The sequence below is a fragment of the Oryx dammah genome, unplaced genomic scaffold (assembly GCF_014754425.2).
Source record: "Oryx dammah isolate SB20612 unplaced genomic scaffold, SCBI_Odam_1.1 HiC_scaffold_27, whole genome shotgun sequence".
Classification (NCBI taxonomy): Eukaryota; Metazoa; Chordata; class Mammalia; order Artiodactyla; family Bovidae; genus Oryx; species Oryx dammah.
In genome coordinates this window covers 101,817,014-102,105,371 of record NW_024070211.1, presented here as the reverse complement: position 1 = coordinate 102,105,371, position 288,358 = coordinate 101,817,014, and the positions used below count along the sequence as shown (strand labels likewise).

At 37.1% G+C, this 288,358-nt stretch overlaps 3 protein-coding genes, 1 long non-coding RNA gene and 2 other non-coding genes across 6 annotated transcripts; 3 read left to right on the top strand and 3 right to left on the bottom strand.

Moving 5' to 3' along the window:
• Positions 1–9,746: 9,746 nt before the first annotated feature.
• On the bottom strand, positions 9,747–10,097 carry LOC120854858 (dynein light chain 1, cytoplasmic-like). Its single transcript, XM_040229242.1, has one exon. It carries the CDS (start codon positions 10,005–10,007, stop codon positions 9,747–9,749), a length of 261 nt encoding a protein of 86 aa, XP_040085176.1. The 5' UTR covers positions 10,008–10,097.
• Positions 10,098–92,401: 82,304 nt separating this feature from the next.
• On the top strand, positions 92,402–243,060 carry KCNH7 (potassium voltage-gated channel subfamily H member 7). The gene is made up of 12 exons (XM_040227937.1): positions 92,402–92,495; positions 97,278–97,433; positions 113,629–114,057; positions 128,636–128,850; positions 176,350–176,775; positions 195,579–195,978; positions 203,330–203,529; positions 222,474–222,726; positions 226,025–226,230; positions 228,047–228,143; positions 237,059–237,322; positions 242,858–243,060. Exons 1-12 carry the CDS (start codon positions 92,402–92,404, stop codon positions 243,058–243,060), a joined length of 2,943 nt encoding a protein of 980 aa, XP_040083871.1.
• Positions 240,893–240,964, bottom strand: TRNAC-GCA. The gene has a single exon. It is a non-coding gene; the product is annotated as a tRNA-Cys (tRNA).
• A 7,191-nt stretch (positions 243,061–250,251) lies between the features above and the next one.
• LOC120854859 lies at positions 250,252–263,477 on the top strand. The gene is made up of 2 exons (XR_005719088.1): positions 250,252–250,444; positions 251,785–263,477. It is a non-coding gene; the product is annotated as an uncharacterized LOC120854859 (long non-coding RNA).
• On the bottom strand, positions 261,398–279,252 carry GCA (grancalcin). Its single transcript, XM_040229241.1, has 8 exons — positions 279,031–279,252; positions 275,306–275,422; positions 272,744–272,813; positions 268,306–268,349; positions 267,874–268,021; positions 265,031–265,144; positions 264,632–264,690; positions 261,398–263,989 (listed from the first exon to the last, which is right to left on the bottom strand). Exons 1-8 carry the CDS (start codon positions 279,055–279,057, stop codon positions 263,963–263,965), a joined length of 606 nt encoding a protein of 201 aa, XP_040085175.1. The 5' UTR covers positions 279,058–279,252; the 3' UTR covers positions 261,398–263,962.
• On the top strand, positions 271,312–271,414 carry LOC120855181. Its single transcript, XR_005719159.1, has one exon. It is a non-coding gene; the product is annotated as a U6 spliceosomal RNA (small nuclear RNA).
• Positions 279,253–288,358: the final 9,106 nt, after the last annotated feature.

Sequence of the window (288,358 nt, the reverse complement as noted above, 5' to 3'; positions counted from 1 at the left end):
CTCAACATTCAGAAAACTAAGATCATGACATCTGGACCCATCACTTCATGGGAAATAGATGGGGAAACAGTGAAAACAGTGGCTGACTTTTATTTTCTGGGCTCCAAAATCACTGCAGATGGTGATTGCAGCCATGAAATTAAAAGACGCTTGCTCCTTGGAAGGAAAGTTATGACCAACGTAGACAGCATGTTGAAAAGCAGAGACATTACTTTGCCAACAAAAGTCTGTCAAGGCTATGGTTTTTCCATGATTTTTCCATCCATGTATGGATGTGAGAGTTGGACTATAAAAAAAGCTGAGCACCAAAGAATTGATGCTTTTGAATTGTGGTGTTGGAGAAGACTCTTGAGAGTCCCTTGGACTTCAAGGAGAGCCAACCAGTCCATCCTAAAGGAGATCAGTCCTGGGTGTTCATTGGAAGGACTGATGTTGAAGCTAAACTCCAATGCTTTTGCCACCTGATGCAAAGAGCTGACTCATTTGAAAAGACCCTGATGCTGGGAAAGATTGAGGCTGGGAGGAGAAGGGGATGACAGAGGATGAAATGGTTGGATGGCATCACTGACTCAATGGACATGAGTTTGGGTAAACTCTGGGAGTGGTGATGGACAGGGAGGCCTGGCGTGCTGCAGGTCATGGGATCGCCAATAGTAGGACACGACTGAACAACTGAACTGAATATTCCATTATATATGTATACTGCAGCTTCTTTATCTATTTTTCTGTCAGTGGACATCTAGGTTACTTCCATGTCCTGGCTATTGTAAATAGTGCTGCAGTGAACACTGAGGTGCATGTATAAGAGCTTTAAAGGGAAAAAAGGAAATTAGGAAAAAATTCTAAGTTACATATCCCTTTAATGAATGCAAAAGGTTTTTTGCCTTATTCATAAACTAATGTATTGATGTATGGATGTGAGTGATGGGCTATAAAGAAAGCTGAACACCAAAGAATTGATGCTTTTGAACTGTGGTATTGGAGAAGACTCTTGAGATTGTCTCTGAGATCTTCTCTTGAGACTCTTCTCTTCTCTGGGTTGCAAAGGAGATCCAACCAGTCTATCCTAAAAGAAATCAGTCCTGAATATTCACTGGAAGGACTGATGTTGAAGCTGAAACTCTAATACTCAGGCCACCTGAGGCAAAGAATCATTCGAAAAGATCCTGATGCTGGGAAAGATTGAAGGTGGGAGGAGAAGGGGATAACAGAGGATAAGATGGTTGGATGGCATCACTGACAGGATGGACATGAGTTTGAGTAAGCTGTGGGAGTTGGTGATGGACAGGGAAGCCTGGTCTCATGCAGTCCATGGGGTTGCAAAGAGTTGGACATGACTGACTGAACTGAACTGATAAACTGAATTTTAACAGTTACTGCATTTAGAACTAATTCACATTGAATTTCAAAAGGCCATTATTGTGTTGTACATGAATAACACACTTAATCCATTAGAAAGATTACACTCATATTGGTCATGAGGCAAGTGTTGTCCAAACACAGTTTGTACATCTGATTTGAGAACAGAGTTAATGCTCTGAAATCCTCACTCAGCTCAGCTTTATATTTATGACTTTGTTTTGTGTTTTTCTGTCTTGCCCTTCATTCCTGTATTATCTACGCCAGAGAAATCTCTGCTGGAGACTTGTGGCTTCAGTTTGCCTAACTTCTTAAAGCCATGACATGGGTCTCTGCTTCTCTCTCACTCGGTTTCTTTTATTCCTCTGGTTATCAATCAGTGTTCCCTGATCTTTAACTTCACCTTTATTGGACTCTCACTTAATATAAACCTGAGAAACACACTTAGAAAACTAAAAAGAAGAGAACCATACAGAAACTGAAAGTCCACGCTGCAGGTATAGATAGGATAATTGAATTTTCCCCTTTAGAATGAAAATCTTAGAATGACTATAATTCTTTTAAGCTGAAAAGCAAGAGGCATTTTTGGGGAAAAAAAATAGAATACTTTTCTCAGTAGAACTACATTTTCTTTGTAATATAAATTGTACAAATATTTTCTACCATTTTATGTTTTCCTTGTGCTAAAGAGAAACCCCAAGGACAATGATCATCTTTATAGACTTTTACAGAATTTGCATTTCTTTACTGCTTGCTTTTTCTTTCTTTCTTTCATTCTGCCGCACAGAGCAACCTGATGGAAAGAGGGTGAAACTGCAGCCAATGACAAACCCTGTCAGGACAAATAGGCCAGCACAATTGACAGTGTAGGAAGACTGAAAGGGAATGGATACTCAAATAATCTGATCTGTTCACTTTACAGATGAGGAATCCAAGAGCCAGGGAGGCAAACATGGAACTTGACTGAAATTATAAAACAAGTCAGTGACACGGGTGGCTCAGTTCAGTTCAATTCATTTCAGTCGCTCAATCGTTTCCGACTCTCTGTGACCCCATGGACTACAGCACACCAGGCTGCATCAGGGTCTTTTCAGATGAGTCAGTTCTTTGCAGCAGGTAGCCAAAGTGTTCGAGTTCCAGTCTCAGCATCAGTCCTTCCTATGAATATTCAGGAGTGATTTCCCTTAGAATTGACTGGTTGGATCTCCTTGTAGTCCAAGGGACTCTCAAGAGTCTTCTCCAACACCACAGTTTAAAAGCATCAATTCTTCAGTGCTCAGCTTTCTTTATAGTCCAACTCTCACATCCATACACAACCACTGGAAAAACCACAGCCTTGACTAGATGGACCTTTGTTGGCAAGGTAATGTCTCTGCTTTTTAATATGCTATCTAGGTTGGTCATAGCTTTTCTTCCAAAGAGCAAGTGTCTGTTAATTTCATGGCTGCAGTCACCATCTGCAGTGATTTTGGAGCCCAGAAAAATAAAGTATATCACTATTTCCATTATTTCCCCATCTATTTGCCATGAAGTGATGGGACTGGATGCCATGATCTTATTTTTCTGAATGTTGAGCTTTAAGCCAACTTTTTCACTCTCCTCTTTCACTTTCATCAGGAGGCTCTTTAGTTCTTCTTCACTTTCTGCTGTAAGGGTGGTAATTAACCTCAGCATATCTGAGGTTATTGATATTTTTCTTGGCACTCTTGATTCCAGCTTGTACTTCATCCAGCCTGGCATTTCACGTGATGTACTCTGCATATAAGTTAAATAAGTCAGGTGACAATATACAGCCTTGACACACTCCTTTTCCGATTTGGAACCAGTCATTTGTTCCATGTCCATTTGTAACTGTTGATTCTTGACCTGCATACAGATTTCTCAGGGGCAGGTCAAGTTGTCTGGTATTCCTGTCTCTTGAAGTTTTTTCCACAGTTTGTTGTGATCCACACAGTCAAAGGCTTTGGGCTCATTGGTTAATAATCTGCCTGCCAATTCTGGAGACACGGGAGATATGTGTTTGATACCTGGGTTGGGAAGATTTCCTGAGCTAGGAAATGGCAACCCACTCCAGTATTCTTGCCTGGAAAATTCCATGGACAGAGGAGCCTGGCAAGCTGTAGTCCGTGGGGTTGCAAAGAGTAGGACACAACTGAACAGGCACGCATAGGTTAGCATGTAAAGAACACAAGGTTTATTTAATATACATAAGTTAGATGAAGCAAAATTTCACTCTTTGGTTCCATTGAGGTATAATCCAAACCTTAAAAATGCAAATAAGACTGATGTGGAAAAGTTCAATGTGGTAAATCATGCCTGTCATAACCAGTATACAAGTGAAATCTTTGGCTTTTTATTTTTTGAAGTATACCTGATTTCCACTCTAGGAATAATTTGGATTTGAAGGCAGTTTAGAAAACCATAGTATTAGCAACTCATCTCAGCAGCTTTCCTATCTCTAATTCAGCAACTTCTAATTTAGTGTGAAATAGGAAATCATTTTGTTAATTACTTGAAAATTAACTTACAAGCAATCTAGGAAAAAAGTTGTACTTTTTTGCCAGTGTATTTAAAGTGTGGATCATTTGTACATTTTTGCATGTCCTTTTATAATTATAATTACATTTATAAACATTCTTTCAGAGCTAGGACTTTTTGCTGATCACAGTCTTTTAAAAAGAACGAGAATATTGGATAGCAATGGGAGAGTTTAATAACCTCATTGTTTTATTACCTTATCAATAAATAAAATGACTCAATTGCTCTGGATTAAGACTGCTGCATAAATATAAGTAAATATAATTAAGAGTAACAGTTGATACATAATACTTCCTGTGTGTACAGAGATAATATGATTCTTAAGGATAAGATTGTGACTTTGCCTCATCACCTAACATTTGAGAATCTTCCTACATATTTTAAGTCTCAGGAGAATTGAAAAAAGAATTCACAAGTCATCCTGACCAATGAGGCAAATCCTAACTAGTGTTAAATTGTTAACTGAGTCCCTTGAGTGATATATTTTTAATGTCTCTTATATAAACAGTCAACAGAGTAAAACAATGGCCTATTTACTCACAATTAACATGTTTGTAGGCAATGTTTATAAGTGCTGAATAAGAAAATGAAAAGCGTATATTAGTTAAGCTTGAATCCCAGTGTGGGAGGCATAGCACTTTGCTGTGTTATTAGAATCTTCCTATAAAAATCTCCCCTGATGGCCTCCAGTCTGCGTGCACACTAGTATCTAGAAAAACTTGATCTGTGTAAAGGTAGGACTCAACACAGAGTATAAGTGCCCAGGAGCTATAGGTATTACACTTATACTAGCTTGAGATATTGACTGAACACAATTTGAGTTTCTTTTTATACGTGAAAAATCCCTGGGTTGGGAAGATCCCTGGAGTAGGAAATGGCAACCCACTCCAGTATTCTTGCCTGTAAAATTCCATGGACAGAGGAGCCTGGTGGGCTATGGTCCATAGGGTTGCAAAGAGTCAAACACAACTGAAGTGACTTAGCATGCACACGGAAAACAAAACTCTTCAAGTATGTTAGAGAATAGCAGGTCTGAATGACTGCTGACCTTTAAGCTACATGGTGGTAATTTTTACTCTCAATTTAAGAGATATTTTTATCAATGTATCTTCTTCCTTTTTAAATTATGAAATGCTTCAAACATACAAAAATATGTGAGTAGTATAATGAACCCACTTGAAACTTCTGCTTAACTAAAGTACAAAATACACTCTCCAGTAGTGTTTTCTTTCTTTCCCACCATCCAGAAGCAGTAACTATCCTGAATTTGGTGCTTATCACTCCTATGCATGCCTTTATACCTCTCTAAAAATATATATTCCTTAAGAAACCATGACTTCATTTTATATTACAAAACACTATCATATGAGATAAATTCCTCAAATTGCTTTTTTATACTCAGCATTATGTTCTTTTTAACATTTATCTACTCTGATACCTTCACTTCTAGATCATTCATTCACATCACTAAATATTATTAGATATATGAATATTCTGCAATGTATCCATTCTTTGTTTGGGGAACATTTAGCTATATTGTTTTGTTTTGCTATTACAAAGCAGTGCTACATTGATTACTGTGATATATTTCTCCCTACAGATGTGTTTGACTTTGCATAAAGCAACGCTCCTCAAAATATAGTGCGGACCAGTATCAGTGAATTATCTCTGGTGAGGTAGTACAAGCACTGAGAGTAAGCAAGTGAAAACTTTTACAGCAATTTGACATTGCTGCAACATTATATGATTTTGCATTTTTGCAAAATTATTGTTCCGCAGTGGATTACACATTGTAAAAGTTGTTTTAAATCATAGATAGCTGAAGAGGTATTATTCTAGTCTACATACCTTGTGTTTCCAGGAAGTGACTAATACTTAATCTTTAAAATATTGCCAGTTGTGCTTCAGAATTGTTGTGCTGATTTAGATTCACACTAGAAACATAGAAGACTTTTTGTTCCCCTGCACTCATTCTGCTTTTCTTTTTTTTTTTCATGCTTTTTTTTGAAAACTTTCTTTTGGTGTAGAGATTATTCAGTTCCTACTTCTCTTCTTCTCTATCATAGAATTTAAATGCTATATTTCTGTTGTTTCAGTGATGGACTTTCAAATGTTTAATATGTGTACTTATCTACAATGATTCGCTCCCCTCCTCCATGTTATTTTTATCTAGTGTATTTTTCCATCTCAGTTTTTTTTACCATTAAAATCAATAGTTGTTATTGTTTTATGCCATCAGTGATTGTCTGGATCACCTTAAATTTTAACCATTTTCCCCCCTTTTAACCATCCCCCTGCTCCCCCTACCGTTTGAGCTTCATGTCTTTTCTCTGAAATAATATTATTCTTAGTAACTGAGAAATTTTAGTGCTTTAGCACTTTTTTCATTCACTGAAAAAAATTAAAATTCGATAGCAAATTATTAGTGCTGTTTTGACTTCAGCATATTTTTCCCTTGAGTAAAATTCTACTTGACAGCATTTTCTCTTAGTACATAGAACTGGTCCAATGTCTCCTGATTCTTAATGATGCTGTTGAGATGTTTACAGTCACTCTAATTATAGTCCTTTGGAGAAAAATCTGCCTTTCTTTCAGGCTGCTTTTGAAATAGTTGTTCTATTCAGTGTTCTGTAGTTTCACCTTGATGTTTTATATCTAACTATGTATTCCTCTTTATTTACTTCATTAAGATTTAGTAGCTTCCCTCAATCTGAAGATCCATGTTTTTTAATTCTATAAAACATGTGTTTTTTTCTCTTTTACCTTTTTTCATTATATAGAATTTTTTATCAGTAGCCCAATTAGATTCGCATTCACTCTTTCAGATCCCTTAAGCACTCCATCATATTTTTCATCTTGTGCCTCTGTGATAAATTCTGCATACTTCTTTAAAAACATAATATTTATCAGCTATCCCTTTAGCTAGTATCTGGTAAACCTGTTATTTAAGCCTTCAATTGATTTTTAAATTTTAATTCATTAATATTCTTTACTTCTTTGTTATTTTTTCTTCCAGTTTTCATAAGATAGTTTGCATAAAACACTGTATAAGTTTAAGATGTTCAGCATAATAATTTGACTTACATACATCATGAAATGAGTACCACAATAAGTTTAGGAAACATCCATTATGTCATTCATATACAAAATAAAAGAAAATGAAAAAAATTCCTTATGATGAGAACTCTTAGAATTTACTCTTGACAACTTTCATACACAATATAGAACAGCATCAATTATATTAACCTTGTTGTACATTATATCCCTAATATGTATTTATCATATAACTTCTTTTTAAATTTATGACTGTCTTTGAAAAAGGCATTGTTCTGTCCCATGTTTCACCCTATTTTTCTCTAAGCATTTTAAATGTAAATGTGTGGTAGTTTGAGCATTCTTTGGCATTGCCTTTCTTTGGGATTGGAATGAAAACTGACCTTTTCCAGTCCTGTGGCCACTGTTGCATTTTCCAAATTTGCTGTTACATTCAGTAACTAAATTATTTGTTGTAGTTGCAGGTCTGATTTTAATTGAGCACGTTGCTGAGTCTTCCTCATGTATTTTGTAATTGTGTACTTTGGGTTCATGTTTGGCAGGGCTTATCTCTGGGATCCTTGAGACATTCCTTCTGCCAATGTCCTGTTACAATATGAATCAATGAATACCAATCACTGAGTATTATTTTTAATTTAGGGCCTCTGAGACCATCTACAGAGTATAGATTTGAATTTTAAACCCATGTGAATATAAGCTAACAATAATGGATCTTCAGGAGGACACATTTTTCCACTCAAGCTCAGCTCAAGATAAATTCACCTGTTCATCAAGTCCACCTTTCACCAGGAGTCTAGTCTTTCATGGATCCTTCTTTGCATGGTGCTTTCTGCCCTAAGCTTATAGAACCATTAATACCCAGTCATTAAGATTGTGAAACCTTTCCAAACCAGCCAGGATGTCTACATCACCTTTCATTCTGGATTTTAGCTTAACTTTTCACTCTTGATTCCTGGTTATTCCCCTTCCTCTCTTGGAAGCTTAGTTCTGAGTCTAAAATGAAGATTTGCTACATTTTATCCAACATTCCTAGATATTTTGTACCCAGAATTTTTTGAATTATCTAATATGCCATAATGCCAAAAATGAAAGTAAAATTCTGTCCTTTCCAGGAGTTTGCACAAGTTCATGTCCATTGAATCGGTATATGTAACTCAGTGAAGCTATGAGCCATGCCATGTAGAGCTACCCAAGGAGGACGGATCATAGTGGAAAGTTCTGACAGAACAGGATCCACTGGAAGAGGGAATGGCAAACCACTCCAGTATACTTAGCCATGAGAACCCCATGAGCTGTGTAAAAAAGGTTTAACTTACACTATGCTTAAATGTACAAAGACAATACAACTCTTTTTTTCTCCTATTACTAACACTATCTTTTCCCTTAACCTCAAGCATACCACAGCTTTAGAATATTAATTTGATGCCTAATCCATTCAATTCTTTTCTTTTTCAACTCTGCAGTTTCAGTTAGTCCCTTTAAATAATGTTTGTTGTTGTTGCTGTTGTTGTTTAGTTACTAAGTCATTTCCAACTCTTTTGTGACCCCATGGACTGTCGCCCTCCAAGCTCCTCTGTCCATGGGATTTCCCAGCAAGAAGACAAGAGTAGGCTGCCATTTCCTTCTCCAGGGAATCTTTCCGACCCAGGGATCAAACCCTCGTCTCCTGCATTGCAGGTGGATTCTTTACTGCTGAGCCACCAGGGAAGCCCTTAAATAATGTTTATTGTCAAGGAAAACATTCTTAAAAAAAAAATTCCTGAAAACTTTATTAGAATCACATGGAGGGCTGCTGTTCAAGAGCTTTTTCCCTTTAAGACCACCTTTAATCGGTATACTTTGGCCAAGGCAGGGGAAGGGAAATGTCTAGAGCCCAACAAATTTCTCAATAGCCCAACTTTCTCACCAGCTTATTTACATTTTGCAGCCATAGAAAGCTTAAAGGACTTCCCTGGTGGCTCAGATGGTAAAACGTCTGTCTACAGTGTGGGAGACCTGGGTTCGATCCCTGGGTCAGGAAGATTCCCTGGAGAAGGAAATGGCAACCCATTCCAGTACTCTTGCCTGGAAAATCCCATGGACGGAGGAGCTTGGTGCAGGCTACTGTCCATGGGGTCGCAAAGAGTTGGGCATGACTGAGCGACTTCACTTTCACTTTTCATTACACATTCATCATCTCTGAGGCCTAGGGCCAGAACACTCTATACCAGTTATCCCAAAGGAACACTTAAGTAATGTATTTATCAGATTAGGAGTAAGAGCTAATCCAGTAGTTTCTCTGCCATGCATTTCTCAACATGCACTTCTGAGCAGTATTCTTCCATGGACAACAGGAACAGGATGGGCAAGAATGAAACTCAAGAGTGTTGAACAGGCTAGTCTGTTACATCCCACAGAAACTTCAAGGAATCACCCCCACCAACCTACCCAAGATCAAATAATAAGCCATCTTCCACTTTATATTATTTGAACAAATGGTTATTAAAACACACTTCTCCAACAGATTTATTTCTTTAAAGGAATGGATTTTGAAGATAAAAAACATGAGGCAGGGAGCCATGGAATAGAAAATAAATACAAATGTAAGGTATTTTGCTAATTGCTTTATAACCACAACAAACTAGTACAGAGAATGCCCTGTACAAAAAAACAATAAAGGTTCAAAGGTGGAGGTATTCCCTTAGGCAAGCCTGAAGGCTTCAGTCCCTGGTATTTGGAATTTAGGCTGCAGTCTAAATTCCTTGTTTTTTGATGTATCACTGGGTGTGTGGCACAGTCCCATACTTTTAACCAGATTAGAACAGGAGGATGGCCACTTGGCCCAAGTAGAAGTAGATCAAGTGTTTGGTTTCCCGTGTCACATAACTGCTGAAGTTCCTCCCCACGATGCGGTGCCAGGTGGGGTTGTACTTCTTGTCGCACTCCTTCTTGACATGAGCCGCAATGCCCTTCTCTATATTATATTTCTCCAATGCCTGAGTAGCACACTCCACCGAGTCCTGTGGCATCTTCTCTGACATATTGGCATTCTTGATCTCAGCCTTTCGGTCACACATGGTTACCAAGGAGCAGGGGCTGGCCGACTGCAATGGTCTCCTAGGGGAGGGGCTGGCGAGGCTCACACGTGTATAGAGAGGCGGTTGCAACCGAAGCCTTGGCGCATCTTGCTGCTGCTGCTAAGTCGCTTCAGTCGTGTCCGACTCTGTGCGACTCCATAGACGGCAGCCCACCAGGCTCCCCCATCCCTGGGACTCTCCAGGCAAGAACACTGGAATGGGTTGCCATGTCCTTCTCCAATGCATGAAAGTGAAGAGTGAACGTGAAGTCGCTCAGTCGTGTCCGACTCTTAGCTACACCGTGGACTGCAGCCCACCAGGCTCCTCCGTCCATGGGATTTTCCAGGCAAGAGTACTGGAGTGGATCTTATTGTCAAGGAAAACACTCTTAATATCTCCTGTGTCTTAGCTCATTATTATTGTCTCACTTCCACCCGAGAATGGTGTCAAAGTATCAGAGAGCAGAGTATATCTTACAGAACCTTGTAGCAGAGAGCAACAGTCAAAGTCCAGAGGTGTGATGCCATCTCATGTGGCAGGCTAGGTCTCTTGTTCACTCAATTACAGATTACCCTGCTGGAACTCTTAGATAGTGGGTCAGGCCTGTGTAGCTTAAGATCTTGTCTCTCCAGGGCCATCACAGTGAGCCTTGTGGTAGGCTCCTTGGTTCTCCAATTTGCAAGCATGCCAAGTGGCACTGAAGATGACTTGAAAAGTTAAAACCTCAGGGTCATTAATCTTACTATCTTATTCTGTACTCCTCACTGATAAAAACTAGTATGGTTTATTTTCATGATCCCTACAGGGAGTAGGATCGGAAGTCCTCCTATGCTTCAGTTGTCTGACTCACCTTCCCATTTTGGCCATTTCTATGCTTTTAGTGAACCTGGATTTCAAATCTGTTGTCTCACATAACAGCCTTATTTTTTGCATGTCTTTTACTACCTTCTATGACAAATCTTAATTCTTTTTTTTAAAATTTATTTATTTTTGGCTGTGCTGGGCCTTCATTGTTGTGTGGGCTCTTCTCTAGTTGTGGCAAACTGGGGGCTGCTCTCTAGCTGTGGTGCACGAGCTTCTCATTGTGGCATCTTCTTCTCTTGTTGTGGAACACAGGCTTTAGAATGCACAGGATTCAGTAGTTACGACACATGGGCTCAGTAGTTATGGCTCCCAGGGTCTAGAGTACAGGCTCAATAGTTGTGGCACATGAACTTGTTGTCTCACAGCATGTAGGATCTTCCCAGACCAAGAATCAAACCCATGTCTCCTGCATTAGCAGGTGGATTCTTTACCACTGAACCACCGGGAAGCCCCAGCAAATCCCAATTCTTACCACATTTCTCACTCCTTACTTTGTGGCAAGCAAAGTGGAGGTCTCATACTCAGAAAAGCAAAAGAGAAAGCACATCAATAATTTTCAGAATGTTAGCCCAATTATTATATCAATACCTTATCAGTGACAAGACAAATGAAAATAAAAATTGCCAAATCTCTGGTCTTTGTTTGCATGATATTATCAGCAAACTGGGACTAGGAAATTGAAAGATATTTTAATAAATTGTGGGTCACATGTAAGTTAATAAAATTAGGAGTCTGATGTTTCCAGAAATACACATATAAAAACAATTCTGTAACTACTTTTATTTTTGGCTCGAGGGCAATTTTAGTGACTTCAGCTGATCTCCCAGCATCCTAGGCTTTGGGAGAACAGAACTCCAGAGAGGTAGTGCTTGAAAACGATGTGGATAGACAGATCTAAGTGGGAAAAAGACCTCATTTAGCTGTCCCTAAAGGAGCTGTATGTATTTACTGATACATACAATAAAAACATAAATGTCCTCCTAGGCAATCAATTGAGGCTTCCTTGCCTGAGCACTATAACCTCTCAAGTTATATTGTTACAGTGTACTTTTCCAGTAGTTAAGAACAATGCTCTTCTATGATATTAGACTTTTTGCAACCCCATGGATTGTAGCCTTCCAGGCCCCTCTGTCCATGGATTTCTCCTGGCAAAGATACTGGAGTGGCTTGTCATTTCCTTCTCCAGGGGATCTTCCTGAACCAAGGATCCAAACTGGCTCTCTTGCATTGCAGTCAGACTTTACCATTTGAGCCACCAGGGAAGCCCCATGCACTCTCTTGACCCTGTTTCCAACTTTCGGATGATATGTTCCTGTTTTCCTTTCAAGTTCATTCGGATGTTCAGTTTAACCTGTCTTTCTTCTATAAAATTCTGGTGAGAGAAAGAGGCACACAGTGAGTGTAATCATCCCTAACCCTCCCCCTCTTTCCCCAGTCCTCTCATCCCTCCCAGCTGTCCATTCTCTTAAGGAGAGAGTAGAATCTCCATGCTCCTGGGGATGGTCTGCTTTGAGCCTGAACTAGATGGAATTAGGTTTGCATTCAGACTCTTACAAACTCTAACTTTCTATCTGATTTGTCGCCAGCCCAGGGAAGCCTCCATTGTCTTATGAAGGAAGCTATATCACCTCTCTCTCAACCTCCACTCACATGAACCCTTGATTCTTCCAGACTCATCCTTAGATTCACATCTCTTTCAGTTGTGGTTATTTCACTCCCCAATTCTCCTCTCCCTTTCCTTTCCTTTCTGCCTAATCTCCCTTCAAAAGGAGGCAAAAGCAATAAAAAGTTTGCCTTAACTTCACTTATGCACTCTTAGCACTTTCTCCCTTAACTAACTTATCTTGCCTCTGGGCCAAAATACCTAAAATACCCTCACAGTGAAATCCAAAAGAAATATCAATGAAAAGGTTGGACTAAGTGATCTCTAAGGACACTTCTAGAGACGAGTTCTATGACTTCATATGAGGTCAACAACATACAGAAAAATCCAATCTAGTTCTCAAAAAAAATCTGTAAGTTTTGAGAATCTGTTATTTGTGAGGTGATGCGTGAGAGATCTCAAAAAAATAAGTAAATAAATAAAGGATACATTGCCTAGTCTCTATAACTTCAATATTCAATATAGAAGACCTACATGCAAGAAAAGTCAAATACTATTTGAGGAGTCCATTCATGTAGTCATTCATTTATTCATGTTTTCTGGGGCTTAAGATAATGAAGTTCACAATTGCAAGGAACCACAATAGGGAGTGCAAAGGATGCTTGGGTTCATGTAGGAAGAGTACCCAACCAACTCCCAGGTTGGAAAAAGGAACTGTCTTCTTGAAAAAAGTGTCCTAGCTGAAATTTGAAGACTCTGTGCATAACTCTGTGTGTGTGTGTACATGTATGCACTAGCATGTAGTTGAGCCATGATTAAGTTGAATCAGAGCAGAACAATGATATGAGCAAAGAGAATCACACTTATAAAGGTCCAGAAGTTAGAGTAAGAACACCTTCTTTTCAGAAAACTAATAATAGTTCAGTCTGTCTGGCTGGGGAACATTGGAATAGCAGTATAAAACCTTAGTCACTTACAAGTCAGAAGCGATCATGGAAAATACCAAGTGAAATGGCCAATGGTGTGAGGTAAATAAAATGTTATAACTTCAGAGGTTGATTAACATGTGTTACTTGGAAAGAGCTGCATCAACACATGTGGGGAGGGTACAATGATAAGGAATTTCTAGTAGATTTAATGGTGTGATCAAAGGCAATCAGAATGCATGAATTTTTTAGAGAACTGTAGGCAGGCCTCTTTGACTAAAGTCAGGGTATGAATAGGAATTCACTGGTCAAAATTTGACATCTCAAAATATACCTTCCTCTTATTGCTGAATCAAAAAAGAATTTCAGTAGCTCCAAAAAGTCCCCCATTTGTGTGCGGGGAAGAATGGGAAATTGCACTAACTTAGAAAATGAGAGTGAACTGAATTCGACTCAGCACAGAACTGTGGCCACGGTATGGCCAGCTGCAGCCCACAGTAGTAGTGCCCTGGTTATAGCCTGTAGTACAAACTTTAACACTATTAAAACACATTTCCTTTAGACTTGAGAGTACCGAATTCTGCCAGCTGCTTATTTCTCAACGGCTAATCATATCATCAACCCTTCACACGGAATCTCTACCTCTTCAGTGCAGAAGTGGAGTCCCGAGGGCTGGGCTATTCCTTTTTGTTCCCTGTGTATAGATGTGGTCAATAAACAGAAGTCACATTCTGTCTTTGAAATACGGTTCTTTTTGTAAACACCCAAGTCAAGCCAACCCCCTATACTAACTCAATTTGGGATCTAACATAGCAGAATGAACCTAAGAAATATAAGTATGGAATATTTGTTAGGTTTAGAAACAGCTAAAGGAGTCAGATTTTATAAATTAAGAAAACTCGTACGGCAGCACAGTCTATATTTTCAGAACTTTGTAATTATATTCATATTATCAAGCTGGCTGAATTTGTTAGACTGGAAGGAGATCAGTGTTTTTGTGTGTGTGTGTGAAGTCTAGTATTTTAAAACTTTATTTTTTTTTATTTGAAGATATGTGAAATATAAAATATTAACCATTATAAGTTTGGGAAATTATTTGAATAAACTGCAGTGTATTTAGAATTTTCATTCAACTTCAGTATATAATTAAGGGCATTGAAATATTGTTAATAATGATAATATCAGATACTTTATATTATTTTTCATTAATGTCTATTTGACGCAAATTAAAAACTAGGTATAACTCAAGGCTTTTTTTCTTATTCCAAACTTGTTTTCACTCAAAACTGAGCAGCTATGCAGTCAGCTTCATTCCTGATAATATGCAAACCATTTTTTAAATTAATTTTTATTGGAGTAGAGTTGTTTTACAATGTTATTAGTTTCTACTGTACAGCAGAATGAATCAGCCATACATCTACACGTGTCTCCTCCCTTTCAGACTCCCTTCCCATTCAGGTAACCACAGTACACTAAGTAGAGTTCCCTGTGCTATTCAGTATACTCTTGTTAGTTACTTATTTTGTGCGTGGTATCAAATGTGTGTATGTGTCAGTCGCAGTCTCCCAATTCCTCCCACTCCTCTTCCCCACTTGGTATCTATATATTTGTTCTCATCTCCACTTCTGTTTTGCAAATAAGATCATGTATACCATTTTTGTATTAATTTTCAAAAATGTTTATTTTCCCAATTGTAAAATAAATGTGTTATAGGCAAATAAAGACATGCAGGAAACATAATTTGTAATCTCATCACCCACAAATAATTACTGTTTATAGTAATTATAGTTTGTTATATTCACTTTTAGTCTTATTTCTAATATATATATGTTTGTATTTGAAATTTGAGGCCATTATATATTCATGTTTTAACACCTTTTTGTATTAGTGTTTGAATATTATTCCAAGTAAATATGTACTCTTGAAAACTAGCAATTTTAGTAGTATCAGGCCATCAGTTTTTTCTATTAAAATTAATATTTAATGGATATATTTATTCACATCTATTGTTTAAGGTTCTGATTATTTTAAAAAGATAGATATCTGGGTGAGTTACTGAATCAAAATATATGAACCTTAAAGGTTATCTTATCTGCTTCTCAGGAAGATTTTTTTTTAACAATTTATTCTCAGGTGTATGAGCCTGCAATCCTCAATAGCACTATGTATTTATTTTGGTTATAATGATGGTCAGAAAATGATCATCTGCTCAAATCTACATTGATATGATAATAGTGAGGTGGAACCTTTTTCATACTTAAAAGTCATTTGTATTGCTTCTATTAATTGTTCATATCATCTGGTCCATCTGTCTCTTGGATGAACTGAATGGAATTTAGAATTTAAAACACTGAGCTGAAAAAATAATTTAAAAAATGATAATAGTAAATGCCACCTTGTAATTAAGTGAATACTTAAAAAATTAATCAAGTTTTAATTTGCTCTCAGTTAATTCAATGAGGATTTTAATTAACACAACAATTTTTAACTTAGTTTGGTCTTTTTTTTTAAGCTTGGCTTTTACTTTTGAAATCCTAAACTGCATTTCTCACTGAAGATTTGTACATTGTTACAGCTTTCTTTCACTTCACTCCTTTTGTTCCAGACTACATCGCTCATGCCATACATTCAAGCCTATTACCTCAGAGCAGCTAAAAAAGATCTGGAAAAAAAAAAAATCATGAGTCAGAGAAAAAAAATCTTTAGAATTTAAAAGTAGTGAGAGGGATTTATTTATATGGAAAGGGACCCTCTACTGTGTAGTCAGCCATTGCTAATAAAATCTTTCCAGAACAAAATATTAATCTTTTTAGCACAACTGAAATAAAGAAAACTACCATGCATGCATTTTGCTAAAAAGACATTTACTGTGCCCACCTAATATGTTAACAGAGCAATACAAAAAGTTCTGGTAAATTGGTGTAGATTTTGAGTAATTATCCTAAATCCTAGGTGTGTGTAAGCTCTAAGTGGAACCCTAGATTTCTGTGGAATTTTTCTCACTGACTTTGTTAAGGCTCTTTTTTAAAAATGAGGAAAGCAAATTATCCAGGTAAGAGGAATGGTGCAAGCTTACAAGGGAAAAGGGTCAAAGCTGAAAGCTGAAACTTGAAACAACCATAATGTCTTTTCATTTAGAATATTATCCATTAGAGAAATGATGTGGATTTCAAATGAAAGCAGGATTTTAGTGCTCACATCTGTCACCTTCTAGGCACCTAGAAATCACAACAAAGAAATTCTTTCAAAAGAGTGAGGGTTTTGCATTTTCCTAGGGATCTGAAGAATAAAAATGTATTCTGTATTCCTTTCCCAAAGATTTCTAGTTGTTACTTTCTTGGCATCTGTTTACTGCTGACCACTGGACCGTTATAAGTTTGCTGCTGCTGCTGCTAAGTCACTTCAGTCGTGTCTGACTCTGTGTGACCCTATAGACGGCAGCCCACCAGACTCCCCTGTCCCTGGGATTCTCCAGGCAAGAACACTGAAGTGGGTTGCCATTTCCTTCTCCAATGCATGAAAGTGAAAAGTGAAAAGGAAGTCGCTCAGTCATGTCCATTGAGACCCCATGGACTGCAGCCTACTAGGCTCCTGCCTCCATGGGATTTTCCAGGCAAGAGTACTGGAGTGGGATGCCATTGCCTTCTCCAATTATAAGTTTGATAGCTGCTAAAACAAGAATCCTAATCAGATTTAACAAACCCTCTCTGAAATGATTTATCTTGTCATAGCTATAGAGCAGACTAAATTGAAAAGCAAAATTAATCTGCTTCTATAAAGGTGAACTCTAGCCTATCATGTAGTCTGTGACAGTAATTAATGCTGCTTTAGCTTTCTTTCTGTGCTCAGCCCAAGAAACTAGTAATAATTTAGGTATGTGAATGTGTTGAGTTTCATTCATTTCAACCACACAGGATGAAGAGAGATTGGCATGTTTACACACTTTCAACTTCTCCTAAGAAAATGAAGCTTCTGGTAGGCATTTCCCCTTTGTAATTCTCATTTCAGTTTCATGTAAAATTAGATACTTTTCTATTTCCTGATAGGAAAAAAAGAATTAATCAGGAACCTCTATGGTAGCTTATAAAAACATTGATAATAAATTGATGACATTTTAGGACTAACGTGAAAAAAATACTACATATTTGAGGTTGTTTTCCCCTAAGTACTACTATTTTTTAAGATAGATAGGTAAAAACAATATTTTTAGCTGTTCATCAGCACTTGGTTATGATATACTGATCCTGAAACCCAGCTCTTAGTATAAAAAATTAGGGAGAGGGACTCTTTTCCTGCTTGACAGGTCAAGTTGATGTGATTTTCCTTTTTGCTGAAGCAACAATATCTCAAGTAATAGCTTGAAAAAAAGAGAGGATGGTATGAAGAATTTAGAGAAAGTAAAATAAAAAATTCATTAAGAATTGAGGTGAGGCAAAGGTGAAGAAGAGGAATGCTTCCAGAGAAACTGGCTCCCTTCTGTTTTAGACGCCGGACAGCTAAAGGCACCTTTTGTAAGAATAGGAAGTACAGTAAGAGGAAGAAATTAGACAAGAAAACAAATAGTTCAGCTTAGGATATATTGTTTACAAAGTGTGTGTGGAAGAGGCAGTCTGTTTTGCAGGTGGGTGTCTGAGAGAGGTCTGGGTGATGAAATAGATTTGGGAAACCTCATCACCTAAAAGGTAGTGAATCCATAGGATTGAATGGGAACAGTACAGCAGAATAGCCATGGTTTATAAATCACTGCTTATTATCTCAATGAAAAATATATTTTAAAAAAATTCTGGGGCCAATGAACAATCCATTTTTGAACCCAAAGGTGGGTTTTATAGAATGTCCATATCTTGTTCTTACTATCTTTCTTGTGCACCAATCATGAACAACATAAATTTATTAAATTCTTGAAGAGAGAAGAAGGCCAACAGGCATAACTTGGGAAAATATGTGCTTTCTTCCTGAATCAAATTTGAAAGAAAATGCCTAGCGTAAAACACAACTTTCTCTAGCTAAGTATGTAAATTCTCACGAATGTGTTTGCCATTCCTCTATTTTCATGTCAATGAAAGAAGAATTGAAAACTCATTGAGATTTTATTTTAAGGTATATATATTTAACTGTTAGTATTATCCTACTATCTATGAGAAATATAAGCAGCATTGTATGTTTGTTTTATATATTTTTTTAAATAGTACTAAAATTATTAAGGAATGATAAGTTAATCAATCCTGGCACTAAATTTTTAAAATCTAGCTGAAGACTAGACTAAAGGTGTGGTTTAACCATACAACACATAAAGAATAGGAAAAAGAGTAATCTGCAGTAGAGATATTTTCTGAAAGCTCATAGTTTGTTTCTTAAATGGAAGTGTGTGGAAAAATATCTAGAACCTCTATAAATTCTGTTATTTTTCTTGAGGAGAGTAAAAGTAATATTCCACAACCACTTCTGACACCTTTCATTAAATATTTAAAAATATATAATAGAAAGACATTCTTGCCCAAATGAATAATAAAAGTATGATACTTATATGGAAACAAAAGTCAGTCTTCCAGAAATACAACACATTTGAGAACAAAATGAAAATTTGGGTGCATTGTCAGTGCTTCCATAGAGTATAGATCTTTTTGAAAACAATAAAGAGTAAAATAACCATGTTCTATTTTATTGTCATATTTTATCTTTTTGGAATCTATTTAAACTCTTTCTACCTGTAGGGTTTTAGCTCACTTGAGAGACTCCTGTTGCAAGTTTCTTTCTGAGCCATATAATTTCTAATCAAATTATTGAACCTTGTTCACCCATTTGGAAATAGAGAATAAAAGAAAATGAAATTGCATTTTTTTCCAAAATATTGTAATAGATTCTTCCATGGGTTTCTTGCTGCACTGTCACCTCAGTCCCCTCATCTGCAACAACCTCCACATCCTGGTGGACACTTTCAATTCTAGTTCCTTTCCTATTCAGATCCAGGAGCATTTAATTTTTCCATGTCTGGTTTATAATATTTGGAATATAGATTTTTTTAAATTTACAACAAAAGTTTTCTCACTTTTTTTCCCTAAATTCTGCATTAATCTTCTTGTCAGTGAACATAAATTCATAAAGTCTTTCAAACTGTTCATTCTTGATAAAAGCTAAAGAGATCATGTCAAGGTCATTATGGAAAATAAAATGCAATCTATTGTTTAACACATGTAAGAGAGAATACATACACCCAAATGTTTGCAATATTTCATTTAACTTGATAAAATAAAGTTCAAAGCTTTACATTGATTAGCTATGACTGAGTGCATCCTCCATTGTACAGATAATTACATGAATTACTAACCTTCAAAGAAGACAAGTTAGAATAAACTTTGTCACTGATGGGCCAAATAAAAAGTTAAAAGAGATTAATTGAATGGTTGTTAGAGAATGTGACATTTAAGAATAAATTCAAAAATGAATGGCAAGAACATTAAAGGTCACTTGTGCCTTTACTTAGATGTTTAGCCTGAAAAATGTTAAAAACACCAAAAAAAAAAAGTAGATTTAATTGGAAAGTCAGAAAGAGGAAATGTACTCAAATGAGTGCTGATGAAAGAAATTAGAGTTGAATGCCAAGAACCCAGGAGGGTGGACACACAGGCTCATCTTAAATGAAAGGCTCTCTGGTCAGCTGATATCGTTTGTCCTTATATCTGTACACCACTGGCAACCAGTAGGTCACAAATTTTTACTTGATCTTACTGAAAACACATACTCTTCTTCAACCAGCTGGTGGAGCAGAACTCCAACTAAGTAATATTCTCTCAAGCGTTTTGATATGAATAATATGAGTTACATTTTCTTTCTTTTTTTTTTTCCTTTTGGATATGTTCTCATTCAATCTTAGAGCAAAAAGGGACTTTGAAAACCATCTAGTTCAGAGACAATAAATAGCATACCTAGTATCATTGCCTTCTTTTTGTCCTCTCATGGGAGAGGTCACTGCTTCCTCTAACATTCTTTCCCATGAAACAGAATCCAGTTCACAATTTGCAGCAGAGCACTTAAGGGCAGCCACTTCCAATCAGTTGGTACTCCAGGTAAAAACCACCTGCTCTACCTGATCTAGTCCAAATTTCCATTTCACAGTTTAAGAAACAGAGATCCAGAACTCATTTGCAACTGGGTTGGAGAGTCAATCTATAATTTTGAAAGCAAATTTCTCTAAACAGGAAGTAAAACTTTAATCACCTTTGCTCAGATTCCTGAGTGAAACCATATAAGTAGAATTGTTTGATACATAGTTAGCAATTTGAAAGACTCCTTCTATCATTTTACTGTACACAATAGAGCATTTAGGAGATTGTGACTGAAACTGATTCTTCTCATGTGGGCAAAATAAAGTTTTCCTAAATACTGGGCAAAATGCTACTTGTCTTGCAAATCAAAAGAACAGTAAGTTTAGGAGAGGCAAAATTGTTCCACCCTCAAATTACCTGGTGTGTCCGTGAAATAATATCCAAGTAGGGTACCATGATTTATAAAGTGCTCTGAAGGAAAATGCCCCCCCCCACCAAGGGTAATCACATTCCTATATCATTTTGATCTCATTTAACTTAGAGAGACTTGTAATTTTCTTTCTCTGAGGCTTATGATGGAAAATAAGGCAATCATGAGAATTTAAGAATAACACAGCATAGAACCATCACCCCTAAGCCCGTAACAGGTGATATTCTGCAGAGAGCAGTCCTGGATGCATTTAACATCTCTACATGTGATTGATTATGAGCTGGAGAGAGTAGTCATTAAATCTGCCAAGTACATCACATCATCAGGATGGGTGAGCACCTTGAAAGACAGGATTAGAATTAAAAATGACCTTGACAGTTTGAAAAATGATTATAAGCAAATGAAATTGAGTTCCCTAAAATCAACGGTGCAGCAACATACTTACAACACCCCAGACTGCACAAATCAAGTTTGAAGTGGATAGTTGAGCAGATGGTGGTAGTTACCTAGTGAGTTGTAAACTGTACTATCGTCGACTTTGTTCTGCTGACCAAAAAACACAATGTACAATCAAATATTCGATGAAGTATAGTATATAGTTTTATTCATGAACTAATGCAGATTAATCATTAAGCAGAGAGTGAAGAAGAACTAAAGAACCTCTTGATGAAAGTGAAAGAAGAGAGTGAAAAAGCTGGCTTAAAACTCAACATTCAAAAAATGAAGATCATGGCATCTGGTCCCATTACTTCATGGCAAATAAATAGGGAAAAACTGGAAACAGTGACAGATTTTATCTTCTTGGGCTCAAAAATCACTGTGGACAGTGACTGTAGCCATGAAATTAAAAGACGCTTGCTCCTTGAAAGGAAAATTATGACAAACCTAGACAGCATATTAAAAAGCAGAAATATCGCTTTGTCAACAAAGGTCCATATAGTCAAAGTTATAGTTTTTCCAATAGTCATGTATGGGTGTGAGAGCTGGACCATAAAGAGAGCTGAGCACTGAAGAACTGATGCTTTTGAACTGTGATGTTGGAGAAGATGCTTGAGAGTCCCTTGGACTGCAAGATCAAATCAGTCCATCCTAAAGGAAATCAGTCCTGAATATTCATTGGAAGGATTGATGCTGAAGCTGAAACTCCAGTACTTTGGCCACCTGATGCAAAGAGCTGACTCACTGGAAAAGGCCCTGATGCTGGGAAAGATTGAAGAAGGAGGACAAGGTGATGACAAAGAATGAGCTGGTTGGATGGCATCACCAACTCAATGGACATGAGTTTGAGAAACCTCTGGAAGTTGGTGAGGGACAGGGAAGCCTAGCGTGCTGCAGTCCATGGAGTCACAAAGAGTCAGACACAACTGAGCGATTGAACTGAACTGAACTGATGGTTTTTCCAGTAATCATGTATGGATGTGAATGTTGGAGCATAAAGAAGACTGAGTGCCAAAGAACTGATATTTTTGAATTGCGGAGCTGGAGAAAACTCTTGAGAGTCCCTTGACTGCAAGGAGATAAAATCAGTCAACCCTAAAGGAAATTAACCCTGAATATTCGTTGGAAGGACTGATACTAGAAACTTTGACCACCTGATGCAAAGAGCCAACTCATTGGAAAAGACTCTGCTGCTGGGTAAGATTGAGGGCAAGAGAAGCGGGTGACCAAGGATGAGATGGTTGGATGACATCAGCGACTCAATGGACATGAGTTTGAGCAAACTCCAGGATAGTGAAAGAGAAGCCTGGGGCACTGTAGTCCATGGGGTGCAAATAGTCAAACATGACTTAGCAACTGAACAACAGCATTCCCATGTAATTTATGAGGTATATAAACCCTAGAAACCCTGGAAAAGAATCAGAGGCCTAGGATGAAAATATTTGCAAGGAAAAAGAAAAAGTAAGGAAATGTTAACAAAAAGAATTTGGAAATATTGTGAGTGCAAGCTGTCCAAAGAGATGTGAGAAAATATGTTAAATAAGATCATAAAGGATTTAGGCCAGAAATAAAAAGGTCTTGCATGCTATAAACTCGTAACTTGATTTTGAAATGTTCTTTCTAGAGATGATGTCAATCCAGAAAATTAATTTACAGCTTTGCCTGAATTCCACAGTGCAAAGAAAACTAGGATTCTGTGATCTTGTAAGCATGTAATATTTATGTGGATTTTTAATTTCTCTCTCTGAGTTCAGTTCAGTCACTCAGTCATGTCTGACTCTTTGGGACCCCATGAATCGCAGCAAGCCAGTCCTTCCTGTCCATCACCAACACCCAGAGTTCACTCAGACTCACGTCCATCGAGTCAGTGAAGCCATCCAGCCATCTCATCCTCTGTCGTCCCCTTCTCCTCCTGCCCCCAATCCCTCCCAACATCAGAGTCTTTTCCAATGAGTCAACTCTTCGCATGAGGTGGCCAAAGTACTGGAGTTTCAGCTTTAGCATCATTCCTTCCAAAGAAATCCCAGGGCTGATCTCCTTCAGAATGGACTGGTTGGATCTCCTTGCAGTCCAAGGGACTCTCAAGAGTCTTCTCCAACACCACAGTTCAAAAGCATCAATTCTTCAGCGCTCAGCCTTCTTCACAGTCCAACTCTCACATCCATACATGAGCACAGGAAAAACCATAGCCTTGACTAGACAGACCTTAGTCGGCAAAGTAATGTCTCTGTTTTTGAATATGCTATCTAGGTTGGTCATAACATTTCTTCCAAGGAGTAAGCATCTTTTAATTTCGTGGCTGCAGTCACCATCTGCAGTGAATTTGGAGCCCAAAAAAGTAAAGTCTGACACTGTTTCCACTGTTTCCCCATCTATTTCCCATGAAGTGATGGGAATGGATGCCATGATCTTTGTTTTCTGAATGTTGAGCTTTAAGCCAGCTTTTTCACTCTCCTCTTTCACTTTCATCAAGAGGGTTTTTAGTTCCTCTTCATTTTCTGCCATAAGGGTGGTGTCATCTGCATATCTGAGGTGATTGATATTTCTCCCGGCAATCTTGATTCCAGCTTGTGCTTCTTCCAGCCCAGCGTTTCTCATGATGTAATCTGCATAAAAGTTAAATAAGCAGGGTGACAATAGACAGCCTTGACATACTCCTTTTCCTATTTGGAACCAGTCTGTTGTTCCATGTCCAGTTCTAACTGTTGCTTCCTGACCTGCATACAGATTTCTCAAGAGGCAGGTCAGGTGGTCTGGTATTCCCATCTGCCGGGGTCCAGCCCCAGTGAATCCAGGGAATTCCAAGCGGGGACGGCATTGACGTCTGAGGAATTAATTGCTTAATTAAAGATATGGAGGGAGATTAGAATGAAATAGTGTAGTAGGAAAATAAGTGGAGAAAAGATGCTGAATAACTTGGTTTACGCGGAAAACCAATAAAACTCCAAGACAAGGAGTTTGCACTACCTACGTAGGCCACCGGTGCCTGCTTGAATAGTGGAGGGTGCCCTGCCTTGGGCTACCTCTCGCGTGGGTCTTAGAAGCCAGGGCTAGTAAGTAGACATGGTGAGCCTCCACACTCCAGATGGGAATTCAGCCAGAAAAGGGAGAAAAGAACGACATGGGGGAGCCAAGCATCGGTGCCAGACCCACAACTTTATTTTCAAAAGCAGCTTATATACCCCAAGTTGTACATAAAGAAATAATGGAATATACAGTTACGCGGGGGCAGCAGTCCTGACCCTTATTGAGACCAGGCTTTCTTTTTGCATACCTTCCCATATACAAAAGGTCTCAGGTGGTTTTACATCATCTTCTGGCCAGAGGGCCTGTTAACATTTTTATGGCTCTTTTCCTAGATAAATGTCTATCAACCAGAAAACTCTTTCCCTTGAAGTGTTTTTCTTTAATCTGCATCACCCTCAAAGTACTAAATAAAGTTAGTTACATTCCTGTAGAACAAAGGTGCAGTGGGTTATAACAAAGAAAGTACTTAACTCAAAGATCTAATGTTGCTAATACCAGGGCTACTACCTGTTTTTTCTACATACCAACTATATCAACAAATAAAAGATATGAAAATTTGGCAGCAAGTATTGGCTCAACAAATGAAACCCTTAATCAGTCCTATTCTAATGATTAAGACTCCTCGGAAGCCCCTACATTCCTAGGATGTTTTAAGCTTCCTGTGCCTCTCGTGGTTGGGAGGCTGCAAACAATCACATGCGCAGCTGTAAGAGTCCGGCAGGCAGGCTAGAAAGCCATCAGAGGGGTTTTTGGATTGAAACACTCTTATTACGCCCAGGAGATTTATTAACTGGAGTCCTAAGTTAACTCCTTTTTAGAGAGAGGTGGTGGGGGATAGCCCCCCGTTAATGTCAGAAGAGTAGGTGGAAAGCATAACACAGTAAAGCAGGCAGAATCTGTTTTGGGCGTAGATGCACGAGCAGATCCAGCGAGGCTCCCTTAAGGCCCGACTCGCCTTTGCCTGTCAGGCCCCTTAACCTCATGACCTTTGCCATGGGCGGGACTCCTCGTGCTGGCTCCCGGCACCCATCTCTTTCAGAATTTTCCACAGTTTATTGTGATCCACACAGTCAAAGGCTTTGGCATAGTCAATAAAGCAGAAATAGATGTTTTTCTGGAACTCTCTTGCTTTTTCCATGATCCAGCAGATGTTAGCAATATGATCTCTGGTTCCTCTGCCTTTTCTAAAACCAGCTTGAACATCAGGAAGTTCACAGTTCACGTATTGCTGAAGCCTGCCTTGGAGAATTTTGAGCATTACTTTACTAGCATGTGAGATGAGCGCAATTGTGCGGTAGTTTGAGCATTCTTTGGCATTGCCTTTCTTTGGGATTGGAATGAAAACTGACCTTTTCCAGTCCTATGTCCACTGCTGAGTTTTCCAAATTTGCTGGCATATTGAGAGTAGCACTTTCACAGCATCATCTTCCAGGATTTGAAATAGCTCCACTGGAATTCCATCACCTCCACTAGCTTTGTTCATAGTGATGCTTCCTAAGGCCCACTTAACTTCACATTCCAGTATGTCTGGCTCTAGATGAGTGATCACACCATCGTGATTATCTGGGTTGTGAAGATCTTTTTTGTAAAGTTCTTCTGTGTATTCTTGCCACCTCTTCTTAATATCTCTGCTTCTGTTAGGTCCATACCATTTCTGTCCTTTATCGAGCCCATCTTTGCATGAAATGTTCCCTTGGTATCTCTAATTTTCTTGAAGAGATCTCTAGTCTTTCCCATTCAGTTGGTTTCCTCTCTTTCTTTGCATTGATAGCTAAAGAAGGCTTTCTTATCTCTTCTTGCTGTTCTTTGGAACTCTGCATTCAGATGCTTATGCTAATTTGTAAGAATAGTTTGAGTTGCATAGCTTTCATAATAAGTAATTACAGAATTATTACTCCAGCTATTGAAAAATTATAAAATTCTTTCACAACTTTCATAAAATCTTTACTCTTATTTGATGTAGAACATCACAAAAAATATGTGACGTTCCTTATCAATGCTGATACCCCATCATATCTCAGGTATGTATTGTAAGAAAAACTGGTGTAGAATCTTCTATATTATCTGCAAAACTTTAAACCTAGAAAAGACTTTTAACCTAACCCCATCAATCACTTCACTTGGCAAATATAGTATAGCAACACTTTTAATAGTTTTAAATACATGAAGTGATAGCCATACAATTCTCTTCTGTGTGCAGTGACACTTTTTAATATAAATTTATTTATTTTAATTGGAGGTTAATTACTTTACAATATTGTATTGATTTTGCCATACATCAACATGAATCAGCCACAGGTATACACGTGTTCCCCATCCTGAACCACTTTCCCTCCTCCTTCCCCGTACCATCCCTCTGGGTCATCCCAGTGCACCAGCCCCAGGCATCCTGTATCCTGCATTGAACCTGGACTGGTGATTTGTTTCATATATGATATTATACATGTTTCGATGCCATTCTCCCAAATCATCCCAACCTCTCCCTCTCCCACAGAGGCAGTGACATTTTTTAATTGGCCAAATAACTCAGTAAAGGAATGTTTAAATTTGTTTAAATGTAAATAAAATATATAGCTGTATTTTTTTTAATATCATGATTTTTAAATCCTGCATTTCTTAAATATCTGCTCCTGGTGTTTAGTTGCTAAGTCTTGTCTGGCACTTTGTGACCCTATGGACTGTAGCTTGCCAGGTCCTGTGTGCAGTTTCCCAGGCAAGAATACTGAAGTGGATTGCTGTTTCCTTTTCCAGGGGATCTTCCGAACCCAGAGATGGAACCTGAGTCTCCTGCTTGGGGGGTGGATTCTTTACTACTGAGCCACCTTGGAAGCCTTCTAAAATACCTATAGGGATTTTTGTGTGTGTGTGTGTGTGTGTGCCACATATACACTGGATTCTAGCAGTTCAAAAGACTATGTATTTGAATATCTGTAGATTGTATTTGCATTTAATATCCTTCAAATGATTCTTTTTATAATTATAGGGATTTTCCTCACTGTGTCCTAAACTTGCTGTAAAATGTCACTTTTTTTTTTTTTACAAGATTTCATCTCTTTTGTTTAATCCTTAGCTTATAAACAAAGAAAAGCTCTATGGTAACTTCCACATTAACTTCATAGGTATGCTAAAGGAATTACCACAATTCCTGTTTAACACACAGCTGGATTCTGAATAATTTAACTTGTGTGTACAATGTTGGTTTCAGTAGCTTCCTTACTATGGGAGAAATATTGATATCTGCAGCACTGGCTGTTTCCTTGACATGGGAGTAAAAAGAAAGAAGGAGTAAGAGAACAATGAATACTGGTAAAGGGTGGACAAAGAGGCTGGGGCTTGCTTGGAAATACTAGGATTTAGGGGTCAAAATATTCTCTGAGAAATAGTACCCGAAAAGAATTCTAACTTAGATTTCATCACAACTTACATATCTGATTCAAGGAATATCTGACAGTATCCTATTTCCAATAATAAGAAAAAATAGACTTCCTAAAATGTTAATTAGGTTGGGCTACATTCCCATTCCCTTGCCCTCATCTCAGTGTTCACCCTCAGTAAGAAACCTTGCTCGGATTGAGAAGGGATGGAATATGAGAGAGAGATTGACAAAGATTAAACATGTCTGAAGCAACTGCACAAAGCCGGTAGTTCCAAGAGGACTACTCCCTGGTTATTAGATAACATCTCTGTGAGTTAAACTACAATCTTCTTCTGAAAGACAGTGATAGGGTTGTGCCCACTCCCGCCTGCAATTCTCAAGGCCTTCACAGATTACAAGTCCAATTTGGAATACAATAAAGTAGATGAATGCTATACAACCAGAGAAACCTGCAGCAGATGAGAGAAAAGCACGTTCCAAAAGGTCATGAGAGACAGAAATTCCTGCTCAGTTTGATTCTACTAAGGCCACAGCCCTTTCCTCATTCTTCATACGTAGGGTTAGCCAATCAAGTGCAAGACAGGAAACTTAACACTAGACAGTTACACAATAATTGAAAGAAAGTGCACAATAGCTGAGTTTGTCCTTGGGTATATTGAGGTATATTGAGTCAATAAACGTATACATTGGTATGTATTGAAGATAATTTGATTCAACTATCTCTTGTTAGTTATGAGATTGAATCTTTGAGAAACAAACAAACAAAAGCAGGTTTATTTTCATTTAGGAATGAGAACTCTGCAAATTGAAAAACATCAAATAGGAATATGGCCCTATTGTGATTAGTTATCAAGACTGAAGATTTGGCCAGAAATCAGGAAAAAAGAGGTGGAAAATCATATTATCACAGATGAGAAGTGACAATTCTTATACCTGCCCAACCAACTCAAACCTAAACAAAGAACAGTATTAAAGATGATATTTCAGAATTACATAGGATGGCTTTTCTGGAAAGAAAAAATTGCTACCAGTGTTAAATTGGGCCACATTTTTTCTAAGTTTTCAGGTTTTACTAGGCTAGACTAAGGTTGACTACATTGCTATAGGCATTTAGAAATGTTTAATGCATTGGAGAAGGAAACTGCAACCCACTCCAGTATTCTTGCCTGGAGAATCCCAGGGATGGGGGAGCCTGGTGGGCTGCCATCTATGGGGTCGCACAGAGTCGGACACAACTGAAGCGACTTAGCAGCAGCAGCAGCAGCAGCAACATCCCTACCATCTCCACCATACAGAGTACCTGTCAATTCTGTCTGCCTACATTATTATCTTTATTATACTAAGAAGAAAAGCAAAGTTATTTGGTTATAGCAAAACAAATTTTTAAATATAATCCCATTACTTATGCCAAGGGTCAGAAAATCAAGGCCCTTGAGCCAAATTCAGTCTACAGCCTATTGTTTTATATGGCCCTAGAAATATGAATGATTTTTACATTTTCAAGGGATTATTTTTTAAAAACATTATGCAATGACAGATTTTATGTCACCCACAAACACTAAAATATTTGCTCTGCAGCCTTTTACAGGGCTATTAATAATATAGTACCTTTAAAATTAACTTAAGTGGTTGATTATTAGTAAATTCAATGATTTGAATAAAAATGGAATTTTTAAACCTAAAAAATAGAAATGGAATACAGATACTCATTTAATGTACAAAATGCTATATAATATGCTTCTGATGTAGAATTCATTAATGTAATGTCAAAAACACATCAGTATTTTGATATCCAGAAGAAATAAGCTTTTGTGTTTATAAACTTGTCTGGCTCAACAAAAGAAAAAAATTTATAAGGCAAACCTTTGCCAGTAAAGTCAAGAAATAGAAGCCACAAAATAAAATATATGTATGTGTGTAAATATATGTGAACATCATCACAATTACAGATGTACAAGTAAAGTAGTATTAAATTGTCTAATAAGTAAATAAAGGTCACTGCAGGGAAAGATTGTAAGCATTAGCTGCAGTCAATTTTTGCAGCTTTCATCTGTGAAAATTCATCTATTGAGCCAGATCTTGATGCTTTTTCTTGCTGTTAAATATCTAAGCTTGCCCCTTTTCCCTAGCTAAGAATCCAGTTTTTTCTAAAACACACTAGATTTTTGTGGAAAGACCAGTCACAGAGAAAACCTGATAAAATGAGAATGCTCACAGTTTTTCCATTTTCCCCGACACATGCCAGGGGACTATATTTACTAGGCTGGACTCTCCAATACTTAATGATGTCCTCCCTGCCTCTGATGGCTTTCATCTCTTTCCTTGCCAATGTACTTACAAACGCATCAGCCTCCTTGCCTCAATATAACTCTGGTGCTGATTGCAGATTGTGGGTGAAACCTTTGGCTATCAGGAGACTAGGAATAGATCAGGAAATTCAGCACAACTCTGAATTAAGTAACCTTTCAGCTGCGAGAGACTTGAATCACCCCACCAACTTCGCACACTATTCTTAACTGTTCCTTTGTCAGTATTTTTGTTAAAGGGAAAAAGATTAGGATGTCTCCTCCCTTTCTCTATCTCTGTCTCTCTGTCAATCTAGTAGAAAGAAAAATTGAACATGGACTAAAATCCATAGATTATGCATAAGATGTTCCCTGTTACCTCAACATTCACAAATCTTCATCCAGTTTCTCAGAAAGTGTATTAACTGTTGTATGTAACCAGCTGCCTTAGGACACTGATATGAGGAGTGTCATCTGTGAAAGGAAGAGAAAGGAGGGCTAACAGGAATAACAGGTGTGTTGCTTGTTATTTGAGGAAAAAAAATTGTTAACAGTGAGGGTTTAGATTTCAAAAATGAAAATAAAAATTCTCTACTTCTGATAAAAAAAAAGTCCCCACCATAATTTAAGTTTTAAAGATGGAAGAATAGTCTATAGACTTTATGTAACAAATACCTACAGTTACCCATTTTTGACATAGACAAACTATGAGACCTAAGTCCCTTGATGACATATTGAGAGTTAGTTGTCCAGCTAATTTTGAGCACTAACCTATGACTTATTTAATTGGTTAGCTCTTCATGACTGTGAAGACTGGCTATTTCTTTTCATACCATATGTGGTTTCTATCTTGCTTTTTATATCTTCTATAAAATATCTGTAGCTGTTTAATTCTGGAGAAAAATCACTTTTGTAAAGGTGGGGTTCTGAAATAAGCAGAATGGCTAGAGGTTATATATGTTTTAAAATAAATAATTATTGAGCTCTTGTTATATACTTATAATATGGCTGGACACAGATATGTAGACTGCAGAGACATATGTGAAAGAGGATCCTTGCCCTGGGGTAATTACATTCCAGTGTGAGATACAGACCATAAATAACACTAAAAGAAATGCATACTTTCAGGTAATGTGATGTGGATAATAAATTGACTGATATACAAAGAAAATAACCATTGGGGGAGGTGCTTTGGTTGTTCAAGAAGATTGTCCTGAGAAGGTGAAAGTCTTAACAGAGTGTTGAAGGTAGAGATGGAACCAGCTATTGAAGAGCTGAGCAAATGCATTTGAAGGAGAGGGACCAGCAAATATCCATTGGTGGAAATTGAGGTTGGACATGTTCCAGGGACAGAAAATTGATTGTGGTTGAAATAGTGAGTAGGAATGAACATAATTAAGATGAGGACAGATGGTAGACAAGGGCCAGATCATGGTCCTTTGGGGCTGGGATTAGGAGTTTGAATTTTATTCTTGGTTTATTGGGAAACCATTGGAGTGCTTTAAAGACATACTTTGACTTAAATATTTTAAAAATTATTCTGGCAAATGTTCTAGAAAAGTAGGTCAAATGAAGGAAGAGTAGAAATGAAGCTATAGAGTCATCTAGGCTACATGGGTAGTCACTAGAGTAATGATAGTTGAAATGGAGATTGATAAGTGGATTTAGCATGTATTTTAGAAATATAACCTAAAGACTTGCAGCTGATAGATTGAACAGAAACCTTGTGCTGGCAATTTGGATGACAGGAAAAGAATGGACTCCAGTGTTTGCCATGAGCGTAAGGAAGGCTAGAGACCATAGCCTTTCACTCGTGTCCCTTTGCTATTTTCCTGGACCTAAGTCCCCTTCTTTGTCATCTTCCAATCCACTTCCGATTAGGCATTGATTCATTTAGATCCATATAACCCTAGTCTCTTTCCTATGTTAGAGCTAACGTAAATCTCAAAGTCTTCTTCTGACTTTGTTTCCCATTGCAGTTTTTATAATATTTGCACTCTTTCCTCACCCCAGCTGTTGCATTTACCAGAATTTCAGGAGGTGCAGCTCTCCTCCTGCACAGATGCACTAGAATAAATGCCGAGCACAAGATATCTTCTTGCCTCCCAGGCTGTGGTTGGGAACTTTCAAAGTTGCTTTGATTTTACTGGGACAAACTTTCTTCAGGTGTACTTCTACACCTATAAAATACTCTAAAAGTCCATTTCCTCCAGTTGCATTGGGGTCTATACTTGAATGTCTCCTTTCCCTCCTATACTCTCCTGTTCCATCCAGAGCTACATATTTAGTGCCCATCTCGGATTTTATCATTTAACTAACATCTTTTGCATTGAATAGCTGGTCTAACTTTCCATATTAGTTTAGTTTAGTCGCTCAGTCGTGTCCGACTCTTTGCAACCTCATGGACTGTAGCCTACCAAGCTCCTCCTTCCATGGGATTCTCTGGGCAAGAGTACTGGAGCGGGTTGCCATTGCCTTTTCCAGGGGATCTTCCCAACCCAGGAATTGAACCCAGGTCTCCTGCATTCCAGGCAGATGCTTTAACTTCTGAAAGCTTCCATATTACATGTGTGGGTTTTTTTCTTATTTTGCATTTTTCCTTTATTCATTCCTCAATGCATCAGTTTTTATCTGCACGTACAAATACTTTAACAACAACATACTGCATGCTTAACAGATTATGAGTGTCCATGAATATACCACAGTAAATAACAGAGTTAATAGCAGTAATGGCAATTTATAAATCATGTTTATAGTTATCTTTTCTATCAAAATCCATCCAGGTATGAAATCTGAGAATAGTTTCTTCTCATGTTAAATCCATGTTTGCTTGATTTTTTTTAGTTGAAGGATAATTGCTTTATAGATGCTGGAGAGATGTGGAGAAAAGGTAACTCTCCTTGCACTGTTGGTGGGAATGTAAATTGGTACAGCCACTATAGAGAAAATATACGAAGATTCCTTTGAAAAACTAGGAATAGAACTATCAAACCCATGCTTTTGAAACTTACTTTATCATTGGAATTGTTTCTCAGACAGAATCCCATGTGGGGCCCCAACTCCCAAAGTGAGAAGTAAACAAGAGGAGAGCTGCTCTGATGGAAGAGGAAGATGACCCATGCTTTCAGCCTCCTCTGTGTGCCCTGTGATTATGCTTGAGACACTCATACACAGGAAAATTCACACTTAACAAAATGCAGCTTGATACCTCAGTGCTAAAAAAAAAAAATTACTCTAGATCTATTTCTTTAAAATGTCAAATTTGGAAACTTCTCTACGTGTTATATTTGTGTGACCAAAATTCAGTAATCCTGATGATGCATATCACACAAGCACACACACACATACACACACACACTCCCCTCTGAATCCTAAGATCATGCTGTTAATACTAAGAAGAAGGTTACATTCTCTCAGTAAACATCTAAAAGACCCACCTTCTCCAGAAGTGGAGTTTTGTTCTATAAATAATGAGGCCGGCCTTCTGAACCATACCCACGGTTCTCCTGATTCATGTAGTATAGGGTCTCCACTGAGGGTTGTTTAGCCTAGAAAGTTGTAGGGCACTACGGCAACTTTGCTACTCTCCACCTAGAATGCTTCTAGGAGTTATGTCTGCATCAGCCTGGTGAAGTAAACAGGAATGAAATCTTTAGTACAGGGTCAAATGTGAAGAACTTTAGATCACATTTATGGAGAAAGATTAATTCTCCATATTATCTACTCATGAAAATGTGGCTGGGGTGAGGCAGGGTGTCAAAAAAAACCACATGACGTATCATCTGGTTAGGCAAGCTTTACTTTTGACTTTATCAATGCAGGTTTGGGATTGTACCTGCCACTGATTACATGGAGGGAGAGGCAAGAGGATAAACAGGTTAAGTGACAATTCACCATCCTTCTTAGACAACTGAGTCTAGAATGTTCCAAATAAATAATGAATTAAGACAATCAACTTTGACTTCAACAAGAAGTTCATAATTTTATTACACAGATGTCAATTTGACAGACACCTAACTTTCGTATTTGGGGAGGTGTATGGAAAAGACCATAGAGATAGTAACATACTAATCATAGTAGCATATTAATTATTCAGTTAATGAATAGTAACAAATTCATTAATATTTAGATCTCTTTTACATTATATATGATAATGAAACCACCAGGATCTATATCAAACAAATAACTTACTGGGTAAAGTTATCAAGAAAATATATTATCTTTGGTTTCAGGAAGATGACTATGTTTATATTTGTGCTGTTTCTCAATTATTTCCCAACTTTTCCTTCAAATATCATAATTGGGTAATATTCAGAAGTGAGGTGAGGAATTGAGTTGCCATTAACTGATGCTTCTTTTCATGTGATACCTCTGTGACAGTGCTTTCCTTGTCTACATTCCACGGTCTTTTACTCGCTCATTCAGAGCAACAGCAGTAAGAGTAAGAAGGGATGGTTGGCCAATGGCATTTTTGTTGCTGTTCAATAGTATGACTGGTTTCCTTGCCTTGGCAGCAATTACAGATGTAAAGATGCTTCCTGGAAAATGTTCTTTTTGGTTTATTCAGCAGAACTTCAGTGTATCTCTGCTGTGCTTCCCTGTATTGTTATGTACACTGACTCCTCATGTGTTCTTAGGGGATAAAAAAAACAAAGACATAGCTAAATAAATTTTATCTTATGGATACAAAGGCAAGGCAAATGAAAAGTAATGTATACTGTGGAAAGAATCAAGTGTTTGAACAGTCCAAAGTTATTACCAGTCACTACAGTGCAAAAAGAGAGATACTTTTTTTGCTATTTATCAGCACACATGCTAATGTCTTCTCTGAACAAAGCTGGAAAAAGGAAACTATATAAACCAAAATAGAATCATAAGAACACAGACAGTATATAGATGACACATCAAATATGTGTATAACTAAAAATAAAAGTTTCTGCTGCTTCTGCTACTTTATATTTTTAAAAATATCTGAATGCTCTAAAGACAAAGGCTCCACAATAAAATTGATTCTGTATTTATTCTGTCACCACAAGCTTGTAATAGATGAGAGAAGTTATTGTGAGTGCATGTCATACAGAATGCAGGAGGTAAACACACATTTTAAACAAAAACTTATTAAAATGTATTCTAAAAGTTTTTCTTGGGTTTAAAATCTCAATGATAGTTTCCCAGAAAGGAGTCTGTACTTTAAAATATCTCCAACTGAAAAACAAATGTAGTCGAAATGTTTGATGAAGCTTATATAAGTTTTCCTAATGGTACTGGCAGATCACGCATAAATATGAAGTAAATAGCATAATAAAGAAGCAGCAAATTAAATACATAAATTACAATCAAAAAAATCACAACCACACCATGACAGGATTCATGTACATGAATTCATTTAACACCAACCAAAAGCTTTGCTTACAAGTAACATTTAAGCAGTAAAATTTGAGATGAAAGGACATAAAGTTATTCTTTTCATGGGGAAGAAAAATGTATGTTTAATGTATAAATCAAGTTTTAAATTGGACACGCAGTCTTCACTAAATTTTCCTCATCATAATGATGGGAATAGATTCAAATAGGTATAGTATAGATGACTTGGCAAATAAAGTTGATACAAATATTTATTATTTTCATCTTAAAATTTTAGAGGAATTTTATGACATGATGAAAATTAGTTGTACTAAGAAATCCATATCATTCTATTTCTAATTTCAAATTAACTTGCAACTCATACTGATTTCAAACCCCAATTTTCTGTCTTTTGGAGGAAAATGAAAACAGGAGATATCATCATCGATATATCTGTTATTTGCTTCATCAATTATTTAGGCATTTCAAACCATATCTAATGTAGTAACTTAAAGGAAAAATCATTTATTTGCTCATAATTCTTCAGTTTGAGCTCAGCTCACGTGGGCAGTTTTTAGCTGGACTTGTCTGGCATTCCCCACAGGGTTGCAGTCATCAGATAGATTGACGGGTGAAGGGATGCCTAACGTGGCTTTAGCTCTGAGGCCTCTGCTGAGATGGCTAGAATGGCTGAGGGGCGGGGTCTTTCTTTCCATCTGGTTCCTCTTCCACACTTCTGCAGAGCATGGTGCTTTCAGAGTTCCAAAAGGATAAAACAGAAGATATGGGGCCTTTTGACATCTCATCTCAAATTGCACAGAGTCACCTGTGGCATACTCTTGTTGATCAAAGCAAGTTGCAGGACCACATTCAAGGATTGGGGGAGGGGTGAGATAGGAAAGAGACTCCACCATTTGATGAGCAGAGCATCACTTTGAAATAAGGACGGGAGGATTTAGGGTCATATTTTATATTCTATCACAATCAACAAATTTAAAAAAGGAATACTACTTGGGTATATTAATAGTAACCCAAACATGAATACATAGGAAGAAAATCCTGAAAGTTTGAATTTTTGCTTAAATAAAAGAATTTTATTGTGTAAAAGTTTGTTTCATGTTCTGATAAACTGTTTTAAATATTCTGATTTCTGGAAAAACCTTTCTATGGCTTTATGAACTCAAACACCTGTTGCATTATATAATACATACAATTCCTTCTGTTTAAAGACCTTTAGATAAGATTTGCCAACATGATCAATTCCAACACAATTCTAATATTAATATTAATGCTTAATATTAATCTAACAGTGTTCCTGAAAATCCTTGCTCTAAGTTTGGATCAATAACATTTGGCACTGAAACTTGTGCATTATTTAATCTTTTATTCAGTTCTTTTTTATGTAAAGGTTTATCCAGTTGTGTCCACTTACACCAGATAAAGACTATTATTCAGTCATATAATAGAGGACATTTTAGAAATTATTTAGAAGTTATTCATCATCAAAAATTAAATTTCATTATCTCCCCAAGTCTGAATTATTAGAATAAAAATCTCATTATGATTAGATTTTTCCAAAGTTGGGAAAAGTGGGTTTTTAGATGTCTTTAAAGGTTTTATATGCTTCATTTTGTTATATTTTATTAAACAGAGATAATTACTCAACTGGTGCTGTATGAGAAGAAATTTGCTATTCATGGGTCAGGAGTGAAACTGTGAGAAATGTAGTAAATAATAAACCAATCTTGATTAAAAGAATTTTCAACCTACTGATAAGAAGATATGAGCACAAAAATAGTACAGATGTTCAAAATATAGAAATCAAGAAATATAAAGTCTTTAAAATTATACAGGCTTTAAAGTTAGATGGGGAAACAATGGAAACAGTGACAGACTTTATTTTTTTGGACTCCAAAATTACTGCAGATGGTGACTGCAGCCATGAAATTATAAGATGCTTGTTCTTTGGGAAAAAAAGCTATAACCAACCTAGACAGCATATTAAAAAGCAGAGACATTACTTTGCCAACAAAAGTCCATCTAGTCAAAGCTAAGGTTTTTCCAGTAGTCATGTATGGATGTGAAAGTTGGACTATAAAGAAAGCTGAGCGCCAAAGAATTGATGCTTTTGAACTGTAGTGTTGGAGAAGACTCTTGAGAGTCCCTTGGACTGCAAGGAGATCCAACCAGTCCATCCTAAAGATCAGTCCTGAGTGTTCATTGGAAGTACTGATGCTGAAGCTGAAACTGCAATACTTTGGCCACCTGATGCAAAGAGCTGACTCATTGGAAAAGACCCTGATGCTGGGAAAGATTGAAGGCAGGAGGAGAAGAGACTGATAGAGGATGAGATGGTTGGATGGCATCACCAACTTGATGGATATGAGTTTGAGCAATCTCCAGGAGTTGGTGATGGACAGGGAAGCCTAGCGTGCCATAGTCCATGGGGTCGCAAAGAGTCAGACATGACTGAGCGACTGAACTGAACTGAACTGAACTTAAAGTTATTTATGTTTCCAAACTCGTCACTTTTAAATCCCCCTGGTGAGAAGAATGAGTTGAAAGGACAAGGAAAAAGCCCACTCCCAGCAGTGAAATCAGTGTCTGGAGCACTAGAACACGGGCTAGCCTAGCCTTTGCTGGTGCCTAGAAGTGTGGTAGTTGATAAATATTCTCTCAGATTCTCACGTGTCTTTTTACACAAAGGACTTTTGTTGGCATCCATAATCTCAGTAAATCCTACAGCATTCAGTAATACAGGTAGAACCCTTGTTTAAGAGATGAAGCAACTGGAGATGAATTAGGGAAAGTAACTTGCCCAGAGCTAAATGAAAAATTAAAAACAAGACAGAATTACGGCAAAATGTAGGCCATGAACTCATTCCATTGCTTTCATTTTTCTATATGGAGCAAATTAGCAGCATGATCAGTGGGTAAAAGCTTAATTTTTCAAAAACATCTATTAGTTCACAAGCACTGCAAAATGCAATGGCTCTGAAATAACACACTATATGACCATAAAATTTGGATTCCTCAGCTGTAATAGTTTCCCCATGAGGTTATGTGTGGAAAGACAGAAGGATGAGTTCTAGTGTAAAGGGACACAACTGGATAAACCTTTACATAAAAAAGAACTGAATAAAAGATTAAATAATGCACAATTTTCGGTGCCAAATGTTATTGATCCAAACTTAGAGCAAGGATTTTCAGGAACACTGTCAGATTAATATTAAGTAGGTTAGAATTGTGTTGGAATTGATCACGTTGGCAAATCTTATCTAGATGTCTTTAAACAGAAGGAATTGTAGTTTCTCAGATACCTCCATCCCTTCCAATTGTCTTTCAGTCACTCAGTTGTGTCCAATTCTCTGCAACCCCATGAACTGCAGCACACCAGGCTTCCCTGTCCATCACCAACTCCTGGAGCTTGCTCAAACTCATGTCCATCGAGTCGGTGATGCCTTCAAACTATTTCATCCTCTGTTGTCTCCTTCTCCTGCTCTCCATCTTTCCCAGCATCAGTCTTTTCAAATGAGTCAGCTCTTTGCATTAGGTGGCTAAAGTATTGAAGCTTCAGTTTTAGCATCAGACCTTCCAGTGAATATTCAGGGTTAATTTATTTTAGGATTCATTTCCTTTAGGATTAACTGGTTTTATCTCCTTGCAGTCCAAGGGACCCTCAAGAGTCTTCTCTAGCACCATAGTTTGAAAACATCAATTCTTTGGCGCTTGGCCTTCTTTATGGTCCAACTCTCACATCTATATATGACTACTGGAAAATCCATAGCTTTGACCAAAGTGATGTCTCTGCTTTGTAATATGCTGTCTAAGTTTGTCATTGCTTTTCTTCCAAGGAGAAAATGTCTTTTAATTTCGTGGCTGTAGTCACCATCCACAGTCATTTTGGATCCCAGGAAAACAGTCTGTCACTTTTTCCATTGTCTCTCCACCTATTTGCATGAAGTAATGCGAGTGGATGCCCTGATCTTAATTTTTTGAATGTTGAGTTTTAAGCCTACCATAGCTTTAGAGTTAGGCCACAAGACCAACTATCACCATTTTATAACAAGCTCCTTTTGGTTATTTCAAGAGCTGAACCACTTTTGGTGTATCTGAGATTCTTAGACATTGGTTCATTTCCCACACTAGGATCTAAGTGTGGGAAGTTCAAGGACATATTTTTGAGTGTAAGCAGATACTCTACAAAGATTATTTTGACCATATTGACACTGATAATATAAAAACAATCGAAATTGTTTTTATATTAGCAATATACGTATTGCTTAATACATATATGATGGTCCCATCCTATGAAAACCAAACAATTTCACATTGTGCTGTGTGAAGGAAGGTTTTACAGAATATAAAGTAGATTATCACATTGCTTCAGTTCAGTTAAGTCGCTCAGTCGTGTCTGACTCTTTGCGACACCATGAATCGCAGCATGCCAGGCCTCCCTGTCTATCACCAACTCCCGGAGTTCACTCAAACTCACGTCCCATAGAGTCGGTGATGCCATCCAGCCATCTCATCCTCGGTTGTCCCCTTCTCCTCCTGCCCCCAATCTCTCCCAGCATCAGAGTCTTTTCCAATAAGTCAACTCTTCACATGAGGTGGCCAGAGTACTGGAGTTTCAGCCTCAGCATCAGTCCTTCCAAGAACACCCAGGGCTGATCTCCTTTAGGATGGACTGGTTGGATCTCCTTGCAGTCCAAGGGACCCTCAAGAGTCTTCTCCAACACCACAGTTCAAAAGCCTCAATTCTTCGGTGCTCAGCCTTCTTCACAGTCCAACTCTCACATCCAGAGGACAATAGACATGTTTCCACAATTCTGGATGCAATAAGTTCCAAAAGGCAAAAAAAAAAAAAAGGTAATATAAATTCTTTTGATTCATTTGTTACCAGACTTGACCTGTACAAACAAGGCCACTTGTAATTTTCATTCATTTATATCTTTTACTGTGAGTATATAAGTAGTCATATTATTATTATGCAGAGATTAATATGCCTCATTATTGAGTACTGTCTCTTTCTAAAATCTGAAAGACTGTTCTAAAATAGATCTTGCCAAGTGGTTTCAAAGGATGGGTTATGCACTCATATGGGTGTGATACTGCAAAGGAATCTGCACCAGCTTGACAATGTGCTATTCTCTATTTTCAGTGACAGCTTTATTGAGACATTAGTGTCCTGTTCTCATCGCTGGTGTTTTTCAGCACAGCAACACCAATGGCCATATTTAATTACTCGTGCTCCTTTTCATTGTGTGTTTTTTTAAATATTTATATATTTGACTGCATCAGGTCTTAATTGTGGCATGAGGGCTCTTTGCTGTGGGTGCAGGCTTGTCTCTAGTTGAGGCGCTCAGGCTCAGCAGTTATTGAGGGCTTCATTGCCACACAGCACTTGAGATCTTAGTTCTTGGACCAGAGATCAGACTTGTGCCCCCTGCATTTCAAGGCAGATTCTTAACTACCAGGCCACCAGGAAGTCCCTTTGATGTTTCTTTGACTTGTTTGTGTTAAACTTAAAAATGCATTTGGGTTGCAGATGTGGTAAGAATTGTGGACGTTTGAAATTTGTCCTGAATTTTATATCTTTATATATTTCTGTAATGTTTTAATAAAAGCCTTTTAGGTCAACACTGAAAGGCTCACTAGATTTTTTTCTTTGCTTGTTTAAAAATAAGCATATTAATCATCGTTGGAAAACTTTGTTTAACATTATGCTTATTAACTAGAACAAGCATAACAAGGTAGTAGTTTGGAGTGAGTTTTAACATTTTAAACCTTTGTACAGTGACAGAATTACTCTGGGGGAAGTGTTAGTTCAGTCGCTCAGTCGTGTCCGACTCCTTGTGACCCCACGAATCGCAGCACGCCAGGCCTCCCTGTCCATCACCAACTCCCAGAGTTCACTCAGACTCACGTCCATCGAGTCAGTGATGGCATCCAGCCATCTCATCCTCTACCATCCCCTTCTCCTCCTGCCCCCAATCCCTCCCAGCATCAGAGTCTTTTCCAATGAGTCAACTCTTTGCATGAAGTGGCCAAAGTACTGGAGTTTCAGTTTTAGCATCATTCCTTCCAAAGAAATCCCAAGGCTGATCTCCTTCAGAATGGACTGGTTGGGTCTCCTTGCTTTCCAAGGGACTCTCAAGAGTCTTCTCCGACACCACAGTTCAAAAGCATCAGTTCTTCGGCGCTCATCCTTCTTCACAGGGGAAGTGTAGCTATGGCCTAAAGTGTAACTGTGATGTTTTGCTGTGTATCAGGGAAAACAATTTTTACTGCTTGTAAAATGATCATGTAGGTATATCTACACTTTATATACAATCTGTTTACTGTTGAAAAATCTGTCTCTCTACTATAGGATATCTATGTCTTCTCTTTGCAACAAACAAATATCCAGCCTACCTGTGCTGCTACACATCTGGTCACCTATCTGAAGCATCTTTAGATTCTGGGAAATGAAAAGTTCTCTAAACATATAGTAACTAATTACAAACAATTTACAGCTATTAATCAATCAATCTTGTTTAAATAGTTGGGATGCTTTAAAACTTCAAAAATAAAGCCAGTTGTTCTGTGATTACCCAGAGAGGTGGGCTGGGATGGGAGGGAGGTTCAAGAGAAAGGGGACATATGTATGCCTATGGCTGATTCATGTTGATGCATGGCAGAAACCAACAGAACATTGTAAAGCAATTATCCTCCAATTAAAAATAAATAAATTAAAAAAATACAACCAGGGATGCAATTTTGAAATATAGTACTTACTGCAGAATATATCTTCATTGTCTATGCCAAAAATAGATGATAAATATCTCACTCTTACTAAGCAACTAAAATATAACATTTAAAATGCTCCTCCCTGTGGGAAGATTTATAAGCAAGCAATTATAGCAAGCTCACATTGAGTTGTTGCCAGTTTTACTTTCTAGATACAGGTGTCACCTAATATCCAAGGCAATGATGGTATAGCAATCTCATTTGGTCCCTTTGATCTGAGAAAGAAAATGAGATTTTGAGAGGCTTCTTAGATTGTTCATGATCACGTAGCTAATTAGTGTCAGAGTCAAGTCCCCTCACTTTTGAATCCAAATGTTTGAAGTTTTGTTATCGGTTGAAATGCTTGCTCTAAATCTAAGAAGTAAGTGAACTTATCTGCTCCAAAGCTTAAGATCAGTTGTCCCCAAATGACAAAGCAGTAGTTGAGCCCAGGAACAAAGAGCCTGACTCAGCCAGACCCCCTTTCAGCAGGGCTGGCTTCGAAGCTGAGTCACTGAAAATTAGATTGCAGGGTAAAGGGACTGTGTGTTCCTGGCCTTATCCTACAAGTGAAAGGACAGGAAACCTCAACCAAATCATTAAATAGAGGAGTTTTTCTAAGCAGGCTTCTCACTAATCCTAACATTTTATCCCTGCTAATTCTCACTAAAGGGTAAGTAAGGACTGTGCTAAAGTATCATCACACCATGTAAGAGGGTTTAGGGTAACGGTTCTCAGGTTTATCATTTTAAATTTTTATAAAGGTTTCCAGAATACCTTCTTCAGTCCTAAGAAAGAATGGCAAATTGTTTAGGGCAGCAAATCTCAGCCTAACATCCTCCCAAACCAATCATTTAGGCAGCCAGCCATGTGCAAGGCCAAACGGTGTCTCATGTCCTATCCCGGCTGAGATCTTCCTAACCTTTTAGAACCACCTTTCTCATAAATCTCAAATTGCATTGCAAAGGGTGGTATTGTGCAGCCATGCTCATCCAGCCCTGTCTGAAATGTCCTTCAGTTTATCTAGCCATTTTGCTTTGCAAGCTGGCTTGGACATGGATATCTCTCTGGTCCTTTAATCAGATGCTGCACTCATCTTCTTCAAATGAGAAGCCTGTGGGGAATGAATACGATTCCAACACTGCAGTCTATTCGTAAACAATGAGTATCTCACCTCATCACTGCTTTTTTATTTCTCAAGTCTGGTGGGTTCCTTTGCCATAAAAATGGTTTGAGCATCTTTCTGGGTTATTGCAGTTTTCTTAATTATAAATTAAACCAAATTCCAATCAGTTAAAATATATGACATTATGTTGTGGTTTTACTCCTGGCATTCAGTATCATATTTTTTCCCAATAATTGTAAATGTTACTCAACAAAATCAATATTAATTTTCCATCAGTCTAGTGATCCAATAATATCATTATGTAGAACAAAGTTTGCATCTTGGGAAAAAAATCTGAATTTAAATATACTTAAAAAAAAAAACTAAAATAATCACAGCAAAACAAATGGTTATTTTCCACATCCTGAAGGACAAGCAGGGGATATGACCTGCAATGACTCTTCTTATAACAAAGTAGAGAGAATGTCACCTCCAAAAAAATGTGAACCAAATACCTTGGTAATGGATATAAAAAAAAAAACAATGATTCTTTTTTTGTTAAGCTGTTATAGAAGTGATTGTTGTATTAGCCATTTATATATTCCATGCAGTTCTGAAAATAGCTATCCATTGTTCTTTAATATATTAAAGTCTCTTCTATTGCTTATGGATACAAAAATGCAACTAGAAAAGTAAGCTCTGTAGCATACCATACTTGGATTGAAATTTGAAAAAAGAACAGGCTTTATAGTTTGAGTTTATTTGGTCTATTGACTTGAATCTATCATACATAAGGACACAACTTTATTATTTAAAATCAAACTGGAAGTTCTGCTTTTAAAATTCAGGGATTTACCAAATTCACTTAACTGAAGCCTCCTATCATTACCCATCCTAATCACTCCACATTCTTCAAAACTTGGGAAAACCATGTTGCTGCATATCTTTTTTTTTTCTCTCTGGGCTTTAGTTACAGTACACAGTAACAATGAACACTTCATGATTCTCATTGTGTGTAGCTAATATAAGAAATTACATCCTTTTGAAAAATCTCTGTTAGTTTTACTCTGTCCTTTCTCTGTAAGGATATCACACAGACCTCTCGGCACTCTGAGACCCTTTCTATATAGGAATCTTAAAGTCTTCTCCTACATCCTTCTCAATATCCACAGGATACTCTGCTTCAGGCTATATTCTTTGCTTTCTGCCCCAAATCAAGGTCTCTTCTCCTTCTCCCTGGTGCTTTTCTGCTAAAAGAGATTCATCTCTGATGGTGGGATGGTTGGATCATTTTTCCTAGCAAGTACTCGTTTTCTCACCCAAGTCATACACTGATCTTCCAAGATATCGGGTATTCTGGGGACCTCCTTTATACAGCAACACTTGAAAGCTCTTAGAATTAAAGATCAAATAAAATTGAAGTGAGTCAAATTGACATAAGTGCAATGGAATGGATTGGATTACAGTGGAAAGGACTGGAATGGGATAACTTGGTCCTAAACTCTGCCTCTTTGCAGCCTTCCATGTTTGTACTCTTATGATGCTAAGATTCACTTCTTGGGTTCATAGTTCCTTATTTTAACTTAAAAAAAATCACTATTATGAAATATTATATCTTCCTGAAAGATGTAAACCAGGTCTTATTCATTCCTTATAGCCATTTGGTACCTGTTTGAGAACACAACTTATACCATTTCTAAGTGATGGATATGGGCAGTGTACCATAAATAGTGTAAACACATTAGCACTGCCAGAGAACAGGAGTTCAATTGCAGCCTAGAGAGACCTTCCTGGCTTTGAGCTGTGGTGTCTATAACAAGCTAGGAAAGTTCACAGAGTTGCATTATCTGCATACTTTGTAGAGAACAGTCTAGAGTTCATGTAATTGAGGTCAAGTCCACTTTGAATGAAGAACGACTACATGAAGTGGCAGCAGCTACTCATGAGGGTATTATCTTTTTTTCTTCATCCAGAAAAAGCAAAGTTTACTTTTCCATAAATACTCATTTAAAAATAATTTCCAGAATATTTCACATGTAAGAAATCATTGTCTCTTTGTACACTTTTTCCCAGTTCCAGTTGCTAACCTTTCTGGAGAAAAAGTGTTTTCTATCAATGATTAAGTATTCTATCCCCTATGTATCTGCTGTGGGCAAAATTCCTCATGAAACGACCACCTCTACTGTCATATAGACTTCCAGGAAGGCTGTGCACTGTTCAGATACACACATCACGTGAGGAGTGAGCTCAGCAAGAGCAGTTTATCTGTTAACATCCCCTAACTTGCTCCCCAGCTGTTTCATTTCACCAAGGATGAGAAACCTGACAGACTTCTCTGCAGGTTTTGATAAGTCAAACATGAGGGAGCTTAAAGTGTCTCAAGATGCTCCCTGAAACCACATCTTCACACTGACATAGCGGAGGAACAGGAGAATATCCTCTCCTTGAAAATGTGATTGCACTTGTTCTTTCCATAAACTTCCATCGGCCAAGAAATGCTGCATCTCCCTCTACAGGAAGTGAAGTTGAATAAAGCCGCACTTGAGCTGATGATGCTCTTTCCATTGCCCAGGAATGGGTAAAGAGGAGCTCAAGCCCACAGAGGAGCCACATGACCAGTTGTATATAATCCTGGTTCTTGGCGGGTAATGAGCTCCCTACTCAGGAGCAGTGACATCCTCCTTTTGTCCCATTCCCCCTCAATCAGGACAGATGAGAAATGCTCCCTGCTCAAATAGTTTATGTCACTCAGGGATTCACACAGCCTCCATAAGCCTCATAAATGACCACAGAAAAAAGTAAGTCTGACATATGTTTTTCTCAGTGCTGTGGCTGGAATTTCACCAAAACATAGAATTACTTTACTATCTAATCAATCCAAGTGTAGGTATTTCAGTAGACAGGCATATATAATGTAAAACTGATACCTTGCTAGGTAAAAAGAATCTCATAAACCTGAATGCAAACTTAATTTTTATTCTTAATAAAAACTAAAATATAATTTGATAGGACTGTCTTCATAGGAACTCTATTGTTTTCTCAAACGATAGCAAAGAATGCTTATTAAAAGAAGTAGGTCTCACCTCCATATCCAGGAATTACTTTTCTTTCTTCCATATGTAAATGGATATATTCCAGTCCTCAGTTCCTATATCATAAGTGAGATGGCATGATCTCTCTGGGTGCCACCTTCAGAGGCAGTCCACAGAAAATCCCTGATATGAGGAAAATACTACAGTTTCTTCTTTCAGAGTCATCTAAGCTTCAGCCTTTTCTTCCTGAGGTCCTAGGTGCAGTGCCCTACCTTGTCTGACATACGTGGACACTGAATTGACCTTCAGACACTAGCAAGAGTCCAAAGGTGGGGATCAGAAGTCCTGGTTGAGTCCCTAACTGGTTTGTCACTTATTAGGCATGTCATTAACCTCTGTGAATTGGGAATGATAATACCTACTTTACAGGGCTATAATGAAGAATGGCAATACATGTGTGGAACATGCTTGAAATTGTAAAGAACAAAATAAGTATGAATATTTAAACACCTTGTAATAATTTATATTGAATGCCTGACTCAATAGATACTGGTTTGCCAAATAAACTTATTGTTCATAAAATGTTCCTTTCACCTCTCCCCCTTTGCTATTGTCTAAGATAATGCTGAAAGACCTGCTATTTTCCAGAAATCACACAGACACAAGTGTACACACACACACACACACACACACTAGATTTGCAAGGTCAGTGTTTTCTCATGACATTCCATCATGACACTCATTACCTTTTATTTGCAATTGCTTATTTATTGCCTTCTTGGCTTCCCAGGTGGCTCAGTGGGTAAAGAATCTGCCTGCATTACATGAGATGCAAGACTCAAGATGCAAGGATTAATCCCTCGGTTGGGGAGATCACTTGGAGGAGGAAATAGCAACCCACTCCAGTAATTTTGCCTGGAGAATTCCATAGACAGAGGGGCCTGGTGAGCCTGTCACGGGGTCACAAAGAGTTGGACACAACTGAGCATACATGCCTAACCACTTACTTGCCTTGAAGCTCGATGGGGACCAGGAGTATATTTATTTTGTTCATCCTTGTCAAGACCTGGCATTTCGAAGGCACTCACTGAATAAGTAAATCAATAAATGAATGAACACACACACACACACATATCACTCCAAAGCCCTCTCCCACTCCTTTGATTCATGATATTCTTCTATCCAGAAACAAATTATTTCACTCCAAATTACAGACAATGAATATTCCCAGGGCAAGGTTGCTTAATAACCAAATTTCCTCCTACTGAAATATAAACAATTAAAAACAGATGCCCATGAGAATTAGTTCTGATAGGGAAAGATCATAAGGAAAAAAGGACTAAAAGAGAGAAAAAATGCAGACTGATTCCTGGGCAAGAGTAAACACATGCTCACCTTGACAATTTTGCTCAGATATACCCCATCTTTTTAGAGGGGGGTTCAGGATGGGGAACACATGTACACCCGTGGCAGATTCATGTTGATGTATGGCAAAACCAATACAATGTTGTAAAGTAATTAGTCTCCAATTAAAATAAATAAATTATAAATTTAAATTATAAAAAAAATCACAGACCTTTCCCCAGTAAAAAAAATTTTTTAAAATAAATAAAAATGTCTCTGCCTTTTGTTCTGGTCAGTTCCCAATCTTGATTTCATTCAGTGCTTATAGAGGATCTGAGTCAGCACCAAATAAATCAGTGAAAATGACTGGGGAAGAGAATATCCAATGAGTGTCATGCTTTAGAGATGCTACAGAAACACTTTCTGTGGAAAATGTCCCAAGTCACTAGGGCACATTTGACCTGTGTCTGTATTGCAGCATCAGGACTTATCTCAGTATTCCCTGGAATCAAAGGGTACAGTCCTAGTGGAAGAATCATAGACTTTGGAATTAGGCATATTGGAATCATATCTTAGCTCAGCCACTTAGGAGCTCTGAACGGGGATCACCTTGGGCAGGGGACTTAACCTTACTCTATAGCTTCAATTATAAAATGAAAATAGCAGTGTCTCGTTGGAAAGAACCTGGAACTGGTAATATAAATATGTGAAGTTTTTTTGTTGTTGTTGTTAATTCGTTTAGTCAGGAGCTTGCAGGAAATTTTAGAAAAGACAGTCTTTTAAATAAAATCATATTACCATAGTAAGGATTAAGCAAGTCTACTCTACTCCAGGAAGAATAATTAAATAAGGTCCTTTATGTAAAAGGGACTTCCCTGGTGGCTCAGATGGCAAAGCATCTGCCTACAATGCGGGAGACCTGGGTTCAATCCCTGGGTCAGGAAGATCCCCTGGAGAAGGAAATGGCAACCCACTCCAGTATTCTTGCCTGGAAAATCCCATGGACAGAGGAGCCTGGTGGGCTATAGTCCATGGGGTCGTAAAGAGGGGACATGACTGAGCAACTTCATTTTCACTTTCTATGTAAGAAGAGTTGACTCATTGGAAAAGACCCTGATGCTGGGAGGGAGAAGGAGACGACAGAGGATGAGATGGCTGGATGGCATCACCGACCTGATGGACATGAGTTTGAATAAACTCCGGGAGTTGGTGATAGACAGGGAGGCCTGGCGTGCTGCAATACATAGGGTCGCAAAGAGTCGGACAAGACTGAGCGACTGAACTGAACTGAACCGATGTAAGAATATTCTGAAGTTTATAAAATTCTCTCCCTAGAAATCTTCCTCGTCTAAGTTCATTGAAATCTGTGAGGAAAGGAACAGGTTATATTCCCTCTATTTTATAGAAATAATTGAAATTAGGTTAAGTGCCTTGGCTAAAGTTTCAGGAAAAGGCATACAAACGGCCAAGCTGGGTCAAGAGTCCAAGGTCAAAGTTCAAGGCTTTTGACCTAAGGCCCACCAGTTTTGTTTTTGTTTTTTCCCTGTAATAGGCCACCTTCCAGACAAGTTTCCAGAGTAGCAAACTTTGAAATCTCTTTGGTTTCTCAATATATGACCGATCCTGCTTTCTTCCTTGTCTGTGATATTAAAGATATTAATATAATTTGATGTGGCATTAAGTGAGGGAGAGGGAGGGCAGAAATTGCAGGAAGAGGTTACAGTACACTGTTCTGGTAGAAAGATACTGTTCTTTCCAGTTTTAATTTTTTCACCTCTCATCTATAGTTTACAATACCTCTTTGGTCATTCTCATAGTCTCTGCTAGCTCTAAAAACCTATGATACACTGCTTTTTTTCTTTATACCCTTTTACCAAAAGGGAAAGTGAAGTCTTAGTCACTCAGTCGTGTCAGACTCTTTGCAATGCCACAGACTATAGTCAACCAGATTCCTCTGTCTTTTGGATTTTCCAGGCAAGAATACTGGGAGTGGGTTGCCATTTCCTCCTCCAGCAAATCTTCCTGACACAAGGATCGAACTAGGATCTCTCGCAATGCAGGCAGATTATTTACTATCTGAGCCACCTGGGATCCCCTCTTGCCAAAATGGGAGAAAAATACAAATATTTTGTGGCTATGATGGACTTTTGAGGGGAAGTGAAATGAGGTACATTGTTGAGGAAAAAAACAAACTTAAGAAAGAGATGGGGAAAAGTTAAGACCATATACAAGAGTGGCTGATTTTAATAATTGTCCCAGGTTTTCTTGTTTTCTGCTTTTATGGAAGAGTTCAATAAGGAATGGGTTCCATTTCAAGTTCCCTAGCTTCCAAAATGAAGAGTTGAAAGACATTTCATCTTCTTCCCTCTATCTTCAAGCTCCTAATTTTAAAGAATGAAAAAAAGAAAGCCAGAGAGGTTACCTAACTGAAGCAAAGATGCAGAGAAGTTAAAGGAGTGGCAATTTTTCTTCTTTTGCCTCAAGAACTCATTCTTACCCTCAAATAGTGTTAGGGGAAAAAATTTAACAAACCAATGGTTAATAAAGTCACAGGGAAAATTCCATGAGAAAAATTTGAATTCTTCGCATCAATTAAGAAGAAGAAGAAGAAAAAAAAAACAAGTTACTTGGTGTGCAGCCATGATCTCTCTTTATGCAAAGAATGAATGTTGCTATTAGAAAAATGTACTTTTGCCAAATTCACAGCTTCAGTTTTAAATCCAACCCAAATTATGTGGTTCTCAAAATTGTTTATGCATAGCAAAACCCCATTTCCTGCAAGTGAGTCAGCTGTCTGTAACATCATTCACAATGCTTCAAGCACTACAAAAATAATTGTTTGATTTAAATTAATTTTACAGTTCTATGGCTAACTGAGAAAGTAAAATATCTTCATGAGCTAGTTTTGGATTTTTTTTTAACTAAAGTAGTGATTTGGTGAAAGATTGCTCTTTTTAAAGTTATTTCTACCATTTCAAATCACCTAAACATAATCTTCTTAGTTTCGAAGTAAATATTATACTCCTAGTGTATACTCCTAAGAGTCGGACATGACTAAGCGACTTCACTTTCAATTTTCATGTTCACGCGTTGGAGAAGGAAATGGCAACCCACTCCAGTGTTCTTGCCTGGAGAATCCCAGGGACAGAGGAGCCTGGTAGGAGACCATCTATGGGGTCGCGCAGTGCAGTGCTCAGTCGCTCCGTTATATCTGAGTCTTTGCAACCCCATGGACTGTGGCTCACCAGGCTCCTCTGTCCATGGGATTTCCCAGGCAAGAATTCAGGAGTGGGTTGCTATTTCCTCCTGCAGGGGATCTTCCCAACCCAAGGCTCAAAGCCACATCTCTTGCATCTCCTGCACTGGCAGACAGATTCTTTGCCACTGCACCTACTCCTGGTAAATTCACAAATAAATGCTGCTGCTGCTGCTAAGTCGCTTCAGTCATGTCCGACTCTGTGCGACCCCATGGACTGCAGCCCACCAGGCTCCTCTGCCCATGAGATTTTCCAGGCAAGAGTACTGGAGTGGGTCGCCATTGCCTTCTCCCAAATAAATGCTATTGTTTAAAAAAAGGCATAAGAAAATATTTGGAGAGGCCATTGGGATGTAGCCAGGCAGTGTAGTCACATATAAAAGAATGGGGCAGACAATAGTGGCCAGACCTGAAGCTTTATTTATTCCCTGGGAATGTCACCCTCTACTGTATCAGACGCTGCTTCTGGTGCAGGGAGAAGCACCATAATGGAAACATGCAGGAAATATGGCTGGAAGAAGGCTGGTTATCCTGGATGTCATTTGGCTGAGGGGATCTAACCAAAGTTAAGACAGTGACTGGACAGGCAGTAAAGCACAGTGTCAAGAACTTCAGGCAGGCAGGTGAGTAGTTAGTCTTGGGCAAATCTGTCTACAAGCAGCAGAGCACCAGAAAGTAGATAGAAGCAGAAGTCCCCAGTGGGGAACTATCCTAGAAAAGTAGAGACCAAAGCAAGTTACAAAGGCTGGGATTCAGACATGAAAGCAGAGTAGGCTAAGTGGAAAGGGACACAGGGTTGGAGAATAAGGCAGAAGGCCAGGTACTCTACTTGATTTCCAAGGTCAGGAGCAAACCAGCAGCAGATGTGATTTGATCCTGTGTCCCTGAATAGAAGGCTTTACAGCTCTAAACCTCCCATGCCCGGGTCAGATTCCCAGCTCTGGATCCTGGGCTAAACCTGCCTGCCTACTGACTTAGCTAGAGATGAAGGCACTTAGGCTGTCCTCAAGCCACATCTGGAAGGAGCACTACAACTTTATCACAATAAGTATAAAATCGGGGGAGTGGAATTCTCACATGCCAGTGCTTCACTGGCATCTGATATTCTACACCAAGTTTTGCTCATGTGACATTTACTCTTGCCGTCTACCCAAGCCTTTAGTATTCTAGCTGAAAACTATTCCATCATGACAAGAAACAACAGTTAAAGGTCTACTTTTGTAAAACCAGCCTAATAATACTATACAGAGGAAAAAACATGGAACTGAGTCTGTAAGGAGTAGGTTTTCTGGACCTGCTGGAGCTGTCTGTGGTGTCACGGCCACCAACCAGCTTGGTTTTTGTAGGGAGACAAAAACAGGGTGAGCTCACAGGCTCCTTTCAGCTCCAGCTTTCTATATTTTCATTCCCAAACTCAAAAGTTTAAATGCTACTAAAGGATCTGGGGCTTTCTCTTCTAGACAGTTCACATGGCATTCGTAACATTGAATGCTCAAATGAAGAACACAAAGAGGACTTTGTCCTCAGTTGCTTCAGAAAGTCATTACAATTTATTAAGTAAATAGCCTAGATTTCAAGTGCATTTATATAACTGTATTAAGAGACCATAATAAAGGAATATTACATTTCTATTGAGCCAACTCTCTAACAGGTATATGATTGAGTTTTTGTTCCTTTTTCTTTAAAGAGAAGAAATTAAGGCTAAAAAAATCTGTGCTAAAGTTAAAAAGAGACCATTAAAACCCTGCAATAATGAGCTGAGACAAGCTCTTCTGTCAAATTGAAGAATGGCTAATGAAAACTCAGAACATACTGCCCACTCTCAATCAGTAATATTTGCACTGTATAAAACATTCAAAATTATTCTATAGTGTATATAGTTTGTAGTATCCAATAGAAGATTTAAATATCCATGCCAAAGAGATGCAAAATACACCTGTGCTTTGTAGACTCGTTCAATGGATAGTCAGTGAATTATGTGATTGAAGACAGTTAAATACCAAAATTTAAGACAAATTTCAAATTCATAAAAAGTTACCCAATTTAGAATAAGAGGTTTGATGATAATTTAAACAAATGACAAATTGTTATTCACAAATATACTTCTTCTGCCCTTTTTATAACATATTCATACTTTATATAGCAACTCATTCTCCCAGTCATATTTTTCCTGGTGAACATATGCAGGAATGTAGTTGCATACATATTAAACTATGATACAAATACCTCTGTGTGTGTGTGTGCGCGTGCTCAATCACTCAGTTGTGTCCAACTCTTCCTGACCCCTTGAACTGTAGTCCATGAGGCTCCTCTGTCCGTGAAATTTTCTAGGCAAGGCTACTGGAGTGAATAGCCATTCCGTTTTCCAGAAGATCTTCCTGATCCTGGAATTGAACCTGGGTCTCTGCGTCTCTTGCACTGGCAGGCAGATCCTTCACCACTTCACTACCCGGGAAACCAAATATCTCTTTAACTTTTCCTTACAAGTTGAAACAAAAACTTCTTGGTAATTAACTATATAGTAAAATATCTGTAAAATAGTTAAGTAACCTTTACTGAACATGATAACATGTTGAGTAATTCTTCCAAACCAGAGTCTGGAATAATTTTTCTTTTTTAACTTAGATTTATACAATGTTGACACAAAATAAAAGGTAATGAAAATACTTGTACCTATCCAGTTGGGTGAACAAAATAATATTCTCTAGAGATATATTAAATTAATAAACATTTTATAACAATTCTGTGAACATGTAATTAATACATAAAATTTGTCTAAATTCCCAAGCAAAGTAATTTATTAGCTTTCTGTTTACTAAGGTTTTTCACCTTGAATCTCTATACCTGATTTTTACTTATATTTTAATTGTTATTTATAGTACCCTTGTTAAATGGAAACTTTCATTCATTTTTAATTTATTTCTTCAGGAAATATTCATTTATCTCTTTTTCAGACATTGGGAGCTAGATAAGGCCACAATGACAGGAATGAGCTATTAACTTTACCCTTAAGGTCTCTCACCCAATCAATGGCTTGATTTCAGAATTCTTCCTTCTCTTATTAAAAAATTTCCCTTTTGACTTTTTTGTGTAGTATACCATTTAAGATATTTAATTTATATAGTTTTTCACAATATTTGCAATATTTTTGAAGGTATTAGTTTCAGAAATCACCTGAAAGCTTTTAGGCTATCTTTGTGTATCATGACAATTATTTTCAGAACCCAAAGTTATGGTTTCTTTTAAAATTGCAGTTGTATTTATGTCATATGTGCAATATCTGTGAAAAGCTGTAAAGATACTATAAGAAGCCAAATTTTTTTTTTAAAGATAAGTATGACTTATGATGTTTGAGGTCTATCTACATTTGATTTAATTTAACGTTCATAAAATGCCTAAAAATCTTACGTCCTTCTCATTGCCTCTGGCTAGACTTCTTTCCTTTACCTATTTCTTGTATACCTTTAGATTTTTTTTTCTTTTTATACTATCTAATAGCTTTCACTTCATTCTTCAAAATATAGATACCTAAAACTCTGAGTCTGCTCACCAATGCAGCTCAACAATAAATTCTGAACAAAGAAAAAAATGCTTATTGAGATGTCACTAAACTTTGTTTCATTATAATGCTGCAATTATTTAATCAACCAGAAATAGAAAATTATACAAAGTATTTAACTTAATACCTTAAAGACCTTAAAAGAAATGACAATGTTTCATATGCATGTGTATTGTACAAATCATTCTTTTCACTTTTAAAATTTGAAAATTGTTTATGAAGATCTTACTGCCTGTCAGGTTCTGTTCTAGCCAGTGAAAAGAATAGTAAAAGTTCTTACACTATAAAGCGTACATTCTAGAGAAGAGAGGTTAACAATAAACATAAATAAAGTTTAAGAGTGTCTGTAACTTACAGCATTTTTTACCATAATCATTCAGATGCTTCCTGTGAACCACATTGGTTTTCAGCTAGAGGTGAGGGGGTGGGCAGATGAAGGAAGAAGTCTGAAAAAAATCAGCCCTCATGGAGGGTACAAACAATTAACATGTATGATAGTGACAACACCTATTATTCTCCAATTTACTCAATTCCAGCTTCCAATATTATATGTAATAGGTGGTGCCTACCTTGCGCGTCCCTGGTGGCTCAGATGGTAAAGAATCTGCCTACTATGCAGGAGACCCGGGTTCCATCCCTGAGTCGCGAGGATCTCCTAGAGAAGGGAATGGCTACTCACTCCAGTATTCTTGCAAGGAGAATTTTGTGAACAGAGGAGCCTGGTGGTCTACAGTCCATGGGATCGCAAAGAGTCAGACACAACTGCGCAACTAACATTTTCACTTCACTTTTACTTTGCACTTAACCTCACTTAATGGCTTTTGGGCTGCATTATTAAGAAAGAAAGGAAGGAGGGTTAAAAGGAGTTGTCTTATCTGTCTAGAACCCATTGTAAACTCCAATTTTATTAGAAAAGGATTTGACTTCAGAGTGTAAAGAGTTATTTTGGATCATCAAACATAGCTAAACTGATAATTTTATGATTACCATCTTCTGCCTAAAGAATGGTCATATTTTTCAGTTATCTTGTTTTCCTGTGGTATGTGTTGAGTTCATGCCGTAAACAGATACAGTAATAGTTCTGTCTTTGTTCAGTGAAAAATTACACTACTGACATGTCCTGGATAGACTGCATCTTTTGAATGCCTGGATTACCCTGTCTCCCTTCAACTGAGAAAATTCTGCTCATCTTTGAAGTCTCGGCTCCCCAAAAGTTATTTGAACAATAAAGGCACTTCCCAACACTTAACCACCAGGTAGAATTGTTCCACTTTTCCTTTGGGTATGGCTCTAATTCACTCAGAGCTGCTGAAATGAAAATGTTACTCTTTGGTGCTTACAATTTGATCTCTTCCTGACCCGCAACTTTGCTCACCAGAATGAAAACCCTTCAATGGCAATTACTATCTCGTCTTTGCAGCTTCAAGCAAAAAGTGCCTGGTCTTTATTAAGTACTTAATACATGTTTCCTGCTTAAATGTATAATAAGCTAATGAATAAATGTTTACATAAGGTGGCAAAATGACAGTCTCTTATTTTTCCTTCCTGTACTTAACAATTATATTTTTCAAGACAACCCATTCAATTTAGGCCGGTCATTTTTGCCCACAGGCTAGGCCATAGGGGACTGTCTGAGGAAGCCTCATTCTCATCTTATTATAAATAAATGAGCTGACAATACCTACGAAGCTTTTATAGAGCACCTGAAAACTTTCAAAATATTATACTATCCCTAAATAAAATTGGATTAAGACAAAGTGACCATGTTTTATACAAAAATAGATTTAGAAAATATAATAAATCCAGATAGGTGTTCTGACTGTGAGGCTAGTGAACAACTTGAAATATGGTGCAAAGGGAAAATGCAGAGTTACAAACCAGATGCCTCTTTTCAGGAGGAAAGCGTTGATGCTGGTGGACTCCACAGAAGGCAGTGACCTCTTAGGTTAATGTCTTTCAAAGACATTCTGTTCTCCACTGTGAGCATTGATAGGGCAGGGCATGGTTCCCAGATAGATGAAAGTGACTTATAATATCTTAAAGCAATAAATAATAAGCTAATATTTATTAATTATTTAGTATACTAAGCACTTGATAACCATTATTGTTTTTTATCCCCACAAAATCCTTTATTTTCCTTGTGTTTTATAGATGAGGAAACAGAAAAGATCCAGTAACTTATGCAAGGTCAAACACCTCAGAATAAAGAAAGGAGTTAAATCCAAGGTGTCAGCACATTCCTACCCACTCTTCTGCTTCCAAACTTAAAAATATCAAGAAAACTATTCAGATGATGAAATTTTTAAAATATAATTTATTTATATTCCTTGTAGTGATCTTGGAAGACCAAGAACTGACTTTAGATTTGCTGTGTCATAGTATGGCTTAGAATCATGGGAAGAAGTCTCTACTGTACCACGTCAGGGTGACCGAACCTCCATTCAACAGGTGACTGCTTAAAGGGACATGTTAAGATCCTTCATACGGCAGCATAATTCTGCCATTTTTCCTTCCCATATTACTTTACCATTCAGTAAAAATTGTCATCCTTTGGTATTTCTTATCAAGATATTTTGTATGCTACTAATATATGTAAAACATATTCTATCCCAGTGGAGGAATATACTAAATAATTATGCCAGTCTAACAGAAGGACATATTGAGGTCCCTACTTTTTGGTATGAAATATTAATAGTGAGGGCATGGTTCCAAGCTGAGTACATAAAAACAAATTACTTTGGAGGTTCAGGGGATATGCTATAGTTAATCTGTCGCTGAGCTGAATTAGCCTTCAGAAATAAAAATTGCTCCCAGTAACATGTTTAACCTAAGGGTCAACTTATTTTAACCAGGTAGGGCTTTAGGGAGACTATCGAAAGCTATTATAAATTTTCTGAGCTCATCAAATATGGAATAATAAATTCAGTACAGAAGATAATGTATCGATCCAAGGATGCTAAAAATAGAGTGGGGACCTAGCCCTTAATGACCCTCAGAAGTAAAATCATGTAGTAATTTTACAGATGCTAAAATATTATGTTGTACTTCCTTAATCCTAAACCAATAATCCTTCTCATCCTTAATGTTACGAAGAATTAGTGATCAAGGTCACTTATAAAATATTCTGTTATATCTAATAAGGGAAAATAACCTGTAAAAGTGTTTCTTTAAATTTACCACAAGGGTCTTCCCAAGGTTTTTCAAGAAAGGCAGAACAGATCAATTGTATAAGCAATTTTAAGGATTGGTGAATTCCCTTTCACCTCTCTGGACCTCAGTTTAAGATCTCAAGTGTGCATGGCCTGTTTCACGTTGGCAGAGCTAAAAATAATTCACTGAGAATTTGCAAATATAACAATTCTCTTTCAAGATCTGCACTAACGCTTTTAACTGGGACTCAGCCTCTGTGAAATTTTTGCCCTGTTCCTTAACCTGGGTCATGCCATTTAAACTCTCTGGGTCATATCTATAAATCAGGTAGAAAAAAATGCAAGTTCTAGCCATGGTACATAGGGATTCTGGAAGAGAAGTTTTAAAAAAAAAGAAAAGATAAAAATGGAGGTGTAAAAACAGGATCAAAGAAGTATCATATGTTAGTAACAATTGTTTTAAAATAGATTGTACATGGAGAGGAGGACGTAAAAGAAAATGCAATTTATAAATTTTAAGCTATGAAAGAAAGTAATTTTGAACTTTAATTCTTTATTGCTATTAACAAATGAAAACTTTATTCTAAATAAATTGTTAAACCTCTGATAATAATAGCTGGTTTTTTTTGGAAAATATATTTATTATATAATTCCACAATAAATCATTGTTGTAAACACTAGGCACAAGAGAATGTTAAGGGGAAAAGAAAGAACTAGGAACTAATTCTTTTTTAACTTGAGAGATTTTAGATACGGACACTGATGTCTATAACCATAAGGAGACAATGCCATGAAGTCTTAATATCTAAAAGAATCTCATTTGCTGAACTTTAATTATATGTTTTCATCTAACAGCATGCAGGTTAGTTTTCTAGTTTGCACTTTATGAACTTTTACTTGAGTTTTTACTTCTTTTTTTAAAGAATAGTAGGTAAGCCGCCATATCTGGGAAATTCAAGGACACAACACAGGAAGTTGTTGAATCTTTGTGAAGACATTTTTTTATCTAATAGATTTATGCCATTTCATCCCAGCTTTACTACTAGCTAGAAAAAGCATAATCACCTTATGTGCTAAGCCATGCAAATAAAACCATCACTGAAAAGTGTGTGTATAAATTTCCATATTGTGTTAATCAATAAATAATATAATATGATATAGTGTAATTAAAATGTAAATGCCTGCATGCCTTAGAACTTTCATCAGTTGTTTCTTACTAAATAGTATTTATGTGTTTAGCACTTGCCTGTAAGTCATTATATGATTTCATGCTGAAAACCACCTACCAGGGAGTATTAACTGAGTTCTTAGATGAAGTAAGCAAGTTTCCTCAGATAGTATGTGGCAGAGACCAAACTCAAATCCTTGTCAGTTGTCCTTGCCTGGGAGGTACTTATCACTGCACATTTAAGCTCAGTGAATATGCCATCTTTCATTTAGTGGCAGTCACTTAAATTACAAGCATTGAAAATAGTTACTCTGTGAAAAGTGACCTTGTGTTTCTGAGTCAGATAAGTGACAGTTTGAAGAAAGACCAAAGCTCTACCCTTATCCTCAAATGTTAGCAATAGCAGTAGGGTCTCCACCAGGACAAGCATTCCTCTCTATTTCCGTGGTCCCACTGGGCTGTGTGTCACAGGTGTGGACACCCAACTGAAACACGGATTCTAAAAGGGTTGAGTTTGTGCAGAATGTTTATTTATTTATATTTAATATATATTTTATATTTATATATTTTGACTGCACTGGGTCTTCACTGCACTGTGAGGGCTTCTATCTAGCTGTGGTGAATGAGCTTCTCTAGCTGCAGCTCTTGGGCTCAGTAGTTGCAGCATGTGAGCTTAGTTGCCTGATAGCGTGTGAGATCTAACTTCCCCAACCAGGGATCAAACCCACGTCCGCTACTTTTGAAGGCAGATTCTTAACCACTGGACCATCCGAGAAGTCCTGAATACTAAGAATAATTAAATTAGACTTTACTGAGGACCCAGGAACAGCAACATGGGCAAGACAAAGAAAATGACATAGACATTGAAGATCTTGCCAGTTTGCAAGATCCCCTTCCATTTGAAATTTCCCAGGAAGCTGCTTCTCTTTGGCAGAGGCCACCCTTCTTTGACCACTTGGCAATATTTTAAGCTTTCTCAAAGCCCGGGGCCAAGCCCACAAAGAGACTAGTCTGCCTCCCACATTGTGACATCTGAGCTAAGAATGGACACCAAAAATATTCACTCCTTTATATTTTGCCTTCGCACAGCAGCTCAGAATTACCCTCAAGCCACTGCTGAGCCAGTTCAGAATACTACCCAGGACAACCAAGCTCCATGTAAGAGATAGGTTCAGTGTTCATGCAGCAACATATATTGAAGGAGCTGTCTGTATACTATGAAACCCATATCCTTACAACTAAAGCCTGTCTCAGTTACCTAACTCTTTAATTGTATATGAGCAATATTTTAATAAAATTACCCACATTATGAATCAGTAATACATTGTAATTAATGGCAATGAGAGGGCAAATTTTTATTTTTCACATAAAAATTTTAGAATTGTTTTAAAGGAAATGAGATTCTGTTTTTTCAGCAACAATGACAACTACTACTTCATAGCAAAAGCAACAGCTACAGCAAAAATATAAATAAATAAAAGGAAAGAGAAGTGCTTAAAGGGAAAAGAGAAGGGAGGGCATACCTATTATATGATACATGGGTTTTAATATAAATTAGATGCATAAGGTAATCTTGTGTGTGTGTTAGCCACTCAGTCGTGTCCAACTCTTTGAGACCTCATGGATTATAGCCTGCCAGGCTCCTCTGTCCATGGAATTCTCCAGGCAAGAATACTGGAGTAGGTAGCCAGTCCCTTCTCCAGGGGATCTTCCTGACCTAGGGATCAAACTTGGGTCTCATGAATGGCAGACAGATTCTTTACTGTCTGAGCCACCAGGGAAGCCCAAGGATGGTCTTGCTAGAATGTAAATAAAAATTACAGAATCTGAGAGAAATCGCCTACTTAGCAAAAACATTTGATGCTGTGAAAATTAAAAGTCAGTGGAACTATCATTATTTCCAAGTTATAAAAAATATTATTCCAATTCTATATTTTAAGTATGAAGTTGCCTGATTACCTTGGTTTTTCTATAAGAATCATACCATTTTAGGAGCAGACAACCTTACAGAAACACATACTGGAAAAAATGGCCTCATACTTAGTTATTCAAGAAGGGTGACTCAGAGAATGAGCTGGTGCCTTGAGAGTCACCTTCTAAGAAGTCTGATTACAACCCCTTTAATTTTCTGTAACTCTGCAATATCTAAGTCACAATTACTTGCAAAGTAGAGTTTCTATTTAGAACAAACAGCTCAGGAAATCAAGTTAGTTTTATCTGTTTTATCCTTCAGTTTCAGTATTGAAAGTATGATATAGACATTAAAACTATGTGTTCAAAAAACTACTTTTTCACACTTGACTGGCTTCAGTAATTCCAAGGCATGATATTCCTAACCTTGAATATTGATGACATCTTTTTATACACAAAGGTGAAACAGAGTTGGAGCATCTCGTAATGTCTTTTGTCCTTCTCTCCTCTTTGTAATCTTGGTTGCTAGTCACCAAGCTGTATGCTGATTCCCAGATGGTCCCAGCCTGGCCAAGTGTGAACAGCCTTCCCTTTCGACCGACAGCTTCTACTCTCTCAAGAATTCTCCTTGAGGCCAGAGTGGTGTGCTACTTTTGTTGCTGCTCTGATGTTGTAGTTACAAGTTACCTTCTTGCAGGGAGGTGAAAAACCTTTTCAGCTCAGACATCTCTAAGACCAGAGCCTTTCATTCACAAGAAATATTGAAATAGCAGAGACACGATTCAGGAATGTTAACTCTTCCAAACACGGAGGAAAACTTGGTTCCTTGATTCATAAGTTTTGTGGCAATAAAATTCGGCATTGACTTTATTGAATTTGGGAAACACAATGTCCTAGCTAGTTGCCACACAAGGTTATGCTTATATTAGGCATCCTCACCATTTTTTGGAGTTTATCCCCAAAGAGAATCATCACAGACAAAGTTTATATGCCAGAAATTATTTTAGAAAGCTATAACAAATGCCCGCAGTGGCTGTCATTTTTAAAGAACAGGACAAGTTCTTTCCTGTTTTGTTTCTGTGAAACAATTCTGCATTATAAGTTATGTTCACACAATTCAAATTCCATATATTAAATATCACTGAGACAAATGTATTTCAGTTATACACACACACCATTTACCTACCATTGTCCAAATAGACATAACTGTAACTCAGCTATACAGCTATACAGTCTATGCTGTCACATTTTGGATGGCTTCCTTACCGCATCAATATAAATACCATCATCATTTCATTGGTCCCATATGTTTTCATGTTGCATTCAATGAAGTCTCAATTTTAAAGCAGTTACAACAAAGACTGACAATGGTGGTGACACAAAGGAAACAGTTGGGCAATTTGGAAATGTTATAAAATGGTTATGAGTATCTTTGTAGTGAAGTGTGAAGTCATAGAAATGATAAACTAATAAAGAGGGTAGCTTTTGTTTTCTAATTCCTTGCTTTTCAACATTCTAAAATATTGGCAAATAACAATATTGATTCTCGGAGTAATGGTAAATATTAGAAGTATTTTAGGCAGCTTCTGGCATAATTCAGCACCTTTATTGCTAATTCTGCCATTGCTAATCACAGCTGACTCACATTGATTTTTTTCTGCAGTTTGTTAGAATTCTTCAACGTGGAATTCTTTACACTTGGTCTTATAACTGATTTCTTTAAAAATTGTTCATTACTCTGGAGTTTACTTCCTTAAATTCACTGGTTCAGATTCTTCATCTGTTAGTTAAAGAGCCTAAATATGATGAGTTCTAAAATGCTCTGGTTCCATGACATCTGAGCCATTTGACTTCAAAAGGCTTTTGTACCTTTCCTACCTGTAGACAATCTATTTATTCTTTTAGACTGCTACAGCTCTTTTACAAAAACACTTTGTTTTGTATTTTAGGTTTGTATCAGAACTTCATGCACTTTATTCTTATTCCCTTGCACCTGCCTTTAGTGGATCAAAGCAAAAAGAAAAAGTTTAGGGTTGGGTATGAACTCCCCAAAATTCATCTCTGTATAGCTATTTTTTCATTCTTATTTGTGAATTTCCTACCCCAACACTATTGACTTCTTTTGTTTATATATTTTAGCCTGTATACAGACTAAATTTTATCTAAAATAACTCAAAGACCTCATGATATCTATAAAATGGTTTGTTTAACAGAGCTTTGGTTATAAGAATTTCAAAGCAAGCTTTTATTTTTTATAAACTCCAAATTTGAGTAAGACACATAAAAAGTGGGGTACAAAAAATAATACTCAAGTCTCAGTAAAATTTTAAAAGGCATATATTATTTGTAATCATAGGGGCTTCCCAGTAAAGAACCCACTGGCCAATGAAGGAAGCATAACAGACGGAGGTTCGATCTCTGGGTCAGAAAGATCCCCTGAAGGAGGGCATGGCAACCAACTCCAATATTCTTGCCTAGAGAATCCCATGGACAGAGGAGCCTGGTGAGCTACAGTCCAGTTCACTTCAGTCACTCAGTTGTGTCTGACTCTTTGCGACCCCGTGGACTGCAGCACACCAGGCTTCCCTGTCCATCACAAACTCCTGGAGCCTACTCAAACTCATGTCCATTGCATTGGTGATGCCATCCAAACATCTCACCCTCTGTTGTCCCCTTCTCCTCCCACCTTCAATCTTTCCCAGCATCAGGGTCTCTTCCAATGAGTCAGTTCTTTGCATCAGGTAGCCAAAGTATTTGAGTTTCAACTTCAGGATCAGTACTTCCAATGAATATTCAGGACAGATTGCCTTAGGATGGATTGGTTGGATCTGCTTGCAGTCCAAGGGACTCTCAAGAGTCTTCTTCAACACCACAGTTCAAAAGCATGAATTCTTCAGTGCTCAACTTTATAGTCCAACTCTCACATCCATACATGACTACCGGAAAACCACAGCTTTGACTAGACGGACCTTTGTTGGTTAAGTGATGTCTCTGCTTTTTAATATGCTGTCTAGGTTAGTCACACCTTTTCTTACATGGAGCAAGTGGCTTTTAATTTCATAGCTGCAGTCACCATCTGCAATGATTTAAGAGCCCAAGAAAATAAAGTCTGTCACTGTTTGAACTGTTTCCCCATCTATTTGCCATGAAGTGATGGGACCAGATGCCGTGATCTTAGTTTTCTGAATGTTGAGTTTTAAGCCAACTTTTTCACTCTCCTCTTTCACCTTCATCAAGAGGCTCTTAAGTTCTTCTTTGCTTTCTGCCATAAGGGTAGTGTCATCTGCGTGTCTGTTATTGATATTTCTTCCAGCAGTCTTGATTCCAACTTGTGCTTCCTCCAGCCCAGCATTTTCCATGATGTACTCTGCATATAAGTTAAATAAGCAGGGTGACAATATACAGCCTTGATGTACTCCTTAGCCAATTTGGAACCAGTCTGTTGTTCCATGTCCAGTTCTAGCAGTTGCCTCTTGACTTGCATACAGATTTCTCAGGAGGCAGGTCAGGTAGTCTGGTATTCCCACGTCTTAAAAATTTTTCCACATTTTGTTGTGATCCACACAGTCAAAGGCTTTGGCCTAGTCAATAAAGCAGAAGTAGATGTTTATCTGGAACTCTCTTGCTTTTTTGATGATCCAACCGATGTTGGCAATTTGATCTCTGGTTCTTCTGCCTTTTCTAAACCCAGCTTGAACTTCTGGAAGTTCACAGTTCACGTACTGTTGAACCCTGGCTTGGAGAATTTGGAGCACTACTTTGCTAGCATGTGAGCGAGTATAGTGAAGACGCTCAGTCATGTCCGACTCTTTGCAACCCCATGGACTGTAGCCTACCAGTCTTCTCCGTCCATGGGATTCTCCAGGCAAAAATACTGGAGTGGGTTACCATTTCCTTCTCCAGGGGATCTTCCTGACCCAGGAATCGAACCCAGGTCTCCTGCATTGGAGGCAGATGCTTTAACCTCTGAGCCACCAGAGAAGCGATGTGTGCAATTGTGTGGTAGTTTGAGCATTCTTTGGCATTGCCTTTCTTTGGGATTGGAGTGAAAACTGACCTTTTCCAGTCCTGTGGCCACTGCTGAGTTTTCCAAATTTGCTGGCATATTGAGTGCAGCACTTTCACTGCATCATCTTTCAGGATATGAAATAGCTCGACTGGAAATCCATCACTTCCACTAGCTTTGTTCGTAGTGATGCCTCCTGAGGCCCACTTGACTTCACATTCCAGGATGTCTGGCTCTAGGTGAGTGATCACACCATCACAGTTATCTGGGTCATGAATATCTTTTTTGTATAGTTCTTCTGTGTATTCTTGCCACCTCTTAATATCTTCTGCTTCTGTTAGGTCCATACCATTTCTGTCCTTTATTGAGCCCATCTTTGCATGAAATGTTTCCTTGGTATCTCTAATTTTCTTGAAGAGATATCTACTCTTTCCCATTCTATTGTTTTCCTCTATTTCTTTACATTGATCAGTGAGGACCTTTAACTTCCCTTCTTTCCTTGGCTTTTTTTAAGGCCTTGTCAGACAACTATTTTGCCTTTTTGCATTTCTTTTTCTTGAGAATGATCTTGATCACTGTCTCCTGTACAATGTCATGAACCTCCATCCATAGTTCTTCAGGTACTCTGTCTATCAGATCTAATCCCTTGAATCTATTTGTTATTTCCACTGTATAATCATAAGGGATTTGATTTAGGTCATACCTGAATGGTCTAGTGGTTTTCCCTACTTTCTCCAATTTAAGGCTGAATTTGGCAATAAGGAAATTGCGATAAAGGTGGTCTCATCTGCCTACCTGAGGTTATTGACATTTCTTCTAGCAATCTTGATTCCAGTCCTGTGGCCACTGCTGAGTTTTCCAAATTTGCTGGCATATTGATTGCAGCACTTCCATAGCTGCACTTTTCATCTTTTAGGATGTGAAATAGCCACAGTCAGCTCCTGGTCTTGTTTTGGCTGACTGTATAGAGCTTCTCCTCCTTTGGCTGCAAAGAATATAATCATTCTGATTTCAGTGTTGACCATCTGGTGATGTCCATGTGTAGAGTCTTCTCTTGTTTGTTGGAAGAGTTTGTTTGCTATGACCAGTGCGTTCTGTTGGCAAAACTCTGTTAGCCTTATCCCTGCTTCAGTCTTTACTCCAAGACCAAGTTTGCCTGTTACTCCAGGTGTTTCTTGACTTCCTACTTTTGCATTCCAGTCCCCTCTAATGAAGAGGACATCTTTTTTGGGGTGTTAGTTCTAGAAAGTCTTATAGGTCTTCACAGAACCATTCAACTTCAGCTTCTTCAGCATTACTGGTTAGGGCGTAGTACTGGATTACTGTGATACTGAATGGTTTGCCTTTGAAATGAACAGAGATCATTCTGTCGTTTTTGAGATTGCGTCCAAGTACTGCATTTTGGACTCTTACTGACTGTGATGGTGACTCCATTTCTTCTAAGGGATTCTTGCCCACAGTAGTGGATATAGAGTTCATTTGATTTAAATTCACCCTTTCCAGTCCATGGAGTCACAAAGCATTGGGCATGACTGAAGTGGCTTTGCTCACAGGCATTTGTAATCATATCTTCCACAGTTTACTCACTAATTAACATAGCTTGATATGGGGTTTTCTTTTCAGATTTTGATTTTGTACTCAAAGCATACATTCATACCATAGCCCATGGTATGTGGAATACCCAATACATTATGTTCTGCAGGGGGTAATTGCAGCTTGAGGGAGAGAGTGGGATTCTTCTGATTCTCACCTAAGCTGGGTTTCACTCCAGTTCTGGCAGAGGTGACAGAGAGACAGAAGGAAGGAGAGAGTTAAAGCCTTTGCAAAAATGACCCAGAATATAGACAGGTGACTCAGATCAAGAGCACTGTCATCTTATGGTAGAGAGATGGGAGAGCCAACTGGAAAGAGTAAAACCCAGCTCAAGCCCTTGTGAGGAGGAAAAACAGCCCCAGCGCAGCTGCTGGGGTGCAGGGTCCCTGTGTGGCACACACACTGCAAGAGTCCCTGTGATCACCAGCCCCAGCACAGTCCTCACTTGGTTGTGGGCATGCAAGATGAATAACCTAATTTTGGATCTTTATGTCCAAAATTATTCTGTAGTATATGAGGGGGAAATGCATTTATTTTAAAGGCACTGCTTATAAACTTCCCTAAATGATATCTATATCTAAGTAAATAACCTCAAGTCACAGTAATTTTAAAAGCATTGTGTGTGTTATTTTTTATCAGCAAATCAAATGTCATGTCAATAACCACAGAAACAGATCCCACAATTAAAGCAATAAGCCACATTTAAGAATACTTTTTAAATGTAAAACTGTTTGGTCAGGGAACTAATATGTCTTTTGTAATTTTTAATAGCTTGTTAAACAATTTGAATATCAAAAAACCCACCTGTTTTCTGTAATAGGTTGTTAATTAGGAAGAGATTTTGGAAACTCTAATTTTATTCATCAACTTATATTCAATTCACAGCTGACGCTTCACTTTGATTTTTCTTCAAATGGTTCATTAAGGTTGTTTAGTACAGAGCTCTTTACATGTGGTCTTGTAATTGAGTTCTTTTCAAAATGCCTATTATTCTGGAATCTAGTTCCTTAAATTCTCTGGCTCTTAATGCTTAAGTTAGGTTTGGAAACATTCTTTTTGTTTGCACCAGTATTCACTCTACACCCTCATTAGTCTCTAGATATCCCTTGGGTATATAGCTGAGATATGTCTTCTTATGTTAAGAAAAGAAAAGGAAATGGAAAATTCTTGAATATGATCTCTTTGCAGAAGAAAGTGCCAATTAAAGCACTCCATGTTATTCTTTCTGAACATACATATGTCTTATCAGAATAGTTTAAAATTCCCTTCACAAAATGATGCAGATTTTCAAGGTTGAAATCTCTTTGTTTACAACACATATGCTTATAAATAGTTGCTTCCTATAATATAAAGATAATTTTGCTCATGATTTAAGAAGCATCCTTGAGATATCTCTCTATACAATATTACCTCCTATTTTTAAGGACATTAGAAAAAATAAACATTTTCTTTAGGTTAGGTGGACTTAACCTAAAATAAATAGATTTACTAAAATAAATAGATTTACTAAAATAAATATCAAATAAAACATCAAATAAAGCAGATTAATTAAAATAATTATATATCCCTACACAAACACCTCCCTCACTCTAGTTTGAAAATTCAAAATCAAATCAACAAATTAATCTGCAAAACTTTTCACCATCAGTCTTGCTATGAACCTGCTGAAGTGTCACTACAACTCATTAAGGGCAAGGGCTGTATCTGAGTCTTACTCATCCTTAAATACAATTTTTTGTCAACACCTGGCAGGTAGAAAGCTCTAATAACCTGTTTGTTGAATGAATGACTCTGATGCTGGGAAAGATTGAAGAGGGGAGGAGAAGGGGACAACAGAGGATGAGATGGTTGAATGGCATCACTGACTCAGTGGGCATGAGTTTGAGTAATCTCTGGGAGCTGGTGATGGACAGGGAAGCCTGGCGTACTACAGTCCATGGAGTCACAAAGAGTTGGACACGACTGAGCAACTGAACTGAACTGAACTGAATGAATGAACTAACTACTCTAATTTCACTTAATTGCATGTAATAGCTTGCTCTCCATTATGATTGCAGTCATATAAAGGGTGTCTTATCCATTTTCTGAGTATATTTTAATACATATCTAGGTTAACAACAAAAATTTAAATTTTAATCATTGCTTCTTCAGTTTGAAGCTTGGAGAGATAAAGGGTCACAGTGCAAGGTTTTGCTGCATGTTAATCTTTGTGAGTGTCATGAATTCACCTATTAATATTTAATGAGGACCTACAGAGTATGAAGCTGTGTGCTAGGCAGTGAGAAACGAATACTTAAAAATATTTCAGACTTTTTTGCCCCCAGACATTTTCAGTTTAGCAGTCACAAGATTCCTGTCTTGCATTATAATATACTGTTTGATTGTTTCTAATTATTTAATCTTCCTGCAGAAGAATTAAGCATGCTTGTCATTTTGATGTTGAACTTAACTGTACAATACATCTTAGGCTAATGAAATGTGAGTGTAAGTGATATATATCACATTTGAACAAAAGTTTTAAAAGCTATTATGTGGTTTACTTGTTGAATTTTCCCATACTGTGAAAACAATGTGCCTCAAATTGTGACAGTCCCTTTTAGCCTGGATCCTGGAATAAGGAAGGATATAGAAGTAGAGCAAATGAAAACCCACAGCTGCTTTAGTCTACATTTAATAGGAGCAAAAAGTAAGCCATTTTTTGGAGTGGGCTACTGAGACTTGGGAAGTTGCTTTATCCATAGCGTAGTCTTCTGAGGTTGAAGAAACTGTGTTTTGTGTTTGCATGTTTAATCATTCAGTCATGTCCGACTCTTTGGGATCCTGTGGACTATAGCCTGACAGGCTCCTCCGTCCATGGTATTTTCCCAGCAAGAATACTGGAGTTGGTTGCCATTTCCTTCTCCAGGGGATCTTCCAGACCCAGAGATTGAACTGACATCTCTTGCATCTCCTGCACTGCAGGCGGATTCTTTACCTTTGAGCCACCAGGGAAGCCCAAATAGGACTAATATATGGTCAGAGCTCAACAATAGTTTCCCAGGTAATTTTAATAGGAGACTATTCTCATGCAGTGGCTTTCTGCCTTAAACAATGTAGAAATTTGTACTGATTCCACTGAAAAATAGACACTAGATTTGTCTGACTCCATGCTTTATCTACTGTACCAAATTGTCACTTTAAGTAATCATAATGGTAATTGTTGTAATAGGAGTAGGAAATAACATCTTTCTTTGATTTTATTACACTTTTATTTAATCTACCCAACAATTATACTTGGAAGGCATTTTTCTCTTCTAGGTTAAAAAGATCAAGTTATTTACCCCAAATCACATGTCTGTCTTCACCCTTACCCACTCTTCATTTTGTTTCTTACCTGCTCTTCACAGTTTTGGCAGTAAAAGCCATAAAGGTACTGTGATGCAAAGGGGAGGGACTTAAAGACAGAAGACCTGTGTTTCACTCTCCATTACTAGCTAAGTGATTTTAAGGGCATCAGTTAACTTACTTTAACTCTCAGGTTCAGTTCAGTTCAGATCAGTCACTCAGTTGTGTCTGACTCTTTGCGACCCCGTGGACTGCAGCACACCAGGCTTCCCGCTTGCTCAAACTCATATCCCTCAGGTCGGTGATGCCATCCAACCATCTCATCCTCTGTCATCTCCTTTTCCTCCTGCCTTCAATCTTTCCCAGTATCAGGGTCTTTTCCAAGGTGTCAGTTCTTTGCATCAGGTGGCCAAAGTACTGGAGTTTTAGCTTCAGCATCAGTCCTTCCAATGAATATTCAGGACTGATCTCCTTTAGGATGGACTGGTTGGATCTCCCTGCAGTCCAAGGGACTCTCAAGAGTCTTCTCCAACACCACAGTTCAGAAGCATCAGTTCTTTGGTGCTCAGCTTTCTTTATAGTCCAACTCTCATATCCATACATGACTACTGTAAAAAACCATAGCTTTGACTAGATGGAGCTTTGTCGGCAAAATAATGTCTCCACTTTTTTATATGCTATCTAGGTTGGTCATAGCTTTCCTTCCAAGGAGTAAGCATCTTTTAATTTCATGGCGGCAGTCACCATCTGCAGTGATTTTGGAGCCCAAGAAATTGAAATCTGTCACTGTTTCCATTGTTTCTCCATTTATTTGCCATGAAGTGATGGGAACGGACGCCATGATCTTAGTTTTCTGAATGTTGAGCTTTAAGCCAACTTTTTCACTCTCCTCTTTCACTTTCATCAAGAGGCTCTTTAGTTCTTCTTCACTTTCTGCCATAAGGGTGGTGTTATCTGCATATCTGTGATTATTGACATTTCTCCCAGCAATCTTGATTCCAGCTTGTGCTTCATCCAGCCCAGCATTTAGCATAATGCACTCTGCATATAAGTTAAATAAGCAGGGTGACAATATCCAGCCTTGACGTACTCCTTTCCAGATTTGGAACCAGTTCATTTTTCCATGTCTGGTTCTAACTGTTGTTTCTTGACCTGCATACAGATTTCTCAGGAGGCAGTTCAGGTGGTCTGGTATTCCCATCTCTTGAAGAGATTTCCACAGTTCGTTGTGATCTTCACAGTCAAAGGTTCTGGAATAGTCAATAAAGCAGAAGTAGATGTTTTTCTGGAACTCTCTTGCTTTTTTGATAATCCAACTTGTTGGCAATCTGATCTCTGGTTCCTATGCCTTTCCTAAACCTCTCAGGTTTCTGATCCATAAAATGAGTGTGATTCAGGTTCAAAACAAGAAATATACATGAAAGATCTTTAGAAAGTATAAGGTACAATGATGTAGTCTATTGACACAGTTATATACAAAAAATGATCCTTCCTCTTGATTATTAACTTTGTAGGTCAACAGCAAGTATCTGCTAAGTTCTCATGGTTTGACTAGAAATTTCTGTTTGTGAATTCATTCTTTATTGCCAACACTTTTTTCCCCAATCTGCATACTCCCAATCACCGGCAATGAAAACAAAGGAAAAGAAAAAAAAAAAAAAAAAAAAACTAGGGCAGAAAAATGGACAGCCAGGAATGGAAAGAGGCATAGTCAGCTTTATTTTTTAATAAACACTATCAGTTGGAAAGAGATAACCTGTGGTAACCAAGATCATATATCCCAGAGTTTATTAACTTTTCCTTGTCAATAACAGAATAACTTTTTTGCATCAAATATATTTGCAAATACTAGGTGAAGTTTGCTTTTTAAGCAACTGCAGCAGGTTGCATTTTCCAGAAATAGCTGCCCCAATATCTCTCCTATCTTCCATCTCTTGCCACTATCTTATCAAAGAGGGAGCCTATTTCTCTACTCTCTTGAATATAGGTGAACCTGTGACCTCTTTGAAAGAAATAATGCTATCCTAGTTCCAGACTTAGCCTGTCATTGGCCTGGCAGCTTCCACATTTTGCCTCTTGTAAAGCTCACACCCAAACACTCATTCTTGGGATGCTTCCTCTAAAAATTAAGGCACCATTCTCTGAGAAGCCCAAGCTACTTGAAAATCCATGTAAGCATTCCAGTCAGTAGCTCTACTTAAGCTCCCAACCATCAGCCAGCTTCAGCTGCCGGCCATGTAAAGTGCACCATCTTGGATAGTCAATCTAATTCAGCCTTTAGGTGGCTACAATCATAACTGAAATCCAACTGAAACATGAAGGAACATAAGCTTGAACAAGTCATCTTAGAATTTAACCTACAGAATCATGCAAAATAATAATCAATGATTCATTTTTGGGGGGTGGTTTGCTACATAGCCATAGATACCCAGAACACTGTCCATTGCTTAGTTTCCCAAACGTGATTGTCCTTTGTTTCATATAAATCCATTAACACAAATGTACTAAAACCAACATGATCTTTGTAATTGTTTAGTGATATCATCATATTGATGTTGTGTGTTTTAAAAATTGTATGATGAATTTTAAAATGAAGACTTCACGTACTTTGAAGCTCATTGTAAAAGTTTTTAGGAAATGATAGAACTAGCATGTGAAGACCTAAAATATATTGAGTTTTTATTCAATTATTTGTGTGGAGATTTGGAGATCTAAACTGAATTTATTTCAAAAATAATGGATTTTCAAAGACTCAGTAAGATAGGTTTTCAAGTATGTTTTCTTACATTCTAAACAATGTTTCATAACTGGTAAACTCAAACCAGGTATTTCCCATTGATTTCCTCTTTGTGGAAATCTTTTTTCCCCAAATGAAAAATATGTTTCTTACTTTTTATAATTGTAAAAGTAATACACACTCATCATAGAGAATTCCAGCATAGACTATAAACAAAGTAGAAGTAAGAGTCATTTGAATATTCACATCCCAAAGATAGTGTTAAATAATGAAGTGTTTTTGGCAAGTTACGTCATCTCTCTGATTCAGTTTCATCTACAAAATCAAGATAATAATAATTCATAGACTGGCTGTGGGACTATTTTAAATGATACATACAAAACATTTATAATGAGCCTAGAATAAAATGTCTTCAATATGTTAGTTTTAATTAGTAACAGTTTGATATATAAGTGTGTTTCCTTCTAGATTTTTATTTTAAGCATGCATAATTACATGTATACATTTTTAGCAAAAATTTATGAAATCATAAATGCTCAGCTTTCAAGCTAGTTTCTTAACTCTTCACTCTATCACTTGAATATGGTTTTATAACAGTATATAGAAAAGTCTCATTCCTTCTCACAACCACATTGTATTCTAATTTATAAAAATATAATATTTGTAAAATATAACCCTAGTCTATTTGAATTTTTTTTACAGTTTGAACTAGTATATAAAACACTGCAATGATTTTATGAACAAGAAAGCCAAAAAAAAAAATAATTATCTTAAAATGTATGGAACATTTCACACAAGTAAACCAGAATAGTTTCTGATCATATTGTATGTGCTTTATTAGCTCTAAATTCTTAGAGAAACCATGAATCTGCTCATCTACATGCAGATAAAATTCTAATAAAATCAATATTTATTAAGGACCACAAAAACTAGAAAAACCAAAAACATACAATCCTCATAATTTTATCAGGACCCCTAAATAATCAAGTTTAATTAAAGACTCTGGGCACCTACATTATATTCAGCACATCATGAAGAGAGCATTTATTTCATTATATCATGTAAAATTTTAATTAAAGACTAAGTAAGTTCCAAATATATGTGAATATCTGAAGACAGAATTTGGGTTAAGAATATTAAATCATAGATACTGAGAAATTGAGTGAAACTGAGATATTAGCATGCTAACATTGATTTGACAAGAAGATTAAAATAGAATGTCAAACAGAGTGAGTTATTTAATTGGTGTTAAGCTCAAGTAAATTTCACACAGCAGGACCAACCTGCCTGTCATCTCTTCTCTGCTCCTTTAAGCAGGATATTCAAACATTCACAGTGGTAGAGTCAAGAGGTTTTGGTTGATGGAGGAGAGATAGGGAAGAATTTGACTACTGGAATTTGACTCCAGTAGTTTCATTAGTCTCTGATTTCAAGCTTCATCAAATACCCATAAGATCCCCGTAAAATATCAAGCTTGCTAATGAAAACACAGCTCCGAAGTAAGTTTCCTAGCCCTCATCTTCTAACCAAGTTGCATCCCCTAAGCTCCTCAGTTCAGTTCAGTTCACTTCAGTCGCACAGTCGTGTTGACTCTTTGCGACCCCATGAACTGTAGCACGCCAGGCTTCCCTGTCCATCACCAACTCCCGGAGCTTGCTCAAACTCATGTTCATCGAGTTGGTGATGCCATCCAACCATCTCATCATCTATCTTCCCCTTCTCCTCCCACCTCAGTCTTTCCCAGCATCAGGGTCTTTTCAAATGAGTCACTTCTTCACATCAAGTGGCCAAAGTATTGGAGTTTCAGCTTCAGCATCAGTCCTTCCAATGAATAGTTGGAACTAATTTCCTTTAGGATTGACTGGTTGGATCTGCTTGCAGTCCAAGGGACTCTCAAGACTTTCAAGAGTCTTCTCCAACACCACAGTTCAAAAGCATCAATTCGTCAGCACTCAACTTTCTTCATAGTCCAACTCTCATATCCATACATGACTACTGGAAAAAACCATAGCTTTGACTAGATGGAGCTTTGTCGGCAAAATAATGTCTCCACTTTTTGATATGCTATCTAGGTTAGTCATAGCTTTCCTTCCAAGGAGTAAGTGTCTTTTAATTTCATTGCCGCAGTCACCATCTGCAGTGATTTCGGAGCCCAAGAAAGTGAAGTCTGTCATTGTTTCCATTGTTTCCCCATTTATTTGCCATGAAGTGATGATGGGAATGGATGCCATGATCTTAGTTTTCTGTATGTTGAGTTTTAAGCCAACTTTTTCACTCTCCTCTTTCACTTTCATCAAGAGGCTCTTTAGTTCTTCACTTTCTACCGTAAGGGTCGTGTCATCCGCATATCTGAGGTTATTGACATTTTTCCCAGCAAACTTGATTCCAGCTTGTGCCTCATCCAGTGTGGCATTTCACATGGTACACTGCATATAAGTTAAATAAGCTGGGTGACAGTATATAACCTTGATGAATTCCTTCCCCAATTTGGAAACAGTCTGTTGTTCCATGTCCAGTTCTAACAGTTGCTTCTTGGCCTGCTTACAGATTTCTCAGGAGGCAGCTCAGCTGGTCTGGTATTCCCATCACTTTCAGAATTTTCCACATTTTGTTATGATCCACACAATCAAAGGCTTTGGCATAGTCAATAAAGCAGAAATAGATGTTTTTCTGGAATTCTCTTGCCTTTTTGATGATCCAGTGGATGTTGACAATTTAATCTCTGGTTCCTCTGCCTTTTCTAAATCCAGCTTGAACATCTGGAAGTTCACAGTTCACGTACTGTTGAACACCGCCTTGGAGAATTTGGAGAATTACTTTGCTAGTGCGTGAGATGAGTGCAATTTTGCGGTTTGAACATTCTTTGGCATTGCTTTTCTTTGGGATTGGAATGAAAACTGACCTTTTCCAGTCGTGTGGCCACAGCTGAGTTTTCCAAATTTGCCGGCATATTGAGTGCAGCACTTTCATAGCATCATCTTTTAGGATTTGAAATAGCTCAACTGGAATTCCATCACCTCCACTAGCTTTGCTCATATTGATGTTTCCTAAGGCCCACTTGACTTTACATTCCAGGATGTCTGGCTCTAGGTGAGTGATCAAACCATCGTGGTTATGTGGGTCACGAAGATCTTTTTTGTATAGTTCTTCCATTTAATCTTGCCACCTCTTCTTAATATCTTCTGCTTCTGTTAGGTCCATACCATTTCTGTCTGTTAATGTGCCCACCTTTGCATGAAATGATCCCTTGGTATCTCTAATTTTCTTGAAGAGATCTCTTCTTTCCCATTCTAATGCTTTCCTCTATTTATTTTCATTGATCACTGAGGAAGGTTTTCTTATCTCTTTTTTTTTTTTCAGCTATTTGTAAGGCCGCCTCAGACAACCATTTTGCCTTTTTGCATTTCTTTTCCTTGTTGACGCTCTTCATCACCTAAGCTCCTCTTATTTGACAGTTCTGGTTTTCCCCTGACTGCTAGCTGTTTGACAACTTTCACACAATAACTCTTTTACATAGAATCATGTGGACACATGCATGAAATATTTTACCAGAAGCTTTTGGATTCTCAGTGTCATATGAAGTCTTGGCTTTCTAGGAGTCTTATAAACAAAGACAAATAAATGAAGTACATCCCCTATAGTTGGCTAAATAATGGCCTTGTTAAGAGGTCTATGCCGTAAACCCCAGAACCTGTGAGTATATTACTTTGCATTGCAAAAGGGACTCTGCAGATATGATTAGGTTAAGGATCTTGCAATGCAGAGATTCTTCTGGAATTTCCATGCGGGTCCAATGTAATCACAAAAATCTTTATAAAACTGGGGCAGGAATGTCACAGTCAGTGAAGTTTATGTGACCCCAGAAGCAGAGGGAAGGAAGCAGAAATGAAGATGATTAGAAGATATTGCATTGCTTGCTTGAAAATGGAGCAAGGGGCCAGGAGGTAACCTCTAGAAGTTGTAACAGACAAAGAAGCAGATTCATCCTAGAACCTCCAGAATGCATCCTTGCCAATCCATTTTAGAGTCTGACCTCCAGATCCATTCAATAATTAATTCTTTTTGTTTTGTCTTACTACTGCTGCTGCTTAGTCGCCCAATCATGTCTGACTCCCTGAGATACTGTGGACTGTAGCCTGCCAGACTCCAGTGTTCATGGGATTTTCTGGACAAGAATACTGGAGTGGGTTGCCATTTTCTTCTCCAGGGAATCTTCCCAACCCAAGAACTGAACCTGGGTTTCCTGCCTTGTAAGCGGATTCTTTACCCTCTGAGCCACCGGGGAATCCCTTTATCTTACTAAGCCTCTGGTAATTTGTTGTAGCAGCAATAAGAAACTAATACACTTCAGTGAGTATGTTGTGATGAAGAATTCTATTGCTGCTTTCTTCAGAGTAAAGCAGGCAAATATGTAACGTTTAAGAAGAGTGTGACTGGCTAGAGATACTTGTCATAGAAGTATTCACAATATGCTAAATTCTGATGAGAACACAAATATTTTATCCCTCTCTTTGTAATCCTCACTTATTTTTCTCCGTATTCATGGGTAAGTTTCATTCCAGTTATATCCTTCCAAAATGTCACAAAGGGTACCAAGTAAACTACATCTTACTTTTATTGCTTTTTTGTAATAATGATTTGAAGCTATCTCTGTAGTTATGCCAAGGATGAAATGACTTGTTTCTTGGAGCTAGAACCGCCAAGTCACTGATAATCAATAAAGAAGTACACCTGGGGCGTGAAAACAAACACAAGCACAGTTATTTCAGATCAGATCCAACCCAGTGTGAGTCATAGCCATGTGGCTTCTGGTATTTCTACTATTGGATGTTTATTTATTCATTAAACTTGAATCCAAACCTTTGTGTGGAAGGGTTATGTGGCTTTAATAAACATAAAGAAGCCAAGAGTGGCTTAATTTCATCTTATACTCAAGATGGGAAATTAACGTATGCAGGAATAATGCAAGAGAATCCTGTGAAATAGACTATCAGTATGAAATGGAATAATAAAGTGCAGAATCTTTTTTAAAGTGCTGAGGAGATTCAGATAAAAAGGTAATCAGAGCCCTTTGGGATTGTCTGATATATTGCCCTTGGCTCCTTAGATTTCTGCAAGGAGAAAAGAAAAGAAACAATTCTTAAATTGTGTTTTCTAGGTAAAAGCCATATGTATCTTTCTCATTGCTGGATCCAGGAAATGAAGAGAATGAGATGTCTAACATGGCCAATTAGTCAGGATCTTCATTTTAGACCTCCTTTTGCCACTGTCTTGTTAGGGAGATTTGTGTTTAAAAGGTTAATTGCTCTTTGTAATACTTTTCCATTGGTTCCATAGTGCACACAACTTCTAGAAGAATTATGAAATGTAAAATTCACCTTCTGTGTCAAGTATTTAATAATTTAAAAAACGAAGTTGTAAAATGGTAGTGAATAAGAAAAAATACAGAAGAGAACTAGGATTGCAAATCTTCCATGCTGAGGCTTAAGGGTGACTTTTACTCTTTATATATTAATATAAAAAATCTTTCCAATGCTGGAAATTTTTTCAAATGTTGAAAAATGCCACTTGGGTTTAGCCTGGTGCATGAATAATGAGCAAATGAATTAAAATATACCAGAGATACTACATAATTATATAATAACCCAGTTATATGACCTCAGAAATGTGGGAATCAATCCTTTTTAAATGTATAATAATTAAATTCATTAAACACTTCTTGATAGTGAAGTCGCTCAGTCGTGTCCGACTCTTTGTGACACCATGGACTGTAGCTTACCAGACTCCTCTGTCCATGGGATTTTCCAGGCAATAGTCCTGGAGTGGATTGCCATTTCCTTCTCCAGGGGATCTTCCCAACCCAGGGATCGAACCTGGGTCTCCTGCCTTGTAGACAGACGCTTTACCTCTTGATGTCCTTTGTAATTTCATCCTACACATCTTAAAGTAACAAATTTCTTAAATATGCTAATACTTATGAATAAAATTACGCCTTGTTTTAATTTCAATTTTAAGAATTCTTTTTTATAACATTAGGAGAAACGATTTTGTTCTAATTGTTAAGACCTTTAAAGAGACCCAATAAATAGCACCTCTTTCACTACCACATAACAAACTTCCGTCTAGCAGAAAAATAAGATAAAAGAATATGATTCGTGGAACAAAACTTCACCCTTTACTACTCAAAAAATTCTAGAATAGCATTTACTGGTTATGTTTTTGAGACGTTCAAACCCCAGAATAAAACAGCCTTGTGTATCTGGTTGGGCTTCTCAGGTGGCACTAGCGGTAAAGAACCTGCCTGCCAAGGCAGGAGACAATAGATGCAGGTTTGATCCCTGGGCCAGAAAGAGCCCCTGGATGAAGGCATGGCAACACACTCCAATATTCATACCTGGAGAATCCCAAGGACAGAGGACCCCAGAGGGCTATGATCCATAGGGTCACAGAGTTGGACACAACCGAGTGACTTAGCATGCATGCGCGCATCTATCTACTTAGAGACACGCAAAGAAGAAATTGTGCTTTTTTTAAAATCAGGTTTATGCTTGAAAGGTAAAGTGAAGAGGTGAGTCAAGCACACCCAACATAAATTACCCCAATTCTTCCAAGGAGCTAAATCACACTACCTTCTCCAGGGCAAGATGACCAAAGGGATGAAGAGGACTCAGAAGTGTTATGTGAATCTCACTTCCTGGATATGAAACATCTGGAAAGGAAAGAAGCAGTGTTTCCCCACTAACTGGACTCTCAGATTCTTGCCAGTACACTTAATATGCAGTCCTTTTATTTGTTTTTATAAACCTTAAGAATACTTCCTCAATCTTTAATTCTCCAGAAAAGTGGTATATTTGTAAGATGTACTTCCTAAGAAATTTTGACCTGTTGCTCATTTTAGCTGTACATCTGGGAACCATGTCTATCACTTATGCACTTCCTGCTGTCTCGTTAAGAAGGGTAACTGTTTACAGTATCTGGGAAAGAATTAACCCTGTAATTTTTGCAGACCTTTTGTTTCTAGTCAGTTTCCAATACCTTTCCCAAGGATGCTCAGAAATGTTGTTGGTCTTCTCAATAGGAGCATGCTAAGCCTATGTCTGTGGGGAGCAATGAAAATGCTCACTGTAGCTTTTTAATGAATCATAACTGCTGGTTGAGACTAATCTATCATGCTGTACATATCATCTAGATTCATTCTTCCTAAAACGCCTTGCCTTCCAACACACATTGAAACTTTGTCTACCATTTCACACAGTCAACATAACTAAATCTCTATTTAGTATACTCCCCACAGGTCAAAATTGTTCTGTATGCAGAAGTTTCTTCTAAGTTTACTGAAGTTTTGTAAAAAATGTCAGATAAGACAAATTCTAGAAGTAGTTTTTGCTCTGTTATTAGTTTCCTACAGCTGCCTAATAAAATACTACAAATTAGCAGCTAACAGGAGCCTGGGCACATCGTGGCTGGTTTCTCTGCTCAGGGTCTTAGCAGGCTGAATTTAAGCTATTAATATCATCCCAGGCTGTGGTTCTCACCTGGGCTCAAGTTTTCTTCAAATGTACTGGTTTATGGCAGAATTCACTTCCTGCGGTTGTAGGATGGTGTCCCTGCAATGCCTGTTAATTATCAGTTGGTGCCACATTCAGTTTCTAGGGGCTTCTGGTCTCAGTGGTTCAAATATGGGTGTTTGCTTTCTTCCAGGCCAGCAAAGACTTCTCTTCCTGTCATAGCCAGAGAAAATTTTCTGCCTTTAAATATCCCAGATGATTACATTAGACTCACCTAAATAATATCCCTTTAAATTCATCTATGCCATGTGATAGAAACATGATATTCACTGTGGCTAGAATTATGAAGGGTGTGTACACCAGAGGCAGAAAATCTTGGGGACCATCTTAGAATTCTACCCACCAAACACTGTTAAAAAGTCCTAGGCATTGAAATGCCTGATTCTCTCCTTTTTTTCTTTCTAATTTTCCAGTCAACTCCTTATCTTTGTCAAATACTGTCCAAATTAGACCGTCATTCAATTTTTAAAACTTTCTAAAATCTCTGGTAAGTAGAGAGATTTAAAATTTTAAAGAAATTTCTGATAAAATTTTAAAGAAAGTCTAAATGAATTTCTTAAATAAACAGGCTACTTAGAACCAGCCAAACCTGGACAAAAGTCTGGATTCTCCCTCTGCATGGTGATTCAACTCTAGCCAGTTAGCAATATAATTATGGAAACTTTTCAGCCTGTTTTCCTCTGTAGAATGGAGATAGTAATTTCCATCCCTGAAACTGTCAATATTTAATAAGTGTGTCAAAATTCTTACCACAATGCTAGGTCCAGAGTAGCCAGCTAACAATTTCTCTCCTCTTCCTTTGTTTTATTTATCTGTTCATTTTGGTTCTGCTTGGTTTTCATTTAAACACAAAAGTCTCCAATAGATCAAATGGATCAGATTTTGCCTTACAGAAAACTGTTACTTTTCCACCAACACATTATTCTCAACAAGATTAGAGTATCCAAGTTTATTACCGTTGCCAACACCTTGCCTGGAAGGGACGAGCTCTAATCTATTGATCTCTCTTAAAGTTCTTATCATGAGAGTCACACTGACCAAAGCACTGATCATCTAAACAATAAACTGCATACTTCACGTACCAGCAGCACACCTTGAGCACTTTAAATATTGATCCTGGAAGGTGGTTTATTTATACTGTTTTTATAATTAACACATTTAATGCACTCTACTTATATAATGTGGTTCCAGACTCTTCCATATCTAGTAGAATTTTTAGCTGAGTTTCCTTTTCTCCAGTGAGTAGAACATCAGGGATAAAATTTGTTCCCCAGTTCATCTTCTTTGTTTTTTTTAATTGTCCAGTAACTTATTTAACCCAGTTGCTTAGAAATTCTTTGCAAGTGTCCCTTGAATTACTTTTAGGTTTTTTGTTTGTTTGTTTCTGGTGGGCCTTTGTTGCTGCACACAAGCTTTCTCTAGTTGCAGCGAGCAGGGACTGCTCTCCAGCTGCTGTGCACGGGCTTCTCCTTGTGCTAGCTTCTCTTGTGGAGCATGGGCTCTAGGCCTTGCCAGCTTCAGTAGTTGTGGTGAGAGGGCTCCAGGGCACATGGGCTCAGTAGTTAGTTCCCAGACCAGAGTTCGAACCTGTGTCTCTTGCATTGGCAGGCAGATTCTTAACCACTGAACAACCAGGGAAGTGCCCTTTAGCTTAATTTTTTATACTTGACATTTAACTCTTACTCAGTTCCCTGGTTCTTTTTCACAATTTCTTCACTGCGGAAATGTCTTAATTTGTGGTTTTCTTCTTTCAAGGGTGTGGTTTTACCACATAGTCATGCAGGACTTGTGATCAAGTTACTTTCTTTGAAATACATTATGGTGCTTTGAAATAACTTAAAAAGTTTACCTTGGGATGTTAACAAGTAGTTTTTTTAAAAAATGTTTTAAATGTTCTGTCAGTTTTGGTGTTTGTTTTCCCACCCATCATTAGATATCCTCCTTCTGACAGATATTTTCAGTTGCCCTCACTTTTTTAAAATGTTGAATTTAATCATGCTATTACAACCTAGTAATTGCCACTTTTCTGACCACAGCTCAGAACTAAATCTATTATATTTCATTCCCCATTTGAAGTTCTAAAAGAATTTAATCTTGAAAAGTCATTTATCATATCCAGATACCTGACACTCATCTTTTGTCAAGATTACGATTTCTGCAAACCTGTGTGGGGACAAATGTGGTGCCTTATTACTATTATCTGGCCTAACTTTCTAGGTTCCCTTTGTCTTATTTAACATCTCTTACTTATTCTCATTATCCCAGTGTTCTGCTACATTTTTGTTCCTTAAATATGGAATGTCTGCTTATCAAGTTTCCATTTACTTCCCTTGTCCAGTAGTATTTTTATCATGTATGATTCAGTATTCAAGTGTTTCTGAACACTCAAATTGAGTAATTTGAAGAGAGTTAAATAGGGGCTTCCCAGATAGCTGAGTGATAAAGAATCTGCCTGTCAATGCAGGGAATGCAAGAGACATGGGTTCAATCCCTCGGTTGTAAAGATCCCTGCAGGAGAGCATGGCAACTCACTCCAGTATTCTTGCTTGGAGAATCCCACAGACAGAGGAGCCTAGCGGGCTCACAGATGGTTGGACATGCTTGAGCAGAACACAATGAGAAAGTAACTTTATAAATGTGCAATAAGGAACAATGCAGTGTCCCAGGCTTAGTCACAGTGGAGAGCCACTGGAAAGGACAAGGTGAGGGAGTGATAATCACTGGGACCCTGAGACAGAGCTGAGGGCTGCCAGAAAGTCAAGTTCAGTGAGGGATGCATCCAACCATCTGCAGACCAGGAGGATTGGAGTCGAGGGAATAAATACTCTGTCACACCTCCTTTCCTCTGATTACCTGCCGGAAATCTCCACCAGCTAAACTTCAGCTGGAATCCAGAGGATAAGGGAGTCCTTTCAGCATATTCTCTTCACTTGAACAGGAGAAGGATGAAGAGGGAGCCTGGAAGAGAAAACTGAAGAAATCCAGCAGAAACACCACCACTATTCTCAATGCCTTATTAGAGACATTGTGTCTTAGGAGCAGCAGCATGTGTCATTTTTCAATTGCTCTCCTTCCAGCTGGGCTGGAAAATACCATTCACTGTCTGTATACTTTGCCAAGCATTCCCTATCACCATAGCATATGAGTTTGGAAATACGTATGCATTCTCCATTAAGATGTAACTTGATGTCATCTCTCTGGGAAGCTTTCCATAACATCCACAAGAAGACACTTTGAAATACATGATTGCTTCTCAGGGGCCCTTCTTAGAAGGAAGAGCATTTTAAAGGATTTATCAGTGGCATCAATCCAATATCTTCTTGTCAATCAAAATTTTGTAATTTCTTACTATGCTTTTGGCCTTCTTCTTACTGTGCTTTTCAGTGATGTTACTAGATGACTCAATGTTGATTCCCTCCTTGTTCTTGTTAGCATTAATGGTATATAATATTGTCTGTTTTCTTTGTCCTTAGAAATTTACAATGACAGTAAAAGAAAGGAATTTAGAAAATCTTTTTTTTTAATCTTAAAAGTTTGAATCTTTCTTCTCAAATGTAATACATGATAGATCAACCTTGCTAATGGTTTTATAATGTCTGTTGAAATCTCACCAGTGTGTTCAATCTAATTTTTTTTTTCAGTTCTTCTTTACCATTTGAGGAGAGATAAAAGTCTCCATTGCCATCCAAAGGTGTCTACCTTTGGTTCACCATAGTGCCTGAAATTTCTATCTTTAGAGAAGCTTCTTTGATATAAGACCTTATCTTCTGGAAATTCCCATTAAGTGGGTTTAGATTAACTAAGAGAGGTAACATATTGACATACAGAATCACTGATCAGCTTCAAAGTCATCAGGCAAAAAGAAAGAGGCATTGACATTTAGATGGAAGTTCCTATTTAGAGAAGCTAAAGACTTAACCTTAGGCTAATGGAATTAACCCCAGCTTTTATGTCCAACATATTTCTATTCATGGGTAAAACTAAAGAACAGAGGGTTTATCTGCCAAACAATTTCAAACACCAGGGCTGAGATTTATCTGAAAATTAAGTCCCATCTTTCTCTGTAAGCAAGTGCTTAGACAAGACCTTTGGTTATATATCAGGTTGACCAAAAAGTTCATTTGGGTTTACCCAGAACATCTTATGGAAAAACCCAAAGGAATTTTTGGATCAACCCATTATTAATACATGGACTGGTAAATTTTCATAAAAGATAAGACAGAAGTTCAGAGATAAAGGCAAGTTAGAGGCCAGTTCTGGGAAGAGAATTGTAAAATTAGAGGAGACTAGAACTGGAAATGCAGAGTGTGGGTAGGCAGATATTCATAAGGGAAATGGATGTCTTAGAAGCACATTCTCTCCCCTCTCCCCAACTTAAAATTTGATTGTTCTTTCTTTCTATCTTATTGGCTACAAAACTCAAAAGTGTGCTTTGATTGTTTCTTTATGATAACAACAGATGACACTTTTTTAAATATGCAATGCAAGATTTTAAAATTTTGCAGATGTTGGTTTATTTCATCCTCCCAATAACTGTGAAATGGATAATATCATCATCCTGATTTTACAGATAGGAAAAAAAAATGAGTCTCAAAGCAATTAAGTAACTTATTCTAATATCAAACCCTGCCAAAGTCAGATCCAGAAATTAACCTCTGACAATCTGATGAGAGGCTTTATGCTTAACCATTATACTATACACTCACTGATGAATACAGAAAATACATCTTAACCCTCAGATTAGCATTTTGCTGTGTGTATCAATCAGATCATCCAACCCTGCATCTTTCTCTATGGTCTCAGTCTGTAGCTGGACCAAGGCAGTCACCACTCTGTTACCTTGAAAGGGCACTAGTCTTGGTCATGAATCCTGGTATGGGTAAAACACAGAAGCAACAAGAAGTGTGGTCTGGGTGAATTTTAAATAGAACCTCTCTGTTGCTGGGCAAGATGAACCGTTGCAAAGCAGTCCCTCCATAAGGGACTGCTGCAGGTCCATGCCTCCAGCAGCCTTCAAGAATAGAGAATATCTGTAGTAGCCACATGCCCCAAAGCCTAGTGTCAAAGCCCAGGAGAGGGTGTTCCCCACTAACACTGCCAATGGGAAGAAAAAGCCCAGTTTTCACTGGTTTCCAGGACAGGACATCCTTTCTTCTCCCTCTGCTATTCTGTAAAAAACATCCCATGCTTTTTACAGATAAAAATGAAAATCCCAAGTTATAATGGTCAAATAGGATAGGAATTTTTATGAAAAGAGAGGAGGATTAAATTATCTAGAGCAATACCTTCAATTTCACCTTCTCTGCTTCTATCACCTTTTGTTCAAGACAGGCCTACAAAGCCTAATTTTAACCCCTCTCAAGATCTGTGCAAACACAGTGAGAGCAAATAATATTTGCTTTCAACAACCATGAATACACCATCAACAGAGCACTCTAGGCATATGGCTGTGTACAGGCTTCATTAGCAACGACATCCTCAAGGTGGCGACTGGCCTCAGGATTCTAATTGTGTTTGACATTGACGGTAGTGTATACATACCAAGGGTGATGTACAGATTTTCTCAAATTCTGAGTCAAATTGCTTCTGTGTTCATGCAGTTTTATTGAATAAAAGGCAGTTTGGTGAGTGGATTTGCTTTAAGTAGATCAGAGGTTTAGGAACATGAGTATGTCTTATTAAAAAAAATAAATGAACCAAATAAACATTTACCTGGGTGTAAAAGCCACAAAGTACTAAAAAGTTATCACAAACATGGCTCAAAATTCCTGCCTGTAAATCAGCCTCAGCTTGTTCTAACACTCATCTGTCTCAATACAGTAATTCAATTCAAAATGCTCAAAAATTAAATGAGAGCCAGGGCTGGGGAGTGGGTAATCTTAATAGTACATCTAAAGTGAAAGTCGTTCAGTCGTGTCTAACTCTGCTACCCCAAAGACTATATAGTCCGTGGAATTCTCCAGGCCAGATTACTGGAATGGGTAGCCTTTCCTTCTCCAGGTGATCTTTCCAACCCAGGGATCGAACCCAGGTCTTCCATATTGCAGGCAGATTCTTTACCAGCTGAGCCACAGGGGAAGCCTATTTGTACAGCTAAAGAGACTATGTAATTTATGAGTCAGACATGGTGTAAAAGTTTTTCTTCCTTGTTTCAATTCCAAAATGATTTCTTAGTGGTTTATCAGGTCTAGAAACACAGTTGAACTTGCTTTTTTCCCTAATAGTCAAGTTTACAAGTATGATGAGAACCTAACACTTGAGCATTAATATTAAAAGAGGATGCGTCAGTGGCAAGGAGCAAGAGTCAACAAATTATTCTAAGTTCACATATGTTCACATTTTGAAAAGGAAGAAGAAAGACTGTGAGGAAACAGTGTGAAAATATTTCCTTGTACATGTCAGTCATGCAATATCTGGTGCAGAATAGTAATGGATTATCAAATGAGGGCTTTTGTGCTTTAAAACGTGATCTCTCTCATATAGTATGAACTGGACCTTGTTTGTGAAACACTATATCATGTTTCATGTAGTGGTAACCTTTTAGTTTGTGGGGAAAATAATTGGTACAATATGTATTATAAAATATGCTGATGCTATTTTAGTTGGATTTCTGAGAACTCAAATAAGGACCAACACCAAAGCAGAGTATATTGAGCAGGTGATATCACGTTTGCCATTGTCTTTCCCCTCCTGCTTCAGCCCCATGTTGCCTATAGTTCCTTCCTCTCCAATAAGTGTCTAGGCGACCTATGATATTTACTGATATTTACTTTCCTCCCTCTCAGAAGGATGTCTTTAAAAGAGGGAGGGAGATAACCCAATTTAGTGTTTTCCAATGGCTTTCTAAGGAGCTGGATGTTATTGCAATTCTCTAAAATAGCATTTCAGAATCAAATTAATTTGGGAAGTGCTGTGTTAAACAAAGTAAATATGTACTTGCTTTTACAGAACTTCTCAAAACTTTTAATACAATAATGTACATTGAGCATCTTTTTTTACAGGAGAACATTTCCCATGATCATTTCAGAAAGTCCTTTCCAGGAAAGTCAATTATCATCTCATTGTTTGGGAAACACTGATATAGGAGAAAGATCTGAGAAAGGTCTGAGTTCAAAGCCTGGTCCTACTACATATTTGAGAAACTTCGAGATCAAGTTTTCTTACGAGAAACATGGCACGTAGAAGACATTCCGAAAATAATAGCCGTAACTATATAGTTGCTAATCAGTTCATTTCAGTACATGTCCCTCAGTCATGTCCCACTCTTTGAGACCCCACGGACTGCAGCACACCAGGCTTCCTTGTCTTTCACTATCTCCCAGAGTGCGCCTAAACTCATGTCCATCGAGTCAGTGATGCCATGCAAACATCTCATCCTCTATCATCCCCTTCTCCTCCCGCCTTCAGTCTTTCTCAGCATCAGGGTCTTTTCCAATGAGACAATTCTTTGCATTAAAGTATTGGAGTTTCAACTTCAGCATCAGTCCTTCCAATGAATATTCAGGACTGATTTCCTTTAGGATTGACTGGTTGGATCTCCTTGCACTCAAGGGAGACTCTCAAGAGTTTTCTCCAGCACCACACTTTGAAACATCAATTTTTCAGTTCTCAACCTTGTTTATGGTCCAACTCTCATATCTGTACATGACTACTGGAAAAACCATAGCTTTGACTGTAGTAGCAAATATAGTATACAAGGATTAAGGGAACAGAGTAGGGCTCCTTTACTCTTAGAAAGCCCAGAGCTGATCAAGAGAAGAGCTAGAAAATGCTCATGAGGCAGTATTGACTGGATGGACACAAATGGAAGGTGGGGCTGGGCGTGGCTGGATGAGTAGATGATGCCTTCCTGCCTCCCGGGTGGCAGAAGGGGACTCTGCCTAATCCAAAAGAGCCGCAGAAAAGTGCAAGACTGAGTGAAGGAAGTGGGAAGAGTTTCAGTTCTCAGGCCATTGCTTACAAAATATAAAAATCTCTTAGAACTTAACTGGTTTAAAAATCATGGAATTCAGGGTCTTGGCATAAAGAAAGAATTGGAATCTTCTTTACGTATTCCACCAGTCATGGAAAGGAGTTCAGTTCATTTCAGTTGCTCAGTGGTATCCGACTCTTTGTGACCCCATGGACCACAGCACGCCAGGCCTCTCTGTCCATCACCAACTCATAAACTTTCATGAGTTCACCCAAACTCATGTCCATTGAGTCGGTGATGCCATCCAACCATCTCATCTTCTGTCGTCCCCTTCTCCTTCTGCCTTCACTCTTTTCCAGCATCAGGGACTTTTCAAGTAACTCAGCTCTTTGCATCAGGTAGCCAAAGTATTAGAGTTTCAGCTTCAGCCTCAGTCCTTCCAATGAACACTCAGGACTAATCTCCTTTAGAATGGACTGGTTGGATCTCCTTGCAGTCCAAGGGACTCTCCAGAGTCTTCTCCAACACCACAGTTCAAAAGCATCAATTCTTTGGTGCTCAGCTTTATAGTCCAACTCTCACATCCATACATGACCACTGGAAAAACCATAGCCTTGACTAGACGGACCTTTATTGGCAAAGTAATGTCTCTGCTTCTTAACATGCTGTCTAGGTTGGTCATAACTTTCCTTCCAAGTAGTAAGCATCTTTAAATTTCATGGCTGCAGTCACCATCTGCAGTGATTTTGGAGCCCAGAAAAATAGTCTATCACTGTTTCCACTGTTTCCCCATCTATTTCCCATGAAGTGATGGGACTAGATGCCATGATCTTAGTTTTCTGAATGTTGAGTTTTAAGCCAACATTTTCACTCTCCTCTTTCACTTTCATCAAGAGGCTCTTTAGTTCTTCTTCACTTTCTGCCATAGGGTGATGTTTTCTGCATATCTGGGGTTATTGATATTTCTCCCAGCAATCTTGATTCCAGCTTGTGCTTCATCCAACCCAGCAGAAAGGAGAAGAAATGCCAAAAATCAAGGGCAAGATGAGACCGTATGGTTTACTTTTCATCTTCATAATAATAATAATGGTGCCATTGTTGAGTTTTTTTAAGATGCCAATATATTAAGGCATGGAAAACCATTAGAACAGTGACTGGCATGCAAATATCAATCGATGTTACCTATTATTATTACCTTTCTTTCTAAAATGTGCTTTCAAATACTGATCATAGTACTTCTCGAGCAAATCCAGAAATAAAGATTACTTCACAAATTTCTACTGTATATCAGACTCCACTCACTATGGGGCTTGCCAAAAGAGGCAGAGTTCTGTTATAATCACAAAAGTTACCTAGTATATAGTATACTTTTAAAAGGCAGTAGGCCAGTCCACCAGGGACAGGAACTATATGAGAAACAAACTAAGGGCCTCATCACTACAAAGTTAGGAGACATATTTTAAGACGCTAGAAGATAAAAGAATCTTCCATATACTAAGCTCTTATTCTGTTCAAATTGCTGTTTGATGTAATTTCTCCTCTGAAGTCAAGGGGATTAAGTTGATGGATTTATCTCTGAAGTTCTTTAAGAGGTGAATGATGATTTCATCATCAAACCTTTGAAGGCAGTTTAACCACCAGTTCAAGCTGAGAAAGTGCTTTTCCTCCCCCATTTAATTACTATAAACCTTGTTTATTGCTCACTTTCTACATGCTAGGCTGCTAAATACTTTACAGGCATTGTCTAAATTCAGCTTCCCAACAATGCTGTGAAGTGTGGTACTCTTTCTTCCTTTCATTACTTTACAGATGAGGAATCTGAATCTTGGAGAGATTAATCTGTCCAAGGTCACTCAGCAAAGAATACCAGACTCAAGTCTGTCTAATTTCAGGGACTACACAGAGCTACATGTCCAAGGAATTTACTACTCACTGGGATTGCTTCAACATTTTCTGAATGTTTAAAATTGTTTTAAATAAGAGGTAATTAAAAATAAATCATTCATGCTGTTGACATCTCAGACAGAGCTAAAGGCATATATGTAATCTCTCCTAGAAATTTGGAAAGGATACTTCTAGACCCATGTTATTCCATCGAGTACTTCAACTGTTTAAATATGTTCACAGTTGTTACAGTTTAATCATGTTGGTGATTGCTACGTTGTCTGTGTTTGTTGGTGACTATTATGTTAAGGTCATTTCTTTAGGCTAATGCATTAGCAGAGGCACAGCTCAGTCCTTTTGTTAATAATGCTTCTGTATAAAGTGTTTCTGTTAGCTCACATAGCCAGACTATATGAGTTCATGGGACCTACCTATTCTTGTTAATATGATATTGTATAAGAGTTATTAAGCAGTCTTATAAATGTGCCTTCTGTCTCTTCAAAGAACTCCTCTGTTGCTTCTACTGTTGAGTCACTAAGTCGTGTCCAACTCTTTGTGACCCCATAGACAGTAGCCTGGCAAACAGAGGCTCATCTGTCCATGGGATTTCCCAGGCAAGAATACTGGCATGGGTTGCCATTTCCTTCTCCAGGGGATCTTTCCAACCCAGGGATCAAACCCTCATCTCCTGAACCAGCAGGTGGATTCTTTATCACTGAGCCACTTGGGAAGCCGTAAGAGTTATTAAATAGTCTTTCTAAATGTGCCTTCTGTCTCTTCAAATAGCTCCTTTTGAAATTACTTCTCTAACACATCATTAGGACCTATAATAGCTATGTCTTTATCTGTACACTAAAATATTTATCTGAAGATACTCTCATGCTTAAAACAATCACTGCATCCTTAACACCAAAAACTACATTTCAAGAACATAGAAGGCCATCAGGCCATGACCTCCTACTGCCCAAGCCTTGTCCATCATGGAACAGAGCTGACACTCTATGCTCTAGTATACTATTACTCTATTTAAACCAAGTTACTTGACAAACAAACATAAAATATTTCATGTGTCCATGTCTTCACAGCAGCCAGAGCCTGCCACTTCCCTGTCTCAATCCATCCAGTGGCTTCACCTCATCAGCCCAAGTCCTTGCAGTCCCCACAAGGTGATGCTTCCTTAGCCACCCTCCACTCAAACACTCCCCAGCTCTGGTAACTCTCTGACCTGGATCTCTTACCACTTTCCTCTCAGCTTAATCTGTCTTAGCAACACTGGCTTCCTGCCCTGAGATGTTTCACCTCAGGGCATCCTAGTCAGCTCAGGCTGCCAGAACAAAGTATTGCAGACTGAGTGGGTTAAATAACCGGCAATTATTTTCTCAAAGTTCTGGAGAATCAAAGTCCAAAATCAAGGTTCTAGCAGCATTGGTTTCTAGTAAGAGCTCTCTTCTTAGCTTGCAGATGGCTGCCTTCTGTTTGGGTTATCACATGACCTTTCTTCTGGGTGTGCAGACTCCTGATATCTGTCCTTCTTCTTATAAGAAGTGATTCATAATGTTGTACTCAGAAACCAACATAACATTGTAAAGCAATTATCCTCCAATTAAAAAAAAAGAAAAGGTTAGTCCTACTGGATTAGGACCCCACCCTTATGTCCTCCTTTAACCTTAATTACCTCCTTTTAAGTCCCTATCTCCAAATATAGACGCATTGGTGGTGAGTCTTATTCTAAGACTCCATAATAGTTTTCTCTCATTCTTTATGTCATAAATTGTTCAAAAGCAACACTGATATCAGCAATGACTTATAAGATGTGAATTGAGGGATATGTGAAAGGTCTTATCCATACAACCAAAATATTTCTTTATATAGAGGCAGCATTAGAACTCATCTTGGGATAATTGTTGTTTTTCACTATTCCCCTTAAAAAAATTATCCTGAAGGTTGTAATTCATAATGTTATCAGTAGTTCTATAAGAGATTAATATTTCTAACGATGCCCCTCACTTATAGAAAGAGGTTCATAATTTTCATCTTGGAGGCTGGAGAGAGCAGAGGAAAATGGAAGAGGTTCTTGAAAAAAAGAAATAAAAGGAAATGTTTACTTGCTCCACTGTGTCCGACTCTTTGCAACCCCATGGACTGTTGCCTGTCAGGCTCCTCTGTCCATGGGATTTTCCAGGCAAGAATACTGGAGGATGTAGCCATCCCCTTCTCCAAGAGATCTTCCCAACCCAGGGATCAAACCTGGGTCTCCCTGTCTCCTGTATTGCAGGCGGATTCTTTACTGCTGACCCACTGGGAAAGCCCCCATAGGAAGCATTACACACTGAAAAGTCAAGTACAAATTTTGCTTGTTTCTCACTTGTGCCTCCACTTGACAATATCTTAAATCATTCATGACTGGGTAGCTTTCTCCATCGAAGAAGTGTAACAGTCCTTTTTGCTTTTCTAATAGGCTTTTCAATTAAAAAACAAGCCTGCCCATTTGATAAGGCCTCTGTTTCCCAAGATCACTATGTTTAGTTTTTCTTCTAGGACAGGTCTCAAATGGTATTTTTTTTAAATCTTCAAAGATCACCTTTCCCCACCAGTCTACTGAAAAGAAAGGAATTTAAAACTCTGTGACATTCACCAAACCTCTCAACTCAGAGAAGAAAAATCTCCAGGAGGTGCTGAGAAATACAAACAATGTAGCTTGTGGTTCCTAGAAAAGTAAAAGACTGGAGGAGATTACATGGAGGGACTTGAGAGATGGCTTGCCCCTCTGGAGACCCTCCATCAGGGAGCAGAAGTAATGGCTCACATTATTCAGTTTTTCTCTATGACAGGTACTGTTCTAAGAGTGCAACTGAGAAGTGTGAAGCTTGGACTGTGAATAAAATGCAGCTTACTTTTATTTTTCATCTTCCGGTTAAACTGTATTCACCCGAGTAATTCAACAGTGACTTTGGATGGTGTTTGGCAGAGCCTTCCTTCCTGAGGTCACTCTCAGATAATAGGTCGATGAAAGGTCAGCTTTTGTTATGAAAACGGTCTCAATTATAAAATTACAATTCCCAACCAACTTCAGGTCTTAAAGCAATAGGAAAACAGCTTCAACTTCGTACCCTTTATCCCTTCCCCATGATCTACAAGGTGTGGCTCCCTACTTTATTTGCTGTCCAAGCCTGGTCTATGCCACAAACACCGCACTGCCTAAGCCACACTGGCTTCCACACTGTTCCTTGAGCTTACAGTCGTGCTTCCACCTAAAGGATTTTGCACTGGCAAAGTCATGTAGCCCATTTTACCATTTCCTAAATGTCTTTGCTTACATGTCATTCTGAAAGAGAAACATTCCCTTAACACTATTATTATTTACCATCTTATTCTCCAGTCTTTTTCTTCATTGTATTTTTTTACTTGATAGACTGAATACTTATATGTTTACTAATATGTCTCCCTTAGTTGGATATGTTACACAAGTTCAGGACCTTGATCTGTTTCCTCACAGCTGTTCTTCTCATTACCATCTGAGAACTTTGAACAGTACCTGACCCAGTATTAGGTGCTCAGTGTACATTTTGGGGGGCTTCCCACGTGACTCAGTGGGTAAAAATCTGCCTGCAATGCAGGAGATGTGGGTTCCATCTCTGGCTCAGGAAGATCCCTTGGAGAAGGGCATGGCAACCCACTCCAATTTTCTTGCCTGGGAAATCTCATGGATAGAGGAGCCTGGCAAGCTACGGTCCATCAGGTTGCAGAGAGTGAGACAGAACTGAAGCAACAGCATACACATACACACCCACACATTTTTTTTTTAATTTCAGGGTAAGAATGCCCCATGAGTATAAACTGTAGAATAAAGCATCTCTAAAGCAGCTCAAAGGGAGGAGTCTTGATATTTTATTTTAAAATGTGGCTAGGAGTTTATTAATAAAAGAGTAATTATTCAGATTACTCCAAGTTTGCATACTGTATGGCTACCGTTAAAAATTAATATTCTAGGCATTTTATTAAAATAAGTAGCATTCCTTCCAAGCAGCCTTTCCTGCTTTGACAGTGTTTTCACTTGGGAGACAAAACATGGAAATGAACCTGAGTCTTACTAAATTAGTATAATTGCATGTATAATTTTATAATTATTTGATAATGTTATTATAAATAAGCTGTTTCTTAGAAAACATTATTAATTTCATTTTAATATAACCAATATAATATAACTTTCTTTCAACAAGGTCTGCACTCTTTAATTCTAGATTTTTTAAAATTCTCTTATTTAAACATTATAGAAAATGTCTATTTTTGTCTTCATGGCTAGATTAGTGTTTGCTGGGTTATGCTTCTGTTTCTCTGCTTCCACTGTTGCATTTAACAAAAATATTTAGGATCACAAAGTAATGACTTCTTAAGGTAATGTTGCTTTACAAAAGTAGTGTCTTAATAGAACTTGGAGTTTGTAGCATTATGCAAGCTAAATTGTTCTTGCACTGTAAAATGCATTTGATTCTTCTCCTCTTATAAATTCCATGTATCTCCTTTCAATATCTGCTTTCCAGGAGTCTATGCAAGATTGATGGAGACATTAAATTCAAAAACTAAAAGAGAAAAACATGTAATGTGAGTCTTCAGTTGAATTTAAAGGAGATATATTGCTTAATAGAAACATTCAGGGAACAATGATAGTGGGCAGTAAATCCTAGATTAATTACATTTACTCAATGTGCTATAGAGCTAATTCATATAGCCAAACTTTTTTACAAAGCACTATCATTTCATGATTTTTTGCACTGGACAGTAAATGTACAAGCATTAGTGTCAAAAGACAGGATTTTGCCCCTTATTACCAAAAGCAAAATTACTGTGCTCTATTGCAAACCTAGTAGATGTCTATCCCTAAATCTTTTATTAATTAATTTCTCAAAAATCTGTCCTTCATATTTTATTATACAGTCAGCAGTAAACCTCATATGTTGAAAGATTTGAAACTGCTAAGTAACAAATCTGTGAATTCACAATGATATTCTAAATGATCCAGGAAATGTCATTTTAAGTGGTAAAATCAATATGTATTTTGGTTCATTAGCAAAATACATAATGGCTATTTCTAGCATCTCCTCAGATTTTCTGTTTAACCATTTTGTATTGTGATGCCTGGCCTGAAGCAATTCTATTTTTAGTTCTAATGGAACAGTCTTAAATTGCTTATTTTCTGTTTACTAAAGTCATCCTGTTTGTTACCATGGAAACTATGACAACTGCTCCAACTAACTATTTTATTAAGTGAATTGAAGATGTAGCTGAAGACTGTGAAGGTGCAGCATGTCATTCTTAAAACGTATTTTCTGACAACTGCAAAGCTATGACCAATCTGTAGAAAGAAATGAAATTAATTATGAATAAGATCTACATTTCAAATTAGGGAGGCTTATCTACATTTGAAAATCTGAATATAACTAGCACATAGTCTTCCCCAACCTACAAAGACTATGTCTTTTAAAAGTGTATCTGTATATCTATTCATTGGAAATTGGAGCACATTAACCCATTTATGAAATAATTTCATAAATAATAATTAGATCTCCAGGGCCACCCTCAAAAGCCCTTTGACCTGTAATGTCTCAATCTGTAGCAGTATTAGCAATAGCCTTTGTTCTCAGTTCTGGCAGCAGGAGACAAGTTTCAGAAATGTGAAGAAAGGGAAGAGTTTTCTCATACCGCAGTGCCCCTGTCTCCAATCTCTTGGGTTCCTCTTATTACCAACTCTCCTGGGTTGATCCTGCCCAGTGTCATTCAAGCCAATAAAAGAAGACTGAAGTTCACTTCAGAAGCAAAGGAAAACTTATTCTTTGATCTAAGAATGGAGAGGTGCAATCACCTGCTCTAGAGTCCAAGCCCTACCCACTTAAAACATTGTGGGTAGGACCTCTTTATAGAGTTCTGTCTGCACTGGAGAAGGAAATGGCAACCCGCACCAGTGTTCTTGCCTGGAGAATCCCAGGGACGGGGGAGCCTGATGGGCTACCGTCTATGGGGTCGCACAGAGTCGGACACTACTGAAGTGACTTAGCAGCAGCAGCCGCAGCTGGTGCAGGGGAAAGGGGTGGAGTTCTGGTGAATGGGGCGGGGCTATGCTACTCCCGCCTCTAGATTGTAGTGTTAGGGATACAGTGACTCTGCACAGGCCTAGGGAGTTGCGGTTTTAGGCGCAGCCATTTTGCACTAGCAACTCTGGTCTGAAGTGCTGAGTGCAAGGCCTCTGCCTGAGGCATCCTACTAGCAAGTGAATCTAAATTAAGCACGAAAGAAGAGCTTAGACTTTATATAAACACCTAGATTCCATCTTATTTTTCCTGTGGACCCTGTGGGTTTGCAGAGACACTCTCACTTTTGCACATCTTTCTTCAGAGTTTAACTTCCCTTCAAGTTTCACTTGGTGAAAAGGACTTCCCTCGTGGCTCAGACGGTAAAGCATCTGCATACAATGCGAAGATCCGGGTTCAATCGCTGAGTCAGGAAGATCTCCTGGAGAAGGAAATGGCAACCCACTTCAGTATACTTGCCTGGAAAAGCCCATGAATGGAGGAGCCTGGTAGGCTACAGTCCATGGGGTTGCAAAGAGTGGGACACAACTGAGTGACTTCACTTCAAGTTTCACACTTCGATCCTGCTTCTACATTGAACCATCATTCTCCTCAAAAGTCAAGATGTTCCCAGATAATTGTTTAAAAAAGAGGGAAAGCAGTCAAAATACTCTATTGTCTGAATAATTGAACTCTTCCTGAAGTTTTTGCATTTTAAAACATTTGATATTTTTTTACCCCAAACAAATCCCTAACACATAAGATTTCCATAACCACAACTAAAGAAAATATTCAGAGGGTAAATGTATGAGGAAACTGCTCTGAGTAATGAGGCCAAGAAATCAGGCAGAAGTCGGTTGATATGAAAAGTCAGCTTCTTTACTATCTTCTTGGATCTTGGGTTTTCTGTTCAAGGATGGATGGCAGTAGTTAGCTGTAAATTGAGTCATCTTTTTATTCATTTAATTTCCAGGAGATTTTAATAAAATGTATCTTTTAGCCCTATAATTATGCTTTTAAAAGAATGTCATCTTCTTGGTTAAAAAAAAGAATTATTAGGACTTATTTAAGACAGAATCAATAATTTACTGTTTGATGTTCAAGAAATTAAAGAAGAAAAAGGAAATAATTTCAGATTTTTTTCAAGATGAGAAACACTGTGTTATCTTTATTTTTTATACAGCCATAATTTATATAGATTCAGTATTAATCAAAATATATAAAGGCTAAGAGTTATTTCTAGAAATGTAAAAAAATTTTCCTTTTTTTAAAATTAAAGTGGTGAGTATAAGAACAAATGAGATTTGATATTCTGTCTTTCCATAACGTAGTAGTTCAATTTGCCTGTAAAATCTTTCTGGCAAATTTGTGTATTTTTGTGTAAATATATATGCAATAACATATGAAATGAAAAATTAAATTTTTAATTAAATTTCACTGATCATTTAGGATAGAAAATTCTACAGGGCTTTATTAGAATTTTAATATTACTGACACTTAAAAATGAACACATAATTTTGACCTTATACTCATTTTTTATCTCCTTAGGGTCCACTTTCATTTGTAATACTCACATAATTCCAGTGAAAAACCAAGAGGGTGTGGCCATGATGTTCATCATTAATTTTGAATATGTGAGAGATGAAGAAAATGCTGCTTCACCAGAGAGGGTAAATCCAATATTACCAGTCAAAACTGTAAACCGTAAGTAAATGACAACATGTACATGTTTCTTTATTTTATGGTAAATCTTATTAATAGAGTTGCTAACATGGAACTATTTTTACATTTCATCTTGTGATACTGAATTCTTTTCATCTGAAATTAATTTAGGATTTTGCATCGATATTCATCAGGAAAATCGCTCTGTAATTTTTGAGGATGTATATGGCAATTTCACTAGGTATTATTTTCAACATTATAATTACTTTGGAAAATAATTTAGAATTTATTCTCTATTTTCCATGCTACATAAATAACCACTTCAGCTTTTCAACTGTTTTAATCAAATAGAGACTGCATTTTATTTTCCAATTTTTATACATCTAATAGTTTTCTCTTGTCTAATTGAGCTGGCTATTACCTTACAATGTATTATTTTAAAAAAATTGATAGTGAACATCACTTATTCCTGATTTTTGTGTGAATGCAACCAGTGATTCCCATTAATTCAAATGATGACATATGGCCGAGTGGAACGTGTTTTGTAATTTTATGGACGTTTCCATTTGCTTGTATTTATTAATGGGTGTTGAAATTTGTAAATTACCTTTTCAGCATCTTTGGAAACAAATTTGCTATTCTGTTTCCTTATTTTTATAGTAAATCTTATTCATAAAGTTACTAACATGGAACTGTTCTTTTGTCCATGAAAGAAGCCACATTTGGGCATGATGTATTTTATCTTGTAATATTGAATTCATTTCATCTAAAATTAATTTAGGATTTTGCATCCATACTCATCAGGAAAATTGCTCTGTAATTTTTGACTGCATATGTGCAATTTAATTAGGTATTATTATCAACATTATAATTACGTTAGAAAATTATTTGTAATGTCTTCTCTATTTTCTATGATATGTAATAATAAAAAATAGTTTGGGGATTATCAGTCAGTTCAGTTCAGTCAACTCAGTCCTGTCCGACTCTTTGTGACCTCATGGACTGTGGCACACCAGGCACCCCTGTCCATCGCCAACTCCCAGAATTTTCTCAAACTCATGTCCATTGAGTCTGTGATGCCAGGATTATATGGGCTTTAAAACTAAAGTATAAAAAAAAAAAAAACCTTAAGTATAACTCCCCTGTGAAGTCATCTAAACCTGGTACTTGTTTGTGGAGTAGCTTTTTGACATTTCTTTTCCTCCAGAGGGGCTTCCCTGATATCTCAGTTGGTAAAGAATCCACCTGCAATGCGGGAGACCAGGGTTCAATCCCTGGGTTGGGAAGATCCCCTGGGGAAGGGAAAGGCTATTGATTCCAGTATTCTGGCCTGGAGAATTCCATGCACTGTATAGTCCATGGGGTCCCAAAGAGTCAGACACGACTGAGCGACTTTCACTGTCACTGTTCCTCCAGAGATTAGACTATTCAAATTATCCTAATCAACTATCCTCAGTGCCTTTGTACTCCTCTGTATGCTTAGTCTTTTACCATTCAGTTTGTCAGTTTAAATTATATTATTTCATTCCCCATTTTTACCAACAAGGCATTTGATGAGCTTATATTTCCTTCTTCCATTCCTTTGGTTGCAGTACTTCTGGCTTCTCAGAGGATTTCTCACTTTTGTTTTGCCTTAAATTTCTAGTGAAATGTGTTCAGTGCTCACCACTTGGCTTTTTGTTGAAGTTTCACCAAACAAACTTCATGGATAAAGTTCATCCTCTTCAGGAGATGTTCATAAGTAGATCAACATCGTTTTTCTGTAGTCTTCACACTTTGAGGACAGCCTAGGTAGATATAAGCTATTTGGTCCACACTTTGTTGCCCTATGAACCTAGCAGATAGTGTTTAACTTTTCTTGCATCAAATTTTCCTAATGAAAAATCTGATGCCAACCCTTGTCTGCCCTTTGTAAGTGATTTTGTTATTTTTCTGATTCCCAGAAAATTTCAAGAATAAACTAATAATGGTAGATTTTAATACTTTTCTTTCAAACGAAAACAGACTTTTAAAGTCTAAAACTATTGCTTCTATATGTCTAGGTTTGACATTCTATGTCAATTTTTCCAGATGTATGGTGGGCCCTTTCAATATGTACATTCAATTCATGTTATAGCTCAGGAAATTTTATTGAATTATAATTTTAATAGCTATTTTCATTTGGTTTATTTGTCTTCTTCAGGGACTCAAATAATAAACTCAAGTAACGTTGCACCTTCTTTGCCTATCTTTCATATCCACCACTTCCTTTCTGGTCCTTTTTTCTGTCTTTGTTCTATTTTATTTTCTTAACTTCTTTCATTTCTGACCTATATTCTTATGGTTTGCTTGTAATTTGATCTTATTTTTTTTATATAATTGTATCTTTTTTCTGTCTTGAATGTATTGCCTGTATTCTTTCAGTCTTGCTTTGCATTTTCTTCTTTGTCCAGATTTTATTCTATGTTCTTGAATTCCTAATTTATAATCTTATTTCATATCTCCAATTACTGGTATAAAATTTTAACTTTATTTTGGGGTGCTATATACCTATTCTGTCTTATAGCCAGATACATAACACACTTTCTTCTGCATGTTTTTATTCCTGTTTCCTGTTTTTCTCTTATGATATCTTTGTACAGATATTAGAGTTTTCTTTGTACAGATATTAGAGATATCTTTGCACAGATAATCCATTCATTAAGGATTTTCCTGGACGATCACTAATGAGAAATATCTGGTGGGAGGGGAAGAGAATAGGTCTTGTTTGAGTGGCTTCTTAAATTTTTCAGTTCAAAATTTAATTTGTGTATAGCAAGGAGTTTGTAAATGTGCGGGTTTTGTGGAGGAAGTTTCTTGTTCTTTAAAATATATGACACTAATTGATTTCATCGTTTGCTTGTTTTTGTCTTCTGATTATTCTATTCCTTCATATGTGAATATGGAGAACTTATATTTATCTGCTTCCTTATTTCCTAGCTTCCAAGGAACATTTCCACCTTTTAAGATACTTCCCTCTCTCCAAGAAGTAGTGCTTTTCCAAAGCTTATATCTGGGTCTTGTGCACTTTTCTAGCCACTCTTATTATCCCTCTTTTAACCAATGCTTTCTCCCTTAAGATCACAGAATTTCTCTCAGTATTTCTTACTCAGTGTGAAACTGTCTTCTTCTGAGAGTAAACTCTATTTGATATGTGTTCCATTACTCTAAGGAGACATTGGTGCTCCCATTTTTTCCACTTACTTTCTGCTTAATATTGTATTGTGTTCTTAAGCAATTCTTTTGGTCTTGGGCTACATGTAAATTAAAGTTTGTAATGTCTTGCTCTAATTACTCTTTAGGCATAGTTTATAGGTATTTTTATTTGCCTCCCTTATTGATCTTTGTAGTTTTTAGGAGGATCTATGAGCAAATAAAAATTTAAGTTACTGTCATCTGTGGGAAACTGGAAGACTTATCCCAAAACTTTAATATTGAAAAAATAAATTGTTATACTATATGTAAATCAGATAGCTAAATATATGTAAAATAAAAAACCCAGTCCCAAAGCCTATGTTGCAAAATGAACTATACTAAATCAAATGTACACCAGCTAAAAAATTTTCATAGTATCAGTTGCTTTCTTAGCTACATCTAAATGACATTATAGTATCCTGTTAAGGCAATACCGGGACATAATATATTCACTTCAGTTCAGTTCAGTTCAGTCACTCAGTTGTGTCCGACTCTTGGCAACCCCATGAATCACAGCACACCAGGCCTCCCTGTCCATCACCAACTCCCGGAGTTCACTCAGATTCATGTCCATCGAGTCAGTGATGCCATCCAGCCATCTCATCCTCTGTCGTCCCCTTCTCCTCCTGCCCCCAATCCCTCCCAGCATCAAAATCTTTCCCAATGAGTCAACTCTTCACATGAGGTGGCCAAAGTACTGGAGTTTCAGTTTTAGCATCATTCCTTCCAAAGAACACCCAGGACTGATCTCCTTCAGAATGGACTGGTTGGATCTCCTTGCAGTCCAAGGGACTTTCAAGAGTCTTCTCCAACACCACAGTTTAAAAGCATCAATTCTTCGGCACTCAGCTTTCCTCACAGTCCAACTCTCGCATCCATACATGACCAGAGGAAAAACCATAGCCTTGACTAGACGGACCTTAGTCGGCAAAGTAATGTCTCTGCTTTTGAATATGCTGTCTAGGTTGGTCATAACTTTTCTTCCAAGGAGTAAGCGTCTTTGAATTTCATGGCTGCAGTCACCATCTGCAGTGATTTTGGAGCCCCAAAAAATAAAGTCTGACACTGTTTCCACTGTTTCCTCATCTATTTCCCATGAAGTGATGGGACCGGATGCCATGATCTTCGTTTTCTGAATGTTGAGCTTTAAGCCAACTTTTTCACTCTCCACTTTCACTTTCATCGAGAGGCTTTTTAGTTCCTCTTCACTTTCTGCCATAAGGGTGGTGTCATCTGCATATCTGAGGTGACTGATATTTCTCCTGGCAATCTTGATTCCAGCTTGTGTTTCTTCCAGTCCAGCGTTTCTCATGATGTACTCTGCATAGAAGTTAAATAATATATTAGTGTAATACAATTCCAATATTCTGAATATTTTGCTCTGAACAATATCACACTTGGGAAAAACTATCAAAACCACCAATTTGCCAGTCTCCCAGTTGACATTTATAACAAAACTGAAGTACTATAAAAAATTAGTATAATACCAAGATTTGTTCCTTTAAGTTGATTACTGTTTTTGCTTTCATTATATTTTCTGCTAACAAGCTTCATCACTATTAAATGGTTCTCAAGAATATACTTTAGGCAATTTCAGGTTGTATTTTGATCATGCATGTCAATAAGATAATTTGTTTGGGGGGAAGCCTAGTTTTGTTTCTTTTTTGTCTTCAGAAAATCTTCATTTGTCCCCCAGAATAGTTGTCTTTCATGGTCCATCAAATTGGATGAGAGTGAAAAAAGGGAGTAGTGTATTAGTTGTATGCCAAAAAAAAAAAAAGTAGTAAAAAAAAAAAAGGATTCATTTCACACTGAAATACAAACGGATAATTGAAGCTTTGATTTCTTGAATGGAAGATAATCTCTACAGTAGCCTCCCAGAGTGTCATACATAATATATGCAACTTTATACTATGATTAAAATAGCATCTCTTGTGCAAGTCACAGCAAATTCAGTAGAGATTGTTCCTTATTATGTGAACGTGAGTGGTTTCCCTACACTGCAGCTGTCACTCAAACAGGGAATCATTAGAGAGAGTACAAATATGCAGATACAATTGTTTCCAGAGCATTACAAAGGCCTATTATTTACAACCATTATACTGGTTTTGATTATACCTTCTGTCATTATATGCTCTAAATTTCTTTTTACTTGGTGTCAGTTTTTGAAGAGTTGATTATTAAATCAAGCAGAAAAGTTAAGGACAGACAAATTACATTTGGTAGCTTCTGATACTATCCAAGTTCTACTTTATATCATTTCTGATCTTTGGAAAATTCCCCTTTTTTCCTTAAAGTATAATTTTGCTACCTTTGTAAAATAATATATTGGCTATATCAAACATTGTTGCTCAGTTGCTGCTGCTGCTGCTGCTAAGTCGCTTCAGCCGTGTCTGACTCTGTGTGACCCCATAGATGGCAGCCCACCAGGCTCCCCCGTCCCTGAGATTCTCCAGGCAAGAACACTGGAGTGGGTTGCCATTTCCTTCTCCAATGCATGAAAGTGAAAAGTGAAAGTGAAGTCGCTGAGTCGTGTCTGACTCTTAGCGACCCCATGGGCTGCAGCCTACCAGGCTCCTCCATCCATGGGATTTTCCAGGCAAGAGTACTGGAGTGGGGTGCTATTGCCTTCTCTGTGTTGCTCAGTTGGTGGCCACAAAACAAATAAACCAATGAAAAATAAGAGAAAACCAAATTTTGATACACCCCTTTCTGCAGAAAATTTCATCTTTCAAAAAGCTTAATTTCTTATTTAAATAAGGAATATAAAAGTGTGTGTGTTAAGTGAGTGTCTGGGGGTGTATGCATGCCCTTAGTATTGGTATTTAAATGAAAATAATAGGAAAAGGCTACTGTTTATTTGAGAAGATGTGGGTGTCTATAAATTTAACTGCCTCTCCTGAAATGTAGACAAAATTAAAAAAAAAATGTGGTGACAAGAAATACAGATGAAAAGGAAATGAAGTATTAAATTGAGAATATTAAGTAATAGAAAAGAAGTTATTAGGAAATACACAATAGAAAAGATACATCATGAAAGACAGTGTGATAAATTGGGTGGAGTAAATCGTGGAAACTTAGAGACTTGTACTGAATAAAAAGGTGAATCAGTTCTCAGTACAAATATCTAGTTTCCGAATCAGGAACACAACACAACAAAAGTAAGCAGCTTTCTCTGGGAAGAACTAATATTTCATAAACCTAATCTCTGTTGAAGATATAGAACCAGCCATAAATAGATGACTTATTTTTCCTGGAAAGAAGAAAGTACAGGAGAGAGTATTATCTAGTAGGTCTAACTATCAAATTAATAAATACTGTATAATTGTGTTGATTAATTACTCCATAATGAATATAACTACCAATTATAATATATAATTAAACCTTTTCTCACTGATGGTTTAAACTCTGTAATCTGAATAGTGGAAATGATACTGAGTGGAGGATAAAAATCTACTTTCCTACCAAATAAAAGGGGATCACATCTAAAGGAAATAACAGCAATGCAGCAATGGGAAAACGTGTTCTCTATTTTTCCTGCTCTAATATCTGTTGCTATGAAATATTTGTACAACATGGAAGATAGCCAAATTGTGTCTTCATGCTTACACTATTTATTTCATAGTTAACTGTCATCGAGTTTAGGAGGTTTTTGTTTTTATTATTTTAAATAAAATATTTTAAAGTTTTATTTTACAAGTATATTTAAATCTAGTATTTCTTCTATTTGATAACAGAAATCTAGGATCACCAGTCTGGTTCAGACAGACACACATACACATTCTCATTTGTTAAAAATCTCTTTAAGGTGTTTGGGAAACCTAAATTAAACAAAAACAATATACAACCCAACAGAAAATAAATACATTCCATTTTCTTTTTATGTCTTAAAACCAAAAGGTCAGTTTGAGCCACTCTAAATGCTGACCTTAAGTTCATATCCCCAAATAAATTTTAACTAATCATATTCACTCCTCTTATCAATTTAAAATAGCTTTTTGTTTGTCTACTTAATCTACTGCTTCCATCACAGGCAAAAATCCATGAAGTTTTCTCATTTTACTAAACTTGAAACATATCTCAACAAGAAAACAGGCCCATATTTAAGTCTTTTTAGTCACAGAAAAATAATGAATTTCATCATTTAGTCATTACACTACAAGTAAAAATTGCACATAAAATCCTAATTTTTATAGATAATTTTCGTCTCTTTCCATTAATAAGTATTTCAAAACTTCACCAAGGTTTTCATGACTCTCTTCTCATATCTACCTCCTTTGTCAGACAGATCACCTCACCTTCCACATCTCAGAGGGCTGAAGGAAGTCTTTTCATCAGCCCACCTTCAACAAATTTATCTCATTCCTGGTGACAAATAAAGAGAAAGAGAGGTCAAGGCTACGGAAAACTTAAAGAAGTTCACCTTATTTTAAGTGTCCAGGAGCACTTAAGCTCTACTTCATAGGAGGAATGTTGTATTTTCTTCCATATCCCCCATTTTGCAAATAGTGAGTATCTGTTGGCTCAGTTGTAAAGAATTCACCAGCCAATGCAAGGGATATGGGTTCAATCCCTGAGTCGGAAAGACCCCCTGGAGAAAGAAATAGCAGTACATTCCACTATTCTTGCCTGGGAAATCCCATTGACAGAAGAGCCTGGGGGGCTACAGTCCATGGGGTCGCAAAAGAGTCAGACACAACTTAGCAACTGACAACAATAACAATGCATATTTGTAGAATGTATAAATTTATGAATCAGTTATTCTTTGTATTGAGTAATTAAGTCATTTTTCCTACTGAATGAGCATTAGTCAGTGATTCTCCGATACTGAGACCATCAACATCATCTTATAACATGTTTGAAATGTAATTTGTTGGACCTTACACTAGAACACTTGATTCATTAACACAGAAATACAGCAATCTGTAGTTTGAAAAACTCTTCAGGTCATTCTGACACTTTGAGAACTACTGTTCTAGGTTATTAATGGTCAGATAAAAATATAAAGATACATTTTAAATGAACCTAAACATAAAAATAAAGTTAAAATTTTATGGTATCTTATTCTCACAGTTATTTTCAAAAGTGAACTTTTTCATTTAATTTCATTAAAGTATTATAAAAGGGACTCCATCATCTTTGAAATGATTAAAAATATACTCTCCAAATCAAAAGAGAATCTTTATTTTTATGCTTAAAATAAAAATTTGAATTACTCTGAAAGCTTTGACTGAAGCAAAGTCTATACACACAAAATAGAGTTGGTAATTTAGGCAATTATCTAGCTAATTTAAGCCAGTAAAATGTATTCGTATGCTTTGGACTCAATATTCTGAATAATTGACACATAAAACATGTATCTTCCTGAATAGCTACGTTACTCCCTCATATTTATATTTCAGTGTTCAGACCTCAAGCTAAGGAACAAAGACATTTTCTGTATAGCTGGTTTATAAAGGGCATTCACAATGTTTTTACTATTCTCCATTGGAGCTGAAAGTCATTCTTTAATTCAAAGATGAAGAGCTGTGGTAGTAATATAGAGTTTCCCACTCAGCAAGCATTACTATAGAAACAATCCTTTATTCAGATGAATGTAATTAAAGGTTTTACAACATAACTAATGTTTACTATTATCATGTGTTTGGAAGTTTCCTTTTTTTAAAGATTAAATTTGACATAGAAAAAGGAACCATGACATTGTTGCTAAAAGAAATCTGGGAAAAGTTCAGTCATAAGTTGCAATCAACTTTATATCATACCCCCCACCAGGATTTGGGCAAAATGCATGTTTCTAATATCAAGATAATTACTAATCATTGAAAAAAGTATGCATTATCCTTTTGTTAGCAATGAATGTTAATGACAGCCTAAATGAGCATGTCCACATCAGAGTCCCTGTGTGCATACCGTTTGGAAGAATTTGTTACTTAGCAACACCCAAATTAGGGACAGTCCCTATTTACACAGCATGAGGGTAACAGGTGTCTGTACCATTTGTGTTCAGAACACTCCATCAAAGAGTTCCTGTTGATTGTAACAACTATTAATACATGGTCATCTTGGGTCAAACTAGGTACAAATGTCATTACTTTTGCATAACATGAATGGACTCTTTAACTTGGCATTTTGAAAAGAAAGAATTCTATAAAAGAGAAACAAAATAGCAGTATTGTAAATCATACATCAATTTATTAAGCAGTTAATACTGGAAACCCAGTTAGGTATTTATAATTCTAATGTGTTTGATTTCATTTCCAGTGCCTCCCTCTGGAGGGATTTTTAACCTTGGGTGGCTAAGAGCAGTCCACCAGCCTGTCCCACTTTCTGCCTTATCTCCCTTATTCTAAACCTGTGTTTTCTGCTTCTCTGCCCTCAAGAGGAGCTAGCTAGCTTGGAAGCAGTGCTTCTCAGACATCATCAGCATTTGTGAACTTGTTCCAGAAGTTCTCTGCTGCTGCTATGGCTCCCGCAGTTATTCTCACTCCTACTACATCAGTAACTTCCCCTGATCTCCACACACATGATCTTTACACATTCCTTCAAGATTCCTATCTTGTCCTATACTTAATGCCTTATTGTGAAATGTTTCTTTTTCTCTAGTATCTCTCACCCCAGGAAATGTCCCAGAAGTCTAAGTCTTTCAAGGCATTACAAGTCACATCTACTCCTTTAAAGGGTCCCAAATTTAGTTGCAGGTTTACCAGGTTGATGGACATCCTGGTGACCTTTTGTTTTCACAAACACCAGGACTGCACTGGCTTCACTGCCCCATCTGTCACCCACTAATCAGGTTAGCCAGGTCAGTACTGAGTTCACTCTGAATAATGTTTTTTTCTTTTTTTTTTCCCCCAGTCAAACTGCTAGCTACTGCCTTCTTTGACAATACTATGGGTTGCTCTAGCAGCCCGTGGGCATCATCATAGACTCCTAACACATTAGTAAGTTAGACATCTCCTCTCAGGGTGCCTCTGTGGAAATTTCTTCCTGAAAAGGAAAGTCAGATATTTCAATTATTTTCCCTGTTTCTCCCATCAAATTTGATATGTTTCTCTCTCTGACTCAGAGATTAAAATTATATTTCTCTGCACATCCAGAACTAGTCAGTTGGAGAAAAGTCCCACAGTGATTTTAAGGCTTCCAATTTAAATGCCAGATGTGTGAATACCCTGGTTATGGAAAGGTACATTTATATTAATTCATGAATTTTTTGTGTGATAGTAAAAGTGAAAGTGAAGTCGCTCAGTCGTATCTGACTCTTTGCGACCCCATGGACTGTAGCCTATCAGGGTCCTCTGTCCATGGGATTCTCCAGGCAAGAATACTGGAGTGGGTTGCCATTTCCTTCTCCAGGGGATCTTCCCAACCCAGGGATCGAATCCAGGTCTCCCTCATTGCAGGTGGATGCTTTACCATCTAAGCTACCAGGGAAGCTTACTCAGATCATCATTTTTTTCAGACCCTAGACTGACTGTCCTTCCCCATCTGTACCATAGGCACTGTGCCTGACACTTTCCTCAAGGCAGGGACAGATGCAGAAAATATTGGCCCCTGCAGGTACACAGCTCCATCCCTCACTGGGAGTTGTAGTCAAAGGCAGGCACCTGCCTTACCCAAGGTCATGGCCCTCCCCATGGGATACCTGTAACCAGTGACTAGCTGCAACAGGGAGATACCTGACTTCATTTTGGCATAACTCTGAAGGACAAGTCCAGCTCCACAGTTCCCAAGAGAACAGGCTGAAGTTTTAGCTGCATTTTTGTATCAGTTTAAATAACTTCCTCTGACCAATCCTGCCTTCTTTTTTTCCTTTTAGGCGTATTTCCTGAGGACGCATCCCCAAAACTCTTTTGCACAGTCTGTTTTCACAGATCCAATCAAGATACTTCCCAGAACTCCAAATGCTTTGTGAGGGGAAATATCTCTGGTTGTGACCTTCACAACACCCTGCCCCCCAGCCCCATATGTACACACACATGTCCTCTACTTACCCCACTGTAGTCTCTGGTTTGTGTGACTTCTTGAACGTAAAATTTTTCCCACTTTTCAGTTTATAATCCAGCTAAGCAGAACCAAGCAAGGGTAATATCTTTTAATTGATATTTAACTTGAGTTTAGTAGTAAAATGATTAAGTAGTCAAAAGTTCTAAGAGTTTGTGGAAATGATGTGAAATTAAACCAAGGGAATGGGGAATTTGTAACTGTGAGGAAATTCAGTGATTTAGCAATATATTGAGAACTTTTTAGGAATATTTGGGTTTTCTTCAAGAAATGTACTATTTCTAATATTCCTAGGTATAGTCTTAAGTTAGTGTCTTGTTTCATGTCAAAATTAGCACAATAGTTTTCTTCCAGATTTTAGATTAGAATCAGCTCTGGTTGAGTGAGAGAGGTGAGGCGAGAGAGACAGAGAAATAATTCAGATTGGTGAAAATTTCTCAATTTGGAAAATTTTATAAAACTATTTCCTAAAGTCCCATTACTGTAGGAGATAGGGACAGAAATTTAGTTGTGATCATGGTAATTCTGTGAGAACTATGATTAGCTAAAACTAGATGTAAAGAAACTCAAAAATGTAAGGAATATTAAGAGTCAGCTAGTCCTAGAGGATTCTAAGGGAGGTTAGTGGAGGAATTTCAGATGGTGGAGATTTTGTTATTCAACATTTGAGATTATAAAAAATGTGTGTATGCATTTATCTACATTTATTTAGAGGAGAGATTTATGATTCTCAATAGATGGTTGTGTGAATATTTATGGAACAAGAAAGCATGAAATCTGGGGTAAAACAAATTAAATCAAGGAAGCTGCTGTTTTATTTTGATTTTACCACCCTGATTTCCTATTTGACCCTGGGCCAAGTATTTAACATTTCTTCATATATAGATTGAAGTCATAATTATAGGTTTCAAAACAGAAAGACACTGGGAATATCTGTATCTTCTTGGTTGAGATGTAAACAGCTCTTATTTAAGTGTTAACGCAGGGTGTATGAAGATGCAGCTTACAAATTTATATTCAGCAGTTTCATAGAAGGTACATGTCCTGAGAAAGACATTGTCATGATAGTTAATTATAAGTTCATGTATAGTAGAAATATCTCTCTCAAGTGGAAAATGATGCCTTTAAACAAAATTATGTTCTTGTCAGTAGTTTATCAATACATATAATTGTTTTAGGGAATGTGTTAAAAGATGTATAACCCCCCATTCTACTGTTATTTCAGACCTATTGAACATTTTAGTAGATAGTAAGCTAAATAGTATCTCTTTCAGTTATTCAAATTAGAAAGCAAATATATTAAAATATGGAAGCAACTTACAAGGCTGTTTTTTAGTGTTAAGGATCATAAGATTATACTTATCTATGTTTTATATTTGATGCCTGAAAGTGTTAGCATTGACCAAAATTCTCAACGTTTATTCTTTCCGGATGAACTGAGGTTAGACAACTAAATCTGTAATGCAATATAACATGGTCATATTAACCTAGTGATGCAGAAAAGACCATCTGTACCACCTTGGATATGACTAAACTGTAGGAGCAATCTAAATGCCTTGTGCAGTCATTAATTTAAGAAAGGCAGGGAATTGTTTTTAAATGTGGAGGGTAATGTAATGGATGAAAAATGAATAAAAGTAGGCACTGACCTCAGTGCATTGTAATAAGCTTGCAGAATTGATTTGTAAACTGCTTTATAAGTCAATTCCAAGTGCATTAAAAACTAATCAAATGACTTTGATGCAGTTCACTGATTTTTAACTTGGCAATTTACTTGAGCATATAAAAGTTGTTAGTAGAATTATATAAGAATGCTTGCAAAAGAGATACTGTGATGTACTGTTATTTAATCATATATGCAGACATTGGTTACTGTCACCTACTAATTAATCCAGAGCTTAATGTTGAATGTACCTGGAATTTGTGCACTGTGTCCTGTCTTTTATCAGAAAGATAAATTCTATTTCAATTATATTTGCCACTGTTAACTACTAGCACACAAAACCTAACAGTAAGAATTTAGCCTGCTTAATTCTAAAATTTTCTGTCATTGGTATTTTACATAAAATTCACTAGATGATGAGGAGTTTGAAAACACTTCTTTGTATGCTGTAGAATCAGAATGATAGCAATTAATAACCTCTGGGAAAAAGGTGACTTAATTGCATGTTTTGTATCAGGCATAAAGGGCATGATATAAACTTCACCATTTTTATCAGCTATTGGATTCTACTCAGTTATTTTGATGAATACAAGTAAATACAGTTCCAGGAGGCTATGTATATATGCTAAGTTGCTTGAGTTGTGCCCGACTCTTTTCAATCCTATGGACCATAGCCAGCCAGGCTCTTCTGTCTGTGGGATTCTCCAGCCAAGAATACTGGAGTGGGTTGCCATGCCCCCCTCCGAGGGATCTTCCCAACTCAGGGACTGAACCTGCTTCTCGTGTCTCCTGCATTGGCAGGCAGGTTCTTTACCACTAGCACCACCTGGGAAGTCTACTAGGAGGCAAAGATGGTCTATATAAGTGGGTCAGAGCAATTGAATATCTTAGTTTTTCCACAGTCAAAACTGAAGCACGTTATCAGTTTAGGATCTGCTGGTGAAAATTCATTTACCATGCTCAAGCATTCTGTTAGAACTGGGATTTGGTGAGCAAAGTAGACAGAGGCCCTGCCTACCGTCCACTAGGGAAGAGAAATGTTAATCAGAAGTCAGTAAGTGTACAACTATGAGCTGCTGTGAAAATTACAAAGGTGATACTAATAGTTCTGAAGGAAAGAAGAGCTTCCCATAGGAAATGACTTTGGAGCTAAAATCTGAAGGATGTTTTTATAAATTATGTATAACTGAATCACTCAGCTGTACACCTGCAACAGCTGCTGCTGCTGCTAAATTGCTTCAGTCGTGTCCGACTGTGTGACCCCATAGACGGCAGCCCACCAGGCTCCCCCATCTCTGGGATTCTCCAGGCAAGAACACTGGAGTGGGTTGCCATTTCCTTCTCCAGTGCATAAAAGTGAAAAGTGAAAGTGAAGTCACTCAGTCGTGTCCGACTCTGCGACCCCATGGACTGCAGCCTACCAGGCTCCTCTGTCCACGGGATTCTCCAGGCAAGAGTACTGGAGTGGGGTGCCATTGCCTTTTCCACACTTGAGACTAACACAACATTATTAATCGAAGACTTCCCTGGTGGCTCAGATGGTAAAGCGTCTGTCTACAATGCGGGAGACCTGAGTTCGAGCCCTGGGTTGGGAAGATCCCCTGGAGAAGGAAATGGCAATCCACTCCAGTACTCTTGCCTGGAAAATCCCATGGACAGAGGAGCCTGGTAGGCTACAGTCTAGGGCGTCACAGAGTCGGACACGACTGAGCGACTTCACTTTCACTTTCATTAATCAAAGAACCTGCCTGCCAGTACAGGAGAGGTGAGAAACAAGTATTTGATCCCTGGGTGGGGAAGATCCCCCAGAAGAGGGCATGGCACCCACCCCAGTACTCTTGCCTGGAGAATCCCACGGACAGAGGAGCCTGGCGGGCTACAGTCCACAGGGTTACACAGAGTCCAGACACAACTGAAGTGACTTAGCACACACACATGCATACTCCAGTATAAAATTTTTTTAAGAAGAAAGAAGTGCAACAGATTTCCATAAAAAGAAAATCCTAAAGGATGTACTGAGTAGGAAGAGTGAAAATTATCAAGCACAAGGAAGCCCTGAATCTAAAAGAAGCATAGACCTCTGGAAGAATTATAAAGTTCATATGGCTGGATCCTAGAAAGGAAAGAGGAAAAATCAAGCTCCAGATAGTAGAGTTAGTATTATCTTCATGCCCAAAGCAAGAACTTACTGGGAGCAGTAAAAGGTTAAGCAACAGTCTATGTGGTCAAAAGTTGTTTTTTGTTTTTTTTTTTAAATATATAATTTTTAAAGAGTAGACAATATAATGCAAATATGGAAAATGATATGTATCTTATTGCAAGAAATCCGGTGAACCTTGATTATCTCCACAGAGTGAGAGCAATGGAGATAAAGAGAAGTAAAAACATTAAAAAGATATTCAGGAGGTAAAATGAACACAGCAGATTAATTGGATATGAAGGATGGAGTCAGATGGAATAGTAACTACTAGAGTAGCGCTCATCTCAGACTTATACAACTAGATGGACTATGATGCCATTCACTGAAAAAATAAGGGTTGGATTTTACTACCAATAAGTTTATGTGTTTATTAGCTAATATTTTAATTTTTAATATTTTAATGTTTATATTTAGTTGCCCTTCTAAGCATCAACCATTCTGAGATACATATAACATTCCATGCCATATTCTTAGATATTGGTACAAAAACTCATCAAGGCAAAGAAATTCTTATGTTTACAACCCACTCTGAAACCAATTGTTTTTCAGGAATTCCAAGCAGAATGAGAACTGTTTAATACACAGTTACCTCCACTTTTTCACGTCAGCACTAGACTAACAATATCATCCAACATAAATCTTTTAGAATATGTCGGGCCAACTCCTTACTCCAACCTCATTCCCTTTCCTCCACTTCCAATACTGTGGCATCCTCCCCTCCATAGACCTCCCAAACACAGGCACTATAATCTTTCCTGTGTCTGGCCCTTTTACACATAGTATCCCATCCCTTCTTTTTCTTTCCAAACTGTACTCTAATTCTGTTTCCCTTTAAGAAAGTGGATGTATAGTGAATCGATTTTGTAATTTATTAAAACAAAAAAATCATCCAAATAATGCTTTTGTTTCAGTGGAGTATATCTAACCATCAGAAACATGGTAAAATCATTTCACTATTTTCTTACAGCTTATATAATAATTTATGTCGGTCCCAGAGATGTTTTCTACCATAAACCACATTCCAACTGTAAATGACTTAAGCATTTGTTAATAACTTTTTACATGCTAGTTAAATATGTGTCAGCAATGTTTATTTGTTTGTTTGAAGGGATATATATCCTTTGTCGTGTAATAATACTCTTTCCTATCTCCATTTGTAGGGAAACTTTTTGGGTTCAAATTCCCTGGTCTGAGAGTTCTCACTTACAGAAAGCAGTCTTTACCACAGGAAGATCCTGATGTGGTAGTGATTGAGTCATCTAAACACAGCGACGACTCAGTAGCCATGAAGCACTTGAAGTCTCCAACAAAAGAAAGCTGTAGCCCCTCGGAAGCAGATGATACAAAAGCCTTGATACAGCCCAGCAAATGTTCCCCCTTGGTGAATATCTCTGGACCTCTTGACCATTCCTCTCCCAAAAGGCAATGGGACCGACTCTACCCTGACATGCTGCAGTCAAGCTCCCAGCTGACTCATTCCAGATCAAAGGAAAGCCTTTGTAGTATACGGAGGGCTTCCTCGGTTCATGATATAGAAGGATTCAGTGTCCATCCCAAGAACATATTTAGAGACCGACACGCCAGTGAAGGTATGTTAGTAATTTTTTTAATATGAAAACTTATATTAAGGGGTAAGGAAAGGTAATTTCTGTATTGTGTTTAATTTCAACATTAATCTTTATATTGTGAAAAAGAAATGTGAGTAGAATCTATTAAAAGTATCAGTTCTACAGAACTGTTACTGATTTCCTCCTTGAATCCTAGTGACTTTATTTTTTTTTTCTGGCGTCTTTATCTGAGGTAGAATGATAACTATTATCTGCTTACTCTATGGAGTGTTAAATAACTAATGCTTAACATAAGATCTGTTTAGGTGATAACACTATCATCTCAAACATAATACATTGTGCTGCATTTAGTAAATAGTCAAGAACTGGTCAAAAAGATCACTGATGCGCGATCATAGGACTATTTTACTGACCAGCTCTTTCTGAAAGGAAAAGGTGTATGAAATATGATATACTGAGGGATAAGAAAGCTATACACTAATTGGGGGCAGGGAGGAGATAGGAAGGGGGAAGGGGCTCAACCAAAAGCAACATGAAATGCAAAGTCAAAATTCATTATTTTTCTCTGCCCTCTTCAGGACAAAATAAACAACTCATCATTAACATGATAACGATAACATTTGTTGAGTATTTACATATGTGAGGTGCACACATTAACATTAACTCATTTAATTCTTATAATAACCTTATGAATTAAAATCTGTTATTAAGTCCAGGATTTAACAGATGAGGAAACTAAGACTTAGAGGCATTCCGGGTGGCTCAAGAATCTGCCAGCCAATGCAGGAGACAAAACAGACTAGGGTTCAATCCCTGCATCGGGATGTCAGGAAGCTTCCCTGGAGGAGGGCATGGCAATTCACTCCAGTATTCTTACTTGGAGGATCTCGTGGACAGAGGAGCCTGGTGGGCTACAGTCCAAGGGGTTGCAAAGAGTTGAACACAACTGAAGTGACTCAGCATACAAGGCTTAGATATGTTACATAAGTATCTGGTCCTAGGTTATGAAGTGCCCAGAAGTGTTAGTCTCTCAGTCATGCCTGACTCTTTGCAGTCCCATGGACTGTAGCCTGTCAGGCTCTTCTGTCCATGGAATTCTTCAAGCAAGAATACTGGAGTGGGTAGCCATTCCCTTCTCTAGGAGATCTTCCCGACCCAAGGATCGAACCCAGTTCTCCTGCATTGCAGGTCCATTCTTCACCATCTGAGCCACCAGGGAAGCCCTTTCAAACCCAGGACTGGTCGCCAGAATCCACAATCCATCCATTCAATGTTGTTCTTCTTTGATGCATGCTTCACGAAACCTTACTGCAAGGAAATGTTGACTCACTGAAACTTCTCCAGGGAGGTCTAAGGTTCAGGGTACCTGTCATGGTCTGTGCATGTGTTGGAAAAAATTTCCAGACAGGAGGCAAAATGAGAGAAGAATAAAGTTTATTGGAGTGGAAGACACTGTTAGAACAGTGGCTGGCTCAAGGGAAAGGCAAACCCTTTCACAGCTGGGCAGCCAATTTTTGTAGTCTCAAGGCAGATAAAGTTTCTACTGCAATGGTGGCATTAGGTGATTGGCCAAGATGATATAAGGTGGATAATAGGATAGATACTTTACCTAACTTGGAGTCAGGGAACTGGCTGGTTTTGATCCAGAGACTCATGGCAACAGTTCCTTGGTCAGTTCCAGAGATTTTTAACCTCTGACTTTGGTACAGGGCTCCACACCTGTGACCTTGGTACAGGGCTCCACACCTGTGACCTTGGTATAGGGCTCCACACCTCTGACCTTGGTATAGGGCTCCACAGTACCCATTGCATGGATATATCAGTCTCACTTTCTACAGATTTGGGTTCTGGAGAGGCCCACTGTCCTCTCTGTGGTATTTATTCCTGTGACCACCTGTCATCATCCATGCTGCTGCTGGTTAAGATAAATCTGATCATGGGGCTCCTTAGTGTAGGGTACTAGACACTTATCCAGCTGTCCATAGTTTTTTCAAGCTTCATTTCTAGCCCCTGCAAGATCTCCTCCCCTTCTATATACTCAATTCTAAACCTGCACAAAAATAATCACCTTTTCCCAAAAATATCTCATGCATTTTCTTCCTTCATCGCTTTGTTCTGCTGGGAATACTCATGCACACTTTGTCCCTCCTCACACTACTACTCAGAGCCATAAGGACCCGTCTCCTTTCCAAGCCAGAATTAAATGGTTTCTTCCCTAAAAGTGTGTAAATCAGTGTTTACATATATGATAGCATTTCTTATTATTCTACATTTATTCCACATTTTATGTCTTTCAATGCTATTAGATATACACACAAATAATGATGTTGTTGAGACCTTCTCTAGTACTGAAATTCTAGCATGGTTGGCTCCATGGCTTTGGTTTCAAGCACAGTCACCTATTTTGTGGCAAGAACTCAATAAGCATTGATGTGACTTTAAGAGCATTGTGCTCATGAATTTTGTTACAGAGCCATACACATCAGGCAATAATGAGTTATCTATTCATTAGTACTCTGCAATTTAAACAAAAATCATAGGATTGAATCATGTGAGGGATCTCTATTTAAAGAGTGCAGTGAAGTAGAGAAGACAGAAGAGGTGAAAGAAAATGAATTAACAAGAAAAAACTCAAAGAGAGATAAATCAGTATCACAGAAATAAAAAGAACAGTTTTCTGTAAGATGGATTTGATATGGTGCAAGAGCAATTAGCACATCTATTTTATTCTGTTGCCCAAAGAATGTCAAAAGGAAAAAGGAAAATAAAGTCAAGAACAATTTTCAAACCAGATCATTGTCTAAAACTCTACCATCTAGTCACATCATGCTCACTATCTCCTAACTAAAAGAAACTTCTGAAATTTAGTCTTTAAGCAATAGATCCTATAGCTGAACAGCAGTAAATCCAATATAGTAATTCAAATGGCCAGCATATATTTTAGTTAGTCAGTCCACTTAGTGTAGTCTTCTTTAGCAAACATACTGACTTTTCAGAGACTGGCCTTATTGCCTAGAACCTGAGTTACAGTGCAATAACATTCAGAAACAATATTAAATGATGCATATTCAGTGCGTGGTACAGACTTAACCTGTGTTTTGACAGCAGTACTAAGTTAGATCAGATTTCATGATTTACCTCTATTGTTTTCAATTTTATGTAGTCTTCATTTAGCACACACGTACTGATGCAATTATGGGAAAAGGAAGTGTTAGTATTTTGGGTTTCTCAGTTCAGGTTCTATTTATGCACAGGAGGGACAGCTGAGATCATCCTCAATTTTCTTCTCCCACACAAGCTATGTTATTTTCAAAACCTGTATCATTTTTTTTACAGATGCTAAAGTCGGCTTCTGACTACCAATTGATAATTCAGAAGGTATTTTGTACTTCACCATTAGAGCAATTTTAGATACAAAACCTCTCCTTAGTATAGAAGAAACTACAGTTCCTAAAGCTACATAATTTAATATGCTTTAGAAACTGAGGCACTGAAAGGGAAGATGGAAAGCTTTCAAAACTGATTTTAATTTTATGACTATATAATTATTTAATGGTTTCAATTGCTGTCTCTTCACTCAAGAAGAAAATTCCCTCCTATATAGGTTATTTTATAGAACTTGAAATAATTTGCAAATATATCAGTGCATATTATTTTACATTATCTTTTCACCTAATCTAAATTACCAAATACCTTAGAACCATAGTTCTCAAACCATTTGTGGTGAAGGACCAGAAGTTTTTGTTTTTGTTTTCCTATCTACCACATACCAACCAATATATTTGTAAATACAGTAATAATGTGCTATATGGAAAATGAAATTTTAAAAAATAGACATAAAAATATAAGCTCCAATTCTTGTATTATTAAACTGAACAGATGTAAAATTATTCTGTCAAACTGCTACAAGACTCTAAATGCTTACTCTAATTTCTGCATTTATCCTGTCATGGAGGAATAACAAGCACCAGTGCAAAGACCACATGCTTTGTTTCAGAATGTGAATGCAGCATTAACTGTATAGTATCACTTTGGGGCAGTTGTCTTTGGAACTTACAGTTCTTTACATGTAATTTCCAGGTTGATGAATAGAGTTATAATGTTTAACTACTTGCTCGCAAGCAGTTATTACTTTCCTAATGATTGTTGAGCCCAGCTTCTGATGGAAATAATTAATTCCTTGTAATCAAAGTCTCTTCCATTAGCCCTATTTGCTTCTTATAGTCCCTCAAAGAGGGCAGAGCATTGACATATAAGGTCACTATTTTATTTGAGCATCTCTGTGTGAGATAATGTCTAGACAGCAATTCAGCACACCACACTATTGAAATTGCTTCAGTTGTTGAATTTGAAACAATTATGATATATCCCAAGATTTTAAATATGAATAGCATTAGCATATGTGTTGGCAACATATTTTTCAAATCTTGGTTATATTTGAAAGTTTCTAACATGATGTCATTAATATTAAGCTTCTTTGTTTCAAAACTAGTAATGAATATTTTGTTAGTAGCAATATGTAACAGTGTCAGATTGCTAATCTCAAAATAAATCTGAAAACACTCCATTTTGAAATTTGAAAACAAACCTATTATAAACAAATTTACTAAAAATTCTAGGTATTACACTGAGTGTATTGTGGACAGCATAAATTTTTAAATCTCACATTACCTTTAAACAGTAGAATCTTTCACTGATTTCTTATAATTATTTTTGCCTAAGAATGGCTCTTACAGTGCTGCTTCATATTTTCAAAATATACATTGAAGAGCATTTGTGAGATGGATTGTTCATAAAATTGTGATTAATAATTCAAGTTGGTTTATTAAACCATTGTTTTAGCACCATTTTTTATTAACACACTAGTTTAGTTTATAATGAAAAACATTACTTAACATACAAAATGCTGTGTAGTTCTTTGTAAGTGGTGGCTGAACCTACACTGAAATTGACTTCTGACAATGTTGAAAGTTTTTATCCCAACTCTAGGCATATAGATATGGCTTTCTCCAAATAGTCATAATTATAATATCTGGATCTTGAAATCCATTGAAATTAAGTGAGATTAATGTTTCACATATTTGAACACAGATGCTTATGATGGCAGATATTATTTTTAGCATATGCATGTTACCTGGTTGAAGAATACAGAATGTTAATTTCAAAGATACATTTTCAATCATTGCATCCTATTTTCTCTGATTGTTGTTACAGAGGTTATTCAGTGCATATAACATAATTGTAGTCTTCATATTTCTCTCTTTTTTTTTCCTACGTGCTCAAAACAGACAATGGTCGCAATATTAAAGGTAATGTATGAACTCAAATTTCATCATCTGATGCTTAAATTGCCCCCTTACTCGGCATGTTAACTTGCCTGCTGTATGCCCTGTTCAATGCAACATCATGCTGCCCTTAGTGAGTCCAGCTGCCTGGTGGAGACATCATGGCTTGATTTTGGTGGAGATGTTGTTACTTTCTCAACTGTGTCACCAAAATGATTAAGAACTCTTTTTTCCTGCAAGGAGTATAAGCCTAGGTTGACAATGAAGACTCACTAAATATTTGAATAATTTGGAAAGAAGCAAATATTAAGCTAAATATATTTTAGCCAAAAAAAATCTTATTTGAGTACCAGATTAAATAAACAAAGATCTACATGACAGCATCACTTCACTTGTTCCTCTTTTGTTTCCTTAAAACTAGTTTCACGTTCCTGGATGGCAGGGGGTATGGTCTTAAGCTTCCTGTAGTAGTAAACTGTATATGCATGATAGTCGTTTCCTATTTTTCTATATAACATTTCCATCATTTTTAATTGTGTCCTATATAAGTCTGAAATCACTAGCATGACCTAAAGCTAATGTAGGTTTAACTGGGCAATACCTGTGAATAAACCTGGATCTGACTAAAAATAGAAAATTCACTTTAGTTTTTCTCCTCTATTTTAGTAGATACAAAAGCCACAAAATATAAAAATCGTATTATTCTCATCCAGTTGAAAACTTTCGGAGCTTATCCTGTAACATGCGCTGTGCATGCTGCTGGGGGTGTCCGTATGGTGACAGCTGCTCATCTGTGCATGCGTCTTGCATGGACACGTCTCCATCAGTGACCGTCGTTACTTAGAGTTCACTGTTTTGGCCTCTTCTCTATGTCCCTTTACTCTGATCACTGTGAAGTTTTGTATATTGATTGCTCAAATGCTTCCCTAACTGATTCAGAGCTGGTGATGATTATGAATTAAGAGCACTAGAAACTAAAGATGTTTGCTCATCAGCATCCCAGGTAATTTGAAAATAAGAGAAATCATGGTAGCTTCTCTCCATCCTAACTTTATTTTCTAAGTATTTCAAAAACAGTCTGTGCAGGTGACCTCCAATTACAGGATGGAATTTCATATATGTGATTATTTTATCCTTGGCCTTTCCACTGAGATTTCTGAAAGGGAGCAAATTAGTGTCAGCTGTAGGTAGTGATTTGAGTTGATATAATTCAGAACATAACCTCAAAAAACAGAGTACAGACAGCTCATGACAACTGGCCTGTGTGAAACATGACTGTCCTTAGCATTTAGCAATTAGCAATAAATTATTAGACATTAATTTTCTAGTGATCTTTAAATGCAGTGAGAAACAAATATAATTTTCCTCAGTAAACAGGAAATTGAGCTTACTAATCTTCAGACTAGTAGTTCACATAGTTTTCATGTCATTCAAGCTACATTAATTCATTTTTTCCTTATAGATTAAGCCATTTAATCTCTAACCCATTCCTTCAGTCCTCCATTTTTTAATAGCAACACTGTTTGAATAAAAACAAATTGTAACAGTCAGAATTTGGGATTAGGAAACTCTAACCTACTCTAGAAAGTTTTCACATATTAATATTTATAAAGTTAAAAGGTAAAACATGAGCAATTTAATAAAAATTTAATGTAAATGTGCCCTCCAGTGTCTTTATTAACTATTTAAAAATATTTAAGTGCCTGGCTCTTTGAGATTTTCACAGAGTAATTAATATGCTAATTAGCCACAGGACCAATGCATAAAAAGTGTGCTTTTTAAAATTTTTTAGGCCTTGTTACTAAACCATATTAAATGAAAATTTTAAAAAATAAAAAAGTCCACATATCTTTGTATGCAAATACATAATTATAGTTTTTTTTTCAATATTGACTTAACCAAAAATAATTTCTTTAACAAACTAAAATAAATGATTTAGAAATGTGCTTGGAAGACCTTCAAGATCATCTAGTTTATTCCCCTTAGGCAAGAATATTGGTGAAATATCTTGCACAGGTGGTAGAAGCATCTTTATCTCTAGAGAATCCTATTCTTTAACTTTCTTGGAAAATCTATTTTTCCTGCCTATACAAAAGCTAATTTAAATCCTTCTTGCTGAAATGTAATTGTTTTCCCTTCATCTGTCCTGAGTGGACTGAGATACTACCTGGTTACCTCTATTCTTTATGTAACATCACAGTGTAAAAACAGCAAATTGGTATTCAAATCTTTTCTGCTAAAATTTTACCTTTTTTCTTAGGATCAATTTTGTTTTCCTTTAATAAATTCCCTTAACACTCTGACTCTGAAATAAGACTTCAGAGTGTACAAAAGTATAACCCATTATGAAAGAGTGAAAAAGCTAATTCGAATAAATTGCACATGCTGCTTACATGTATGTGTGAATGTGTACATCATATATTTAAACAATTTTTCTAGTATACGAAAGATGAACTCAATTCTAGTGGTTATTCTGTTTATTCTACTTCCAAAGTCACCATAAAAATTAACCCCACTTACACCACTTAGTAAGTCATTTTAAAAAGTCATTTAAAAGTCATTTTAAAAAGCTCTCTATAGCTTCCACCTCTTCATTATCCCAAGTAATTCTCTACTCCACTGACAATGGTATGTTCAATTTCCAAGACATCTATGAATCTGGCATATAAGTCCTTTCACCTCCCCTCTAATCACAAAAGCTATCAGATACACAAAGGAAATCAACTGATCTAATAGAACTTTTATCTCATATGCTACATTGGCTGTTACCAAGTGTTTGTGATCTTACAAGAATTTGCAAATTGATTTTCAATTGTGACAGTTTTCTTCTGTAAAGTGTATGTCATGCACAGAACCAAACAATATGGATATTGATTACAAATAATTTGGTGAATAATTCTGATATATTTTTAATGTCAAACTGGTTATCTTATGCTTATTGACAGTGGTCTTTTACAAAACCCAATTACTAAACACTACATTCGCATTTTCTTTAATGTTAAGCCACTTCAGCAATTTAGGTTTTATTAAACTTTAGCCAAATAAACTCATGCTGTAAGAAATACTGTATAAAAATGACTTGAAAACACTCTTAATCTTTTTGGTTTCCTTTTCTGTTCCCTTTGGCTCTCAAGAGCAATAATCTTTTTTTTTTTAATAGCATTATTTTTTAAAAAAAAGTTTATCAGAAATCCAGCAGCATCTTGAGGACAATATATTCTCCTTTAGCATCTTGTGTGCATATGTGTGCTAGTTGCTTAGTGGGGTTGTTTAATTCAGTCAACCCCAAGGACTGGAGCCCACCAGGCTCCTCTGCCTATGGTTTCTCCAGGCAAGAACACTGGAGTGAGTTGTCATTTCCTTCTCCATTAGCATCTTGTAACTCATGATAAATTCAAATAACCTCATCATAAAAATTTTAAGTATCTTTAATCTAAAATTCTTCCCAGATGTTGCTTTAGCCTGTATCTTGATCTTTAAATGCAGGATACTTCTTTGTAGCTGGAACCTGGCTTATTTTATATGTAATCAGCCACTTGTGATATATATGATCTTGATCCAACTGTTAGTTTAGTCTTTTTCTATGATCCAATGGATGTTGGCAATTTTATCTCAGGTTCCTCTGCCTTTTCTAAGTCCAGCTCATACATTGGAGTTCTTGAGTCACGTACTCTTAAAGCCTGGCTTGAAGGATTTTGAGCATTACCTTGCTAGCTTGTGAGATGAGGGCAATTGTTTGAACATTCTTTAGCATTGCCCTTCTTTGGGATTGGAATGAAAACTGACATTTTCCAGTCCTGTGGCCAAGGAAAATTTTTCAAAATTTTCTGGCATATTGAGTGAAGCATTTTAACAGCATCATCTTTTAGGATTTGAAATAGCTGAGCTGGAATTCCATCACCTCCGCTAGCTTTGTTTGTAGTGATGCTTCCTAAGGTCCACTTGACTTTACACTTCAGGATGTCTAACTCTAGGTGACTTTAGTCTTCATGGTCTCCTATTTTCCATATCCTACTAGAATATTAGAAAATTGTCTGTTTATCCATTTTGCAAATGTTTCTCTAAAAATTGTGAAGTCCTACTAAATACTTTTGAGCTTTATTATTTTCTATTGAATCTAGTGTGTGCATATTCAGTCACTCAGTGGTGTCTGACTCTTTGCAGCCCCATGTACTATACTCCTCCAGGCTCCTCTGTCCATGAGATTCCCAGGCAAGAATACTGGAATGGGTTGTCATTTCCTTCTCCAGGGATTTTTCCTGACCCAGAGATCCAACTGGTATCTCCTGGGTCTCCCTCATTGGCAGGCAGATTCTTTACCATGAGCCACCCATGAATCCCTATTACATCTACTATTTCCCTTTATTTCTGCCCATCTATTTTCTTTAAATTCATTTACTTTGTTTTACAGGTTATTCTCCTTTCTTTCATTAGCATTTTAAATGCCATCTGTTTATGATCACTCTCAGGGAGGCTTCCTTTCACCTTTAAATCCTCAACCAAGGCCTCTCTTAATATAGACCTAGGAGGTAAGAAGCCCTGCATTCTAATTTCTGGTGCTTGATTCTTATTCCCTTTTGGCCTCCTGTTGTGTATGCTTAGGCTTACGATTGGTAAAAAAAAAAAAAAAAAAAAAATGAGGATATTACTAATACCTTCCTTAATTAAAATGTAAGAAGTTATTTTCCTTAGAATTTAGACAGATTTCAGAGAAACCTAAACTGGCACTGATAGTCATTGCAGACACTAACAGACTTCTGCATATAAACACCTGCTTCAAAAGCAGTGGAGAAGAGCATAATGATCTTTGTTATACAAGATGAAATAGATTTTGAATGTAAACATGTGTGAATTATTTTAAGTAATATATTTTAAGTTCTGCTGAAGTCTTTAAATGTATAAATTTAAAAGGAAACTTAGCATTAAAAACAGAATAGATTAACAGTTTAGAAATGTTTTCTGTTAGAAAGTAAGAGAAGATGAAATACAGATTGCAATGAACTTGTAATATTCTGAGGTCAAATCTTAGTGTGATGTGTATTGGCCAGTGGTTTCTTAGCCCTATCAGACTAAGGTCCTCTTGTTTCAACTTCCTGTTATGCTCACTTGACTATCCTAAAATGATATTCAGAGATGAATAACCTATTTCTAAAAGGCCAACATAATTTCTTAATTTTACAGGAGGAATAAAAGGAAAGCAGCTTATAATAAAATATTTCTATCAATATTTTAATGTTCAAATATAGCTACCCTAGAAGATATAATATGAAATATGAAAAAATATTTTGTTTTAATAACATTAAAGGCATTATAAAACATTCCATATAAGTACTGGCTAAAATGATAGAGCAGGAATGTGAAAGGATAAAAAAGTTAAAACCACTATTGGAATAAATAGTGACAGATTGGACTTATTTATATATAAATTTTTAAATAGTGAATAATCAAAATTAAATTATAAATAATGCCAAAATCAGCTGGGGAGAAATTGAGAAAGTGCAATATCCTCACAAATGAATTGGCCCTTGCTTTTCAGTGTAGTGTCAAAATGATTCCCTATGGGATAATGTGCAGTAATAATGCATTGCACAAGAGAAAGACATCCTACTACTCATAAGGACGTATGTATATCCTCCAATACTTAAGAAAGACCTTGCAGACTATTCACTTTCATAAGCAATAAGAACCAGAAGATGGATTAGAAGAAGAAATGGTAATCAAAACATTTGTAGAACACAGACATTAAAACAAACTAGTGGCTACCAGTAGGGAGAAGGAAGGATGGGGGCTGACATGGGAGTATACAAATATCTCTTATATACTAAGAGATACAAACTACTCTGTATGAAATAAATGAGCAAAGGGGAATAAAGTGATTATTGTGAAGCATGGAATATAATTTATAAAAATATTGAATCACTATGTTGTATACCTGAAGCTAATCTAATATTGTGAATCAACAATACTACCATAAAGAAAAGACATTATGGAGGCATTGTGGCAAATCTATAGGGAGTTATTAAGTCATTCCAAGGGTTTATTTTTTACCTAAAAACTAATATATAATTATTTTGTTATATCATACATCATTTTACATATATAGGAGATCAATAATATAAAATATTTTAGAAGAAATTTAATCAATAATTTTAAGTGTGATTCCTATAATTATCTGTAAATTTAATAATATTGGATTCCAACAGTGTTTTAAAAAAATACTCAGATTTCTTTATTTACATGTCTGCATGTCACAGCTACACACAGAGACTGTAACCTGAAGTCTGAAATTTTGTATTGGTGACTTAAATAACATAAGTAGTGTAGCTCCCAGTGATTAGGTTTTCTGAAATGGTGAACAACTTTTGGTAAAGTTCTGAATAAAAGAAAGAAAAACTGTAAAAATATTCATTCTATATGGCAGTTGCAGCTCTGAAAGATTCATTGTATTAATATGTTAAAATATGTAAAACAAGTTCAAGGCTCAGATCATTATAAATAGGCTTTTCACCTACATGAATGCCCATTGAGGCATCTGGGTCAATTTTTCAAGGTAAGAGAATAGACACCTCCCATCTCTGTAACAAAAACACCCCCACAGATGCCTCGATGGTGAAGTACTGTCACAGTTGATAATATTTGCTTATCTGTGCAGCAGATTCACTGGAGTTCATTTGAAGTGGCCTCAAACACAAGCAAAGTACAACAGTACCTTTCTGTGTTAACAACAGTACAGATGATCCATATTTCTGGGCCATCTGCTACAAAATTCCAACGTATAGAAGGATAATAGAGAAAGAGGATTGAAAGGTGGGGTTAAGGTTTTGAAATACAGTTTAACTATATGCTTGAACTCAATGTTCTACAATCTCATGTGTGCAGTAAAGTTACCTGAAAGTGAAAGTGAAAGTGAAGTCGCTCAGTTGTGTCCGACTCTTTGCAACCCGGTGAACTGTAGCCCACCAGGCTCCTCCATCCATGGGATTCTCCAGGCAAGAATACTGGAGTGGGTTGCCATTTCTTTCTCCACAAAGTTACCTAAACAGTGAAAATATGACATCAGAGTTTGGGAAAAGGCAATATCTAAGAAATCTGAAGTCCTAGAATATTTTTCAAAATTTAAATATTAAGCTATAGGTCTGGAATGTAGCCATAGAATGATGCAAAAAAAGGAAACACTATCTAGCATAAGTTACAGTAACAAATTAGTGGTGTGTATAGGAGGGTTTTACAAACAGTGGGGTTTCCCAGAGACCTATCTGAAGGAAAGATTAATCTAACTTTGGGCTCTTATATCTCCTCTTGTCACAGAAATAGAAAAGAGAATGAGAATCTATATTCAAATGAGAAATCCTTGGAAGTATATGCCCAGAGAGCACAGTGACATTTTTAACTTGGATAGACTTGGTCATCATCAGGGGTAAAACTCATGGAATGAATAGACATGCACCTCAGAGAATACATACTTTCTTTCCTACATAAATAAAAAAAATCTCTTAAAATCATTTCAGTATTCTATAATAACCAAATATAAACTTTTATAAATGAATGCAGTGTGATTTTTTTTTCTCTAAGATGAATATGAACTAAATGATGGGTATTTTTTTTTCTTGGATTATTTTTGACCTGAGTTGATTAATTGTTGTAGTCCAAAATACACAATCTATAAATTTAATTTTCAAGGCTTTATACCTCACTTGGTGCATAAAGCACATTTTGATCTCCAAAATGTACTAGTTTCATACTAAATAGAGGAAACAACAGCATAAGGCAAAATGTGTTAACAAGTTCATTTATGCAGTTTGTATGTTTCAAGCACTCTCAAGGCAGAAAGTTAATGTCTATATAGCATTCTTCCTAATGCTACTCTTCAAGAGCTACATAATTTTATAAGTAATATCATAAATTGTATAAGAAACTTTTTGGAGGTTTGTTTTTTTTTTTTTTTTTTTGGCTCTCCATAACCAACAGACCTTAGTAGCAGTGTGTTTGTAGCTCAGTCATGTCTGACTCTGCAATCCCATGGACTGTAGCCCACCAGGTTCCTCTGCCCATGGAATTTTCCAGGCAAGAATACTGGAGTGGGTTGCCATTCCCTTCTCCAGATCCTCCCAACCCAGGAATCAAACCCAGGTCTCCTGTATTGCAGGCAGATTCTTTACTGTCTGAGCCACTAGGGAAGCTAACAGACGATAGGTTCATCTCAAAGGAAGATGTAGCTGGTGAGTGTACTTATCCTCAATGAAGGGGTCCAGGATCTTGACACTGTGCCAAACTGTCTTTGTAAGAAAGGAATGTGAGAAGTGACCAGAGTTGGTCAAAGAGTCCAAATGTCCAAGAATAAGTTCTGGGTATCTAATACACAGCATGTTTTTTTTTTTTTTTTAAGTAACTAAGTACTACCAACCCCAAACCCACTCACTGACAATCATTTCAGTTGTAAGTTATGTTTGCCAAAGCACTCTTCTGCTGTGTCTTTTTCCCTCAAAAAGTGGCCAACATTAATTCTGAATAAAAGGGGAAAAGTGAAAAGAAAGGAAAGATTTAAAAATCCCACATAGGATCCAAATTATTGAATTCAGTCCATGCAACACATCATGCTTATGCTCAGTTGCTAAGTCATGTCCAACTCTTTGTGACCCCATGGACTGGGGCCCACCGGGCTCCTCTGTCCATGGAGTTTTCCAGGCAAGAATACTGGAGTGGGTTGCCGTTTCCTTCTCTTGTGACCCCTTACATGCACACAGATGACATTTGTCCTTCTCAATGTTACCTGAAATTCCTCTGTCCGGACTTAACACTTCTAGAATCACTGTGCAGTATCTTAAACAGGTTTAGAAGCATATGAAGAATGCAACTGGCTTGTCACTTGTTATGGCAGAGTGGGGAGTAATACAAATAAAAGCAGATTAGACACTATTCAGATATTTCATGGCCAACATGATTTTCACCTTCCTTGATTAACTCATAAATTATAAAAGTCCTTCCTTGAATAATTGTTAAGTTATAAAAAAGTTCTTGAGAAACTTTGAATACAGAGTTTAGACAATAATAGGGAGTAGCGTTCTTTCTTCTATTCCAGCCTCTAATGAAAGAAGCCAATTAATAGCTAAAGCTGCCATCTGCTCCCTGAGTGCACACCTAGGGCATGATCTTATCCTTGGGTATTCACATGCAGCTCCATATGGTGGATGGTGAGCAGGTATCAACCAGCTGCATTTAGTCCCATCTGAATCAGGGTCACAATGGTCATTCGAGACCATCTCTTTCTTAACTTTTCCTGATATTGCTTTTACAAATACTTTCCAATTTTTTAGGGCCTTTTAATCATATCAAGTCAAGCCTCCTGGGATCCACGTCGGATTCAAACCTCAACAAATACAGCACCATTAACAAGATTCCACAGCTCACTCTGAATTTTTCAGATGTCAAACCTGAAAAAAAGAATGCATCCCCTCCTTCTTCAGATAAAACCATTATTGCGCCCAAAGTTAAAGATCGAACACACAATGTGACAGAGAAAGTTACCCAGGTAGGACATTATTTTGCTATCAATTTTCACTGTTTTTAAGGTTATTTTCTGAGGTAAGCCATTTATTTGCACTCAAATTTATCTTCAGATGTTGGGTGACCCTCTAATGTAACAAATAAATAAAACTGTAGACTCTAATTTTGTCTATTACAGGACTAAGCAAAAATGGGCTGGCCTGGTTTATTTGTTCCCTATGTTGCAGAGGTGATTAAGCAGCTATTCATCACATTTAGGCATTTATTGTTTTGCTACGAACCCTTGCATTAGTAAAGCATGGTATTTTAATATAATGGATATGTCTATTGAAAGTTTAGGTGACTAATTGGGATTTACTCTTAACTGTGGCCCTCTGTTTTGCACTTATGCTACTAAGTAGAGTGAGGTATAAGTCGTTGGACTTGGGGGAAGAACTGTCTGAGTTGAAGAAAAGTCAGAGTAAAACAATATGTTTCTCAGGAACAGTATTTTGTTTTTAGATAAATATTGCACATCTAACTAGGGTAAAAAAAAGCACTGTCTAGCAAGATTCCTGTGGTAAAGAATAGAGAAAAATGATTTGTACTTATTATATCAAAATACCAACCCAAGCAGTACCCAACTTTTGCTTACAATGCACTTACATTGTTGGGAATTCATGACTCTAAAATTTGTGTCAAGTAAACAATTTTTTTAAATAAACAATTTAACCTAGTATATTTGCTTAGCAAGTCATTTTATAAACTGTCACAATACAAAGATAAACTTGATCCTAATATCTATCTCAATCATTGAAGATCCTATGTTAACAAAGGTTTTGTAATTATAATTACTAAAACAACACTATAGTAGTTTGTACATACCGTCTTATGTGTGAGCTGAAACAGCCATGTAAAGGCCATGAGTTGGTTGTAAATAAGCCTGAGAGTCTCTGATTATTTGAGATAAGAGCTTATACATGCCATACTCAGATACATATTTTGATATTTATGTAGTAATGAGGCTTTCTACACTTGACATTTTGTTTTTCTTAACTTATTCATAGTAAATTGGACTTAACAGTGGTAAATGAATGTATGTGTGTGTGCTTAGTTGCTCAGTCATGTCCGACTCTTAGCAACCCCATGGACTGTAGCCTGCCAGGCTCCTCTGTCCATGGGATTATCTAGGCAAGAATACCAGAGTGGGTAGCCATTTCCTTCTCCAGGGTATCTTCCTGACCCAGGGATCAAACCCAGTTCTCCTGCATTGCAGGTAGATTCTTTACCATCTGAGCCACCAGGGAAGGCCAGTATGTGAATAGCCTACTGTTATTCATGTTGTATTGGCACCATTTTAATAGCTTTGAATTTTACTTGCAATTGTTTTTACCTTAAAAATTATCCTATTTGTAGACTATAGTCATCATATGGATATATAGGAAGTAAGAGGTTTTAGAGACTGCACAGCAGTCTGGTTGCAGTTCTTACCATTGGTCTTGCCAGTAGCATAAATGAGTGAGGTAGTCATGACAGCAGAGCAGGCATGGTCGGGGCTACAGCAACATCAGAGCAGATGGCTGCCACTTAGCTCCAGCCAACTGTGGTCACGAAGGAAGGATTAACCCATGTTTTCAAATCTTTCAATTCTAAAAAGAATCTGGAAATCCAGATTTGAAAATAAACTCTTTATTACTAAAAGTTGGCAACCTAGTTTAAAATGCTTCTGCAGACCAAACAAAACATACCTTAAGGCCTGTGGGCAGACAAGCTTGATCATTGCAAAGTATTCATGAGCTTGGTTCACTACAGAGCCCACCCCATCCTGCCACGTTCAGCAGGTCCACTGTGCCAGGCGGAGGTGATATACCCACGGCTCAGAGGTGGCACCCATACTGGGTGTTTTCTGAGCCTGGTGAGAGAGGAAACATATACAAATGGCCCCAGTGAAGTCATGGTGATAAAGAACACAGGAGCAGAATGGGGGGGAAATCATTATACTTTAATGGGGGAACTTTCAGAGAAGAAAAACAGATGAGATGAGATACTTAAGATGAGTCTAGAAGATTACTTATCAAACTGGGTGGTCAATGATGTTTAAAAGCATAACAGAGTCCCATGCACTTGTGCTTTAATTCTGACTGAGTCATTTATTGTGTGACACTGAGGAAAGTTTTAGTTATGACACAACTTATGTCTCAGTGTTGATATAAGAATTAAGTAGAATGATATGTGAAAAGTGTTCATCAGGGTGCTATGTACATGACAAGCAACATCAGCCATTATTCTGTTTATCAGTGTTCTTGTATGACTTCCCCCGGCCCTCATCACCATCATTGTAGGATAATCCACACCTTGCCAGGACCTAGTCAAACGCCTGGCAGAGTAGAGCTTATGAAATGTTGAAGGAAGGAAAAGGAAGGCAGGAAGGCAAGAGAAGCTGGTCAAGCAAATGAGGCAAGAGATGAGACCCCCAGGTGGAGAAAAAACAAGAACAAAGTTGCAGAGGTAGAAAAGTCTGAGTGTCTTCTCAGAAAGAGTAGGTTGGGCCAGGAAGACACATGGCTGAGCAGGGGCTTATTACAGGTCAGGAGCTGCTGGAACTTTCCCCTCTAGTTGGTTCTTTATTACCTTTCTCACAAAAATTGTGTCTGAGATTGAGTAAAATGCAATAGCTGCTATCAAAAGGTTGACATTCTTTTAAGGTCTCATGTTTGTCTTTAAAATTCCCAAGACTCTTATATTTAAATCTGTAACATTATACTATTTGTTTTATCATTAAAAAAAAAAAAGTTTTAAACTACTTACCACTGAACGACTCAGGCTCACAAGGCCCCATAGTTTTCCAACAGCTTCTCATACTTCCCATCCAAATCATCATGGCCTGCCCATCTCCACAGTTTCCAAAATATCCCAGTTGGAGAAGCAAGCAAAAATCCTTTTAAGATGCTGGGAGGTTAGAATTGGATATTGTCTTATAAAGGATCACTTTATTTTTACCCATGTAAATACAGTGATAGGAAGGACATTCTGCAGGCAGAACACTTAGGTAGCTGTGAATCTAGCCAGAAATGATGAGAAACCGGACCACAGTCGAGACTGGAAACCGCTGCTGCTAAGTCGCTTCGGTCGTGTCGGACTCTGTGCGACCCCATAGACGGCAGCCCACAAAGCTCCCCCGTCCCTGGGATTCTCCAGGCAAGAACACTGGAGTGGGTTGCCATTTCCTTCTCCAATGCTTGAAAGTGAAAAATGAAAGTGTAGTCGCTCAGTCGTGTCCGACTCTTCACGACTTCATGGACTGCAGTCTACCAGGCTCTTCCATCCATGGGATTTTCCAGGCAATTAGTACTGGAGTGGGGTGCCGTTGCCTTATCCGGACTGGAAACTAGTACCCTCTTTTGCTCTCAGCAGCAAACCTTCCTGTTGTGCACATGTCAGCCCAAACAAATGTGTGTGCATGCTCAGCCGCTTCCAATTCTTTGCGACCCTGTTGACTATAGCCCACCAGGCTCCTCTGTCCTTGGAATTTTCGAGGCAAGAATACTAACAAGGTGGAGATCAAATATTGAGATATTCCTCTTGTAAAAATAGCCTCTGAGGAAAAAAACAACACACACTTGAAGCAGAGACACCCTATAATTGTTTCCTCACTGGGTGTTTATGAAGTTTCCTCATCATAGTTATCACTGGGATACCCATATTCACAAATGTAGTATCACTTGTCCCCACGTATCTAGAAATGATTTGATAGCAACTCAAAGACTTGGCTATTCTCTTTGTTATGACTGTGTAGAAGTCCTCTTTGTCAACGTGCCTGCCTATGTGACAAGTCTCTCAGCCATGTCTGACTCTTTGCGACACTTTGGATTGTAGAATGTCAAGATATTCTTAACCTATTTGCTGTAGGCAGCCAGAAGTGTTTCCTTTATCTAAAGTTCTTATTTGTTTTATTCTTTTAATAAATTTGTATGGCAATCCTTTTTTCAAAAGATATCAGAGTTTTGTTCATCAGTCATTCAGTAGTGAGTTTTAAACACTCCCCTGAGCATAAACAATAGGGTAGATATTTTTAAAAGGCATAAGTGAAAGGAACAATTCATCTCTGCTCATGTTATGCTCTCTCACCATTTGGATCTTATCTCTATCATACATTGGCTGATTACTAGTTAGCCAATTAATTACTTGCCTCCCCAGATAGAGTGAGCTCATTGAGAGGGACCATGCTGCTATTCATTCATTCATACATCTATGTATTTTTTATTCACTCAGCAAACATTTATTGAGAGCTAGTATTAACATGTGGAGAAAGAAATGGCAATCCACTCAGTATTCTTGCCTAGAGAATCCCATGGACAGAGGAGCCTGGTGGGCTGCTGTCCATGGGGTCACACAGAATCGGACACGACTGAAGCAACTTAGCATGCATGCATGCATTGGAGAAGGAAATGGCAACCCACTCCAGTGTTCTTGCCGGAGAATCCCAGGGACAGAAGCCTGGCGAGCTGCCATCTATGGGTCGCACAGAGTCGGACATGACTGAAGTGATTTAGCAGCAGCAGCAGCAGTATTAACATGTACAGTATTGATGGTGGTGGTTTAGTCACTAAGTCATGTTCAACACTTGCAACCCCAAAAACTATAGCCTGCCAGGCTCCTCTGTATGTGGATTATCCAGGCAAGAATACTGGAATGAGTTGCCATTTCCTTCTCCAGGGGATCTTCCTGACCCAGGATCAAACCTGTGTCACCTGCTTGGCAGGCAGCCCCCTGCATTTCAGGCAAATTCTTTACCACTGAGTCACATGGGAAGCCTCTTAGTTGGCTAAGTGAAGTCGCTCAGTCGTGTCTGACTCTTTGCCACCCTGTGGACTGTAGCCTACCAGGCTCCTCCGTCCATGGGATTCTCCAGGCAAGAATACTGGAGTGGGTTGCCATTTCCTTCTCCAGGGGGTCTTCCCGACCCCAGGGATCAAACCCCGGTCTCCCACATTGGAGGCAGACACTTTAACCTCTGAGCCACCAGGGAAGCCTCCTTAGTTGGCTAATTCCTACCAAATTCCAATGGAATGATGAAGAGAAAACAATGAGTTGGAAGAAAAGTTGGGTGGGTAAAGAGCAAAGGTCTGCTTTTACTATGTGGTTCTCAGTTCAGTGCAGTCGCTCAGTCATGTCTGACTCTGAGACCCCATGAACTGCAGCACACCAGGCCACCCTGTCCATCACCAACTCCCAGAGTTTACCCAAACTCATGTCATTGAGTCAGTGATGCCATCCAACAGTCTCATCCTCTGTCATCCCCTTCTCCTCCTGCCCTTAATCTTTCCCAGCATCATGGTCTTTTCAAATATGTCAGCTCTTCGCATCAGGTGGCCAAAGTATTAGAGTTTCAGCTTCAACAGCAGTCTTTCCAATAAACACTTAGGTCTCTTTTAGGACTGATCTCCTTTAGGATGGACTGGTTGGATCTCCTTGCAGTCCAAGGGACTGTCAAGAGTCTTCTCCAACACCACAGTTCAAAAGCATCAATTCTTCGGCGCTCAGCCTTCTTCACAGTCCAACTCTCACATCCATACATGACTACTGGAAAAATCATAGCCTTGACTAGATGGACCATTGCTGACAAAGTAATGTCTCTGCTTTTTAATATGCTGTCTAGGTTGGTCATAACTTTCCTTCCAAGGAGTAAGCGTCTTTTAATTTCATGGCTGAAATCACCATCTGCAGTGATTTTGGAGCCCCCCAAAATAAAGTGTGACACTGTTTCCACTGTTCCCCATCTATTTCCCATGAAGTGATGGGACCAGATGCCATGATCTTAGTTTTCTGAATGTTGAGCTTTAAGCCAGCATTTTCACTCTCCTCTTTCACTTTCATCAAGAGGCTCTTTAGTTCCTCTTCACTTTCTGCCACAAGGGTGGTGTCATCTGCATATCTGAGGTTATTGATATTTCTTTCCTGGCAATCTTGATTCCAGCTTGTCCGTCATCCAGCCTGGCATTTCTCATGATGTACTCTGCATAAAATTTAAATAAGCAGGGTGACAATATCCAGCCTTGACGTACTCCTTTTCCTATTTGGAACCAGTTGTTGTTCCATGTCCATTTCTAACTGTTGCTTCCTGACCTGCATATAGGTTTCTCAAGAGGCAGGTCAGGTGGCCTCCATAGTTTATTGTGTTCTACACAGTCAAAGGCTTTGGCATAGTCAATAAAGCAGAAATAGATGTTTTTCTGGAACTCTCTTGCTTTTTCCATGATCCAGCAAATGTTGGCAATTTGATCTCTGGTTCCTCTGCCTTTTCTAAAACCAGCTTGAACATCAGGGAGTTCACGGTTCACGTATTGCTGAAGTCTGGCTTGGAGAATTTGGGGCATTACTTTAAGCATGTGAGATGAGTGCAATTGTGCGGTAGTTTGAGCATTCTTGGGCATTGCCTTTCTTTGGAATTGGAAAGGAAACTGACCTTTTCCAGTCCTCTGGCCACTGCTGAGTTTTCCAAATTTGCTGACATTGAGTGCAACACTTTCACAGCATCATCTTTCAGGATTTAAAATAGCTCAACTGGAATTCCATCACCTTCACTAGCTTTGTTTGTAGTGGTGCTTCCTATGGCCCACTTGACTTCACATTCCAGGATGTCTGGCTCTAGGTGAGTGATCACACCATCATGATTATCTGGGTCATGAAGATCTTTTTTGTACAGTTCTTCTGTGTGTTCTTGCCACCCCTTCTTAATATCTTCTGCTTCTGTTAGGTCCATACCATTTCTGTCCTTTATTGAGCCCATCTTTGCATGAAATGTTCCCTTGGTATCTCTCATTTTCTTGAAGAGATCTCTAGTCTTTCCCATTCTATTATTTTCCTCTATTTCTTTGCACTGATCACTGAGGAAGGCTTTCTTATTTCTCCTTGCTATTCTTTGGAACTCTGCATTCAGATGCTTATATCTTTCCTTTTCTCCTTTGCTTTTCACTTGTCTTCTTTTCACAGCTCTTTGTAAGGCCTCCCCAGATAGCTGTTTTGCTTTTTTACATTTCTTTTCCATGGGGATGGTCTTGATCCCTGTCTCCTGTACAATGTTATGAACATCCATCCATAGTTCATCAGGCACTCTGTCTGTCAGAACTAGTCCCTTAAATCTATTTCTCACTTCCACTGTGGTTCTTAGTAAAAGATCAAATTCTTGACTATTTCTGCCCCCTTTTCCATAAAAGTAAACTGAACTTTTGTAACCTTGTATGATTCTCTTATTACTGAGGCTACTTATAGTTCAAATGTTAGGCTAAATTTTATATAAAATGTACTATTTTGTTTTCAGATTTAGCTGTTAGAAATTTTGTAATGTCAGGTTTAAGAAGATGGCACTGTGGATTCTAAAACTTTATTGACCAGTCTCATATGGCCTATCAGTCAATGCTGTAACAATGCAAGTTATAGAAGCCTGATTGAAACCATTTTAAGCAAAAAATGAAAGGAGGAGGGTCAGCTTACAGGGTCACATAACCAAAAAGTGCAGGGGCAGATGCTTTGGGCCATGGCTACATTAATTTTTTGAATAGCTGATGAATTCTCTCTTCTCTGCCTTGCTTTCCTCATTAATAACTTCACTCTCCATCTGATGGAAGCATGTCTTTAGATTCTCTGTCTTACATAATGCTCACAGTTCATGATCTGATATGAAGGGCTTTCTCTCCACCAGTGTCCACATTAGTTTCTGAGAAAGTGAACGCTGATTGGCCAGCTTGAGTCTTGTGCTCATCCTTGTGGTGGAAGAAGTGTAGCTCCTTGGCTGAGGACCACGCCAGAAAAATACAGTGGGGAATGAAGGGCTCCATGGAAGGAAAACAAAACAACGGTGGCCCATTACATTGTTGAAGATAAGAATTCAGACTAACAGTATCTCATATACACAAACACACACATATACTTGATAAATAAATATGTTGGATAAGCTCTAGAGACACAGAAGTATAAAACCTAATGTGTGTGTGTTAAGTTGCTTCCGTTGTGTCCAGCTTTTTGCAACCCAATGGACTGTAGCCCACTAGGCTCCTCTGTCCATGGGATTCTCCAGACAAGAATACTTGAGTGGGTTGCCATGCCCTTCTCCATGAGATCTTCCCAACCCAGGGATCAAACCTGCATCTCTTATCTCTCCTGTATTGGTGGTAGAGTTCTTTCCCACAAGTGTCACCTGGGAAGCCCATAAAACCTAGTATCAGTAGTCAAGTACTACTTGGAGAAAAATGATACAAGAAATATAATAATAGTATTTGAAAGTGCCAGTATGATAAATGCTACAAGAACATATTATGAAACTAAAGGTAGTTTGAGTTTCCTTTATATACAGTACTGGCCAAATTATGAGCAAGTTATTCTGTAACTTATTACTTTATTACTTAAAAAGAATATGTGATGAACTTAATAGAAACTCATATTGTGATCACCAGAAAGAAAAAACATATAACAATGAAGAGAATACTAGTCCACAAGTATAGTTTTCCTAGAGCTTTATTAAGGAGAATACTCAAAATAATTAGTTTTGAGAATAATCACACAGAAACTTAGATCACAAGAAAGAAATTTCTGAATGTTTAGAAGGTCATATAATTTTGAAATATACCTTCAACTTTAAACCTAAAATAAATTCTAATTATTTGGGATTTATTTAAGTATATTGTTGGCATGAAAATAGAATTAAGATAGATTTAATAATAGGTGACATTGATTGAGCATTTACTGTGTCAAACTCTATGCCAAGTGGTTTAACAGATTATTAATTTTAATCCACATGAAAGTCCTATGAGTTGATACTATTATAATCATCTCTATTTCATAGAAGAGGAATCAAGCTTAGAGAAGGAAGCACCTTGCCTAGGTCACACAGTAAATGGCAAAAGTAGCTTTCAGACTGAGATCATCTGACTCCAAAATGAAGTTCTTAATCTCTAAAGTATATCCTCTTTAATTCTGTTTTGTTCTTCTAACTGTCCTCTAAATCTGCTGTAAAAAATGCCTGTAACATTTGGCAGTATGGAAAAATATCATAATCTAAAAGTTTGCTAGAAACTAATTAGAGGAATGCGTCTATGGAAATAAGAGAATGTGGTATATTTTCTCTAACATTCCTCAAACTCTTCAAAAAGCCAAATAAAGTGATCCTTAATGATTCATTATCTCTTGTTTAAGTTCATATCCCATTTTTTAAGCTAATTTTTTGTTAGGATAAAGGTTTTGTTTTTTGTTGGTGGCATGCCACTTAGTGGCAGGAAAAGCAAAATCACACTAATAAAACTGACAAAAAGAGCTAAAAGTATATAACATTTCACTTTCCACTGAACTTTTTCCATTGTAAATATGCTCATTATCTCTTCATGTCATTCAGTGCTCCCAGTTTATACTTACTTTTGACAGAACTCCAAAACAGTATTTGTAACTCAGTACTTATTTATCAGTGGAGATTGATTTATAATGGAGCGACAGCATTGATTTCATATTATTAGCTAATGTTTAAAAAGATAAATGTGTGTAATTTGTGTATATCAATTATACCTCCATAAATCTAAAAAATTATATATTGTCTCAAGCTTAATAGTACAAAATTTGTTAATGCTTTCTGTAGTTTTGCTCAAATTAGATAAACTTAGCCCTAAACTTTCTTCTATGACAGTAATAAAAATGTCTTCCAGACGCAACTATAAGTTAAAAATGCTTTTCAATAATAATGTCATTTTAATTCTGACTGCAGTTCAGATTCTGACACCAGCTGGGTGCTCTACAATTCTGGCAGTTCTGGCACTGTCTACCCAGAGATCATGTCAGATGCCATAGATTAAGGGCTCACTTTCTCAAGACTGCCCCCCACTTCAGATGCCAATTATAATTCTAGGTGTTACCTGTGTTTCTCACCAACTGGATGTAAATTGGATTACAGCCCCTCCTTTACTTACATTAACTTGCTAGAGACACAGAATTTAGGAAACCTTTTTATTCACTTGATTACCAATTATCACAAAATATGTTACAAATCAACAACCAGATGAAGAGATACATAGGGTGAGACCCTGCATGAAGGCACTTATGTCCCTGCAATGTTTGGGCTCAGCCTGATGGCATAAGGAAGAGTTCTGCTTCATCAGCTTGGAAGCTCTCTGAACCGCCTCCTTTTAGGGTTCTTTTTAAAGCTTCATTACACAGGCATGAATGATTATTTCATTGACTATTGTGTATGGATTCAACTTCCAGCCCTTTCCTCCCTGGAGGTGAGGAACACAGGAAGGGCCCTGAAAGTTCCAACCCTTTGATCAAGTGATTGCTTCCATTGACTCCCACTTTTTCCTTAGGTGACTTAGAGTCTTTTCAAAATCATTTCATTGACGTAAGAAATTCCAAAGGTTTAAGAGTTCTGTTCCAGGAATGGGGCCTATGACTAAATGTATATCTTATAAATCAGTTATCACAGTCATGAATTGAAAATAACACTTAATTGAAAAGTCGATTTTTCAACAGTATTTTTATAAATCTTCATTGATGCTGTAGTCTTGAAATTACAAAAAACAACATACATAATACTTCTACAGTATGATTTAAATGTTTTCGTAAACCTCATTTTTTGCCTAAACTCATGGAGCATGCAAACCTCAATAAAAACCATACCAATCATCTTGAGCTACCATGAAAAGAAAGTGAAAGTGAAATTGCTTAGTCATGTCCGACTCTTTGCGACCCCAGGGACTGTAACCCATCAGGCTCCTCTGACCATGGGATTTTCCAGAAAAGAATACTGGAGTGGTTTGCCATTTCCTTCTCCATAAATAGTTAACAATCACAAAAGAGCAAGTAAAATTTTAAATGTAATGCAGGAGTCCCAAAGTGCCTCTGAACACTTCCAATTTAATATGACATTAGTTTAGCATCTATTGTCTTATTGTTGCTTATAGAATACCATCAGACTTGGTTCAGCAAAACAGAAATCACCATCTAGTATTTTCCCCATATTCTGGATTTGGTCTATGTCTAAACTGAAATGGAAAACAATATACGTAAATATTGTAAGTAGGAGTAAAGCACACTCATCAGGATAATTATTGATTCAATATATTCGTGAGTGCTTACTAAATATAAGTCAAAGTGTATGTACAACGGTGCTACAGAAATGAATACGTCAATGTCTTTGCCTTTAGGGGCCTTTGATTGAATACAAAGCCTGGATCTCTGAGATCTTCAATTATGTTTTCTAGTTCTCCCTGGGCAAATAAATATATTATATAACCTAGTCAATGATGAGGAGAAGACATAATGTAGCCAGCCATTTAGGTAGCAACTGACTCGTGCAAACATGTTGTGTGATATATACATATTAAATATTAAAATGATGTTCATTACTTTGAAAAAAGTGTATAATTTTTAAAAGTAAAATTAATTTTCTTTTTTTTTTTTTTTTGGCTCTGCTGGGTCTTCATTGCTGTGTATGGGCTTTCTCTAGCTGCAGAGAGCAGCTACTCTCTAGCTGTAGTGCACAAGCTTCTCATTGCGGTGGCTTCTCTTGTTGCAAAACATGGGTCGCAGAGTGCACAGGCTTCAGTAGTCGCAGCAAATGGGCTCAGTAGTTGCAACTTGCAGACCTGTTAGCCCCAAGGCAGGTAGAATCTTCCAGGATCAATGGATGGAACCCATGTTTCCTGCATTGGCAAGCATATTTCTACCCACACCACCACCAGGAAAGTCCTAATTTTCTATTTTTACTAATTTCTATATGCACATCAAAATCGATCACTTGCTGACATATTCAAAATTAAAATAAAATTTCATTTCAGTTTTAAACATCTAAATTACCTCAAAGGTTATACTTCTCTATATTCTAAATGATGAATAACATCACTGATCGGCACTTCACCCTACCTTGTAAAGCAAGCATTTATGTATAATTGCTTTTTAAAAGCACCTGTTTGGTTTTCTACATTCATTAGACATTTTTTAATGGAAGGAGGAAAAATACCCACTTAAAAAGTTCTGTTAGCCAAAGAAATCAGGTTGAAAATAGATGATTGAAATAAAGAAGTAAAATACCAATGGTCAGAAGAAACAGGTAAAAATAATTTAGCTTAGCATACAGAGCAATAGCCTGGTTCCTATGGCAACCAAGACAGAGATTGCAGTTATCTGTTGCCGAGATGGTTCAGTTTTTATCCCCCCCATTAGTATAAGCCTTGGGGTAAAGTCGAACTCTGGGACCGAAAGGAAGCACTGAACTGGGAGTTCCTATGTACTTTTGCCTGAATGCCTAGAGTGTGGGACAAATATACTTCAAGGTGAGTTGCCAAATGAGAGTGGGCAGAAGCAGTAAATTTTTCATGTTTCATAGGATAAGAATTAACTAACGGATTTTTATCAGGTATGGAAATTCAGAGCAGACATGGAATTGTCACAGACCCAAGTAACCCAAGGTCTTGTACTATCAATGGTTGTGGACTGTTCCTTGGGTAAGGAAGTAAATTCAACCATGGCATCTAATTTGAAGAAAATCTCAAATAAGAAAGTAAGATTAAAAAATAATAATAATAAAAGATCCCATTGGTTATGTTGGTGGTAAATTGTGGTAAAAATAATATATTTTCCCCTTTAGTTCTACTTCTCTGTATTATGCTAATCACATTTACAATGCAAAATATGTAGTTAGATAATAAACCCTCTAAAACTCAATTGCTCCAAAAGAGTTCTTTAAAAAGCAGTTAATCTTCATAGAATTGTAAAATTTAAAGGAAACTTAAATATCACCTTCCCTAGGTTTTTGGTTTATTTTTTGAAACTTCTTGATCAATGAAATCATCTGGTTCTCTCTCCCTTCCTCTCTCCCTGTCCTGCCACCCTCTGGAAATTCAGTTTCAATGGAGCCTGAGCACTGTGAATTTTTAACAATTCCCATTCCACATTATTAAGATCAGGCAAATTTGGGAAACAGGGATATGGCCAAATGTTTTTATTCTGCCTGTAAAGTTAGAGCTGAAAAGAGAACCCAGTAGAGACCTAGTTTTTGTATTTCCTCATTATTGTTGTGCATTATTACTCTTTCCATATATTTCTCAATGAGGTAACTGGCTCAGTTATATATCCTTGTGATTTTTAAATTACAATATACTAGTCTTTTAAGTCGCAGAAGGCAATGACACCCCGCTCCAGTACTCTCGCCTGGAAAATCCCATGGACAAAGGAGCCTGGTTACCTGCAGTCCATGGGGTTGCTAAGAGTCGGACACGACTGAGCGACTTCACTTTCGCTTTTCCTTTCATGCATTGGAGAAGGCAATGGCAACCCACCCCAGTGTTCTTGCCTGGAGAATCCCAGGGACAGGGGAGCCTGGTGGGCTGCCATCTATGGGGTCGCACAGAGTCGGACACAACTGACGTGACTTAGTAGTAGTAAAAGTAGTCTTTTAAGTAAAACATACTAATTCATATTTACACAGTTCATGTTGGAGAAGTAGGCTTACTTCCATGGGGAAGCTACTGAGTCCAGGAAATGGTACTGCCATATTGATTTCTCAGGTAAACCCTCTAAGAAACAATGTCCATTTAAGAGAATTTGCCTAAGCCAAACTAGGAAAATTAACACATTAAAAGTTCTGTGAAGTCCTAAATTAAAGAACTCTGAAAAAATTACCCAACATTTTTTGAACATTTTTGATAACAGAATCCATTCTAATTGTCTTTTTCTTTATATAACATCTATCAATATCCTGAACTCATATATGAGGGAAGATTTTTTAGGAAATACTAGCCTAGACAAAATGTTTTCTTTGCAGGTAACTGTGAGGGCTATATTCAACACAAGCATGTATAATATTAGAAATTTTAAAACTTTCAAAAGAAAGAAGGTTAGGATTAGCATGAGGTAATGGTGATGTGAAGTAGACAGTATGTAATAGGAAGTACATTTTTCGTCCTTGCTTTAACGAAGTCCACTCAGGCTTTTTCCTAACCATGTACCAAATACACAACTCAGTTTAAAATAACTAGAAAAAAGCACCATACATAGTTCCTTCTCTGTTTTAAACACCATGTTTAATCTCTTTTTCTGTTTTAAATGTACTGGTTACAAGTACGCCTGTATTTTGAAGCCTACTCAATGTAGAAATGGAAAAATATGGGATGCAAAGTCACACATAAAAAGTGTCTAAGTGTTTATTCTGAGATTAACATAGCTAAAGCTGGCCATAGAGCTGAGCATGGAGAACCCTCTTTTTCTGCTCCTTGGCTGTGTCCTGAGGTCAGTGGCACTGAAGATGCCAGCACAATGGTGGGACTAGAGACAAGGTGAGAGAACCAGCATGAGAGAACCTGCAGCATGAGAACCAGAGGACATAACCATGCTATTTTCCACATTTCCTTGGCTCCTTAATTTCCTGTGGGTGTCTCAGTTCTCCATTTCAGATGTTGCAGAAAGTACTAAAAACAAGTCTGCAGCCAGATTTAGTTCTGGTGCCTGTTGATCCTTCTTTCATTTGAAGTGAAGAGTCAAACTGAGAAATCCCTATACCATCATGAGGAACATAGGCTTAGTTTTCAGGTCATGGGAACAACACTAGGTGAGACTGAGCAATGTAAGTCAAAAGGGGAAAAGAATGTAGGAGTGAGAAATAATCTAGTTTTATGGTTAACTGGCAGCTGTCAGTTGAGCTGTACAATCCTGTTTCCGGTGATAAGCTGTCATTTGTAAACTATGCCCATAGCTATATCCATTATTCATGGGTTGGTACTGGGAAAGAGTGATTTCAGGCACCTACATTTTCCGACCTGCAGGCACCTACATTTTCCGACCTGCAGGCACCTCAATTACCTCCAAAACTGACTACTCTATTACCTCTCATGCCCTCTCCTTTTTTTTTCTACCATTGTCAGATCCTACCAGCCTACTCCTTGTTTCCTGTGAAGAAAGACTTCTTCTTTCTCTTTCCTAGGTCTTCTTTCTTAGAAATGAATGAATAAACTCTGATGAACACGTCACTTTAAGTCTAGTAAACGGACAACTGCGAGCATGGAATTTCAGTATAAAGCTAACTTTAAAAAAAATTTTTTTTTTCCAAAGAATAAGTATTCCTTTCCACTCTACGCAATCTATTACTTAAAAGTGAGTAAAAGCTAAGGCATGAATAAACCTGCTGGATATTTAAACAGAGAGTCATTACCATAGTTTTGCATTTTAGAATTGTTTAATATTATTTATATAATAAATTAGAATAACCGTGTGGCTTGTTCTTCTGATTAGCCATTTAAGATTTTGAATATGTTTCTTACACACATTATCCCAAATTTGTCTTCCTTTTGCATCCAAAGTACTCCTTTAGAATCACTGAGGAAGAGACGTAAACAATCACCGTGCAGGGAGGTTGAAAGACTCTCATTCTGGAGACAGTTTTGTTCCATCCTGAATCGTCAAACTCCCTTTTTTTAAGGTCCAGGAAAACAACAGAGACACAGATGCCATAGTCCCTATTTCATTTCCATGCAGTGTTTTTGTCTGGCATATTAAACTGCCAAGGAAAGAATTCTCCCACATTAGATCACTTAGGTCCATCCTGACAGTGGTCGCTCTGGTTTCTTTGCCACGTTTTTGACTTAGCAATAAAGAAAAAACAGAATGTAATTGAAATATCCTAATGCTATTTTTAAGGAAACCTCCTTTACATAATATAAAACTTGCCTTAATGCAATTGTTTCAATAGTTTTGAAACTAGTGCTCTCTAGAGTGCTAAGTGCCAATAAGCAGGATGGGGCATTGGGACTTCCACACCACCCCCCAATTCAGTCAAACCAGCTTCATTTTCAGTAGCTTTTTATGTATTAGCCTTCTTTTAAGGGTATGTGTGTGGATTTTAAGGAACTAGAAAGGGCCAGGCACTCTAAACAAACTTCAGTCTAGCTCTGCTATTTGGAGAAGGCAATGGCAACCCACTCCAGTGTTCTTGCGTGGAAAATCCCATGGACGGAGGAGCCTGATAGGCTGCAGTCGATGGAGTCGCTAAGAGTCAGACATGACTGAGCAACTTCACTTTCACTTTTCACTGTCCTGCATTGGAGAAGGAAATGGCAACCCACATCAGTGTTCTTGCCTAGAGAATCCCAGGGATGGGGGAGCCTGGTGGGCTGCCGTCTGCGGGGTCACACAGAGTCGGACGTGACTGAAGTGACTTACCAGCTCTGCTGTTTATTTTTTGCTTTCCTTTACCAAAACTGCTTAGAGGTTTTCATTGATTCTGGTCATCAAGTTCCCATTTTTATAGAAAACTTTCAGTTAAGTGAATTATTCAGAGCCTCACAAGTTGTTAACTACACACCCAAGACTAGAACCTTTATTTCTGCTTGGATTCCAGGGTTTTTCTCACTTAACACTCCCACTCAGGAGCAGGACCATTTTAATTCCTACATCTTCTCCTTTCCATTAAAACTGTCAGAGTCTCAGAATTCCATCAGTCTGCTGATACAACTCCTTCAAACCTCAACCCTCTTCTCCACAAGATGAGTCTCAAGAAGTATAAACAGAGATACTACCAAAAGAAATCAGAGTTTTCATAACTAGTTGAAACCAAGCAATCAAACAGCAGGCTACTCTTATGAACATGAACAGTCTATTATTTGCCTCCAGAACCAGTCCATCCTCAAGGAGACCAGTCCGGGTGTTCATTGGAAGGACTGATGCTGAGGCTGAAACTCCAATACTTTGGCTACCTCATGTGAAGAGTTGACTCATTGGAAAAGACCCGGATGCTGGGAGGGATTGGGGGCAGGAGGAGAAGGGGACTACAGAAGATGAGATGGCTGGATGGCATCACTGACTTGATGGATATGAGTTTGGGTGAACTCTGGGAGTTGGTGACGGATAGGGAGGCCTGGCGTGCTGTGACTCATGGGGTCACAAAGAGTCAGACACGACTGAGCAACTGAACTGAACTGAACTGAAAACATAAAATTAACTTTGTGGGGAAGCAAACAACTTTTTTTTCAACACAGTCACTAAAATTTAGACTGTTATTACTCATTTGTTCCAAGAATATTCTCAGAAAAAAAGAATCTAACACTACTTTTATGCCAGCAGGTTCAAATGTAAACTTGATATTAAATGTCAAGGAGAGACACAATATACAAGAATATAAAAAAGCAACAGAAAAAGCAGTGAGTTTCTGTTTCTTAAGATATTACTTTTATCATTGAAAAAAGAATTACTAATTATTGTCAAGAACAGTAATTCATGTTGCAGAATCTCTCTTTATTTGTATCAGTTCAGTTAAGTCACTCGGTTGTGTCCCACTCTTTGGGACCCCATGGACTGCAGCACACCATGCTTCCCTCTCTGTCACCAACTTCTAGAGCTTGCTCAGACTCATGTGCATCAAGTTGGTGATGCCCTCCAACCATCTCATCCTCTGTCGTCCCCTTTTCCTCATGCCTTCAGTCTTTCCCAGCATCAGGGTCTTTTCTAAAGAGTCACGTCTTTGCATCAGGTAGCCAAAGTATTAGAGATTCAGCTTCAGCATCAGTCCTTCCAGTGAATATTCAGGATTTTCTTTAGGATTGACTGGTTGGATCTCCTTGCTGTCCAAGGGACTCTCAAGAGTCTTCTCCAACACTACAGTTCAAAAACATCAGTTTCTCAGCACTCAGCTCTCTCTATGGTCCAACTCTCACATCCATACATGACTACTGGAAAAACCGTAGCTTTGACTAGATGGACCTTTGTTGACCAAGTATTATCTCTGTTTTTTAATATGCTGTCAAGGTTTGTTATAACATTTTTTCCAAGGATCAATCATCTTTTAATTTCATGCCGGTAGTCACCTTCTGCAGTGATTATGGAGCCCCCCAAAATAAGTCTCTCATTGTTTCTCCATCTATTTGCCATGAAGTGATGGGACCAGATGCCATGATCTTTTTTTGAACATTGAGTTTAAACCAGCTTTTTCACTTTTCACTTTTACTTTCATCAAGAGGCTCTTTAGTTCTTCTTTGCTTTCTGCCATGAGGGTGGTGTCATCTGCGTATCTGAGGTTATTGATATTTCTTCTGGCAATCTTGATTCCAGCTTGCCTCATACAGCCCAGCCTTTCACATGATATACTCTGCATATAAGTTAAATTAGCAGGATAACAATATACAGCCTTGACGTACTCCTTTCCCAATTTGGAACCAGTCTTTTGTTCCATGTCTGGTTCTAACTGTTGCTTCTTGACCTGCATAAGATTATTCAAGAGGCAGGTCAGATGGTCTGCTGTTCCCATCTCTTGAAGAATTTTCCACAGTTCGTTGTGATCCACACAGTCAAAGGCTTTGGCATAGTCAATAAAACAAAAGTAGATGTTTTTCTGGAATTCTCTTGCCTTTTCTATGATCCAGTGGACACTGGCAATTTGATCTCTGGTTCCTCTGCCTTTTCTAAATCCAGCTTAAAAATCTGGAAATTCTCAGTTCATGTACATTGAAGCCTAGCTTGTAGAATTTTGAGCATTACTTTGCTAGCATGTGTGATGAGTGCAATTGTGTGGTAGTTTAAATATTCTTTGGCATTGCCTTTCTTTGGGATTGGGATAAAAACTGAACTTTCCAGTCCTGTGGCCACTGTTGAGTTTTCCAAATTTGCTGGCATACTGAGTGCAGCACTTTCACAGCATCATCTTTTAGGGTTTGAAATAACTCAGCAGGAATTCCATCACTTCCACTAGCTTTATTCATAGTGATGCTTCCTAAGGCTCACTTGACTTTGCATTCCAGGATGTCTGGCTCTAGAAGAGTGATCACACCATCATGGTTATCTGCTTCATGAAGATATTTCTTGTATAGCTTTTCTGTGTATTCTTGCCACCTCTTCTTAATATCTTCTGCTTCTGTTAGGTCCATGCCATTTCTGTCCTTTATTGTGTCCATCTTCATATGAAATTTTCCTTGGTATCTCTAATTTTCTTGAAAAGTTCTCTAGTCTTTCCCATTCTGTTGTTTTCCTCTATTTCTTTGCATTGATCACTTTCATTGTATGTAAAATTACAATTCATATCAAAAGACTACATAGCATTTGTTGTCCACCTGAAACTTTCACAACATTATTAATCAGCTATGCACTAATACAAAATAAAAAGTTTAATAAAAATGAAAAAGAAGACCAAATAACAAAATATAGAAATACATGCCTCATGCATGCAATAAATAACCTGAAACTTGATTTAGCCAGCATGGCCCCTTGTCCACAGTATTTGAAGAGGTTACGGTGTAACATTTTGAAATTATTGGTTTTAATATAAGACTTTTATTAAAATATGTTTGACATGGTAAACACACATATCTTTGCTTCTCATCCATATGGAATATAAATTAACTATTTTAAAATTTATGAAATTCACAAATGAAATTTGAGAACATTTTAAGATTAGAAATATGTTTCATTATTTGTTCTGCCTTCTATTTTTATTTCCATAGCTTATGGAGAGTTAATTCCTTATTATCCCTTCCTCATCATCAACTCTTGAGAATAAACTCAGAGCACAATCACTAGTGCATAACAGTTTTAGGAATTTTAAGTTACAACATGTAAAAATTAACCTGATAATAGTTGAAATATGTTGCAGTAATTATGTTCAGTTGGCACTTGATATTCAGTTTGTGTTCCAGAAAGCATTGAGAATAGACTTTGATATTTTCAGGGAAATATTTAGTTTAGTGTGGGTACCCAGTAGAGGAAAAGAAAGTTTCCTGATTATCTATAAGGCCTAGGAGAACCTGCTTCTGTAACATTTTCAATTTCCCAAGGTTCTGTAACTATAGAAAGCAGCAGACATCAATAATAGCATTGTCTTCTCTTGCTTTGGCTTAATGCTTAACCTGAGTGACCTGCTGCACACCTTGATTCTGTTTCAACCTGTTAGCTTAATGTATCTATTTAAAAGTACTGGAATTGTCTGAAACAGTTATTTCCAGCACTGTCTTAGAAAACTTTAATGGTTAATTCCTTTTTTGTACCAGAACCCACATGAAGTAACTTTAACACATATCCTTTGGAACCAACTCTTCTGATCTTTCTGGAAAGCAAAGACACACACACACAAAAGAGAACATTTGAATATTTCCTCTCCCCAAAGCCCTCTTAACCCTATGTGTGCTTTCCCCCCCTCCCTACTTCTTGTAGGCTCACTGCTCACAGACGCATCCTAGGCAACTATCCCCTTTCAGTTCTACTTGCTCCTCTTATGACAAGGCCTGGAGATTTGTTCCAGATGATTCCTAGGCTTGCAGGATTATCATCCTTTTCTTTATATATCAAATCCTACCCATTTCTGAAATTTGTATTATCTCCAGGTAAATTTTCAGGCTTCACAGCTTTCACTGAGCTCTCCCATCATTTCTCTTCTTATTTTTTGGCCACACCAAATAGTCTGTGGGATCTTAGTTCCCTGACCAAGGATCGAACCCATGCCCCCTGTAGTGAAAGTTCAGAGTCTTAACCGCCAGGCCACCACACCAGGGAAGTACCAATCTGTCCCATCTTTAAACTCTAAGAATACTTGGTTTATTTCCACACAACTAAATAATTTATTTCCACAATGCTTTGTATCTCTTAGTGGATGGATAACTGATAGGTGGGTAGATAGATGGGCTTCCCAGGTGGATCAGTGCTAAAAAAAAAAAAAAAAATCTGTCTGTCAACGCGGGAGACGCAGGAGATGTGAGTTCGATCCCTGGATCAGGAAGATCCCCTAGGGGAGGATACGGCAATCCACTCCAGCGTTCTTGCCTAGAAAACCCCATGGACAGAAGCGTCTGGTGGGCTACCACCTATGGGTTTGGAAACAGTTGATAGATAATTTGTGTGGATGTGTAAGGGCATGAGTTTCTTTCATCTCCCTATACCTGGAGAAATAGAACATATCACATCTTTTTAAAATATGCCCCCACAGAACCTAGAATTCCGATCAACTGGTAATTAGGCTAAATAAAATGTCATTTTACATGGTACATTCTTGGCACTCACAAGAGAAAATTCTAACTTACGATGTTTTTATGGTAAGAAAGAATAAGGAGCTCATTTGGCCATTCATTTAATATTTCTGAGTTTCTTATAAGTGCTAAGCAGGTCAAATAAGACACTTGAAAATTAACTGTATTTCTCCTTTTATATGTTTTCTTATTTTTCACGAATAAGGAAAAAGGCAAGAACCAATGGGGAGATACTATGCCAGACAACAAACCTTGAGTTGGAAAGTCTGGACTGAGCTGAGAGACTGAGCCTCTGATACCATTATTCTGAGTGAAGATAAGAGAATGTCACCTGGATTCAAGTTCTAGCCCTTGTTACTCAATACTGCCAGTGTTCTTGGCTACATTATTTGATCCTTCTTTGTCTTGGATCCCTAACTAGCCTCTAAGTCAGAATAATATTTTTCTTCATGTAGGCACTCTTTAACGTTCCGTGTCAGGTCCAAGGCATTCTCCAGATACATGTGGAATGTCTGCTCTGACAGGCCATGGTGTTAGGAAGTCTGGTTACAATGGTGACATATCTTTGCCATCAGATCAACTGGGCAAAGATAGGACGATTAGCGGAATCCCTAGTGAATTGTGATAAAGACTCTACTGTGAAGAAAGGAGTTAACAGTGAGCAGAGAAGGGACATCATATCTAGCCTGGAGGAGACAGAGGAGGGAATGCCCACATTGCAACACAAAAGAAGGTATAGGATGGGAACCAGCTCAAGACACGGGCAGCAAGGTCACAAGTGTACACAGATACCAGTGCAGAGACTTTCAAACCTAGTACTTCTGGCTCTCTAAGGTAGATCCTTCTACCTGGTCTGTATTCCACTCCCTTACACTCCTTCCTTCTCATGGATAACTCTCTGATAGACTAACCACATGTTCTAAACTTATTTATAAATAGATATATTATTAACAGAGTTTATTTAAAAATAAATTCCCTCAGTTCGTCTCATTGTGATAAAAAAAAAAAAACACGTTTCTGGATGTCACTAATTTGATTAGAGTATTTCATATGAAAAGATGCATGAGGGAATTCCCTTATGGTCCAGTGGTTAGAACTCAGCACTTTCACTGGGGTGGGGGTGGGGTAAATTCAATCCCTGGTCAGGGAACTGTGATCCCACAAGCTGTGCTATACCACCAAATAAATAAAAGGTGCCTGGAAAGTGGAATTTTATTCTCACTGGGATATATTTGCACCTTAAAACCGAAACTCATTAACTCAAATGAATATTTAATTGATGGAAACATGGGGGATGGAGGTAAAGGGATGAGTGGCGAAAGAAAAGATATTTTTTAAAAGCAAGCCTTCTGGTTCTATCTGTATCCTCCCCAACCTCCTACCACTCCACCACCCAATCCCCTTTGGCATAATTATTCCCCTTTCTGTACTCTCAGCAGGAGTTAGGGGTTCAGTAACACAGGCTTCTCCTGAAGAATGGGCATTAGTGATTTAAAATAAATTATAAATGTGGTGGACTTCCTCCGTTCACCATACACTGGACCATTTGCAATATAGTGACTCATCAGGAAAACTAAGAAAAGTACATACACCACAGGTGGCTATTTGAAATAGTGGCATTTCAATAAACCTAGATTTTAAAAAAATTTTATATTAATGAATCAGAATTCCATTTTTTGTAGCTTAATCTAAAACCTGCCTTCAACTAGAGATTTTCTTTCCTCTCCTAAAGTCTTGAAATAGCTTCATTAAACCCTTGAGAAATCATGGTCTCCTTGGCAAAATCATTCTTCACAGAATATCAAGTTTCATTTGCAATACCTTCAAATAAAATCTAAAATGACATTGTCATGAAGTAGAAATTAAAATGAATTCTGTCCCTCTATCTTGAGGATCAGCCTGCACTTATTTCCGTTCTAAAAATGACAAAAAGTCAGGAATTAATAGAACTTTAAAAAGGCATTAGTAGGGATTATATCAAGATCTCTCCAAAAGCATCCCAAGGTAGTTAAAATATTTAATACAGCTCTGAAGTTCTGATTTCAGTCTATACTCCAGTCATCATGCAAGCCAGAACAATTTTCGCAAGACACACATGCATCACACGTGCACACACAAACACATGATTCCTAACATTATATGCTGAGTTTAATTCCACTGCCTCTGTTCTTGGGAGACATCAGTTGTTGTGACACAAGACACTACGTACCTGCTGTGCATGAGCAGTCTCCCACAGTGACTTCCTCGGATGAGTCTAGGTAGGGAGATTGTAACACATGACATAATTAGAAAATACATTACAGAGTTATCGATAATTAAAGAGTAACGTGTATGGCCCAGACTATATTTGAAATTAGCATTCAGATAAAGGTTTTATCCACATGATCAGGAGAAACTTCATGGAAAATAGAGAACTTGTTCTGGACCGTGCATGATGAGCAGTGTTTGGAATAGTGGATAAGGTGCTATGGACGTGAGGATGAGGCTGGGCCAAGGCCAAGCAGTGGAACTGAGAAGGGAGCATCCAGAACAAAGCTCTTTTCTCATAATAATTGTCATTATGACCTCCTACTTTTTATTTTCTGTGCCAAATTATCTTAGGTCCTTCAGAGTCTCCTCAGAGGAATGTCCCTGGAGTGCTTATTTGTCCTATGACTGTACATACAAATTTTACTTAATCTATAAAAATTGAAGAAGGATCAAAATATGTATTATTACTTGATTTATGCTTAAATTTTGAAAGCTAATTGCTCATTCAAACTGAATTTTAAGTTGTGCTTTGGGTACAAATCATTTGTTCTTATTAATAATAAATATGCCTCCTTGGAATCCACAAGACTATATGAAGTGCATAGAGTGTTAGTCACTCAGTTGTGTCCATCTCTTTGTGATCCCATGGACAGTCGCCCACCAGCTCCTCTGTCATGGGACTTTCCAGGCAAGAATACTGGAGTGGGTTGCCATGCCCTCCTCCAGGGGATCTTCCCAACGCAGGGATCGAACCCAGCTCTCCCACATTGCAGGTGGACTCTTTCCCAACTAACTGAGCCACCAGGGAAGCCCATATAAAGTTCATAAAGCCTTCCATTTCATGAAAAATTCAAGTTCGGATTGTTACTGTAATACAAAATCTTGATTGATGTGTAAGGGTATCCTTTAGCTAACAAATAGCACTCGTTTTAAAAGATAAATAATTTCTATTCAATTTAGCAAATATTAGATGTAAATCCAAGATATTGAATGACTTTTTATATAATTTAAAAGAACACTTTTGCATCCTCATTTCCATTACTGTTAGAGGAAGTTAATGTTTTCCAGTAATTGAGTCATCTCCACTCACCTAAATTTAGAGTATGCTACCTCTCTCCCCTCCCTAGTGCTTTCTGTGAATAGATCTGAAGCTTTCAAAATAAAAATTCCCCACCTGTATTGTTTGTATCACTTCTGCTTCCTTCTTAAAAACACCAGGGAAGCCCAGGGAGCTACAATGATTAATGACCTGTTCTGGAATTTACCTGCTCTATAAAATGTGCTGAATTCCAAAGCATAAAAGAAACTCTGAAGTAGGTCAGGAGCTTAACCTGCCCAAGGGCCTACCTTAGACCAAAGGTAAGCAGGTTTGAAATTAAATTAGCACTATAAATTGCAGCGACTCATGATTCAGTGGCTTCATATTGGACTGGAAGATGGGAAGCTATGTGTAATAAGGCCTGAAAAACCAAATTCACTCAGACTTATGCAATTTAGAATTTGAATTCATTCTGATGATGAACCTGGTTCAAAATAGTTTTCAGCATTCTCTAAAGTGGATTGAGGTGAAGTGCTGGGGAAAATTTGCAAAAGGAGTTAAGGAAATGTTTAGCTTATTAGAGTGGAGGCCAAAATAGACATTCAAGGATTACTTTAGAAAAGCCACAGAATGAACATGCTAATTACAAATAATTCATATTAAATTAAAAAATTTTATGCCAAGCAAGTGGATGGAGTCTACAGGATGCCCCCCACAAAGGCAGAACATGACGTTCACAGGAAAAGCTGTTAGCCCACTTCCATCTCTAAAAATCTGCAATACTATAATCCACATGGGAAAACCACTGAAGTTCCCAAAGCAGTCAAGAGCAACTAAGTGGGAAGAGGTGAAGTATTAATGGGAGATGGAGGCAGCTTCTTTCAGAAGTGTAGATCTTTGGTCCAGGAAATGATTGGGAGCCTCAAGGCAGTTATTCCAGGTATGTGATTCTGACCTGTCTCTAGGGTCATCTGTGTGCCACCGTAGACCTAACCCCATTTCAGCTTAAATACCATTTCCTCACTGCCACCAGATTAAGCTAAATTCATCCAGTTTTACACTCTCTTCCATTTATCACTTATTACATGTATCACAATTTATAATCAAATCTTTGTATAGTTATTTCTGTTATGCCTTCCCCCACTAATATGTAAACTCGGTGAAGACAGAGATGAGGTCTTTTCTGTTTTCCAGGATTTTCTCAGTATCTGATACACTGTGGGCGCTCAATAAATGTCAGGTGGATGGGTGGGTGGCTAGATGGTTAATAGGAAGAGTTATTAGATGGTATATGAGGAGGCAAGGTAGAACCAGATTTCAACTAAGCCCCCTATTAAATCTGTTATGGCATTTGTCTTCTAATTGCTGAACAATATTCTATCCAGTAATATAAAGAGACCAAAAATAAGAAAGCATTAGAGCAATATATTATTGTAGAGTTTATTTTTACTTGATATATGTACATTATTCCTTGTGAAGACAGAAACGGCAGGCTGATTTTTTTTAGGGCTTGCCAACTGCAAAAAAATAAGAAAATAGAAAAAGCAGAACTTCTCCCATTTAAAACCTTTCCTTCTCTACTCTATCTCTGAAGCCTACAGGGAAGACCCTGTTGAGTTTTTATTTTGTTTTGTTTTGTTTTTTTTTTCTTTTTTTTTCCTCAAGTCTGCTTGCTGGGAAAGATAGAACTGGAACTGGAAAAAGAGCCAAAAGAATAAGAATGTGACTGGTGCCGCGGCCAGGCACCTTTGTACTCCACAAACCCTACGTCTTGGCTTTGCCTCTTGAGCCCTCTGCTCCTCTACTCCCCAAAGATTCATTAAGCTCTGAAAGCTTGTGACGCATATTGGGCCCTAGTCTCCTGCTGAGTGAGTCCAAGAGAAGAAGTGAACTCCCAGCCCTAAGAGATATCATGGCAGGAACGAACATAAACTCCTAAGCTTTCAAGATACTGCCTTTAACAGGGAGACCTGAGATACTGCAGTCCATAGGGTTGCAAAGAGTCAGACACGACTGAGTGACTGAACAACAACAACCGGGGCAGGAATTTTATACCTTTCTTTCACTCTTATTTTTCTTCTCCTTGAAATTAGAAAATCTACCTTTACATACAGTTTTAATAGATGCTAGTGAGTGACAGGGTTTCTGTGGCTAGCCTAAGCCTTTCTTGTCCTGTTCCCTAACTCCTGAGGTAAATGAAACGTAAATGAGATTCAGGGGTGCCTCTCCTGCTCCTGACCAATGCACATTTTTATTGCTGTAATAAAAGTTTGTATGTGAGATGCAGTCATATGCTTAACCATTTCTAAAATCTGAGAAGCTATGTTGCTACTAGAGGTAACAACTAGATCTTATTTTTTGAAGCTTCAAGTTTGCAAATATTCTCTAGAAAAGTATTTTTTCTTCAACTCGTAAGGAAATGATACATAATGTTTTCTGCAGAGAGTATAGGCATTAACTGCTGTTTCACTGATTATCTTGAGATTAGTTGTATTTAAAGATGTTTTTAAATGCGCTAATAAGATGCATTGTACTTTTAAAGATACAGAGCAAGTGATATATAGCTTAGCAAAACAGAAATAATTTAAAATGAACTGGTAAGAAATCCTTTATTACTTGAAGAGTTATAACTTTTATTTTAAATATATGTTACATTAAAGATATAAAATCTGCTATAAAAATCACCTCATTTCAGCATCTGTCTTCATAACAAAGTAAATGATAGTTTCAAGATAATGAGTTTTTCTGAATTACTGAATGCATTAAAGGTGCTCTGAGGTATTCTTATCTAACAGTAATCCAGGCAAATATTAATATTTTGATATAGCCTTTGGTATAATGAATATGTCTTGGAAAATTAACACTAGAAGTTTGCTCTGTGTATAAAATTCCAGTGCAATTTTGACCAGAAAGTTTAAGGACATTATTTCAGCAGGTTACAATGAGAAAGCTGAGGATTGATAGATTGAATTTCATTAATGGGCGCCAGACTCCTTTAATGAGATGCCAAGTTTCAGAGGTTTCATCCAGGTTCTAAATGTTCAGGACAAGCCCTGGCAATTTGCTTTGCTGAAAGCAGAGTTCCTCCCTCCCCACAAAAGGGTCTTCTCCAGTTGCAGTTTTCTGGGTTAATGTATTCTAGGCTGAATTATCTCACCCATCGATTGCTGCCTTAGGAATTTCAGTGTTCATACAAACTAACAAACGTCCACCAGACAGCACCAGCAATGCCCAGCTGGCTGTTTGTCCCCCGTGGGAAATTTTCTCAGTCAGAGCCTGGTAATTGTTTAGTGCAGCTGCTACAGTTTCAAGGGTGCCAGCTCACCTAAGCCAACTGTATGCACACAGTCCATGACTCATGAGACTGAGAAAGTACACATCGAGGGTGGGTGGGGGCCTTCAAGGACTCCATTTTAAATTTGCCCTCTTCTCTGTCAACTGTTCGGGGGAAAATGCATAACAAAAGGCAATTATTTAAGAGTTATAAATATCCTATAAAGTCGTGAAATTCAGCTATAGGAGTACATAATAATATCATCTTTATCATAAAGAATGGGCAGTATATCTCAACAGTCCCTGGCTCCAATAACAGCTATACTGTAACACCTGTTACATAAATAAAGAACTGGCTTGATATCCAGGGTGAGGGAGAATCTAGGCGGAGTCTGGGAATGCAGGCCCCATACTCTGGCCTCTTGCCATGCTAGCTATCAAAAGTTCATTATAAGGTCTTCCAGAACTGTACTGGAAATTACAAAAATATATTTTGTTAGAATAATAGACAAAACTAGATTATTATAAGGCAATTTGAAAGAATTTTACTGTCAATTAGAAGCAGTAATATCCTCCTGGAAAAATCCTCCTACAGAGCATTCTGTACACAAATGCCATCATTAAACAGCATCAACCCCACACATATATACCAAGTATCTCCAGGGGCCTGTGGGATATATGATGGCTAGGATGCAAATTCTCAATGTATTAATTATCTTTTGCTGAGAAAAAAAAGAATTACAAGATTTTAGTGACTGAAAACAATAAGCATGTATTATTCACTGCTTCAGAAATCAAGGAAAGGCTTAATTAGGAGGTGGTTCTGCTCAGAGTTTTTCACGAGGCTTTAGTGAAGTGACAATCTTGGCTGCAGTCATCTCAAAACTAAACTAGAGAGGGCTCTGCTTCAAACTCACAAGACTGATGCCTGGCCTCAGGAGATTCCCTGCTGAGGTCACCATGTGCTCCTCCCACACTGCTACCTCACCCGTGGTAGCTGACTTCCTTCAGAGCAGCAGTCCAAGAGAAAATGAGAGAGCTTGCACAAGACTGAAGCCACAGGCTTTTAGTAACCTAATACTGAAAGAGGCAGCCCTTCACATCTGCCATATTCTATCCATTAGAAGCAAATTGATTTGTCCAGCCTACACCTGGGGGGAAGTGAAAGTGTTAATTGCTCAGCTGTGTCTGACTCTTTGAAACTCCATGGACTGTAGCCCACCAGGCACCTCTGCCCATGGAATTCTCAAGGCAAGAATACTTGAATGGGTAACATCCCTTTCTCAGGCAAATAGAGGGGAAGGGATCACATGAAGACCTTAATTCCCAGGAGACAGAAATCATTGGGGGCCATCACAGAGGCTGCCTACCACACTGAGGGACTTAATTCAGGGCTTTAGCATTTCTCTGGAATTATAACTACTGCCTCTAATTTTAGACCTTGATGCTGGGAGGGATTGGGGGCAGGAGGAGAAGGGGACAACAGAGGATGAGATGGCTGGATGGCATCACTGACTTGATGGACATAAGTCTGGGTAAACTCCGGGAGTTGGTGATGGACAGCGAGGCCTGGCTTGCTGCAATTCATGGGGTCGCAAAGAGTCGGACACGACTGAGCAACTTAACTGAACTGAACTGAACCTCTAATTAGTCTTAGATCCTAATTTTGATCCCTTCCAACCAAACTATCCTTGCTATAGCAAAGTGGTCTTTAAAATCAGCAAATCTTATGTCATCTAAAAGGTGATAATTGTCCTCAGGAGCACGTCTAAGCATTTTAATGGGGCATACAAGATTCTTTATACATAGAGCATAGTCTCTTGTTGTTGTTGAGCAGCTCAGTCGTGTCCAAGTCTTTGCGACCCCACAGACTGCAACACACAAGGCTTCCTTATCTTTCACTATCTCCTAGATTTTGCCCAAACTCATGTCCATTGAGTCAGTGATGCCATCCAACCATCTCATCCTCTGTCACCTCCTTCTCCTCCTGTCCTCAATCTTTTCCAGCATCAGAGTCTTTTCCAATGAGTTGGCTCTTCATATCAGGTAGCCAAAGAACTGACGCTTCAGCTTCAGCATCTGTCCTTCCAATAAATATTCAGGGTTGACTTCCTTTAGGATTGACCAATTTGATCTCCTTGCTATCCAAGGGACTCTCAAGAGTCTTATCCAGCACCATAGTTCAAAAGCATCAATTCTTTGGCACTCAGCATTCTTTGTGGTTCTATTCTCACATACATAATGACTACTGGAAAAACCATAGCTTTCACTATATGGACTTGTTGGCAAAGTGATGTCTCTGCTTTTTAATAAACTGTATAGGTTTATCATATTTTTTCCCCCAAGAAGCAAACGTCTTTTAATTGCATGGCTGCAGTTACTGTCTGCAGTGATTTTGGAGCCCAAGAAAATAAAGTCTGTCATTGTTTCCATTGTTTCCCCCATTCTGTTTGCCATGAAATGTTGGGACCGGATGCCATGATCTTAGTTTTTTGAATGTTGAGTTCCAAGTCAGCCTTTTCATTCTCTTCTTTCACCTTCCTCAAGTGGCTCTTGAGTTTCTCTTCATTTTCTGCCGTTAGAATGGTATCATCTCCATATCTGAGGTCGTTGATATTTCTCCTGAAATCTTGATTCCAGCTTATTATTCATCCAACCTGGCATTTTGCATGATGTGCTCTCATTTCATCCAGCCCTGAATTGTGCATGATGCCAGCCTGGCATTTTGCATGATGTACCCCCACAGATCTCTTCATCCATACCATCTCCACATCCCCTTACCCATTCTCAGCTACATACACACGCAGACTAAACACACATACAACATAGATACACACACAAATACACACATCTTCAAACACATAAGTATATACCAGGAGACACTGCTTTGGATTCACTCTAGATGCCTGTTGAAGTTCTTATTTCTGAGTCTCACCTAGATTCAGAGGGCAAAGGAGAGGAAAACAGCCTTTGACAAGCTTTCTAGGTAGTTCCTATTCACAGAAAGCTTCAAAGACCACAGCCCTTGTCCTGCTGAATGATCTTGACAAGCATGTCTCCAAACTTTACTACTGTCATGACCTCTTCCTGAAAATCATGTCATTTCCAACTTAATAAAAAAAAAAAAGAAAATCCCATTTACCCTTCAAAATTTACTCAAATAGCACCCTTGTCAAGCATCCCTAGACGGCCCCACAGCAATTGATGGGTCTTGCTTGGCTGGCCCTTGGCACATTTTATGAAAATTATTAGTTTGTACAATCATTCCCCGGGTCAGTTCAAGAGCAACTTGAGTGCAGGGACATCTCTGACAGCATTTCTAACACAAGGTCAAAAGTAGTCATTGCTCAGTTTATGTTTCCTGAAATTTTAGCTATTAAAATATACTTTTGCCCTCAAAAAAGTCTTAAAAGTACTTTCTAAGAAAAATGTCTTAAAAAGTTTGTCTTAACATTTTCTATACAAAATAAAAATCTCATAACAGTATTTAGCCACTACATGCCACCTTAACTTTTCAATACATTATAAAAAAGAATAGCTTTTTTAAAGTTTTTAAATTAATTAAATTATTCTGCCATGACATTTTGTCAATAATCTTGCATAATTTGGAATAATTAACTTCAAATTACACCTTTCAGTTGTGTTGATTTAATAGCTTTATATTTTTTAATACAAAGCCATAAGGTCAGAATGTGTTGGTATTTTAATTTATATTTTGGTGTCCCAAATATTTTAATGCTTTAAGATTGCTGCTTAAGTTTTCTTCTCAAACTAGAACTTGGAGTATATTAGGTAATCGGTAATCAGATTTCTCAGACTTAAGGTAAACAAATGTCAAGATGCATAACCAAACACATTTTAAATGGAGTCACTGCCGAGCCCACCACTGTCAAAGTGGCTATTCTTAAGGTGCAGAAGACCAAGAAATGTAGCATCAAAACACTCGAGCAGCTGAAATGTGCAAGGCCACCAGCTGATCGAGCTTGTTTCATTATACCTAGAATTCAGTTGACATTGATTTCACAGCTTTGGTGAAAGAATCACTTCTGGCTTCTCTGTGACATGATGACTTCTTCTGACTATACTCTCCCTGAAAGACAGAAATTTTACCTAGCCTTCCAAGCCCTCAGTCAGTGTGGGATCCTTTAGGCTGTATGGTTCTCTTTTAATATCTTGTGAATTCCCAGAACAAAACCTTTCACTGTCATAGGAAGGAATTAAAATCCACCCTGAAGTCAAAAAGAATTATTTGAAAATGACATGCTGGTTATGGGGTAATCCACTTCTTTCCCTAAAGAGCAGATTGATAAAACAACATCTCTCTTCATTTGTGAGTGATTCTTCCCTTTATTATTCATTATTACTCTATTTGATATTTAACATTTTAGAATTACTTGTCCTTATTCCACAGCTTATTTATAATCTTAGTGTCCAGTTACATTATTCTAAAATTGACTTGCAATTAGATAATTTTGAGTATTTTTGCTGAGTGGCAATCAAGTAAAGTCTATTTGCATGGGTGTGTGCTAAGTTGCTTCGGTAGTATCCAGCTATTTGCGATCCCATGGACTGTAGCCCAGCAGGCTTCTCTGTCCATGGGCTTCTCCAGGCAAGAATACTACAGTGGGTTGCCATGTTTTCATCCAGGGGATCTTCCTGAACCAGGGAGCAAACCCACCTCTCTTATGTCTCCTGCATTGGCAGCCAGGCTCTTTACTACTAGCTCCACCTGGGAAGCCCATTACCAGCCCTCAAATTGAGTAGGAAACCAAAACTAGTTACCAAAGAAGTGTACTAGTCAAGATGGCAGCCTGAGCTGCCACTTTACACGAGAATTAATTATTCCAAATATACAACATGTACAGTGGACTACAGAAACGTGTTTTTGATATCTTCTAAGTTTTCTTTCATGATACACCATTGCCAAGCAAGAGTTCCCTAACACATTTAACATGTACTGTCTCTCTTGCTATTTTCAGATAATAGCCAACATATTAACATTAATACGCACAACACACATTATATTTATATATTCATTCAAATCCACTTTTATAAGTTTAACCCCTATCCTCTGTGCTTATAGTGGCAAAGTAGATGAATCCAGTTAAGCAAAGAGAAATAAGACATCACACTAGTGAGATGTTTGACTTTGCACAGTGCTGAGTAAATTCTGATTGACTTCAGAGATTGAGTTTAACTCAAAGGAACACTCTATAAAGAAAAATATTGGAGATAGATTTGTGAAATAATTGAATTGCAACCAGTCTATTATCTGGGAAAATAAATGCCTCTTCCTGGATCCATTGCTACTTAAAAATTCATAAAGGAAAAGATGAAAATGGAATGAAGAGATGAATGACTATATGGCAGTATGTAAATCTATGTGATAGTAAGTGGATTGGGAGTAAATGCATATTAATATACAGTTTACTATAGTCATGTCCTGCTTATACCCTCAACAGAAATATAAACACAACGTTACTCAGCATACCTCACTGAATTGACCCTATACAGAATAATCTTTGTGACCAAAATTATTGATCTGAGGCACCTTTCACTTCAGGGCAGCAGGATTAAACACTAAATATATTTGGGCAGAAATCTTTGTACTCAATGACTTGCTGCTACCAAGTCCTTCTCCACCAAGCAGATGCCTAGGCAATAAGTATAGAGTTGTATCCTTAAGCTTTTTTAAAAAAATTACATTTATATTTTGGAAATATTTACCCTGGCAATAGAGTTTGAACTCAATATCAGCAACACAATAACCACTCTTGACTAGTAGAGTAAATTTCGGTACCAAAATGCAGTAATAATCAGAAACTTAGAGTATGTTAGGGCTGGAAGAGATTTTAGAGCTCACTTAACTGGACCCATGTATTTTATTTTATTTTTAATTAATTTATTTATTTTTATTTTACTTTACAATTCTGTATTGGTTTTGCCATACATTGACATGAATCTACCACGGGTGTACATGCATTCCCAAACATGAACCCCCCTCCCACCCACCCTCCCCACAACATCTCTCTGGGTCATCCCCGTGTACCAGCCCCAAGCGTGCCGTATCCTGCATCGGACATAGACTGGCAATGCGATTCTTACATGATATTATACATGTTTCAATGCCATTCTCCCAAATCATCTCACCCTCTCCCTCTCCCTCTGAGTCCAAAAGTCCTCTATACACATCTGTGTCTTTTTTTGCTGTCCTGCATACAGGGTCATCATTGCCATCTTTCTAAATTCCATATATATGTGTTAGTATACTGTACTGGTGTTTTTCTTTCTGGCTTACTTCACTCTGTATAATCTGCTCCAGTTTCATCCATCTCATCAGAACTGATTCAAATGTATTCTATGTATTTTATAATTGAGATAATTTATATGACAATTTTTCAAAACCCTGGTCTGCAGAGCAGTACTTAATGATGACACTATTTGCACGGTCCATAAAAAAACAAGCAAGATGAAGCAGAATAGTGAGTTTTCCATACAATTAAATTTACTTATGTAATATTATTACCTTTTATTCTAAGACTTTGTCCTTCCTTAATTTATATATTAATATATCTTATGAAGTGATGATGAAAGTAAGAAAAAGACACTTGCTTTCCCTAACTTTGTAATTGATTAAATAAAATCCTGGCAACCCTGTAATACACCTCATTTTTTAAAAAAACATTTACCAAACTGTGAAATACATGGCTTGGGGAACCACTGATTTAGATGCCAGTATAGAATTTCTTCCATTGTCTCTTCCCTGGTGGCTCAGAGAGTAAAGAATCTGCCCACAATGCAGGAGACCTAGATTCAATCCCTGGGTTGGGAAGATCCCGTGGAGAAGGACATGGCAACCCACTCCAGTATTCTTGCCTGGAAAGTTCAATGGATAGAGGAGCCTGGCAGGCTGCTGTCCATGGGGCCACAAAAAAAAAAAAATCAGTCATGACTGAGCAACTTTCACTTTATATATGAGACACACAAATTTATCAAAAGGCAAGTTTAGTAAGAAGGGTTATATATGAAATGAGCCATAAATAGGACATTGCTTCTATTTACCATATAAATTGTGACAAAAAGTCTCAAATGAAATAGTCTTTTGCTATTCATATCTGTCTCTGACAAAAGAGAAAATGTAAGTTTTAAAAACTGGCATATTTTATCTATCAATAAGACATAAAAGTTGTAAGAACAAAGAAATAAGGGAGATTAAAGCATGAATATAATCATATTATTACATATTTATTAGGATAAAGGTTATGGAGAAAGTCATACTTGTCATCAGAAGGCATAAACTGGCTTAGTTTTCATTTGTTCTGTGTCACTTACATAGTCCTTTTTGTTTCAGGTTGACATTATCAAATTCACGCCTCACCCCAGGAGACATAAATAGGAGTCAAATGTCCTAGTAGGTTTTTTTCAAAGAATGTCAAGGTGAAAAATTCCTAATGAGATATAAAGTATAGTATTTCAAATGGAATTCAAAACCATTTAAAATCAAGATAAATTACCTCCTAGGAAGTTATTCCTGTCAGGTGATACACAAAAATAAGAAACTAATGAATCTCTGCTACAAAATTATGCTTCCACATCAAGTCACCTAAGTAATCAAGAGTGCCGTATGTATTTCTTTTTACTTATTTCAGATAATTCATATGCCCATTGCCTTAATGTTATGTACTTAAAAAATCAAATGTGATTTTCTTGAATGAACTACCCAAGATGCCTCTGCATGACTTTGAAAGAGAGACTTTGATTAATACTTAGCTCTCAAAAAAAGTTATTTCATTGCCACTTCTAGCCAGCATTTAAATATAATTATTTTTAGCTATGATAGAATCAGTCTCAGATTAAATTTCAAGACCTGTCATGGTTTTTGGTGAAACATTTGGCCTGTTTTCTCTCTTAGAAGAAGAGAGAATATATCACAATTAAAATTTAGTATCATTTTCAAATTTCTTCTTATTGTGCAGGTTTACTCAGTAATTTTTAGTATATAGAATGTTTTTTTCAACCTTTTTTGTTTTTGCTGTTTGTGAGGAGTTTTTTCATTTTTATTTGTTTGTTTTGTCATTGTTTAAACATGGAGAAAACAATCCCAATTTTAGTAATTGGGCTGACCATACCATATTTAGGACCTATTTCTGAGTCTTAGAAAGACATTTTTCTTAAGCCTTTTGAATGTAATACAACAGGAATATAATTTGTCACATAACCAACTTTCCTTTTATGTATTTTTGACCACTTCTGTCACAGGATAATCATCCAAGGGAAAATACATATTGGGTATTTACTATGTAAGCAGCGATGGATATGGTGAGGTTTGAAGTGCAAAAAAAAAAAAAAGATATATATAGAAAACATGGTTAAACCAATCAGGAAGTTTAGAATATAGTAAAGAATTTATGAAGTAATTCATAAGTCCTCTTTGCAAAAGTTTGACTTCTGTTAAACCTTTTCATTTTGGAAAGAAAGAAGAGAAGGAGATAAAAAGGAGAAAAAATACAGAGGAAGGAGGAAGGAAGTAAAAGAAAAATTAATATTTTAACACCTGTTTTTGTAGAAGCCATCTTGTTTTACTTCTTATGGTCGTGTTGAGCTGATCTATAGATATTCTGTCTTTTTCTATTCAATGCACTTCTGGGTCCCAACGAAACTTGTCAGATCTCCAAAAAGAACAAATCCAGGAGGCAAATCGTGGCCTTCCAAGAACTTGTTTCTAAAGCAAACAACTGGACTGGATTCCTGCCATTAGAGTCGAGTTTTACTGACTCTTAGTCATCAGACATGCCCCAACCAAGGAAAACCTGTCAACTGCAAATTTGGTAGGAAGGTCACAGTTGCTAAGGCTACTTGAAAACTGAATGTTCTCAACCTCAACAGAACAGCATTTCTCATTTGGAAAATTTGCAGGAATGAGAAACCATCTTTGAAGCCAAGTTATTTAAAGGCAAAGCACAAGCCTTAGATTTTTAGTAGGCTGTTCATCCTGTAAATACATTTGGACCTTTGAACAATACAGGCTTGAAATGTGTAGGTCCACTTATTCACAGAATTTTTTTTTTTTAGTAGTAAATACTATGCAGAATTTTTTCAATAGAAATACTACAGTCCAAAAAAAAAAAAAAAAGAAATACAGATGGTGCAGTCCTGCACAATCTGCCATTGGATGGGACCTTGGATACAGAGGAACAATGAATATAGAGAATCAAAGTTATACATGGATATTTAACTGGGAGTAGGGTTGGTGCCTCTAACCTCTGTGTTGTTCGGGGGTCAACTGTACTCAGAAAATCTCTGTCGATGATGAAGAAACAGCTCACCTGTGCTTCAGTCAAGACGCCTTCTTTGACTTTAACTCGGAGCACATTTCCTGCTAGTGCCACCCCCCATCAATTTATACTTCCTTTCCTGTCTAAATAGTTCTTATCCTCTTTTGTCTTTCTCACTATCTTATGTCCACTCACTTGATATTATAAATGTGTGGTTCTTGGAATTCAGAGACACATAGAAGTTTATGTCCTAAGTCAGGATTTTTAACTATTTTAAGTCCTAGATGACTTTATGAATCCCCCAAAAAAGAACATAAACGCATAGTCCCTGAGAAGTAAACAACACCATGCAGCTTAATTTTTTAAAAATAACTTCAAACCCACTCATATATCCCAAGATAATACTTTTCATCAGATAATCTTGTGCTTGCTCATATACAAACACACGCATTTTCATTTCTCCATCATCTTGGAATTTGTATTTCATTTTATTGAAAAATAATTGACATACATCACAAGTTTAAGACATATGGCATGATGGTTTAATTTACATATATTGTGAAATGATTATCACAAAAGGTTCAGCCAACATCCATCATCTCATATAGATACAATAAGAAGAAATCTCCTTGTGATGAGAATTTTATCCTGGAATTTTGTGAAGATTCTTCCTGATTTTTTTTCCTTAAAATATATTAAGCCTGTCCTGTAGATGATCAAATACAGCAAAACCATACTAATGTTTATCTGAGTATAACTGAATAAAAACCAGTGTGAGGTAAGCAAAATAGTAGAATTATAAAATCTCAGAGATTGGCCGTACCAATTTTGTTGCATGTATAATTTCTACAGGATCCTTAGAAAGTATACTCAAAATTTAAAACAAATAGGGACTCCATAGATACTTACTGATTCATTTTTTAAAAGGACCATTTCCTTACCTATAGCAAAATAGAGAACAGGGTAAAATAGAACAAAATAGAGTATATCACTGAAGATCTCAAAAAGTAATTTTCTCCAACAACCCATCAGATGTTCAGTTTCCTTTATGACAGGCATTCCAACAAGACCACCTAAATGTTCCCTAGTTCCATGACATGTACTACTTTATGAGGAAATATACAATTGCTTGCTTAAACTGGGTCTTTTCAAAGTGTTGAGGACTTTTTAAAAATAGTTGATTCTCTAAATTGCCACTCTGTGTATTGACCCACAGGCCAATATAGCATAACAGATATTCATAAAGAAAAAAATATTATCTTACCAGCAAACACACACAAGCAAGAGGACTAACCATCTGTCTTCTGCTGTCTCTATCTACATAGTTGACTTGCTCTAAGAGTCACATCAGAGAACTGGGTTCAGTCAATAATTAAATTGACATTGAATGTTATTTATAATTAAATTGAGAGCTGTTCCAGTTAAATATGCCTAAAACATAATAGTAATACTCACTTACTGGATGTTTATAGTGAAACAGCAGTTATATGTAGAACTTTATGTTTTTTGCCTTACTTAGTTTACAGATGCCTGTGAGGTGGAGATTGCTGTCCTCATTTTGCTGTTAAGAAATCTGATACTCAGGAGATTTTTGAAATGGCCATGGTAGAGCTGGGGTATGTAACTGGGTTGTCTTAGTCTGGAGTCTTGTTTATTCTGCATTATTTGACAGATTGTGGATTTCTAACTTAAAATGGTCTTTACATTAATTTTTTGTGCCCATCATGGCCATCTGGGGCTTCTCCGGTGGCTCAGTGGTTAAGAGTCCGCCTGCTAATGCAGGAGATGTGAGTTTGATCCCTGGGTTGGGAAGGTTTCCTGGAGGAGGAATTGGCAACCACTCCAGTATCCTTGCCTGGAATTCCATGAACAGAGGAGCCTGGCCAGATACAGTCCATGGGGTTGCAAAGAGGCTGACACGACTGAGCCACACTAACATGGCCAGTGGCACTTGTATTACAGGATCTGCCTGTAATGCAAGAGACACAGGAGACGTGGGTTCCATCCCTGGAGCAAGAAGGTCCCGGAGGTAGGAAATGGCAAGCACTCCAGCATTGCTGCTAGGAGAGTCCCGTGGACGGAGAAGCCCGACAGTCGATAGTTCAGGGGGTCACAAAGAGTGGGACACAACAGAAAACAGAGGCACACATGCTGCTGCGGAAAAGAACACAGGCCTTACGGAACCAGACAACCTTGGCGAGTTAGCTAACCTTGTTTTCTCAATCTGTAGAGTGGAATAAACAATGGCATTGTCTTACTTTCCTTTGTTGTCATACAAATGACCACAAACTAGGTGGTTTAAAACAACCTATGTTTACTCTTTTACAGTCCTGAAAGCTGAAAGTCTCAAATCTAGGTGTTAACGGGGGCACTTCTTTGGAGGCCCCGGGGAACATTTATTCCATGCCTTTCTCTCAGCATCTGTGTTTCTTGCAGTCTTGGTGTTCCTTGGCTTATAGACACACCACTCCAATCTCTGCCTCCATCATCACATGGCATTTCCTGTGTGTCTGTCTCTGTGTTCTCTTCCCCTCTTCTTCTAAGGTTACCTTGGTTACATCTGCAAAGACCTTATTTCCAAATAAGGTCATACTCACAGATACTGGGCATTTGGACAACAGCATATTTTTTGCTGAGGACATAATTGAACTCGTAACAAGCACCTCCAATGTAAAAATTGTCATATTTAAAAGTGATAGTGCCTACTAAGCCTTCAGTAAATAATAGGCATTCAGTAAAGTTAAGAGTTATTATGATTGATAATACTATAGTTGACTCTGGGGCCTCAAATAAATTATTCAGCCTCTCTAAGTCAGTTTCCATGTCTATAAAAATGGAGAGCATAATGTTTATTTCAAAGAGCTGTAGAGAGAATTGAATGTCATAATTCAATACCCGCCTTGGTAACTAATTCAATGTTAACGCTCCTCTTTCTCCAAGAGATAGCATTGATGAGCTGAACATGTCCTCTCTCAGGATCCAGTGTCATCAGATGCATTATATTTCAAGGGAAAAAAAGCAGGGGCCCAAATAGGCTGCAGAGGGCATTGAGGGGGGCAGCTCTGCTCCTTCCCCAGTTGCAGTGGTGGCAGCTGCAGCTGGGAGTATGGTCTTCCCCTGCACGAGGGAGGTGTTAGAAAAAGCACCTCACTCCCCATTGTCTTATCAGTGATAATGATTCTGGGGGTTCCTGGGCAAAAAAAGTCTGACTGAACAAAGTGAGGTTGAGCCTATCTATTCCATTGTGGTTTCTTTACTGCTTACTCACTCCACCCTTGAAAAAGTCACCAAACTAATGAGTGTGCTGGTTCATGTGCTTTAGCTAGATTTAGATGTGGCTCTGTTGATCTTTTGCAAGTTTACACTCATTGTTAACACCAGTGATGTGACTTTATTAAACTAAACCTCAAGGGAGAGCAGAAGGAAGAGATGAGATACACTGTGGACTTGATATTTTTCTCTTGCCTGTTTGAGATCTTTGTCTTATTAAACATCCAAGTATTAGAGTAATATTAGCAGCTGGAAGTAATAAACCCTCATATCATTGAGGTGTGTGTGTGCTCAGTCGTGTCCTACTCTTTGTGACCTCATGGACTGTAGCCCTCCAGGCTCCTCTGTCCATGGAATTTTCCAGACAGGAATCCTAGAGTGGGTTGCTATTTCCTACCCCAGGGGATCTTCCTGACCCAGGGACTGAACCTGTGTCTCCTGCATTGGCAGGTGGATTTTTTACCACTGCACCACCTGGGAAGCCCATATCACTGAGGCTTACCACAATATTATATTTCATCCTCAAGCAATAGCAGAAGCTGGTGTTTCTGTGCAATGAATAATTTCCTCCACTTGATGATTGGGTGACCCAGTTTTCCTACACTTGATGACTCCCCTACCCCATAGGATTTAAGGACCTGAAGACTTGGAAGCATTTGGCTTTATGCCATGGAAGGAAAAAAAGAGTGAATAAGGAAGGACACACCTGCTTGGGTTTGGCCAAGAAATGCTATTCATGACAGATGGCCATAGTTAGATGCAGATGGAGCTGAGTAACATACTGTTGGCTGGACAGACACATTCTAGCAACAACTCTACTCTGTGGAGGGTAGAACAACAAATTTTGGCAACAGCAGCTGTTTCTATCAAAATCCTTTCTCTCATGAACTTTCTGTCTTGCCACTTTCATTGTCTCTTTTTCTTAAGCTACAGACATGTCCGTTCAACTATTTTGAGTGTTTACTATGTATATTCAGGTAAATTGCTAAGCCCCAGGAATATTCCCTTGCCTTTATTCTCCATCCCACATTTTAGTTATTTCTAGTGGATTCTCTTTGTCTTTACACCTTCCTGGCAAATGAGTCCACTTTCCAGAACTTCAGCCTCTGTCTCTACAGGATGAAGTGTCAGACTCCAACCTCTTCTGGAGCCCACTCCTAGACCATCTACCAGGCACCTCCTTGAACTGGTATCTGGCACATTTATCTCAAACTGTCCTATCTAAACCCTGTATCTCTCTCTCCCATCTTTAAAGCTATTCTTCATTCTTCTGTGATTCTGAACTGGTGTGCCTAGTGCTTCTTTTCCAGATTTCCATTTTTTCTTAAATTGTGCCCATTTAAAAAGAAAGATAAATAAATGGAGAGAAGAGTGCATGCGTACAGTTTCCAAGAGAAAAGAAAGAAGAGGCTGATAAGGAAGCAAACGTTAGCCAGAAAGCATCTGGTATCAGCAGCAAGGTGATACCCCAAGCTCCTCAGACGAACTGCAACAGGGGAGGTTCTGATTCAAAATTAATTGAATATGGAGCCAGAACCAATGGCCACTGCCCAGCTAGCTGTGGTGTGGAAGTTAAAAGGAGTTTATGGTTCTGGAAGAGCCTGTCATTTTTTAATATGCATATATTGAAGTAACATCAGAATATTACAAGTGTTTAAGATATTATCTAACCGATTTCTTTCATATTCTGAGAGTCACACGTATTTTGAGAAGAAGATATTTTTCATATTAACATACACGGAACATACAAAAATAAGGCACTAAACGTGGCACTTAGTTAGATGACTCTTATTTTCAGAAATTCATACAATCTTCAGAATCCCATCCACACACACAGATACACATGTGTGTGCACACGTAAACACACACATGATTAAATGTCCAAACTTTAGAAAATTATTTGAATACAGAATGCTACAGTGAACCTACTACCTAATTTTAGAATTTTATTTATTTTTAAAAATTTCCTATGCTACAGATTTGATTTACTGTGTAACTGTTTTTCACCTTTTTATTTAAATATCCTGATAATCATCCGTGGAACTACTCAACTCTGTGAAAATACTCAGGTTTTGCTTTATTTCTCAAATCAAATGCTTAAAAGCCATGGGAGTTTCTTTTCTGATGCTATATAATCTATCTGATTCATTTTGTTACTGACTATTCTTGATAGATAAAAATATAGCTAGCCTATTAGTTAACTGCGAGTCCCGAGTAAAGGATAAATAACAGATGAGCAGTCTCTACCAACACCTCAGCATGGTGTTTAACAGCTGCCAGAAGTACTGTATAATCTTTTAGAAGGCTTAATCGTTCCCTATTGCACTTTTCAAAAAGGAAGAGTGGTTATTAATCCTGGTGTTTGCACAAAAGTTTCACAGTAGATCTTCATTGAATAAATAGTGCTATTTCCTATAAAGATTTTGGTTTTATATAACACTTTAACCATTCGAGGTTAAACAAATAGTAATGTGCTAGCAAAGAGAAAAACTGTACTTAGTAAAGAAAACCATATTTTAGGCTGTATTATACTGTGCAATTAATTGGTGGTTTGAGGGAAGAAAATGTGTCTTTTTGGAGACCATGGAGTTCCCCTTTTTTATACAGTGAGGTTTCTTCCCTCCTTTGCTTTCTTAAAATCCTTACAATAGTTCAATTAATCATGTTTTATTTTTCTAAAATGTGCTATTTCTCAAATGTGTGGGAGAAGTTGGCTCTTAAAGAAATGTAATAGACTAATAGACTGTGTAGCAGACTTTTTCTCTTCAACCACTGACCCCTTAGAGTCCTACTTACCTTTTTTTAGAACAACTACTTACCTATCTAATATTTTATTTCCAACAGAATGACTCCCAGGCACTGTCATATTTAATTTTATTTTCTTGGGAACTTACAATTCACACATTTATCCAATTCCAAAGTAAGTATGAGGTGTCATTATCAAAGATACATGCATTTAAATCATTAGGGCAATTAAAATAATATAAAGGGAAATAGAAATAATGGTGGTGGTTTTCTCACCAAGTGTTGTCCATCTCTTGCAATCCCATGGACTTGTAGCCTGTCAGGTTCCTCTGTCCATGGAATTTTCCAGGCAAGAACACTGGAGTGGGTTGCCATTTCCTTTTTTTGTTTTTTTTTTGTGTGTGTGTGTGTTTTTGTGCCATTTCCTTTTCAAGGGTCTCTTCCTAGCCCAGAAACCTGCATCTCTTGGATTTTCAGGTAGATTCTTTACTGCTGAGCCACCAGGGAAGCCTTTGAAATAATAGTACTGAAATTCTAAACTCATATAGGTTTTCTCAAGATTAAAAAAAAAAAAGTAATGAAATAGCTCAATATCATTTAAATAAAAAGATACGAAAACTTTTGATATCTCAAGCTAGTCTAGGTTCAATACAGGATACAGGATGCTTGGGGCTGGTGCACTGGGATGACCCAGAGAGATGGGAGAGGGGTTCAGGGTTGGGAACTCATGTACACTTGTGGTGGATTCATGTCAATGTATGGCAAAACCAATACAGTATTGTAAAGTAAAAAAATAAAAAAGAGATAGAGAAATGAATTATAAATATATATAATACAAATGTTTACAAAAATGACATTAAACAACATAAACATTTTGTTTTAAGAGGAAAGAGTACAGAAACATGCTTCTTGTATCAATCCAGAAAAAAGTTTGAATATGAAATACTGATAAAGTATTTTAAGAAGAGGCCTAACCTGTTGAGTCTTGAAAAGTGGCTGTATTTTAATCTAAGGTGGTGAGCAGTGTAGCTAAGTATACTCAGAGAAATGGGCATCTACAGACTTACCATGTCCAACTATCATCTTAAAACATAATTTGTCCCAGCCACCAATTTGACAACATTTAAGGAGAAACAGTTCAAGGCTGGGCACCACTGGGATTATGTGTAGGATCCGTGGACTGAATAGAAATAAACATAATATGAATTAGATGTATGGAGAACAAAGTAAACATTCTGTTGTAGAAAAAGGAATTCCAAATTGCCTAACAAGGAAACAATTCAATTCTGATAGGAATGAGACCCTGTGATATGTGTAGGCACATCCTCAATATGAGTTTGAGCAGGCTCCAGGAGTTGGTGATGGACAGGGAGGCCTGGCATTCTGCAGTACAAGGGGTCACAAAGAGTCAGACACAACTGAGCAACTGAACTGAAACTGATCCTCAATATCTTGGCCTTTTCTGAGTGAGATTTTATATTTATTATTAATAGTAGTACTGTAAACAGTTTAAACATATTGCAAAAATAGAGAGAATTGTATATACCTTTGCCCAGTTTCAGTGAAAGTCAACATACATCTATTGTTGCATATAACCAGACTTTTCCATTCACCTTTCTCTTCCCTCATTCTGGATTTATTGGAACCCACCTCATAGAGTATTTCATCCACAAATACGTTATTACATATCCCTAAAATCTCAGACTATTATTTAAAATGTAGCACAGTATCATGATCACATCTAAAAACAATACTTGTCAACAGTTTTTGTGACAGCTTATCTCCAAGATGGCTCCAGTTGATCCCTTCTTTCCACACTCCCACCATTCCCCTAATTAACCTCCAATTAAAATAAATAAATTTCTATTTAAAAATTAAAAAAAAAAGGTAAAGCCTAACACCACTTTTTTAGAATCTAGGCTAGGCCGTGATTGCTTTACCCAATAGCATATAACAGGAATAATGCTCTACCACTTCTAGCCCTTGACTTTAAGAGGACTAGATAGTTTTGCTTCTCTCTTGGGAGTGCTAAATATCCATATAAGGCATCTTGAAAGTGAAAAAAATAAAGTGAAAGTATTAGTCACTCAGTCGTGTCCAACTCTTGATGATCCCATGGACTGTAGCCCACCAGACTCCTCTGTCTATGGGATTTCCCAGGCAAGAATACTGGAGTGGGTTGCCATTTCCTACTCCAGGGGATCTTCCCAGATCAGGAATTAAACCCACGTCTCCTGCGAGTCTCCTGCGAGTCTCCTGCATCACAGGCAGATTCTTTACCACTGAGCCACCAGGGAAGCCCCTTGTACATATTTACCTAACATTATAAATAAGAATAATATAATACTCATTGGAGTCCTGTACTAAGTATATCCTTTCGAAATGCGTCTGTGTTTTATTCAAATGTGAGTAACCTTAACTTAAAGGCGAAAGCTTGAAGTTCCAATCATGTCACATTAGGTCTTCTGCTGCCATCTCACCACTACTCCCTTGCATTTTATCCGTCAACAAGATAAGGCAGCTTATAACTCCTGAACACACAACATAGCATTTTATGCATCCCTGCCTTCGCTTGTTCTGTTTCCTCTGCCTGTAAGTGCCTTCCCATTCCAACTTCATCGTCTCCAATCACTTCCTACTCGAAGGCTCAGTTCAAGGGCTATCTTTTCCTGAAATTCCTCTATGAAGACTGCTCCCCCACCCCATCAGCGCTACTATCAATCTCAGGAGCTGGGTGGACCTCAGTAGGGCTCCCATTTTCTTGTTCATATTTCTCCCAATAAACACTTGATTCTATGTCAGGAACAATGTCTTCCTAATTTTTCAGACTCCCCTCTTGGCACAGTAGTCATCCAACTGTTACATAAAGTTTGCATACTTGGGATGCAAAGAGTTCTACCCACAGTTTTTACATCTCAAGCGCAACCCTACGATGCTGGATGTACTCTAACATTCACTTCTGCTAAAACAAGTATTCAAATTGTCCAATGTGGAAAATCAGTATCAAGAGCATAAAACTTAATCAGGAAGCAAGCTCAGGATATATCCATATATTTAAAAATAACTTTCTTTTTCCTTTGGGTGATTATCTACCCTTTTTTTAATGAGAGAAATTCGTGACTTCAGGGAGTTGGGAAGATCTCAGAAATTTTAGTTATGGTTTGCCAGAGTACACTGAGTGAACAGAGGAATCTAACAGGAAAAAGAACTGAGAAGGTAGAACAGGTCTATATTATAGATGACTTTGAAAGTCAAAATAAGGTTTTGGATTTTACTTTCTAAATACTGAGTAGTTCATGGTTTTTGAAAGAGGAACATAACATAATGATACCTTACAAGATAATCCATTCCTTCCAGACCAAAATATCATACACTGGTTTTTATGCAAAGCATAACAGGATAGAGTTGTCTGCACTTACGAATTGACAGATTCTCTAAACATTATTCTTATTTTTATATTGGGAGTTACATATAGATATTGATAAAAATCTTGGTTTCTGAAGATATTTAGTATTTCATAAACACATTTTTCAGAGTTCTCTTCTACTAATAATTAATTCATATCATTTCTCATAATAAAAATACCTTTTCCACCATATAATTGTAGTTCAGATTTACTCTGGGCTTTGCTCTCATTTCTTTATTATTTTTTCCAAAGCTAATTGAATCAGTATAGCTGTTAATCTAAAAACAGTTTTGTCCATTTTAACTGAACTATGGTTGTATTTAAAAGTCTTGTTGTATCTCAGTTGGGGTTATTTAACTTTTCAAATTCTTTAAATGGTTCATTATGTGTGAAAAAAAGATACAGTATATGACAATTTCATATGGTATATAAAAATGAGATTTAAAATTGAAATTATTATAATCAAGTTAAAATCTACTTGGAAATTTTCTACTGAGTAGGGTCACAATTCAAGTTTAGCTCTTATTTTTTCATCTAAACTGAGAATCTAAAGGTGAACGATTTTAGTCCTTGCAATGCTGTATTAAATAAAATAAATCTTAGAGTTTAAGTAGCCTTGGTCGCTGAGAATCTTGCAGCTTTTCCAGATCAATATTCTGAATGTCTCCTTGCATCATTCTTTCTACACAATTCCCTAAATGTGATGAAGGAGTTCAAGTGAAAGTGTAATTGTCTCAGAATATAAAATACTCCTTCAGCCTTTTAGGGAAAAGACTCATTTTGTTTATTTTAATCTCATGTCACTTTTTCTAATATTAAAAAAGATTTGCAAGTGAGAAAATTTTAATTGAAGATTTGAATGAATTAGGTTTAATTTATCAAGGCTTAATTATAAATTAAATATATTTAAATTAAATAAGAACATGGATCCAAGTAGGCTGTTTCTAATCATTGCAGTCAATCCTTTCTTAAGTTTGAAAATTGAAATGTCCATGTATCAAACTGATTTTATGATTTTCTAAAAATAGCAATGTCTTTTATTTCCCAAGGAACCAATAACCATTCCTTAGTACCTCAGGGACAATATTCATTATTTTTTTAGTGACAATTATATTTATCAAGGAATGCCAATGAAGTTTTCTGGTGTCAAATATACTAAATTGTGGGGCTCCTTTAAATGTACATACTTCATAATTACATGAGTTTTTGCTGAAAGATTTTGCTGTATAATTAGCTTAATATTTTTATAGGTTTGTAGATTAAGTAATTACATTTTTATGTAGTGTATGGTTCTCTTTTCTTTATTCAGGTTCTCTCTTTAGGAGCAGATGTTCTACCAGAATATAAACTGCAGACACCACGCATCAACAAGTTTACAATATTGCACTACAGTCCTTTCAAGGCCGTCTGGGATTGGCTTATTCTTCTGTTGGTCATATACACTGCTATATTCACTCCCTATTCTGCAGCCTTTCTCCTCAATGACCGAGAAGAACAGAAAAGACGAGAATGTGGCTATTCCTGTAGCCCTTTGAATGTGGTAGACTTGATTGTGGATATTATGTTTATCATAGATATTCTAATCAACTTCAGAACAACATATGTAAATCAGAATGAAGAAGTGGTAAGTGATCCAGCCAAAATAGCAATACACTACTTCAAAGGCTGGTTCCTGATTGACATGGTTGCAGCAATTCCTTTTGACTTGCTGATTTTTGGATCGGGTTCTGATGAGGTAAGAGCTGCTTAAGAATCTTATTTTCTAAAAGGTTGAAAGTATAAAGTGAAGCTATTTTAACTACAAAATAAGTTATTGCTTTACAAATTTCTATATCTCACAGATAAAATTCATTTTCAACTGGAAATGCTATAAAATGAAATGAAACCTTTTTGCCACTGCAAATGATTAGCAATTTTTTTTCTATTTTTGCTAAGAAACATAAAGACTATCCTTGAAAAAACAAATTAAACTTTGAGACAAGTGTTTCATTCTGTGCTTAGTCACTTATTCATGTCCAACTCTTTGAGACCCCATGGACTATAGCCTACCAGACTACTATGTCCATGGGGATTCTACAGGCAAAAATACTGAAATGGGTTGCCATTTCCTCCTCCAGGGTATCTCCCCAACCCAGGGATTGAACCCAGATCTCTCGAATTGCAGGCAGGTTCTTTACAGTCTGAGCCACCAGGGAAGACCATGGCATATTCCCAGGATGTATAATTTCTGCATATCAACTTTATAGATATAAAACTGTCTAAGATGAAGATGTGTCTTTCTTTCTTAACTCATAATTGTGGTTTGTGAGAGGAGGGACTTGTTTTATGTTCAAATTATGTGTAAGAGGAATCTTCTGAGATGTTTTATCCAAAATCCTTTCTCTTAAATACTGTCTAGGTTTGAAAATACTTCTTGTGTCTCCAATATCTTATAAAGTTGGAAATTTTAAGCAAATTTGACAGTGGATGTGCATTTTCTGGATAGAAAGGCCATAATTTTAATCAGGTTCTTCTCAAATGGTTCTTTGAACCAAAACAAATCATGTTCTCCTAAAATTTCCTCTATTTTATTGCCACTGTATGTGTTGTGCTGTGTTTAGTTGATGAGTGAGTGAGTGAGTGAGTGAAAGTCGCTCAGTCGTGTCCGACTCTTTGTGATACAATACATGGAATTCTCCAGGCCAGCATACTGGAGCAGGTTGCCATTTTTTTCTCAAGGGGATCTTCCCAACCCAAAGATCAAACCCAGGTCTCCCACATTGCAGGCAGATTCTCTTCTGTGCTTAGTTGCTAAGTTTTTGTAAATAAATTTCCTGGATTCTCTAATGGAAAGTTTTACAGAAGGTGTGAAAGTAAGACTAAGGGATTAGATTGAGAAAGATAAGCTTGGTGTTTTGAATTTTTAAGATTCAGTTTTGGGAATGCCCTGGTGGTCCAGTGGTTAGGACTGCATGCTTTCACTGCAACCTGATGTCTCACCACTGTGGTCCTGTGATCAATCCTTGGTAATGGTCAACTTAAAAAACATGCACAACCTAGAAGTTGAGAATTATGTTTTATGCAGTGGGAATTTTTAGGACTTCACATCATGCCCAAGAGACAGCATGTCAAGTAACCCTGAGAGAACTGCTCTGAGGAGGTGAGTGGAGGAGCCAGGTTATATAGTTTTGCCAAAAAGGGCAGGTAGCCTGAACATCAAAAAATTATTGTTAATTAAAGAAAACTAGATATTCCAAGTTAAGGAGTTTGTTGTTGTCACTCATCATGTCCAACTCTTTGCATCCTCATGAACTGCAGCACTCCAGGCTTCCTTGTTGTTCAGTATTTCCTGGAGTTTGGGCAAATTCATGTCTGTTGAGTCAGTGATGCTATCCAACCATCACATCCTCTTCCTGTTCTGTTGCCTTCTTCTCTTCCTGCCCTCAATCTTTCCCAGGATTAGGGTCTTTTCAAATGAGTCAGCTCTTCGCATCAAGTGGCCAAAGTATTGGAGCTGCAGTTAAGGAATTTAGCACTTTTCTATGTATAGAAAGATGTAAGAGTCTGGGCTCACTGAAATCATTCCTTTCATATGCATCAAAGCTGTCTGGGGCCAATATTCTGTGTGTTTCACATCCTGAGTCCCTCAGGACTTTCCTTAGGGATGGGCTGCAGCCTCATTCCAATTCTTAGTCAGGGACTGAGATTCCACAAACCACAGAACATGGCCAAAAAGAAAAGATACAAAAGAAACTAAAATTCAGGGTCCTTTTCCACTTAAGAGATTTTTCCCAATTGCTCAGCAGATATAGAATCTGCCTGTAATGCAGAAACATAGGAGATGAGGGTTTGACTCCTGAAATCCCATGGACAGAGGAGCTTGGTGGGTTACAATACAAAGGGTTAGTTCAGTTCAGTTTAGTCGCTCAGTCCTGTCCGACTCTTTGTGACTCCATGAATTGCAGCACGCCAGGCCTCCCTGTTCATCACCAACTCCCGGAGTTCACTCAAACTCACGTCCATTGAGTCAAACTCACGTCCATCGAGTCAGTGATGCCATCCAGCCATCTCATCCTCTGTCAACCCCTTCACCCCCTGCCCCCAATCCCTCCCAGCATCATTTTCCCATGAGTCAACGCTTTGCATGAGGTGGCCAAAGTACTGGAGCTTCAGCTATAGCATCATTCCTTCCAAAGAACACCCAGGACTCATCTCCTTTAGAATGGACTGGTTGGATCTCCTTGCAGTCCAAGGGACTCTCAAGAGTCTTCTCCAACACCACAGTTCAAAAGCATCAATTCTTCGGTGCTCAGCTTTCTTTACAGTCCAACTCTTACAATCCATACATGACCACAGGAAAAACCATAGCCTTGACTAGATGGACCTTTGTTGGCAAAGTAATGTCTCTGCTTTTCAATATGCTATCTAGGTTGCTCATAACTTTCCTTCCAAGGAGTAAGCGTCTTTTAATTTCATGGCTGCTATCACCATCTGCAGTGATTTTGGAGCCCCCCAAAATAAAGTCTGACACTGTTTCCACTGTTTCCCCATCTATTTGCCATGAAGTGACGGCACCAGTTGCCATGATCTTAGTTTTCTGAATTTTGAGCTTTTGCCAAGTTTTTCACTCTCCTCTTTCACTTTCATCAAGAGGCTTTTTAGTTCCTCTTCACTTTCTGCCATAAAGGTGGTGTCATCTGCATATCTGAGGTTATTGATATTTCTCCCAGCAATCTTGATTCCAGCTTGTGCTTCTTCCAGCCCAGCTTTTCTCATGATGTACTCTGCATATAAGTTAAATAAGCAGGGTGACGATATACAGCCTTGACGTACTCCTTTTCCTATTTGGAAGCAGTCTGTTGTTCTGTGTCCAGTTCTAACTGTTGCTTCCTGACCTGGAATTCCCATCTCTTGAAGAATTTTCCAGTTTATTGTGTTCTACACAGTCAAAAACTTTGGCATAGCCAATAAAACAGAAATAGATGTTTTTCTGGAACTCTCTTGCTTTTTCCATGTTCCAGTGGATGTTGGCAATTTGATATCTGGTTCCTTGCCTTTTCTAAAACCAGCTTGAACACTGGGGAGTTCACAGTTCACGTATTGCTGAAGCCTGGCTTGGAGAATTTTGAGCATTCCTTTACTAGCGTGTGAGATGAGTGCAATTGTGTGGTAGTTTGAGCATTCTTTGGCAGTGCCTTTCTTTGGGATTGGAATGAAAACTGACCTTTTCCAGTCCTGTGGCCACTGCTGAGTTTTCCAAATTTGCTGGCATATTGAGTGCAGCACTTTCACAGCATCATCTTTCAGGATTTGAAACAGCTCAACTGTAATTCCATCACCTCCACTAGTGTTGTTCGTAGTGATGCTTTCTAAGGCCCACTTGACTTCACATTCCATGATGTCAGGCTCTAGGTGAGTGATCACACCATCGTGATTATCTTTGTCATGAAGATCTTTTTTGTACAGTTCTTCTGTGTATTCTTGCCACCTCTTCTTAATATCTTCTGCTTCTGTTAGGTCCATACCATTTCTGTCCTTTATCGAGCCCATCTTTGCAAGAAATGTTCCCTTGGTATCTCTAATTTTCTTGACGAGATCTCTAGTCTTTCCCATTCTGTTCTTTTCCTCTATTTCTTTGCATTGATCGCTGAGGAAGGCTTTCTTATTTCTCCTTGCTATTCTTTGGAACTCTGCATTCAGATGCTTATATCTTTCCTTTTCTCCTTTGCTTTCCACTTTTCTTTTCACAGCTCTTTGTAAGGCTGCCTTAGACAGCCATTTTGCTTTTTTGCATTTCTTTTCCATGGGGATGGTCTTGATCCCTGTCTCCTGTACAATGTCACAAACCTCCGTACATAGTTCATCAGGCATTCTATTTATCAGATCTAGTCCCTTAACTCTATTTCTCACTTCCACTATATAATCATAAGGGATTTGATTTAGGTCATACCTGAATGATCTAGTGGTTTCCCGTACTTTCTTCAATTTAAGTCTGAATTTGGCAATAAAGAGTTCATGACCTGAGCCACAGTCAGCTCCTGGTCTTGTTTTTGCTGACTGTATAGAGCTTCTGCATCTTTGGCTGCAAAGAATATAATCAATCTGATTTCGGTGTTGACCATCTGGTGATGTCCATGTGTAGAGTCTTCTCTTGTGTTGTTGGAAGGGAGTGTTTGTTATGACCAGTGTGTTCTCTTGGCAAAACTCTATTAGCCTTTGCTTTGCTTCATTCTGTATTCCAAGGCCAAATTTGCCTATTACTCCAGGTGTTTCTTGACTTCCTACTTTTGCATTCCAGTCCCCTATAATGAAAAGGACATCTTTTTGGGGTGTTAGTTATAAAAGGTCTTGTAGGTCTTCATAGAACCGTTCAACCTCAGCTTCTTCAGTGTTACTGGTTGGGGCATAGACTTGGATTACTGTGATATTGAATGGTTTGCCTTGGAAACGAACAGAGATCATTCTGTCGTTTTTGAGATTGCATCCAAGTACTGCATTTTGGACTCTTTTGTTGACCATGATGGCTACTCCATTTCTTCTGAGGGATTCCTGCCCACAGTAGTAGATATAATGGTCATCTGAGTTAAATTCGGGACTTCTCTGGTGGCTCAGACCGTAAGCTTCTGTCTACAGTTCAGGAGAGCTGGGTTTAATCCCTGGGTTGGGAAGATCCCCCGGAGGAGGAAATGGCAATCCACTCCAGTACTATTGCCTGGAAAATCTCATGGACAGAGGAGCCTGGTAGGCTACAGTCCATGGGGTCACAAAGAGTCTGACACGACTGAGCGACTTCACTTTCACTTGAGTTAAATTCACCCATTCCAGTCCATTTTAGTTCGCCTGTTCCTAGAATGTCGACGTTCACTCTTGCCATCTCCTGTTTGACCACTTCCAATTTGCCTTGATTCATGGACCTGACATTCCAGGTTCCTATGCAATATTGCTCTTTACAGCATCTGACCTTCTTCTATCACCAGTCATATCCACAACTGGGTATTGTTTTTGCTTTGGCTCCATCCCTTCATTCTTTCTGGAGTTATTTCTCCACTGATCTCCAGTAGCATATTGGGCACCCACTGACCTGGGGAGTTCCTCTTTCAGTATCCTATCATTTTGCCTTTTCATATTGTTCATGGGGTTCTCAAGGCAAGAATACTGAAGTAGTTTGCCATTCCCTTCTCCAGTGGACCACATTCTGTCAGACTTCTCCACCATGATCCGCCTGTCTTGGGTGGCCTCACAGTGCATGGCTTAGTTTCACTGAGTTAGACAAGGCTGTGGTCCATCTGATTAGATTGACTAGTTTTCTGTGAGTATGGTTTCAGTATGTCTGCCCTCTGATGCCCTCTCGCAACACCTACCGTCTGACTTGGGTTTCTCTTACCTTGGACGTGGGGAATCTCTTCACGGCTGCTCCAGCAAAGTGCAGCTGCTGCTCCTTTCCTTGGACAAGGGGTATCTCCTCACGGCCACCTCTCGTGACCTTGAACATAGAGTAGCTCCTCTTAGCCTTCCTGCACCCGCAGAGCCACCTGGTCAAATATGACTCAGCTTGGAAGTTGAGCGTGTTCCAAGTCCATTAGGACCTCACTATCTTTTTTTTAAGAGGAGATCAAATATCATAAACAAACACCCTCTGTAGATGGTTGCTCCTGACCAATTAGGGCTTGAGGGCAAGAGAATCCTCCTTAGCTATGGGAACAATAGGTTTAGAGGTAAATTGTCTCCCATAGAACATGCCCATCAAACTGGATGAATAAAGAGCAGGTTAGTTAAACAATATATTCTTCCTGGATTCTACAAAACTTAGACAAAGTCTCAAACTTGACTCTCCTCATCTATAAGGATGATAATATTACTTCCCTTAAGTTTTTTTTTAATTTGAAACTCTAATGAAATATAATATATGTAAAACTCAGCAAACTACTCAAAATCAGCTGCTGTTAAACTAGTTGAAATTTTAATGTTAGATACTCCTAACTTTGTTTTTTAACTAAAGGGCAAGAAAGCAAAATACTTCTTTAACAGTATTTATCTTTATGAACCTCTTATTATGGGTAAATCCATGTTATTATACCAAATAAGTTCCTATTGATAAAGAGTAAAAGCTCACTCTTTCAAATTTTAAAATATGTACACCAACAGTAAATACATTTCAGCTTAGTGAAATGAAAGAGTGGGTAACAAATAAATAGACAAACAAGATTGTTATGGGAAGTTAATTTACTAATGATATTTCATAAGTAGCAATCAAACAAGTGAATATTAGAATATGCTGATTATTCTAGGATAATTTCTAGATTGCAACATGATCAGTTTAGATTCAGTTACTATATTACTTGAAAATAAAGATTTCCTAAAATAAGTAATTCAGGTTATCACTGTTTCAGACAGAACTTCAAGTGAGGTGAAACAAGAGTAAATTTATGTGGTTCACGTTAGTATAGGATGAAATAATCTTGGGGGAAAAAATGGTGTCTGGATAACCTTTCTCATATAGTATCAGAGAGAAGGTGAAGTTTGCATCAAGAAAAGCAATGCCAGTTCCTTACTCTGTTACATATTATTTCCTGGGTTCCCCCATGTCTCCAAACCTGCTCTTCACTCTTAAAATGTGATATGATATGGGAAGGATCCTGGCTTTGGAGTCAGACAGACTTGAGTTTGATTTACCTTTGTGCCACTTACTTGCTATATTTAAGCAAGATTTTAACTCATTTAAAACTTCATTTATCTTCTGTTATATGATGAGAGGTAGATTCTTGTGATATCTAAACATAAAGCAGTGTATGTGAAAAGACTAGACCAGTTCCAGGTACATAGTAGTCGCTTGCCAAAGGTTACTTTTTTATCCTTCCCATCCCTTTGGAATAAATCCCTGTTATTTTAATAAGCATTCCTTTTAAAACTTAAATGTTATCACACTAATCCATAAATACCTTAATTATCCACTTATTCAACAAAGATTTATCAAATGTCTACTGTCATATAGTAGTTATTAGATTAGCTAGTTGCAGTTAGGATTCCTGGAAAAATAGGAGACAGAAAATCTTTTGAGGACAGTTTTCCAGCAGACTACAGTCCATAAGAATGCAAAGAGTCCAACACAACTGTGCACACACACAAGCAACTCAAATTGTCTTGCAAAGCACAGGAGCTCAGGGTATGTGGTAGGGAGAACTATGTGGGCATCAAAACTAGCAAGTGGGAGGGGTGGTCTGAAAGGAGCATAAAGAATCAACTATGCAGGATAACAAGACCAGTGATGGATTGGACTGCATGATACATTTACTCCTTTCTATGCAAACTATATTTTATAACTATAATCAGCCCTTTCAAGATGTAGTGATATTTCAGAATGAAATTTTCCCCAAAGAGTATAATATATCATGATGTTGTTGTTCAGTCATGTCCAGCTCTTTGAGATCCCATGGACTGTAACCCACCAGGCTCCTCTGTCCATGGGTCTCAGGTAAGAATACTGGAGTGGATTGCCATTCCCTTCTCTAGGCGACCTTCTTGAGCCAGGGATCAAACCCACATCACCTGCATTATTGGCAGATTCTTTACCATCTGAGCCACCAGGGGAAAAAAAAATACTTTCAAAGTAAAAGATCTTACATTCACATGGGTTGATTTGGGAAGTTTCATCATATGAATATGAAGGAAAAAACTTCTTTGGATTTTGGCCCCCAAATTGAATGACAAGATCTAAAATCACTAAACTTGAAGTCATTCTGATGAGGGGTAATCTAGTTCAGTGTTTTTCAAACTGAGGGTTCATGGAGGTGCCTGAGAGTCTGAGAGGCCCTCAAGGATTGACAGCAAGACAGGCTGATAAGACTCAGAACCATCCACCTCCACTATACAAAGAGTAACACAATTTTACCTGCTTTTGCTTTACCGATTACAGTTTCAAGTAAATTGTAATAAGAATTGACTTAATTAATTTTTTCATTTCCAGGGGAGGGTACGGTAACTCCCAAGTAGATTCGTTCATTCTATTAGCATTTACTGGGAACCATGCTTTCTGTTGTAGTTGTTCAGTCGATAAGTTGTGTGTAACTTTACGACGCCATGGACTATAGCCCACTCAGCTGCTCTGTCCATGGGATTTCCCAGGCAAGAATACTGGAGTGGGTTGCCATTTCTGAGTTTATAGGAAAGAGTGAGAAAAGACCCCTAGAGTATTATCTGATGGCAGCTTTAATATTACTATGTATAGGGGGACATGTGAGCATGAAGAGGAGGTTTTTGATTACCAGTGGGAGTTTTCCAGGTATAAGGGTCAGGCTAGTTAGAAGAGAAGCCCATTAGAGGCATAAAGGTATAAGGTATTGGTTCCCAGCCCTATCAGAACTAACATAACAGATATTTTTAATGACCCTTTCTACTATTGTTAAATAAAAGTCATAGATAATATAGCCTTCTTACACACATAATTTCATAAATATATAATGCCCATCTTTAATATAAAGGGAACACAAAAGAAATGTTAGTTACAAAATACCTAGCTGATTGTGTAAATGCTTCAGGCATGGCTGCATAAAAAAGATACAGTGAAGTTATCAGATGCTTGTTGTTGTTCAGTTGTCAGACCATGTCCAACTCCTCATGACCCCATGGACTGCAGCATGCCAGGCTTTCCTGTCCCTCTCTATCTCCCTGAGTTTGCCCAAGTTCATGTCCATTGAATCTGTGATGCCTTCCACCCATCTCATTCTCTTTCACCATCTTTACCTTCTGCCTTCAATCTTTCCCAGCATCAGTGTCTTTTCCAATGAGTCAGTTGTTTGCATCAGGTGCCAAAGTATTGGAGCTTCAGCAACAGTCCTTTCAAAAAGTATTCAGGGTTGATTTCCTTTAAGATTGATTGGTTTGATCTCCTTGCTTTCCAAGGGACTCTCAAGAGTCTTCTCCAGCACCACAGTTAGAAAGTATCAGTTCTTTGGTGTTCTGCCTTCTGTATTGTCCAGCTCTCACATGTCCGTTCATGACTACGAGAAAGACCATAGCCTTGACAATATGAGCCTTTGCAAGCAAAGTGATGTCTTTGCTTTTTAATACATGTCTAGATTTGTCATAGCTTTCCTACCAGGAAGCAGTGGTCTTCTAATTTCATGTTTGTACCTAGTGATAATGAGGAAGCCCATAATTAAACAATAAATTAAATATTAAACAAGATAATGTTAGTTTTCTTTAAATTTGCATGTTAATAAAGGATTTCATAGCTCTGCATGTATATTGCATACACATATATACATGCATTTATATAGAGAATAGAAAAGTTTATCTGCATATATTAATATTTATATACCTAACAAATGTTGACTGATATAGCTGTGCTCTGTGCCATGTATATAACATACAAATAACACAAGATCTATTGTCACTGAAAATGAATAGTGGCAGTAATGGGGCTTGCCAGTGTCATTAATATCTTCCTAATGCTAATGCCATCCAGACATCAAGGAAAAGAGTCTCTATTTCTTAATTTTTATATTATCAAACATCATGCCATCCATAGCAAATTACCTCAATATCATTGATGCAAAGGAACAATATTACTCAGTTCAGTTCAGTCACACAGTCGTGTACGACTCTTTGCAACCCCATGGACTGCAGCAGGCCAGGCTTCCCTGTCCATCACCAATTCCTGGAGATTGCTCAAACACATGTCCATCCTGTCGGTGATGCCATCCAACCATTTCATCCTCTGTTGTTCCCTTCTCCTCCTCCTTCAATCTTTCCCAGCATAAGGGTCTTTTCAAATGAGTCAGTTCTTCAAATCAGGTGGCCAAAGTATTGGAGTTTCAGCTTCAACATTGGTCTTTCCAATGAATATTCAGGACTGATGCTGTCCAAGGGACTCTCAAGAGTCTTATCCAACACCACAGTTCAAAAGCATGAATTCTTTGGCTCTCAGCTTTCTTTATAGTCCAACTCTCACATCTGTACATGACAACTGGAAAGAGCAAAGCTTTGACTAGATGGACCTTTGTTGGAAAGTAATGTCTCTGCTTTTTAATAGGCTGTCTAGATTGGTCATAGCTTTTCTTCCAAGCAGCAAGTGGCTTTTAATTTCATGGCTGTAGTCACCATCTGCAGTGATTTTGGAGCCCAAGAAAATAAGTCTCTCACTGTTCCCATTGCTTTCTCATGTATTTGCCATGAAGTGATGGGACCAGATGCCATGGTCTTAGTTTTTTGAATGTTGAGTTTTAAGCTAGCTTTTTCACTGTCCCTTTTCACTTTCATCAAGAGGCTCTTTAGTTTCTCTTCGCTTTCTGCAATAAGGTTGTGTCATCTGCATATCTGAAGTTATTGATATTTCTTCCTGCTATCTTGCTTTCAACTAGTGCTTCATCCAGCCCATCATTTCTTGTGATGTACTCTGTATATAAGTCAAATAAGCAGGGTTACAATACACAGTCTTGATGTACTCCTTTCCCAATTTGGAATCAGTCCATTGTTCCATGCCTAGTTCTAACTGTTCCTTCTTGACCTGAATACAGATTTCTTAGGTAGCAGGTAAGGTGGCATGGTATTCCCATCTCTTGAAGAATTTTTCAGTTGTTGTGAACCACACAGTCAATAAAGCCAAAGTATATGTTTTTCTTGAACTCTTTTGCATTTTTGTTGATCCAACAGATGTTGGCAATTTGATCTCTCATTCTCTGCCTTTTCTAAATCCAGCTTGAACATCTGGACATTCTCAGTTCACGTAATGTTGAAGCCTTCCTTGGAGAGCTTTGAGCATTACTTTGCTAGTGTGTGAGATGAGTGCAATTGTGTGTTAGTTTTCACATTTTTTGGCATTGCCTTTCTTTGGAATTGGGATAAAAACTGACTTTTTCCAGTCCTGTGACCACTACTGAGTTTTCCAAATTTTCTGGCATATTGAGTGCAGCACTTTCATAGCATCATCTTTTACGATTTGAAATAGCTCAACTGTAATTCCATCACCTCTACTAGCTTTGTTCGTAGTGATGCTTCCTAAGGCCCACTTGACTTCACACTCCAGGATGTCTGGCTCTAGAGCAGTGATTACACCATCCTGGTTATCTGAGTCATGAAGATCTTTTTTGTACAGTTCTTCTGTGTTTTCTTGCCACTTCTTCTTAATATCTTCTGCTTCTATTAGGTCCATATAGTTTTTGTCCTTTATTGTACTTATCTTTGCATGAAATGTTGCCTCGGTATCTCTAATTTTCTGGAAGAGATCTCTACTCTTTCTCATTCTATTGTTTCCCTCTGTTTCTCTGCATTGATCACTTAGGAAGGCTTTCTTATCTCTCTTTGCTGTTCTTTGAAACTCTGCATCCAGATGAGTATATCTTTCCTTTTCTCCTTTGCCTTTAGCTTCTCTTCTTTTTCAGCTGTTTGTAAGGCCTCCTCAGATAACCATTTTCCTTTTAGCATTTCTTATTTTGGGACATGGTCTTGATTACTGCCTCCTGTACAATGTCACAAACCTCTGCCCATAGTTCTTCAGGCACTCTATCAGATCTAATCCCTTAAATCTATTTGTCACTTCCACTGTATAATCATAAGGGATTTGATTTATGTCATACCCAAATGGTCCAGTGGTTTTCCCTACTTTCTTCAATTTAAGTCTGAATTTTCCAATAAGCAGTTTATGATCTGAGCCACAGTCAACTCCCAGTCATGTTTTTCTGACTCTATAGAGCTTCTCCATTTTTGGCTGTGAAGAATATAATCAATCTGATTTCGGTATTGACCATCTGGTGATGTCTATATGTAGAGTCTTCTCTTGTGTTGTTGGAAGAGGGTGTTTGCTATGACCAGTGTGTTCTCTTGGTAAAACTCTGTTAGCCTTTGACCTGCTTCATTTTGTACTCCAAGGCCAAATTTGCCTGCTATTCCAGGTATCTCTTGACTTCCTATTTTTGCATTCCACTCCTCTATGATGAAAAGGACATCTTTTTTGGGTGTTAGTTCTAGAAGGTCTTGTAGGTCTTCATAGAACCGTTCAACATCAGCTTCTTCAGCATTACTTCTTGGGGGCATAGACTTGGATTATTGTGATATGAAAGGTTTGCCTTAGAAAGGAACAGAGATCATCTGTCATTTTTGAAATTGTACCCAGGTACTGCATTCTGGACTCTTTTGTTGACTGTGATGGCTATTCCATTTTTTCTAACAGATTATTTCCCACGGTAGTAGATATAATGGTCATCTGAATTAAATTCACCCATTCTGATCTATTTTAGATCACTGATTTCTGGCAGTGTTCACTCTTGTCATCTCCTGTTTGACCACTTCCAATTTACCTTGATTCATGGACCTAGCATTCCATGTTTCTATGCAGTATTATTTTTGTGGCATTGGACTTTATTTCCATCACCAGTCACATCCTCAACTGAGTATTGTTTTCGCTTTGCCTCTGTCTCTTCAATTTTCTGGAGTTATTTCAACAACAATATTATTGCTTGTCTCCAAAAAATCAACTTTTCATTATCTGCTTCAAATGTTTCCATAGTTTGCTTCTCTTTGTTAAATGTTACTTCAGAGATATTAATAGTTAGACTCTAAAGCTCTCTGTTTAGTTACATGCTTCATTAAACTCTTACTCCCCTGAAAATTTGTAGTAGTATTTTGATTAATTAATTGACCTCTCCCCTTTCACACTTCACTGTTATTTTCATGAATTCTGAATGCAGGCAAGAGTTTTAACAGAGAGGAGTTGTTTCTGCTCACATTGATACGTTTGCTTCATTAGTGTGATAGATAAATCATGGAATGGTTACAAGGGAAAGCAAAGCAGGCCTCTGTTATAGAAACTTTGATCATTTTGTCAGTATTCCTTTTGAACCTGATCTCTACAGTAGTTGTCATTAGTTTGTTTGAAATTAATTTCTAAAACATTAGACATACTCATGTTCAAATTGAAATAACAATGAACATTTTGCAGGCCTGCATGCTTATATGTGTCTACACATAAAGTAACTATGTCTCTCATTAGGTAGTTTTTAAGAATTATAACAGAAGTTTCAACTGATTGTATTTGAGGTGTCTGGTCATTTCTAAAAGTCTGTGGCATGACAATTAAGAGACAAAGAATCCACAATGGAATACTTCTTGAACTAAGGAATAATAAGAGTATTCCGTCAATAAATGTTGCATTAAGTTCTTCACTAATCCCTTACTTATATGTGATCCACTGACTAAAATTTGCTAAAGACAAAATAAGTTTTGGATAAATGTTTCCAGAACAAGCCAAATTCCAAAGATAAAAATATAACATATTATTCATAATTGTTTATTTACTGCAGCATTTGCCTACTACTGTTTAGAATCATTTGATGATCAGTTTTCTGTGTTACTATAACTGAAGAGAAAGTAAGATCAAAATGCAGCAAAATAGAATGTTAATTTTAAAACAAAATAAAAATAAAAGTATCTCAAGAGTAAAGGATGTTAAATATTGGAGATTGTAAAATCTTCTTTTTAAAAGCCTGTTTGTTGAGAAATTTATGAGGTTTGGTACAAATAAGGAAAGGCTAAGCTAGGTGCCCCCCGCCACTATGGTTTTTTACACACTCAAAATACAGCTCTTTGATTGTATTAGTGAATGTGTTTTAGAGATATTAAAATAATATGACTCAAGCTGAACAAAAAAAATAAAAATTAGTTTCAGTATTATTGTGTTTTATTGGGCAATTTATTGAATGATGTTTGCAAGTACTAGAACTTAATGGGAATAGAAATGAAATCTAAAACAAACCATGAGTGTGGAATTATGAAATTTATTACTCATTAAGTGTTCTCTTTTCCACCTTGTGTGTGTAGGTCACTTTGTCATGTCCAGCTCTTTGGGATCCCATGGACTATAGCTCACCATGTCCATGGAATTCTCCAGGCAAGAATACTGGAGTAGGTTGCCAGTTCCTTCTCAGGGGATTTTCCCAACCCAGGGATCGTACACAGGTCTCCTCCATTGCAGGCAGATTCTTTACCATCTGAGCCACCTAGGAACCCCCTTTTCCCATTTGAACCCAAATATTATGCTTCCCAGATTATGCAGATAAAGAATCCGCCTATAATGCACGAGACACAGATTCAGTCCCTGGGTCAGGAAGATCCCTTGGAGGAGGAAATGGCAACCCAATCCAGTGTTCTTGCCTGTAGAATCCCATGGACAGAGGAGCCTGGTGGGCTACAGTCCAGGAGTTATAAAGAATTGGACACAACTGAGTGGCTAAAAATATACATCACTTGATAAACAGGACAGAATGATGGATTAAGTAGAAAGTTTCAGTGACATTCATCTAACAACCAGCAGCCAGAACCAAAGAGTGCATATTTATATTTCCTCATTCATAAAAGAATAATTCTATCTATTTACAATAGGCAAGGACTGTAGAGATTAAACCCTGAAATAAAGTATTTTCAATGTAAAATTTTTTTTAATGCTTACTAAAGAGAATTATTTTTTTTAATTGTTTTGAAAAATGCTCAAACATGAGATTTCCTCCTATTGATGATGCTTTCTCAGTTTAACTATAGCCAGACTTATTCATAAGCAGAGAGTTGTTAAATACTTCACCTATTTTAATTTCAAAAAACATTGTTTTTCTTCAAAAATAATTCTATTTACATTAAGAGAGAATGCCTGAACTACTGTAAAATATCTAGTAGAAAAAAATCTCATAGTTTTTTTTAGTCTGGGCCTGTTATCTAACATATTGACAAAATTGTAGTTGTTTAAAGTATATAGTCTTAACATAAAATTCAGTTAAGAAAGTTGTACTTAATAAGGGAAAGTAGCTTTTACCTCAATGTATAAAAAAAAAGTATCTGGGTACAGTTTTTTAAAAAACTGAAATAGGATGATATTCATCAGCTACTCAGAAATTTGAAAAATTAAATTTCCAGGGGAAGAATCATTTTACATTTTTTAAAAATTGTGACAAAATGAAAGTCTTAAGATGGTCTTCTTTACTGTGGTATTCAGGCAAAAAGAGTTTGAGATGTCATTCAATCAGGGTAAAGGAGTTGAATTCTGAACTAGCATAGGTACTGTTGAGGTGGAAAATTGACTTGTTAAAGTTTATTATATCTCTTTTGTTATATATTAATAGACAGTACTGGAAAACAATGGACCTTGCTTTGACCTACTGCAAAACAGTTCACCTCTTTCTAGATCTTATTTATTGTCTTTCTGTCTTTATATTACATCATAATGATTACTCTTACCTCTAGTGAGCTTTTATATGCTTTTCACTCTCTACCAAAAGTAACAATAAACAAAGAATATTTTTCTAAAACCAGTGAAAAAAAAACAAGAAATACCACCTAAGAAAAACTTCTTTACCTCTACTATTTTAAAAGTTCTTGTCATTAGTTTCAAGATAGTTTTATTTCTATTTTTAAAAGTTGAAAAAACACCCACTAAGGTAGATTTTCATAGTATGTCTGGGTATTACATGAACTTAGATATACGTGAGATAACTATGCATTCTGAAAATATTCTAATCAGCCAAAAAATACCAATTATAAGGTAGTTGTTGGTCCCATTTTTGACTTGCAGATAATACAAAGCTAGTTCATTGAACTAAACAATGGAAACTAATAGCCTGACAAATCAAAAAGAAGGGATTGATCTTTTTTTTGGGGGGGGGGCCCATTTTTTTCCGAGATTTTGGTGCAATCACATCTCTTTATTGTATTATCTGGGGCAAAACACCCTAAATCTTTAAAGAGATATTTAAAGAAAGAAAAGAGTTATTGCTAGCCTAAATGTCATCTACGAGGTGTGCTGTACACAGCTGTAACTAAGGAAGAATGCCCAGGCATATTAGCAGCATCTTGATAACCACAGAAAAGGCATTTGTTACTTGGTACAAGTTATAGCATCAAAAGAGAATGGCTTTGACTGTTGGAGTCAGTATTCACTCATCCTTAAGATGCCACTGAAAGTACCGTCTACCCCCAGCACTTTCACTCTTCCCCTCCCTCTTCCTCTCTGTCCTCCTCTCCTGCAGTTCCTTTGTGTCAGCTCCTTTGGGACTTTATCATGTACGTTACTTTTTCAGCTTTTTTGGTACAGAAAATATGTCACTGTGTGTTATTATATTTATTTACCTTTTCAGGAAACTTACTGTCATCTAGATTTCACCTCATTTTGACATAATTGTAGAAGAAACACCGGAGGTTTCTTTTGAGAGGAGGGCAAAAAGGAAGCATAATATACAGCAGATTGGATTCCTTTCTTTTTCATAGCATCATTTTGCTCTACCATCTTTGTAGCCACAAGAGTTGTTAGCACTTTTTATCACCGCATGTTGTTAAAACAGCTTATTTATTCTGAAGCATTTCACTTCATTAACAAAATACCTATACAAATTTCATTATATTTCATTTATCTTGAGTTTCAGAAATTGCTCCCAAAAAAGGCAGTTTTGAACAATAACCCTCAAATATTTCTGATTTCTCCACATAAGTAAATAGGAATCAAAACTGGAGGAAAAATAAATGTGCAGACTTAAGCGCTGAAGTATAGAAATGGAGTTCCGCTGAAACAGGTTGATTTCTGTTAAAGAGTCTGAGCAGTCAGTGCATCTAAATGATAGTCTTGTCTTCGAAAAAATCCTTACAATTTCCCAGGGGAGCTGAAAGACCAGTGTTCAAAAGCTTCCACTCAAAATTCCTGATATCAGAGTAACAAGTTTGGGAAATATGTAGCTCTAACAACCCATTTTACAATATAAAGTTACCACTTAGTGATGGAAACAAAAGCATATGTGATATTAAAAACACAGTTACAATGTACTGGGTATTACCTACAATGCTAGAAGGAGGCATTATTATGCCCATTTACAAAAGAAGAAATTGATGCTTAAAGATTAAGTAAGTAAATTGTCCATGGTGATACTGTTATGGAAGCAGAATTTCAAACCTAAGTTTGTTCCGATGTTCTAACTCATAACTGCTACACTGAAACTTTGATAATATAAATAGTAGAAAGTTATCTTTTCTCCCAGGAACCCATCTCATACTCATTTAAATTCACCATTTATTCATTGAAGAGACATAATTTTAAATTTGTGATGAAAAAACACTGTTTCCCTTACTACACCCTAAAAAACAATAACTCAGTTTTGGGAACAGAGAAGACTCACCTCTCCCATTCCTAAGTGAGCAATGACCAGAATCCAAATTTTAATAAGACCATCACAACTACCCAAACTCCTTTCTAGAAGATTCGAATGCTAACTGAAAAGAATTCAGGGGAGACAGAAATCTTTCCTTCCCTTGTGACCACTCTGGCATAAGGAAAAAAAAAACTGTAACCCTGATTTTTGAATGTTAATGAAAGTATTTTCTTGATATTTAGAGCTCTTTTCTCACCAAATCAATATGAAGATATAGGGTGATAGTTCTGCCACATGCTATTTCTTTAATTAAAATATGTGTTCCTAACAAAAATGGATGTCCTTTGAGAAATAAACACCAAAATGAACACATAAAATGACTCAATAATTGATTGGTAAATACCATGTAACATGGAATAAGTATATACTCTGCGAATTATATAGTACTTATAGTTGACATTATTTAGGAAACCTAACAAATGAACTTGCAATTTGTTAACAAATTTCAAATCCAAATTTGTTTACAGATTTCAAATCCAAACAACCAGTTAAGTATCCTGTTATTATTTAGAAGTGTCCTATCTTTAGATACCTGGTCAATAATAGTCATGCAATTAGTTACACATATCACATCCCAAAGCAAAATACATAATATCATTGGGATATCAAGAAACAATTTATCGATTCAACACATTTAAAAAGGAAAAACTGAATCTGAATATAGTACTTAATGCATGCATGCAATCATCCAATAAGTTTCCCAGTTATCTGCTTGACTGGCTCCTCACTGAAACCCTTCTAAACTCTAATGTCAGCTTGTCAGCAAGATTCTCTTTGGCCTTCCTTTCTAAAATGGTTCTCATCCCAACCCAAACTCCTGAACACCCTCTATCATATTGCTCTGTTTTTATTATCATTGTCACACTTTTCACTCTCTGAAATGATCTTATTATTTGTTTTAAAAATATTTATTTCCTCCCCAATAGACAGTGAGCCATGTTTCTCTTTATAAAAAGTGACACTTTGTCTAATAAATAAATATCTTTTTCTACTATAAAAATGACCATGTCCATTTGCTCAACACTATAATCCCACTTGCTGGGCCCACCAATAACACACTGGAATGTTTGTCAGTGAATGAATGATTTACTGAGTCCCCATTATGTGCCAGGCAAATGGTTAAAGTGCAAAACAAAGCATGGTCTCTGTCCCCAAAGAATTATATGCCGGGATACTGAATTAATGCACCATACACTTTCAAAGTACTTTCCAAAGCAAATGTTAAAAAAAGAAAAAAACTAACCTTGATGTTTAATTCAAATACGTAATTATCTTCAGTGCTACCATATTTTTGTAACCTATTTCTACTTACGTTGCTACACAGGAACATACACTGAATTGTCTACCAACTGTTTCTGATCATGCACGTTTATTTCCACAGACAACAACATTAATTGGTCTTTTGAAGACAGCTCGACTCCTTCGTCTTGTGAGAGTGGCCCGAAAACTTGATCGATACTCAGAATATGGGGCTGCAGTTCTAATGCTCTTAATGTGTATATTCGCCCTGATTGCTCACTGGCTGGCTTGCATTTGGTATGCCATTGGGAATGTAGAAAGGCCCTACCTGACTGACAAAATCGGCTGGTTGGATTCCTTAGGACAACAAATTGGGAAACGTTACAATGACAGTGACTCAAGTTCTGGACCATCCATTAAAGATAAATACGTCACAGCACTTTATTTTACCTTCAGCAGTTTAACGAGTGTGGGATTTGGGAATGTGTCTCCTAACACCAATTCGGAGAAAATCTTTTCGATTTGTGTTATGTTGATTGGCTGTAAGTAGATTTCGCTTTTGTTATCTATTAGGATAAAATAATAGTACAAAATCAGTGTCTCTAAAACATTTAGAAGAAGGCAAAGAAAAAATTATAGAAAGTTGTAGAGATAATGGGATTAAATATATGGGTATTTTATTTTACCAAATCTGATTCTCTCTGTGAGGAGAGACACCAAAGATCTTGCATGACCTCAAGAAACTATGAACATAAAACTAGAGTAACATGGTCCTTGGGATTCAGGAATTGAGACTTGAAGTCCACTTTTACTGATGCAAAAATGTGTCTATTATATTTTTAAAAATGTGTCTGTAATTTATTACTAATGGTTATATTCTGTAATATTTCAAGCTGAGACCAGATTAGAATAGGAAGGACTCTTTTACATTACATAACTAGATACACAGACATTGGTAGATAGATATAGATATGTAAATATCACCCTACTAATTATAATGTAAGCTAATCTTTCATATATACACATATGCACATATACATATATATATATGTATGTTTGTATTTTTCCTTGTCATTTGACTAAAAATTCCTTTGTCTGTGACATTATGCCAAGGACCTAAGTGATTGCCCTTTACCCTACAATGGGTTATGCTATGAGCATCATTTATAAGTTATATTCTTTAGAATAAGAAAAAAACTGTGTAAAACTAAAGATGTTTTAATATTAATTTTAAAAAATCACACTTTGGAACCACTAAAAATAACCTTGTTTATACCATGCAGCAACTGACAAAAGCATGATGGATTTTAAAGTCTGAAAATGAGCATCATCCTTAGATTGCATACAAATTTGAAAATAGATCCAGAGAGTTAATTTTTGAATGTTAATATATTGAGTAATAAAATGTGCTAGGTAAGCTTTATTTATGAAACTTAAATAGATTCATATTAGTATATTGAAATAACTAGTATAGGCAAATAACATTACATTTAAATAACTCTTAAAATATTCTGAAAATTCAGGCTAAGTCTTGCTACAAACCAAAAAGCAGAATTACACTCAGAAGGAAATGGAAGTGGAGCCCACTGGAAAAAATAGAAAAATTCTTTCCAGAGAGACCAAATCTTACAGAACAAACACAGTCCCAACCATTCTGTGATTGCAACTGCTAGTAAATACTTTATAGTGGCTATCAATTTTAGTGGCATTGGTAACAAAGAAAAGAAAAAAAGTATGTTTTTAATTATTTATATGCTCTTTTATTATTTATATGCTCTTTTCATATATATATATATTTCTATATCTGGTATAAATTATTGGAGAAGGAAATGGCAACCCACTCCAGTGTTCTTGCCTGGAGAATCCCAGGGATGGGGAAGCCTGGTAGGCTGCCGTCTATGGGGTCACACAGAGTCGGACACGACTGAAGTGACTTAGCAACTTAGCAGCTTAGCATGCTCTTTTCAAAAGAAAACAGTACTTGAATCTTGAAACAGAATTTCCAAGGAAGAATTTTTTAAGAGCTGTGCCATGCTAAGTTGCTTCAGTCCATGTCTGGTTCTGTGTGACACTATGAACTGTAACCCGCCAGGCTCCTCTGTCCATGGGATTCTCCAGCCAAGAATACTGGAGTGGATTGCTATTCCCTTCTCCAGGGGATCTTCCCCACCCAGAGATCAAACTGTCTTATATGTCTAACCTGCACTGGCCTGAGGGTTCTATCCCACTAGCGCCACCTGGGAAGCCCTTTTTTAAAAAAATATAAATTTATTTATTTTAATTGGAGGTTAATTACTTTACAATATTGTATTGGTTTTGCCATAACATCAACATGAATCTGCCACGGGTGTACACGTGCTCCCCATCCTGAACCACCCTCCCACCTCCCTCCCCATATCATCCCTCTGGGTCGTCCCAGTGCACCAGCCCCAAGCACCCAGTATCACGCATCGAACCTGGACTGGCGATTCGCTTCTTATATTAAGAGCACTAAAGTTTAACGTGTTCACCCCATAGGAATCCTCACCTCTTGTGAGGATTAAGTGAAATGCATGATACTATTTATCGTGTAAATTATTTTAAATTAGAGACTCAGTTCTTTGCTTGCTCTGTGGTGGTGGTGGTTTAGTCGCTTGTGACAACGTGGACTGTAGCCAGCCAGGCTCGTCTGTCCCAACATCTAATCCTTAAATCAGGGATTACTGCCAGTTTTTCTTCTTCCTTTCCTTGTGTCTTTTTCCTTCCCTTTTCCTTTCTTTTCTTCCTCCCTCCCTCTCTACTTTCCTCCCTTCCTTCCTATATTTTTGCCTTTTTGAATATGACATTATGCTATTTCTATTGCTTGTTTAGGAAGAATATTTGTTTCCTGCAGAATTCTATCTTTTAAGAAAAAACACTCTAGTTAATTGGGTTGACTAAGATAATATCCATATTCCACATAATATCTTTTATTTGAATAACAGACTTGCTTCTACAAAACTTAATCAAAATGGGATTATGTAAAGCTTAGCATCAGACAGGAAAAAAAAATTATACATATTCCTAGAGAATTGGATCATGAGCTATTATGCCATAAAAGGTAAAATAAGATTGGAAACAGCAATAATAAGCATGCCTTGAAATTTTCATAGCCATTTAATGTATTTGTGTATATCTACACATGATATTTTCATTTAGACCCAACTGTATTAAGAAATCATTTAATTTTCTGTATTTAGTTCTATTTTTATACTAAGTACATACCCTTCAATTATATGAGTGGTTTGATTAAACCTAAAAATAAAATATAATATCCAAAATATAAATGTAAAGTATTGTATATATACTACTGCAAGTTAAAGTTGTTACTGTCAGTTATCAAGTTGAACTTTTTTTCCCAAAGCTTCTTTAAAACTAATCTTCATTCTAAAATAAAAATTTTAAGCCAAACAAAGTAATCTTCAATCCCTTTAGCAGCAATACAATTCAAGGAAACTAAAAATTAAACATTAAAGGCTATCATCTAATTAAATTCAAATAACTCAGGTACCTATAGATACATTTTTAAAAACTTCTATTTGCAGAGGCAGTCACCAGTTTTGCTGCTGATTGTGTATAGAGAACAGTAACCATAGAATTCTTTTTAAAAATATACACAATTCAAGATGAAAAATAAAAGTATAAGTGGAATTAAATAAGTGAGAATATAAGTTAAGATCACATATTTATATCTATTTATTCTGATATTAATATATAAGTATAATCTTTATTCAAATATTATAAATATAATATACACATTTGATTTTTTAAAACCTATAAACCAGTATATAAAGGCAAATGTATTTCATCTCTGACCTGCTTGACAAACACCTTAGGAGAATTTCTTGTTTTTATAATGTGTAAAACAAAGTAACTGGATTTCTGCCTCTAACCATGATGGAGAAACTGAAACCTTACAATACTCCTATAACTTCTCTTTTAAATATCAGAAAATTAAACAAAGTATATAAGCATTTGGATTTCATCAAAATTAGTAACTTCAGCTTTCCAAAGTACACTGTTAAGAGGAACAAGCAAATGATAGACTAGAAAAAAATACTCTCAATACTCAGATCTAGAAAAAGAATTTTATTTAGAATATATCAAGAATTCTTACAACTCCATAATAAGAAGACAACTCAAGTTTTAAAAAATGAGAAAAAGTTTTAAACAGACATTTCACAAAAGAAGATATGTCAATGGCCAGTAAATACATGGAGAGATATTATTAGTTGTCACGGAAATGCAATTAATGCTCTATGATGGTTAAAATAAGCCAACACCAAATGTTCGGAAGGTTGTAGAACAGCTGGTATTCTCAAATATTGCTGGTGAGAATGTGAAATCACACCAAATTTGGGAAGTAGCTTGGCAGTTCCTTAAACATAACCGCCGGCGTATGTGCTCAGTGGCTAAGCCATGTCCAGCTCTTTGCAACCCCAGTGACTGTATCTCCCCAGGCCTCTCTGTCCGTGGGATTTCCCAGGCAAGAATACTGGAGTGGGTTGCCATTACCTTCTCCTGGCGATCTTCCCCACCCAGTGATCAAACCCTAGTCTACTGCATTGGCAGGCAGATTCTTTACCACTAAGCCACCAGGGAGGTCCAGACATACCACCCAGATCAGCAATTCTATTTCTAATTCTTTCAAAGAGAGATGAAAATGTATGCCCACACAAAGACTTGTACACAAATGTTCCAAACAGTTTTATTCATAATAGCCAAAAACTAGAAACGGTGAGATTTCATCAACAGAAGACATAAATGAACTTGGTAGAACCACGTGATGCAAATCTACTCATGATAAAAAAAAAAAGAACAAATTGCTGACACATACAAAACAGAATTTCAAAACTAATATGACTGAAAAAGAAGTCAGACATAGATGAATATGTTCTTTCTGATTCTATTTATATGAACCTCTGGGAAATGCAGACTAATCTGTAATGATGTAAAGGAGCTCAGTGATTGTCTGGAGTTAGCCTAGAAAACAAGTGGGCAAGCAGCCAAGGGACACAGTGGAATCTCCTGGGATGATGAAAATGGTCTACATCTTGATTCTCTTAACAAGGGGGTGTATGCTTGTCAACTAACTGAGCTGTACATTTAAACCAGATTCATTTTGTTGTACCTAAATTATACATCATCAAAATTTATCTTTTTAGATTTGTGTACTAGGTAGGAAAGCATTTTTTATTTATCAGTATGTTTCAACTATTACCCAATGACCCTAAATTCACTGGGATTCCCTGGTAGGCTCAGATGGTGAAGAGTCTGCCTGCGGTGTGGGAGGCCCAGGTTTGATCCCTGGGTTGGCAAGATCCTCTGGAGAAGGAAATGGCACCCCACTTCTGTATTCTTACCTGGAAAATCCCATGGACGGAGGAGCCTGGCAGGTTACAGTTCATGGGAGCGCAAAGAGTCAGACATGACTGAGCAACATCACTTTCACTTTCTAAATTCATTAGTTTGGTGAGCTTCTCAGATTTTGAGTGTGGCGTGCTGAAGTTTTAAATTATACCTGTTTTATTTGTATAATACCTCAAGGTGAAGCAAATCATTTTGGTGAAAAAAGAATTTCCTGTTAAGGAAGGCTAAACAAAATACTGAGTTGAGAGAAATGATTGTATGGTCTGGCAACTTGCTTTTGATTCATATTTTATGCCAGCTGATGGGCATTAGCTAAATAATATATACAAAATAGAATCGTTTTATGCTTTTTTTCTTGCTTACTGCCTTTAGCTCCATTTGCCTCCTAAAAATATAGAAAAAAATGTATGCCTTTATTATAATTTAAAAAGTCATTAGCATAGAATTTCCTTAGAGAAATATATGCTATTCATGTATTCAACTATGTACTTATGATCTAGATTTTGCTGTCCTATCAATGAGTAGAAATACCTGTCTATGATCAAACTAATGTTTGGTTCATTTTTATGGCAGTATGGTGATAAAAACACAGTATTTATTAAAAACAAAAAAAGAATGTTTTCCCTGACTCTTCTTTGCATAATTATGTGGTTTAAGTAAAATAACTAGCATTGATTATGGGCCCTCTAATTAAATCAAGTGAAAATCTGTACCAAACCATTTCCTGAGAACATGATAGATACTTTGGACACTTATCAGCAAGCATAAATATTTCCAACACTAAAGTTAGGCAGAGTAAAATATATTTTTCACATAAATCTCTTTGAATCGTGGTAATCCATTTCAGGCACATATTGCTAGCTCCCTTCTTAACTGTTCATTTACTCAAATTATGCCCAAGTTTTGTTTTGTTTTTTTTTCTTTTTCACGCCTGTGGAAGATACAACCTAAACAGGTTTTCTATATTAATGAGACTTACTGTCTTTCACAAACCCCAATTCAGCCTTCCTATAGATTTCCCCAATATTTTTCCCTTTACATAGATAAAGCACCACCCATTTGTCTGGGACATTCTCTTACTTGGGACATCTATGGTAGACAAGGACCATGCTAACCAAGAGACAGAAATAAGATGGAAAAGAAAGCAAATGACCAAGAAGATAAATCATTTTAAAACACAGACTGAATCTGGCCAAAATGTACCTTAAAAATGATCAAGTGGTTTATATAGGCAATGGTTTGTAAAACATGTTGTGGAAAAAAAATTGTTGGGTGACTATTGTTGAACAAATACTTCGAGGAGTTGCTGTTGTTTTTGTTTTTTTCTTCCTTTCCCCCCACCTGCTTGATACATTACAGTTCCATTACCTCCTCTCTAAGTGTCTGAATATGCCCAAAGCAAGATGTAGGCCATTGTCATCATGTGACTTTCTGTATAGAATATAGAATTTTTTTAGGATTATTAGAAACTAAACACAAATATAATAAGAAAGACAAGATATTTAAAGAGCTTATGTTCAATTATAAATATTTTGCCCAGGAAGCTTTAGAAATGGCATTCTAAGTAATGAATGTTAGTTTTTTTTCTTCCCATAGGTGAAAGAACAAAGAAGTCATTCTATTTTTCTCTGCAAAAATAAAACTATATTCTCATAGTCTAAGCCAAAGATATATTTTTCATATAGAAAGTATAAAAATAATTTTTAATAGATTAAAAATTACATATGCAGAAGCACTCTAAGGAAACTGTGATTTCCTTGAAACAATTTACGGGGACTCCCCTGGCGGTCCAGTGGCTAAAACTCCGGGTTCCCAATGCAGGGGTCCTAGGTTTGATCACTGGTCAGAGAACTAGATCCCACAGGCCGCAAAGATCCCACATACCACAGCAAAGACCTGGCACAGCCAAATAAATGAGTAAATAATTCAAAAAATATTATTCCTTAGCAAATCCTTAAATTTTATAGTAAATTTTTAATATTACCAGGTTAGGCCTGGGGCTGAGGTAGAGTTGTCACAATTCATGTCAATCTATGCCAAAACCAATACAGAATTGTAAAGTAAAAATTAAAAATAAATAAATTAATTAAAAAAAATAAAAAATAAAAAAATAAAAACTTTTACTCCACTCCCAGAATACAGATCTGTGGTAACCCCATGACGTACCTTCTTGTTACATTACAAATAAAATGTTGATTCTAGTCCATAGTCTAGATTGGTTACAGGTCGATATTGTAAACAGTCTGAGTTTTTACTTTAATATAGAATCCATGATGAATTGGGGTATTTTTCCTCTCCAGATTTAACATCAAAATTATAAACTTTACAACAGTATTGACTTAACTACTTTATTCCCCACGGGCCAGTAATAACCCCTCACAAATGGATTGAGATTACAAAATAATAATAATAATAATAATAATCTGCATTTTGAGATTCTGATAAGATATAATATCCCCAAGTGCAGTCTTTCCCCCATAACTTTGTTTTTTTAATCCAATCCAGCACTAATGTATGCAAGCATTTTTGGGAATGTATCTGCAATTATCCAACGGCTGTACTCGGGAACTGCCAGGTACCACATGCAGATGCTGCGAGTAAAGGAGTTCATTCGCTTTCACCAGATCCCCAACCCTCTGAGGCAGCGGCTTGAAGAATATTTCCAGCACGCGTGGACATACACCAACGGCATTGACATGAACATGGTATGTACTACTGTTTCCAAAACCGGAGCCCCTCGGGCATCATAGCTACAGCCAAAATGGAAAAACAGGTTCACCAGCTTTGAACCCCTTGCTTTTGTTTTCCTTTCTCGGATGTTTATTTTCTCCCCTGGAGATAGTCTTTCATTCTCAACTCATGGCATTGCATGGTGCTCTATCTAGTTACACTGTGTGGCAAAGGCATAACATGATGCAAACTGATATAACTGCGTGTAGTAGAGCGCCCACTTCTGGTCAGAGAGAGCATTGCTAAGTTAGGACTTGGGCTTTCACCACATGGCCTAGCTGCCAGAGCCCGCAAAATAGATGGATCCATGTGCATTAAGATATTACAAGTAAACAATAACAACTATAATGCCTCCAAACAGAAATATTTTTTTAAATATGACATTTTAAGGATCTATGGGAGAGGTTAAGGAACTTAAGTATACCATAAACATTTTATAATAGGAAGTTTCATTTTTCTGTTAAGGACAATTTTTCTATATTTTAATCAATTAAATATGTGCCCTTTTACTGTATCTGGTTTAATGCATCTTTCCTTTCAAGGGGGAAATATGTATTCTTTCATAACTCTTAAACAAATTCAACATCAACTTTTCATAACCTTCCCTCCTCTATCAATGCTTAAAAATCAATACAACTAATAAAATTAATTGATCCAAAGAGCTCCTTTTATTATTAAGAAAATTACATATATCTTTTTGACCTAGCTATTTGGCTATAGATATTGATTACTAAAGATAAATTATATGATAAATACAAATTCAATAGCATATCATAGACCTATTAAAAAATGATTAGAATTATGATACCCTCCCATCTAGCTATTCCTCCACTGGGCAAGGATCTTGTTTCTAAGAGTTCTTTAGAAAATGAAATCTTTCAAAGTTAGTGACAGCAACATTATGATACAACTCTTTCATACAACTTATTCAATTGAGATTGACATTTTTTTATTTCATCAGCAATAGCCTAACAAAAAAAATAAAGGTTCAAAATTAACAGTTAAGGTACAGAAAGCATTGCAAATACTGCCAGTTTGAAATATATATTTACATATGATAAGTTTATCATAGCTGTGCATGATTTATTTGATTGAGAAGTAATGGCATGCCATTATAAAATTTTTAATTTCAGGAACTAATCAATCAGCACATTTCATACAAAACCATAACTTAATTCCATGAGTTATTTCTAATTATCCCATATTTACTTGTGAAAATCCATTTGCAAAGTTGATCTCACCAGGGTAACACTTTAATCTCTTACGAAAGTACCTACAAATTGGTCACTTTTGTTTATTTCCATTCATATTATTGTTTAACGAAGATATCAACATTCAGAAACCACAGGGGATTCTCTAAAGCTGGGTTGGCTGAAGCAGTGTCAAGAATCTTTAATCAAAACACATGTCACTCAATTTTGTTGTTCCATTCTGCCAGATTATTTCAATAACAATAGTTAAACATTTATTTATTTTACTTCCCCTCTCCATATTACTCTAGTTTTGTGACCATTTTTTTTTTTGTGATAAAGTCTATTTTGTAAAAACTATTTACCTTTCATTGTTTGACTCTATTACCTATGAATTTGGTTTATATACCACTTGCCTATTTACAATGTACTTATGAAAGATTTATCTCTTTCCTGTCTGCTTCACACCTTAATACATGGAATCACAACACCCACCGGTAAGAACAGGAGGTATTTATATCCAATTTAATTCTCGTGTAAATTGTGGAGAACACCCTTGTGATCTGTCAGGTTTAGAGCTTGTTAAATGATTTCCAATGTTAGTTCTGATCTTTTTTGCATGGTGTAGCAGAGGAAATACAAAGCAAGAAACTGGGGAAGATAACCTGGAAGAGGCCAAGTACAGAATAGAAGTTCTTAACTTGAACAACAACTTGACCTCTAATAATATTTATATAGAGTTTCCCCCCCAACCCACCCACAAAAAGTCACTTATCTGCCCCTTCCTCCACTCTGGTAAAGGGTATGGGTATACGGTTTGCATTAGATAACTGTCATAAAGAAAATGTCATTCTCTTCATCATCCTCTGTCTTCACGATGTAGGAGCTTTTCTTTCCTCTCATCTGCATGCCTGTATTACATGATCCAGGAGTTGTGTGAGCTCTGAACCATGTGCCACTGAGTCTTGCATGTGGTTTTGAGAGCTTGACTTTGCACGAACTTCTTGTTTGTACACAGTGTCTACATTTCTCATCTTGTGACTGCAATGTGAGTAAAAGATCTAAGTGCAATATAACTCTGAAAACTCAGCAAATGGAAGATGCTTGCTAATTAAGCACAATGTGCAAAAGAAAGTTGATTAGAAAAAAGCAACCCTACTCTTAGACTACTGAGAGGTTAAAAAAAAAAATCTTTTTTTTACCTCTAACACCACATTGTTAAATCCCTGTGTCTTATTAGTTTTATTGTTAACTAAATTGTGATTTAATAACAATTTAATGCAACTTAACCTTATGTATGTGATACATAAAAATACATCAAACTGTTGTATTTTACATCAGCATTCCATGTTATTTCATTTGAGTATAACCTTAAATATGATTTATCATGAAACATTTCAGGCCATTTTTGCTGTTTAACCATGTCTAGATGAAGTATAAGATGTTTATTCACACTCTATTAATTGACTGAAAATTCTTTTTCATAGCCCCAAACATTTGATTGCTTGATAGATAGATCACAAAAGATTACAAAGAAATTACCTAAAACATGGAGCCATATTCCTTATTCCCTGTTTTCTTTGCTTTTAGTGGAACATCTATTACCAGAATGTTCCAGAACCAAAAGCATTCTGGGAATATTTATGGGCTTCCTCTCAGTTGAGCCAAATGCTTCAGATTGCAAAAGGAAAGCAGTCAGAATAATGAAGCTAGTGAAAGGAAGATGTCCTTTTGCAAATTATGTCAGGTTTAGAATTAGTAAAAATTGCCTCAGAAATGTCCATAGGTCAAGTTTTGAAAATACTTTTCTTTCTGCAATACTTTTTCAGATTAGGACTGAAGGTTCCTCAATGGATTTCCCAAAAAAAATCAAAGCTGTCTTATAACCCAATCTGAAACTTTCAGACATTATCTAACATTGATTTTAGTTACAACACTGCCAAAAACTGAAAATCACCTTCCGTGTCATTGTAGAATCAAGCCATGCACATGAAGGAACGTGGCTTGGATGAATAAGGACACCAATAACTGTGATTTATCCATCATTCAGGATGGAGAGAAATAAATCATTAATGACAGAAACCGCTCCATAATTTAAAATTATATTTGCATGGAAGAAAAGCCTTTTTGAACATTCAATGACCACTGTTACTCCTTACCTAAAAATGGCCCTCTAATAATGCCTGAATAATAGAAAATATATATATAGAATAAAAATTCAGAAGACCCAAGTACTAGCTATCAATATGCCACTAATCTTGGACAAGTCACTTAACCTGTCTGTAATTTCATTGAACATGTCATTTTCAAATAGTTCTAAAGCACCAAAACTTCCCTTGCTAAATCTGTGAAGCAATTATTTTGGGAGTTTTTCTGCTTGAGGATGTAGAATCTAACCTATCTGCTGCACACTCTTTTGCTCCCTCTGAGTCTCCTTTGTGGAACAGTTATTTCTGTGTTGAGTATTATTCAAAAACCACTGAAGTAAGTGAATGGCAGAATTGTGGATGGCAGAGAAACCAAGGAGACCATTTCAGGTAAAGACAAGGACAGGAATAGAGGCCCTGTTTTGAGATATCCAAGGCAGAATTAAGGCAGATAATCTAAAAACAACTTTATTTTATTTATTTTAAGAAGAAGGGAGAACAGTTGAGTATTTTAGTCTGGGGTGTTGATGCAGAAAAATTTGAGAAACAGATATAGAAAGGAGTTGAAATAAGAACCTAAAAAAAGAAGAATACATTCTTTAGCAGCCAGATAGACAAAGTTTCCTTAAAGAGAGGTAGGAGAAGAGAGAAAAATGATGGAGGCTTTGGTTTTGAGGAATAAAGAAGGCGACTCAATGGCACTCGTACATACCACATGGTCCAGCCCCTTCGTTCAAGCAGAGACTAATTCCTCAGAAAGAAGAAGGTATAGGGTCAGAGACGAGTTGAACAAGGGAGAATACTTAGAGAGTTCAATCAAGAACAACCTAGTGGGCTAAAATTGCTTAGAATTACAGTAGGACTCTTGCTGGGCAGATTCTTTACCACCAAGCCACCTGGGAAGACCCAGAGTGGGACTCTTGAGTGACAAAACATACACTTATAATGGACCGAATGAGCAAAGCCAATGAAAATAGAAAAGCGAATCATGAAGAATGACATACTGTTTAATAGAAATTCCTACTTCCTGGGGCTGATGTGATTTCTAAGGACATGTTAATAAAAATCTGATTTCATTTCTTTCCATGACTCTTTTCCTGCTCCTCTGTTATCTGATAACTCTGACTACAGACTACTACTACTAACTGCTTGCTGCTACTACTAACTACCATCTATTTAACTAGCAACTACTAACACTAACCTGCATCTACAATCTAACTGCATTCCATCAAAACTATTGTTGCACCCATTCCCTATGTTTATTTAAATAACTTCATCTGTGCCAGACTGACACTTTCAAATATACTCCACTAATGTCCTATTTTAATACACCGCAGTGAAATGTAATTTTGAGCTCTTTCAATGTCTAATTCAGCAACTCAGATAAAATAATCCTTGTGACAGTAAGCCACACAGGATATAAAGCAAAATTTATAAAATAGCATATCTTGTCTCTACCATATTTTTATTACCCTTTACTTTTTTTCTAATGATACTTTATATACCAAAGTTGATATAGTCAGTGAGAAACCTTGGACTATTTCATTATAAGGCTACAATAAAATGACTACAAATATGATGCCTTTCAAGTCTGACTAGCCATCCAGTGGGCAGGGACCCTGTTACCAAGAAGTCTTCAGAAAATAAAAACACTCATGTTTAAAGATATAAGCAGCATAATACAATTCTTGCATAGGTGAGCCTACAATTTAGATTGATAATTTTATTTGATCAGTAATAGTTTAACAAAAAAGCATCAGTTCAAAATTAGCAATCACGGTACAGAGAGCATTACAAATGTTTCCTAATATGAAAGACATATGCTCCTTCTCTACACTTAGATAGAAAAGTATAAATCCACATATTTAAAAAGGGAGCATGGGGACTGGCAAAAAAAACAACAACCCTGCATTTAAATGATAATGACCCTGAGGATTGGTGACATCTTTAATTTCTCTGTAAAGAAATAGTTGCTGTTTAAGAGTGGAATTAAAGTAATGGCTGTCTGCAATGAACCTTAAAAGATATTTTCATCATCATGCTGATTAGTTGACAGGAATTGCCTGGATCAGCAGAAACTGGATATGTGAAATTTTCCAGTTGCAAGAAATCTACTATTAACACACATACATGACAATTGTATTTAGCACCTGAACCTCAGGTGTTTAAGAGAGGGCAAGTCTCATGTCCTTCCCGTTTTTCCTCCAGGCTCTTTATCCTAAAGTCTCAAAAATGCCACAGAGCACAATAATTATACCATCTGGAGCCCCCTGACATGAACAATATCAAGCTTAAGACAAGCATCTGGTATTTTCAGATTACAAATGGTATACATTAAATCATGGTTCACAAATGATGACGGTCACTTCAGGCTGGTCTCCAACCATTATTTAGAAAGACTTGTTTACATTGAGCACCAAACTGCTTTAAGCAAATCAAGTTCAACAGTGGGATCTGATCCCGAGCCATTCCTGAGTCAAGAGAAATAATGACAGCATGGTCTATGGCATTACACATGAAAAATAGTCCTTGCAGAAATACCACACTGAGGCAATGAACACACTTCTATGCTTCAGTTTCTCCGTTTGTTAATGTTCTTCCTATGGTAATAGGAAGGTGGAAATAGTGTTTCAAGTTTTTTTCAACTTCCAGAATTTATGGTACTATTCAAACAGGATTCAAGTACAGTCTCTTATGCTGAAGAGTGATCTATGTTTCTAGATGCTTTCTTTGGAACACAGGAATAATTCAAGCTCAGTACAGTTTAGGATCAATTAATAATCAGTATAGGTGAGCCAATAATGGAAAATAAAGACATCAATGTTCACTTTTAAAATATTCTTTGGAAGCATGAATTTAGGTCCATTAAATTCAAATATTAGAGGAACTTGGCACTTATCTAACTTAATGGAATCAACCCATTCACAATTTATCCCAAAATAAAAGTCCAGTATTTAGTTAAAGAATTTCCCGAGACATTACCAATAGCTTGAGAATTTATATTGAAAATGGATATGTAAATTTCTACCCACTAGACCAGATATTTTTAAATCATTTTTTAAAGGCAAAAATAAGCACAAGTAGTTCATCTTCACCAATTGACCATATAGCCTTAAGGCAGCAGGCTCAGGAAAATTACATTTAATTATTTTTCATGGTTAGACATATTACTATCCATGGAGATGAGTGTGAATGGAAAAAAAGATATATAATCATGCCTCTTTCATGCCAGATATTCCAAAAGAATCTTTTAGTTTGCATCTTGGGCTGCTGTTAGTCACGTGTGTTACCCCAAGAACTCTACACTCAGTTTAGCGACCACCTGGTAAGAATCTTCCTCACTTTGGGCCCAGTCCCTTGTATAGTGCATTTTAACACTTCTGGAGCCATGCTAAATCATTTTCCTCACTCTCCCGGCCATCTTCTTAACTCAGAATGCTCGACAATTCACACAGAACTGAAACACCTCAGTAGTGAGAAACAGCCACCGTGGTGGGAGGGAAAACCGAAGACTCACTCCACACAAGTGTAATTATCGTGCTTGAATCATAGAGGTTCACAGCTAGCCCTTACCTAGTTTTATCTGTTAGTCAGTGTGTGGACACTAGGAAAACAGGGCTTAGTTGTGTTTTCTAAGATGGGAACATTGGCCCAGAGTCTAATTCTAATTTTACCTGCCTTATGTATGAGCTGTGCTGGAGTAGGCAACACCAGAACCAAGTTCAGAATGCTTTATTATAATAAGGCAAGAATGGTTAACTGAGATGTCACTCCTATGAATTACTTATTCATAACATTTTTGTATAGATTTTGGTTACCCTTTCCTTGTCATTTTTAAAGAATTCTTTGTCATTTATAGATATTGATGCTCTGTCTCTCATCTAGATTGCAATTTATTCCTAGTCTCTTTCCAATATGCTGAGTTTGTTTAGGATATTGTCTGGATTTTATTTTTTTTGTTTTTTAGTATCATCCAATTAGTCAGCTTTTCCTGTATACTTCAGAGATCCTGTCCTGTTTCACAAAGGTCCCACTAAACCTGTGGATTACACAAGTAGTTTTCTAGGCTTTGAGCTTTGTTGTATGACTAAGGAAGAAAATTCTGAATTTGTTTGAAATGTAGTTTTATAAATTTTCTTCACATGGATGGAAGATAGGACGTTTTCTTTTGGTTTTACATACCACCTGATTTATACATTAAATTATTAGGTATAATTGGAATATATATTCCCTGATGGCTCTGATGGTAAAGAATCCTCCTGCAATGCAGGCATCCCAGGTTCAGTCCCTGGGTAGGGAAGATTCCCTGGAGAAGGAAATAGCTACCCACTCCAGCTTTCTTGCGTAGAGAATCCCATGGACAGAGGAGCCTGGAAGGCTATAGTTCATGGAGTCTCAAAGAGTCAGATGCAACTCAAGCACAAATATCTTTACTCCCATATTGGCTCTATTCCGTGGTGGCTTAGAGGGTAAAGCGTCTGCCTGCAGTGCAGGAGACCTGGGTTCCATCCCTAGGTCAGGAAGATCCCCTGGAGAAGGAAATGGCAACCCACTCCAGTACTCTTGCCTGGAAAATCCCATGGACAGAGGAGCCTCGTAGGCTACAGTTCATGGGGTCACAAAGAGTCAGACACAACTGAGCGATGACGCACATGGCAATATAAATTCTGATTTATGCTTAATAGCTTTATATCATACTTTGGTATCTGACAAGGCAGGTCAACTCGTACTAATCTTGCTTTTCTTATTTTGGGGAGCATTTGAGAGTATTTATTATTCCATAGAAAATATATGACTATCTTAATTCAATTATGACATATTCCATTTGGGCTTTTGAGATAACCCAGAGATCAGATTGTTATTTCTGGCACACAAAAATCAGAACTTGTAACCAATATCAAAGTTTACTCAAGAATATAAGGCAAATCATAAGAATCATAAGGCAAATCAAGGCATGGAGATCCTTCTTCTAGTATGTGTTCTAAGTTTTAACATTGTTGTTGTTCAGTCACTAAGTCATATCTGATTCTTTGCAACCCCATGGACTATAGCAGGCTAGGTTCCTCTCCCTTCCACTATCTCACAGAGTTTGCTCAAATTCATGTCCATTGAGTCAGTGATGTTATTTAACCATCTCATCCTCTGCTACTCCCTTCTCGTTTTGCCCTCTACCTTTCCCAGCATCAGGGTCTCTTCCAATGAGTCAGCTCATAGCATCAGATGGCCAAACTATTGGAGCTTCAGTTTCAGCAACAATCCTTCCAATGAATATTCAGGGTTGATTTCCCTTAGGGTTGATTGGTTTGATCTCCTTGCTATCCGAGGGACACTCAAGAGTCTTCTCCAGCACCACAATTTGAGAGCATCAGTTCTTTGGTGCTCAGCCTCGCTCATCCAACTCTCACATCCATACATGACTCCTAGAAAAATCATAGCTTGGACTCTACTGATCTTTGTCAGCAAAGTGGTGTCTCTGCTTTTTAATCTAGGTCTGTCATAGCTTTTCTTCAAAGAAGCAGGCGTCCTAAGTTCATGGCTGAAGTCACAGCCCTGAGTGATTTTGGAATCCAAGAAAATAAAATCTGTTATTGTTTCCACTTTTCCCCCTTCTATTTGCCACGAAGTGATGGGACCAGATGCCATGATCTTAGTTTTTTGAATGTTCAGTTTCAAGCCAGCTTTTTCACTCTTTCCTTTCATCCTCATCAAGAGGCTCTTTAGTTCCTTTTCACTTTCTGCCATTAGAGTGGTATCATCTGCATACCTGAGGTGGTTGATATTTCTTCCCAGCCATCTGGATTCCAGCTTGTGATTCATCCAGCCAAGCATTTCACTTGAAGCATCCTGCATAAAAGTTAAATCAGATTTAACATAGGCGGACCCTAAACCATGTGTGTGATAACATAACACTTAAGCAGAACGAAGCACTTTTGGTCATCAGACATAGACATTTTAGAGTCTGGAAGTTACATAGCTTACAGGACATTTTCTAAAAAGTAATGTCCTATAAATCAATGAAATATTTGTTTACTGTAAGCAATTTAAACTAGACACACCCTGCCACAGATAAATGCCACTCCATAGATAAGAGCTGCCCCACACTTTCCGTGTGCTTGTGAAGAGCAGGCCATCAACCTTTGTCATTATCTAGCCACTTTTCTTTCCAGGTATGACTCAGGAAGGAGAGAGAATGAATCAAATACCTGTTGCTAACCCTTTTCTTTTTATGAATTTTATATTAATTTTTACATGACTTTGACATTTCAATATTAAGTTCCTTGCTGCACATTAAAATCATCTGAATATATAAATGTTAGTGCTTCAGACCTACCCTGCAACAGTTATACCAGAATTGCTTGTAGCTATGTCAGAGCGTCAGTATTTTTACGTCTGTTCTAACATGTATCCAGGATTGAGAGCCACTGATTTACAGCCTAAAATAATTATGTCTCCTTCAGTAAGATTTTTCTAATGCTCTTAGAAATTCTTACCTTTGTTATTAAATTCATTCTTAAATTTATATATCTTAGTCAACCAAATGAAATACATTATACATTTCCATTTTTACCTGCTATTTATCTTCCTTATAGCCACGCTAACATACTATCTGTCTCATTGTTTTTTCATTTGTTCTTTGCCTTACCACACGATTTGCAGGCTCTTAGCTCCCTGACCAGAGATTGAACCCCAACCTCCAGGGAACTGAAGGTGCAGAGTCCTAACCACTGGACTCTCAGGGAATTCCCTATCTGCCTCACTCTTATTGGACTTTTCCTTTAGTTTGGTTTAGTCTGATTTGGGTTGGATTTGTTTGAATAGGAGAAGAGATCCTTGAGGATTTACTCTTGGATGTTCTAAGTATCATATCAGCAACAAAAAGAGATACATCCATTCTCTTTTTAAAAAATCCTGTTTATTTTCCATATGAATTCACTAGATTCTCCAAAACAGTTTTGAATAGTAGTAGCTGACTTTTTGAAAATAACTTTACCATTAAAACTATTAGTTTTAAAAAAATCCCTGCATTTCTGAAATAAATCCTACTTGGTCACAGATATTTTTGATATCTTGTTGATTGTATTAGCCCGTAAATTATTCATAACTGTGAATCTATTTTACAGTGGTATTGTTCTATAGTTACAAGCTTTTTAAATTTAAAGAAATCATCTGTTAAACTATGTAGTCGTGGTGGTTTTAATAGTAGTTCTTTAACCACCATTCAATCTCTACTATGGTAATTGTTTATTCTGTTTCTTTCTTGGTCAATATTGATAATTCATATTTGGGAAAAAATTCATGCATTACATCTAGGCTTTCCAAGTTGTTACAAAATTGCTTCAAAGATTCTCTTTTAACTCATTTATTCAGTCTTTTCCATATCTGTAGCTACCTCTGCCTTATCATTGCTAAATTTGCATATTTTTGTTCTTTTTTTCCTTCCTTTAGCAGGCCTGTGAAAGATTCACTTATTTCACTGTATTTTTATGAACTAGCCTTTGGATTAATTTATTATTGCTACTATTCTTTTCATTTTCAGCATTTGCCTTCATTACCCTCTTTTTAATTTCTTTGTCTTGTTCTATTACTTTTACCATTTGTTTTAAGTTTTTTTGAGTCTTTCTTTCTGAAATAACTAAGACATTAAGACTAATATTTTCCTTTTGATGTAAATTTTTCTGTGGTTCCATGGATTTTGATATGCATTTTTCTACTGCATTCTAAATTATGTATTTTTTGATCCAAAGGTTATCATAGAGTGTTGTTCTTAATTTTCATGTGCTTCTGATTTTTAGTCACTTTTTAATTATTTTTTCTAGAGTTAATGGACTATATACCATTTCCACTTTTATAAATGTTTAAGTACCCACACCTAATACAAAATGAATCTATGACTGCATTTGTTTACAATGACTCACATTTATAAAGTTTTTCCAAAACATGTCATTTTATTTTCATGGGGATGGGGGAACCCTGCTCTCTCTCTTTAGTCATACTTACTTCTTTCTTTTATGTGCAATACAATTGAATTATGTGATTTCTTGAACAAGTACAGCTGACGTACATATGTTTTGGAACTTACACAGCTGGTTTGAAACTCAATTTGTAGAAGTAGGAATGTACAAGGACACAACAATATGGAACATTTGGAGTGTTGGGTAACAAGACTAAACACATTTTACAGAAGCGGAATTTCATAGATGGAGGAAGAGAACTTCTGCTATTTTGAAAAAAGTTATAAAATTGCCAATAGAACCATCACTTTCCCTAGAAAACAACTGAATTGTTGTCTAGTTTTAATCTTTCTGGGAAACAAATACCATAACCAGTACAAAAAAAAATAGCATTTATGCCACATTTCTGTTCTTTGTTGCTTAATGATAAAACTGATGGATGAATGGAAAACATTTTGTACTTCACCATACTAGTAGCAACTTTAGAAATCCACTCTGATGAACAGCTATGGCAAGTCACAAGGGTTGAAGGAATCCTGGACTAAGTTTAGAGTCTTAATTCTTCCACAAATAAAATCCCTTAATGAACTTTTTTGTTGTTGTTTATGCACTTAGTCATGTTCGACTCCTTTTGACCCCATGGACTGTAGCTGGCCAGGCTCCTCGGTCACTGGGATTTCCTAGACAAGAATACTGGGGTGGGTTGCCATTTCCTTCTCCAGGGGCTCTTCCCAACCCAGGGGCTGAACCTGCGTCTCCTGCACTGGCAGGTGAATTCTTTACCATGAAACCACCAGGGAAACCCTTAATGCACTTATTCTTGTTTTCGTGTGGAAAAATGGGGAAATCACCCTTCTATATTCCTTATATAAAGTTGATCAATCAAAACATGATTGTAACATATTACACATGAGAAAATTTTCTGAAACATAAAGCTAGATTCAAATTCAAAATGGTATATCAAATGTGAAGTGGTACTTAAATCACTTTTTCATTACATGGCAGACTGCACCACACTTTTCCTTAATTTGTAGGCAAGCTCAGCTCATCTACAATCAGTCCATTTGTTAAAAAGTATTTATGAAGTATTCCTTCATCCCTTCCTGCACTCCCTCTCTCAAATAATTGAGAAGTTGAGGGGAAGGTCCTGAAATTGTTTTTCAGGATGCAGATCCTTTCTGTTGCCTTTAGAAACTTTCCTGAGTTCCAGGGTTTCCCCCGAGACCTTATTTCAAAAATCCTAGTGTACCCTCTTAAGTCAGGCCTTTGCTGATTTAGCAGAAGGGCTCCAGAGTTGGAGTAGCAAGAATATGTATGTAAAAGTAGTAAATCCCCTCTGCCTATACATCATCGCTCACACTGCAGCTCATCCTAGGCCCTGACTTAACTGGGATCAGGTTAAAGTTTTACTGTCCTTCTGAAAGCAAAGGAACATATCATAATTAAGCTGTTAACTGGGGATGGGAACTGCAGGACAAGGAAGGGAGAAGGGAAAGATGCAGGAAGGAGGGCTCTGTTTTCATTTTTCAGAGAAAATTTACTTGTAGCACAACTGGTTCAGGATTTGTGACAGTTTTCCATGTCTGTGTGCAGCAGCATTTTGTTTTGCTCATATGTTTTTTGCCTAAATGATGTAACCATATGATATATGTTGAAAAGTTGCATGCAGAAAATTAGTTAATTTTCACAAGACTTATAAAAGCCCTTAGTCATGGATTCTCTAATACCCTGCTTTGCTAGCAATCTGACCACATGTAATAGTGCTATGCATTAAAACAATTCTTTCTTCTCATTAGCCACATGAAAGTAAAATAAGAAAGTAGATGAAAAAGCAGTTTGAGATTTCATACTAAGACTATATATATTTGTATGTTTAAAACTGCTAAAAGAATGTACCTGACTTGATCAGTGGATAAACAGGTAATCACCAAGGAAAGATGAAAGATGTGTTCTCCCTATCCTTTAATGATAAACCATAATCATAGAAATAATATAATCTGGGATGACCTCAAAATTGTGAAATCCATTAAGGAACATTATCTTCTAGAAACAGTGAAAAGTGAGGTTTAGTATCTTTTAAAGATATTATCAAATCTAGAATGTCCACATAGTATGTAATAATTATATTAGAATTTTTTAAATGCTATAAAATATTAAGGCTGTAATTTAGAGTGGAGATTTAAGGTTTGATATATTTCTTGCATAATCTATTTGATAAGCATACTTGAGTTTTAATGTTTCATTAGTGAGTGTTAATTTATGTTTTGATTAACACTCATTTGTCAAGATTTAAGTATATTTAAGGACCCAAGGAGATTTCCTACTGTTAGTTATCACAGTTACCAAAGTTGTTTCTATGATTAATTTGCTGTTTAGGGGAACCATTTGCCACATTCAGACTGTCTTTCTCCATGTGCCCTCTTCAGGCTGCCTTTAGGAATGGCCCTATCTGGAGCCCTGCTGTGAAACAAACCAAAAGCCATTTATTACAGCATAGGTCAGCTTTCCAATGCTATCTAAATAGGGGATCTCTATTAGATAATTTTTTTTTTTTCAAAATAAAATACAAGAGTTCAAAACACTATGGAAGGAGGGTTTTGGTTTGGTTTATTTTTTTGGTAAAAACTCAATTGTTGACATTCTTCCAACAGAACTTAGTATACACACCACAAAAAGAGAGTGTTTTGCAATGCAAGCTAAGAAACAGCAAACATTGAATCTTGTATCTTAAATCTGAGGAAGGAATAATAGAGTTTGATAGATGGTTAATATGGAATAGTTATTTACATTTTTGCTGTCTCCATTTGTCATTTCTTCAGTCTGACTTTGATTTAATACTTCTATCTTGTTTTGTGGTTGTTGGGTGGTTCTGTTTGAATGTCCCTAAAATTTGATTTCTCTAGTACTAAGTTATAGGATGGATTGCACAGGCACAGAAAGCACTTCTTACTCATTAAAAGAACAAATGTCTCATTTGTCTTATATAATTTGAGAGTTTCATAGAATTTTATCTACCTACATTCAAGTAAAAGGAAGTTAATTTTGCATTTATAAAATATTCAAGTGACTTTATATCATAATTAAGATATGGAATTTTTATCAGCCTTGAAAAAAATGTTCTGAAACTTTCAGGAACTTTTTATTCACCTTAAATTAGCTATTACCTTTATAGTTCCTTTGAACAGCCATTAGTATTGAAAACTTGCCTTATAAAAGTCTGATTTGGCATGAAAATGTGGGAAATTCTGAGTAACCTTATATAAATATATATTTTTTTCTAATCAGGGCATTTAGAGGCTTGAGGACCAGGGATATTTTAAGAATGTTTTATTCATTGTTATGCGCTCATGCCTAGTATAGTGCCTGGTATACAGTACATAATAAATATTTGTTAAAAGAATGAAGACTGCTTTTGCAAACTGCAGGCCATGAAACTGAGCAGTGGCCTTAGTCTGACATCAGGCTAACTCGGTAAAACAATGGCTCCATCTGCACAGCAAAAGATGCTATGTACCCTCATAGCAGCTCCAGAGCCTGACAGACAAGAAGCTTGTGTAGAGTGTAGCAGCATGACTGCAATAATCATTAAACCAACCTGTGTCCCGGTTTGTACTTATGTATGTGAAACAGATTCTCTTTTAGCCAGGCTAAAAACTAAATAAAATGCTAAGGCTTTGATCTGCTAAGGCTCAATAAAATGCCACTATTCGAGTGCTAAATGAGAAGTTCCAAATCAGGTAGTTTAGCAGAGGAACCACCTGACCAGAAAAGGAAATCAACTGGAAGCAAGAAAGGCAGCATGGCTGGGACCAATGGAAGGGGTGTCTTGGATAAATACCCACTTAAACCCTACCCTTTCTTCCCACCCTTTCAATGTGCCGCTACCTCTGTCTCAATATAGCTCCCTCTCTTATAACTCCCATTGTAAAATCCCTTTACTTAGGCATAACCCAGGTTCCAACGCTGCTAACTTACTTAGGACTTCCAAATCTCTAGGCTAGGAAGAGATTCAATGAATAAATCCTAGCTTCTACTGAGTTATATGTAATTGACTTAAGAAAATTAAGAAAGTCAGTTAAGGGCTAACATCATAGGAGGATTCCTTAATCTAGACAAGTCCTTCATGCCAAGATCTGCGAATCTTACCCCCACTACATACAAACAAAGGCCTCTCCGCAGAATTCTGTAGTACCTCCTTTGTTGTTGTTTAGTCACTAAGTCATGTCCAATTTTTCTGTGATGGCCTGTAGCCATGAACTGTAGCCCACCAGGCTCCTGTGGCCCTAGGATTTTCCAGGCAACGATACTGGAGTGGGTTGCCATTTCCTCCTTCAGGCAGCCTTCCCAATCCAGATATCAAACAAAGCTCTGTCTCCTGAGTCTCCTGCACTGGCAGGTGGATTCTTTAGGCCACTGAGCCACCAGGGAAGCCCCATGGTGCCTCCTACTAGAGTTATTTTCTCCAGTGATTGTCACTTCTATTAGGATTGGTGTTAGGAGCTGACAACACATGAGAAAGACACTTGATAAGAGAAGGATATTGAAAAACTTTCCCAAGTGCCCGTAAGGCTTCATGGATGACTCCAAGAATACTGGAATTCCAAAAACATCGTTCTGACTACTTTCAAGAAGGATTTAAGACAACTCACAGTGAAAACCTGAGTGCAAAATTACAAGCCAAAATGTTTAACACAAGTCATAAAGAGGAAACAAAAGTTAGATGAAAGGAAAAATAATTAAAACTCTCTTGAGGCAATGGAACACAAAATTTAGTGGTGCATTTCCTAGTCACCAAATGAGACCAACAAAATACATTGGGCACTGTATCTCTCAATTTCTAGCAAAGAGAATGTAACAGTTCTTTAGGAACAATGAATATGTGTGAAAAAAACTCACAGGAAAAGTGAGAAGTAAACTTTCTAAATGTTTACAATGCACAGGATGGTTTCCATTCCTTATCACATTGAATTGTGGGTACAACACAGTGAGGTAGATATTATTTTACAGTAAAGGAAAATGAATCTCAAGAAAAGTTCATTGACTTGATAAAAGTCACAGCTAGTAAGGGATGGAACTAAAACTTCAACTCATGCCTATCTGATTCCATAGCGCATATCACACCCAGTAAGTGTACAACCCCCACCTCGATCTCATGTGCATCTCGCTCAAAGCACGCATACACACACATACACACACGAACACACACAGACACACACACATGCGTGCACGCACAATTTTTTCTTCTATAAACCAGGTTATATTCAGAAAATGTACCTTAGAAACCTCAGGAAAAATGCAAAGCTAGCAGCTGTGAGTTCAACGTCCTCATTCTGACTACGATAATGGCAGCAGCATCTCCACTGGTGGTGGTCAGTGGCTTCAGTCGTGTCCGACTCTGCAACCCATGGACTGTAGCCTCCCAGACACCTCTGTCCATGGGATTCTCCAGGAAATAATACTGGAGTGGGTTGCCGTTTCCTTCTCCAGGGAATCTCCCTGACCCAGGGATTGAACCCACCTCTCCAGAGTCTCCTGCATTGCAGGCAGATTCTTCACCACTAAGCCATGGGGGAAGCACAGTATCTCCACAATTTGTGTGAAATATAAAATGCCTTTTTGTATACATTATAGATAAATCCTAAGAGAAAAATAGGCATATCCAACTTGTTTCTTGGAATAATGTTCCTTATGTTTTTATTTGTATAAGGATACCTGAGAGTTATGCTGAGATCACAATAGTGGGCTTTAGCCAGGAAAAGTAAATCATATGCAAAGAAGCCAGTGAACTGGAGTCTGTTCCTACCATAGCAGAAGACAGTATCCAAACCTGCTTATCTTTAGTCTAACATCACTTGCCAAAGCCAATATGATTAGTTCAGACTGATAGAAGGATCGGCAAACTACAGGACTACTTCCATGAGAGGAGCTGGGTTGCTTATAATCCCAATAAAGAGTAGGAAAAAGGTCTCCAACCCCAAAGGCAGAAATGAACAGAGTTATCATTCTGGAGAGATCTCTGGTCTAAGTAGGAAATGCGACAGGAGTCCAGTCATGGAGGTGAAGCCTGAAGGTTACAGTTAAGGGGAGAGAGAGCTCATTCTCTGGGTCTGAGCCAGGTCCTACAGGAACTTTAGGATAAAAGTCTGAGTTTATGCAGCTGGGTAAGCAGTGTCTTGCAATTGGCACACAATAGATTGGTAGCTTACGACAAATTTGAGTATTGCAAAGGCTCTTATTCTCTGTCAAAGAAACACAGATGGATAAAGTGACTTGCACAAGCATCAACCTGTGGCAAATTCATGACCAAAACACATATGTGGCTTTTCTTCTAAAACACTCGTGAGCTGTTTCTGTGAGTGACTCTTCAATGAAGGAAGCAAGATGGGAAACAGTGGCTGTAGTGTTTCAGGGCTTTCAATGATTCTTTTGTATCATGTCACAGCCAGTCTGACCAATTGCTTCACACAGTAGTCCTGCAGATGCTTTCATATATATAAGTTAACTAAAATAGGATTTAATTTGAAGTTCTTCTATGAGTCACATGTATTAGAACTACATACACAAATAATTTATTATTACATTTAGCTATAGTGTACAGCAATAACAAGATTGACCCCAAAAGTTCAGAAATCCTAAAATTATATTATCAAGCACTTATAATGCCTCCTCCCCCTACTCCAAAGAATATTTAAATGAATTTATTTTTACTGACAGAGGAAAGTCAACCTGAGAGTTAAAATCTCCTATATGCCACCCAAAATAGCTAAGAAATACAGAGAAGCAAGAGTTGGGTACCTTGACTCATTGTAATGGGACATTTTTTTTTAATAACAAAATTTTATTCAGTTTAAAGTGATAGCACTTGTCACAAGTTATCGTTTAATCTTTTTTACAAATTTTTATTTAGTAACTGAATAGGTTGTCAAGACAGTAGAGCTGTTAGAAGCTTTATGTATGCGTCATAAATTCTGGCACAATTTCCATTTCTGAAAACTGAACTGCACTTTTAAAGTACTTTTGCTGTTCTCCTTTCCTTTCTCTATTTTCAGTACTTATCAAAATATTTAGTGTAAAATAATGTGCTTATGAAATGTAAATACTCAATGTATTGTTAGCTAAGAGCCCTCTTTCATATATGACATTTGCAAATACCATGGCTATTTCAGGATCATTATTTATATTAATTATAACTGAGATGTATACCAGAGATAGCAGTCCAAATTGGCTTGAGATTCCTTCAGAAGGCTGTCTTTCTAGTTGTACCACCTTTCATTAATTATGTCTTATTAATTGTCACATTGCATTATCTCTGTGCACAGTATGGTGCTACATAACATAACGCAGGCAATGAGAAGCAGTGTGAAATGTTGCAGGCATTATATTTTAATGAGACAGCATTTGTGTTGAGTCTGAATGCTTGCAGTTAATTCAGAGAACACGTATTTGAATTCAAATTCTGACATGCTTAGCAAACCAAATATGCATCAAGTTAGGTGAAGTAGAAGCATTGTGAGAACTCCTGTGTGACAATTACTACACCTGAAGTGCTGTGAACAAGAAGTATACTTTATTTCAGGTGGAGGTCCTCTGTGTGCTGGTAGTATGAAACTCTTTCTCTTTTTTTCTTCAGGTCCTAAAGGGTTTCCCAGAATGTTTACAAGCTGACATTTGTCTACATCTCAACCAGACTTTGCTGCAAAATTGCAAAGCCTTTCGGGGGGCAAGTAAAGGTTGCCTTAGAGCTTTGGCAATGAAGTTCAAGACCACCCATGCACCTCCAGGAGACACCCTGGTTCACTGTGGGGATGTCCTCACTGCTCTTTATTTCTTATCCAGAGGCTCCATTGAAATCCTCAAAGATGACATTGTGGTAGCTATTCTGGGTGAGTGTTTTAAAACTGGATAGTCACAAATTCAGCTTTTAGCCAGTGTAGTGCGTAGTTTAAAATGACAGAAAACAGGACTTTCCTATTTATTTATGAGTACTGTTTAAGATTGATGAATAATTTTAAAGCTTTACTTAAAATTCAATTCAAATCAAATTAACCTTGCAGAAAATACATTTTCTTGACTCTCACTTGTTCTCTGGTATGTAAATGCTTCCATTCTTGGCAGCCACTTAAGCCTCTGAGGCCAAATATATGAAAATGGCATTTTCCTTTTCATGTTACAGGAGTCCTCATGCTGAGTCCTCTTTCATGCTGAGTCCTCATCACCTTAAATAAAATGTATATGTAGTAAGCATACTTGCTAGCACGTGCCAATGCCTGTCATGAACTGGGTTTGTATGTTGATGAATTCATCTATTTGCTGTACACTTTACCACTGTGTCCCATCAAACAGAATTATATGAGTCCTTACCTAGGTTATGAGTAATATAGAGCTATAAACAACACACAGGGATCAAGGTGTTGAGGAGATAAAAATTCATAAGTTAAACTGGTTTGGGTGCAAAAGAAAGTCCACCTCTCCAATCCGCCTCTTCAAAAATAAATTTAGTCAGTGTGAACTTGTAGGATTTCTTTGGAATATTAGAACAATGGGAAAGCACAAGGGAGCAGAGAGAAATGAGATCAGTTTTTGTTCTCTCCTGTCTCCTAGCCAGTAAGTTTAAGGCTCTGTCTCCCTGGGAGCACCCACTCCCAATGTTTAGGAACATGTGCACTCATTTTTTCCCCATGGATTAAATCTGGTTCTATTTAAATAAAAAGCACATAATTCAAGGATTTCCTTTTACTTGACTCTTGATGTTAACATCCAAAGGATGAGGATATTGTCTGTTTTCTTCACTATTGTATAGAACCAGTGGGCATAACACAGAACCCAATACATGAATGAAGATGTTTGAGAGATTTATAGATCTTGGTAATTATATTATGATGAGAAATTTTTTAAAAATTTTCTCAAACTTGATCAGAGGTACAATTTGGTTTATAATCCAATAAGCAGACCAAGAATAAAAATATATTTTAAATCACTTAGCAGCTACAGAGTAAAGTGAGATTTTCACTTGATTTGGCCTTGACAGTTCTAATCTGTTGCCAAGGAAGAAGCATGCATCATTGCATTTCTGATCTTCAAATCAGCCAGCCTTAACTTCTACAGGAAGGTAACAAGCTGTCTTGCTTTATAAAATAGTAATTTTAGAATGTAGTTAAGCTGTACATGGTGACTGGCTTACTCTTTGCTCACTTACAATCATGTAAAATACAAATACAAAGCTCATGCTGAATTTAGTTCAGAGCTTTTCTCTGATAATATCTGTACTAATGTATCAAAACTATAAAGACTTTCAAGAGATTCTCCTTTCCTGTCTCCATTTCCATGTAAATCTTCACTTAAAAGCCTCAGAAATTACAATTCCTCATTCAATTTTTTTAAAAGCTAAGTATTTATTTAAATGAAAGTTAAAGTATTCTCTCCAACATGAATTTTCCTTATAAAGATATGGCATCTGATTTCTCCCCATTACATTCACATTTAAAATAAGAACATCACAGAGTTTTTCTTTTACCTCGAATTTTTTTGTTTAAAAATCTTTGGTAGTTTCCATAGTTGGGTATATATGAACTTGTTTACCAAAAAGATAAGTAACAGATCCACTAAGGTTTTTCTAAATCTGAAAAGTAGCTTTAGGATATATGAATATATGTAAGAAGGTACATTTTACACTGCCATCTCCTACCTTTCAAAGTTACATAATCAATACTCCATCAGTAGTTACTGCACGTGTATTTCATAGGTACAATTTTTAAGTATCTTGGCTTCAGAGACAGAAAGATCTAAGTGGCCGTGACATTCAGGGGAAAGAATGGGAGGAGATGAGATATATCAAATGTGCAAAGATTTTAACTGGAGTCAGAGTGCATGAGATGTAGTTATGGCTACTCTCTCTCTACCTTCATCTCACCCAACTAAGAAGGTGACCTTGACTTAATCTGTTTACACTCTATAATCCTCTTTCATTTTCATAACATTTGGATAATAATTAGTAATTTTTTCATTAGGTTATTTTGGGGATCAAGTGAGATAATGCACCTAAGCATTTGAGGCAGAGCCTGACACCTACTTAGTCTTCAATAAGCATTTGTTGTTACTGTCATTATCATCCTCACAGTTGAAGGAGACCTAGGAGAGAAGTGACACGTGGCTAGGCAGAGGGGATGGGAGGGGCCTATCAGAAACCAGACACTGAAATAACCCCAGGCTTGGCAAAAAAGCAGGAAGGACACACCTTCGGAATAAAGGCCATACAGTTTAAAAACATGACTGTATTTGTTGAGAAAATATAACTAGATGTATTATTAAGGGCAGTTCCAAAAGTAGTTACTAAAGGCAACCGGGTATATTCAAATTGTACCCCTAGTCCTCTAAGTTAAAAGAGATCTACCGTAACCCATGCTTGGCATCACCTCCCGAGACCATTCTGAGATAGAAAGTTTGTGACTCACCACAGCCTTTCCCTTATTCCTAGAGTGACAGAATTAGACCACACTAGACTCTTGCCAATGGCACCCCACTCCAGTACTCTTGCCTGGAAAATCCCATGGACAGAGGAGCCTGGTGGGCTGCAGTCCATGGGGTCGCTAAGCGTCGGGCACGACTGAGTGACTTCACTTTCACTTTTCACTTTCATGCACTGGAGAAGGAAATGGCAACCCGCTCCAGTGTTCTTGCCTGGAGAATCCCAGGGACCGGGGAGCCTGCTGGGCTGCCGTCTATGGGGCCGCACAGAGTCGGACACGGCTGAAGCGACTTAGCAGCAGCAGCAGCAGCAGCAGCAGCAGGAGCAGCAGCAGCAGCAGCAGGAGCAGCAGCAGCAGCAGCAGCAGCAGCAGCAGCAGCAGCAGCAGACTCTTGCCAAAAACATAGCAGACCAAAGCCATGTTCGCTGCATTCCAGATGCTTAGCCTAGAATCAAAACTAGGAAATAGTGGGGATTATACCAGGACCAGGGCTCTGAAAGGTAAGATTCTGGTCAGCAAATAAATGCGACTGAGGCAGTCAGTACATGGCTCTAGGACTCTGCTGCCCAAGTGTCTGTTGGCAGTCAGGTCTTCCATGGGAAATGTTTGGTTCAGGGATAGGTCAGTGGTCCCCTTCAACTTTTAGAAGTAAAACATTAAGTTCAGATTTCTTTCATTTCTTTTTTTTTTTTCTTTTCTCATTTTGATCTTTTAGGAAAAAATGATATATTTGGAGAAATGGTCCATCTTTATGCCAAACCTGGAAAGTCTAACGCAGATGTAAGAGCACTCACGTACTGTGACTTGCATAAGATTCAGAGAGAAGACTTGCTAGAGGTTTTGGACATGTATCCTGAGTTTTCCGATCACTTTCTCACAAACCTAGAGCTGACTTTCAACCTGAGGCATGAGAGTGCGAAGGTATATGTTACCTGCTCAGTTTTGGACTCTGACATTTTATTTTATCCTTAGATGCCCAAGGACCTCTGAAAGATCAAGTGAAATAGCGTAAACAGTTAAACAACTGTGACTATTTCAAAGGAAAAGCCAACTTAATGTTAGAATTTCTCAATTATAAAGAAGGAATTAGGTCTAATTGCCCTCAAGTATGTTGAATAACTTTGTTACAAATGGGTGATTCTAGGCTATTAAAAATCACCTAAAAAGAGTTTATCTTATACAGAGGTTAAAATATTCTCTCAGATACTATTTACACTGTATATTGGTTAGCAGTATCTTTTCAATAATCATGAAGAAGTTAAATTCTTAAAGTTTAGGTACATATTTAACACAATTTCTAAATTGTAGAAGTATAAATTAATCAGGCCTATGCCTAAGTCAAAATTATTGAGGCAGAATGAATAACATATACTCTAGTAGAAATAGTATCTTAAATAAAGTTACATGTGATTTAACATAGGACCAAGTTCGAGAGCGTAGCCCTTAAGGCCCTCACTCACCCTCCTCCACCAGGAAAATGTGTCCTTATCACCCGAGAGTGTTCTAAGAATAGATTTTATGTTGCAGCCCACAGTTTATTACTAGGTCATTCTCTATCTCCTCACCCTCCCCACGAAACTCATAATCCTAACTCCAACTCTAAATACATTTCTTGCCAGAAACCAAATTTTGACACTTGCAAATATATATTTAATGTTAACTAATAAAGTCTCTGGAAAGTAAGATTTTCAAGTCAATAGTTAGGTAAAACTCGGTAGATTTCATTTTCCCTGGAGTTATAGTCATTCCCAGGATACTGTGAGAGAAGAGACTTAAAGAATTTAAGGTCACCAGAGTACCATTTGATAACCTGAAGCACCAGCTCAGATAATTACTTCTTTACAAAATGCTGAAAGTTGAAAAATCAGGTGGTAAGAGGTTCAAGTTACCAAGAGTATATGCTTTTTATAATGATTTTAATTCAGAATTTTATCAAGTTGCAATTTAAAATCACTGACCTCATTCTTATTTTGCTTCAAAATAAGGAGATGCTTCAAGCATCTACCTCAGATAACTTCTCTGTAAAAATTTTATCTTTGTAAGAATTTTATCAAGTTGCAGTTTAATATCACTGACCTCATTCTTATTTTGCTTCAAAATAAGAAGATGCTTCAAGCATTTACCTCAGATAACTTCTTTGTAAAAATTTTAGGTGGCAACCAAATAAACAAAACAGAAGCTTCCATTTGTTTTATTTATTTGGAAACCCCCAGTTTTGTTTACAAGAGAGGGAGGAAGGAAGAATGGGGAACAAAATAGGCTTCAGAGCATAGTGTTTATTGAATTCAACCTTGTATTTATTGTGAAATTTAACCTTGTGATCTTTACCATGTAATTTAAACATCATAGCTAATTATAATTACACATTTTTTTCTGCAATGATACAGATTTTTCAATTTTTTAAATTATTGCTATTTTTATTTTAACTTTTCCAAGTTACATAAAATACATTACACAGGAAGAAATATATGTTGTCTGCAAGTTTTGACATCATCCCCAAACATTTCTGATAAATAACTTCTACGACTATGATTTCCCTGGTTAAACTACTAGAATTATTCTCTGTCTATTTTATAATTTAGAGAAAATCATTAAGCAAAGTGTTGTAGTTATTTGCCTGCAATCTATTAATTAAGTCTTAGTGGTTGAAATGATATGAAATAGTAGAGTTTACTGATGATACACTGTGTTCAAACTGAATAATCTTCCAATTTATCTTCATGTTCCATTAACAAAGGCTGATCTCTTACTACGATCACAGTCCATGAATGATTCTGAAGCAGACAACTGTAAACTGCGAAGGAGATTGTCATTTGATAGTGAAGGAGACAAAGGTAATTCATTCTTTTCTAAAGTTTAAGTGTGGAGCCTGTGAATATTAGTCCTGCTTATTTACATGCTCATTCTACTTCTTATGTCAAGGGTAAACTTAATTCAGATTTTAGGAAGGCAAATCCTTTGCCTTTTTCAGTAGCTAATGATGTGGTTTCTGACTGATAACTCTCAACAGTGTTTCTCAGGACCCGATCCTAGGCTTTCTCCTCTTCTTATTCTATATCATACTCTTCCCCTAAGTAATTTCATTTATACCCATCGTTTAATTATATTTTTTGCATACATGTGTGTACTAGGTCGATTCAGTTGTGTCTGCCTCTTTGTGATCCTATGGACGGTAGGTTGCTCTGTCCATGGGATTCTCCAGACAAAAATACTGGAATGGATTGCCATGCCCTCCTCCAGGGATCGAACCCTCCTCCTTCCCAACCCAGGGATCGCACCCGCGTCTCCTGCATCGTCTCCTGCGTTGGCAGGCAGGTTCTTTACCACTAGTGCCACCTAGGAAGCCCTATTCTATTTTCAGGTAGGAGATGTGCATGAAAGTGAAAGTTCGAAAGTGTTAGGCCATTCGCTTATGTCCGACTCTTTGTGACTTCATGGACTGCAGCCCACCAAGCTCCTCTGTCCATGGGATTCTCCAGACAAGAATACTGGAGTGGGAAGCTATTCCCTTCTTCAGGGGATGTTCCTGACCCCGGGATCGAACCCGAGTCTCCTGCATTGCAGGCAGATTCTTTACCGTCTGAGCTACCACAGAAGCTCCAGAGAAATACATATTTACATCTTAATACCAGAATATCTAGGGACTTCCGTGGTGGCACTGGTGGGAAACAATCTACCTGCCAGTGCAGGTTAGGCGTAAAAGATGCATGTTCGATCCCTGGGTAGGGAAGATACCCTGGAAGGGAACATGACAATCCATTCCAGTATTCTTGTCTAGAAAATCCCATGGACAGAGGAGCCTGGCAGGCTGCAGTACATATGGTTGCATAGAGTCAGACACAACTGAACCAACTTAGCATGCACATACCAGAATATCTGAACTTCAGCCTCCTATATCCAAATGCCTATTAAACCATCTATATGAAATTGCAACAGCAACTCAAACTCGGTACTTCTTAAATTGAAATCATTAGTTTCCCTGGAAACCTCTCTCTCCATCAGTTGCCATGTCTCTAAATGGCACCACCATTCAACACATTGCACAGACTAGACATTCTCTCTAGGAACCAATTTTCTCTCAACCTCTCCATCAGCCTTGGCAACAAGTCTTGTTATTAGTACCTCCAACACAGCCATTTAATCTTCAGACCAGGTCTTTTCTGGTTCACTCTTCTCCATCTTCATAACCACAACTCTGGGTCAGTGAAACAAAACTTGCCCCTGTTTCATCTATTGTTCACACTGGACCACTGGTAATTTTTTTTTCTAAATCGAGTTTGGTTTATGCCAGCTATATATTTAAAGTCCTCTAAGGACTTCCCATTCCCTAAATTCTTCATAGGGTGAGTCTATGCCAACCTTTTCAGTCTTATCTCATAGCATCCTTCCTTTACCAGCTCCTCTCTTTTGCAACAGTTATTCCAGTTGTGCTTCCATATTATTTGCATCATTATTTAATCAGTGATATGTGCCTGTAGATCATAAACCTCATGGGAAATATTTGGTCACCTAAAGCTTCAGTGCTTGCCTCAGCAAGTGGTCAACGAATATTTGCTGAAAGAATGAATAAATTAATGAACTAGTATTTGAGCATCTTCCATGTGACTCTTCTCCTCATTTTGCCTATTTAATCAAAGTTCTTTTCTTTGTCCTCTTTCCTCTGAATTCTCTCCCAAGGGGAGCTCATCTCTGAGCTTTAACTTGCTCTATATTCCAAGTGAACTCAGCTGCCCTTTCTTCCAGGTATATCCAGGTACATATATGCACACATACAAACAAAACTATACCACACCACTTTTTAATCAATTAATTACTTTTTTTCAAGGTTAAACTTCCGTGATATTCAGTGTGAACTCTTTCTTGATTTTCCCCAAAACACAGGTTTTCTTTTTTTATGAATTCCTAAGACACTTCCCTCTTGTTATCTTACTATGCAAATGGTTCTTGACTTACAATGGTTTAACTTGTGATTTTTTAACTTTACAGTACTGCAAAACAGTACACATTTAGTAGAAACTATATTTCAAACTTTGAATTTTGATCTTTTCCCAGCTAGTGATATCCCATAATGTAATTTCTTGTGATGCTGGACAGTGGCAGCTCTCAGTCAGCCACATGATCACAAGGGAAACAGCCCATATACTTACAACCATTTTGTTTTTCACTTTCAATGCAGTATTCAATAAATTGCATGAGATACTCAACAATTTGTTGTAGAATAGGCTTTTTTTAAATGAGTTTGCCCAACATAGCATAATGTAAATGTTCTGAGCATGTTTAGACTAGGTTAAGCTATCATGTTCAGTAGATTAAATATATTTTCAACTTATGATTTTCAACTTACAGTGAGTTTATTGTATTGTAACCCCACAGTTACTCAAGGAAGATCTTTATTTTTAAAATATGCCCTGTGCAATGGTTATTGGCATATTTGTGTTTTTTTCTCTATCAAATAGTAGACTCCTTTAGCAAAGCATGGTGAATAAATATCTGTTGAATTGGGCTAATTGTTGAATCCTTTGGCTGATTGCAGAACAATAAACCACTCACAGCTAGGTGATAATTTATTTCTGCAATGCCCTTAATTATTCTCCTGGTGACTTTTTCTAAAACCAGAACCATAACAGCCAAGCTGTTCTATCGACTTAATCTAAATCCCTTATCCTGAAGTTAATCTCATATTTTAATCTCACTAAAAATAAAACACTGCTTAACAATACTGTCTATATAATAATGTCACCCATACAGTTGAAGATTTATTAAATCTCCTTTCAATCTTGTTTAGTTTCCTCATTCTCAAGCTAAATAATCTAACGTTTTTATCTCCAGATAAGGCCCTAAAAGCATGTCACAATTTATATTGTGCTAATGCTACTAGACATTTCTATTGATTCTGAAGACTTTGCCTTTAATCTCAGGCTTAGTCTCTAAGACTCGTTTTATATAAAATGTTGATGATAAGGCATTTACCTGCCTGTAACTTTTTGAAGTTTCCTGGTGTAACAGTGAGTAAGTCAATATGAAAACACAATTAACTTCAGTCAAAACTGTAGCTCAGTTGGTAAAGAATCTACCTGCAATGCAGAAGACCCAGGTTCAATTCCTGGGTCAGGAAGATCCCCTGGAGAAGGAAATGGCAACCCACTCCAGTATTCTTGCCTGGAGAATCCGATGAACAGAGGAGCCTTGCAGGCTACAGTCCATGGGGTAGCAAGAGTCATACAGGACTTAGCGACCAAACCACCATCCAGAGCCTGGGAGCCTATTCCAGTCTTCAGGACTCCACGGTGCTATAGGGAAGTTTAAAATTTGCTGAAACCAATTTAGTCCCAATCACCCCAATCTAAAATTCTGAAGGGTCCGTCCATTCTGTACTTCTTGATATAGAATCAATATCTGGGAGGGAAAAAAATGCATATAAGCAAGTATAAAGAATAAAGAACATTCAGAAGATAATTGATCCCAAATGATATGAAGGTTACATAAATTAAAAGCTGCCCAAGAAATGTATTGATTACTTTAGAGTTAGTTTACTGCTCAGTTGAAACCATACCCTGAGGGCATATATCCAAGAGTGCTGATGACTGTGCATTAATCAGCAGAGGCATCAAGAACCTGAAGAAAGAGCACGTGGTTGGCCGTTGGTGACAGACACATTGAATCTTACGATTACTGCTCACAACCTACCCAACAAAACACCAGGACTCTTCAGGTTTCAGTTCCCACTTATACCTCCCTCCCACCGTGTCTACCATGCGGTGCTAATGAGTTTACATTCAAAAAGAAATATTAAAAATGAAAGATATATATAGAAACTTCGAAGGTTGATTTGAACTAAATAGAAGCTTAACATATTGGGCCTCTTCTCTCCTAAAATACATTTGTAGGTGACAGTGGTTTGTCCTCATAGGCTGTGCACTTCTGAGGAAATAAACTTGGTTCTTGAATAGAAAGAATTGCAAGTTCAAGTCCAAATTTGAGGACACTTTGTATTTTTTTTCCCAAGGATATTTTCAAGAAGTTCTCTTTCCTTCCTAAAGTTCTGACATAGAGGTACCCAGGACCTTCCCAAATTGACTGCAGTTATTGTAGGGGAGGTGTTACAGTTTCTGAGATGAAAGCAGAATGTTACTGTTACAGACTGTGAAGAATAAAAGTGTGTCTTCAATGACTTCCTTAGTGATCACAAGCATTGAAAAGATAGTTGGACAGAACAGAAATAAATGAGCTATAACCATTTAGAACATGTTGAAAACAGTCCAAGTACTCTTCAAAGTTGGATTGTATTTACTTCAGAGTGTGCCAGTATAGTCTATTGAATATGAGAATATTTCTTTTAAAATGTTATGCTGTGAAATTTTTAGGAATTTTATGTTGCTGCATGATGTGGCCAAAAAAATAATAATAAATAAAATAAAATGTTATAGTGTGTATATTTTATAATACTCATAAATTTTACAACAATAGCATGTATAATGGCCCATGAGATACATACACACAAACATATTTTTACTGATAGCTCTTTTGTGACTGAATATTTGGAAAATTCTGCTCAGCTTTTTCTATGAACAGAAAATGCAATATCAAAGTCACTATTAAACGCTAACTTAAGGAGTCAGTTACCCTTTGAGAGACACTAATTCAATGAGAGCATCAATTAATAGCTCACCCCCCAAAAAGAAAATTGAACTGTGTTAAATGTTCAACATCCTCTTTACATTGAATTTAGATGGTTGTCATACATCATAAAAAAGGAACCCATTTTAAGATATATATATATATTCTAAGAGCAATTTCCACTCATGTGTTTTTTATTAAATTTTATATATATTCAACTGAAAAAATCTAATCTTCCAGAAAATAAGAATGGAAAGAGGTCTTTAACTCATATACCTATGTTTCAAAGAATAGCAATAAACATTATCTTTTTCTAATATTAGTTTTAGTGATTTCACATTGTCATATAAGTCAGTAAAGTCTAGCAAGTGTTTCTCCAAAATAACTTCTATGAAAGTTATTAAAGTTAAGAATAAATATATACATTGTTAAACTTATTTTTACAAAATAGGAATGGGTCAAATTCTAATTTTCTGAAGTTAACCTTTAACAATATTGCTGTTATAATCTGGCACCTCTTAGAAATATCTTCTTCAATAATAAAGAATGATTAGTTTTTGTTATCCATTTCAGTAATATATAAATATATCTTTATTTATATTTTTAAGATAGATTTTTATCTGTATTTATGTAGAAAAATGATGCTAATTTGTTTTCAACTTTCTTTGATGCTAGAGAGGAACTAAAGTACTTGAAATCGAATGACATTTATTTTAGATTCCAGTGTTCCAATGCAATAAAATGTTTAATGCACTTGACTGGAAAATGCTCAACTTATCTCAAAATTGTTACCAGTGGGAAATCTTAAATGATGAGAGAGCACCTTAAATGCCTCTCTTTTACCTAAAGTTGGGCCCACCTGTTAGGGCTGACAAATAAAAATGATAAATAAGTTGAGAGAAAAACTCCATAAATGATGGAGAGAACACAGGCATCTTCTCCCAGATTGTTTGAAATGTAAAAATTTTGTATAATCATTCTTAAGATAGATGGGTCAACCTCTCCATCAAGACATTCACTCTATGCTCTTCAACCCATCCAGACCCAGAGAGACACCCACAAGACAATTCATAAATGTTTGAGAATTGTATCCTGTGAGAAAGAGATGGGGAGAGATAGACTGTCAACATACAGAAACAAGATTTTGGGGTTTTGTTTTTTTTAGAGTTTTCAGTCATCTAAGTCAGAAAAATTCCAAGCTTAATTAAACAGGCCAACTTTTTCCTTTGTACAATGATTGGAACAGGAATGATTATACATTCTCATTTCTAGCAAAGGGGAAAATGTAAAAAACTTCTGATTGCTATTCAGAATATTATTTCTACATAGCATTCAAGAAAGCAACTTTAAGAAATAATAATAATAAAATAGCACTAAGAATAACATTAAGAAAAAATACCACTTAATGCTATTTAATGTCTATTAAGTAATCCAGTTTAGGGACTTCCCTGGAGATCCAGTGGTTAACACTCCATGCTTCCACTGCAGGAGGGCACAGGTTCATCCCTAGTTGGGAAACTGAGATTCCCACATGCTGCCAGGAGTGCCCTGCCCACTGCTAAAAAAAAAAAAAAAAAGCCAGTTTAACTAGAAAAAGGCAGAAAAGGAATATGCCATAAAAATCTAGAGGTAACTGGAAGCTAATTATAATGCATTTCAGTCCAATTTCATGTATTCCATTAGCCAACCTCCAACCTAAGACTGAGTGGTTTCCACTGTTAATCCACAAATAGATTGTCATTTCAGCTGTTTTTTAAATGATCAAATTTGAAGCTTTGTTTTATCTAGTATGGAATAGAAAAATGTTGTTGTAGTTGGTGGTTGTCAGAGAAATTGTTCATGTGGCCTGAGTTCCAAAAAGCATCTGGCTAATCACTCAGTTGCAAAGAACACAGAAATAAATATGGAGTAATTTCCCCTATATTCTTGGAAAAAATCAAGAATATAAAACTTTTTCTAATTCTTTCATGATCCTGCTTTTACTGGAGATTTTTGTTAAAGGATTTAGATATCATGTATACGAAACAATTAGCTCCATTTCACGAGAATTAAATAATAATTCCCCATTCACCACATTGTAAACACATCCAAAGTTGAAATCAGCAAGTTCTAATTCAATTTAACAGTATATGTTAACTGATGAATTTTTACCTAAACATCCAAAATCAAGCCATAAGTTAGTAAACTAAGACCAAGGTCCGTGTGGTAGGTGGGGCAGAACATTTTACTATGTATGAGGATTTACAGATCTACAGAGGACTCCTAAGACTGCCCAAGCTGAAAAAAACCATGTGATTTAATAACTGGGGATGTGCATTCATTACAAGTGTCCACCTTAGCATTATCCTTACTTAGATTAGAATTATGAATTAAATGATAATTTAGTTTGCATTTGATTCTGCTGGAAAAGATTCCATGAAAGTATTTAAAAGAAGAGAATTTCAGGGAAAATGAGAAGCCTTTGCTGATTCAGTCCTCCTGGTGCCCAAACTGCACAAAAGTTTACTTAGAAGCAACAAATTGACCCAATCCACTAAGCAAGTATGAGGATAATTTAGAGAAATGAAGCATTTTCTATTTTTAACATTTACTTGCATAAAGTTGGAAACTATTATGTTTTGAAGAATGAAATGGTACATTCATAAAGTGAGAGAAATGATCAGATTTTCAGGTGGGAAGAAGTTAAAATCAAAGAAAACAGGAGGAGATGACAAGAATGAAGGAGGGCTGTGTCAGTGACACTGGAGATAGACAGTTTGTGTAAGAAGACAAATTTACAACCAACTAGATTAGTGGTTGAGCAATGAAGAGAGATATAAGGGACACTGAGTAATCAAGACGTCTACAGAGCTTGAGACTAGAAAAGTCTGTAGTCTTCTCAGTAATGATGAAATCACTGCGCAAGTGAGAAATCTTAAAGAAAATAAATTAAGCAATCTGCTTTCATTGCATTTAACTTTAATTGGCAGGATGTAAACAACTAACTCCTTAATAACCATGTCACATGAAGCTGGTTTTTGAACTTTATCCATTTGTACCTTGGGCTGCTTTCTGGCTTCTCAAATTTTAAATTATGATTTTTTAAAAATAAAAGAAAAAGATCTCTGTTTAATTTTGTGCCATATGGGAATTTTAAAAAACAGTTGGAAGTTTCTCTGGAGTGGCCTTAAATCATTTCATTTGGCCTTCTATAAATAACAAAGTAAGTATAATCAGGCAGAGAGTAGATGGAGACACTGCCTTAAACATTTCTCTAGAAAATGATATACCTTCTGGAGTATGTTGTTTAGTTATTAGTGGTAACCAGATGGAGAATTATACTGTCTCCCCAGGACACTAATGGAAACAAGTTCTGAGATTTGTCTCTTAGAGTTTTTCCTGCTGAAATATGTTCTAACACAATGTTCAGGGCTGAAATTATCCTGACATTTTAGTATAAAACAGCCAGTGTGCACTACTGGCTTTAATGTCATTAGGTAAACCTACCTTAATTACTATTTTCAAGTTTTATATTATTTGCAATATGCTGCACAACCAAACTGCATGGTATGTCAAGGCCATTATACGGTTTGAACTAAGGCTGAAATTCCACCTGCCAGCCTTTACCGTAAGCAGGCTTCTGGACTTGACCTTCACAATGAGTAGATGACCACCACAGATGAGAGGGCATGAGGGTTAAAACAAACGAGCAATAAGCACCATAGTGGTGATATTTTAGAATTGGGACATGTTTTTCTTCACTGTTTCATTTCCTTAAAGAGATAGTACATCAGATTTTAAGAATACAAATGACTGTTGAGTGTATATAAATAAGGTTTAAATTACCCTATAGCTTTTCTTTTCTGAGATATAAATGTGATTACTGTCACAGGTATTCTTTTATTTTGAAATGAATAATGTATTTCATGACAGTAATCTAATGCCCTGTGAATTAAGATTTTAAAAAATCTTCTTAAATAGCTACATTTCCAGTAGGATAAAAAAAGAAAGAACAACATTTCTGGAAGTTTAAAAAAAATTCTGTGTTAAAGTTATTCAAAAACACACTATGAAAAAGCTAGTTTGGGTAGTTAGTGTAGTATGCGTAGTCTCATATTTGATTATCTTCTATAAAATAACTTTTCTTTGATAGATTTTGGCAAAGGAAGCACTACAAATGACCCTGAAGACTCTGTAGATACCATAAGACATTACCAGAGTTCCAAAAAGCACTTCGAAGAGAAAAAAAGCAGATCTTCATCTTTCATCTCCTCCATTGATGATGAACAAAAGCCTCTCTTCTCAGGACTTGCTGATTCTCCTCCAGGAATAGGGAAAGCACCTGGACTTGATCTTGAAGAAACAGTGCCCACCTCAGGAAGAATTCACATAGATAAAAGAAGTCACTCTTGCAAAGGTAACCAAGTTTCTCAGGAAGCAGTTTGTCTCATGTCAGTGCTAATCACAAAATGCTGACATTGTACAAATGAAAAGCCATACCACATGTTAATTGAATCTGCAATTTCATGACGTATTTGCAAAGATCAAATCTTAGATCATCTACAAAGTGTCTGCAAGATTCTGGGATAGTGGTCATTATTCCCAATTATAAGAGGTTCTGTGTGGTCAGTCAGGCCTAACACAAGCCACATAGAATGTTCTAGGAATGTCTTTTGTAGTGATTCCATGAGAGGGGGACCAATGAGTATTTGAGGAATTCTAACCCATTGATTCTTATATGTATCTTCTGTGTCCATAAAAATGAAAGCATTAGTCATCCAGTCATGTCCGACTCCGTGACCCCATGAACTGTAGCCTGCCAGGCTCCCCTGTCCATGGAATTCTCCAGGCAAGAATACTGGAGTGGGTAGCCATTCCCTTCTCCAAGGGATCTTCCTGACCCAGAGATTGAACCTGGATCTCCTGCACTGTAGGCAGATTCTTTACCATCTGAGCCACTAGGGAAGCCCTCTGTATCCATTCCCACCCCCAAACCAGTTTTTATAGCATGAAAGGCCAATTCAATCAAAATACAATAAATACTAAAAAAAGAGCTTCAGTTTACTGGGAATTATGAGAAAATGGGGATAAATGACCCTAAATAAAATGTGTTTTTGATTCAACTCATTGGAACACATTTGTTTATTAGGGATACCCAAATATATGGGCTATGTTTTAGACAATATGCATGAGCTGTGTAACTGCGTTCAATAAATATATCCAGATTTGATGCTAAAGGATGGAAAACTTGGGAAAACTTGTGGACTACTACATGAAAGAACAATTAGCTTAGCATAACAGGAGCTAGATCTACAGATCTTATTATCTCACTAAGAATATGTAAGAACAGGCATGGGCAAGACTGCCTGGGTTCCAGGTCCAAGTCTGTGATATGCTCTCTACATGTCTTGACAGACCATACTAAGACTCAGTTTGAACATCTTCAAAATAGGAATAGTATGTTCTAACCAACTAGTCTGTAGTGATTATCAAACAAGATAATTGCATAAATTCAGTTCAGTTCAGTCGCTCAGTTGTGTCCGACTCTTTGCGACCCCATGAATCACAGCACGCCGGGCCTCCCTGTCCATCACCAACTCCCGGAGTTCACCCAAACTCACATCCATCGAGTTGGTGATGCCATCCAGCCATCTCATCCTCTGTCATCCCCTTCTCCTCCTGCCCCCAATCCCTCCCAGCATCAGAGTTTTTTCCAATGAGTCAACTCTTTGCATGAGGTGGCCAAAGTACTGGGGTTTCAGCTTTAGCATCATTCCTTCCCCTGAAATAAAATCCCCAACTCTGTTTAGTATTTTCTTACAGTTGTTACTTTCAAACACTTTAATCATTGAATATAGTCCTAGACAGATAAAAATATAGAGATGAAGAAAGTATAACAAAAAAAAATAAAGAAACTATAACAAAAATGAGGGCAAAATAGGATGTCCCTGAACTGGCAGGATACAAATTATGGCACAGTGTAAGTAAATATTCCTTACCATTGTCACCATTTTTCAAAGTGACTGTATCTCATAACAAAAGTTTTATTGAACCTAGGATGTTTAGGCTTTACATTTGTCCAGCATTACTTTCCTTATTTTATCAAATCAGCTTTTGCCATGACCCCAAGTTGAAGTAAGCTAAGAATATATGCAAATGTTCTCTGGACAATCTAAAATCTTGATGAAGTGAATGAAAATAGTACCTCATTTATCACAATGGAAGAATGGAATATTAGATGTGATTACTAAATGTCCCACTTTAGTTATTTATGAAAACGGATTCTGGGAAGTGCTAAAAATAATAAAAGGTTGCATCATGGAAGTCAGAATTTCTGAAGAACTTGCTGAACCATCCTACTGTCTTCAAAAGAGTATAACTGAGTGGGCCTGGTTTTTTTCAAAATACTTCTTGTTGCTTTCCTCTTGAGTTTTAAAATCTCAAGTGACTAGTTATTAAAGATATATTTGGGAGATTTTATTCAACTTGATGATGACTCTCACTGACAATGAATTCTCATGCCCTTCATCTTATGTTTTGCCTTGCCACTTATTTTTAATTAGCTATTTTACATGCACAATAAAAGACAGTATTCTATAAAATCTGAAGTAATATCTGCAATTTTTAATTTTCAAAAATGTATAATGACATTTCTGTTCAAACAGTTGCCTTTAAAACTCATAGTTAAATATTCATGTCAATTGAATAGGCATAATTGATGCTGCATAGAGTCAGTCAGTGTGACGCATGGTTAACCTAGATAATTAATATGACTAACCAGTGGAGAATTCTAAACCTTATTTAATGCAAATTTCTTTCCCTAATAATTTTTAAGGTGAAATATTGTGCGATTTTCAAGAATTTGAATAATGTGTAGGGTGTAACTGTAACTGTTGTGATTCAAACTACTAAACCCCCAGAGATTTTAGTTTTATCGTCAATAGGAAATGCCAGTTACATTTCTAGCATTTGTCCTGCTGAATCCAACAGAGAAGCACCTTTAGACAGAACTGAAAAGAAAAAAATCAAACTAAATGCACTCTGATCCTACTTAGATTGAGGTCAAAAGTTGAAAATTGTGTACCCAGAACCAAATGAAAGTTTACTTTCTGTTCATCCATTTTCAGAAATGTGTCTTGCAACTATAGCAACATTTTCCAAGGCAACCAAGTGCAGATTCTGAGCTATATTTAGAAAGTATCTAAAAGGATGCTCATTTTTATTAAGACCACCAAGCAGGATCTCCCCTTTGAACTCTTTTTTTTTTCATATTGCTGTTAAAAGAAGCTAATCACACATATCCAGATTTTAATAAAAGAGTAAATTATAATCAAGGAAGGCTTTACCCAATAGTTTATGAGTATTCTTTTTTGCTAAGAGATTATCAGTTTTTTTCTTGAGCACTGAAGAAAAAATAAAATCCTACATAATTTATTGCATGTAATTCACTACTGTTATTTAAAAATCAATATCTTATATATGATTTGAGAATGAGAGAGCTATTAGGCATAAGTGGAAATACTGTAAGCTTTCTCAGCACAAAACTTCTGAGTATAATATGTAATTTCCATCCTGTCAGTTTTATTGTTTTTGTTTTATTGTCTACCAAAAGGCTAGACAGGGGAAAACATTGGCATCATCCAGCCATTTATATGAGTGTTCTATTTGTTTGGCATTACTTCTCCAAAATTGAAAACCTAGTGTACTAAAACATTATATTATTGTTTTGCATTTTAAAGTCACATGTGTGTGAATAAGAAATCATACTTTTCAGTGAAAATCTGCTGGTGTATTACTTACAAGTTCAGCCATAACATTTTTGATGTTCAATTTCATAGGAAATTACATATTGTCACTTTAGAAAACAAAACACCAGTTGTATCCAAATCTGGGATCCCATGGACTGTAGCCCACCAGGCTCCTCTCTCCATGGAATTCTCCAGGCAAGAGTACTGGAGTGGGTTGCCATTTCCTCCTCCAGGGGATCTTCCTGACCCAGGGATCGAACCTAGGTCTCCTGCGTTGCAGGCAGATGCTTTACCAACTGAGCTACTAAGGAAGCCCCTTCCATAGATAAGGAAGACTTTAATTTCCTCTAAGGTCTGTTAACCATTTCAATAGCATAGGGAACCCTGACCTTGTGTTTTCCTAATACCATCTTTGGATGTGCTGATCCCTTTGTCAGAGCTTCACCCAAGTGAAGCAGAAATTGTTGGCACCTCATTAGAGATGTCTGTGCGTTCAAAGATAAAAGTATAGTGATAGAAAAACCATGAGGAAAAGGTACAGAAATTGTGTCTGCTGCCTGTGCATAGGGGGTACTTTTGAAGAAACTGTGGGAAAGGAAGGGATTTCAAGAAACCCTACAAATCCTGTTCCTTGATTCTAGAATCATAGCTAATTCTCCCCAAATGGGTTACTTTCTATCCAATTTTTTAAATAACCAAAGACATAAATTCCATAACTTTACGTAACTTTTGTCAGTGTTTAATCATAAGTACATGTCCAAAAGGAAAAACAAAAGTCTTTCTATCAAAGCAAAATCACTTTTTGTTATTTCCATGTGAAAATGAAGAAGGTCTTTTTCTGCTACCGGTCCTCTGAGTGAGGAAAACATACTCCTTCTTTCTCTCTGAAATAAACCCCCACCTCCACTAGCACTGGATTGGTGTGCCCTGTGCGAGTCATGTCCAACTCTTTGAGATGCTATGGACTGGAGGCTTCCAGGCTCCTCTGCCCATTAGATTTTCTAGGCAAGAATACTGGAGTGGGTTGCCATTTCCTCCTCCAAATGCTCTTCCTGGCCCAGAGATCGAATCAGCTCCTCATGTGCCTCCCGCATTGCAGGTGTATTCTTTACCTGCTGAGCCACCAGGGAAGCCCCAACTAGTATTTTTTCATGGATTTTATTTCCCAAACTTTCAACTATTTTAAGTATTTCTTAGATACATGAAATGCAGAGGGTAAGAAAGCATAGCAGAATTCATCAAAAGCATAGTACAGAAATGAGAGGGAAAATAAGATATTATATTTGCCCTCCAATATTGACAACTTGCAAATACAGATTGTTAGAGAAACAAATGAGGTTCAGAAAATGAACCTCTGTAAGAAAAATGATTAAAACCTTGTTAGACTGACTTCCTCAAGGGCAGGGCCTATGTCTTCTTCATCTCTAACTCCTCTAACATTAGCAAAGTGTCTGGCACATAACCGACATGCAGACCATCTGAAAAGTGGACTTGAACAGATAAGTGATATGTTTTAAAGTATAGCAACATTAAAATATTTTAAATAAAAGAGCCCCAAAGAAAAACATTGAAATTTAATATGCATAAATTAAAAAACAGTGCAGGAGCTACAAAAAACATAAAAACATGAAAGAATGTCATGGGACATTAGGACAAAGAGACTTTAGGCCTCTTCCCATCCTTAATGGCTCATCGTTCTTTGGGTCTACTTTGAGTTTAGTTGGTCTAAGGGAATCCTTCTGAAGACCATCACTTCCCCATGGCTCTCTCTTCTCGAACCCACTCTGAATCATTAAGTATGCAAATTATTCTGTGGGAAAGAGCCTTAAAATCTTCAATCTAAGGTGAACCAGTACATACATATGGTGCTGTTTCTCCCCAGATGTAAAAGCTCAAAGTCTTTGTTCTCTTACTAGAGTTTAGGGTTGGCCATCCATGTTTCCCCTTAGCACAAAATAGAAAGGGAAATTGTACTGAAGACTCATAACCAGCTGTGTGGAAATAGGTTGGAGAGGTGACAGTCAGGATCAGGGTGGATGGGAGTCAGCTACCTATTGGTTGTAGTTGCTTGACCAGTCCCTGAGCCACTATGGTTCTACCTTCCAGTTAAATTTCAAGATCTCTTCCTGCGTGTATTGTGGATATCTCTGTAACTATAAATGGGCACCCAAAGAAGCTGACATCCACTTTGCTGTTTCCCACAGATGTCACTGACACAAGAAGCTGGGAAAGAGAAAATGCTGGGACTCAGGCTGATGAGTCTAGTCCCTCAGCACTTCAGCGAGCTGCCTGGGGAGTCTCTGAAACTGAAAGCGACCTCACCTATGGAGAAGTGGAGCAAAGATTAGATTTGCTTCAGGAACAGCTTAACAGGTATAAGCATTCGCCAGGCAAAGGAATAACGTAATCCAAGCCCATAGTGGGGTCTGGCTTTATGCTTTGTAAATAGCAAATTCATCGTGCCATAGATCTCATATACACTTTCCTTATACACTTTCTCATTTAAAATAAGACTAGAAGTTGACAGAATTATTAATGTCTTGCAAGGAGCATTTATTTAGAACACTTCACACTTTTGGCAGCATGAATCCTATTTTTTCTTTACTTGTCATAAAATCAGTATCTCATCAGCATTGCTTGCCTAAGAAACTTCCTTTTTTTAATCCTCCCAAATAATTCATATTTAGTTTGTTGACTAACACCCTTCCTCTTTCAATCCTCCTTTTACACTTTGTGGTGGTTCCTGGTAACTTAGTTATGTGTTATGGCATTTGTTTTAATATTGACAAAATTATTTAAACATTTATTTTTTCAGCCAACTTGGCAAAAATGTGATTGAGTTGAAGTCCAGATCCTCTCCATTTTCCCTCCATCTTTGATGTATGACCTTTTAAGATAAGGAATAAATTTTGGTTTTAGATAGGATAGAACCCCTTAACCCAAATCTACATGAGTTCCTTAAAATTAAACTGATAAATCAAATTTAAGAAAAATAGATGTATGACACTGTCTTAGTTGTGTTACATGTGGAAAGTGACCTTGATTCAAGGTATTCTCCAGGACACCACTGGGCAAGGTATTCCAATAGTCACACACGAAAAACTGCATGGATTAAACTGAGATGCTCAAATTACAGGATTTACTAAATCAATTTAAAACACACAGTGAGTGATGAGGAGAGCCAGATGGGGTAATTAACACATTTCCAATACGTACAATCCTGGTAAAAGAATCACACAACCTGAATCCTGATTTACATGACATTTATATATATATATATATATATATATATATATATATATATATATATATATCATCAGCCTTCCCTGCTGATGGTGTGGTTCTGAGGATGAGAATCAAGATTTCCACAAAAAAAGACCCACAGATTAAAAACTGCCCAACACCAATGATACACACACACACTCCATCACTGAGATGTAGGGTCAAGTACACTTGGCCACAGTATAAGCCATACTCTGGTTTGTTACATCATATTTCTTTTCTATCTTTGGAATGTCTTGCAGGTTACTAGCATGCTGTTTTTATTTAATGCATCTTATGAAGTCTGCCCATGTCTAACAAACCACTTGCTTACTCATTATCTATACTTACCACATTCTATGTGTTTTGCTTATACACATAAACTAGCCACTATGCTTACTTTTTCTTGTGTTTTGTTGATGTTGCTTGTTGTTTTATTGTTTTTTTTAAAAAAATCTTTATGCCAGAATTCAGCGGTGTCAAATAATACAATAAACATAAAAATGTGTGTCTACACAAATATACATTACCATGAAAGATGAATTAGCAACTAAAATAGACAAAAGGAATTAGAAAACCAACTAATTTGTAAATTTAAATAAATTTATATGCCTTAATTTCAAAGAAAAGTATGACAATACTGCATGAACTAATGATATTTTTTGTATTTTTTCATGCAATTTAATCAAACTTTGAAAGTTAAAAAACTGAGACCTATATCCCATTCTCAAGTGTCAAATATCAGTCTTATAAAATTGAAACATATATGAGAAAATTAAAACAGATGATCACTTACTTAGAGTCAGTAATTCCTATTCAAGGTATAAGAACTTGACATGATCATACTTATTATTGCTCAGAGAAGCATATTTAGTTAATTACTACATTTCCTATCTCTCTCTTCTATTTATACCAAGCCACATTGATCTTTTAGCCATAATATATATCAAAATACATAACTGTACACACAGAACTGATAAATGAAAGTGTGATTTCTGAACTTGACCTTCCTCTATTCCTGTGTATTTCTTTGTGTGTTTGGGTGTGTGTGTGTGTGTGGCTCAGTGGCTCAGTCGTGTCCAGCTCTTTGCAACCCCATGGACTGTAGCCCACCAGGCTCCTCTTTTCATGGAATTTTCCAGGCAAGAATACTGGAGCTGATTGCCATTTTCTATTTCATGGGATCTTCCCAACCCAGAGATAGAACCCAGGTCTCTTTCATCTTCTGTGTTGCAGGCAGATTCTTTACCTCTGCGCCACCATGCAGTATGCATTCAACTCCTGGAGTAAATGGAAAAAAATGACTGAATGGATGGATGAATGACAGGGACAGTGATTTCTTCAGCACAGTATTTGCACAGCACTTAACAATTGTTCAGCTTAAAGTTGTAACTCTCTTACTCAACTACTAACAGGATTACTAGGTCAAGTCATTTAAATTTCTTCAGCCTCAGTTTCCTTTTTTGACCTCTTCTGACCTGCAGTATTATTGTGAAGACTAATGTAATACATGTGGAGAGCATATATGCTACAAAATAGAAAGAGTTTTTGCTTAGGCCAAACATAATTAACAATGAACTTAACTTCATTTCTATTATTGATACTTGTTTGAGTACGTTCTTCTACTCTTCATATATTTCTATGTTGCCTAATTTGGATCTTTCTTGAAGGTGAAATTTGAGATTTTAATTTTCCCTTGTTGCCTTGTCATGGATGCCAATCATTGCTGCTGGTGTAAATCAAAGATCACTGAAAAAAACTTGCCTTTAATGTGTCCTGGAACTGAAAGTATAAATTTTAAGGGCATGTACACCTAGTTCCCATTTGGTTTGCAACCACCATTAATAGTATTACTATTAATACTAATACTAATGGGCTTCCCTGGTAGTTCAGTTGGTAAAGAACTGCCTGCAGGACCCAGGTTCAATCCCTGGGTCAGGAAGATCCCCTGGAGAAGGAAATGGCAAACCATTCCAGTATCCTTGCCTGGAAAATCCCATGGACAAAGGAGCCTGCTGTGCTGCAGTCCACGGGGTCACAAAAAGTTGGGCATGACTGAACAACTAACACACTGTTAATACTAATAGCTGTTATCATTTTATTATGTTAGTTTTAAAATTACTTTTATACAGTACTTTTTTTCACAGCTAAACTGCAACTAAATCTTTTTGACGTGTCCTAGCACCTGTATGTTTTTGGACATATTTACTTTCTTTTACTAAATTCTAGCTAGCTCTCAAAAACATTTTATTGTCTGATTCAACCTCTTTGGATTTAAAATCCAATATATTGCATTTTTACTGCACAGACATCTCCAAGAACCTGTTTCCTCCACTTTAGAAGGCAAAAGTTTGAAGAAGGCAGCTCAATTTAAACTTCAGCTTTGCAGGATGAGAATCCTGGTATACTTTTTTAAGTTGGATCTACTCTGTTTAGCTTCAGCATTCTGTTCAAATGTAGTAGAACTGTAAATTTCTACCCCATTTCTTTCATCCAAATGCACATATTAAGTACACAGTGCAATAAAAACAAATATAAATAGTCTATCTTGAGTCATCCTGGCTGTTGCTGCTTTTTGCTTTAATGGCCAATTAAACTCTATATGGGGTTAAAGGTTTATATAAGAAATGTTCTTACATACTTATATATTATGCCTACAGATATACATATTTAGGGAAAATCACTAACGCTTGATCCCAAAGCCATGCTTCTCAAACTTTAATGTGCTTTCGAATCACCTGGGGATCTTGTTAAAATGTAGATTCTAAGTCTAGGTCTAGAATCCACATTCTAACAAGCTCCCAAATCTGACCACACTTTGTATAGAGAAGCCCGAGAGGATATAAAAGCTTTCAGTGCTGACTCCATCCCTTGCAGAACACTGTGCCTGGTACACTGTGAGCCTTTGATAATATGTGAATGAAAACACTCATTTTACCCAGCTGTTTAGCTATGCTGATGTAGGGGAAGAAAAATAAATTTCCCTCTACCTTTCTGAGTTTCTGGCTGAGACCCCCTATAATAAAAGATTAACAAGAAAAAAAAGAACATAAATGTATTAACATGTATACCTCATATACACATGGGAGAGCCTCAGAGGAAAATGAGTTACTTCCTGAGGTGCCTTAGAATTCAGGATTAAATACCATCTTAATAGGGAAAGGAGCTGGGGGATTTAGGTCCCTTAGAGGAGAGTAAATGATTTTTAAGAGAGATGAATGACCCCTTGAAAGAATAGGTGGCAGGTATGATAGTTTGTGACAAAGTTTGTCTTGATGTGATGCCTCTTCTGTAACAAAATTCAATCTTTCCTAGTTGTTGAATCTCCCAGGGAAGGGATTTATGACAATTGAGTTCCTTCTGGAATATCTGCCTTTAGGCAGATAAGAGAAGTTCAGAGAAAGCCTCTCCCCACACTTGCTGTTCTCCAAGTGCCTACAGCTCAAAAGAATCAATATGCCAAAGTGGCTTATTTTGGGGTGGCATCTGCTGCTACCCTTCACTGGCAAAAGAAAAAGTCATCAAATTGAGCTTTTCTGTTTTAAAGAGCAAGCTAGAATTTTTCAAAATTCTCTCTAATTCTTCCAGAGTAGAATAGAATTATTTAGTGTCATCTGAAGAGTCCATTCCAATTAAACTGATAGATCCTAATCATTAAACATGAAAATACAACCTATGCATAATAGAGAAATTCTTTACTAAAATTCTTCTTCTTGAATGTTTTAGTCTTTGGGGGCTGCTGTAACAAAAATACAATAGACTGGGTGGTTTATAAACAACAGATATTTCTCAGTTCTGGAGACTGGCGAGTCCAAGATGGAAGTGCTGGGAGATTCTGTATCTAATGAGAGCATGTTTCCTGGTTCATAGATGGCTGTCTTCTCACTGTGTCACATGAGAGGAGGAAGGGAGCTCTTTGGAGCTCTGGCGTATGAGGCACTAATACCATTCATGAAGGATCTACCTTTATGACTTAATTACATCCCAAAGGCCATACCTCTTATTACCATCACATTGTGGTTAGGATTTCACCATTAGCATTTCAACATAAACATTCAATCCATTGCAAAAGATCAGACTATCATTAATACAACTAAACTAAGTATTCATAATCACTGCAGGAAGACCTTGACCTAGAAAGAGTCTTAAGTATTATCTCAGAAAGGAAAGTAAAAAGTGGGGTATTTATATGACTTTGGAGTTTGGGCCTTTCAGTCAAAAAACTGAGGGATTTGGGCTAAGTTCGTAACATGATAGTCCAGGATTGATGGACACAGTGACATGAGGATCTTAAAGCAAGTATCGATAAATAAAATTTGATTAAGCAAGTTATTTGCTCTCAAGATCAGTTTGCTGTCTCCAGTGAGTTAATCTGTAGAATGTTCCTGAGGGAGTAAAGTTATTTATTCCCTTAGACTTATTTTTCTCAGGCAAAGTTTTCCTGAAACAAGCAATTAAGTCATGTTGATAAAGGTGGTCTACAGTCTCAGCTAAGTCATGTTGGCACAAACAGCCTCGTTCTCACCCTGCAACAGCCTCCCCTCCTGCACGTGATGGTCTTCTGCTCAGGAGTCCCACTAACAGGCCGCATGCTGCTTCCAATCAGTTTTCCCTTCTCAGACAGAATCTATGATATAGAGATTCTGTTTCTTGAAGATGACTGCTGTTTGACAAAGATTTTTTAAGGAATCAAAATCATTATCATATTGTGTGACTCTCTGTTGGGTCTTTAATCTCATTTGTTGATGAAGTTTTTATTATTCCACTGTCCACTCCCAAATCCTTCTACATGTAATGTGTAAGCTACTCCCTAAATATTAAATGCTGTTCATGATAGGATAAATTCATACAGAAATATTTACAATGAATATGGAATTTTCTTTGGGGACTCAGAGGAGAGAGAAATTAATTCTGAATAAGGTAAGATTTGGGTGTACAGATAAATTTGTGCTGTACTTTGAAGCATGAAAGAAAGTATTGATGCTTAATAAAATAATGAGTCTTCCCTGTTTAGTTAGCACCGTAAAAATACTAGATCAGAACAATGGGTAACAAGTAGATAATTAACTAGTCGATAATTCAAATTTTTAGTGTATGGTTTTGACACCTGTAAGGCACAGTCACGTATAATTTATAGCTATTTGTTTAGAAAACACTAAGCTACATGGCTATGCATACCAAATATACCAAATATAGAAAACCTGTACAAATAATGTACAGGTTACCATGATTTTCAGAAGGAAAATTTCTAGTGTCAATATTAAAAACTAGAAGAATGATCTTTTTTTTCATGTTGTCCAGGTTTATTCTGTTCTCTCTCAAATCAAAGGCTAAGTTCTCTCCATTTTGAACTTCACAAATATAGCATGTATATAACTGGGCAAAATTACTCTATGCTTTTAACATTTTTGGTAAAATTTACCTTTTTCTTGCATTTTCCATTGAAACAGAATGTAAGCACAAACAAGTAAAGAGTTAAAAGTTATCTCAAGAGGCATATGGTCTAAATTTTCTGTTTTATACCCACAAAATTCTTTTTTAATACTGTTAACACATGCAAAGGAGAGGAATCCGATCCATTGTATTCTGTTGTTTTTCTCTTGAATTTTAATTTAAAATGAGAATGAAATTAACAGGCCATTTGGCTACTTGTGAACTTTGGGGAAAAAATGATCAGGCTGGTATTTTGCAAGCCAGATGGGCTATAAAAGCAAGTGAACTTTTATATTTGGTCTGTTTCTAAATACCAAAGGCCATGAACTGTAGATGGAAAAGGAATTTAGTATTTGACAGTACTTAACAGTAAAGAAAGAATGTAATGAATAATATACAACACTTGATGTGAATAGGAGAGAGGTAGCATAAAATATTGATAATATAAATTTGAAACACATAATTATCCAATTGTTGAAATTATGAAAGAAATGTGCTATAATATCTCTTTTTAAAAGAGTAAATAAAATGTTCATGAGAAACTGACCAAAACCTGACTTAAAAGCAAAGAGAATGACTGATTAAAAATAGATTCTCAATGTGTTTTCCATTTTGAAATCAATAAAGCTTAACTGTAATGTAATACAGTGTACACTGTGAAAATGTAGTCTTTTCATTCTGGTGTTTTTCTGTTACGATCTTATTAAAGGAACAGGAGCGATGATCATTATCCGAGCCATTAGTGTGATAGAGCAAGCAAGCGTCTCCGTGCTCCCTCTCCTGTCCTTCTTGTTTAAAGCAAGGCCACAATTCTGTTTGGTGGTGGTGCTGCAGTTTCTTTCAAATGTTTTGCAATCCTGAACTATTTTAGGACTGTCTTCCCCCATTTCTGTCTGTCCTGCAGACTTGAATCCCAAATGACTGCAGACATCCAGACCATCTTACAGCTGCTGCAGAAACAAACCACTGTGGTCCCACCAGCCTATAGTATGGTCACTGCAGGAGGAGAGTATCAGAGACCCACCATCCGCCTGATGAGAACCAGTCATCCGGTGGCGTCCATCAAGACAGATCGAAGTTTCAGTCCTTCCTCACAGGTGAGTATAGACAAGAGCATCTCCCGAGGGGTGTTTCCAGGTACCATCTGAATCAGAATCGAATAACCTGGGCTGCTGTAGAAAATGCATACTCTTGTTTCCATCTCTGTCTCTACTCAATTAGAACATCTGGGAATGAGCCCTGTAATCTCTGTTTTAAACAAGCTTCCCTCAGTCTCACCCCTTCTCCCCAGTTCTTTTGCTCATTTAAACCTTGAGAACAATGGACCTAGAAGAGTGATCTTAAAACACTAGTTTTTTTTTTTTTTTTAATAAAAAGCTTTTTTCAAGAGTTAATAATCTATTTGAGTTTATAAATGGTAGATCATTGAAAACTAAAGACTACCCCTGGGTCCAAAAAACGTTTAGATAAAGGTTTGTAATTTGCTCTAGAGACACTCTTGAACAGGATCTGGGGAAGGAAGGGGCAAGACATAGCAGCCGGCCAGACAAGACCTGAGACCAGGAGTAATCAGATAATAATCACATCTGTGCCCACCCATCACTAAGGACCTCTAAAAGTTTCTCACCTTGATGATGGTAGGAGAAATGTTAGTGTTCTTTATTTTTCCTCTGAAGTCCTGTGAGGAAGCCCTCTGATTTTGTTAATGTGAAAAGCGTAATTCCTTTGGAATTCCATTTTGGGAATCTTTGTTAACCACTTAAATACTGTGGCCAAACTGGACTTAAGAACATCAATTTAAATAAAAATTTACAGAACAATCTTGTAAAAACTTTATTAGAAGTTTGGGGATTGAGTGGAAAATGCTCTGGGGAATGAAACTATTTTAATAGCACAGAGTAATGTGCCTGAAGGAAAATAATGCCATCTCTCTAAAGTATGAAGGTAGACATTGATTTATCTCTAACTGGTTTTGAATGACTGGGAAACATGTGAAATCATGCACCTTGTTTTTTGTTTTCAGTGGACTTACATGACTTTTTCTGCCAAGGGATGGTTGATTTTCCTTCCTTTTTCTTTCTCTGTGTTCTCCAATTGTACTCACCAAATGACCCACCTTTCTGATCCCAGTTACGCCAGGAATTTTGAAGTAAAACTTATCTGGAAAACTCAGTGTGAAATATTGTGTTTAAAATAATAATAATCTGATACGGCTTCAGAGTAAAATTAAAGATCTTGGAATGGCTGGATAAGATTATCTAAACCGACGTCTGACCTCCAATGTCTTGACCCACCTTTGAGAGGGAGAGATTGGTTAAGACCACTAATTAAATACAGATTTATGGGAGAAGTAAGCATGTTGAGATTTCGTGGTGTCATTTAGAAATATGTCCAAATGAATTATAAAAATGTGTTTTCATCTCTTTTCTTTCATCAGTGTCCTGAATTTCTAGACCTTGAAAAATCTAAACTTAAATCCAAAGAATCCCTCTCAAGTGGAGTGCATCTGAACACCGCTTCGGAAGACAACTTGACTTCCCTTTTAAAACAAGACAGTGATCTCTCTTTAGAGCTTCACCCACCAAGGCAAAGGAAAACTTGCCTTCATCCAATTAGGCATCCCTCTTTGACAGATTCATCCCTAAGCACTGTAGGAGTCTTGGGTCTTCATAGGCATGTTTCTGATCCTGGTCTTCCGGGGAAATAATCATTTTGTACTGTTTATTCCACATACAATGTAAGTGCTTTTAATGGCTGTTTTCCTTTTTGTATTTAAATCCTCTCTACTTGACTCAGGGGCTCACAAGTTACCATTATATGCAAAAGTACTGTATATTTTCCTAAATTGACGCTTGTAAGGTAAAATTGAGCAGTTAGGATGTAAATATATGTATGAACTCTTCAGTTCCAAATGTTAAAACTGCCAGCATCTCAAGGCACCTTACTTTTTATTTTTATTTTTGGAATCATGTGCATGTTAGGAAACTCCAATTTCTCTTGCATGGAGACTCCTATTTATTGCTTTTACTAAACCAGTACTTTGCTATGAAAATGCCTTCCAAGCAGGAAAGCAGAGGATAAAATTGTTCATGGATGCAACTCAGATGATCCTCAACTCATGGAACTTCAAGGGGGTGAAAGGGAACCTGGTCACTTTTGAGAACAGATATCCTTCTGGATTGAGATGTTTATAGATAATTACATTCATTCTAGCACACTGAAAAAAAAATACAGTTTTAGAGTTATAAATTTCTGACAGTATAGGAAACCATTTCCAAATACATGAATATAGGCCAGCTTTAATGAGGACAAAAAGGCCTTTCTATTTAAAATTCTTTCTCCAACTGTATTCACAACTGTATTCACAAACTCCCTAAAATATTTTCCATTGGCACATTTCCTTAAGTGCTTGGAAACAAGTTTCTCTAATTTTTATTTTCTTTTTTGTTGGTGGGTGGTGTTGGAAGGGAGTCATCTTAAGAACACGCTGAAGTGCTGCAGACACAAACTAATATCCACAGCTTTCTTCTGACTCACGTTGTAGGGCAATACTGAATTTGATCCGTAGACTTTTGATCAAATTAGCACACATTGTTTTCTTTCCATAAACTGTGCAATTTTAGTGGATTTATGTGGCGAAAGTTGCTTCCATTAAGGGTATGTTGTTCTGTGACTTTCTAATTCCAGCTACAGAAAAAACAGTGTGCATTCACCTATCTATAAAGAGAATGGACAAACCAGCAGAAAAAAATGTTCAATTTTATTTGGTTATTCAAACACACTTACTAATCAAAGAGTAACTGAAAATCTATTACATGTGAATCGGGCTGAATATATATTGATTCAAAATATCAGAATATATGATGAAATATATTTTAATATATTCAACTGTTAGATTATTTTGGGAGTGGTGACATACGCCTCTCGTAAAATCAGCATACAGATAAGTTGCAAGTTAATTTAAGGTTGTGATTAGCCAAATTCCAGTTAAGACGTTTTTCAATTGATTTGAATACAACTTTAAATTTATTATGGACTGGTTCATTGTACACTTTCCTTCTGAACAAAATTTCAAAACTTTTGAAAGTTTCTTCGTCTTTTACTAAGTTTTACACTTATATATATTTTTAAAGAAACACTGTATGTGTGTATATTATTAAATGGATTTATTTCTGTCCCTCTATGATAGAAATATAATCTATTGACTTACTTTTACCTTTGGCTAGTGTATTAGTTTCAAATACAAGCAACTTATTTAAATTTACAAAAACTTTGCACTATTTAAAATATAATTAAAGTGACCTTAAATTGCTCCCTATATATTGTTTAATGGTCACATAAATTGATAATCTGTGTGGAAGGCAATCTGTAGGCATAGGCATGTTTTATCCCTGCTTAGTTTTTGAAAATAAAAACATAAGCGATCAAATACACATAACAAAGTGTGTACACACACAGACCAGTCAATTCAATAAAAGTATAATAATTTTAGCCAGCTTTCCAAATTGCTAGGTGTTATGCAGATAGAAATTTAGGGGCTAAATGATGATTTCCTTTCCTCACTCAACAAACTTTTATGGGTGTCTAGCAGAGGAGAAAGAGAAATGGCCAACTGATTCAGTGAGTGGACAACTTAGGGATTTTGTTTCTGTATGTAGGCAGATTTTTGCAGCTACAACAAATTTCAGAAGGATTGTCAGTCCAAGCTCCAGGGAAGTTCAGATTGAATTCACCAGAGAATGTTCATTTGTAGAGAATATCTGGCAGGTGAGGAATTCAGATCTGATTGTTTGATTAATTAATGCTTCAGCTTCAACATTTGGTATGACATACATAAAATTCAGCCTCCCACATAAAGCTTCTATACTTCTTTATAAAAACTAAGCATGAAGGAATAGGAAGATGGGAAGTGGTGTGTAAGCATCCAGCTTATTTAAATTCTAGTATAACATGAACATTTTTTCTTTGTAATTCCTCAACATAAAAGAACTTCTTGATATTAAAATCCAAGTCTCAGAGGGTGGGACAGGATTAGGAAGGTCCATTCCTACAGGATATTAGCTTTTTAGCCCAAGCAATATAAAGATATGGTGAGTCAAGTATAGACATCAGAAGACTTAACATTGAATTAAACCAAAGCAGTTGTCTTAATTTACAAAATTCATCCTCTTGTCCTAGCCAAATATCTAATCCCTAAAGTCACTGTCACTTTCCCCAGTCACAGTCTGATCCCTCCATCGTGGGATCCTGCTGAGAGCCAGGTTAACTACTGTAGCCATTAATGGCAGTATAGCAACTGCTCACCTTCTAGGGGATTAGAAGCATTAACATAACACCTTTTGGCTTTCACCTAAAAATAATATTACCTGGTCTCCAGGTCTAAATAAAATGGCATCTTAATCTAAAATTTTATCTGGGTTAGATGTTATTAATTGCTGAGCATCAATTTGAAAGACTTACCAGTTTACCCTGTAGGGGAGTCCCATACTCTTAGTTAAGAAAACCAGGAATGAAAAATACAGAAAGCATGTTCTTGCAGGGTTTTAAAATAACCACTCATTCAACATATATGGAAGGAAGGGTTACATCTGGGACAGCATAGCTTCTTAAATCCATTATATTAGGTTGGTCATTAGAGCTAACTCTGATGACCTTACTGACTCTTCCAGTAAGAAGATAAGGAAACTAAGTTAGGGCAGAAAAGCATTTGGTGTCAGGCTTAATGTGTGTAGGGCTTCCCTGATGGCCCAGATGGAAAAGCGTCTGCCTGCAATGTGGGAGATCCAGATTCAATCCCTGGGTCGGGAAGATCCCCTGGAGAAGGAAATGGCAGCCCACTCTAGTACTCTTGCCTGGAAAATTTCCATGGACTGAGGAGGCTGGTAGGCTACAGCCCACAGGGTCACAAAGAGCCGGACACAACTGAGCGACTTCACTTTCTTTTCTTTCTTTCTTAATGTATATATGACTGTTGCTCTCAGTCCTTCTGGAGGTTGATCATTAACAATGGTTCTTAAATGGCTAAAAGAACAAGGTCCTTATCCAAATGTTATTGTAAAATCCTATCATATGTTATCTAAGGATAAAATTTATCACCTGAAATGCCTATCTAAAATAGGAATTATTAACAATAGTATATTTCTTCTGAATGCTTTTTATGGTCAAAAAAGAAATCTGGTAGAACTAATTACTAAAAGTGAATTGGAGTTTTTCAAATGCTTATCCATGGTTAAAAACCCAAAGTAGAGCAGTTGTTTAAGTAGATTTCTAATTGTAAATCAAAATTCTTATAAATTACAAAAATTTTAAATATTACTAAATTTCAAATTGGTTTTGCTGTACAACCAACGTGTGTATCAAATGAGTTCAAAGAGGCACCTAGAAGACAAGATGAGGATGTCATCGGGGGTGGCCCTTGAATTAGCAGCAGTAGCTCCAACCACCTGGGAACCTGTTAGGAATGCCTATTCTTGGACCCCACCCATTCTGTTACATCAGAAACTTTGGTGGGAAGTGAGGCCAGTAGTCCTGTTATAACTAGCCCTCCTCCATATGATCTTGATGCACATGAAAACTTTGAGAATCACTCCTGTAGTGCTCTGCAGTTAGACCAACTTGGGTCTCAGCATGAGTTCTTTTATTAATAGCTATGTGACCCTAAGCAAATTAATTAGCCCTTCTGAGTCTTTTTCCAGAGATAATGGTACCCACCCTGAAAATACCTGAGGAGGAAATAAGATAACATGTAGGAGAGTGCCTGGCACATAGTAGGTGCTCAAAAATGCTAGATTCTTTGGCTCTCATCCAGGAACATAACATTAAAAGCAATCAGGAAAATAAACAATTTTCCACAATTTAGGTTTTGCACAATATGCAACGTCTCCAACTAAATGGCTGGAACCGACTAAAGCTTTTGTTTCAGAAAAATGCCAAGTGTAGCTATTGTTTTCTTTCTCCTAATTGTAGTTTGCACTGTTAGGTTTATAGCTTTAAAATTATACTATTTACAGTAATAACTGTGAGAGTATGAATCTCATGGTTACAAACATATCTACTTTGAATGGATGTTAAATGCCAAGTGTGCAAAAATGGTCTGTTGAATTCAGTATAACTAGTATGTATTTCATGAAGACTGGCTCCCTAATGAAGCCTCTTTTGATCCATCATATAATCCCTAATGATTATTTAAAAATAATTTTCAAAATACAATTTTGAAAGAATGTGTTTTTCCAGAAAATAGAAGTTCACGGTCACGGTTCTTTTCATACATCAAGGCCCACTCCCTCATGGCACAGATACATTGTACAGAACGAGCCTGCTAAACGCTAGTGTGGAATAGGAGTGATGGCTAGAGGCTCAGTGTGGTAAACCTGAACTCAAATCCTACCTCCTCTACTCACTGTCAAGGCAAACTCTCAGTGAGCTCCAGTATCCAAAACTATAAAAATGAGATAACATCTTAAGTACCTCAAAGGGGTGTTAAGGAGTCTCTGAAATATATTTGTGGAAGTGCTTTGTAAACCACAAGGTACAATAAAACTAAGACTTAATGCATCATCACAAAGATGCTGGTATTAGGGTACCAGTGCCGCAGCACTGCTTTTGTCTTCTAAAAACCTTCTAGTGCCCTTTCCCTTGCCTGACACTACCTGAATTTAACCTCCTAACAAAAATCTATAAGGTGATTCTCACGCAACTCGCAAAGATCCATCTGCTCAGAAAAGGAGAAAGCCAGCATTAGGAAGCTTCCTCTGCCATAACACCCCAATGCGTGCATGTGTACCCCAATTCTTGTCCAATATTACTTTTGTCCAAGATCCATAAAATTATTAATATATCTACATTGCAATTGTTTTTTAGATATGCAGTAGCTTCCCCTTGTCCCTCTTACTTATGTGTTCTCCTTTAAAGTTGTTTTCTTGTGGTTCTCATTAACTTATTATGAAATGATTTCAACCTTTTAAAAACTAAAAGGATAGCCTTTTAAAATGCTTTATAAAGTATTAGGTATTGTGATTGATCAGTGCCCAAGCTTACAACAATTCATTACATGCTTTTGTGATACAGACACTGTAAGAATATGCTATATAGTAAAGAAAATCCACAGGAAGACATGAATTTTTTTTTTAATGTCAAGATCCTTTATTCCTCTTTTAAAAACTGGTCACAACACTAAGCTTCTGGGCCATATGAATTCTTAATAATTGACAGCATGAAAAAATTATTATGACTTATTTATATAAACTACTAAATGGGGGCTGAGAGATGTTATTTAAAAGTAACACACTATTACTATGACTAGAATAACACATCTATAGACATGCAATGTTAAGAACAATTGACCAATTTCATTGTTCTACTAATCATCACTCAACTTTCAAATGAGAATACCAGGAATTACTACAGAAATGCTCCTAACAAAATATTTTTATTTTGAGAAGTGGCAATAGTAATATGGTTACTCTTGAAAAGCTAATTTTAATATGAAAACTCACATGCATTCCTGAATTGCAATCATAACATCTGTGACTTAATTTATGTTTTAAGAGAAAAAAAACTTTAGCACAACTGTGGTTTTAAAGCACTATATGTTTAATCTGTATTCTTTGTACTTCCACTGTCTGTTATTTTAATGCTGTTTTTGAGTTGAAAATAATCAAATAATTACAACTGCTAGCATTTAACCTGTATTTTTAAATATTGACAATATATTGAGTATTTGAGAAAATCCCACATAATTCCATCATTTTTGTGTTATTCAGGAGTACAATTCAAAGATCTGTAATCTTATAATTAACTGCTTTACAGAGTTTCATCAAAATGGCCCTATAATTAAAATAGCATTGAAATATGATACTCTCCTAACAAATACTAAGGAAATAGATAAAAATATTGGGGAATCCCTAGTTTTTAATCTGGGCACCTGCCAACTTTAAAGGCAAATTACTTATTTTTAGCTGAAATTTATGTTCTATAATTTTGATAGGAATATGTATACAAGAATGTTTGCTGTTTAAATAATACATTTCAAACAGTAATGTGTGTAATTACTGGAAAATGTCAGTCATCTGATACAAAGAACCTTGCTCATGTCGGTTAAGTAGTAAGTACCTTGGAATGCTTTAAACATAATGAAACAATCTACCAAAACACATATATTTCCTAGTCTTTATGCACATAATGTAGCATGAAATCATGATGCTTTTGAAATACTCTGTGCAGAAATATTTATTTTTTAGCAAATATTTTCTTCAGATTGGTATGTGATATTGACAATGTAATCTACTTGCACAACTAGTTTTGCAATAACCATCCACAAATAACTGTAAATAAGAAAACTGTAAATTTCATGTAAAAATGGTTGCAAAATTTTGGTAGCTAAAAGTATACAAGTTGTATTGAAATATAGTATATATACATAATTTAAGAATGAAGCATATAATTTCTGATCTATTTATACATGAAAATTCAAGAATTTGTAAAAGATATTATTTTGGGGAAAAAGAAAGTAAATCTCATTAGCTACTTAGGATACTTTTATTAGGGAAGCCAACTCTTTCCAACATTTTACTAGATACAGAGATAGATACAGGCATGGTGGTGCTGATATATTTCACAAAATCACATAATTGTTAACAGTGCTACAGTTTTATTGAGTTCCACTGGGGCGCTAGTAAGCTGGATTGAGTGGTAAAAAGCATTAAATTTCAAAATAAACAAACGACAACTCTTCACTTTTTGCCTCTCAAGAAAACAATAGTAATTTACTAAAACACTTACTGTTTATTTAAACTTTCCGATGACTAATCAGGCTTTAACTTACATGAGATAAATTTTTTTATAATATATGTTTGATACATATTTTTCATCTAGGATGACAATACTGGGATATGATTGTCATTTGCCTATGTTTCATACATTTTTAATTCTTTCCCTAGAATCATTTATCTATTATTTTTTTTTATCTATTATTTTTTTAAAAATCAAACTATCTTTAAAGAAAACTTTTAAATAAAACTGATTGATCATAACACGGCATGTTCTTAGCTAAGGGCTGTTTAGTCTGTTTAGGGTTGAAATTACCCACTATTCACTTTTAAGGTTTAAAAAACCAAGAGAACATTGCCCTATTTGATAAATAAAAAACCAAACCAAATACAGAGTAGCAGAAAGCACTGTACTATCTAGAAGTGAAGCTGATTAAAAAATAAGAATCAAAGTATGAAAAAACAAAATATTTTTTAAAAGATTCTCTTGCCTTAAGATAAATGTAGGGGTAATGCATTTAGATAGCTTTGGGAAATTAAATACATATTCTCAAGTTCAGTTAACCCTAAAGTCTTTTTAAAATGGCCTATAATTTTCAAAAGAATATGGATCTTTACTTAGTATGTTTCTGGACTATCCATATTAGCAATGTTCAGGTTATCCTTTGCAATTTCAGTAATTATAACAATATAAAATGTGATTAAATACAGTCAACTAAAATGCAAATAACTGTATCTCTAAAGTACATATTTGGGTCTTCACGCTTTTGGGAAAAGGTTCTGTCTCCCCCTTCATGCAAGGGCACATACATAGATACACACACAAACACGGTATCAGAAGAGGGGGTACTGATTCCTGGCATACTTGTCTCTGAATATAGCTGTTAAATATGACCAAGACCAATTCCTCTCACTCCCTGTAAGACTTCCAAACTGCCACCATCTCTGACATTGCAGAAGGCCACACCTAAGACCTAAGTAGCACACAGGCCAGGAGCTCCCCTCACAGCAGGACACACCATAGCAATGTAGAATTGCCGCCAATGTCTACTTACTATGTATTCAGATATAGAAGCACATCTGAAATTTGAATGCTCAAAAAGTAATACACAAAGCTGCTTATTACCAAGCTACATGGGGAAAAGGAATGTTAAGTAATATAAGGTTCCTGTCTTTACTATGCTTTTTAAAATAAGTAGACGTGGCAAAAAACAAAAGTGCAAATTTCCCAGGATTCAAATAATGATCTAATAGTGAGACAGAGAAATTTTTCTTAACTTTCCCAGTTTTCTGCAAAGTAGTTTTGTGCTCAGAACTCCACATTACAGGACTATTTGAATTCAATAAAGACATATGTAATTTTATGACCTTATTCTAGACTATAAATTATTTGAACAGTATTCATTTAAAAGCCCTGCCTGTGTTCATCACTATAACACAAATTCTAAATATTTTTCTTTGTATCATCTAGTATTATGAAATCAAGACAGACTCTTAGATAATACCTTAGCATTATACATTTATTTTAAAATGCTCAATTTGCTATGAAAATGATTTGTGACCAACAAAAATGTGATACTATGTTTCAAAGTAATAAAACACCCATGGTTGCATTTTAAAGTTTAAGAGAAAAGAAGAATATACTAACCTGAAAAATGTATTGAATTTTACTCACTAGATTTACCAGATTTTAACAAATTTACTCCTATTAATTTCCCAGAAAACTGCTACCAAAAAACATATCATTTATGTCTGTCAAACATAAAAGGACAAAGAAAAGCACACTTCTGACATATATATTTGTTTGTTCAGTTTTGTAATGCCATAACAGTGACCTTGATTTATATATTTTACTTAAATCATCACAATTTATATTTTCAATTACACAGATTTTATCTACATTAATAAATTTTACTCTCTTCCAGGGTAAATGCCTTCTCTGGAAATAAACATATCTCTTGACATTTTTCTATTACATTTTGTTTCTGAATGCATGCTTGATAGATCAAATGAGCACAGTCCTTGAAATTACACTCGAAAGTGGACCAAATTAAGATTCCAATAGTATTGATTACCCCCTGATGCAATTTAAAATGTGTAAACTGCCACTCAAAATAGAAGTGCAATACCTGACATTTAATCATTTGGCAGTCTTTGAAGCATAGGTGAATTACTGCACTGTTACTTGAACTGAAGTATCTCTTAATATATATGTTATAGATTTTGTATGATGCAAAACTTTACAGCAAGCTATTTGAATGTTTATTAAAAAAATTCTCAAAATGACATGGAAACATGTTTATTGTATAAATAAAAGCACTTAGACATTAAGAGTGTACATGATTTAATAATTTACATCATCATAAGAAAACTGGGGCATGAGTTAATTAGTACAAACTATCACACTACACTCACATTCATGTTCATTATAAAACGATTTAATTTTTACCTTAGTAATAGCTTCTGTTTACATTATTTTAAAAGCATTAAAAATATGAATTGCATTTTAGCAGAAAAATCCTGGTAATGTATTGTCTATGGCTATGTTTATATAAGATTTTCTAATGTGTACAGATTAGAAAACCAAGCACTAGAAAAATATGTAATTGTCCTGAAGGCCAAAATGACCCTAGTGTTTGAAATAATGTTAATCTGGGAATTTGAAAGGAAAGTGATTATTTTGCAAATCTTATTTCTAGATTTATGTTCTCCTCATTAGTATAAGAAAATTTGAAAAGAGGCTAAATAAAATTCTATGGATTAAAAAAAAAAAGGATTATCTAATGTGAAGTGCAAAACAGCTGTCTGACAACCAGGTTGGATTGGCATAGAACATCAGTTTTGCTAAGAGGAAGCGTTCTGAGGTTAAAAAAAATTCAGAAAAAACTGAGTCAAATAAAATTGAGATTTTCTGTACCTTACGTTTTATTAAGCTTCCTGAGGAAGATGAGGCTTTCCCAAATACGTTTGGTCCTGGGAACTTCTTCAGACCTCCTATGACCAAAAGTCATAGGAACACCTTTGGTAAAGGATGAGTTAAGATAAGCGTGTAAAAGTTGTAACGCAAAGTGTCATTTGACAAAACTTACCTGACTCATGTCATACCATTTTAAAAGTTTTACCTCAACTATGAGCGTCCAAATAAGGAAAATTATAACTGACCTCAGAATAGTACAATAACTCAACCAACTGTACAAAGTGTATGTTAAGATTCCATGCTGCTGAATCACGGTATCACCCTTATGAAGGATACACGGTGTGTTTATATGATCTCTTTCCTACAACACTGCTAATTAGAATTCTGTATCTTTTATGGCCCAGTTAATATGCTCTCACATCATCAAATATATGTTCATGAAAAAAATTAACAGCCAGAGGACAAAATTACATGATTTATTCATTCACACATTTTTATAAATCTAACCAAGTGAATTTGACAGCTAATTATATAAAATTATCAATATCAACAAGAGTATACATTTCTTTCTTTCCAGGTTCTTTTAAACTGAAAGTTGATCTATAATTCTGTATCTTTAGAAAAGTTTTTTTTTTTCAAGATACTACCATTCATCCTCCATTTTTATGAAACTTCTATGAAAAACTATATTATTAAACAAACCATATTAAAATTATGTTAATTTGTATTTACCTTTAAGCTAGAAGATATTCAGTTAAAGTGTAATAAAAGTATGTGGTTTACTAACTCTTCATTTAGAAAGACTGAGGCGTGTTTGCCAAGAAAGGGACTGATTAACTACAACTTATATCAGTAATCTTAAAATGCTAAGAACCTGGTGACTCCACTTTCAATTTTCATAGTAATGCCCCTCAGAAATGCTGTCTACCATGCTCAGGACCCAGATCACGCTTACTGAGAAAGACTTATGGGTTTACTAATGTCAAAATCACAGACTAATGCTGTCAAGAAAGTCAAATGTGTAATTTCTAAACATTTAAACAAAGTGGTAGATTACTCAATTTTTTAAAAATTTTATAAACAGCTAATAGCAATATGTATAAACAATTTAGTTTAAAATAAACTGAAATATTGAGATTTTATTAAAAATATATCATTTGCAGAAAACCTAAATTTAAACAAAGATGCCATTTTAGGTTATCTATACAGATAAAGAAGTTATGTTCATTAAGAATTTTGTTCCACAGAAGACAATAAAACATATTGAAGAAAAACATACTGCAAAAAAATTTAAAAAGGAAAAACAATGCCTCCTGTAGTTTTATTTCACCATAGATTAATTTATGGTCCACCTAATGTGATTCAGGATAAAATTTTAGGAACTAAAATTTTCTTCTTCACAGGCAAAGAGTTGCAAGTTTCTGTTTTCTGATTATGTGAGCAAATAAAAAAACCCCTACTATAAAGATTGCACAAAATCTAGGCTTCCCTTTCTGGCTCACCTTCAAATACCAACAACTACAAACAAATTTTTCAAAATATAATTTGCAACCTTCAGGTAAGTATAAATTAGTTTCATCTAGGCTTGCATCATTTAGCTTCTTATACAATCTATCTTTTTAAAATATATAATCTATCTTGTAATAAAGAAAGAAAATTAAAGCTAAGAGGTATTTATATCACTTAATTATACACCTATGTTGATTACGCAGATATCTCTAAAGTTATAACTTTACTAAAAGCAATAATATTCCAAATACAAAAACATCTCTTTTATTGCTTTACACTGTGAGCTAAAGTAAAAACTCAGAGAAGAGATTCAATATATGGAATATGGAAAAGCCTTAGAAGCTTTAATTCTAAGGAGTCCAGTTCATTTCTTCTAAGCAGAGAAACTCATAGTATTTCTTCAGCTTTCAAATTCTAGACATTCAAACTGCCATTGTGCCCTGCAAAAACTAATAACAGGCAAAATCATCGTTTGGTAACAACAATATGGTTTTTGTCTTTTTTGTCTCTAATTATATTCCACAGAGGCATTTTCTCAAGAGAAGAAATTTTTACTGTCTAAGGTTTGTAACTCAAACCAGTATTATACTAGTAGGATAAAGTTGACCTTATAATTTCCGCATAACACAAATAAAACAAAACCCTGAAACACTTAAGAATATGTGAAATATAACCTTTCCTGTAGCTTCAATTAAAAAAAAAAAAAAGAGCCAAATAGGAACAATTGAAATGAGAAATAAATAGTTCCATTACTATCATAGATGAACATTTCCTATCTCTTTCAGAAGAAAGATCATCACAAGTAAAATACTCTTTATAAATTTGCCCTTAAAAATGATTTGGAACATAAACTGCCAAAATCACTGTCATAAAATTTTAAAGTATTTTTATGTCTAATATCAAGTCAAATTGGTTACTTATACCACTACTGAATTTTATATTTGAGTTATGCTGAAAATATAGAAAAAGAATATGGTATTTAAAATATATTATCTCCACTACTGAAACCAGAGATCATTTACATTTTCTGATCACTATGAACACACAGAGAACACAGTATAAATATCAAAAGTGTAATACAGGATACTCACATCGTCATATACGAAACTCACAACCCCTTGTTGCAAGTGGTCTCTTCTCCTAAAGAAATCTTTAAACAAGAAGTTATTTTCTGTGTTACAGTTTAAAATCTAGTTTTAAATAACTGGTGCCCCCAGGTATTACAAAAGGAGTAACTTTATATTCTAGTAAATCTTGTGATTTTTTAAATGTCCCAGGCCACTGAGATATGAATAAAATTTTCCAAAACTGAGCTATAACATTTTTTCACTATTTATATTCCTAAAGTTTTGAAGCGTTAGAACTCTGATAAGATTTTAACAGTGAATAAAGAGGGGAAGACACATAATACTATCACTTTGCTGAAGGAAATGAGGGATATCATTTGGGGAAAAACGTCCCATAATACTGTGTCCATAAATGGACCATACCTGTCAATGCTCGAAGCTTCACACAGCAAGCAACATAATCATCAAAGAAGATTCTGCCATTCTTGCTGTAACGTTTGACAATGGTAGTTACTGTTTGAGGACTCAACCTATAACCTAGAAAAAGGGATTGCTAGATTAAAACTTCTAAAACTACACATCATAAGAACACCATTAACCAACAATGTATTCTTGTTAATAAAGTTATAAAACAAATTAACTTCCAGAATTCATTACATAAAAATATATATCAGAAACAAAACACATTCCTATTGAAATTGATCAGGAAAGGTTTCATTACTAATAGCAAAAGTGGTACATAAATTTTACAATTCCAACTCTATAAAAAGTCAAAGCTAGGAAAAAGAAAACAATTATCTTTTTGTGCCTGTAAAATATATTTTCATTTTGAAATAATGTCTAATGTAGTCATAGGTTTTTGAATTCATCAATTTTTAAACCCTGTAATAGTTCTTCAAAAACATCAAAGCAAAGATTATTAGTGATCTTTGATATCATTCAAACCTGTATTTCCCACTGACTGTATTGTCTTAGAGTCAAAGAAAATTTGAGAATCAACATGGTTACTTAAAGTGGGGAAAAGTAGTGAAATGTTATTTCATTTTGGCCTATAACCCTTATTATGTTTCTTCATAGATTTTTCATTTTTTAACCAGTATTTTCACTCTTTCCTTGGTTCTTTGCTGTCTAGCCCAGTGGTCTCCAAAAGGTTTTGAATGTATACTTCGAGTAAAAAGTTTTAGAGCATTCACTCCCATTATATGTATATTATTTAGTCTTAAATTCTATACAAGTATTATTATTTAATGATTTACATTTTAAAATATATAAAAAACTAAAATTTAAAAGAATGAAATAAAAGTAATTAGAAATATAAATTAATTTATTTCACTTGTGGTCCCCACTAGTGATGGTCCTATGTATTTAATGAGGTGTGTATATTTCACTGTGAAGAATGCTGGCTTAGAAATGTTGTCTTTGTATATTACTGCATTAGATGTATACAAAAGACATTCATCCAGGCAAAGGGAAAAATAATGAAAACAAATGCAATAGAAGATAATTCTACAAATAACTATAATGAAATGCAATCCAGGAAACTTGCTAAAAGTAACTGAAAGGAAAGGTATAAATTAATAGAAGTCAAATATGCAAGCAAATGTTATTATATGCAAATAAACCCTGAGCTCCCTATTAGAGAGCTATGATCCGGGTAGATATGGGACTGATAAAACTCACAAGATTTTCCATAGCATTCTCAGCAAAAAAAAATTGAATATTTTAAAATATATCTGAAGACCTAAAATTTGAATAATACAGATGTCTCTTTGTTACTTACACTCAACTGCCTATGTGAATTCTTTGGTGGTTTTTTTTCCAAATGGTTATATTAATTTTTCAACATTGCACAGAATTAAGAACCAAGTTTAATTCATTAGGAATTAAGACTCTATAATTAAACTACACAAGTTTATATGGACAGGACTATCCCTAAAATGACAATTTATTAAAATGTCTATTTATAAAACAAAATCATGGTTTTGACTTTAAACTGAAATTTGAGATAATTTACACTTGTTCAGATTTTGGAAAAGTACAATCTTTCAAAAGTTAGTTTTGTTACGAAAGCACTTTGTTTAGAAATAAATGTACGTAAAATCACAAGCATAAATACAATTAAGAAAACTACTTAAATTGTAAGCAAGTTAAATGGGCTGAATGTAGTCCATGGAATTCTCCAGGCCAGAATACTGGAGTGGGTAGCCCTTCCCTGCTCCAGGGGATCTTCCTAACTCAGGGATCGAGCCCAGGTCTCCCACATTGCAGGTGGATTCTTTACCAGTTGAGCCACAAGGAAAGCCCAAGAATACTGGAGTGGGTAGCCTATCCCTTCTCCAGAGGATCTTCCTGGTATTGAGCTGGGGTCTCCTGCATTGCAGGCAGATTCTTTACCAACTGAGCTATGAGGGAAGCCCCAAGCAAGTTACACACCATTCATATTATCATTTTTTTAAAGAAAACAGACTGAGAACTTTAGCTTATCAGAGATATGATAAAATAAATTTACAGTCTTTTGAGATACTCTAAAATGTAGATTTCTCATTTTGAGGGGTTTTCTTTTCTTTTTTTTGGTGTCTACTGTGTGTTCTATGGAGAAGGCACTGGCACCCCACTCCAGTACTCTTGCCTGGAAAATCCCATGGATGGAGGAGCCTGGTAGGCTGCAGTCCATGGGGTCACTAAGAGTCAGGCACGACTCAGTGACTTCACTTTCATGCATTGGAAAAGGAAATGGCAACCCACTCCAGTGTTCTTGCCTGGAGAATCCCAGGGACAGAGGAGCCTAGTGGGCTGCCGTCTATGGGGTTGCACAGAGTTGGACACGACTGAAGCGACTTAGCAGCAGCAGCAGCAGTGTGTTCTATACTACACAAAGAAGAAGAAAAACTAGACTACATATGGAGACCTGTTATTGAGATAAGCTTTTGCCATCAAATTAGAGATCTTACCAAGTTACAAAAGTATACAATATAAATGATGAGTATGAACAATTAGAATAAATTTAAGTATATTCAACATAGGAAATTCAGAAACTGTTTTATCAACCAGAATGCATGAAAGGTTATCCTTTGAAAAGCTCACAAATAAAATGGTTTTGTTAAAGATATTTAATTAGAATGTATCTATAACCTTGAAATCAAACTGGACAATAGCTGCTGAAATAATACACCCTTTTATTATTTAGCAAGTTTAAACAATTAAGATTCATCTGATCAAAGAACAAAGACAACCTGGATTTATTTAAAGAATTTTAATATGCTTACCCATAGCAGCAATGGCTTGATTCAGTTCATGATGCTCTACAGAGCCACTTCCGTCTTTATCAACAGTTATGAAGTTTTGCTTCCAGGAGTTAAGAGCTGCCCAAAGTTCTTTGAATTCATTAAATCCCATTTTTCCTGTGTAATCTCTCTGATAGTTTTATTAACGAAAATAAATTCTGATACCAAAGAGAATTTAACCTGAACTCAAAATTCCAAATAAGTGATTAAAAAATTGTAAGCTCACTTCTGCAAGAATTAGCCAATGTAGTATATAAATAGACTTGTGTAAAAAATGGAAAAGAACGGAATTCAAATAAGGATGTTACAAAGTATTTTTAAACACTCTAGTTTACCATGATCATTTATACCTAACAATTGCCTTAAGGGTAATTTTTCTATATTCTAGTATTTTTTGTTTTCACTCAAGGATACATCCAACATGGCAATCATAATTCTGCAGGTTTCCAAACTGAAGGCTATAAAACATATTTATTATCTGAATTAAATTCTGCCCTATTACAACAATTTCTGTTTTTAAAACAAAACATTTACCAACTGACTGCCAAAACTATACATCACTCAATGAACAAACTCTATTAGGCATGCATAGTGAAAGAAAAAAAAAAGACAAAAATTACTACCTTCATACAACTACTAAAGGGATTTGGGTAATTAAATAAGCAGTTATAAAATACTGAAAACTATCTCAGGGATGGGGGAGCCTGGTGGGCTGCCATCTATGGGGTCGCACAGAGTTGGACACGACTGAAGTGACTTAGCAGCAGCAGCAGCAAACAAGGGGAAAAGAGGGCTTTAGTAAAAACTTCCTAACACAAATGCCAAGTCGGCTTAAGTAGTTCTCACATACTGAGATCACAAAACTTGTTAGAGATTTGGTTAAAGCTTAGGGCATATGGGAAGGAGAGGCATATAATGACTTCAGATGAGGACCAGATCATGAGTCTTGAATGCTACCCTAAAGGTTTAGACCAATGGAGGTTACTAATGGATTGGAGAAGGAGATGGCAATCCACTCCAGTACCCTTGCCTGGGGAATCCCATGGACAGAGGAGCCTGGCGGGCTACAGTACATGGGGTCGCAGAGAATTGGACACGACTTAGTGACTAATCAACAACAAAGGATTTTAAGGAACATAGGAGCAATTCTAAAATTTCCATTTCAGAAACAGTAGTTGACAAAGAAAGACTACATAGAGAGTAAAGTATGATGAATCTGGATGTAGGTAAATCATTTGGAAGTTTACTCCACTCAACCAAGTAAGAAAGAGATGAGCTTCAGAACTGAAAGGAACTGCTTTTTCTTGGGGGAGGGGGAAAGAAAGGAAGAAGAAATATAGATAATAAGATAGTTGGCTATCTTAAATCAGAAATATTAACACTTCCATATTTAAAGAACTATAAATGAGGACTTACTAGGCAAAATTTAATTTTTTCTAATCCTTATCATAATTATATTCAATTAGCATGCTGATTTATCTCAAGACTTATTATACATAGTCCTGATGAAGGAGATATTATGTCAGTACAGTTCAGTGAAGTTTACAAAATTCTTACTAGTAGCTCCTTAAGATAAACAAATGAATAAGCAAAAATGCTTAAAATTATTTATGCTATTCTATAAAATATTTTGAAACTTTTATAAAGAAAAAAACTATTTCAGCTAAATTTTAGATCCATTAAAGAAAATTATAAAACAATCCACACATTAAAAAAAAAAACTTTCTTTAATGTTTCACATAGTATCAATTGTAGAATAGATGGTTATGGTATTTTCAGACTGGTAATTCAATTGACACTGAATAAGCAGTTACTATGAACCAGTAGTGTATGTTCTGTGATTTAACATAAACATGCCTAACCTATTCAACCTTGAGATTTCTTTGGAAGGAATGATGCTAAAGTACTCCAGTACTTTGGCCACCTCATGTGAAGAGTTGACTCATTGGAAAAGACTCTGATGCTGGGAGGGGTTGGGGGCAGGAGGAGAAGGGGACGACCGAGGATGAGATGGCTGGAAGGCATCTCGGACTCGATGGACATGAGTCTGAGTGAACTCCGGGAGATGGTGATGGACAGGGAGGCCTGGCATGCTGCGATTCACGGGGTCGCAAAGAGTCGGACACGACTGAGCGACTGAACTGAACTGAACCTATACTAGTCCCAGTTTTACAAATAAAGCAACTGTGGCCCAGAAAGATAAAGTTTCCCAAGTTCAGAGAGCTAACAGGTGGAAAAGAGAGGATTGGAGACCAGTACTCTTTCATACAAAAACTTCTCAGGCAGGGACAGGGAGAAATCTCTGGAATGGCACTCCATCATTTTGTCCAGTAAATTAGATCTATTTTGCCTTAAAGTTAACATAGCACTTAACATAAAGTTAAGTGGAAGAATCTGAATAGATGATAATAAATGACAAAAATTCAGTCATCAAATAACCAGCTCTTCAATCAGTTTCAAAATAGAACCAAGTATATGTAAAAGTAAATAACCTTGACAAAGAATAGAAGAGAAGTTTTAGGAGAGTTGACAGATTTTCACTCTCTCCCCACACCACATTAGAATGGATAGAATTAAACTGAATTTTTACAATTTGTAATCCTTTAGAGAATAAGAGAGGAAACCAAGAAACAAAACTTTGCAAGTTGAAAAGTAGGTGGACATAAGTTGACAACCTCCATCTGAGAAAAGTGGCTTCCTGACCCTGCAATAAGAAAAGCTGAGAAGCAGCCTCGTTATCCTGAAGGAGACTTCAAACTTTTACAAACTGGTGTGAATGTAGAGACAAAAACAGAAGGACTGGTTGAATGCCTATGTAAGGTGCCTTGAAGCCCAAATCTTGCTTCAGCCGCATGGATGGCTGCCCTGTCTACTCCCAAGCCAGCAGACATCTGGGGTTTTATTTTCTGGAGGGTTCTACGCACTGCAGGAAACCAGGCACTGTTGAAGACAGGGCTATCTATTAAAACAAGGAAATAAAGTGACAATTTACAAAAGACTGAGAACCCTGCCGAGTCCTCCCTCCTTGGCTCCAGACAGCAGATCAACTGGACAACCAGCCCCAAAAGAAATCCCTAAAGATCCTGACACCCAGTGTTGCAGGAAAAACTGCCCAGCTGAACCGCTAGGCTCTCAAGTCTGGAGTCAACACCCAGCCCAGCTCTCAGGGCTTCTAACCAGTATTTTAGTTAAATATGAGCAACCAAGCATCATCAGACATCTGAGAAAGGCAGCTGACATGAAAGTCAAATGAACAAACCAGGGAAAAAACATTGAAGAAGTAGGTTATGTAGGAGGAAAAAAAACCTGGAAAAAAAATTAAAAATCTCAGAGAGATAAGGAAAGATGTCACATTCATGAAAAAAAGAACAACTGCTTTTGGATTTTAAAAACGTGATAGGAGAAATGAAAGCGTCACTAGAACTTGAGGAGAACATATACTAAAATTGGAACAGTACAGAGACAATTAGCATGGACTTTACACAAGGATGACACTCAAGTTCCTGAAGCGTTAAAAAAAAAAAGAAAGAAAGAAAGTTGAGGTTGTTGTGTATTCTCTGTAGCCTGCCAGGTTCGCTGTTCATGGGATTTTCCAGGCAGGAATACTGGAGTGGGTTGTCACTTCCTTCTCCAGGAGATCTTCCCGACCCAGGGATCAAACCTGAGTCTCCTGCATTGCTGGCAGATTCTTTTATCACTAAGCCACCCAGGATTTCCCCAAAAGTAGAAGAAACCAAGAGGCAGGAGAGAAAAAGAAAAATCACCCAATCCAAATGGCAGGCTTCCACAAAGAGAAAATGGAGAAAATGTCACTGAAGAAAATTGCTCAGAATGAAAGCAAATGAGTCTCGATTGGAAACTCCCTCTGCATCCCCCATACACCACTGTGGAACAGCACTGTGACATTTCAGACCAAGGGCAAAGAGAAGCTTGCACAAGCCTCTACACACTAAAAACAAGTGACATACAGGCAGAAAACAAAAAGATCAAACAATAATGGAAGCTGGACGCAATGGAGCTTAAAACTCTTAAGTCAAAATGTTTTGTAATCTGGAGTTCTATACCTGGCTAGTCACTTAAGGACACAATGAAAGCATTTTCACAGGAAGTCTCAAAAGATTTGTTTCCCATGTACTTTTATTAGGAATCTAATTAATAATGTATTTTATCAAATTTAAGATGAGAACAAGCGATGGAATGAAGGGGAGACCCAATTCAAGAGAGAGAGGAAAGGGCGCCAGATAAGTGCATCATGACTGCAATGCACAGAAAACGAGGCACAACAGAAAGCTCCAGGATGGGGATTCATTTCAGAAAAAGCAAACAGTTACAGAAAAAGGAAAATTAATCATATATTATTCTAAGACTCAGGAAGAGCACTTAGACAGTAACAATAAAGCAAATGCTTATTACTGACCTAATGAAAATTACTGAATAGCTATACTGGATGGAAGGGAAGGGAAGGGCTCCTGTGCACAGAGCAGGGACACGGCTGAAAGGGTTACATCCTTCCTCATTGTCCACAGCAGGACACAATCACTGATCATCATCAAAACTGAAAATCAACAGCAATAAAAGCATGCTGTTTGAGATATGGAGGCACAGTTCAAAAGAATTAGCTGAAAGAAGTTGAAAGAGCTTTTTTTCTAAGAGTGGTTAACATCAGGGAGGGGGAACGCACACTGAACAGTATTTACTTGGCAAGACTTGTAGCATTATTTGACCCTGCATTATGTGTGTGAATGTATGTGATAGAAAAAGTTTTAAAAAACATTCCAAGTATGGACACAAAAAAGTTAGAAAGTGAATTTCCTAGTGCAATTTCAACAGAAGGAAAAAAAAAAGATCTCACGAGCATAAGTTCCACTAATTCCAGCTTGTGTTAAACACTTCTGAAGTTCTTCAGCATCCACTTCACCATCCTGTTAAAAAATAATTATAACCTGATTAATGAAAGAAGTTGTATAAAAGCATATTAAAATGCTAACTAGCTGTTCAAGGCCAATAAATAAATATGCAGTCTTCAAAATATTACTCTACTATCATCTACAAAATTATAGAAATAATTACTGATGACAAAGACACATTAGAGAACATCACACAACATGAATACTTTTTCACAATCAAATTTTATTCTATTAAATTATGTAGGCATTTCACATGTAATTTATATTCCCTACTTCAGAAAAACAGCATAATCACTCTGTCCTATAATAATGCAATATAAAATCGTGTGAGAATCATTATACTTCCACTATAAAAAGTTAGAAAAATGCCTAAAATGTGTTCAGAGAAGTCTCAAAATTTTTCTTTCATGCTTCTTTTGAGGGGAGCTTATTTCTAAAGGATACTGAATCTTTAACTGGGAAGAGAAAATATCATTTTCCTTCACATCTTTACTCTCAGCTTGAGAGTCCCCCTACATTTTGATGCTATTCTTCTGAGTTTTGTCCAAATATTCTTTGCCATTCTTATGAGAAAAAAAACCTTTTATCACAAATAAGAAATCACAATCAAAGTGAAACAGCTTGAATACTCTCATTATGTTTCAGTACCGCATCCTCTTTTCTAAAAAAATAAAGAGTATAATAATTTACTTGGAAGCATCTCATACATGGTCATGAATTCAAAACAACAGCTCTGGGAAAGGATTAAGGAGGCAAATTTAAAGCATGTAATTTACAAGAATCCAAAAAACAAACAAACAAAACTTTTATAAACTAATGCTAAGAAGTATTATAAACACATCTAAGGAGCATTATAAACACTAAGGAGTATCATAAATATTATCAGGCAAGTGAGAGACTTTTAAATTTGAGGAAGAAAAAACTCAGTAGTTACATTAAATTATGTTTTAATGCAATATTTAAAAAAACAAAATTAATGCAAAAAATCTGTGAAAAAATAAAGGCTCTAAACCTGTTTGTACCATTCACCTCATTTGTCTCTCTTGATATTGACCCTGATTAGGTCTATCAAGCCTGTTAGATTTACCTGATGGTCTTAAATGTTTAAGATATTTAAGTATATACCAGTTTATTTATTGCATTTTAATCTGCTTATTTTGGGGAAATAAACCCAAGTATTTGGTAAAACAAAAATTTAATGAAAGTGTCAAATAGTACAATCATAGCAGATCATTGTTGACAACTGGTACAATGAAATAGTTTGTAAGTCAAATAAAGGTCTCTAAATATACATGTCTGGTTCTTATATTTTAAGTTGTAGTTTTATAAAATGAGTTTATTATATAGTCAGCTATAGATTACATACTTTTTCCCAGTATTATACTACTTAAGAGCTCCTTGCTGATAAGAGTGGTATAAGGTAACAGGATTGCACTTAGCTACAAATAATAGAAAATATTATCAAAGGGGCTTAAAGAAATAAACACTTCTTGGGGCTAGGCAGATCTAGACTCTGTGGTGACTTAACGAAGCCATCAATCTCTTTTCATATTTCCAAATCCCTCATCCACGGGCCTTTATCTCAAGCTTCTGGCCTCCAGATCACAAGATGGCTACAGCACCTCCATACTTCAAGTCCCCTTTCCAGCCAAGTGTTCCCCTTTCCAGAAGAAGGAAAAAGGGTTAACACTAGTTTCAGCTAAGCTTTCCTCATTTGGAAAAGGAAAGCATCCTAAAGAAATTGCACCTACATCTCAACGGCCAGTATTATGGCACAATGGCTACCTTTATACAAAGGTGTCTGAGACAGGATTAGGGTTTTCCAACCTCTAATACACGTGAAAAGAGAAAAGGACGTTTTGAATGAAATTTGGGTAGTCAAAACAAAGTGTTTGCAACATATAATAATTCTGTGTATATATATTTCTAGAAAGACATTTGGGATCTAGTGAGCATTTAAATGAATTAATAATGAATGGAAAATGTTATCAAACTCCTCTGAAATTCTAATCAGTCAGTAAATCTTGACTACTGTAAAAGGAAAGAGACATGGTCTGTGTCTAAGACTCAAGAGTGAATCTCTCTCTCTGCTCATTAGTTTGGTATTTGCACCTTCATTCCACTCCATTTCCTTTACCTTTTCCCGATCTGCTTTACCATCAAGGCTCTCCCAGAAACATCCACAGTGTACAAGTCTCTGTGATACTCTGCCCTAGCTTCCTCAAGAAGATTTACATAGAGATCACTTCTTCCCAGATCCTATCTGGCTCAGTCTCCATGCACCACCCTGGTTTCTCCTAACATGTTAGACACCAAACTAACAGACTTTTTAATAAGATAATTATGACCACCCTAATTTCTGATCTCAGAAAAAAAAAACTAAATAAGCTTAAAATACAAATTTCATATACATTTTAAATGAAACACTAAATAAAAGAGCTTGACATTTGTTTTAGATTGCAATAATTTTTTTAACTGATATTTGTGCTGTATATTTAGCATTTTACCTGGCCAGCAATAGCAAGGAAGCATTTCCACATGGGGTCTCCTGTTGAGATACTGCCTGGATAAACTGGGTGTCCAGGGTATCCTGGCTGTCCCATTGGATTGCCAAAATTTCCAAACTAAAAAGAGAGAAAAGGGAGGAGGTTATTAATATAAATATTACCCATTATACACTAAATTTGGTTTAAAAGAACATATTTATGAGAAGTCCGTTGAAAAGTAAAAATTGAGTTACTGAAACTTCCCAAATTATCACAAAAGCTGTTAGCTACAAACTGTTAGTTGCCTTGCATTACTTAATTCATCCCATTAACAAATATTATCCAATGTTCTTTAAAGTCTTAAAGAAAAAAGAAGTCTCTAGCCTCTAAGAATGAGGCATACTTTTAAAAAGTGTTGATCATCATCATGGAAGCAAAAAGTTAAAAAATATAAGAAAATTTCACCTAAAGTAAAATGAAAAAGTAAACCTAAAGATACATACATAGAATACATAGTAAATACAATGAAACTGTGTCCATGACCAAATCATGGGAAAGTGCATAGGGCTGAAACATACTGTAACATCCACCAAAAAACATGCATTGTTTTATAAAGCAAGACACCAATGAAGAGAATAACAGGTGGTAATTCAAACCAAGGTCCTCTTCAAAATAAGAACAACAAGAATACCAACAATAATAATAGCTAATACTTATTGAGAGCTTGTTATATCTTAAGTACTGTTCTAACTAGTTTCTCACTTCCCAACAAGTCAGTGAGGTATCAAAATACTATGTCCTTTTTTCAGTTGAGGACATAAAACTTCAAGCAGTTTCCTGGATTAGTTAAAGTTAAATGGCTAGTACCAGGTAAACCATGATTCAAAAATAGGTAGTCTGACCTCAGAGACTACATACTGTTTGTTTCCTGCTTTGGCTCTGGTGATTGTTTTCTTTTTACTCGGGAACTTTGTACGCATTCTTCTATATCTTTGAGAGGCATTTTGCACACTTGCTGCTCTGTCACGTGTGACTCACTGCAACCCCATGGACTGTAGCCTGCCAGGCTCCTCTGTCCATGGAATTTTCCCAGCAAGAATCCTGGAGTGGGTTACCATTTCCTCCTCCAGGGGATCTTCCTGACCCAGGGATTGAACCCACATCTCCCACATTGCAAGTGAATTCTTTACCACTGAGCCACCAGGCAAGTCCAGACAGGCATTTTTTAATGAGTCTGGAGAATGAAGAAATATCCAACTACCTTTGAAGAATGAGCAGAGACTGATGGAAGGCAAAAAGGGAAAAGAATTCTAAGTACTGGTTGGGGGAAGGAGTGGGGCAAAAAGGAGCCTTTTGTAGCAGTTTGAAAAGCTGCAGCTTGGGAAACAGTAAAGGCAAAAGAAATGACATATGGGAACTCCAGGAAATGTGCTCAGGGATGCAACCAAAAACTAGATTAGAAAGCAATAAAGTACAAGAAAGAAAACAAAAACGTTAAAATACTATAATGAATTTTTTTAAAAGTGACTGTTTAAGAATTACTTCTTCAGGACTCCCCTGCTAGTCAGTGGTTAAGAATCTGCCTGTTAAAGCAGGGGACATGGGTTCAATCCCTGGTCTGGGAAGACCTGACACGCCACAGGGCTACTAAGACCAAGCCAAAACTACTGAGCTGGAGCTCCTGAGCCCATGCTCGCAGCAAGAGAAGCCACTGCAATGGGAAGCTCACATAGTGCAACTAGAGAGAAGCTCCTGATTGCTGCAACTAGAGAAAGCCTGCAGGCAATAATGAAGATCCAGCGCAGTCAAATAAATAAAATCTTTTGAAATAAATAAATAAAAATAAAAGTTACTTCTTTGAAAAGATGGACAGGTCAGTTTCCAGAAAAAAAAAAAAAAAAGAAGAAGTGTATATAACCACAGAGAATTTAAAAAAAAATATATATATATATATAAACAAATGCTTATGAACACCTTTTTACCAACACATTTGAAAAGGTAAATTAAATGGACCTTCTAAAAAGTATTTAAATTCTATAATATACTGAATTATAGTATATTTTTATACTATTTTATATTTTTAAATTACAAAAACATACTGAAGGAAGAAAAATCCTATTTGTAATAAGGGTAAATATGATATAAAGATCAACCTTAAATTTAAAAACTGCATAAAATATTATTTTTTGAGTTACCTCACTGATTGGGGGAAAGTTTCAGGCCAGTATTGGGGGACAAGTCTTGATCCAGAGGTAAAAAGATTAGCAAAATTCCCAAAGCAACTTTTGCTCTGAGGCAGTAACAAACACCTAGACTTTTGGTTCTAAGGCCTCCAAGGACATGGAGGGCAATCAGGGCCTGGGGCATATCCAAGAATTTAAGCCTTACTGGAGACACTCACCTCCTTAAGGTTCACAGAGGAAAGAAGGCCAAACCAAGTATAAGCATATTATTGTTGTTTAGTCGCTAAGTTGTGTCCGACTTTTGAGACCCCACCAATGGTAGCCAGCCAGGCTTCCCTATCCTTGGGATGTCCCCACAAGAATGGGGGTGGGTTGCCATTTCCTGCTCCAGGGGATCTTCCCACCCCAGGGATTGAACCTATGTCTCCTGCACTGGCAAGTGGATTATTTAGTGAACCTAGACCTACTGTAGCATCTCAAATAAAGTTTTACATCACTCTTTGGTAAGTATCCTTTGCTATCTAAACAGTATAATGATCTGATACTTGCTCCTACCTTTTTTTTTTTTTTTTTAAGAGAGACGAAAAGGCTTTTCTGGAACATTTATTTATAAATGACTGAAAGTGAAAGTCCCTCAGTTGTGTCCAACTCTTTGCGACCCCATGGACTATACAGTCCATGGAATTCTCCAAGCCAAAATACTAGAGTGGGTAGCCTAGCCCTTCTCCAGAGGATCTTCCTGACCCAGGAATCGAACCCGGGTCGCCTGCATTGCAGGCAGATTCTTTACCAACTGAGCTATCAGAGAAGCCCTTAACCCTTTTTCTTTAACTCTTGGAACTTATTCTTCATTCTATTTCTTCCATGAATAGCTCGTCTGTACAAGTTTTCTATGCTTAACATATATCCCTATGCTTGAAAATTCTGACCACACTGTAATACTACCTCAAAAATACGTATACATTTTGTTGTATATGCTGTTACCATGTCGACACTACAACTCCCAACTCCCAAAGGTGATGCAGGATAAACAATTAGGTAAGAAAGTATAATCTTCTGCCCTACAACCCAGCCCCCCAAAGTTTAGAACAGACTGCCCTTGGTAGAGTAATAAACATTAGAAGGCATTTAGCATATCTTAATTTACTCATAAGCAACATAAAGAACTGAAAAGAAGTGGTCAAAAAAATTCAGGGAAAGGATGTCTAGCAAAACTGAGGAAGGGGGGGCGGGGGAGGAGGGCTGAAGGGAGGGTGGACCAAAGAAGATACTGGAACAAGGAGGATGCTTTGTTCCTCTATCTTAAGAAAGAAATTATAAAAACACTCCATACCCATTGTTCCACAAGGATTCGCCTAAGGGACCATCAGGCACCAGAACACCTGCGGCTTTCCGCTTGGCCCCAGCCCCGGCTTCCTACACTACGCAAAGTCCTGGCGCCGCCGAGTACCAGAAGCAGAAGTAAGCAAGGACCGACAGAAGGTGAACCCGGCACGTAGCCACCGCCGCAGGGGCCTCACATCCCGCGGGGGTGGAGGCCGCGCCGAAGCGGCCAGGACTCACCCCTCCTCCGTATCCCGGGTATGCCATAACAATCTTGCGAGGCGACAGCCCGGTTGGGAGAAGAGCAGAGTTCTAGGTGCAGGTGCAGGCGCAGGTGAGAGTGAGAGACGCACTTGCAGCGCCTTTCATGGCCTCGAGACCACCCTTTTCTGAGTCCAGCCCCGCCCTAGTCGGTTCGGATTGGCTGAGACCTGCCCTTCGCAGCCTATCCGGCCTAGGCCCGCCCCTTCTCTATGTCTAGTCCCACCCATCTCGTCTCTGATTGGCTTCACGAGCCCAGCCTTTTCCTACTCCGCCCCTATTGACTAGCTTAGAGGTCTCGCGCTCTAGCCTTCCCAAGCTGCGAAGAAACCTTTGCTGCAGTTAATTTCCACGCTTTTTGGAAAGGCTCTCTAGGCCGGTTTCTTTTCACCTGAGAAATCCCAGAGCCCATGACTTCTTTTTATCTATTCGTCCACTTTTTTAAAGATGGACTACGAAATATATGAATTTCAAAACTTGCAGGGTTACTTACATCTCTTTCCGTAGCACCAAAATTATGAATGACTTCTACTCCAAAAGTAGTGCGTCTAAGCTAAAACGCTCTTGACACTAAATTTTACAGAAAGGTTATTATAGCTTGTTTGGTAGATAAATGGTGACAAGAGTTGCCAGATCTAGCAAATAAAAAATACAGGATGTTCAATTTTATTTTCAAATGAACAATGAATTAAAAAAAAAATATGAGTATGTCCCAAACCTTGAATGAGACATACACTTGTACTAAAAAATGATTTGCTGTTTATTCACTGATAATATACAAGGGATTCTATATATTATCTAGTAACCCAATAGATGACTCAACATTTGGGCAAACTCTTAACTCTTGAGTTGTGCCTCCTAATAATATCCGTTGAAAGGAGCAGCTTGTTTTTTAATCACTCAGTGAAAAGTTAAATGCTGAATTACTTTGATTTATTAAGTAATAGTCATTGAACAGTTCTGCTTTTCTCTGGAGCTCAAGTGAATTTTCAGCTCCAGCCTGAAAAAAAGGAAAGGACATAGGAAGGACAGCTGTAAATTCAGTTTAGAAGCAAACAAAAAGACCGTGATGATATTATTTTGAGTTACCTCTGAAGAATAAGACAACTGCTAAAATGTTTCTTAAAAATAAGGACGTAAAAAATAAATAAATAAAGATGTGGAAGAAAGTGTTACCTATTGGCAGGGGAAATTAACCTTGCAAAGCTGAGTAACTACAGAGGAGGAACTTGTTCAGCTATCCTACAGAGGAGGAACTTGTTCAACATTGTAAAACCTAATTTTCTCAGAAAGAGACAGAAAGGAAGATTGCTAAGGTACAAAGCACCCTTGAGAAAGTGTGCCTTGGTTCCGCTAACGCAATAAGAAATACTTTGTCCAATGAGGTTGGTATGGGATGGTCGCTTCAGTCGTGTCGGGCTCTTAGCGACCCCATGGACTGCAGCCCACCAGGCTCCTCCGTCCATGGGATTTTCCAGGCAAGAGTCCTGGAGTGGGTTGCCATTGCCTTCTCCACTGCTGACCATATAACCCTGGGCAAATTCTTCGCTCCTCTAAGCTGCTGCTGCTAAGTCGCTTTAGTCGTGTCCGACTCTGTGCGACCGCATAGATGGCAGCCCACCAGCTCTGCCGTCCCTGGGATTCTCCAGGCAAGAACACTGGAGTGGGTTGCCATTTCTCAATTAGCATAAATAGATAAAGGGAGATGGTAAAAACCTTTTGATAGGAGGAAAGAACATTTGACTCATTAAAGCATCAAGTGATAAAACATTACAAAGCAAAATAAATTGAAACCAATTGATATCATTTCAAGGGGGCTCCAAAGAGCTCTGGTATCATAGTCGTTTATGGCTCGGTGCAGAGAAGAATTCAGCCATAGTAAAGAGGTAAATAAGAAGTGATTTATTAGAATAGGACACCTGTGAGACTTACAGGAGGGTGGGTGAGAAATGTCGTGCCCCAAGAATTTCATGGGCTACAGTTTCATAATCAAAGGAAGAGTGGGGAGGGGGAAAAGACCTTCTTTGTCTTTCTTGAGTAGATGTCATGCTTCCATCATTAGTTCCTCTTCCAGGTTGAACAGGGTCATTTTCTTGTCCCTGTGTGATCAACCTAGGTCCACAAATTGTTTTTTATGTATGCAGAGAGCGTGTCCTAGGGATCATAAATTTACTGAGCTCACAGGGCAGGATGTGCATATCATACCACCATTGTTTTATTGTTTGGGGGCGTGTCCCATCCCATCCTGTTTCATGGTTTTGTTGTTAAGCAAGCCTGCTTGGTTTTGTGGTTAAACAACCCTCTTAATTTACAGCAGTCTCCCGTATTTTTCTACTTACAATCCCCTAGTGTGATTCACTATTGAAACACTTACTTTGTCCATTCTGTCCCTATCAAAATCATTGCAAAGTTTTATTCTAATTGATTAACTACATATTCGAGGAAATGCTCAGAAAGGACCAAGTGTTTTACATTTACAATTTTAGTCTAAATCTCTAGTCAGAATTTTTGTGCATCTTCTTTTCATTGTACTAGCCTTACCAATGCATTGCAATTGTGTCAACACTCCATGGGCCCCTTGCATTTCTACGTATATAATTTCAAGATGTGCTAAGTTGCTTCAGTCATATCTGACTACAGCCCTCCAGGCTCCTCTGTCCATGGGATTCTCCAGGCAAGAATACTGGAGTGGGTTGCCATGCCCTTCTCCAGGGAATCTTCCCGAGCCACATTTCTTATGTCTCCTGCATTGGCAAGCGAACTCTTTACCACTATTGCCACCTCAGTTCAGGTCAGTTAAGTCGCTCAGTCGTGTCCAACTCTTTGCAACCCCATGAATCGAAGCACGACAGGCCTCCCTGTCCATCACCAACTCCCAGAGTTCACTCAGACTCGCATCCATCGAGTCAGTGATGCCATCAAGCCACCTCATCCTCTGTCGTCCCCTTCTCCTCCTGCCCCCAATCCCTCCCAGCATCACAGTCTTTTCCAATGAGTCAACTCTTCGCATGAGATACTGGAGTTTCAGCTTTAGCATCATTCCTTCCAAAGAAATCCCAGAGCTGATCTCCTTCAGAATGGACTGGTTGGATCTCCTTGCAGTCCAAGGGACTCTCAAGAGTCTTCTCCAACATCACAGTTCAAAAGCTAGGAAACCCATAATTTCAAGATAGAAATACTGTTTTCTTTGAGGGCAGAGAGAAGGTTGGCTGCAGGATAGCAAAGAAACTCTCCTTCCAGGGAAAAGTTTGCTTGTATATGGTAGCAGGATTTTCCTAAACTTAGAGTTTCTCCATGGTGATTCAAACCCATTGCTTCTATATTACCCATCTAGCAGCTTCATTTTACTCAGTGGAACTTGGGAGCAAAAGGAATTCATGAGAATTCCTCCAGGCTGAGGAATCCACAGCCTATTGTGCTATGAGTAACAGAGTCCTTTGTCTCTGACAGAGAAACCTCTTCTGTTCTTCTGTCAACTTCTGTGAATTTGTGGCAAGCTACTTGTTAGCTGGTAAATAGGATAAAATATCAGACCCTTTGAAGTTCTAGGTAGTGTGTTTCTTTCTTAGAGAAAGAACTACCCAGGGAAACTCCTACTGAAGGGTAGCAGAATATCCCACCCCAAAATATGCCACTTGGCACAAGGATTATTCTGAAGGCAATTGAGAAGAAGCCGATACAAGAAAAATTCTCTATTCTCCATTTGTGTAAATGCGGGACTAAAGTGACACTCCACTCTCTACCAGGAAGGACAGAGATGAGTATTCTGAGACAAGTGTGGACCCTTACCATAACGAAGGCAGGGACTTAAATCTATATAACAAATCTTATGCTTGTTTATCCTTCTTTTCCTGGTAACTACCCCACAAGTAGTTTACTCATACCTTCCTTTTCTCTTTAGCTGAAGATGGCATTTAAGCCAAAGTTCTAAGCCACCTCTGAGAATTATTCATTTTTCTCTGATTATCTCCCATGTCATCTTCCCCGGTGGCTCAGCAGTAAAGAATCTGCCTGCAGTGTAGGAGACCTGCAGGAGATGCAGGTTTGATCCCTAGGTCAAGAAGATTCCCTGGAGAAGGAAATGGGAACCCACTTCAGTATTCTTGCCTGGAAAATCCCATGGACAGAAGAGCCTGGTGGGCTACAGTCTGTGGGGTCTGAGAGTTGAAAATGACTCTCAGCAGCGAGTTGGAAAACACTAAGCACACACACACATATAACAACAACATACACATGCATGAAAGTGAAAAGTGAAAGTGAAGTCGCTCAGTCGTGTCCGACTCTTAGCGACCCCATGGACTGCAGCCTACCAGGCTCCTCCATCCATGGGATTTTCCAGGCAAGAGTACTGGAGTGGGGTGCCATTGCCTCCTCCGACATACACATGAGTATACATGTTAGTAAACCTCTGGGCTTTTTTTCACTTGCTCATCTGTTTTTTATTATGGGAATCTCTGCCAAGAACTCAGAAGGGTAAATGGAAAATTATTTTACCACCCTTACACTATCATTTGAGATGCAGAGAAGATTTTCAACACTATAGTCTACTGTATCTCTCTCTAAACCCATTATTTCATATAATAAATTTTCCAGTGTAGGGACTGAAATTTCAAATGAATCAATAGGAGTATTTTTTTAAAGTAATTGTATGATACAGCAACCCAAGATGGCTCTTCTCTTCCTCTCTGTATATCCCCTGCTTGACCAGTGAGTGCCTGCTTCACCTCCACCCTGCTCACCTGGCTGACCTTCCCACATACTTGCCCCAGGCCCTGGCTAATAACTGTTACTTTAGCCACCATGATAGCTTATCAAAAGGGGCAGCAAGGGACATGCCTTCTACTTGTTCCCCTGGTAACCAGTGAGTCAACTTGATGTCAGTTCCCCCTATAATTGGTAACTCCCGGCCCCTGGAGCAAAGACTGCCCGGTTTCCAGCCCGCAGTCCTCCACGGATGGTAGGGTATTTCCCAAGGATGTTGTGTCAGACGTGCAAGCTCTCCCATCCCTTAAACCTTTGATGTCTCTGCTGCACACATCAAAGACATTTCTTTGGACTTAAGGCTGGTTAAGCACAGGCTTGCAGGCCTTCATAGTGCAGCTCAATAGTAACAGTAATGACAATTTGCTCCATGATTCAGTGAGTATGGTATGAACAGTATCATTTTATGAAAATAAAATGTGTAAAAACCATCTTAAATTGTACATGTTTTTTCATAAATTACTCCGTTATTTCATTAAAAATAGCTTATAGAGTAAATGGACTTTTCTGGTGGCTCAGTAGCAAAGAATATCCCTGCCAATGCAGGAGACAATGGTTGGATCCGAAAGATCCCCTGGGGGAGGGGATGGCTACCCACTCCAGTTTTCTTGCCATGGACAGAGAAGCCTGGCGGGCTACAGTCCATAGGGTCACAAACAGCCAGACACGACTTAGTGACTAAACAACAACAATAATAAATACTACGTAACAGGCAATGTTTTGTGAAGTGTTATTCCTCTAAAGAACTCCATCAGGTATAGACAATTATTATTTTATAAATGTAAAAAGTAAGGTGGAGGGTTGTATATCACTTATCTATAATTGCAGTGGTAACATAGCAAAACTGAGGTTAGAACCCAGGAAGTTTAGCTGCAGAATGTGGTCTCTTAAACAATACATTTTTTTGCTTTGTATTTTAAAATACAAAATTTTGCATTTCGCTGATAGATCTTCTTGCTTCTCCACTAACCCACTTCAGTCTATTGATATCACAGCTGAAAGAGCAACGCTTTAAAAAAATAAGTTACATCATGTCCAGCTAAGGGTCCAATCCCATAAGTGGCCCTTATCTCACCCAGAGGATGAAAGAATATGCTTGCTATGGTCTGTAAAGTCCTGATGTGATCTTCCCCAGTGCCGCTGCTCTGTAACCACTCTATGACTCACCTTTGGCTCAATCCACACCAGATTCACTGGTCTCCTTGCTTTAGAGGAGAGCGCCCATTTACTCTCTCTCTACCCACATAGTATTTTAAAATAAAACAAAAATTATTTACACCATAAGTGAAGAGGTCTTAAAGAGCAGAAAAAAATGGCACACCAATAACTAGAGAAATAAACAAGAAAATTCATGGTTTTGACTAAGATGAGCTAAAAATTTGTTCCCTTACACAGGAAATACATGCTTTCTGACAAGTGTAAAGTTTTCATGACTGTGTCTGCTTATAGTATTTCTTCCAAATCTTGGTGGTCTTTGGCCTCAGGGTGAGTTTAGATATTCAATTAACCAGTACCTTTACTAATACAATATAAACAGAGAAATAACGATGGTTCCCTTTCCTGTCTATGCCCCTCTCACTTTCTCTTTCCTTCTAAATGAATCTTTTCTTTCTCCTCCTCTTCACAGATAGAAAACATAGGAAAACAGGGACAGTAAATACTTATTGCTCCTCAGCAAACTTCAGAGCCAGAATCTGCCCCTCTCAGGAATCATTTATACGCCAAATACTAAGATATACCAGCTAATAAAAAACAGCATGAATGGAGCTTATTTTATAGCACTAAGAAATTTCACATACATAGCCTAATTAATTTTAGCCAATAAATGCTTATTTAACATCTATATTGTAGTACTAGTTTAGAAGGAAAAAATATACATCAGTGGAAGTGGGGAGGATGTCTTTGCCCTTGTGGAGCTTATATTCTAGTAGGAAGAATAACAAATAATAACTAAAGACAATGAATAAGTAAATTAATATATAGTATGTTCAGTCGCTCAGTCATGTCCAACTCTTTGCTACCCCATGAATCGCAGCACGCCAGGCTTCCCTGTCAATCACCAACTCCCGGAGTTCACCCAAACTCATGTCCATCGAGTCAGTGATGCCATCCAGCCATCTCATCCTCTGTCATCCCCTTCTCCTCCTGCCCCCAATCCCTCCCAGCATCAGGGTCTTTTCCAATGAGTCAACTCTTCGCATGAGGTGGCCAAAGTACTGGAGTTTCAGCTTCAGCATCAGTCCTTCCAATGAACACCCAGGACTGATCTCCTTTAGGATGGACTGGTTGGATCTCCTTGCAGTCCAAGGAACTTTCAAGAGTCTTCTCCAACACCACAGTTCAAAAGCATCAGTTCTTCGGTGCTCAGCTTTCTTCACAGTCCAGCTCTCACATCCATACATGACCACTGGAAAAACCATAGCCTTGACTAGATAAGTTAGAAGATGATAAATGCTGTGGAACAAAAGGAACATGAAAAGAGAGGTGGGGCAGGGAGGTGACTAAGTAGGTGGCAGTATAGAATCGGGTGCCCAAAGTAGCCTTGCAAAGCAAAGGATGTTTGTGCAAAGGATTAAAGGACGTGAGCAAGTTAGACATGAAATTCTCTGTAGGAAGTATATTCCAAGCAGAACTAGAGCTATGATCCAGAAATCTGATTACCTGTTTAAAGCAAAGTAAGGAGCTCAGTGAGTCTGGTGTGGATTGAACCAGAGGTGAGTTATAGAATGGTTACAGAGCAGGAACATTGGTGAAGATCACATCAGGACTTTACATACCTTTGCAAGCACATTCTTTCATCCTCTGGGTAAGATAATGGCCACTTAAGGGACTGGAGCCTTAGCCTGACATGATGTAATTTATGTTTTAAAGCATCACTCTTTCAGCTATGCTGACAATAGACTGAAGTGGATTAGTAGAGAAGCAAGAAGATCTATCAGCAATCTGTTGGTAATTTAGAAATAATGGTGACTTACCATAGAGCAGCAGTTGAGATGGTGAGAAGTGGTCAGATAATTTTGAATTTTTAAGGTATAGCCTTCTTGATTTGCTGATGCTTTGGATTTGACCATTATTGGCTTGGTGACAAAGTTTCTCTCCTTGGCCAAACTCTAGCTAGGTTCTTCTGAGTGATCTTCTTAACCCTGGCCCATACAAACTTGAACAAAAACTTACTTAGTTTCTAACAGCTCAAGGCTGTATCCCTAGAATGACCCTAGGCCTCTTAAAGTGCCCATATGAGAAGACTCAAAGCTTCCAAAAGAATTTACTGTTGCTGGCTAGCTTGTTCCAGCCAGCACCTGGAGATAGGGTCCCATCTCCCAGTCTCCGAGAGAGGGGAGGAGCCTACTTTGATAAGTGCCACTTGGCAAACCCTGAGGATTTTGCTTGGGCTAGACCCCTCTTCCAGCTCTTTGTAATTTTTTCTTGCTTTCCAGATTCTACAAGGCCCTCACTTAACCCCACCGCTTATTCCCTCATCTTCCCTTTAAAACACACAGTCACCTATCTACAAATCAAAGTTGAGTTCAATTCACATTAGATTATTTTCCCTATAATTTCCCTATTATTAATAGTCTATGACCAATTTAAATTACCCTTACTACTTTAACTAGTGTCCAGTTTTGTGTATCATTGCCACTGGTGGCAACTGGAGGAAGAACTGTTTGGGATGGCCAAATCAAAAATCAATATTGAACACGTTAGATCTGAGATGCTTAGGAGACTAAGTGGCAATGTTAAGTAGTTTGTTGGTCTAAGAGGTTGGTTGGAGGGAACAGTGCCTACCAACCACCCAGCATTTGCTTCTTACTGAACCTTTCTATTTCCACCTGATACGCTGCAACTGTGAAGAAGCAGTGAAGAATTCTGTAAGAGATATTCCTCCAAAAATGGCCTTAAAATGGAAATCATTCCTACTGGCAATGAAAGTGAGAGGGCCCAAGAAATTCACGTCTCTTTGACATTGTTTTCCATAGAATTAATGAATGATAGAAATAGATTATGACCTAGTGAATTAAAGGTGAAGCTTATTATAAATGCAAAGTGATTCTGGCAACCTTTAAATCCACATAGTTTGAGAAATTATGCACACCCAATGTCTTGGACAGCTCGTGCTGCCTTAACAAAAACATCATAGACAGGACTGCTTAAACAATGGGAATTTATTTCTCCCAGTTCTAGAGACTGAAAGCTCAAGATCAAGGTGCCAGAGGATTGGTGAGACACCTTGAGCTGCAGCTGGCTGCCTTCTCACTGTTTTCACACATGGCCTTTAGCCAGAGGGAGACAGAGAAGTGAATTCTTCAGTGTTTCTTATCAGGGCACTAAAAATTCCACTCTGAGAGGCACAGCTTCATAACCTCATCTAAGCCTTATTACCATTCAATAATGCTATCTCCAAATACCATCACACTGTGGCTGGTGCTGCTGCTGCTAACTCGCTTCAGTCATGTCCGACTCTTAGCGACCCCATGGACTGCAGCCTACCAGGCTCCTCCATCCATGGGATTCTCCAGTCAAGAGTGCTGGAGTGGGGAGCCATCAC

What these genes read in the sequence shown, in the direction of transcription:
- LOC120854858 (XM_040229242.1), bottom strand. Translation starts at nt 10,007, where the DNA reads ATGTGTGACCGAAAGGCTGAGATCAAGAATGCCAATATGTCAGAGAAG.
- KCNH7 (XM_040227937.1), top strand. Translation starts at nt 92,402, where the DNA reads ATGGAGGGACTTGAGAGATGGCTTGCCCCTCTGGAGACCCTCCATCAG. An exon ending in TGAGGCATGAGAGTGCGAAG is followed by an intron (nt 226,231 to 228,046) that starts GTATATGTTACC and finishes CCATTAACAAAG; the next exon opens with GCTGATCTCTTACTACGATC. An exon ending in AAGAAGTCACTCTTGCAAAG is followed by an intron (nt 237,323 to 242,857) that starts GTAACCAAGTTT and finishes TGTTTCCCACAG; the next exon opens with ATGTCACTGACACAAGAAGC.
- GCA (XM_040229241.1), bottom strand. Translation starts at nt 279,057, where the DNA reads ATGGCATACCCGGGATACGGAGGAGGG. An exon ending in TCCTTGCTATTGCTGGCCAG is followed by an intron (nt 272,814 to 275,305) that starts GTAAAATGCTAA and finishes ATTTTTTAACAG; the next exon opens with GATGGTGAAGTGGATGCTGA. An exon ending in AATTAGTGGAACTTATGCTC is followed by an intron (nt 268,350 to 272,743) that starts GTGAGATCTTTT and finishes TATGTTTTATAG; the next exon opens with CCTTCAGTTTGGAAACCTGC.